At 44.1% G+C, this 243793-nt stretch overlaps 2 protein-coding genes and 1 long non-coding RNA gene across 4 annotated transcripts; 1 reads left to right on the top strand and 2 right to left on the bottom strand.

Moving 5' to 3' along the window:
- Nucleotides 1–37424: 37424 nt before the first annotated feature.
- On the bottom strand, nucleotides 37425–52299 carry LOC128844546 (cystatin-B-like). The gene is made up of 3 exons (XM_054042359.1): nucleotides 52128–52299; nucleotides 39566–39667; nucleotides 37425–38377 (listed from the first exon to the last, which is right to left on the bottom strand). Exons 1-3 carry the CDS (start codon nucleotides 52191–52193, stop codon nucleotides 38249–38251), a joined length of 297 nt encoding a protein of 98 aa, XP_053898334.1. The 5' UTR covers nucleotides 52194–52299; the 3' UTR covers nucleotides 37425–38248.
- Nucleotides 52300–63980: 11681 nt separating this feature from the next.
- Nucleotides 63981–100217, top strand: LOC128844557 (uncharacterized). Its single transcript, XR_008446495.1, has 3 exons — nucleotides 63981–64234; nucleotides 92830–92919; nucleotides 97388–100217. It is a non-coding gene; the product is annotated as an uncharacterized LOC128844557 (long non-coding RNA).
- CASR (calcium sensing receptor) lies at nucleotides 66609–229964 on the bottom strand. 2 transcript variants are annotated; one of them, XM_054042379.1, is made up of 7 exons: nucleotides 229876–229964; nucleotides 160941–161392; nucleotides 133469–133775; nucleotides 125841–126725; nucleotides 91471–91701; nucleotides 84282–84405; nucleotides 66609–68645 (listed from the first exon to the last, which is right to left on the bottom strand). In XM_054042379.1, exons 2-7 carry the CDS (start codon nucleotides 161126–161128, stop codon nucleotides 67201–67203), a joined length of 3180 nt encoding a protein of 1059 aa, XP_053898354.1. In that variant the 5' UTR covers nucleotides 161129–161392; nucleotides 229876–229964; the 3' UTR covers nucleotides 66609–67200. The 2 variants fall into 2 exon arrangements, with proteins under 2 accessions (XP_053898354.1, XP_053898345.1); XM_054042370.1 differs by lacking the exon at nucleotides 229876–229964 and adding an exon at nucleotides 229575–229738.
- Nucleotides 229965–243793: the final 13829 nt, after the last annotated feature.

The following is a 243793-nucleotide window of genomic DNA, read 5'->3' on the forward strand; positions in this document are numbered from 1 at the left end:
GAGCGAGCGTCTCAGAGGGGTGATTAAGAAAAAACAGAAAGCGTACAGGGAGTGGAAGATGGGAGGGATCAGCAAAGAAACCTACCTTATTGAGGTCACAGCATGTAGAGATGGAGTGAGAAAAGCCAAAAGCCGTGTAGAGTTGGACCTTGCAAGGGGAATTAAAACCAATAGTAAGAGCTTTTATAGCCATATAAATAGGAAGAAAACAAAGAAAGAAGAAGTGGGACCACTTAAGACTGTAGATGGAGTGGAGATTAAGAATAATCTAGGCATGGCACAATATCTAAATGAATATTTTGCATCAGTATTTAATGAGGCTAATGAAGGGCTGAGGAATAGTGGAAGCGAGATGGATGGGAATAAAGGAGGGGGGGTTGACATTACCGTATCCGAGGTAGAAGCCAAACTCGAACAACTTAACGGGACTAAATTGGGCGGACCAGATGATCTTCATCCAAGAATATTAAAGGAACTGGCGCGAGAAATTGCAAGCCCGTTAGCGATAATTTTTAATGAATCTGTAAACTCGGGGGTGGTACCGTTTGACTGGAGAATAGCTAATGTGGTTCCTATTTTCAAGAAGGGGAAAAAAAGTGACCCGGGTAACTACAGGTCTGTTAGTTTAACATCTGTAATATGCAAGGTCTTGGAAAAAATTTTGAAGGAGAAAGTAGTTAAGGACCTTGAGATCAATGCCAATTGGGACAAATTACAACACGGTTTTACGAAAGGTAGATCGTGCCAAACCAACCTGATCTCCTTCTTTGAGAAAGTAACAGTTTTTTTAGATAAAGGAAATGCGATGGATCTAATATACCTTGATTTCAGTAAAGCATTTGATACGGTACCGCACGAGGAATTATTGGTTAAATTGGAAAAGATGGGGATCGATATGAAAATCCAGAGGTGGATAAAGAACTGGTTAAAGGGGAGACTGCAGCGGGTCGTACTGAAAGGTGAACTGTCAGGTTGGAGGGAGGTTACCAGTGGAGTTCCTCAAGGTTCGCTTTTGGGTCCGATTTTATTTAATCTATTTATTACTGACCTCGGAACCAAATGTAGGAGTGGGCTGATAAAGTTTGCGGATGACACAAAGTTGGGAGGTATTGCCAATTCGGAGAAGGATCAGGATATCCTGCAGGGAGATTTGGATGACCTTGTAAACTGGAGTAATAGTAATAGGATGAAATTTAATAGTGAGAAGTGTAAGGTTATGCATTTAGGGATGACTAACAAGAATTTTAGTTATAAGCTGGGGATGCATCAGTTGGAAGTAACAGAAGAGGAGAAGGACCTCGGAGTCCTGGTTGATCACAGGATGACTATGAGTTGGCAATGTGACGTGGCCGTGAAAAAAGCTAATGCGGTCTTGGGATGCATTAGGCAAGGTATTTCTAGTAGGGATAAGGTGGTGCTAGTTCCGTTATACAAGGCACTGGTGAGACCTCATTTGGAGTACTGTGTGCAGTTCTGGTCTCCCATGTTTAAAAAGGATGAAATCAAACTGGAACGGGTACAAAGAAGGGCCACTAGGATGATCCGAGGAATGGAAAATCTGTTGTATGAAAGGAGACTTGAGGAGCTCGGTTTGTTTACCTTAACCAAAAGAAGGCTGAGGGGGGATATGATTGTTCTCTTTAAATATATCAGAGGGATAAATACCAGGGAGGGAGAGGAATTATTTCAGCTCAGTACTAATATGGACACGAGAACAAATGGATATAAACTGGCTGTCGGGAAGTTTAGGCTTGAAATTAGACAAAGGTTTCTAACCATCAGAGGGGTAAAGTTTTGGAACAGCCTTCCGAGGGAAACAGTGGGGGCGAAAGACCTCTCTGGCTTTAAGATTAAGCTTGATAAGTTTATGGAGGGGATGGTTTGATGGGATAAAGTGATTTTAGTCAATAGGTCAATAACGTGCCATCGCTGGTAATTAGAAACAATGGTCAATGATGGGATATTAAAAGTTACTACAGAGAACTTTTTCCAGAGGGTCTGGCTAGAGAATCTTGCCCGCATGCTTGGGGTTCAGCTGATCGCCATATTTGGGGCCGGGAAGGAAAGGTCTCTTGCTGGAGAATTCTCAGCGATTTGAAGTCTTCAAATCATGATTTGGGGACTTCAACAGCTGAGTCAAGGGAGAGAATTATTCCAGGAGTGGGTGGGTCAGCTTTTGTGGCCCGCATCATGCGGGAGGTCAGACTAGATGATCATAATGGTCACTTCTGACCTTAAAGTCTATGTGTCTATGAGTCTATGAATGAAATCTATCAAGCTGCTTTGAGTTTAAAGCAGTGAAAAACTAACTTGATTCTGACTTCTGCAAAAAAGTCTACATATTTTTTTACCCACTCATAACTCAAAGTGGTTTGGTTTTATTTTTCAAAACTTCCGCTGCCCTTTCTCCTTCTTGAAAATTAGCACACAGGGTATCTTTAAACTAAGGTGGCCTAAAAAACTTGACCACTCCTAAACCCCTACCAACCACCAAAAAAACCCCTCAATAACCCAAAAAAGGGGGAAGTGCCCGAGACTCCATGAAGTCTACCAGAGACCTCACTATTGCTATTGGATGCGTGCTGGTTTTGGTGAATCGCATTCTCAGGTGCCTAACAAGCACATTTATTCTGAAGGTAAAAGCATTATAGAGAAAACATTAAAATAATAAAAGAACCTACGCACATGCTGATAAGCTTACCAGAGATCACTTCAACTCCAACAAGGGCTCTGGACGGTGATTCAATGCACAGTCCTTCAGAATCCACCCAGGGTTTTTTCTGTGGTGACAAGTTCATAACAGCTTCATCTCAGAAGAAACACACCCACAAGTAAGTCAGTTACGCTTTTAGACAGATTGTCTTTGAACTGTCCTCATGTAACAAGTGATCAGAAGACAAATGGCTTTCTCCCCTTGGGGCAAAACTTCAGAGGTTGAGTCCTTAGGTGGGAGTTTGCAACACAGTCCTCCCAAATACTTCCTAGGAATTCCACTTCACACATATTATCCCAAGAGGTCATTCATGTCCTCTACATTGTTCAACGTAGTCTATTGAAGCTAACAGTGCTTCCCAGAGATTGCATTAATCCTGTCTTCCTCCTAAAGAAGTTCCATACAATCCCACAATAACACATAACTGTAGCGGAGTGGTATCCTGCTCTGGCCCTGAAAGTGTTAAAAGCCAGCCCTTGGAGAGGTCTGGGGCTGAGAGCCAATAAGAAGAAGCTTGGAGGCAGCCAGTCAGGGCCAGGCTGACCCTATAAAAGAGCTACAGGGCCAGAAGCCAGAGAAGTCTCACTCTAGCCCTGGAGTGGGAAGGGCTAGCTGCCCGGGAGGGGAAGGTACCTGAACTGGAGCAGTGCTGGGGAATAGGGCAAGGGAGCTGTGGAGCTCCAGCCTGGTAAAACCCCAGGCTGCAGGCCTTGTTGAAGGCCTACAGAGGTACTGGGGCTACAGAGATACAGCCTTGGAATAAGCAGAGGCAGCTGGTCCTAACCCCTTGCCAATGATGAGTGGCCATTACAGACTGCAGTCTGCCCAGTGAGGGGGGGGCTAGATGATGAGTGGCAGTAGCCACTGAGGCAAGGTGGGTTTAGAGGTTTGGGGATTCCCCTGGGAGGGGAGATCCAGAGTAAGGGGTACAGCTGGGGGCAGAACCCTGAGGAAAAGGGCACCGGGTTCTTGGAGGGACATGGGTCCAGCGGCAGGCCCGAAGAGGGTGCTCCATATGCTGGAAAAGAGCTAATTCCCAAGACGACCAGCAGGAGGCGCCGTGCTGGTGAGTCGTCACCTCGCTTCTCTACACTGGGTGGAGAATGTGGCCATAAGCGGTTGCCCCTGAGACAAGGGGCAGGGCAAGGACTGTGGGACTATTGCGTGGATCAGAGACGTGCAAAACTGAAGGTGGAGACAGAAAATGGCAGACTACTACTGGAGAGCCTGTGTGGCCTGGCTCGCCAAGCAGCAAGCGGCACTGCTTCAGCTGCTGCAAGGGAGGGCACATGGACCTCATTGGGGGCCAGGCCGGTGCTGGGGCCTAAAAACTGTTACGCCGGTGGACGAAAAGGACATTTGAAGAGGGATTGTCCCTACCGGAATGGAGCAAAGAGGCTCCACCTGGGACAATGGGGAATTGCCAGAGTGCCCCCTGTGAAGTCAACAGGGGAACTCCAAATATGTTGGGCCTGTAGGAAACCAGGGCACATGAAGAGGGAGTGCCCTCTTCTTAAAAGTGTTTGGCAGATATGGTTTAAATTACTCTGCTCTAGACAAAGTAATGTGGTGCTGCTTGCCTGTGTCGCCAATGTAAATTGAGCAAGGAGAGACAATGGACGTACATTTACATAAAAGGTAAACAAAGCCATCAAAGTACTGAGCAGGGGAGATAGCCACTTAACTATCATGAGTTGGGAGAGGAGACCGAAAAAATTAATGAGGCATCAGCTCCCCGGAGGACACAGGTAGCTCAGCCCCCAGGAGGGCTTACTGACTTTGAATATAAAGATAGACTTTGAGGATACAAGCAGAAAGAAGAAGAACAGGAGTACTTGTGGCACCTTAGAGACTAACAAATTTATTAGAGCATAAGCTTTCGTGGACTACAGCCCACTTCTTCGGATGCATATCCGAAGAAGTGGGCTGTAGTCCACGAAAGCTTATGCTCTAATAAATTTGTTAGTCTCTAAGGTGCCACAAGTACTCCTGTTCTTCTTCTTTTTGCGGATACAGACTAACACGGCTGCTACTCTGAAGCAGAAAGAAGAAGCCACATTGGCATCCTTCACCTGGAGGAGACAAAGAAACCGAGCAGAACCTGGCTAAGAACTGGCCAGCCATGCTGGAAGAACAACTGACTTTAGTTTAAGTTAGGTTATTGTCTTAGAAGCATATTTTCACTTTTGTTTGTTTGTAACCATTTCTAGCCCAAATCCTTCTACTTGGTACCATTTACATAGCTGTTCTTTGTTAATAGACTTCATCTTGTTTTATTACACAACCATCTGAGTGCAGTGTTTCGAAGTGAAGAGTAAAATCCTCAGCCAAGCTAACAGGCTGATGTTGTGTAGTGGCTATTTAAAGGAGAAGCAAACTTGATAAGGTTTTGTGAGTGCTACAGTGAGAGGGGCAGAGGACACAGTTTTGGGGAGACTTGGGACTGGAAGGGCTGTTGAGGTCCCCCTGCAAAGAATAAGTGGGCAGGGGAATCCAGGGTGAGCTCTTGGTGTCAGAGCTGTGAGCCACAGCATAGCATTTAAGCACGCAGGTGTTGACTGAACCCCATACTGGCCTGGGTGAATCCCAAACCATCATAACTGTGAATAAAATATGTCCATGTAAAATTGTTATAAAGGACTTTAAAGAATCCTTATTGAGGTTGCAGGAAAAAAAATTCCAATGTGTAGAAAGAACAGTAAATATGGCAGGCGACCAGCTTAGCTTAACAGTGAAATCCTTGCTGACCTTAAACGCAAAAAAGAAGCTTACAAGAAGTGGAAGATTGGACAAATGACCAAGGAGGAGTATAAAAATATTGCTCAGGCATGCAGGAGTGAAATCAGGAAGGCCAAATCACACTTGGAGTTGCAGCTAGCAAGAGATGTTAAGAGTAAGAAGAAGGGTTTCTTCAGGTATGTTAGCAACAAGAAGAAAGTCAAGGAAAATGTGGGCCCCTTACTGAATGAGGGAGGCAACCTAGTAACAGAGGATGTGGAAAAAGCTAATGTACGCAATGATTTTTTTGCTTCTGTCTTCACAAACAAGGTCAGCTCCCAGACTGCTACACTGGGCAGCACAGTATGGAGAGAAGGTGACCAGCCCTCTGTGGAGAAAGAAGTGTTTCGGGACTATTTAGAAAAACTGGACGAGCACAAGTCCATGGAGCCGGACGCGCTGCATCCGAGGGTGCTAAAGGAGTTGGCGGATGTGATTGCGGAGCCATTGGCCATTATCTTTGAAAACTCATGGTGATCGGGGGAGGTCCCAGATGACTGGAAAAAGGCTAATGTAGTGCCCATCTTTAAAAAAGGGAAGAAGGAGGATCCGGGGAACTACAGGTCAGTCAGCCTCACCTCAGTCCCTGGAAAAATCATGGAGCAGATCCTCAAGGAATCAATTCTGAAGTACTTAGAGGAGAGGAAAGTGATCAGGAACAGTCAGCATGGATTCACCAAGGGGAAGTCGTGCCTGACTAACCTAATTGCCTTCTATGAGGAGATAACTGATTCTGTGGATGAGGAGAAAGCAGTGGATGACTTTAGCAAAGCTTTTGATACGGTCTCCCACAGTATTCTTGCCACCAAGTTAAAGAAGTATGGGCTAGATGAATGGACTATAAGGTGGATAGAAAGCTGGCTAGATCGTCGGGCTCAACGGGTAGTGATCAATGGCTCCATGTCTAGTTGGCAGCCAGTTTCAAGTGGAGTGCCCCAGGGGTCGGTCCTGGGGCCAGTTTTGTTCAATATCTTCATTAATGATCTGGAGGATGGCATGGACTGCACTCTCAGCAAGTTTGCAGATGACCCTAAACTGGGAGGAGTGGTAGATACGCTGGAGGGTAGGGATAGGATACAGAGGGACCTAGACAAATTAGAGGATTGGGCCAAAAGAAACCTGATGAGGTTCGACAAGGACAAGTGCAGAGTCCTGCACTTAGGACAGAAGAATCCCATGCACTGTTACAGACTAGGGACCGAATGGCTAGGAAGCAGTTCTGCAGAAAAGGACTTAGGGGTTACAGTGGATGAGAAGCTGGATATGAGTCAACAGTGTGCCCTTGTTGCCAAGAAGGCTAACGGCATTTTGGGCTGTATAAGTAGAGGCATTGCCAGCAGATCGAGGGACGTGATTATTCCCCTATATTCGACATTGGTGAGGCCTCATCTGGAGTACTGTGTCCAGTTTTGGGCCCCACACTACAAGAAGGATGTGGAAAAATTGGGAAGAGTCCAGCGGAGGGCAACAAAAATGGTTAGGGGGCTGGAGCACATGACTTATGAGGAGAGGCTGAGGGAACTGGGATTGTTTAGTCTGCAGAAGAGAAGAATGAGGGGGGGATTTGATAGCTGCTTTCAGCTACCTGAAAGGGGGTTCCAAAGAGGATGGATCTAGACTGTTCTCAGTGGTACCTTATGACAGAAAAAGGAGTAATGGTCTCAAGTTGCAGTGGGGGAGGTCTAGGTTGGATATTAGGAAAAACTTTTTCACTAGGAGGGTGGTAAAGCACTGGAATGGGTTACCTAGGGAGGAGGTGGAATCTCCTTCCTTAGAGGTTTTTAAGGTCAGGCTTGACAAAGCTCTGGCTGGGATGATTTAGTTGGGGATTGGTCCTGCTTTGAACAGGGGGTTGGACTAGATGACCTCCTGAGGTCCCTTCCAACCCTGATATTCTATGATTCTATGAGTGTTTCCTAAGCTGTGGAGTGGGATACCCTTAGGAATCCTCCCTCCTTGTTCTTTCCCCCTTCTCCCTCTCCCCCTCTCCCCAGTAATTCATGGGTTGTAGAGAAGAGGAAAAAAGAATTGGGGGTGGAGAAATGTGCCTGACTAGATCTGTCTCTTGGATGCCTGACACCTACCTGCTTTCTATCCCTTAGCCTGCCGGGTCCCCTTAATATAGGCAGCTATGTGAGCAGCTCTTATGCACACATTTGTAATCACTGGTATTTGGTAAACAAAACAAAAAAATTAAAACTAGTTTGACAATGATTTGGATTAAAAATGTGCACAACTTTTTGAAAAATCAAAAAAGTTTGAAAGACTTGTTCATTTTTCATATTTTTTAAAAAAAGAGGCTGTTTAACAAAAAAAAATTCAAAATTTTTTTTAACCAGTTCCGCTATTAACTATTCATGCTATGCCCTAAACAATAAGCCTCCTATCATTGGCTTTCCACCATCCCGGTATTTTATTCTGACAGATAATGGAAGGCATGTTCCATAGTGCGTTGCAATACATTGGTCTGCAATGGCATTGGTGTCATCATTTTTATGATGTGGTGCTAGAGGGGTCGTTCAGGGATGAGCTTTTCCAAAGTCAGATTGTCAGTAGATCGGCTTGTTCAGAGCAGATCATGTTCACTTTTGCCATTCTAAGAGGTGAAATTATACTGAAGGAATATAAAAGGATCCCATGAGGAACCAAAGCACAATGCCATCAGTCTGTAGCAACTTTGTTTCATACCTTAGGTCAATATCTCCATTTCTACAGCCCACCACATTTACACCTCATCTTTTTTTTGTCCTTACAACTGTATTAACTCTTCAGATTGGTCGGCTTTTTCTGAATGCTGCATGGTGTCTCAAAGATGTTTTGACCAGGAGTTGGAAAGAATGTTTGGCTGCCAGCTCTGGACAAAGCAGGCAGCCAAACGACATTATAGAGAAGCATGTCACAAATTTAAATGGGGAATGTTCTGTAATTGAGCAGGGATGTAAGATCGAAACAACGTTCAGTGAGAGGATGTTAAGTGGGGAGTTACTGTACATAATTGGCTAGCCCGGGACAGGTGAAGATTCCCTCCTGTTTGAATTTGCCATGACTGAGACATATTATTCCCTGGTGATTCACTTTCCCTCCAAGATCATAAGGGCATAATTTTCAATATAGTTACATTATTCTTTTAAAAATCACCTGTACACACATCTCACAATGATTATGGGTATTGATAAGTTACAAATTTTCAAGACAGACCTCACATGCTACCCTTCATGGGTGAATATCATGAAAGCAGTGTGTTAGGTGTAGTGAGTTTGTCAGGTCTGAGACAGGAGTTGTTGTAAAGAACAGTGAACTCTGCCAGTTGGCAGCAATGGGCCTCTGTGTCATAGTGACCAAGTGTCATGTGATGGCAAACTGGAGGTGGTACCTCCTGTCAGAGGGAGCTTGGCCAGACAGCCTCTGAGGGTCAGTGGATGGACAGGGGTTTTGGTGGGAGATGTTTTCAAAGAGCAGGAGCTTCAGGTGCGAGGTATTTCAGGAAAGGCCAGGCAGCAATCCTAGTTTTGACAGGACTGTGAAGCCTGGTTGGAAGGAACTGTGGAACCTAGGGAATAAGGCTGGAAGATCTGAGCTGAATTGAATTGTTCATTAATAAGCAAGGCCCAAGAAGGGAAACGTTGTGTGCTGCATTTAATGTATGTGCATTCTGAGAAGGGGAAACTGAGGCAGTAGACATGATGAGAAGGGGGTGTACTGCCCCCATTACACCACCTAACCCTCTTTCTTTGTTTCTACAGGTGAAGTCACAGCTGGAAGAGAAAGAGAAAAAGACATATCCAGTCTTCGAAGCCATGAATTAAGGTCAGGACTCAAGGTAGGATGGAAGAAGTGGGGGATCTTGCCAAGTGTTCTGGTTGAAGAAGAACTTAGGTATCATTTGAACATCTTGCCTCAAGCCCCTCCAAATAATGAGCAAACATTGCAGGGAAAGGTCCAATATGACTTTTAAAGAAGGTAGGGACTCTCTCCCATGTGCTTGTGCAGTGCCCAGCTAGCACTTGTTGGGTGCTATTTCTCTACAAAAGTAGAAAAGATAAACAGATGGTTTTCGTGAATCTCATCTCAGGATTTATAAAGCATGAGTCACACTCTTTCAGCTGTAACATTTTAGGATTGTCAGGAGGGTGATTTTTAGAGTTACCATATTTCAACAATCAAAAAAGAGGATGGGAGAAGCCCCGCCCTAGCCCCACCCCCATCCTGCCCTAGCCCCGCCCCTGCCCCTTCCACTCCCTCCCACTTCCTGTCCCCTCAGAACCCCTAACCCTCCCCCCCACGCCTTGTCCCCTGACTGCCCCCTCCTGGGACCCCTGCCCCTAACTGCCCCCCAGGACTCCACCCCCTACCTAAGCCTCCCTGCTCCTTGTCCCCTGACTGCCCCCTCCTGAGACCTTCCCCACATCCTAACTGGCCCCTTAGGACTCTACCCCCTACCTGTCCCCTGACTGCCCCAACCCTTATCCACACCCCCACCCCCAGACAGACCCCTGGGACTCCCACGCCCCATCCAACTACTCCCCACCCCCTGACAGCCCCCCCCCAAAACTCCTGACCCATCTAAACCCCTCTGCTCCTTGTCCCCTGACTGCCCCCTCCTGGGACCCCTGCTCCTAACTGCCCTCCAGAACCCCACCCCCTACCTAAGCCTCCCTGTGCCTTGTCCCCTAACTGCCCCCTCCTGAGACCCCCCCCACCTGTACTCTGACTGCCCAAAACCTTTCACCCCCAGACAGCCCCCCCCGAACTCCTGACCCATCCAACCCTGCTCCCTGTCTCTTGACTACCCCCCCAGAACCTCCCTGCCCCTTCTCCGACCCCCTGGCCCCCTTATTGTGCTGCAGAGCAGCGCGCTCGACAGCGGGGGAGGGGAGCAGGGTCCGAGCTCCAGACTGCCGGAGGCCGAGGTGAACGGCCGGCCGGCGATCTGCGAATGCAGGGGGGAGGGGGAGGGAGGGAGAGAGAGGAGGGGAGTGGTGTCAAGTTGCAGGGGAGAGGAGGGGGAAGTGAAGGAAGGGCTCTGGCTGCCGGAGCCCCGTGCGAGTGGCTCGATCCAGCCGGCTGCCCTGTAAACCCCGCACGCTCTGCATGGGGGGGGAAGTCCAGACATTGACAAATTCCCCCCGGACACTATTTTTAACTGAAAAAAGCCAGACATGTCCGGGGGAATCCGGACGAATGGTAACCCTAGTGATTTTCATTCAAGACTCTCCAACTGCTTTCTCAACTCTCATCCTCAGACCTGGCCTTAGCTGTTGTTTGGGCAGGCTGGCAAAACAATGGCTTTTCCTTCCTGCTGTCTCGGTGCCCTGAGAGAAAATAGAATCTTGATCACCTTAATCAGCCACTAGCACAGGGCCGGCCTGGGGATTTTGGGAAGTGTTATTGAGAGGATTCTGTGGTACACATCTCAAACTGTTCTGAGCAATTTTAAATACAGTATGTGTGTGTTTGGGAGGGGTAGATCTTTAGGTTCCCACAACCTTTGTAGAAGTACAGTCCAGCCTCTAGTTCCTTTCAGTCCTAGTGATCCGCTTAAATTTTCCATGGCTCTTTCTTAAGGGAAAAGGGCTAGAAACTTTTTCCCCCATGGTAGTTGAGATTTTCCCTTCCCTAATGTTTCCCCAAAACGGGGATCCTGTGGTCATAGGCTGCCTGGGGCCCAAAGGCCCAGTCTGCTCCTTCTCTCGGAGAAATGGTAGGTCTTTTTAGCTCTGTTATTGTGAGAAGCCTTGTCGAAGGAGTTGGGTTTTCATTGTGCTCTGCACACTCCCGGCCCAGGTCTCATTCTGATCTCCTGTGGCAATGAGTTCAGTCATTTAGGCCCATCCGTTAGACACTTTCTGACTCCTGCACTTGAAAGTTTCCCATTGGATTGTCAATGAGGGCAGCAGTCTGAGAGACTTGGATAGAGAGGTTTTGTAAGGTATCTGGGCATTGCAACACCTAAATTATAGGTGCCTAGTCACCCTGTAGAATTTACAAACCCTGAATTAGGTGTTCAGGTTTCCTATACAATGGATGGGGAAAGCAAGGCACCTAAGAATGGGATTCACAAAATGCTTACTGAATAGGGAGCTGCCTAAGTTAGCCAATAGGAAATACTGAGGAAAGGGCTGTATGTCCTAAGTGCCATCCCTCAAAGGAACTTAGGTACCTAACTCCAGCCTGGAGGGAGGCACTTATCTCTGCTTGGGAGTCACAGCCTAGAAAAGTTAGAAGTGTTCAATAAATATTTCTGTTCTGTATTTGGGGGAAAACAGATGCTATAGTTCCATCCTGTGGTGATGATACCACTCTTTCTATTCATTATTATCTCTAGAGGAGGTTAAACAGAAGCTACTAAAGTTAGATATTTTAAAATTATCAGTACCAAATAATACGCATCCAAGAGTTTTTAAAGAGGTGGGTGAGGAGTTTGCTGATTGTCAATAAGTCCTAGAGCACTACGTAAGATCCAGAAGACTGGAGGAATGCTAATATTGTACAAATTTTTTAAAAAAATAAAGAACTAAAAGAGGGTAATGTAATGAATGCAAATCAGCATGGGTGTATGGAAAATAGATTCTGTTAAGCTAACTCTGTTTCTTTTATTGACGATATGACAAGTTTGGTTGCTTAAAGAAATAGTGTGGATGTAAGGCTTCTGTAAGGTGATTGACTTGGTACTCCATGACATTTTTGATTAAAAAACTAGAATTAAAACCAACATGGCACATATTAAATAGATTGCAAACTGGCTAATTGATAGGTTTCAACATGTAACCATAAATGGGGAATCCTGGTTGAACAGGTTTGTTTCCAGTGGGGTCCCATAGAGATCGGCTCTTGGTTCTATGCTATTTAAACAGTTTCAGCACTGGCCTGAAAGAAAACATAAAATCATCACTTAAAGTTTGCAGATGACCCAAAAATTGGGGGAGTGGTAAATAATGAAGAGGAGAGGTCACTGATTCAGAGGGATCTGGATCGCTTGGAATACTGGGTGCAAGCAAACAATCATAGAGTTAGAAGGGACTGCAAGGGTCATCTAGTCTAACCGCCTGCCAAGATGCAGGATTTGTTGCATCTAAACCATCCAAGACAGATGACTATCCAGCCTCCTTTTGAAAACCTCCAGTGAAGAAGCTTCCACAACCTCCCTAGGCAGTCTGTTCCATTGTCCTACTGTTCTTACAATTAGGACGTTTTTCTGGAGTTTTAATCTAAATCTGCTATGACATAGTTTGAACCTATTGGCTCTTGTCTTCCCCTCTGTGGCAAAGGAGAACAACTTTTCTCCATCTTTCTTATGGCAGCCTTTCATGCATTTGAAGACCCCTGCCATGTCCCCCCTTAATCTCTTTTCCAAAATAAACATACCCAGTTCCTTCAGCCTTTTTTCATATGGTTTGCATTCCATCAATACGTATTTTAATATGGCTAAATGTAAAACGAATGCAGGCTATACTTACAGAATTGGGGACTGTATCCTGGGAAGCAGTGACTCTGAAAAACACCTGGGGGGTTGTGATGGACAATCAGTTGAACATGAGCTCCCAGTATGATGCTGTGGTCAAAAGAGCTAATGTGATCCTGGGATGCATAAACAGGGGCACCTCGAGTAGGAGCAGAGAGATTATTTTACCCCTGTATTTGGCACGCATGTGACTGCTGCTGGAATACTGTGTCCAGTTTTGGTGCCCACAATTCAAGGAGGATGTTGATAAATTGGATATGGCTCAAAGAAGAGCCTCCGGAATGATTAAAGGATTAGAAAACAAGCTTTCTAGTGATAGACTCAAGGAGCTCACTCTATTTGGTTAACAAAGACAAGGTTAAGGGGTGACTTGGTTCCTTTCTATAAGTACCTGCATGGGAAATGAATATTTAATAATGGGCTCTTCAATCTAGAGGAGAAAGGGATAACATGATCCAATGGTTGGAAGTTGAAGCTAGACAAATTGAGACTGGAAATAAGGTGTACATTTTTAGTGGAGAAAGTAATTAACCATTAGAACAATTTACCTTGGGTCATGGTGGATTCTCCAGAACTGACCATTTTAAAATCGCAATTGGATGTTTTTCAAAGGCTCTGCTCTAGGAATTATTTCGGGGGAGCTCTCTGGCCTGTGTTTTACAGGAGGTCAGACTAGATGTCCCTTGTGGCCATAAAATCTATTGAATCTCTTAATCTATGAACAACCCCTTTTCCAGGCATCAGGTGCCTGAGCTGTTTCTTGCAAGAAAAGGGGTGGCACAAAGGAGCCAGAGAAGAAAGAAGGAGCAGGTTGACTTCCTCGGAACCTTTAGGCCAGTGGTTAGGGCACTTGCTTGGGAGGTAGGAGACTCTGGTTCAATTCCCCTCTTTTGTCTGGTGGGAAGAAGGGATTTGAAGATGTCTCCACATCTCAGGCATGTGCTCTAGTTATTGAACTACAGAGTCACTCGCTCTCTGTTTGTGCCAGTGAATATTTAATTAGTTACACAGTGAAACAACTTCAGTGGGAGAGTCAGAGAATCCCCCTGCCTCAGACTATCCCATAGCCCAGGGGTTAGGACATTCATGTGTCAGAAGACCCATGACCAACTCCCTTTTTCTTGTCATGCAGAGGGGGAATTGAATGGGGTCTTCCATGGTCCAGGTGCATGTCCTAACCCCTGGGCTAAAGGACATAAGAGGGCTTCATGGGTGGTGCGTATAATAGGCTTGGGGAGGCTCCGAGCTCAGCCAGGGCCAGGGGAAGGCTCAGAGACAGCCACGGCCATGGTGGGGGTGGAGCTCAACATTATGCAGTGGTCCCGCCCAGGGCCATAAGTGGGGAAAGCAGTGAGTGAGGGGGCAGGGCCTTGGAGGGAAGAGGTGGGACCTCGGGTAGAAGAGGTGGGTCAGGGCGGCTAGCCCCCACAAAGGGAACCTTCACTCAGTGCCCATGGGGAGGCTGTTCTTCTCCATGTTTTGTGGCATCAGGTCCACGGGTAAAATAGGCAGGGCTACACCTAGTATGAGAATCCTGCTGGGGGTTAGGTGTGAGATAGGTGTCTAGGCACCTGCCCAAGATGGTAGTGCACATGTCCAATGGCAGAAACATAGGTGACTAGGGGACTATTACGGCAAAAATGTAGGTGCTGAGGGAACATAGGCACCTCTAGAATAGGTGGCAGCTGGAGGTGGGGGGGTGGTGAATACCAAATTTGATTTAAACTCCCACTTGAGGAGGTTCACTCTAGTACTCCTAAGTTCACTTCTCTTCAGAAATAGCCAATACTCGGGTATGTGGTAACTCACCAAGGCCTCCTAGGGTACGTCTACACAGCAACTAACACCTGTGGCTGGCCCATGCCAGCCGACTCGGGCTTGCAGGGCTTGGGCTCTTGGGCTGTTTCACTGCTGTGTTGGTGTCTGGGCTTCGGGCTTTGGGACCCTGCAAGGTGGGAGGTCCTAGAGCTCGGGCTCCAGCCAGAGCCCAGGAGTCTACACAGCAATGAAACAGACCCATAGTTGGCGCCCAAGTCAGCTGGCATGGGCCTGCTGCGGGTTTTTCTTTGTTGTGTAGACATACGCCTAGAGACGAGTGCATTAAGCCTTTTGTTATTGTGGTTTTTCTATTTCCTGGATGCATGGCTCAGCCAGGTCAACACTGAACAGACATAGAGTAAGTGAACTAAGTTCCTGTCTCAAAGAGTTTACAGTCTAGACCAGGAACAAGATTTGTAATAACGGATGCCTAAAATTAGGCTCCTAAAGTGGAATTTTCAAAACTGGTGAAGGGACTTAAGTGACTTGTGCTCTTACATCACTTCAGCAGTTTTGAAAATCAAGCCACTTATTTAGGCATGTGAGAGTTTAGGAGTGGGATTTTCAAACACACCAAAGTAAGCAGGTTATTTCTGATGGGAAGAGTTTTTACACAATCGTCTATGGAAGCAGTCTCAAACTTTAGCAACCCAAGGATCCCCATTTTGATGTAAAATTTTTCATGGATCCCCAAGCTAGCTTCTAATTTTCCCCAGTGGTACTCAACCCCCGCTCAGCCCCAGGCCCCGCCCCTGCCCTACCTCTTCCTGCCTGCGCTCCACCCCTGCCCCTTGTTTTCCACACCTCTTTACACCCCCTCCCTGAGCACACCCCGGTGTGCAGGAGAGAGTGGGAGGGAGGGGGAGGAGTTGACCAGTTGGGCCAGTGGCCCCAGACATGACTCTCAGACCCCCTGGACTACCATCGTGGACCCCCGGGGGTCCACAGACCCCAGTTTGAGAACCGCCAGTCTATGGAACTTGTGCTTCTAAATCAGGTAGGTGCTTTTGAAAATCTTTTTCAGGACCCTTACATTAGGTACCCATTTTTGAACATGTAGGCCCAAGACTTGAGGATTAAATGTGTATTTTTGCTATTCACATTCTGGGAAGAGCTGGCCCCTGAAACAGATTTACATTGAGCCCCCAAACAAAGATGCCTGTCTGCTCACAATCGAATATCTTTGGCTCTTTGTTACTGAGAAACAGTTTATTGGTTGGTTACAGCTGGGCCTGAAGCTGCTGCTGCTGTATTGCTAAGCTGTACCACTGCAGTCCTTGGACACATGTGCATAGACCTGGGGAACAGAAAACTGGGCCTCTCTGCTCTGAAAGTACAGGCCTCCACCACATGAATTCAAGGCAAATCATTAATTCTGAGCAGATTTCAGGATTATAGCCTCTGGCAATGTCCAGCCACTAGAACACAACATAATAAAACATTTGAGTAGTTCAGATTTCACCTAACAGGTAACTGTGGTGCTAGGCAGACCATTTATTTGGTTTTAAGCCAGACAATTCTGTTTTTTCCAAGGTTTTGTCCCCTGTCCTGTACAGATGTAAAACTGGATGTGGTTTTGTCTGGTAACACGCTGCACAGGACAGAGGATGACATTTTGAAGAGCACGCCGCTCTGCCCCTGCTGATGTGATCTCACACATACCATACGTGCGAGTTTGTGCTGGAGAAGATGGGGGTGGCACACTCTTTAAAATGGTGTCCTCCGTGCAGCATGACTGGGGTCACGCAGGCGGGGGCAGGCCCATGCTACCCTCGGAAGTACCAGACTGCAGGGTATTCTGTAGGGTTACCATACGTCCGGATTTTCCCGGACATGTCCGGCTTTTGGGGGCTCAAATCCCCGTCCGGAGCCGCGGGGTCGGGCCGCCGAGGGGGTGCGCTGGGCCGCGGGGCCGGGGGGTCGAGCCGGGCCGCCGGGGGGGTGCGCTGGGCCGCCGGGCCGGGGCCGCGGGGGTGCGCTGGGCCGCGGGGCCGGGAGCCGGGGGGGGGTGCGCTGGGCCGGGAGCCGGGGGGTCGGGCCGGGAGCCGGGCCGCTGGGGGGGTGCGCTGGGCCGCGGGGCCGGGAGCCGGGGGGGGTGCGTTGGGCCACGGGGCCGGGAGCCGGGGGGTCGGGCCGGGAGCCGGGCCGCCGGGGGGGTGCGCTGGGCCGCGGGGCCGGGAGCTGGGGGGTCGGGCCGGGAGCCGGGCCGCCGGGGGGGTGCGCTGGGCCGCCGGGCCGGGGCCGCGGCCGCGGGGGTGTGCTGGGCCGCGGGGCCGGGAGGGTGCGCTGGGCCGGGAGCCGGGCTGCTGGGGGGGTGCGCTGGGCCGCGGGGCCGGGAGCTGGGGGGGTGCGTTGGGCCGCGGGGCCGGGAGCCGGGGGGTCGGGCCGGGAGCCGGGCCGCCGGGGGGGGGGTGCGTTGGGCCGCGGGGCCGGGAGCCGGGGGGTCGGGCCGGGAGCCGGGCCGCCGGGGGGGGGGTGCGCTGGGCCGCCGGGGCCGGGAGCCGGGGGGGTGCGCTGGGCCGCCGGGGGCCGGCCGGCAGTGCTGGGCGGGCCGGGGGTGGTCGGCCGGGGGCCAGGGCCGGCACCCCAGGGCCCGAGCCGACCCAGGCTGGAGCCGCCGGGGGGGCCAGCCTGGGCCGCACCTCCTCCCCCCACACTCCCCCTTACCTGCCCAGGCTTCCCGCGAATTAAATGTTCGCGGGAAGCAGGGGAGGGGGCGGAGACTTTGGGGAGGGGGCGGAGTTGGGGCGGGGGAGGGGGCGGGGTTGGGGGCGGGGTCAGGGCCCCGTGGAGTGTCCTCCTTTTGGAGGCACAAAATATGGTAACCCTATATTCTGGGGATATGTCAGTGGCAATCCTAGGTACCACTTACATCAGAAAATATGCTACATCCCCTCTAGCTCTGCCTTAGTGACTCTGAACAGCAGGAGACAACTGGGAGGAAGGTGAGAGACTGACAAGGTCCAGAGAAGGTCAATGAAGAGAGCAAGAGTTACAAATGGGTGGTTCCATAAAAGAGGCACTGTAAAAAAACTGGACTATTTTTCCACAGCAGGAGACAACTTACAAGGGTAGTCATTTGAACTTGGGTTTCCCACCTCAGTGCCCTGACACTATAGCCCGTTTAATCTTTGTTTCTGGCCCACTGATTATTTACCCACAGTGGAACAACTTCAACAAGGAAGACTGAGAGAAACCAACCCTGGAATACTTCATAGCCCACTGGTTAGAGCACTCTCCAGAGAAGCAGGAGACCCAAAATCAACCCCCTTCTGCACATTAAATAAGGATGTATTGAACTCAGGTCTTCCACATCCCCCATGAGTACCCCAACCACTGGACTAAAAGTTATAAGGTAAGACACCACCATCTCCTCCTCTGGCCATTTTGTAAATAGTCAAAATTGACACACTCACAAATAGTTTTGGTAAATTTGAAACTGCATTTTTGGTGAACAAAATATTTGTCCGAAAACTTCACCCAGCCTATGTGAGAGGGATGGCTTACCTCATCCCAGCCTCCAATTATCTGCCTTGATTTCCACTCTGGTGGTGGGGTGCTTTGGGTTTGGTCATTTAGTCAGGCAAATATCCAACAAAAATTCCAAACAATTTTTCAGCCCTTTCTGTAAACTCAGATAGACCCTTAGACCTTGGAAAATCCAACAGGAGGGTTTCTTCCCACTACGTGCCTCTTTCCTCTTCCCTGGCTTTTATCAACTGACTTCTTATACAGAGGACAGTGCTTAATTCATAATTAAAGAGGTGCTGGAGTTCAAGGAATTAGGTGCCAGGGCACAAGCAATTTTTTTACTTTCATAACTGACATGGCAAGCCTAGATGCCCCAGAGCTCAGCTCTGGCAAGCCCTGGCAGAAATTAAGTACTGACATGGGCTGATGAAAACATCTCCTTTTTTCCAACTTTCTTTGTCCTTCCTGACTGTCTTTGAAAACAGCTATGGCCTTCTTAGAGCACAAAAGATTAACTCTTTAACCATCAGATTTTCCGAAGCCTCATTGACTTCACTCAGATCTCCACAGTTATGTGCAAAAAGCAGAAGATGAAGGGGTTAAGTGGGAAGGATTTTTTGGGAGGGGAGGGGTGTATAAAGACCGTAGCCTAAATTCAGACCAGGCATAAACAGGTGCAACTCATAGAACCACCAATGGAAGTGGCACATTCTTATGGCAGGGTTGAATTTGGTCTTGTGAATGTCGGATAAAAGTTCTACTGATCATCAGGAATACACTACCACGGACACAAAGGCCTGTCTTTACTCACACATGTGGTATGAAATGAGGACTGTGTCTACAGCTTTGAATGATAGCATGTGTGATATAGTACTTATTTTGTAACTATTCAAAGGTTCAGCACTGTATATCCCCAAAACATCCTTTCATTAGAATATGCTTAGTTTGTGATCCTGACTGTCCCATTTCTCCTGGTTTGCTGCTTTCTACTAAGGATACTAACCTAGAGAACTAGAAGAATTCTTCTGTCAACTCCGCCTCAGGTAAATCTTTCACAACAAAGACACCAACATCCACAACTACCGCATCCTCACCGACAGTCACAAGAAAAAAATCATCCGACTGGACAACCCACAGCGGAGAAAACCACACAATGGATCATTACATTGGCTGCTTCAAGGGAAAAAAAATCAACTGTGAAATCCTCAGATATCCATTACATCCAGCGCAGTCTCCGTACCACCCATGGGATAATCTCTGAAATCCAACCACCAGATAGTGATCAAACCAGTAGACTAAGGGCGGTACTATTGTAGTCCCTAATTGTGGCAACTGTGTCAAAAAGACCAACAGATGAGTCTCTGACACCACCTACTATAAAGAACTATAAAACAACCTCACACCATAATTCACACAGGAATTTAAAGACATTATCAAAGCTTTCCCCAAACAATTCCAAGAAAAGCTCTATAATCTCATCCTCCCTCAAACTCTCCCCATGGAACTTCGTGCTTCCCAAGATACCCAAACAGGGGAAGTCAGGCAGACCTATCATATCTGGACATGGCACTCTTACTCAAGCAAAGTCAGGACTCATAGAAACCATCCTCAATCTGCTCACCACTGCAAGCTTCCTCCAAACACTTCCAAGTTCCTCCACAAACTCTGCAACATTAACAACCTGCCCCAGAACACCATCCTTGCCACCATGGATACCACCTCCCTATACACCAATATCCCTCACCATGATGACATCACTGCCCGTCTCAAATACTTACAAAATAATGTAAAGCTCTAAGAAATGCACCCAACACATATAGCCAAACTCACCCATTTTATCCTCACACACAGCAACTTCATATTTAACAACAAACACTATCCAAACCAGGGGGATAGCCATGGGTACTGGGATGGCTCCCCAATATGCCAGCCTCTTCATGCGCCAACTTCAGGAAGAAGTTCTCAAAAAATGTACCACAAAAACAATGTTATACCAGAGATACACCTCATCCTCTGGATGGACAACTTAAACTTCCTCACAGATTTCCACCACAAATTCAACAGCTCCCACCCATCCAGGAAAATCTCTCTAGAACACTCCCACACCAGCATCAACTGCCTGAACAATGCAATTAGCTTCAACCATGGAACCCTACAAACAGTTATACATGAGAAACCCTCAGATCACCACGCTTACCTCCACAGATCCAGTAACCACCCAGACATACCAAGAAATCTGATCCACAGCCAGGCACTCAGATACCACAGAATATGCTCTGAAAAGAAAGTCCAGGATACACACCTAAACACTCTTAACACCATCTTCACTAAACAAGGACATGCCACCAGAGATGTAGATCACATCATGGACAGGACCACCCAAATACCCAGTGAGAAACAGCTTCAACACCGAAAACAAAACAAACCACACACCCCTAGTTGTCATCAATCATCCCACACTGGAAACCATACACGGGATAACATCAAACAATTACAGCCCATAATTGATGGAGACCACATCCTGAAAAATCTTTCCTGAACCCCTCTTCTAGCCTTGAAACAACCCCCCCAAACCTCACCAAACTCATCATCAGAAGCAAGCTCCCTACAGACTAGGAGACACCAACTCACAGTGGCACCAGACCCTGCCAGAACAACAGATGCAAAACCTGCAGACACAGCTTCACTGTTACGATAATCAATATCACCCACAACACACCTTTTAAGACTAATGGGTCCTACACATGCCTATCACAGCATGTTGTGTACCTCATCCAGTGCATCAACTGTGCCAATAACAGCGATGTGGGTGAAAACAGACAATCACTATTCTTTTGAATGAACTCACACAGAAAAATGGATAATAGACAAAGCCACCATATCACCTGTAGGCGAACACTTTTCACAAAGCCATCACTCCATATCTGATCTTTCAATGCCCCTTGTCAAAGGAAATCTGCACAACACCTACAAATGAAAAGCCTGGGAACTTAAAATTTATAATACTGCTAGATGCTAAACACCATGGATTTAACAGGGACACTTGTTTCATGGCTAGTTACAGACATGTAACCGATACCTACCTGCTAACTCTTTATGGCCTACTTCAAAAAATGTTTACATAACAGTCTAACTTTTCCCCCCCACTCCATTTCAAGTGACCTCCTACAACATGCATCACTCCCTAATGCTTAACAGTCTTTCCCAACTTGTATTTACTTCAGGGCTTGTCAACACTACTGTTTGCCAGTATACATTATATCGCTCGGGGTGTGAATAAGCCACCCCCTCCGAGTGACGTAAGTTATATCAACCTCAGTGCTGGAGTGGACAGTGGGAGAGCTTCTCCTGCTGACATAGCTACTACCTCTCACTGAGGTGGTTTTGTTATGCTGACAGGAGAGCTCTCCCCTGTTGACACAGAGCATTTCACCAGACCCGCTGCACTGCTGTAGTGCTTCTAGTGTAGACTAGCCCTCAGACACTCCTATTTCCTTTCCTTGACCTGTTAGCTCAAAAACCTGTAACTTCCACCAACATAAGCTGCTCCAATAAAAGATATTACTGCACCTATTTTGTCTCTCTCACATCCTGGGAACAACATGGCTACAAGAAGGCTGCAAACAAAAATTAGAAGTTGACAGTGTCTCTTAACATACAAGGTCAAAATGCCCAAATACAACTGTTGTGGAAATTGTTGCCACAGTTAAATTTCCCAACCTTTGTGGGATGGAAAAATTCTCTTAATCAGTGCAGTAAATACATTCTTCTGTATCCCCAAGCAAACACACTTGCAGCTTATGTGAATGTGCAACTTGATGCTCAGAGTGAAGTCAATACACCAGTGTATATAAACTGCATTGAGGAATTTACGATTTCCCTGATGCTTCCAGGGACATCAGCACCACCTACACATTCAAACATGCTGTCTTATATCCTAAGCAGATGTTTATTTCAAGACCTGGAGCCCTAGATCTGGAATCCACATCTTGGTGTGTAGCTAAAGAATGACACAACATACTGTGCTAGGCTTCCTCTCCCCCATTAGGCGAGCTGCAGGTGGGTGTGGTTTGAGAGAGACACTGGTGGAAGAGAGTGAAAAAGTGTTGATTTGAACCGTGACCTGTTGCCATCGCTGGGGAGGGGGGCACTGCTGTGTTAGGGCCCCAGGCCCAGATCCTCAAAAGTATTTAGGAAGCCAGTGGAAGTTCGGGGCCTTGATACCTTGGAGGATCTGGGCACTAGACACAGAGTTGGTTGGATTTTTAGATAATGTGGTCTTGACTCTTTCCCTTGGATACCACTGATATTAAATCGGTCTCAGAATTGCAGGATGGTGAAGAAATGAACCCATGCCGCCAAAGAGAAGTACGGTCCACTAAGCAGCTGCCACAGCTATAACCAAAAAGGCCAACATGGAGCAGGCCAGGTCACGGTCGCCCCCACTCTCCCTCTCCATTGCTATCCCAGAAGGTTGAGGATTATTTCTGCTGTCTGGAATTCATGTAGCACTCAGGTGCAAGTCCTCAGGTTGTGCACATGGGGTTTCCGGTCAGGGTCTGCATCACTGAAAAGCAGCATGTCACCCAGTTGCACTCTCTCCTAGGACACCCAGCCCTCCCCCCCCCACACACACACCTGAACTGCGCTGCCATGATTTTCATCTTCACAGTCGACATCTATCTCCACTTCATCATCATCCACCATCACCCTGCAAGCTTGCCTTCAACTATCTCCAACAGGTCAGTACCCTGCCCATGCCCTTCCCATGGTTGGTAAGAACAATCACCAGCATAGCATTCCGCTTACAGTCTCCCTCCACCAGCACTGTCAAGGCTGTATCCCCACTTTGAACTTTAGGGTACAAATGTAGGGGCCTGCATGAAAACTTCTAAGCTTAACTACCAGCTTAGCCCTGGTCCGCTGCCACCATTTCCAATGGATTCCCCCCCTGGGAAGCCTTGAAAAACCTTCACCAATTCCCTGGTGAATACAGATCCAAACCCCTTGGATCTTAAAACAAGGAGAAATTAACCATTCCCCTCCTTCCTCCCACCAACTCCTGGTGAATACAGTTCCAACCCCCCTGGGATCTAAAACAAGGAGAAATTAACCATTCCCCCTCCTTCCTCCCACCAACTCCTGGTGAATCAAGATCCAAACCCCTTGGATCTTAAAACAAGGAAAAATCAATCAGGTTCTTAAAAAGAAGGCTTTTAATTAAAGAAAAAGATAAAAATCATCTCTGTGAAATCAGTATGGAAATTAACCTTACAGGGTAATCAAACTTAAAGAGCTCAGAGGACTCCCCTCTAGTCTTAGGTTCAAAGTACAGCAAACAAAGATAAACACTAGTAAAAGGTACATTTACAAGTTGAGAAAACAAAGGAAAACTAACACGCCTTGCCTGGCTGTTTACTTACAAGTTTGAAATAGGAGAGACTTGTTTAGAAAGATGTGGAGAACCTGGATTGATGTCTGGTCCCTCTCAGTCCCGAGAGCGAACACGCTTCCAAACAAAGAACACAAACAAAAGCCTTCCCCCCCCCCCCCACAAGATTTGAAAGTATCTTGTCCCCTTATTGGTCCTTTAGGTCAGATGCCAGCCAGGTTACCTGAGCTTCTTAACCCTTTACAGGGAAAAGGATTTTGGAGTCTCTGGCCAGGAGGGATTTTATAGTACTGTACACAGGACAGCTGTTACCCTTCCCTTTATAGTTATGACACGCCCCCCAAATCACAGATAGTGTTGGACGTTCGGTTCCACACTGGCTGTGATTTCTTCCTGGAGTTCTAGGAGAAAACAGAGTTAATAAGACACATGTACCTTTAGACATACTACTGATTATATAAAAACTAACAATATGTTTCATTCCAAGAACAATTGTTAACCAGTTAACTCTGGGAAACTTTCCCGGGAGAGTGCATCAGCCACTTTGTTAGAAGCTCCCGAAATGTGTTGTATTTCAAAATCAAAATCTTGGAGAGCTAAACTCCACCGAAGAAGTTTTTTGTTATTTCCCTTGGCGGTATGAAGCCACTGTAGCGCAGCATGGTCTGTTTCTAGTTGGAAACGCCGTCCCCAAACATATGGGCGTAGCTTTTCCAGCGCATACACAATGGTGTAGCATTCCTTTTCGCTGATTGACCAGTGGCTTTCCCTCTCAGACAGTTTCTTGCTGAGAAACATGACAGGATGGAATTCTTGATCCGGTCCTTCCTGCATTAAAACTGCTCCCACGCCTCGTTCGGACGCATCTGTGGTTACTTGGAACGGTTTGTCAAAGTCTGGGGCCCTTAGCACAGGGTCAGACATGAGTATTGCCTTAAGCTGGTTAAAGGCCTTTTGACACTCATCAGTCCACTGAACTGCATTTGGCTGTTTCTTTCTGGTTACGTCTGTCAGCGGGGCGGCGATTTGGCTGTAGTGGGGTACAAATCACCTATAATATCCAGCCAAGCCTAAGAAGGATTGGACCTGTTTCTTAGACTTTGGAACCGGCCACTTTTGGATAGCATCCACTTTGGCCTGTAGGGGATTTATAGTTCCTCGACCCACCTGGTGCCCCAGGTAAGTCACTCTGTTTTGGTCTATTTGACACTTTTTAGCCTTAACAGTTAGTCCTGCCTGCCGGATGCACTCAAAGACTTTTTCCAGGTGCTCCATGTGCTCTGCCCATGAATCAGAAAAAATGGCCACATCATCGAGGTAGGCAACTGCAGATTCTCCCAATCCTGCTAGGAGACCATCTACAAAACTTTGGAAGGTGGCGGGTGCATTTCGCAACCCGAAAGGGAGTACATTGAATTCATACACCCCTGCCTGGGTGACGAAGGCTGACCTTTCCTTAGCGGGTTCATCTAGTGGTACTTGCCAGTACCCCTTGGTTAAGTCTAAAGTAGAGATGAATTGGGCATGTCCCAATTTCTCCAATAGCTCATCTGTGCATGGCACTGGATAGTTGTCAGGACAAGTTACAGCATTTAGCTTACGGTAGTCCACGCAAAAGCGTATTTCCCCATCTGGTTTGGGAACTAGAACCACTGGAGATGCCCATGCACTATTAGAGGGTCGGATTATACCCATCTGTAGCATGTCCTGGATCTCCCTTTGTATAGCACTTTTGGCATGAGGTGACTCCCGGTAGGGTGGGGTTCTAATTGGGTGAGCATTACCTGTGTCAATGGAGTGGTATGCCCGTTCGGTCCGTCCTGGAGTGGCTGAGAAAATTGGTGCAAAGCTTGTGCACAGCTCCTTGATCTGCTGTCACTGCAACCGTCCAAGGGTCATGGAGAGGTTCACCCCTTCCATGCCACCATCCTTTTTTCCTTCGTAGTAGACACCTTCAGGCCACTCCGCGTCATCTGTTTCCTGGGCTGTAAACTGGCAAATGTTTAATTCTCTGGAATAAAAGGGCTTAAGAGAATTAACATGGTATACCTTAGGCTTTATGTTGGAGGTGGGGGAGGCTATGAGATAGTTAACAGCTCCTAGGCGCTCCTGGACCATGAATGGTCCTTCCCACGACGCTTCCATTTTATGGGCCTGGAGCGCCTTTAAGACCATGACTTGGTCTCCTACTTTGAAGGACCATTCTCTGGAATGTTTATCATACCATGCCTTTTGCTCTTCCTGAGCATCCTTTAGGTTTTCTTTAGCAAGGGCTAAAGAGTGTCGGAGGGTGCTTTGTAGGTTGCTTACAAAGTCTAGAATGTTAGTTCCTGGAGAAGGCGTAAACCCCTCCCATTGCTGCTTCACCAACTGTAATGGCCCCTTAACCTCGCGGCCATACACAAGTTCAAATGGTGAAAACCCTAAACTGGGATGTGGTACAGCCCTGTAGGCAAAAAGCAACTGCTGCAACACTAGGTCCCAATCATTGGAGTGTTCATTTACGAATTTACGTATCATGGCCCCCAAAGTTCCATTAAACCTCTCCACCAGGCCATTGGTTTCATGGTGGTAAGTGGTGGCAACCAAGTGATTCACCCCATGAGCTTCCCACAGGTTTTCCATGGTCCCTGCCAGGAAATTAGTTCCTGAATCTGTAAGGATGTCGGAGGGCCAACCTACCCTGGCAAAAATGTCTGCTAATGCCTGGCACACACTTTTAGCCCTGGTGTTGCTTAAGGGTACTGCTTCCGGCCATCGGGTAGCAAAATCCATGAAAGTCAGTACGTACTGCTTTCCTCTGGGTGTCTTCTTTGGGAAAGGACCCAGAATATCCACAGCTACTCGCTGAAAGGGGACCTCAATTATGGGTAGTGGCTGGAGAGGGGCTTTTACCTGGTCTTGGGGCTTTCCCACTCGTTGGCACACCTCACAAGACCGGACATAATTAGCAACGTCCTTGCCCATTCCCTCCCAGTGGAAGGACTTCCCCAACCGGTCTTTGGTTCTGTTCACCCCAGAATGGCCACTGGGATGATCATGGGCTAAGCTCAAGAGCTTTACCCGATATGTAGTGGGAACTACCAACTGTCTTTGAGGATGCCAATCTTCCTGGTGCCCATCAGAAAGAGTCTCCTTGTATAAAAGTCCTTGTTCTACAACAAACTGGGATCGGATAGAAGAGCTGAGAGGCGGTGGGGTGCTCCGCGCCGCCGCCCAAGCTTTCTGAAGGCTGTCATCTGCTTCCTGCTCAGCCTGGAACTGTTCCCTTGATGCTGGAGACATCAGTTCCTCCTTGGACTGTGGACTGGGGCTTGGTCCCTCTGGAAGCGAGGCAGGTGCTGGGGCTGTTTCCATTGACTGTGAACCACTGTCCGCTGGTGCACTATGTGGTATCTCAGGCTCTGGCTGAGCCTCTTGGGTAGGGTTATCTGCTGCTTCTGCCAGGTCAGGCTCGATGGTGCCCTCTGGCATTGGAGTTGTAGACGGGTTTGCAAGCGCTGGACTCAGTGCTGGCAATGGTTCTGGTGCTGGTTGCGTTGCCAGTTCCAGTTCTGGGACTGGTTTTGGCTGGGTCTCTGGGATTGGATCCACTACGGCTGTTGCAGTCGTTGGCAGGGGATCCGGTTCCACCACCGTTGTTTGGGTCTCTGGTAACACAGACGGGGCCCTGGTGGACAGCTCAGGAACAGGGATGGGGGTGAAAGCTTGCTTAGCCTGGCTGCGGGTGACTATTCCCACCCTCTTGGCTAGCTTCACATGGTTGGCCAAATCTTCCCCCAGCAGCATGGGAATGGGATAATTGTCATAGACTGCAAAAGTCCACATTCCTGACCAGCCCTTGTACTGGACATGCAACGTGGCTGTAGGCAAGGTTACAGACTGTGACACGAAGGGTTGAATTGTCACTGTAGCCTCCGGGTTGATGAGTTTGGGGTCCACTAGGGATTGGTGGATAGTTGACACTTGTGCCCCAGTGTCCCTCCAAGCGATAACCTTCTTTCCGCCCACTCTCAAGGTTTCCCTTCGCTCCGAGGGTATGAGAGAGGCATCTGGGTCTGGGGATCTTTGGTGTGATTGGGGTGTAATGAACTGTAAAATCGGTTGGGGTTCTTGGGGCAGTGAGCCTTTATATGTCCCAGTTCATTACATTTAAAACATCGCCCTGCTAAGGTATCGCCGGGGCGATGTAGGTTGGTGGAGGCTGGTGTGTGGGGTGAGAAGGCGTCTGGGGTTTCCCTTGGGATGTAGGTGGGGCCTTGGGTTGTCCCCGGTGGTAAGGTTTTGTTTCGGCTTGCCCCTTCTGATATTCGCTCCAACTGCTATTAGTTTTTTTCTTTTCTGCCACCTCCACCCATTTGGCTCCAATCTCCCTCGCCTCAGTTACAGTTTTGGGCTTCCTATCTAGGATGTACCTTTCTATTTCCTCAGGAACAACCTCTAAAAACTGCTCCATTTCTACTAGGGAAACCAGATCTTCCAGAGATTTAACATTTGCTCCTGATACCCAGGCATCACAATTTTTGTCAATGTGGTAGGCATGCCGGGTAAATGACACATCAGGTTTCCACTTTAGGGCTCTGAACCGCCGACGGGCATGCTCGGGTGTTAGCCCCATTCTGAGTCTGACCTTGTTTTTAAAAAGTTCATAACTGTTCATGTGTTCCTTAGGCATTTCAGCCGCCACCTCTGCTAAGGGTCCACTGAGCTGCGGCCTCAGCTCTACCATGTACTGGTCTGCAGCGATGCTGTATCCAAGGCAGGCCCTTTCAAAATTTTCTAAGGCCTCAGTATCATCGCCTGCCTTGTAGGTGGGGAATTTTCTGGGATGGGAAGTGGTACCTGGAGGGGGCTTGTTAGGATTGGCTGGTGCATCCTGCTTAGCCTTTGCTACTTCCAGTTCATGCTTCCTTTCTTTTTCTCTCTCCTCCATCTCTTTTTCTTTCAGCTCCATAGTTCTCTTGTGAGCCTCCTCTTTGGCTTTCTCTTCTCTTGCTCTCTGCTCCGTCTCAAGTTTTGTTAATTGAAGCAGTCTCTGATTTTTTTTTCGTTTTCTTTTGCTTCTAGTTTGGCCAGGTCTATTTTTTTAGCTACTTCTTTGGTAGTCATTTTCGTTTTCTTGTGCTGGGTCACCCCCTCTGCAGTTGACTGAAACTGGAAAGCTCTCAGCTCTGGCTGCTGCTGAGTTAACAGAGACTTTCTAACTAGCTACTCCCAAGGATGTAAAAAGAAAAGAAAAAACAATTCAGCTTGTAAATTCCCTTTACCTTGTCTTTTGTTTGCTCATTTGAACACTTCTCTTAACAAAAGACCTTGTTAAAAAAACTTAACACCTCTGCCTTCAGGCAAGGAGAGAAGATATGCATCTATCTACCTCCAGCTCGGCTTTCCAAGCAGCTAGAAGGAAAAAAAAAATCTTACTGGCTTTTGGGTTTAAAATGATCCCACCGCTCTGCCACCATGTCAAGGCTGTATCCCCACATTGAACTTTAGGGTACAAATGTAGGGGCCTGCATGAAAACTTCTAAGCTTAACTACCAGCTTAGCCCTGGTCCGCTGCCACCATTTCCAATGGATTCCCCCCTTGGGAAACCTTGAAAAACCTTCACCAATTCCCTGGTGAATACAGATCCAAACCCCTTGGATCTTAAAACAAGGAGAAATTAACCATTCCCCTCCTTCCTCCCACCAACTCCTGGTGAATACAGTTCCAACCCCCCTGGGATCTAAAACAAGGAGAAATTAACCATTCCCCCCTCCTTCCTCCCACCAACTCCTGGTGAATCAAGATCCAAACCCCTTGGATCTTAAAACAAGGAAAAATCAATCAGGTTCTTAAAAAGAAGGCTTTTAATTAAAGAAAAAGGTAAAAATCATCTCTGTAAAATCAGTATGGAAATTAACCTTACAGGGTAATCAAACGTAAAGAGCTCAGAGGACTCCCCTCTAGTCTTAGGTTCAAAGTACAGCAAACAAAGATAAACACTCTAGTAAAAGGTACATTTACAAGTTGAGAAAACAAAGGAAAACTAACACGCCTTGCCTGGCTATTTACTTACAAGTTTGAAATAGGAGAGACTTGTTTAGAAAGATGTGGAGAACCTGGATTGATGTCTGGTCCCTCTCAGTCCCGAGAGCGAACACGCTTCCAAACAAAGAACACAAACAAAAGCTTCCCCCGCCCCCCCCCCAAGATTTGAAAGTATCTTGTCCCCTTATTGGTCCTTTAGCTCAGATGCCAGCCAGGTTACCTGAGCTTCTTAACCCTTTACAGGGAAAAGGATTTTGGAGTCTCTGGCCAGGACGGATTTTATAGTACTGTACACAGGACAGCTGTTACTCTTCCCTTTATAGTTATGACAGTTGGTAAGAACAATCACCAGCATAGCATTCCGCTTACAGTCTCCCTCCACCAGCACCGTCTACGCCTGTCCCTCCCCACTCCACAGATGGACCCAGGATGCCAGCAGATCCCACCCGAGACCCAGTTCTGCTGACCACACACCCCTCAAGCAGCATCTGAAGTTGGTTTTACACTCCTTGTCAACAAGAACAAGGCCATGGTGTGGGAAAGATTGGGCTTGAAATGGGAGCATGCATGAGGTCTCACAAGTGTACTGGGGGCACATAGATCTAGTGGTCAGTAAGGCCCACATGAGCAATTACATTCCAGCTTGGGTGGACCAGGCCATCTCAGCCTTGGCTGTAAGGTTGGAATGGAATAGCAGATGCAGGACCTCCTCAGGATCAGCCTCGGAACTTGCGACTTACTCAGTTTGCTTGTCATTTTTTGCTAGGTAGCACAGCTGCTAGGTATGCGTGCCTCTGCGCACCCAATGACCCAGGTAAGGGATCTTTGCTGCACCAACCTACACTTTGATGTGTGAGGCCTGCCTCCCTGAGGCTTTTCAATACCTTCCCCACCTGTGCTTTGTGCTCCTCCTTGGTGTCACTAAATATAGTGATGTAATCTACGTAGCTGATAGCAAAGTCCTGGAATCCATATAATGCCTGATTAACCAGCCTATGAAATATGGCTCTTGCATTAATTAGAAGGGTAGCACCTTAAACTCAAAATGTACAAAAACAGTAATGGAAGCAGACTTCTCCTGTGACTCCGTATCCAAGGATGTGTACAACCATCTCTTGATTAAATCCAAAGTAGCTAACTGATTGTCACACCATATTTCATATATCATTTTTATAGTACTTTTTCTTCACATCAACACCCCAGATTTTTACAAAGCATTGTTTGTGCAAGGGCAGGTAAGGAGTATGCTACCTTGTAGAAACATTGATCCTGGAATCATTTCTTTCTCTGCATCCAGAGTATTGTGAATTCCCCATAAATTCCCCTTTAATACTGATATTAACCAGTTTTTCTTGAAAATAAGGGACAAATATTTCCCAGAATAGAGGAGTCCTGAGGAAGTCACAGTGGATATGTCTCAAGATACCTTTTGTGTCAGAATTCCTCCAAGTTCATTTGAGTCAGTTACTTATTTTCCATAGTCCTGATATGAGGTAAGACACGGCTTTTGCAGAAGCGGATATGGTTGGTACATATTGATGCTGGCATATGTTGCTTTCTATGCCTGTTTCCAGAATTTCTCTGATTCATTTATATGTCATATTGTTTATATTGCATCAGCACAAGGGGGCGCTTTCATACCAACTTTTCAATACATATTAACCTGACCTACAACGGAGATCAGGATAAGTAAACAGAAAAAGAAATATGATAGGCCACTCAAAGAACAGCCAAACAAACACCACATGCCAATTAATCTCTTCTTCCTGAATGGCTCAGCAGTGATAATTTTTTCTGATCTCAGCTGCAGCCAGTGCGCTGATATTTACATGTGAGATATGATTAGTGAGCATTACTCACCAATTTCAAACATTAGTTGAAAACAGTCACGTGACACGTGAGCCAGTCATGTACTAGAATTTGTCTTGTGCATGCAACAATATTTCCTTAGCACTGAATACTTTGTTTTACAGTGCACGGAGGCCAAGATCAGGTGAACATAAATTGCCCCTTTTTAGGAATATAAACGGTACAGAGTAGAATACACACATACACAATGTGATATATGGCCTGCATTCTGTTACTATTTTCTGAAAAAGATCTGCAGCGCAGATGATCCAGCTTCCTTGGGTTCCTCTTAGAATACAGAACATTCCAGACTTCAGAATTTGAGCCACAAATTAGTTCCGACTTATTCTGAAATCTCATTACACCAACAAACGAAGAAAGGCTCTTCTTTCTCTTCCTTCTGTTAATCCCATCAAATTCCCATATATCACATTGTTTATGTGCACAGACAAACCAGGAAGTTTTTGGATAGTGTAGGGGACAATTTCCTGGTGCAAGTGCTGGAGGAACCAACTAGGGGCAGAGCTTTTCTTGACCTGCTGCTCACAAACAGGGAAGAATTAGTAGGGGAAGCAAAAGTGGATGGGAACCTGGGAGGCAGTGACCATGAGAGGTCGAGTTCAGGATCCTGACACAAGGAAGAAAGGAGAGCAGCAGAATACGGACCCTGGACTTCAGAAAAGCAGACTTTGACTCCTTCAGGGAACAGATGGGCAGGATCCCCTGGGAGAATAACATGAAGGGCAAAGGGGTCCAGGAGAGCTGGCTGTATTTTAAAGAATCCTTAGTGCGGTTGCAGGAACAAACCATCCCAACGTGTAGAAAGAAAAGTAAATATGGCAGGCAACCAGCTTGGCTAAACAGTTAAATCCTTGCTGATCTTAAACGCAAAAAAGAAGCTTACAAGAAGTGGAAGATTGGACAAATGACCAGGGAGGAGTATAAAACTATTGCTCAGGCATGCAGGAGTGAAATCAGGAAGGCCAAATCACACTTGGAGTTGCAGCTAGCAAGAGATGTTAAGAGTAACAAGAAGGGTTTCTTCAGGTATGTTAGCAACAAGAAGAAAGTCAAGGAAAGTGTGGGCCCCTTACTGAATGAGGGAGGCAACCTAGTGACTGAGGATGTGGAAAAAGCTAATGTACTCAATGCTTTTTTTGCCTCTGTCTTCATGAACAAGGTCAGCTCCCAGACTGCTGCACTGAGCAGCACAATATGGAGAGAAGGTGACCAGCCCTATGTGGAGAAAGAAGTGGTTCAGGACTATTTAGAAAAACTGGACGTGCACAAGTCCATGGGGCCGTATGCGCTGCATCCGAAGGTGCTAAAGGAGTTGGCGGATGAGATTGCAGAGCCATTAGCCATTATTTTTGAAAACTCATGACGATCGGGGGAGGTCCCAGATGACTGGAAAAAGGATAATGGAGTGCCCATCTTTAAAAAAGGGAAGAAGGAGGATCCGGGGAACTACAGGCCAGTCAGCCTCACCGCAGTCCCTGGAAAAATCATGGAGCGGGTCCTCAAGGAATCAATTATGAAACACTTAGAGGAGAGGAAAGTGATCAGGAACAGTCAGCATGGATTCACCAAGGGGAAGTCGTGCCTGACTAACCTAATTGCCTTCTATGATGAGATAACTGGCTCTGTGGATGAGGGGAAAGCAGTGGATGTGTTATTCCTTGACTTTAGCAAAGCTTTTGATACAGACTCCCACAGTATTCTTGCCGCCACGTTAAAGAAGTATGAGCTGGATGAATGGACTATAAGGTGGATAGAAAGCTGGCTAGATCGTCGGGCTCAACGGGTAGTGATCAATGGCTCCATGTCTAGTTGGCAGCCGGTTTCAAGCGGAGTGCCCCAAGGGTCGGTCCTGGGGCCGGTTTTGTTTAATATCTTTATTAATGATCTGGAGGATGCTGTGGACTGCACTCTCAGCAAGTTTGCAGATGACCCTAAACTAGGAGGCGTGGTAGAGGGTTAGGGTAGGGATCGGATACAGAGGGACCTAGACAAATTAGATTGGGCCAAAAAAAACCTGATGAGGTTCAACAAGGATAAGTGCAGAGTCCTGCACTTAGGACGGAAGAATCCCATGCACAGCTACAGACTAGGGACCGAATGGCTAGGTAGCAGTTCTGCAGAAAAGGCCTAGGGGTCACAGTGGACGAGAAGCTGGATATGAGTCAACAGTGTGCTCTTGTTGCCAAGAAGGCTAACGGCATTTTGGGCTGTATAAGTAGGGGCATTGCCAGCAGATCGAGGAACGTGATCGTTCCCCTTTATTCGACATTGGTGAGGCATCTGGAATACTGTGTCCAGTTTTGGACCCCACACTACAAGGAGGATGTGGAAAAATTGGAAAGAGTCCAGCGGAGGGCAACAAAAATGATTAGGGGTCTGGAGCACATGACTTATGAGGAAAGGCTGAGGGAACTGGGATTGTTTGTCTCCAGAAGAGAAGAATGAGGGGGGATTTGATAGCAGCCTTCAACTACCTGAAGGGGGGTTCCAAAGAGGATGGAGCTCGGCTGTTCTCAGTGGTAGCAGATGACAGAACAAGGAGCAATGGTGTCAAGTTGCAGTGGGGGAGGTCCAGGTTGGATATTAGGAAACACTATTTCACTAGGAAGTTGGTGAAGCACTGGAATGGGTTACCTAGGGAGGTATTGGAATCTACATCCTTAGAGATTTTTAAGGCCCGGCTTGACAAAGCCTTGGCTGGGATGATTTAGTTGGTGTTGGTCCTGCTTTGAGCAGGGGGTTGGACTAGATGACCTCTTGAGGTCCCTTCCAACCCTGATATTCTATGAATGGGGTCCACTCTACAAGTCCTCTCCCTCCGAAGTGCTATCTCCTCTCTCACACTACATGCTAACATGCCTTCCTTTATGACATCTCACCACTTCTTGTTGGGTCAGCCTCATCTTTTTCCCCCCATCAATTCTGATCTGCTGGACTGTTTTACCCATATAGTTGTCAGGACTGTGCAGTACATGACCAAACCATCTGACCCTCCACCCCCTCATTTTTTTTTTGTTTATGGATGTTACTTTGAGCATGTTTGTAACACACACATTCTCCATGTAGTCTTTCTTGCTTATGCCATTTGTCCATCTCAGCATTCGAATTTCTGTGGATCATTTACTTGTGTTTTTTTCTTTGTTGCCCAACATTGAGTGCCATACGTTAAAACTGGAAGGACCACCATTTTATAGACTTTCCCTTATTGATTTCTTCCTGTCATATTCTGCACCGCCTATCTCTTTCCATTAGAACCAGGCATTTATTATCCTAGCTCTACTATTCTCCTTCACATCCCCAGATTCTGGAACCCAGATACTTGAAACTTTGCATTTTCAGTACTGTCTGCCAATGTAGTTTCGAGGAGAATTCTTCAGTGTTCACATTACTGAAATTACATACCCTATACCAGAGGTGGGCAAACTATGGACCATGGGCCACATCCGCAGCCTCAGCTCACTCCGCCGCTGGCGCAATGCTCTGGGCAGCAGGGCTGCGAGCTCCTGTGGCAGCCCAGCTGCAGAGCTGCCTGTCCTGGTGCTCTGGGCGGCACGGCTGTAGCGCCGCCAGCCACCCGTGCTCTAGGCAGTGCAGCAAGGAGGTGGGGAGAGGGGTTGGATAGAGGGCAGAGGAGTTCGGGGTGGTGGTCAGGGGGGTCAGACGGTGGGGACCACAGGTGTTGAATGGGGGCAGGGATCCCAGGGGGCAGTCAGGAAGGAGAGGGGGGGTTGGATGGGGGAGCAGTGAGGGGACAGGGAGAAGGGGTGGTTGGATAGGGCAGGTGTCCCGGGGGGCATCAGGGAACAGGGGGGGTTGGATGGGGCAGGAGTACGGGGGGGGGGCCTGTCAAGGAGCAAGAAGCAGGGTTGGATAGAGAGCGGGGGCCGGGCCACACCTGGCTGTTTGGGGAGGCACAGCCTCCCCTTACTGGCCCTCCATACAATTTCCAAAACCCAATGCGGCCCTCAGGCCAAAAAGTTTGCCCGCTCTGCCCTATACTGTTTTTCCTCTGCTTATTTTGAGCTCAAGTCTCTCCAATACATCTCTCCATTTATCAAGATCCTCTCCTCACTGCATAGAATATCATTTTATAACAACATGCACCAAGGTGCTTTCGTCTGTATGTTTCTTGTGAGGGTATCTAGGACCAGGATAAACAAGGGCTCTATGCTGATCCCTTATGCACTCCAAGCTTTAATGATAGTTCATGTGTTTCAGCACCACAAGTTCTGATTGTTGGTGTTGCACCTACATATATGGCTTCAATAAGCTGTACAAGTTCTGCACAATCTTCCTCCTCATGCACCATCAGATGACTTCCCTTGGAACTCAGTCAGAGGCTTTTTCTAGATCCATGAACTTCATATGAATACTTTTCCTCTGCCAGAACCAATTCCAAGCCCAGTTGAAAAAGGAAGAGAGTTGGCATCAGGTTGGCACAAAAATTTACATAAATTGACTCAGAGTCCTGAAATGAATCAAGAAAATGAGGGGGATTCTGGAAACGATGCACAGTGCCCCCGCCCAAGTGTGGTGGAAAGTTGGCCAGGGCTATGATACAGCTTTGGGCGTGTGCAGTTAAAGAAGCTCCCCAGAAAACTAAGATCAGACAGGCAAGCTGGAATGTCGGCACACTAACTGGCTGTAGCATGGACCCAGCAGAGACACTGAAGAGGAAGATACAGATAGCATACATCCAGGAAACAAAACAGAAAGGGGAAAAGGCCAAAGTGATTGGTGAAGAATACAAAATACTGCAGGGGCTTCAACTCAAGACATGGAGTAGGCATAGCCCTTGAGAGTAAAATAAAGGAAAGAGAGGCTGACAGTTAATAGAATCAGGTTAAGGATGGTCAAGCTGGCTTTTGAATATGGCCTGCTAAACATAGTTAGTGCATATGCATCCCAATCTGGCTGTGGGGATGATGAGAAGACAAGTTTCTGAGAAATGTTAGGCACTGCTCTTCAGCAAATTCCAGGAAATAGTTATCAGGGCCCACTTAAATGGACATGTTGGAAGAGACAGGTATGGATACGAAGTACTATTAAAACAAATCTCAGCAATTGCTGAATCCTCCTTTGTAATCAGGGTTAAAAAATGTCCTCTCAGTCAGTAAGTTCCTTCTCTTCACCCCAATATGCTCTGGATCTTGGCAGCACCATTTGGATGGATACTGAAATGAAGTTTGTTTTCCAACAATGCTCTGTACCCTATATATCCCAGGGTTTTCTAGCCTATTAAATCAACAGTATTAAACATCAGCCTTTCCCTGCTCCTGATGAGAGCTTCATAGAGGCCTGCTTTCTCTCATAGCCAGTTGAATTTTCTGACTATCCAGATATTTTACAACACATTGCACTCCATTTCCATTGAATCCATTTCACTCTGTGCCACATCAGCTCACAGCAGCTAAAGAAGCACAACACCTTACGGCCTTTTTCCATACTACAAATCTTTCAAACTCTTGGGAGAAATTTTCAATGTGAGTTAGATTCCCAACTGCCATTTGTTCTTTGAAAAATCTCCTCTTGTAGGTCCTTCAAAACTTATTTTTACCACAGTTGCTACTTGCTGGGGTCAAGGTTTTCAAAAGTGACTGCCTAAAGTTCGACTCCTAAGTCCATACTTAGGTACTGTCATTGTCACAGGCTAGTTGCACCTCTGTCGCCTTTTGGGTCTCTCTGAATGCACCCCTCCCTCAGGCGTTAGGCTTCTTCTCCTTACCTGTGTCTCAGGGGAATCTTATGATTCTTCTACTGTATGTCCACACTTTGAGCTGGAGGTGCAATTCCCAGCATGAGGAGACATACCCGGGCTAGCTCTGATTGAGCTAGCATGCTACAAATATAGCATAACCTTTGTTCAACCAGTTAATAAATAATACTTAGCTCTTATATAGCACTTTTAATCTGCATTTTAATGGCAGCTGGTCTGTCAGGGAGATTGCTCTTTCTTGGGGTTGTGAGGAAGATGGCCCTTATAAATAAAACAATACAAACATCTTCAACAACAGCTAAGAGAACAGAGCAAAACACCTGCTAAATTCAACCTGTACCTTCTGTAGAAATATTATTTGTTTAGAAGTGCCATGTGGTTTTAATGCCTTACAAGGACTTTTGGTTAAGATCTGGTGAAGAAGCACAGTCATATCTGACATGTCCTCTACTAGAACTATATCATATCCTTGCACGGGGTGGATTTGATCGCCTAGGAAGTGCTTCTATTTCAAATTACTATGATCCTATTTCTTTTCACTTTTTCAAGTTTGCTCCAGTGTTGTAAACCTCCATCTTTAGTTCCCTAACAATAACGTGTTCGTTCTTTACAATTAATTGAGTAACATTGTCATTCTGTAACAGGGCTAGAAGAAATTCTAATTCTTATACTGCTCTATGTCACAGTTGTATTGGTTACACTCCCTTTTCTCTTTAGCTCACAACAGATTCTATGGGCATGAGTCTCTAGTCACTTACATGGAATTTATGCCGGTGTAAATCCATTGCTTTCAATGGAACTACGCCTGTTTTACACTAGTGTAAGTGAGAGGAGAACCAGGCCCCTTCTTTGGGATACAGAGGAGGGAGGGAACTCTAGAAAAGGAATTGATTTTTCAGACAAGATTTTTAAATGCATTTTCATTCTATTCATTGGTATAGGAAACATCACTTTGTAGCGTATAAAAAGAAATTGAGAGAGGATCTTCCAAAGAGCCCCTAAAAGTAAGTCAGCTCATCGTGCTTAGTCTTGCTGCTCTGATAACTGGAGAGGCTCAGAGGTTTGTTCTCATGAGGAAGGCTTTTGAACACCCGCAAGTGCAAGAACTCCTCATTGCCAACATGGACCTGAAAGGTAAGAAGAAAGGGACAGTAAGTTCCACAGAATAAAAGCCTTCCAGGGACAGGACATTTTAGCGTGTGTGTGTTTTGGGTTGGGGGAAGGGAAGAGGGGGCTGAGGAGGGGCTGTCTTCTTGCTGGGGCACAGATTAGGAGTCATGAGCTCTTTCACAAATTCATTGTGTGGCCTTGGGGCAAGTCACTCAGGCACAGAAAGGTTGTTTCCCTCTGTAAAACAAGGATAATCAGACTTGTTTACCTGGCAGGGGTGGTGTTAATTTATTAATGCAGTGAGGTGCTCTAATCTAATCTGGGACCACAAACACTAAAACGCCTTCATCATCATAACATGGTTGTTGCATGGGGTCACTACAGGGAAGAGTGGATCGTTTCCGTCCACGCTGAACTAACATACAGTGGGTTTTTCCCATCTCCCTTTCCAGGGACACTACCAGCAAGTCACCACCTGGGAACACTTTGTTCCCAGTTCCTTTTTCCCCGATCCAAGGTCCCCCTTTCCAGACCTCTTTTCCAGAGAGTGACCAGTCCTCCCATAGCCTTTCGCTCAGGTCTTCACCCCGAGGGCTCCCTCTCTTCCAGCATTCCACTCCTCCAGGCCAACCTGCCTGTCAGACCTACCCTCTCCGCTCAGGGGAATCCACCCTCAACTTCTGGGCTCAATTTCCCCTGACCGGGCCACATTTTCCCCTTTTCCTAGGAGACACTGCCTGAGGCTTCTGCTTGTCAGGGGTCCCTAGCTTTGGTCTCCTCTCACCAACAGCCTTCCTCCAAGCTCCTCACCAGCAGCTCATAGTTACTGCTCTCCTTCTAAACTCAGCTCTCTGCCAAGCAACTTCTGCCAGCTCTTCCTTGCTGCTTCCTGTTTCTCCGTGTGTGTGTGGGCATCTCTCTCTCTCCCCCGCTCCCATGGTCTCAAACAGTTCTCACCTGCCGATCTTGCCCCTCCCTCCTCAGGGCCCAAGTGCCCTCTTTTAAGCCCAAATGGGGGGTTAGCTGATGAGCAATAGGTGTGCTGGACCCCATTCCCTCTTAAAGGGGCCAGTCCCTCTGTGACACTCATTCTAAGGGCCAAATCACAGGAACCTCTTTGTAATTAACTAATTGAACAAAAATCAAGTATAAGATACTACGCATATAAAATTCAAACTGAGAACCCATTCCCCACTGCCCTGTACCTTGATGAAGTAGTTTATTCCAGCAACCAGCTGAGTTTTAAACTCCACAGCAGTGAAGACCTCAAATTTCTTCCCTTCTTTTTCTTCCACTTGAAGCTTCACCTTAAGAAAATAAAAAAAAGGAGAGGGTTTTACTAGTTATTCAAGGCAGATGTAAAGTCTGGAACCCATGAGCTCCACTGTTAGTGTTTTTAAGACGCGGTACAGGTCACACTATTGCAGTGTCTCTGGACATGTTGCTCTTCATGTTTCTCAAAAACGTAATGGCTAAAATGTGAGATGTTCCATAAAGCAAGATGTAACAGATGTGACAATTTCTTGCACTATCCCTGAAAAACCTTACTGAATGAAGTTCAAGTATCTTTGGGATCCAGTGTATTAAACAAAGATTATGTATTATTGTGGGCTGGGACTATATGTTCTCTCTCTAGGGGGGAGATGTGATATGAACCCTGGGAAGTGTTATGACCTTCAACTGACTGTATTTAATAATGTGCCAGACAAGAATGAACTTTTGGGACAAACAGTATCAAGTAGTTTGCCTGGGTTATCTCCAGGGGGAGGTGAAAGCAAATTCTCCACCGCCAGTTATGCCAAAAACCCAGACTTTTAAAGTTACACCGAGGAGAGGACCATTTTCTGCTGATCACCTGTACCCAGAGTCTCACGATCAAAGGCCCAAGCTGTATAAAGGAGAGACTGAACTATTCTGAGCTAAAGGCTGTTACGAACTCAATCACAAAACCCCCGTGTGCGGTTTGAAGGACTGACTGCTACCAGGAAGAGCCGGTGGTAACCTGTAACTGCTGGCAATTGCAGCTGTTCATAGCCTGTGGAGAGAAAGCAAAGGCCAGACGCTGGCCTGTTTAGGCAGTCTGGCTTGCTGGAAATATCACAGTGTGGGCAGGGAATTCTGGAGCTTGGAAAAACCCTGGTCAGGAGGGAACGAGGCATGTGTGTCCACCAAGAGAAGTGACAGCTAAGGCTCAGGGAGCCTAGAGTAGGTGCCCTTGAGGGAGCACTGAGGGGAAATACAAGTGCAGTTGCCCTGAGCTATGACACAGAGTCACCAATTGGCCCCAGTTCTAGACAGGCAGTGAAACTGGGGAAGCAGCATAGTTCAGCAGACACAGTATAAGGCTGGAAGTCAGGAGATTTGGCTTCTAAATCTAGCTAGCCACCTACCTTGCTATGTGACCTTTGGCAAGTTATTTCCTCTGTCTGTGTCTCAGCTTCCCTTTCTGTACTGTGGGAAAATCATACTGACCCACCTATGCAAAGTGCTTTGAAATCTACAGCTAAAAAACACTAGGTGTCAAAAATACACAAAACCATTCCTCTTGACAACAAGAGTCCTCTTCAGATCCATCTTCCTTTTCAAAATTAAAAACGGTTAATTCCTTGATGCACAGAAGGACTCAGACTTTGTAACACTCAGAGTCACGGCGCCTGATGCGCATCTGTGATTTTCATGGCATCTCACTGCAATCCACAAAGCCTGAGTTAGGCACCTAGGTTCCCTGTACAATTAATGGAGAGAGAGGGGCATCTTAGACTGCAAGCCACGAAAAGCCAGCATGCTAGGCAGGGAGCTGCCTAAGCTAACCAAGGCTAGCCGATGCTGACAAAAGGGGTAACCTTCACTCCTCCAATGGAGATAAGTGCTTAAGTCCAGGCTGCAGGGAGGCGCCACTCTCTGTTTAGTGATTCCACCTGGTGTCAGGTGGCTTAGGTGCCTAAATAGTTTCTTGTGGGAATGAGTTAGGTGCCTGCCTTGCCCACACAAAATGGAGAGGGGGGACACAGGAGGAGGAAGAGCCAGGCTTTTCAGCCCACTGTTCAGAGCACTCACCAGGGATGTGGGAGAACTGGATTCTTCCCTCCTCCACTCAAGGGCGAGAAGGGAGACCCCTGTTCAAATCCTCTCCCCTCAAGCCAAGAGAGGAATTGAACCTGGGTCTCCCACATCCTAGGTGAGTGTGATAACCACTGAATTATGTGGTATTCTGATGTGGGGTTCCCTCAACTTGTGCTGCTGAAGCTGTTCTGTTGTGGATCAATAAAGAAAGAGTCAAGAGTGGGGGACTGGACTCAGGGCCTCCTACCTCACAAGTGGGTGCCGGAGACACCTGACTATAGAGTCACACACTCTCTCTCTCTCTCACACACACACACACACACACACACACACTCACTCACCCAATGACGGTTCCATGGTGTACCAAGTACTTACACAGCACGCCACTTCCTCCTTCAGCCAGATTTTGAATGAGACTGTCTGGTAGGTGGCCTCTGGGCACGCTCACCAGACTGCAGCCCCTGCACGTGACTTACGTGGCTGATTGCCTGTCTGGCTCATAGATCACGCGGAGGCTTAGGAGGGAGATGGGCATTTGGATGCCTGGAGAGAGGCAGCAATGCACATGCTCAGAGGCAGAAACTTAGGCACCTTGGGAATTTTTACCCTGAAGACTGGCACTGGGTGAATTTAGGCACCTACAGGATTTGGTGGAAGTTTTGTGGATCACAATGGAGCCAAAATCTGGACTTGGAACCTAAATCTGGGCTTAAGTATTTAGTACTATGTAATCTTCAATCATTTAAAATAAATCTTTAAACTAAAACATCTGTGTTTCAGAAGGGGCATCCACTGAATATTACAACAGAAGTATGTACTTCATTCCATGGTGGAAATCTAGGGCGTAAGCAAAAGAGCAGTAATAGTTCTGGTATGCGAGAATCAACTAACCCACAAATGCCACACTTAGTTCAGAGCATAAAGACATCTGTCTCCTTTCAGATGTGCTGTGCATATGGCATGCATGGCTTTGTTTGCATGAGACATACAAGTATAATAGTTTTTAATCCTGAGAGAATTCTGCGTCATGGCATGTGCGCAGAATTCATGTCCCCCGCAGATTTCTTTGCTTCCCCGCAGAAGAATGAATTCTGACGGGGAAGCAACAGAAAAGGCATAAGAGCGGTTATGCGCTGATCCCCGGCAGTGCAGGCTGGTTTGTTTGGGCACCCAGAGCAGTTGGTAGAAATGTAAATCACCGCTGGGGAAGAGTGGGCAGTGTGTGAGTGTGTGTGTCTCGCATGCGCGCACAATCCCTCTTGCTCACTATTGCAGCACACTTTGGAGAGGGGCTTTGGGGTGTTTCTGAGGAGGTAAGCGTGGGGCAAGCTCTGTTCCCCTCAGAGCAGAATGTAGCAGCCTGCCTTAGTGAATTGTTCCCATTGTGTTAGTGAATTCCCCCTGGAGTATAAAACAGGTGTAAAAGTTTTAAGGCTCCTTTACATTGCCAGAGGCGTAAAAAACAGTCAAGTATCAGGGGGTAGCCATGTTAGTCTGTATCCACAAAGACAACAAGGAGTCCGGTGGCACCTTAAAGACTAACAGATGTATTTGGGCATAAGCTTATGCCCAAATTCATCTGTTAGGCTTTAAGGTGCCACCGGACTCCTTGTTGTTTTTGTAAAGAACAGTATGGCCTTATAAATGCCTATGGTGCTTTAGTGATTAGAACTGGTCTAAATATTTGGACTGAAAAAATTCCTATGAAAATGTGGTCCATGAACTGTTTGCTACTGACCTTTCTGGAGATGGTCAGTAGCCAGTATAAATTGTGAGTTTGATTCCCCAGCCCTCACTTGCTCTTCAGTTGCCTAGGATATAACACTGAGCATATGGCTGCATATATTTGTTGACTAATAACTAGAAATAAAGGGTCAAACCTAGATACATTACCATTAGGCAAGAGGGTTTGGGGATTTCCACCAATGCTCCCCACTCCCATTCTCCATCCATTGTATTGTAGTTTAAATAAATTACCGAAATAATTGAAACCAGAGTAATTATATTGCATTATTTTGACAAATAAAATATGCAGACTATTACAGAATTTTAAAATATTGTGTGCAGAATTTTTAAATTTTTGTTGCAGCATTTTGAATTTTTTGGTACAAAATTCCCCCAGGAGTAAGTTTTTAAACCATAAAATAATTTGGTGCTGAAGTAATGTCTAAAAAAAATATTTTAAAACTGTCCTGTAGAATAAGGATCCCATTTCCTATGGGAATATAAATGAAGGCCAGTTAAGTGTGAGACTTTAGGAAGTCTGTTTAATGGATCTTTTACAGTATGATACTTCTGACTGATAATAATAATAATAATAATAAATAAAAAGTGCTATAAAGTAATAAGTGTTTTGCATTTCAAAAATTCTTTGATCATTGATTGAGGTTTACAACCCTTTGTGAGTTAGGTATTCGTATTCCCATATTACAGAAAGGAAAACTGAAGTACAGAGAGAGGAAGTGACTTGTCTAATATCCTAGATAAAGGCAGTGATAGAACCTGAGAGAATTCACAAGTTACAGTTTGTCTTTCTGTGCTCAGATCATTGAAACACATGAGCTACAGCATAGGCTTTAGGTTGAAGAGAGGGATAATTTCAAACTTTACTTATAAGGACAAGGCAAGTTAATGATACTGACCAGTAATGCAGCCTTGTAGTCCCTGCCTCAACCCCAGCTCAGCACAGCTGATCTCACCTCTTTGGGTGCATGGCTATGTACCCTCCACCTCTCACAGTAAGGAGTATATATACAATCCAGCTCAGAAAAGGAAATTCCTGTTCCCTGTAAATATCCATTAAACAGGAGGAAAAACACATTTGCCATTGTATTGTTGAGTCAGCGCACCTGCTCCCACCCCCCAAGCACAGAGGGTTCCAACTGGCTGCTCCTCAGGCTACTCCGTGAAATTGTGGAGTGGAAATGTACCTAGAAGATTCCTGCATCCAGGACTCCCCCCACTTCCCGCAGGAGAAGATGACAGGACCAAGAACTCGCTCACTTCACAGTTGAGCTAAGCTCTAGGCCACTCATACTAGCACGTTCCCTCTCATAGGGCATGAGAGGGAGCTCTGGCCACTCTGTATACTGTGTGTCACAGGGGATGAGCTCCCGTCCCCACCTGCATCCCCCCACACAATGAGATGTACTGTTATGAAACTCTAAAACTGAAGCGGTGAAGCTCTAACTCGCCTCTGGACCCGATTCCCCCCATGCAAAATGTAAATAACCCCCAAGCAATCTTGCATTTTACAATGGGCGAATACGACCCACAGAGGGTGCAGTCAGTCTTAGCCCAATTCCTTTTCCTACAGTGCTACAGGTAAGGATATTACTAAGAGCCAGATAGTGGACCAAGCGTGCCCATCACTGCATTAACAGCCACGCTGCTGCTGCTGCCCCAAACATTCTGTGTAAACACAACTGAAGTGCTGATGAGCTAATGTTGCACCACTAAACAGAAAGAAAAATCCAGTAATATCATGGCCTCCCCCTCAGTGATTCTAGACCCTGCTTTGAGTGTTAGAGGTTAGGCAGACATCCTGGATCAGCATATTATATTTTTCCACCCTAAAGCAAAACACTTGGCTCCACAGATGAAGATGAGCCACAGTCATATGCAGCCAGGGGGCTGACGTTATTACCACAGAAACACTGACTCACAAAAGCATGTGACTGACAGGCATCTTCAGTCCCAGGAGGGAGGGGATCTCACAGGGAGAAGTGGTTCTGAAGTCCAGAAGGAGGGAGGAGGCAGACCAGTTGAGAGTCTCTGGGTAAAATCAAAAGGGTTAAAAAAATAGGGTTCATGTCATGGTGTGTGTGTGTGTGTGTGGGGGGGGGGGGATGCTACTATAAACCACCAAATCAGGAAGAGGAGGTGGATGAGGCATAACAAAAATATGCAAAAAACACAGGATCTGGTAGTAATGGAGGACTAACTACAGACATCTGTTGGTAAAGTAATACAGCAAAACACAAAATCTCCAATAAGTTATTTGTATGTATTCAGGACAAGTTTTTGTTCCAGAAAGTGGAGGAAGTAACAGGGCACAGCCATTTCAGACTTGATTCTGACCAACAGGAAGGAATTGGTTGCGAATCTGAAGGTGAAAGGCAATTTGAGTGACTAATCATGAAAAGATGGATTTCATGATTCTAAGGAAAGAAAGGAGTGAGAGCAGCAAAATAAGGATAATGGACTTCAAAAAAGCACACTAACAAACTCAGAGAACTGTTAGTTAAGGTCCGATGGGAAGAATATCTAAGGGAAAAAAATCAGTTCAAAAGAGCCAGCAGTTATAGAGTCATAGAAGATATGGGTTGGAAGAGAACTCAGGAGGTCATCTAGTCCAACCCCCTGCTCAAAGCAGGACCAACACCAACTAAATGATCCCAGCCAAAGCTTTGTCAAACCTGACCTTAAAAACCTCTAAAGATGGAGATTCCATCACCTCCCTAGGTAACCCATTCCAGTGCTTCACCACCACCCCTAGTGAAATAATGTTTCCTAATATCCAACCTAGACCTCCCCCACTGCAACTTGAGACTATTGCTCCTTGTTCTGTCATCTGCCACCATTGAGAACAGCTGAGCTCCATCCTCTTTGGAACCCCACTTCAGGTAGTTGAATGTTGCTATCAAATCTCTCCCTCATTCTTCTCTTCTGCAAACTAAACAAGCCCAGGTCCCTCAGCCTCTCCTCGTAACTCATGTGCCCCAGCCCCCTGATCATTTTCATTGCCCTCTCTGAATTCTCCAATTTGTCCACATCCTTTCTGTAGTTGGGGGCCCAAATCTTTAATAATTAGTGGAGATATCCCATCTCCTAGAACTGGAAGGGACCTTGAAAGGTCATCGAGTCCAGCCCCCTGCCTTCACTAGCAGGACCAAGTACTGATTTTGCCCCAGATCCCTAAGTGGCCCCTTCAAGGACTGAACTCACAACTCCAGATGTGGCCTCACCAGTGCCGAATAGAGGGAAATAATCACTTCCCTCAATCTGCTGGCAATGCTCCTATTAAGAACAGCACAAGTGTGTAGGGACCAAAATCAGAAAGGCTAAGGCACAAAATGAGTTACACCTAGCAAGGGACATAAAAGGCAATACGAAGAGGTTACTTAAATACATCAGGAGTAAGAGAAAGATGAAGGAAAGTGTAGGTCGTCTACTTAGTGGGGAAGGAGAGCTAAGAACTGATGGCATCAAGAAAGCTGAGGTGCTTAATGCCTATTTTGCTTCAGTCTTCACTAAAAAGGTTAATGACCACCAGATACTCAAACACAATTATTGACAACCAGGGGGAAGGAATGCAAGTCAAACTAGGGAAAGAACAGGTTGAAGAATATTTAGATATGTTAGATGTATGCAAGCAGAGCAGATGAAATTCATCCTAGGGTACTTAAGGAACTAGCTGAAGCAATCTTGCTAGCAATTATCTTTGAGAACTCCTGGAGGACAGGTGAGGTCCCAGAAGATTGGATAAGGGCAAACAAAGTACCTATCTTAAAAGTGGGAGGGACAAGGAGGACCCGGGGAATTATACACCAATCAGCCTAACTTCAATATTTGGAAAGATACTGAAGCAAATTATTAAACAATCAGTTTGTAAGCATCTGGAGAATAATAGGGTTGTAAAAAAATAGTCAGCAGGATTTATCAAGAACAAATCCTGCCAAACCAACTTAATTTCCTTCTTTGATTGGATTGCTGACCAAATGGATTGGGGGGGGGGGGGGGAAGCAGTAGACGTGATATAACTAGATTTTAGTAAGGCTTTTGACACAGTTCTGCATGACATTGTCGTAAGAAAACTAGCGAATGTGGTCTGGATGAAATTACTATAAGGTGGGTGAACAACTGGTATTCAAATGATAGTTATCAATGGTTTGCTGTCAAATTGGGAGAGCACATCCAGTGGGGACTTGCAGGGGTCATTCCTGGGTCTGGTACTAATCAATATTTTCATTAAGGACTTGGATAATGGAGTAGAGAATAGGCTTATAAAATCTGCAGATGACACCAAGATGGGAGGGGCTGCAAGCATTTTGGAGGACAGGTTTAAAATTCAAAATGACCTTGACAAATCAGAGAATTGGTCTGAATTCAACAAGATGAAATTCAATAAAGACAAGTGCAAAGTACTTCACTTAAGAAGGAAAAATCAAATGCACAACTACAAAATGGAAATAACTATCTAGGTGGTTGAACTGCTGAAAAGGTTATGGGATTTATAGTGGACCACAAACTGAATAGGTCATCAATATGATGCAGCTGCAAAAAAGGCTAATATCATTCTGCGATGTATTAACAGGAGCGTTGTATGGAAGATACAGGAGGTAATTGTCCCGCTCTACTCAGCACTGGTGTGGTCCCAGCTGGAGTCCTGTGTCCTATTCTGGGCACCACAATTTAGGAAAGATGTGGATAAACTGGAAAAAGTCCAGAGGAGAGCAACAAAAATGATAAAAGGTTTAGAAAAGCTGACCTATGAGCAAAGGTTCAAATAACTGGATGTGTTTAGTCTTGAGAAAAGACGACTGAGGAGGGACCTGATAACAGCCTTCCAGTATGTTGATGGCTGTTTTAAAGAGGACTGTGATCAGTTGTTATCCATGTCCACTGAAGGTAGGACAAGAAGTAATGGGCTTAATCTCCAGCAAGGAAGATTTAGGTTAGATAATAGGAAATAATTTCTAACTATAAGGGTGGTTGAACTCTGGAATAGGCTTCCAAGGGAGGATGTGGAATCCCATTATTGGAAGCTGTAAAACAAGACGGACAAACACCTGTCAGGGATGGTCTAGGTTTACTTGGTCCTGCCACAGCACAGGGGGCTGGACTTGACTTCTCAAGGTCCCTTTGAGCCCTACATTTCTATAATTCCACCTGCTGCACATCCTCTTGTAGCTTGAAAAGTTTGAGGCTGGCCAGTCAGAATCACATTTGGGAGAGTACAAAAAAACCGAACATCATTTGGGATGTATTAGCAGGAGTGTTGTCAGCAAGACACAAGAAGTAATTCTTCTGCTCTACTCCATGCTGATTAGGCCTCAAATGAAGTATTGTGTCCCGTCCTGGGCACCACATTACAGGAAAGATGTGGACAAACTGGAGAAAGTCCAGAGAAGTGCAACAAAAACGATTAAAGGTCTAGAAAACATGACCTATGAGGGAAGATTGAAAAAATTGGGTTTGTTTAGTCTGGAGAAGAGACAACCGAAGGGGGACATAACAGTTTTCAGGTACATAAAAGATTGTTGTTACAAGGAGGATGGAGGTAAATTGTTTTCGCTAACCTCTGGGAATAGGACAAGAAGCAATGGGCTTAAAGTGCAGCTAAGGCAGTTTAGGTTGGACATTAGGAAAAACTTTCTGTCAGGGTGGTTAAGCACTGGAATAAACTGCCTAGGGAGGTTGTGGAATCTCTGTCATTGGAGATTTTTAAGAGCAGGTTAGACAAACACTGTCAGGGATGGTCTAGTCCTGCCAGGAGTGCAGGGAACCAGACCAGATGACCTTTCGAGGTCCCTTCCAGTCCAACGATTCCATGATTCTAATAGGGGGGTATGTATGTTTTAATGCTTTTCCGGGCAAGGTCAGCTAGTTTAAAAGCAACTTCACATTTTAAAATAATGGATAAAAAGCTCTTTGCCTATTCTCCTGATTAGCTGAATTTTGGATTATCTGATCTGGCCCCAGTCCCAATTAGATCAGATAAACGAGGTTCTACTGTAATTTGTTCCAGATACAGGGCTGGCAGAGATAACTTTTCCTCTGGAGCAAGGGGGAGTCTAAATTCCAATCTGGTTTCTGGTCTGCCCTTGGAACTTTATACAGGTCCAGGGACCCCAGAATCAGAGGGGTAGGGGGGCCCTAGCCCTCCCACTTTTTGAAAGTGGATAGGCCTGGCCCATCCAATTTTTGCCAGGGCAGACTCTGCCCCCTTCCCTTCCTCTTCCCCCCTGAGGCCCCACTCCCCAGCCAGGCCAACGTGGAGCCTGGCTGGGGAGCTGGGGCAGTTGCGCGTGGATCCTACACCAGCCCCAGGCCGGTGTCCCTGTCCCCCAGGATCCCCACTGGGCCGTGGAGGTGGAAGGTCCATGACTCCGCGTGGGCTCCCCACAGCTACCCGCACGGCTCTTGGAGTGGTATGGGGGCCTCGGAGCCACTGCCCAGCCATTGTAAGAGCTGTGCAGGCAGCTCTGGGGAGCCAGCAGGGCCCAGCCCCCTCATCCTACTTCTGGCCGGCACTGGCTGTGCGCCATGAGCGGCGATGGCTGGTGAGTGCGGGCAGGTGCCAGCTGGTGGCCAGTTACGTATCACCTCTACTGCCCACCTCTCAGCCCTTTACGTGCTCTCCCTCTCACTGTCTTTTTAACATGGGCTCAGTCAACTTGATGTTAATCTGAATGTTTGTACTGATTGACTGCCGCTGAACTCACTTGAAAATGAGTTATTTTACCAGGTGTCTCATATTCAGCATAAGGAAGGGAAATATGGTCACCCCACCCCTCAAACAGGCGCTCTCGGGCCAAAGGCCTCCTCCCCAGATTAGCAGCTCCCTAACCTAGGGTTACCATATTTGAACTTTCAAAAAAGAGGACACTCCATGGGGGGTAGCCCCACCCCCTAGCCACTCCCTCCCACTTCCCGCCCCCTGACTGCCCCCCCACAGAACCCCCAACCCATCCAACCCCCCTGCTCCTTGTCCCCTGATCACCCCCTTCCGGGACCCCTTCCCCTAACCGCCCCCCAGGACTCTACCCCCATCTAAGCCTCTCTTCTCCTTGTCCCCGACTGCCCCCTCCTGAGACCCCCCCCCACCCTAACTGCCCCCTTAGGATCCCACTCCCTACCTGTCCCCTGACCTCAGTGACTTGAGTTGCATGTCCAGCCACAGCACTTGTCCTCAAGAGTTTGGGAGTCACATTTTAAAATTACTGCTACACTCCCATAAACAAAAAATAGTCATTCTCCATCATTGTAATAAAAACCTTGATAAATATTCATAGAAAAGGGGATCTTTCAGTAAATAAAAGCAGAATAGAAGTAACTTAAAAAAGTTCTCTGAAATCTTCGTCAATAGAGAAAGCTCCAAGAAGATCTCCAAAAGCTAAGCACTTTAAATGTTTTCATTTTCTTCTGGATTTATATTCACCTTCCTGCCAGATCAAAGAACTTGAATCTTCAAATATAAAATATTGGCCATTTTCAGACTTGCACTTAATTCTTCTCCTAATGCATGACTTGCAGTGAGTTTTTATGAGGAAGTTTTATAGGCCAGGTCTTATATTCACAACAGTTTGTATCACTGTTGAATAATAGCTGACTGCATCTCCAAATATAATACATATGTAGGCAATGAGTCAGATTTAATAGTCTTTATTGGATTCTGATATTTATTGCAAAATTGAACTAAGTGCTTTGATGAAGCAGTTTTTACAAGCACTAGTATGAATTGAAGCTAGCAGTTACATTAATGTAATCTCTGTTCTGTAGATATGATGAAAACCTTGGCAAGAATTTAGACATTAGCCATGTCAAATGTTACAGAACACCATTGTGGGTAAAGGATTATATAGCTACTGCCAGTGGCTGTAAACAAAAGAAATGATGTTGTAACAGTTAGCCAGTGAGAAACCATAATATTTCCATTATTATACAAACAGGTCTTAAAGTCATTGCCTTTCTTCCTGATGTGTTAAAAGCAATTACCTTGGTTAATAAAATTCAAAGACAAGTTTTGTTTTTCCTATTCACAAAGTGTAAAGGACAGATCCTCTTTAGAATGCTGGGTGATATAGTCTTACTATTATCTCTCCAGCTATTTTTCTAGTAAAATAAGTTACACATTTAACACGGTCACAGAGAGACAGATTAACATGAATAGATAATATAGGCTTTATAGACCTATAAACTAGAGAAAATGAGACGAAAAATAGAAAGGAAACGTAGAGAGGATTTTGCTAAGGGAATAGCAGCTATTATTTAGAACATACAGACAAGCAACTCACTTCCCCCGGGGATCCCATGCCCCTTCTCAAAAGGGGAACTCTCCAGCTCCCTTACCTTCAGCTTAGAGCAGCATGTCTGGCTCTGTGCCCCACGGAGTGCCCAGCCCCCCCAGCGCTACCGGAGATCTGAGGCTGCAGGGGAAGCGGGGGAGTGGCTTTGGCTACCAGCCCCCCCAGTGCTGCCGGCATCTGAGGCTGCAGAGGAGGGGAGCGGCTTTGGAGGCCGCTGTCAGCCCCGCTCTGCCGGAGATCTGAAGCTTCAGGGGAGGGGGGAAGCGGGGCAGGAGCTTTGGCTGCCAGCCCCGCTCCCCCGCGCTGCCGGAGATATGAGGCTACAAGGAAGGGGGGGGGGGGGAAGGGCTTTGGCTGCCATCCCCATTGCCCCCCCAGCACTGCCGGTGATGGGGGAAGCGGGGGAGGGGTTTTGGCTGCCCCTTCCAGCGCCGCTCCCCACCAGCGCTGCTCGCATGTGAGGCTACAGGGGGGAGTAGGGAGGGGCTTTGGCTGCCAAAGAAACCCCAACCAACGGCCCGGCCCCGCTGTTAGCTGCTTTTCGGTCTTTACATAGCCGTGGAGGGGGAAATCCCGGACATTTGTAAATCCCCGCCCCTGCTATGTAAAGACCGAAACGCCCGACGTGTCCGGGGAAACCCGCACATGTAGCAACCCGGCCACACGCCCTCACCTCATCGACAACCTGCTGCGTTTCTGCGGTAGCCGGCTGGACACCCGTCAGCCCCCCACACTTCATCGCGGCGGCGGCAGCAGCGGAGCTCGGGTCCCGCCACAAGCGAAAGCGAAGCGATGTCGCAGGTAACAAGATTCCGTCACGTGATCTCAGTCCCGGCTCGGATTGGGCGGGTGGAGACTGAGAGCAACGCGACAGCAGCTCCTGTGCCGTGACCCCGCCCTGCGCCGGGGCGCGTGGCAGACGGGGCGTGGCCCGGAGCCCAGGGGGGCGGAGAGTTGGCCCCGCCCCGAGAGCCAGCGCTGACCTGTGGCTGAGGCTGCCCCCCCCCGTTATCACTCGCGCTTGGTTCGGTCTCTGCCCGGGGGCGGGACTCGGGACGGGAGCGCTCAGAGCGCCCCGGCCGGGGCGTGGCGCAACGGGGGAGGAAGATGAAGCCCGGGGGAAGCGGAGCGATCTGTCGCACGCAGCAAAATCCTTCATCGCACATTTGAGAGGATTTGAAAAGAGCCTTTAGCATTAACCCCGCCTGCTGCTGCTGCTGCCTATCATTGAATGAGTCTGGGCAGGGCTAGGCCCGTCTCAGGCACTAGAAGTGGCTCCAGGCAATAGCAGCGCCAGGGACAGGCGTGGGCAGAACTCCTCTCCCATGATCACAGCACTGAAGTGGGTCAGTGTGGCAGATAAACAGCTGATCCTTTGGCATTAACCCTACACTTAACTTAGTGTATATAAAAAATGTGTATGCAGGCGGGGCGCACACTTTAAGATCTCTTTCCATTCTACTAACCTTGTGCTGCAGGAGAAGGAGAGACCAGCTACTTGTGCTGGGGTCTCTGAATTGTTGCCAACTTCTGGAAAAGTTTTGCAAGGGACAATTGGCAAAATATGCTGGGTTTCTGGAGTCACTGGAAGTTTTGTGTACATTCTGAAGAGGTTTAAAATTCACAAACTTTATAAACATTAATTACTTAATGGCCACAAGTCCTCTGAGGTGTTAAGTCCATTTTACAGATGGGGAAACTAACGCTCAATTAGATTATGGTCTACATTTTCAAACTCAGATGTATAATTTTATACACCCATCTATTGAAGTTGACCTGATTTTCAGATGTGCTGAGCACTTTCAGACCTCATTACTTTCAGTGGAAGCTGGGGTGTTCAGCATAGCAGGATTTAAATCCATGATTCTAGCTCATGGATGCTGACCCCATCATGTGACAAATACACCCTATTAATCTTTGTCACCTGGGTGAGATGACTGGAGCGGGCAATATAAAGAGCAGTCTCTTACCCACCAACCACCTGAGAGCAAACCCTTCACACACATAGTTTAAACATTTACAATTAAATGGAATTGTTAAATCACAACCTGTTTTCTTTAAATTTAGTTTATGAATTTTCAAGGCTACTTAACTATATGGTGAGATTGAAAGGGGATTTTTGATTTAGAGAAACACAAGGAGGTAGACTTGCATCAAATTTCCAAACCAGGGTAATTATTTTAATATTCTGTAACACAAACAACAGTTTGACAAGTTTTCTTCACATGTGGAAGAAAGTTTCTGGCATTTTTCTCCTTGGCAAATTTCAGCCCTTGCCAATTTCACTAGCCAAAGTTACAGGGAAGCTAACTATAGTGCTTAGAATGTGAAGCTGGCAGCAGAATTATCTATGAAGACACTGTGGTCTCTTTGTAATGAATGTTCATAAAGCTGAAAGAGACTATAGACCACGTTTGTGTGCTGTGTTCTTGCTTGATTGAAGTTTATAGAGTGGTCTGTTTTGGGGGCCATGTGATGAGCTAGGCTAGGCTGAGAGTTTACTATCTAGCTTGCCATCCTTTGATCCCTAATCCCTTCAGGATCCTTGATAAGGGGGAGGGACTAACTCAGGGAATACCGGAGTTTAAAAAAATGACCAGAACAGCAACAAACAGGAGTTCTGCGAGGGAGTTTAGAGAGGGAGCATGAGAGGCAGATACACCTAACAAACATACTCTGATTGAATTTAGGCCGATAACCTTCCAAATATAGACCCCCGACCGCAGGAGTAAAAAGAATGCAGGCAGACATTCAGCAGCAGAGTGGGGGCTATCCACTTTATTGCAGTGAATGCAGCATGTAATCTTGAGATCAGAGTGACTAACTGGAGGAGCTAAGAGAGACAGAGAGGTACATAAAGGAGATTTTCAGAGAAGAAGCAGAGCAGTCCTACACACACACACACACACACACACCCCAGTCTGACAGTCTCCGTGCTGTTAAGGAGGATGAAAGTTTCAGGGAAGAAGAACATTAAGCTAGAGTGGAGGGAAATGATCTCATAGTTGGGACCCTCCTTCCAGATGATGTCATGGTATCATCTGAGAATACCCTTCTGAGGGAGGGACCCCCAGTTATTAGGAAGAGGCAGATAATAGCAATGGGGGATTGTATTATTAGAACTATAGATAGTTAGGTTTGTGATGACCAGGAGAACTGTGTGGTCAATTGCCTGGCAGGTGCAAAGGTTACGGATTTTGTGAGACATTTAGACAGACTTATTTGCCGTGCTGGGGAGAAGCGAGTGCTCGTGGTACATGTAGATACTAATAACATAGGGAAGGGTAGGAGAAATGTCCTGGAGGCCAAATTTAGGCTGCTAAGTAAGAGATTAAAGTCTGGGACCTCCATGGTATTGGTAGCATTCTCTAAAATGCTTCCAGTTCCACCCCCAAGGCCAGTTAGACAGGTAAAACTGCAGGGTCTCAATGTGTGGATGAGACAATGGTGTTGGAAGGAGGGATTTAGGTTTATTAGGAACTGGGAACCCTCTGGGAAAGGAGGAGCCTGTACAGAAAGAATGGGCTCCACCTAAACCAAAACGCAACCAGATTGCTGGCATGTAAAATTAACACGATGGTAGAGGAGTTTTTAAACTCAGGGCTGGGGGAAAGCCAACAGGAGTGGAGGAGCACGTGGTTTGGACAGAGACCTCAATTAGGTATTTATTAAAGGGAATACGCTGTATTCTAGTAAAGAGGAGGGGATAGAAGTTGATAAAGTACATGTAGGAACTGAAGAGAAACAGGTCAAGTGAAAAAAGTTCTATTCAAATATATCACATGAAAGCAAACAACTAAATATTGACAAATTTTGTAAATGCTTGTATACAAAAGCTAGAAGTCTAAATACTAAGATGGGTGAACTTGAGTGAGTGTTATTAAATGAGGATGTTGATTTAATAGGCAAAACAAACTTGGTGGAACAATGATCATCAATGAGACACAGTATTACAAGGGTACAAAATATATAGGAATGAGAGAGTAGGTTGAGCTGGTGGGAGAGGGGCACTATACATGAAAGAAAGCATAGAGTCAACTATAGTAAAAATCTTAAATGAACCAAACTGTGCTAAACAATCTGCAGGGATAGAAATTCCATGCTCAAATAATAACTGTATACCAGAAGAAATATGCTACCGAGGAGCTGTCTGTGATGGTGACTGTGAAATTGTCAGGGAGATTAGAGAGGCTACAAAAACCCAATAATAATGAGGAATTTCAGGTATCTCTCTATTGACTGGGTACACGTCACCTCAGAATGGGATGCAGAGATAAAGTTTCTAGACACCATTAATGACTGCTTCTTGGAGCAGCTAGTCCTGGAATCCACAAGGGGAGATTTCTTGATTTAGTCCTAAGTGGAGCTCAGGATCTGGTCCAAGAGATGAATAAAGCTGAACTGCTTGGTAATAGAGAGCATAATGTAATTAGATGTAACATTTTTTGGGGTGGGGGGGAAATATCAAAGGAATCCACCACAGTAGCATTTAACTTCAAAAAAGGGAACTACACAAAAATGAGGAAGTTAGTTAAATGGAAATTAAAAGGAACAGTCACAAAAGCTTCATGGAAACTATTTGAAAACCCTACAATAGAGGCTTAAACTAAATGTATACCCCAAATAAAAAAATCAGTAATGAGTACCAAAAAAATGCCACCATGGCTAAACAGCAGAGTAAAAGAGATGGTTAGTGGCAAAAAGGCGTCCTTTAAAAATTGGAAGTCAAATCTTACTGAGGAAAATAGAAAGGAGCATAACCTCCGGCAACTCAAAATGCGAAAGTATAATTAGGCAGGCCAAAAAATAATTTGAAAAGCAACCAGCAAAAGACACAAAAACTAACAGCAATTTTTTTAAAAGTAAAGCAGAAGCAGGAAATCTGCCAAACAATCAATGAGGTCACTGGATGATCATGGTGCTAAAGGCGTGCTCAAAGAAGACAAGACCATTGCAGAGAAGCTAAATGAATTTTTTGCAGAGGATGTGAGGGAGCTTCCCATCCCTGAGCCATTCTTGTTAGGTGATAAATCTGAGGAACTGTCCCAGATTGAGGTGTCAATAAGAGGAGGTTTTGGAACAAATTGATAAATTGAACAGCAGTAAGTCGTCAGGACTAGATGATATTCACTAATTCTGAAGGAACTCAAATATGAAATTGCAGAACTACAAACTGGTATGTAACCTATAACTTAAATCAGCCTCTGTACCAGATGACTGCAGGATAACTAATGAAATGCCATTTTTAAAAAAAGGCTCCACAGGTGATCCTGGCAATGCAGACCAGTAAACCTAGCTTTAGTACCAGGCAAATAGGTTGAAACTATAGTAAAGAACAGAATTATCAGACACATAGATGAGCATTATATGCAGGGGAAGAGTCAACATGGCTTTTGTAAAGGGAAATCATGGCTCAACACTCTATTAGAAATCTTTGAGTGTGTCAACAAGCATGTGGATAAGGGAGATCCAGTGGATATAGTGCACATGGACTTTTAGAAAACCTTTGACAGTGTCCCACACCAAAGGCCCTTAGGCAGAGTAGGGAATCATGACATAAGAGGGAAGGTCCTTTCATGGATCAGTAACTGGTTAAAAGATAGGAAACAAAGGATAGGAATAAATAGGCATTTTTCACTGTACTGAACCTGTGCTGTTCAACATATTCAAAAATGATCTAGGAAAGGGAAGTAAACATTGAGGTGACAACGTTTATACATGATACAGAATTACTCTGGATAGTTAAGTCCAAAGATGATTGGGAAGAGTTACAAAGGGATCTTATAAAGCTGGGTGACTGGGCAGCAAAATGGCAGATGAAATTCAGTGTTGATAAATGCAAAGTAATACACATTGGAAAAAATAACCCCAACTATACATTCAAAATGATGGGGTCTAAATTAGCTGTTACCACTCAAGAAAGAGATCTTGGGGTCATTGTGAATAATTCCTTGAAAACATCTGCTCAGTGTGCAATGACAGTCAAAAAAGATAACAGAATATTAGGAACCATCAGGGAAGGGCTAGCTAAAACAGAAAATATCATAATGCCACGGTATAAATCCATGGTACACCCACACTTTGAATACTGCATGCAGTTTTGGTCGCACCATCTCAAAAGATGTATTAGAATTGGAAAAGATACAGAGAAGGGCAACAAACATTATTAGGGGTATAGAACAGCTTCCATATGAGGAGAGATTAAAAAGGCTGGGATTATTTAGTTTAGAAAAGAGACGACTGAGGGGAGATATGATAGAGGTCTATAATATCAAGAATAGTATGGCGAAAATGATTAGAGAAGTGTTATTTACCCCTCACATAACACAGGAACCAGGGGTCCCCAATGAAATTAATAGGTAGCAGGTTTAAAACAAACATAAGGAACTACTTCTTCACACAATGCACAGTGAACCCGTGGAACTCATTGCCAGGGGATGTTGTGAAGGCTAAAAGTATAACTGGGTTAAAAAAGGAATTAGATACGTTCCTGGAGGACAGATCCCTCTGTAGCTATTTGCCAAAATAGTCAGGGACTCCACCTCGTGCCCTGGGTGTCCCTAAACCTCTGATGGCCATAATCTGGGAGTGGAGGCTGGGGCTAGATCACTCAATAATCTTCCTGTTTTATTCATTCCCTTTGAAGCATCTGACACTGTCCACTGTCAGAAGACAGGATGCTGGGCTAGATGGTCCATTAATCTGAGCCAGTATTGTTCTGATCCTTTACAGAGCCTCCACCCACACTTAAAATGTCTCCTCATTCCCCATTCTGAATTTCCTAACCCCTATGCAGAATTATAACTTTAAATAAATCATGTCAGTTGCCCTTACTTAATTTTGTAATAACACTAACCTTTACATTGGGATTAATGAACCAATTGGCCCTTCCACTTATTGGGGAGGGGGTGGAGGGGAGATAGTAACTCTACTCTGGAGAAACTCCTATTTGAAATGTAGAATGTGGGGAAGAGTCTCACTCATGTGGCACCATCCATCTCCTCCCCGAGAACCCATAGATACCACTTTGCTGGGGCTCTGTGCAGAAGGGGCTTCGCTGGGGTCAGGATAGAGGGGACAATGGATCAGACTAGTTGCTTTCCTTGGAACCATTCCCGGCACACCAACCAGATTTCCATGGAATTCCAATATGAAGTTAATATTCTCTCTGGGTCTCCTCCGCTGTAGTAACAGTAGTGTCTCTACAGGTTGACTCTACAAATAGCAGCAGGCAACAGGTTTAAAACAAACAAAAGGAAGTATTTCTTCACACAATGCTCAGTCAACCAGTGGAACTCTTTGCCCGAGGATGTTGTGAAGGCCAAGACTATAACAGGGTTCAAAAAAGTACTAGATAAATTCATGGAGGATAGGTCCATCAATGGCTATTAGCCCGGATGGGCAGGGATGGTGTCCACAACCTCTGTTTGCCAGAGGCTTGGAATGAGCGACAGGGAATGGATCACTTGATGATTACCTGTTCTGTTCATTCCCTATGGGGCACCTGGCATTGGCCACTGTCGGAAGACAGGATACTTGGCTAGATGGACCTTTGGTCTGACCCAGTATGGTCGGTCTTATGTTCTTATGCTGTCTGGGAGCCATCTAGAGGGGCAGTCATTCATGTGGACAGCTCTGGCCACCATGGTGGATCTTTGGCTTGTATTTTTGGCAGAAGGACACTGCTGGGTGTCCAAGTTGTTTTAAGTTTTAGTATTCTGTGTGTGCTCCAAGGTGTTTTTAGACACAGGTCTGATCAAAGCTTCCTCCCCTCTTGGGGTTGTCAGGTGGAGAGCTCATGGTCTTGGCTGGTGAAAGACGACTTGAATGGCAATCCCCATAGACATGGTCCTTTTCCTTAGGACTTCTATTGCACCAAAACTGCACTTATTGTTCACGTCAAACTAGATCAGGGTTGCTGGTGAAGCTGCACAAGGACAGAACCCAGCTTGACTCTCAGACCGCAGGATAAATATGTAGTGGTGACAATTAGAATCACCCCTTCACCCATTTCTTTACCTGCAAACTGAATACATTTGATCTGGAGTCACTAGTGACCCAAAAAATATGGGGCCTCATGATAGCAAAGTCACTTTTCATAGTAGAACTGCACTTTATGTAGATATAAACTACACCGCTACCTCGATATAATGCTGTCCTCGGGAGTCAAAAAATCGTACCGCATTATAGGTGAAACCGCGTTATATTGAACTTGCTTTGATCCACCAGAGTGTGCAGCCCCACCCCCCCGGAGCACTGCTTTACCGCGTTATATCCAAATTCGTATTATATCGGGTGGCGTTATATCGAGGTAGTGGTGTATTTAAAAAAACAAAAAACTTGGAAATAAACATGAACATTATCCATTGAAAGATAAATCCACCCCAGGGCCGGCCCACAACATTTTGGCACCTGAGGAGGGGAGCTCAAATGACACCCTCATGTCCCCTCGCTTGGGCCAAAACTTTGAAAGGTCTCAATTCCGCCTTCTTCCTGTTCTACTCCTCTCATGGTACTGCTATGCTACCTACCCCAATAAAGGAGAACTAACAACTTAAAATGCCTTGTTCAAAATTTTTAAGTAACACTTAACTTTCAAATGCCTGAACAGCAAATGTAACTTTTCTTGTCCGCATAGTAAACACTGGCATTTTTATCTGTTTGAATAATCAAAGTGGTGCGTTCCGTGCCTTCTTGGTTGCAAAGATTTGAACTGCTTCCTGAAGGTCCACAGTCTGGGCCAGCTCATGCTCTATTGAGATAGTTGCAAGGCCGACCAGCCTCTCCTGTGTCATTGTGGAGAGTAGATGTGTTTTTATTAACTTCAGCTTGGAGAAGCTGCGTTCTCCACTGGCAACTGTTGCAGGAAGTGTTAGAAGTATGCGCAGAGCAAGAAAAGCATTTGGAAAGAGGGTGGTCATCTTATTTGTGCATATATATTCCAGAACAGCCTTTGGAGTTGATCCTGCTGAAATGTATCTTGAAAGGGCTTTCAGGTCATCACCTAAATCACTCGCATCAATATTGTGCATTGCTGGTGTAGGTCTTCTTCAGGTATAGTGAGGAGTTTTGGAATATCATACAACATCCCAAATATAATATCTAGCACCTGGTTAAAGAATTCAACTTTGAATTGCTGTTTGGGGTCTCTTATGGGATTATCCCGTGCCTCGTAAGGAAAATGTCTTCTTCGGTGACTCTTGTATTCTTGAATGGGTGGGAAAATAGCTTCAGTGTGAAGTTCCTCTGCCAACTTCTGTGCATTCTTCAGAACATTTTGAAATCCCTCATCTCACCGGTAAGACTGTAGGTATGACTTTGCTTTGTCCAGTTGTTCCATTGCTCCAGATATATTAAGGTCAACACCTTGGAGTCTCTTGCTTACAACATTTATTTCAAACAGTATGTCATGCCACAACACTAAGCCACATAGAAATTTGAAGTTATGAATGTTTCTGGTGATTCCATTTCCCTCTGCCACTGTTCTCCCACGAACAGTTCCTGTCATAGCATTATCCTGCATAATGGCAACTATGGCATCATCTATCTTCCCAATTTGGTGCTTGATAGGCTTTATCGCCTCCACTCGACTTTCCCATCATATGGCACTCAGTGGTTTCAGTGTCAGAGAGGATGTTCCCAGATGTTGCTTCAAAATTTGCCATCGATGAGTTGATGCAAAGAAAAATGCATAGATGCTTTGAATTGCATTAAAAAATTCAGCAGCCTCACTAGAAGCTGATGCTGCATCACTGACCACCAAGTTCAATGAATGAGAACTGCATGGGACAAAAAAAGCTCGAGGGTTTACCTCTCGGATCCGTGTCTGCACTCCTCTGTTCTTTCCTCTCATGTTGGCACCATTATCGTAGCCCTGACCTCTCATGTCAGCTATCGCAATTCCCGTATCATCCAGCTTTTTAAGAAGCACATTTGTCATACCAGCTCCTGTAGTATCATCAATGTCAATACATTCTAGAAAATGCTCTCCGACAGTCACCATTTTCACTAGGTTCTGTTGTTGTTACAAAACGCACCATTAAAGTCGTTTGTTCCGTATGGCTGATGTCAGGTGTGCAGTTCAGAATAACAGAGTAATATCTTGCTGACTTCAGATCTGCCACAATCTTCTGTTTGACTTTTGTTGCCAGTAACTGTATGATCTAATTTTGAATTGTTTTTCCAAGGTAGTGTTGTGTGTACATTTCTTGGGTGGCGACTCTTCTTAGATGCTCCTTGAGTACAGCATCAAACTCAGCCATCAGCTCCATAATTTTAAGGAAGTTTCATTTCCATTGTTTGGCACATACAGCTGATCTGAAGTGCCACCCAGTGCTAGGTTTTGGGTAGCAAGCATTCTCAAAACGGCAATGAGCCTTTTCAGAACATTTTGCCAGTAAAAAGACTCTGATGCAATCTTCTCTTGATGCTGATCATTTATGGTGGCCTTTAACCTTAGTCTCATCTCAAGCTCCTTCCACCTATGGAATGCTCTCTGGTGATTTGCTGCCTTCTCATGGCATGCCAGATTTCTAGCCAGATTTTTCCAGTCCTTTGTTCCTGTAGAATCCAATGTGGCTGGAACATTAGACTGGAAGAGTTTGCAACAAAAACAGTATGCAGCATTCTGGGTTTTTGAGTACATAAGCCATGGCCTTTCCACTTTGTCACCATTGGGGATTTCATGCCAGTAATGTGTTGGATGGAAACTTCTATTTTCATTGTCTTTGGGGAATATGAAGTTTTTCACTTGCTGTGGCCCATGCAGTACAAGGAAGTCCCTCAGGCTACTGCTCATGTGGGTCCACAGTCCTGGATCATCTAGACCAGGGGTCTCAAACTCAAATGACCATGAGGGCTGCATGAGGAATAGTGCATTGGCCTGAGGGCCACATCACTGACACCCACCCCTTGCTGCCCCCAGCCCCGCCCCCACTCCACCCCTTCCATGAGCCTCTGCCCCTGCCCCGCCTCTTCCTGCCCCTTCCCTGCCCCCATTCCAACCCCTTCCCCGAAGTCCTCACCCCAACTCTGCCCCCTCCCTGCCCCCAGGGGGTGCAGGAGGGGTTCAGGGTGTGATGGGGGCTCAGGACAGGGAGTTGAGGTGCAGGAGGGGTGCAGGGTACGGCAGGGGGCTCAGGGCAGGGAATTTGGGTGTGGGGTGCAGGGAGTTGGGGTGCAGGAGGTGTGTAGGGGGCTCAGGGCAGGGAGTTGGGGTGTGGGGTACAGGAGGGGTGAGGGGTGCAGCAAGGGGTTGGGGTGCAGGGAGTGGCAGGAGGCTCAGGGCAGGGAGTTGGGGTGCGGGAGAGTGTGGCATGTGGCAGGGGGCTCCGGACAGGGGATTGGGGTGCAGGAGGAGTGCGGAGTGTGATGGGGGCTCAGGACAGGGAGTTGAGATGCAGGAGGTGTGCAGGGTGTGGCAGGGGGCTCAGGGCAGGGAGTTGGGGTGCAGGAGGGTGTGGGATGTGGCAGGGGGCTCTGGACAGGGGGTTGGGGTCCAGGCTCCGGCCTGGTGCCGCTTACCTAGAGCGGTTCTGGGGTGGCAGCACCGCGCACCGTGGCCAGGGCAGGCTCCCTGCCTGCCCTGGCCCCTGGCCCCTGGCCCCACTCTGCTCTGCTCCGCTCCAGGAAGCAGTCGGAGTCCCGAGAGGGGGAACGGCGCCATGTGCTGCTCTTGTTCCTCCAGGTACCTCCCCCAAAGCTCCCATTGGCCGCGGTTCCCCGTTCAGCTGCGGGGGGCAGTGCCTTGAAGCGAAAGCACAGAGACCTCTACTCCCCCTCCCCCCCGCTCCAGGGACATAGTTCCAGCCGCTTCAGGGAGCGGTGTGGGGCTCGCGGTGCCACGGGGTAGGCAGAAGGGCGTGGGGGCGTGCGGGTAGAGGTTCTGGGGAGCTTGGCAGGCCGCACGAAAGAACCCCGCGGGCTGTGTATTTGAGACCCCTGATCTAGACTTAAGGAACTAAACTCAGCAGCAGCTGTTTCTTGCGCCTCCACCACACTCCTCTCTGATCTACACTTTTCTTCAGGAATGTGCATGGTTACATCCATTTGAGATGGAGATATGGATGCTGCAGTAGCTGTCAGGTCACCTGCACTCTGACTAACTGGAAGATCAGGCATCTCCTCACCACTCACATCCTCACTAGGGCCCGAAGGCTCACCATGAACATTTGTGTCTATGTATCTCAGGAGAGCTCCTTCCTGCTTAGATAGAAAAGTTTCCTTTGCTTTCTTTCTTTTTCTGAATGCTGCCCCAGAGGGGTGTTTTCTTCTTTCACTCATGACTGCTGTTTTGTGCCAGCTATAGTGGCTCTCAACACTCAGTTGAAGGGGACAAATAAGCAGGCTGGTAACAGGGCCTGAGAGAGGGAAGATATCAGCGTCTTAAAGGCCTAACTGGCTCCTACTTCAGCTGACTGCCAGTCTCCTCAAGTGGGTTCAGGGAAGCAGCAAGAAACAGGAAGCTCCCTGAGAAGCTGGTGTTAATCAGTCCAGGCTCCTGGGGGTGCTAAAGAGGTACATAAGATGCTCTTCCTCCTCTCTCTCCCTGCAGCTCCTGCCGCTTTCTTTTATTTCCTCTCACCTTTTCTCCTGCCTGCCTGTTATGTCTCTTGTGCCCTCCTTCCTCCAGCACAGCACTCCACCATATCTGTGCATCTAGAGCATAGAGAATACATATGCACCAGCAGCAGACACAATTTTCTACACTCTGGTTCCTAATGGCGTCCCTCCTCCCCCCACAGTTTGGCACCTGAGGCAGCCGCGTCAGTTCACCTCATGGTAAGGCCAGCCCTGATCCACTCTCTTCAGCCTATGTAAAATGATGAGTATTGACAGAAGGAAACCATAAGTTACTTTCCAGCTCTCATCTGTGCAGTGGCCATGGACATATGTGTTTGTTTTCCTGTTTATACTTTTAATTTTACTCATTGAATGCACCTGTGCCTTGGCTGGTGACTCTGGTGATTTGTAAAGTCTGCAGAAGTGATTCTGCCAGGTGAGTCTCAGTTATGTTTACCATTTCGCAGATGATCTATTGAACCAAGACATAAGTCTTTTGGAAACTATTCTCAGGGTTAGGTTAGAATCCCACTTGTCTTATTCTTTAGCTACTCCTGCCATCTAGTGTCCATTTCTTTTCACTCAGTTAAAGCCAGAGACCAAGATTTTCAAAATTGGGTGCCTGAAATTGGGCTCCTAAGTCCATATTTAAGCACCTATATATGTAGCCTGATTTTTAGAAGTGTTGAGTACCTTTGGCTTCAATGGCAGAGCCTACTTTTAAAAATTGTTCCACAGTGTGTATTTTTAAGTTTTCTTCCTGCTGTTTAATTGTTTTGATCAAATGTCATTTTAATATGTTGGTCACTTAATTAATTTGCTGCTGTTTTTCTACATATAATCATAAACTCTGCCTGTCACAGGTGTATGCACACACAGCAATGAAAAGGTTAATTAATCCCTACCTTGAAAAAGTGTCTCTTCAAGTTCAGACTACCCTTATGTTCCTCACAATATTCCTCCTCAGCTAACAGTGCAGATAGTAAAACAAGCCCTTACATGGCAATATCACCCAGAAGGTTTATTTTCTTGCCCTGACCAAAAAACCCCCCCCCCCCCAAAAAATAATGACAACCTAACAACAATAGTAATAAAAGAATAATGAGGTTTTAACCAAGGCATTTCCACAGACCTTTGTTTGTCTCTGTTCAAGGTAAGTCTAAGGCCAACCTACTCTGCTGCAGTGATCTAGAGCATTTTATAGTATTTTGAGAGAAGATTATAATCGATTCACACAGGCTGATAACTGTTAGACAGAGGGAGCTAAATTAACTTTATCTCAAGATTGGATGTTTTTCTAACAGACGTGCTCTAGGAACTATTTTGGGGAAGTTCTAGGGATGGTGTTATGCAGGAGGTCAGACTAGATGACCACAGTGGTCCCTTATGGCCTTGGAATCTATATGGCAATGAATCCCTGATGTACCCCATTGTCTCCAGTGTGGCCATACAGGTGCATTATTTCTCTGATCCATCCACATGCCAAATTTTCACATCAGTGAGTTCACTTAAAACAGGGGTAGGCAACCTATGGCATGTGTGCCAAAGGCGGCACACGAGCTGATTTTCAGTGGCACTCACACTGCCCAGGTCCTAGCCATTGGTCCGGGAGGCTCTGCATTTTAATTTAATTTTAAATGAAGCTTCTTAAATATTTTAAAAACCTTATTTACTTTACATGCAACAATAGTTTAGTTATATATTATAGACTTAGAGAAAGAGACCTAAAAATGTTAAAATGTATTACTGGCACATGAAACCTTAAATTAGAGTGAATAAATGAAGACTGGGTACACCACTTCTGAAAGGTTGCCAACCCCTGATTTAAAACATCCTCAAAGTGGGTGAGAGAGGAGTGGGCACATCTTATCAAAAATTGGAGGCCCTTGGGTCAACCTTGAGAAGGCCACTGAAGAGAGTGTCTTTAAAGATCTCTTCTGCTCCCCTCTCAACCCTTAAAGCTTCTCGTTCAGATAAAGATGTGTCCTGTACCATATACCTCTTCAAGATGGACCAGGACTGAAACACTTGCTCTGGCTCACCTACCCTATAACCCCTCCCCTCCCCCCAAGCCTAGCTGCTCCAAAATATTCAGCTGACCCTTACCTCTGTGCATGACACAAAACCCAAAACATCTGGCTGCTCATATGCATTTCCCCATACTGCACCCAGCCACCTGTCTATGTGTGCCTCTCTAATACTCATCTTTCCTTTGGCTACACCCAAACATACCCACTTTTTGGGGACAGTTTCCCCATCTTGACGTGTGTGTGTGTGTGTGTGTGTGTGTGTGACACTTCATTAACCATATAACTACTAGGAACATAATCACTCATTGATACATCTCATTGAGCTCTCTCAACATTCTCCCTTGTGGCAAACTGTCCTCCCTCTCCACCAAAATAGGCAGCCTGGGGGTGACAACATGTCAATGGGAACAAACCAACAGGCCTCTAGTAACTCGCTCTAATGCACTGATGTCTATGAAGAATATTGTCCAGCATTCACTACTGCTCACACTGGCAGCAACAGGAAGCAGGGGTTGGAACATCTTATATAAATAGCAGGGAGCACCGTCTGTCATTTTAAATACTTTACATGTTCCGACTGTTGGTGTACAAAGCATTTAGAATATTTATGTATTTATTTGTTTTATTTTTAAAGGACCCCTTTCCCCAGGTCAAACTGGAAGTCCTGTTTTAGTAAAGCTGAGTCCTTTCCTTGGTCTAACATGGTTAGAGATCTCACATGTAGGATACAGAGGGACTATTATACACAATGGGGAAGAGGGGTATTATACATCAATGTAAAAGCAGAGTAAAATGAAATTGCCTAAATGCCTACAGCCAGCTGAGCTGCAGTCTGGCAGGCAAGATCGACAATGGCAAGGCAGTAGGCACAGTTTTACTAAAACCCATCTGGAGAAAATTTTCACTTGTCCTTTCAAGATGTCCTGATCCCGATTTCTTTAAAACAAACACAATGTCAGTACAAGGGTCCCTAGATGTAGACTTCTGATAGTCTGTCCTCCTGTGTGTCCTTTGGAGGTGAGGGTCTCTTTGCTTGTACTAACAATAAGGTGTGGTGGCTACATCTCAGATCTGTCCTTGGTGTCTTTCCCAAAGAAGAAAGCAGGTGAGCTGGTTTCTCTGGAGAACTGTGGTGGATTTTATCATTTTTGTTTGTTAAAAATGTATTGTGTTCTCTGTGACGGAGCCACCTCCACTACCTATAAAATTCTGGGAATTTGCTGACGGCAGAGGAGGCTCTTCTGGGATTTGCACCTCTTGTTTGGTTTCTCCCACTCCTGACTCCTGTAAGCTTGACTCTTGTCTTGAAGGTGCCTGGAAGCCAGGCTCTACACCTAGGGGTTCGCTGTTCTGTAGGGGAAGCAGGGCCCTGTGCCGCATCAGGCTGTCATCACTGTTTTGGACTTCTAGGGAGTTCCTGTGCTTGGCATTCTTGTTGGCCACAGAGTTCTTCTGGGGCTCCTCAAAGCTCAATGACAGGGTGACAGTCCCACTGCCAAAGCTGACTTTTTGCTTGCATCCACGCTTCTGCTGCTGCCGCTCCGTGGAGGTAGGCAGAGGACAGGGGTCTTCATGGTTGCTCTTGCTACTCATGGAGGATGATGGGGTAGAGCCCGTGGAACCACCTAAACTGTTAGACCTCTTACGTGACACGTTGCTACGTCTCAGTGTGGCCCTGGCTGCTACTTTGAAGGCATGTGCAGCTGTACTGCAGCGCACTTCCTCGATGGTGTTGCGGGAAGGCTTAAAGAGGATGATGTACACTTTGTTGAAGAAGATGCAGGCCAACTGCCCAAAGCTGGCAGCCAGGATGGCAATCACCTCAACTGCTGAGACAAACTTGCCATAGGTACTGGCATAGGCAGGTATGAAGGAGATCCAGACAATGAAGAAGATCAGCATGCTGAAGGTGATGAACTTGGCCTCGTTGAAGTTCTCTGGCAGCTTCCGAGATTTGAAAGCGAAGAAGAAGCAGATGGCAGCCAGGAGGCAGGTGTAACCAATCAGGAAGCCCAGAGCCATCAGGGAGCCCTCATGGCAGGTGAGGAAGATGATCTCATCCTCCAACTCATGGTTCCGGTAGCTGGAAGGGGGAGCTGTGTAGAGCCAGATCACACAGATGATGATCTGCACAAAAGTACACAAGAAGACCAGAAGGAACTGCAGGTTGAGGCCCCACCATTTGCGATGGAGGCTTGTAGGGATCTTGGCTTCAAAAACCAGCAGGACGCGATTGGTCTTTACCAGGATGCAGGAGATGCAGAGGACAAAGCTGATACCAAAGGCTGGCTGCCGTAAACGGCAAGTCCAATCCTGAGGCTGGCCAATGAAGAATAGTGAGCTGGAGAAACAGCACAGCAGGGAAAACAGGAGGAGGTAGGACAACTCGCGGTTTGTGGCCTTGACAATGGGTGTATTGCGGAATTTGGTGAAGACCCCAAGAACAAAAGAGGTCAGGAAAATTCCCAGCACAGCAAAGAGAGTAAGAGCTATTCCAAAGGGCTCTGTCCAGGACAGGAACTCTATCTGCTTGGGGATGCAGGATGTGTGGTTTTCGTTGGACCAGAAATCCTTGGTGCACTTCTTACAAGTACTCGCATCTGCAAAATAAATAACACTGGATGAACAAGTCTGTTAGACTAGAGGGCCACCCAAAATAAAATGGGGCAATGTATAGCTCCCTTCATCTTAAATACAGAAGTGCTTCCTATAAGAGATTACAGGTTCTGGCATATAATGCTCTGAATCAGGAAGGAACATTACATGATGGGACCTGTAGCCTCTCAGGAACCATAGGTCTGTATTAAAGATGAAGGCCATTTATGAGCCACACGATAAAGTTTTGGGGCTGCACTCCAGCTTTTCAGACCAATTTCTTGGGAGAATTTTAGAATGTTTAAGTACTAGCTGGTAGACAGTGCACACTGTACTGCTCCTATCTTATCTATCTTATCTCACATACCTACTTCCTCCATCATCATGGTGGTATCTGAGTCCTTCTGGCTGACTTGATAACAAATGATGAAAATCAAAAGAATATGCTAGCTTCTTTAGCTGCACTGGGATCCCACCTCTCATCCTAGGGAGGTAAATCTTGAATGCATTTAAACTGTTCGTTTTAAGCAGACCATCAGTGCCCTTGATTCCCCCATATCTTAAAACCCTCACTTGAGAATGGCAGGGAAAGGGAACCCTGACTAGCTGATGTTGTCTTTATGTTGTTCTAATCATGCACAACACAACGTCCCACAAAAACATACAGAAGAGAAATTTGGATGTCTACCAGGTGCGTCCAGGCCTTTCAGTATGTGCCTGTGTAAAACACATGGAATGTAGGTGTGTGATTATATCTCCCTCTAATAGCTGGCATTTCACTCAAATGGGGCTGGTGATTTTGGTGCTGAAGATCTCTGTGGATGACCTGTGGTGGGATTTCATTATAAGTTTAGAACCTACACTTCAGCCATCAGCACCACAGTGCTGTGAGCTGACAAAGCATTCTGAGTACTGATTTGCAAATAACCCTATCAGCTGTCCCACACCCTTTTGTTTTCAGAGCTTTCTATCTGAGTACCGATTACAGCCACAGAACATGGCTCTTAAACTGGAATGAGGCATTTGACTGATATTAATAATGCAGCCAATAATGCTCCACTAATGAGGGCAGAATATTCTGAACTCTTTCTGGAAAAGAGGTGACATCATGGGCCGTGACGTGCCCAAAGGACTCTTCCATGGTCATTGTTGAAGGTTATTCTTTAAATCTGCTTAAAAATAACAATAGCCATTAAAATACTGAAAAACAATAAATAAATTAAATAAACCAGGGTTCTTCAGAATCTGTTAACAAATGCTCCTCTATGATATCTCTCTCCTAATGTTTAGTTGGTCTTTTGTAAATTGTTCATGTGAGAAAATGTGAATAGAGAAAAAAGACCACTGTTACTATAGAACAGAATGTGTAATTTAGGTATTTCATTAACATTAATTCAGTCAAAAGTATAGTAATTTATTATATACTATTTTATAGCCTTTTCATCTCACTGGCCTTTGCAAACTGTACACTACTTCACACACCATTGAAATGCAGCCACCTATCAGAACCTGGGACCGTGGGGTTTCTGGGCTGCTGACACTTCCGCATCACCATTGGAAGCTTAGGCAGGGTTTCTGCTGGAGAACCCTAGCTAGACACTGCAGGAAGTACCTTCCCGCAGGGCCTGAGTGGCAGCCTCCTGCATCCCTCTGATTGGCTCTTGCTGGTATATAAACCAAGAAGCCATCACGGGGAGCTGTCTGAGAAATGCCACAAACAGCCTACATGCTTCCGCTCCAGACGTTGCCTTGCTGTGGATCGTAGAGTCTGGCTTCTGACCCTGGTTCATTTCCAACTCCGCTACTTGCCAGTTGTCTGTAACCTGGTGCCTGACCCTGACTTCTTGGTATCCTGACCCAGATTGAGCCTGACTCCGCTTCTCATCTCGACTGCAACTTGGTAATGATGGAAGGGGCAGGCTGCCCTCCGACCACAGCCCCCTGAGGGCCTGGGACTTGCAGGACCAAGTCATCTGCCTGCACGCAGAAAACCTAATGCTACAGGCCCAAGTGAGGTAGATCACTGTCGAAGCACAGAGCCTATGTGACCAGCTAGCACACTCACAGGGAGAAGCAGCTACGCTATGGGCCTGAATCGGCTCCCACAGTGCCACTGCCCGAATGGCTTGGTGGGGACTGCCGGAAATTCTGGGGGTTGCTGAACCAATGCGGCTGCTCCTCCTGCTCTGTCCCAGTACATACCCCACAGACCAAACAAAGGTGCGGCTAGTAGTCAGCCTTCTTACCAGCAAAATGCTTGCTTGGACATCCCCATTGGAGCAGAACAGCCTAGTGCTCTCAAACTGTGATGCCTTCCAGAAAGCCTTCTCGACCTTTTTTGAGGACCCACATTGGATCTGCTCCACAGAGGCTGCCCTCTGGAAGCTTAACCAAGGGAAAGGGCTGGTCATCTCCTATACTGCACATTTCCAATGGCTTGCGGCTGATGTCAAATGGAATGGAGCAGCCCAACTATACCAATTCTGGTGGAGACTCAGTGAGGATGTAAAAGATGAGCTAGCTTGCATTGAAAGCCCCACTTGCCTAGAGGTCTTTCTTGATATTACTCATCCTGTGCATTGACTCTCAGTTGCATAGGGGAGGGAAGAAAGCAGGGGAGCCTAATGCCCCCATGCAAAAGGGTTACTCGCCCTGTGCAGTAACTGAGGTTCTTCGAGATGTGTGTCCCTATGGGTGCTCCACTGTAGGTGTGACAGCACCCCCTGTACCTGGGATCAGAGATCTTCGCCAGCAGTGCCCATCGGACCGCACATGTGCCCTTTCCCTCTCTCCTGCTGTGTGCAGGATGTATATATAGTGCTGTGCAGTCCGATCGCCCCCAGTTCCTTCTCTGCCACAGAGTTTGTTTTTGGCTCCAAAGCAGAGGTGAGGAGGGCAGGTAGTAGAGCACCCATAAGACACACATCTCGAAGAACCTCAGTTACTGCACAGGGTGAGTAACAACTTCTTCTTTGAGTGATGTCCCTATGGGTGCTCCACTGGAGGTGACTAGAAAGTAGTGCCCCTTGTTGGAAGGCTGTTTCTTTGAAGCGACATGTACTGCTGAGGAGAGGACAGCATCTCTAAGGAGAGTGTCCATTGAGGCATCATGCCTAATAGCATAGTGCCAGGTCAAAATGTGGCAGCCTTATAAATGTCATCAGTGGGGACATTATTAAGAATGGCAATCGAGGTAGATAACAAACGTGTGGAATGTGTTCTGATTGAAGAAGGAATTTGTCTATCATGGAGTTCGTAAGATAAACGTATTGTGACAGACCCAGACCAGTGGGGTACAGGAGTCTGGTAGAGGGCAAATATACTGGTATTTGGATGAGTAGTTTGCTGTTCCCTGAGTGACCAGAGCAGGGGCTGCACTAGAGTAATCAGGAACCTGCTAGAACCAGTTAAGGCAGGCAGGCTAATTAGGACACCTGGAGCCAATTAAGAAGAAGCTGCTAGAATCAATTAAGGCAGGCTAATCAAGGCACCTGGGTTTTAAAAGGAGCTCACTTCAGTATGTGGTGCGAGTGTGAGGAGCTGGGAGCAAGAGGCACAAGGAGCTGAGAGTGAGAGGGTGTGCTGCTGGAGGACTGAGGAGCACAAGCGTTATCAGACACCAGGAGGAAGGTCCTGTGGTGAGAATAAGGAAGGTGTTTGGAGGATGCCATGGGGAAGTAGCCCAGGGAGTTGTAGCTGTCATGCAGCTGTTACAGGAGGCACTATAGACAGCTGCAGTCCACAGGGTCCTGGGCTGGAACCCAGAGTAGAGGGTGGGCCTGGGTTCCCCCCAAACCTCCCAATTGACCTGGACTGTGGGTTCTTCCAGAGGGGAAGGTCTCTGGGCTGTTCCCCAACCCACATGATGAATCTCTGTGGCAAGAAAATCCACCAATAAGCGCAGGACCCACCAAGATAGAGGAGGAACTTTGTCACAGTATACACCGGGAGATCCATTTAGAGAAGCATTGTTTAGATATAGCTGTGCCTCTGATCTTTCAGTGGTGGAGAGGAATAATCATGGCAATTTCTGGAAGGGGTTAGTCCTATCCAAGTAGATGACTACTGTGCGCCTCCCATCTAGGATGTGTAGAGCCACCTCCTGTTGATTACCGTGAGGCTTCAGGACAAAGCAAGGGAGCTGTATCAGTTGACTGAGATGAAAACACTGTGTATGGTGGATATGCCATGAGGGCCATGATTTTGCTCACCTGTCTAGCAGAGGTGACTGGCGACAAGAAAGACTGTGTTCATTGATAGGTGTTTGTAAGAACAGGTTGCCACTGATTCAAACGGGGGCTTTCAGGGAACGTAGGACTAGGCTGGGGTCACACGCTGGGATTGGGTCTCATATATGGGGATAGAGATTTTGAATACACCTCAAGAAGCGCTTTGTGAGCAGGTGTCTGAAGACAGAGTGGACGTAAATAGGGGAGTGACGGGTAGTGATTGCCACCAAGTGTACCCTAATAGAGCTATTGGCCAATCCTGACTATTTAAGGTGGAGAATGTAGGCAAAAATAAGGGGCAACAGAGTGTGTGCTGCATCAACCCGGTGTGAGGCATTCCAGCAGTGAAATCTAGTTCATTTGTGAATGCACGTTCATCTGGTCATCTCACACCTGTTATTCAAAAGTTTGACTGCATCTGAGCGGGTTATTTCCGGATCCTGGGACCATAGAGGAGCCAGGATTTGAGGTGGACATCTATGGATTGGGATGGAGATGCGTCCTGTGAAAGGAGCCACGGTATTAGGTGGAGAGAGATCGGTCGGCATACCATCATGCGTAGAAGGTAAATGTAACAGACCTATTATGGCCATGTTGGAGCTATTAGTATGACAGGAGGTCGGTCCGCCTATATTTTGCAAAGTGCTCAAATAGGAGGGAAAAAGGAGGGAAGACCTAAGGGAGTGGTGCATCCCAGGTTTTGAGGAACACATCCCCCAGCGATTTGTGCCCCAGTCCCACCCTGGAACAGAATTAAGTGCAATGGGCATTGTGTTGAGTGGCAAAGAGATATATGGTGGGATAGCCCCATCGGTTGAATATGGGTTGAAGTGCTCGCAAAGCCAGCTCTCACTCATGATTGTATGAGAACATCCTGCTCAGTGCATCCACAGTGGTGTTCTGGTGCCCTGGGAGGTACGTGGCTAAAATGGAGATGTCATTTTGGATACACCAGTTCCACAGTTTGATCGCCTACAAGCATAAAGAGTGGGACCTCTGTTCACCCACCCCATTGATGTAATACATGCAGGCAAGATTGTCCATCATCTCTCTGATGGTATGATGTTTGAAAAGAGGTAGGAAATGTTGGCAGGCATTGCGGACTGCTCATAGTTCTAGGAGGTTGATGTGTAAGATGGAGTCAGTGGACGACCATCTGCCCTGCACTGTGTGTTCATGTATATGCGCTCCCACAACTGACTAGGGAGGCATCGGTGGTTAGGAACATAGTTGGTGATGATTGTAGGAAAGGAACTCTAACACAAACGTAGCTGGGCTGTGTCCATACAGCAGTGAGTCCTTGACTCGCCTCGGCATGGATAAAAGTTTGTGAATGCTGTGCTTGTGGGGGAGGTATATAGTACGGAGCCATGCTTGAAGACATTGCATGTGCAGTCTTGCGTGCCTGACCACAAACGTGGCTGCTGCCATGTGGCCTGGAAGCACGTTCATGCAGAGATCTGGAGGGCAGACCCGAGCGGCGGATATCAGACCCATTAAAGTGAGAATCTGAGGTGGTAGGATGGCTCTGGCTTGTATGGCATCCAACTATACTCCGATGAATTCCAGCTGTTGTACTGGCGTTAGAGTGGAGTTTTCTAGGTTCACAAGGAGGTCTAGCTTTGTGAACAGATCCACTGTTACACAGACGGCTCGGAGAGCATTGATTTTGGATGGGGCCTTGAGGAGACAATAGTGCAAGTATGGGAAAATGATGATTCCTTGTTTCCTTTGGTAGGCCGTGACTACCGTGAGGACCTTGGAGAACACCCGAGGCACAGTGAATAGTCCAAAGGGTAGTACTTTGTAGTGGTCAGTGCCCATGACTAACTGGAGGAATTGTCTGTGAACAGGATGTATGGAAATATGAAAGTATGCATTTTGGAAGTCAAGGGCCAAGAACCAGCCCCCCTGTTTTTTAGATTCTGAAGGTCTAGGATGGGACACCTACCAGCGGACTTCTTCTGACTCAGCCTTGTGTATTGTAGTGCCGTTGAGGGATGTATTGTTGAATTTGGGATTGCGGGGGGAGTTGGTACTTCGCCGAACGTCTCTTTGGTGCTGGCGTGTATATCCTGAGAGAATGAAGTATAGCTGGGGAATCTTTAAGGGAGTGCAGAGAGTTTTCTGTATGCTCCGAGAATAGTTTCTGACCTTCAAATGGTAAGTCCTCTACTGATAAGTCATGGCAGAGTGCCTCCAATTTGGAGTAGTTCAGATAATTATACTTCATAATTTGAAATCCTAAATTGGAGCATGGCTGAAGAATATGTCTTGTATCCAAATAGGTCCAGGCGTTTCCAATCTCTGCCTGGATGACCATATAGAGATTGATATTGACGGCTTCTCTTCTGCACCACATTGACCACCAAAGAAGCAGGATGGGATACGAAAATAAAAATTCAGGATCCTTCTCCAGACTATAATATTTTTTGTCAGCATGTTTGCAGGTCAGAGAGATGGAAGCCACGGTCTGCCACAGAACTTTGACGGGGTTGAGAAGAGCCTCATTGATAGATAGTGTGATCTTTGAGAAAGAGGATATGTGGAAGATATTCAGCAGTTTATGCTGCTGGTCTTTGCCTTCCTCCAATAGAATCTATAGGGAGTCTGCCATCCTATGGAATAGATCTTGAAAGTGCCTGAAGTTGTCGGCAGATGCAGGGGGTGGAGGCTGTAGTAAGTGAAGGCCCTAATGAATGCCCAGTATGAGGCCTGAACCAAACTAAAGTAATGGTCAAGACTTTGCTAATATAAAGCAAAGTTAAGCTGTGAGCAAAAGGCAGGCCCTGCTCACAGAAGCTGGCAAGGAAAGGGCTGATGTTGCATAAATATATATTCATCTTGCATAGTTAAAGTATAAACATGGTACCAAGATACACTATACTGGAACATTCCACAGATAACATGGAACAGGCCGACCCATCCCAATGACAGGGGCAAAAGGGTAAAATGATGGATAGAGTTGTTTTGATCGAACCAACAGGTACAAGGTGCGAGGCGGCACCTTACTATGTAGAGGGGTTGTACCTTACTACGTAGAAGGGTTGCACCTCAATACGTCAGGAGTGATGTGTAACTTGTTTGTACCTGTGTATAAGAATGTATCCCCTGGGGTGGTGTCCTTGTCCAGCCGAGGGGGCAGTGGAAAGTCCCGCCACTGAGCTGAGTCCATTGCCGAGCGGCACTTTCTAGCAGTATGCCCGGTAGACTAAGTAATCTACGGGGAACTGAAATTGTGTCAGGGTCGCAATAAACCTGGCCGAGGTGCCTTTGTACCTTACTAGACTCTGTGGTCATTGGGGATTCTCGTCGGGTTTGCTGTGCCAGCTATCTGCAGAGCTGGGGCAGCACACAGAGGGAACACACGCACGCAGCCGAGTGATATCAACAGGAGAAAGCAGAAGCACCACACCAGTAGCATCTCACAACAGAGGCATAATCACCTCGTCAGGTGAGGAGGAGGAGGAAAAATGTAAAGTTGGGAAAGCCTCCTCTTCCTGCCCTTCCTCCTGTTTTTCCTCCTCAGTGGGTACCAGTGGCAGTTTGACTTCCTGAGGGCAAGAGACTGATGGAGAAGGGAGAAGTGTAGGTCTCTGGCTTTGCTCTCTGGGACCAAATTCCCGAATTGTGCCCTGTACATAGCCCAAGGGTCCCAATATGACTAGTTTGGTGGAAGTGTGTGATAGGATCACCTATGAATAAACAACCTGGAACTGGGGTACTACTGTGCCCCCTTAATTCTCTAGCCTGGGCTGTCTCTTACAATACTTTTCTAGTGAAAAGCAGCAAACCCCTCCGGGTGCTGTTATCACTCAGTACAACAGCAGGTGTAGCACTGGAATGCGTTACCTAGGGAGGTGGTGGAGTCTCCTTCCTTGGAGGTTTTTAAGGCCCGGCTTGACAAAGCCCTGGCTGGGATGATTTAGTTGGGAATTGGTCCTGCTTTGAGCAGGAGGTTGGACTAGATGACCTCCTGAGGTCCCTTCCAACCCCGATATTCTATGATTCTATGTGGAGCCCCACACCCAGCTAAATTGCATGAATTCTCCCTGAGCCACTCATGAATCACACAGAGAAAGGCACCAGCAAATCTCCCAAGCCCCCAGCCTTGCACCGTGGAATATACCATCTTGCCCTCATCAGGCGCCTGACCAGTATAAGTTTATTACCCACTTCACCCCTCCCTTGATGTGGAGAGGACACACACTAGCCTTTGTAAACTGAGTTGAGATTTCCCAAGCATTTCAACCAAAATACACTGTTTTAGGTAAAATATTAAACAGATTTATTAACCACAGAAAGATAGATTTTAGTGATTATAAGTGGAAAGCACAAAAGGTCAGAGATAGTTACCAAAGAAAATAAAAGGCAAGCTCACAGTCTAAATCTTAAACCTTATTAGACTAGGCAGTATTTGGATCAAGCAGTTCTCTCACCCTACTAGATGTTAATTTTTTAATACACAGGCTTCCCCTTTAAACCTGGGACCAGTCTCCTCAGTTCAAGTCTTTGTCTTCCCAGTGTTCTTATTGCTCACAGTGTAGGTGGGGGAGGAGAAAGGCAAAGGCATGATGCCACTGTCCCCTATTTTATATCCTCAGTCCATATGCCTGGAAAACACTAGCCCAGACATGTCCTGGTGGGCTTTGCTGAGTCAGAGTTGAGCAATCCCCATTGTGTGATGCTTGTGCAGCCCTCTTACAGCCTTCTTACAGTACAACTCCCCTATTGACTAATGGTCACTTAACACCCTCCTGGGAGTTGATCACCACCTAGCAGTAGAGACTCTCAAACTTACAACATATTTCAGTAACAGCCATACAGCAAAATCTCATAACTTCATACACATTAACGATCTACATATTTGGACAGAACAGTGGATTTCAGCAGATCATGACCTTTCATATGATATCTTACATGGCATGCTTTGTATAAAATATATCATAATTATATGACAAGGGTGAATATGGGGGTTCCAGAGTGCTGCTTTGAGGTACAGAGTGCCATAGAGTGACACATGTGGCTGCATCCATGGTGGTCCCTGTCAGAACTGGGGGCCAGAGGTAGTTTGCATATAGTGAGGATAAGCCAGTGCAATTTGTCCAGTAGTCGAGGGAACAATGGAGCCCTCGTCATCCTCTACTTTCTCCTCCTCACTGGGGAAGGGAGGTGCTGTTCTCAGCGGAGAGAGGGAGGAATTTCCAGAGTCCAGAGAGGAGGGTAGAAGTGGGCAGAGGTTCTGTTGAAGAAGTGAGGACTTACTTGGTGCCGATGGCTTTGTTGGTGCCAGAAATGGTGTTGGTGCCATAGCTCCTGCACATGGGCCGCCTCAGTCCCCAGAGCTAGGAAACGGTGCAGAGGGCTGAAGGTCTGCGCAGATAGGGTCTTTAGACGGTTTCTTTGAGTCGGTACCAGAGGTACTCAGACAAGCCCTGGACCTGTGTCCCCTGTCGGATGAGGTTGAAGCCACCAACCTAGCTGGGGATGGTATTCTGGCAGGCTGTGCCTCAAGAGTGTGAGGAGGAGGAAGCCCGTTTCTTGTCAAATGCACGATTACAGGATGACTTTCTTTTCACAGTGTGTGGAGTCAGCTGATGACCTGGCAGAGCATGAGGGCCTCTGAGGGGAAGAGTCCGGGCCCAGGTTCATTGCTACATGTAACGATTTCTTCATGAGGAGAAATTTCAATCTAATGTCCCTTTCTTTCCTGGCTCTGGGTTTTAGGCCGAGGCAATGGGAACATTTTTGAGGGATGTGTCCCTCTGCCTGACAGCGGATACACTGCAGGTGGACATCTGTTATCGAGAAGATGGTCCCACATGAATCACACTTCTCAAATCCGGAAAAGCCGTGCATAAGAGTGAAGGGAAAAGGCTTCCTGGTTGGCAAGGGTGGGAAGCGGGGGAAAACAGAAACCTAAGCTATGAGAAGAACTGTAAAGATAAATTTCAGAGTAACAGCCGTGTTAGTCTGTATCCGCAAAAAGAACAGGAGTACTTGTGGCACCTTGTTAGTCTCTAAGGTGCCACAAGTACTCCTGTTCTTCTTTTTGTAAAGATAAACAATTTTTTTTAGATAGAATGAAAAAGAAGAAGAAAATACTAATTACACTATCAGGTAAGCGGGCTCTGCTAGCAGATTCCGTCCCAGACCAAAGATGTTAGAGAAGGAACTGGGGGGGGGGGGTTGGACCACACAGCGCTATATATATGTCCTGCGTGCAGTGCAAAAGGGGGATGGTGCCCATGTGCAGTCCGATGGGCACTGCTGATGAAGATCTCCAAACCCAGGCGCAGGGGGTGCTGCCGCACCTACAGTCGAGCAGCCATAGGGACATCACTTGAAGAACTGTCTGCTACACCAAAGCCTGTAGACCCGAGTCCTGAACTGATATAGGTTTGCCTGGGTTGCAGACGCTTGATCTCGGAGGAGAAAGAATGTCAATGGCAGCTGAAACTCTGTACTGTGGGGTGCCAGGACATGCCCTCGCCTCCTGTCCAGCTTGAAAGAGCTTGGAAAATGGACCAGTCCAAGTCCGGTGTGTGGGGGGGGTACAGCTTGGGCATTACCAGAGCTCCATCCTCTAGAACCACTTTCACCCCTCAAGTAGAACCTGACCCAGGAACCATGGGGTCTCCCTGCATTTCTAATTGCTGCTGAGGTTGTGAGTCTTTGGGTAGGTGCAGCAGATCCCACCACAACTGGTGATGAGAGATGCTACTGTCAACTTTATAGCCATTAAGGTAGCCCAAATCATCCAGATCCTTCTCTGGCCAAAACCTACCCGAGACCTGGTAGAAATGGTTGATGGGTCGTCTCTGCTGTCAGGACTGGTGACCCAAGAGACCGTTTCCTTAGAGGCCATAGGGGAAGGGCACCAGGAAATAATATGCCTTGATGTGATCCACTCCCCATTCTTCCCAATAATTCTTGGCATTCTTCGGTTGTAGCGACATGGCCTGTGTATCTCCTGGTGGTGGAGAAACATTCGCTTCTCCTCTAAATATTGCCAGAAAGTTTGCCTCCAACAATCGACAACCCCCCAGGTGACCTGCAACCAGGGCCCTAGGATAAGATAAGACCCTCGGAAGCGAGATCCCAGATGGCAGGGACTAACCCAGAAAGGAGTAACTCCAGACCAGAACCTCAGCTTCCCCTACAGATACCAAGACTACCTGGGTGTGGTGGAAAAGAAAAACATGGATTCATTACCCCGACATAGGGACTACAACTGTCCAATAGACCTATAACCCAGGGCAAAGGTGCCCTGTGGATGGATATACACCATGCCTGAACCAGAAATGGAGGTACTATGCATGTATATCCAGGAAAATCTCGTAAAGGGCTTCATTCAGAGATCCACCACTTGAGCAGGGGCACCAGTCCTCTTTGTGCAAGAAAAGAACAGATCACTGCACCTCTGCATAGATTATCATGCATTGAATCAGCTGACTATTTGTAACCGGTGCCCCATGCCCCTCATCCTGGAATTGCTGGACTGCCTGATGACTCACGTAGGTTTTGGGGGGGGCATACAATCTAGAGCACATAAGGCCTGGGGACGAATGGAAGACTGCTTTTTGTACCTGATATGGGGACTTTGAATACTCAGTAATGCTGTTTGGCTTAACCAGTGCCTTCACAACATTTCAACAGTTCGTAAACAATATGTTCTGGGACATCTTGAACTGTATATAATCACCTATCCCGATGATATACTGGTGTTTTCTGAGAACCCTGAGCAGCACTGTCTGGTCTGTCCTGGATAGACTACGGAGGCATGGTTTCTATGCCAAACTAGAGAAGTGCACTTTTGACCAGACCACCCTTGAAGTTTTATGTTCCCTAGTCTCCCCAGAGGGTACTCAGATGGACCTGTAGAAGATGGAAGCCATGCACAACTGGACAGCACCCCAGCTCCTTTGAGAACTTCAGTGGTTCCTGGACTTTGCAAATTTTTATAGGTGATTCATCGCCAACTTCTCAGAACAAATAACCCCCTGACCTCCCTCCTTCATAAAGCCATTTGATTCACTTGGTCACCCGAAGCCCAGCTCACTTCTGACCGGCTTAAGATCGCCTTCACCACAGCCCTGATACTGGCATACTCTGACCCAATTTTCCTGTTAATAATGGAAGTGGATGTATCCAACATGACCGTCGGGACAGTACTCTTGCAGAGAGTTGGACCCCAGTCAGTTCTGCACCCTTGTGCATTCTGCTCTCAAAAACTCACTCCCCGCAGAGATGAACTATGGAATACTGGACAAGGAGCTCATCACAATCAAAACTGCATTTGAAGAATGGTGTCACCATCTTGAGGGAGCTTGGCACACAGTACAGGTTTTTACTGACCATAAGAACCCAGAGTATCTCTACAAGGCCCAAGCTTTGAATCAGAGGCAGTTAAAGTGGGCCTTGTTCTTCTCTGAGTTAGAGTTTATTACCTACTGCCTAGGAAACCGAAATGGGAGAGCCAGCACTCTATCACGGAAGGGGAGATACTACCAGGAAAACAAGGAACTTACTTCTGAGACCCCCACCTCCTCAAGCCTAGTAATGTTGTCAATGTCACAATTCAGCAAGACCTGGTCTCCCTTATCAATTCTGCCTTGAAAGAAGACCCACTTGCCCAAAGAACACAGTCTATGCCATTGTGGGCTAAGAGACACTGTTCTTTGAGGGATGGGATAACAAAGTTTGGTGAGTGCATATATGTCCTTCTGGGGTGCCCCTGACTGGAGGTGCTATGACCATGCCACAACGCTCCATTGGTGGGTCACTTTGGCCACCTAAATATCTCCTGCATGGTTGCCCATTTTTTCTGGTGGTCCCACATTCTGGCCAAAGTCTGAGCTTTTGTGAACTCCTGAACATGCTGTACATGTACCAAGATGTTTTGAACAGAAGCCCTCAGTATCTTAGTACCCCTGGAGACTCCAACTAGGCCTTGTTTGGCCATCAGCCTAGACTTCTTTGTGGAGTTCCCAGGGTCTGATGGCTGCACAGCAGCCTTACCGTCTGACTAAAATGGTCAACTTCATCCCTGCAACCACCTGCCTTCTGCCAAGACTACTGCTCATCTCCTGACATAGAATGTGGTTCATCTCCATAGACTTGCAGACCACATAGTTTCAGACTGAGGCCCATTCATGTTTCCCTTCTGAAGCCCTATACTGAGAACCTCTTCCCTGACTGAACCCCACCACTACCTCCATTAGTCAAAATGCAGGGTCATGATGAGTAAAAAGTGCATGCCAACCTCAATTCCCAATGGACATGTGGCCGCCTCGTGGACTGGGAAGTCTACAGCCCTGAAGAGCACACTTGGACACTTCCCACATCCACACCCTTGACCTGGTTGGGGAATGCCACAGAACTCCTCACGACTAGCCTGGCCTGGCCCCACCTTAAAGGGGGCCACTGTAAGAACCTGTGGGATTAGAACCTGGGACTGTGGGGTTCTGGACTACTGAAGCTTCTGCATCACCACTGGAAACTTAAGTTGGGTTTCTGCTGGAGGACACTGTGAAGCTAGACATTACAAGAAGTACCGCCCAGCAGGGCCTGAGTGATGGCTCCATGCAGACCACTGATTGGCTCATGCTGGTATATAAACCAGAAAGCCATCATGAGGAGCTGTCTGAGCAACAACACACACTGTCTGCTTGCTTCCGCTCCAGACCTCGCCTTGCTGTGGATCCTAGACTCCGGCTTCTGACCCTGGTTCATCCCTGACTTTGCTACTGTAACCTGGTACCTGACCTTGGCTTCCTGGTATCCTGACCCAGTTTGACCCTGACTTCACCACTTGCCTCCCACCTGCAACTTGGTGCCTGACCCTGAATTCCTGACCCTGTTCAATTGTGATGCTACCAATTGTCTCCTGACCACATGGGTCGCCTATGGCCTGGTCCAGACACCACCTCTGGGGTGAAGAGTGGCAATTGTTTAACCGTGTATAACAACACTGTAAAACTGTTTAAGCACAGGAAATGAAAAAAAGTAACGTATCCAACTGAAATAGGAAGAAATTTAGAAAGGCAGAATGAAATCACCCCAGTTGGAATTTTACTAGGGCAGCAGAAACCGCTCCTTAAATCTTGAGAAAAGTGCCAGGGGATCTTTACTTCAGATCTTTACAGAGGTCAGGACCTCTGTTTTCTGTCTAATTCAAAATAAGCTTTTACATACATATTGATTTAATTTCTTATAGTATTTGAATCAAGAAATGTATGGTACCATATTAAAGAATGGTAATTCGTTTCTGATATGCGGAGAATGTGATTCACACACATGGTAGCACATTTTAAATACTGCTGCAGCCTGGACTGTGATGCATGATGCCGGTAAGGGCAAGAAAATGGCTGCACTTTGGAGTGTAGCGTGATTTTGGATGCAGAAATTTGCTGACACAATAATTTGGTTTCATTGTCTGGGATGTGCTCAACCCTGAGGCATCAGTCTGACTGAGACATTGGAAATTCAAAAATTTTCAATTTGCTCTAAAACTGTTATTACATTTTCCCTCCAGAGTGGAACTGTATGGTTTAATCAAACTCTCACTTCAATAGGAGTTGATTTGTGCCTCCAGGTCATATCAATCTGCTTTATTTCCTGCAGAAACTGTGGTAGCCAATTCAATTAAGGGAAATGTTCATCTGTGCAGTGTGAATACGGGGGTGTCTGATTACAATGGATTCTGCTACAGAATGGACTTTATTTCCTGATAAAATGGGGAATATATAAACATATAAAAAGGTGGATGCAAATTGGAATTGAATTATGGAGCATTTCACCTATTGGTTGTTGGGGGACCAAAAGTTATTGCCATGGTGTAGTAGGAATACTGATGTCAGATTCCTGGGTACTGTTTGTGGCTCTTCTACGGGCTTCCTGTGTGCCCTTGAGCAAAACTTTTCCCATCTCTCTTCCTTAGGAAACCTAACTGTGCAATAAGGGATAAGACTTACATGGCTCTGAGGGGGCTGAGAGCAGGTTTTTTTAGCAGAGGTTAGGAAACGAATGAGCCGTGAAAACTGAACTCCCCTCTGCCCTTTAGAGAGGGTCCCAATGAAGTCTATTGGCAGTGCCTTGAGGCAATTTGAACTAGGGAGGCTGCTGCATGTGCTGTACCTATTTTGGGGATGATTGAGAGGTTCATTCTTCAGGTCTGTGAATCTGGCAGCTTTCACTAGCACAAATTCACTTAAAGGAACTAATCATTCTTCATGCATTTTTTCTATGTGATATTCTCTCAGAGGACTTTCCAAGTTCTTTGTTGCTTCAGCTCAGCATTATTCTACCAGACTAGAACAGGGGCTGAGAATTAATTGCTCTTACAAATACAATCCATTAGCGGGGGCTCACAGGAATCTTTGCAAACCACACATGCTTTTTCCGTATTACCTGTTTCATCACTGTATTCCCCATCAGAGCATTTCACGCATTGAAAGCAACAGGTGGGCTCTCCCTCGATGATACCTTTTCTGGTACCTGGGAGGCAATCCGTGCTGCAGTTAGAGACTGGCATCTGCAAGACAAAGAGTAATCTGGTTAAACATGCAAATGCATGATCCAGAACCTTGATGGGGAAGGGGCTCATACATAGGGTGACCAGATAGCAAGTGTGAAAAATCAGGATGGGGGTGGGGGATAATAGGAGCCTATATAAGACAAACCCCCAAATATCGGGACTGTCCCTATAAAATCAGGACATCAGGTCACCCTACTCATACACAGTCTACTCTGTGGTGAGAAATTACAAAATGTGCTAAGGTCAGATACTATGGTGATGAGCACAGTATAAAATTCTGGAGAGATACCCATCCTGAAGATTGGTCGCTCTCTCTCTCTCTCAATATTTTCTAACCCAAAAAATGTTGCAGCCAACACAGGGGAATTCTATATTAGACCTTGTCCTAACAGATAAATAAGAACTGACCACAGAAGTAAAAGATAATGGTAGCTTAGGTATAAGTGATCATGACTTGATCACATTTATATTGTGCAAGCAGAATAAACTCTAGACCAGATATATATACATACACTTATTGCTTTAAGGGCCAATTTCACAAAGCTGAAAACAATTATGAGCGAAATCAGCTGGGATGAAGAATTTAATCCCAAACATACAAATGATAATTGAGAATCATTTAAGAACACCTTACTAAATGCCCAGAAAGTCACAATCCTGCTATTGAGGAAGAGGGCTGTGCAGGTTAAAAAAACAATCTGGGCTAGAGGGGAAGTGACGGCAGCTGTAAAAAATAAAACACACACACTACAAATGGAAGAAAGGGGAAGTTGATAGTAATTAAAATAAATCAGAAGTTAGGAATTGTAGAAAATTGATAAGGGAAGCCAAGGGACACACGGAAAAATCTGTGGCCAGCAGAAGTAAGGATAATAAGGCTTTTAAAAATATATTGGGAACAAAAAGAATCTTGACAATGTTATTGGTCCATTACTAGATGAAAGAAGTAGAATTATCAATAATAATGCAGAAAAGGCACATTTGCTCAATAACGATTTCTCTTCTGGATTTGGAGAAAAAACAGATAATGCAGTCTCATCATATGGTGATGATAACACTTTCTCAATTTCACTAATATCTCAGGAGGATGTTAAACAGAAGCTACTAAAGTTAGACATTAAATCAGTAGGTCTGGAAAACTTGCATCCAAAAGTTTTTAAAGAGATGGCTGAGGATTGCACTGATCCATTAATGCTGATTTTCAGTAAGTCTTGGAGCACTGGGGAAGTACCAGAAGACTGGAAGAAAGCTAATGTTGTGCCAGTGTTTATTAAGGATAAATGGATTGACATGGGTAATTATAGACCTGTCAGCCTGACATCAATCCCAGGCAAAATAATGGAGCAACTGATACTGGACTAGATTAATAAAGAATTCAACTCATGCAAATCAACATGGATTTACGGAAAATAGATCATGTCAAACTAACTTCATATCTTTTTGATGAGATAAGTTTGGTTGATAAAGTTTGGTTGATGTAATTTACTTAGACTTCTGTAAAGCATTTGACTTGGTGCCGCATGACATTTTTATTAAAAATTGAAATGACATAAAGTTAACATGGCACTCACTAAATGGATTAACAACTTGCTAACTAATAGGTCTTAAAATGCAGTTGCAAATGGGGAATTGTCATCAAGCTCATCTGTTTCCAATGAGATCCTGCAGGGATTAGTTCTCGGCCCTACACTATATAATTTTTATCAATGACCTGGAAAAAAACATAAAATCATCACTGATTAAATTTGCAGATGACTTTGTGGGGAAAAAATTGGGGAACTAGTAGATAATGAAGAAGACAGGCTAGAGATTAAGAGTGGTCAGGATTACTTGGTATACTGAGCACAAGCAAACAATATGCGTTTAAATGTGGCTAAATATAAATGTATACATCTAGGAACAAATAACGTAGGCCATACTTACAGGATGGGAAGCAGTGACTCTTAAAAACACCTGGGGGTTGTGGTTTGTGGTGGATAATCAGCTGAACATGAGCTCCCAGTGTGTGACGCTGTGGCCAAAAGAGCTAATGCTATCCTGGATGCATAAACAGGGGAAACTCAAGTAGAAGTGCAGAGGTTATTTTATCTGTGTATTTGGCAATGATGAGACCACTGTTGGGACACTGTGTCCAGTTCTGGAGCCCACAATTAAAGAAGGATGTTGATAAATTACAGACAGTTCAGAGGATAGCCATGAGAATGATTAAAGGATTAGAAAACCTGCCTTATAGTGATTGAGCATTTTTGAGTCTATCTACTTAGCTTAGCAAAGTGAAAGTTGAGGGGGTGACTTGATTACAGACTATAAGTACCTATATGGGGAATCAATATTTAATAATGGGCTCTTCAGTCTAGCAGAGAAAGAAACATGCTCCAATGGCTGGAAGTTGAAGCAAGACAAATTTAGACTGGAAATAGGCATACATTTTTGACAGTGAGAGTAATTAATCATCAGAACAATTTACCAAGGGTCTTGGTGGATTCTCCATCATTGACAATTTTTAAATCAAGATTGGATGTTTTTCTAGAAGATCTGGTCTAGGAATGATTTTGCGGAAGTTCTATGGCCTGTGCAATACAGAAAGTCAGACTAGACGATCATAATGGTCTCTTCTGGCCTTAGAAGCTATGAATCTCTCTCATATCGATGCTCTGATTCTGGTCCTACAGGCCTGTTGCTCAGGTGGTTGCAGGAGAAGCCTGAATATAGCTGGTGCATGGCAATGCAAGGAAGATACATACTCCAATATGGGAGTAGGTAAATTCTGTAAGTGGTGGTCAAACTGCAAGGGTAAAAATGAATTTAGTGCTGGTGGAAAGTGTCAGATTGACAGCCCTGGAGACTGAAATCTGCTGAAAGAACACGTGTAACCGAAAAACTGTCCTCCCTCAACCAGCCTTATCAGTATTCTCCACTTTTGTGTTTGAAGGACCATTTCTAGGGAGAAGAAGGTAGACCACAAGTCCTTGTAATCTCTGCTACATAATAGACACTGATTCCACTGAAAACTCATATTTAGGGTACTATTTTTAGGTTTTAACAGATAAACACCAATAAAACACCCCTGATTAGAAAAAAATTTAAATCAGTGTTTATTCAATAAACACAAGAAATGGTTACTCAATTCATGCTTACTACACCTCTTTCCCAGTGCAGTTTGTTTATATAGGTGATGTCCCTGCTCCCTGGCTTGTATCTAAGGGCTTGTCTACACAGAGCAGTAATGCAGACTACCGGGGTGTGATTTCTGAAATGCATTAATGTGTTGTGCATTAATTGGTTGGTATACAATCTGCTGGTGTGCACTAAAGGTTCTCTATTGTGCTCTATATAGAAAAAGCCTTGAAGAACATCCAATTTTTGGACATCTACATAGAACTCAAAAATTGCTAAAAATAAACCCTGAAAAATGAAATGATTAAACTCCGAAAAGCAGAAGCCCAACTCATGTTACTCATAACATCTAAGTGTTATCAGGTGGTAACAAAAGTCAGTTCTTACTGGTCTGAATTTGAATTAGCAGCCTAGAGTTGAAAGGTTCTAGTTACCATGAAACAAACCGCATCCTGTCTCCTTGATATTGCATGATTACTAGTAACTAAAGCAAAGTAAAATGATTTCTTGCCACTCACTTTTACCCAATATCCTCTCCCACACAAATCTCCCCCTCCAACATTGAATAAAACTATTTAATTAACTAAATGTAAAATATACACTACCCTGAGAAAAGGTTTAACCCCTAAAAGGGAGAAGGGGTTAAATTTTTAGGTACTTAGGTGCCTAAAATTGCAGATAAGCACCTAAGGGGATTTTCAAAAGCTCCTAGCCACCTAACTACCATTGAAATGAAGGGAATTAAGTGTCATAGGATAGGGACTCAGGTGCCTAACTGCCATTGAGATCCTCAAAACACCTGGGACCTAAATTCGCACGGCGCCTAAGTTTCTGTCGGTGACCATGCACAAAACTGCCTAAGTTCTGAAGCTGATAGCTGCTTAGTGTGCTTGCTCATGCTGAAGTCCCAGCAGGATTCACAAACTTAGTGTTCCCGGCCTGTGTCATCTATGGGGCCTGATCTATTAGGTGTGCTCAGAGCATGCCCAACCCTACAAAAGACAGCTGGGGACAACCAGGTGGGGACTTTTGGGGCTGGCAAAAATCTATCCAATAGCCCAGAGATTAGGCTACCTGCTATAGTCACCAGGGATGCAGGAGACTTAAGTTTCAATACCTAATTTGGAGCAGGGACTCAAACTTCCACTCCTAGGTGAGTGCCCTAATTACCATGCTCCAGGGTGGGTGTCTCTCAATCTGTCCTTTGGGAGCTGTTCCACTTTGTAGAAATAATTGAATATTACTAGGAGCAGGGTCTTGACTGACTTTCCTACCTCTCAGATCTGTGCCCTAACCACCAGGCTACAGAGTCAATCTCTCTCTTTTTCTCTCTTCTTCCGGCTCAAGGAGTATGTAATTATTTACACAAAATGGAACTGGCTGGCTTAGGTGGCTCCCTAGGATGTGTCTGGGGGCCCAACTCTGAGTCGTGAATTCCACTGAGCAACAAGGTGCCTAGGAGTTAGGTGTGGGACTGCCTAAATCTCTTTGTGGATCTAGCCACTTGGCACTTTTGAAAATCCCACTAGGCATCTAGCTGCATCTTTAGGCTCCTAACTAGCTTTACAAATCTGACCCAAAGTACCAGAGACTCCATGAAGTCCACAAAGGATTATGCTATAAATAAATAAAGATATCCTATCTCCTAGAACTGGAAGGGTCATTGAGTCCAGCCCTCTGCCTTCACTAACAAGATGAAGTACTGATTTTGCCCCAGATTCCCTAAGTGGCCCCCTCAAGGATTGAACTCACAACCCTGGGGTTAGCAGGCCAATGCTCAAACCACTGAGCTATCCTTCCCCCCAATTGCTTTTGATTACACATGGAAGCTGTATAAAACCCTAAGACAGATAGATGGTTGGATAGATCAATAGATCACCTATAAATCAATAATAAACTGTTATATGTGAAAGAAGCCTTTCATCCTCAAGGGACTTTAAAAGCTTTACAAAGTTAAAACATGTAGAGAAACACAGGGATTACTACATCTATCCTGATCCAACTAATCACCTCTGTAATAGAACATAACAGCTGTTTCATGGGGTATAGTAATGCCACACAATAGTATAGGTCAGGAAGTGATGATGAATACTGTACTCAACTGATACTGCAGGGGGACCTTAAACCAGAAGAATGTAATTACCCAGTCTAGAATCTGGCCAGAAAATTTGGGCTCACAACTTTTGGGGAAAGTGCCAGAGGATCTGTAATGATCAGAATGAGCTAGCACCTCGGTTTTGACATCTCTTTTGAAATGAAATTTATTGCTGCTGCTCCCAGATCCAGAACTTTAGCCTCTGAACTTGCCTAGGGAACATAAGAGTCAACTACTCAAGGATGGCAGGGAGAGATCTAACAGGGGCCTATTGGACAGTTGTAGGAACTGAAAGCAACTGGAGAATCATAGGGATAAAGAGTCTGTTGAAGGTAACACTGTTCAATATAGGGCTTTGGGCATGAAACCCCACAGTTCTAGGCCTGTTGCTTATGGTCCTATAAACCTCTGAAGCAGTGTTGCAGTCAGGCGTCTACTCCAAATAACACTGACCCATGGCATGTCTATAGCTCATTCTATCCAAGGATCTCAAAGTATTTTACAAACTTTCATCAGTGATTTTCCAATTCCCTTTGTGAAAGTCAGCATTAATAGGGAAAGTGAGGCAGAGAGAAGGGAAATGACCTTGCCCAGTCAATACCTCTGCAGCAGAGCTAGGAATGGAACCCAAGACTCCTGGCTCTTCAACTCCTGCTGTAGTCTCTCACTCACATTCCTTATAAATATGTAACATGTATTCCCTCAGCTACTGTGATGTGAGGCAGTGTAGGGGAAAGACAAGTTGAGTGTGGGGATTCTAGACGGATCTCTTAAATGTTTGCCAATCTGAACTTTCATTTTTAAAAAGTGTAAATTTCAGGTAGTGAATAAAACTTTCAAAAGGCGAAGCAAGTATAACTGATGCAGAATCTTCTGCTTGAGCTTTCAGAGAGACTGAAACAATAGCTTTGAGGTGTGAACTGTCCCAATAATTTAAATAGATGCTAAGTCAGCGGTTAACAATGATATTATTATGCTGAAAGATGCTAATGGCTGCAAGTAGCGGATCTAGGAGCCTATCTAGATTAATAGTGCAGCTCAGTTTGCTGTGCACTAAGTGTTCATCTAAACAAGCCCTAAACTCCAAAGTTAATCATAAACCTAATTAAAACCAATGTGCGTGTAAAGTACCTATCAGGTTCAACAAGAGGGGCTGTAGTATATAGTAAACCAGCTGCAGAAAATGGAAGCTATTGCCTGAGAAAATAGATGGCAAGGCATCCCAGAAATAATTTAGAGATTAACAGGTTTGCCCTTGTAGTAAATGCAGGGGCTCAATCAGGATATAGATTAAAGATTGTGGGTATTGGAAATAGGAAGCCAGCAGATGGATTTCTAGCCTCCTGAAAGGAAAAAAATCCCTGAGAGGAAGTAATGTGACTGAGTTGTTTGGGCACAAAGCTTGCTAGAGTGGCAGACCTGGGGATTTCTGAGCAAGGACACTGCCTGCTGTTGTTTGTTTCTATTGTGCTCAGGAAAATGGGACTTTGTGTACATTCTCTTCTTAAAAAAACAACAACCCAAACCCAAGAATATACTGACTCATATAATCAATTTCTCTTCCTAACAGAAACAACTTTGCAATGCACCACAGTTTGGCTAGCCAGTGGGCCAAAAGGGGCAACACTATTTTAAATATCAGCATTCTTAACTATGAGAGATTGAGAAGTGAAGCACTAGTTGAAGAGCATGGAAGATATATAAATTAAGATGAATTAGCCCTTAATAACACATGGTGACATAGCAATGGAGGTAGGTGTGTGTGATCTAATTTTCTTGACAAAAGGCTCAGCTTTCAAAGATTTAGGAAACACCGTGGTGAGGGGTTTAAGGTGACTTATGGCACTTACCTCCCTGGAGAATCCACTCCACAGGATTTTGTTTTCATTGATAAAGAGCCTCTCTCCCTTCTTGGCATAAACATTGTAATGTCCGACCTCCTCAAACATGATGGAGCCATCTTCTGGTGACAGGTGCCAATTGATTATCGAGTAATTCCCTATCAGGTCCCCAGACTCATCAAAATCCACTTGCTCCCCCATGTTACTGGTGAAATTTAAATGACGCAGATGCTTCAGCACCTAGAGAGAGAGAAAAAAGATGCCTTGAACACCTGCATATAACAATCCTTCTTGGGCACAGGTCTTCTGGAGCATCAGTACCTTCAGCACAATACCCAAAGCCCTTACCACTTGAGGTGACTTCATTACCTCAGAGCAGTAGCAGGCTCCTGTCTTGTATGTGGACCAGTCACTAAACGAGGATATCACACCACTTAGCCAGCCTGTGACATACAAACCACACTCCCCACCTTCTCTGAACTATCAGTTATTGACTGACATGGAGCTATTGCTCAAAGCTTTTTTCTTCATTTTATAAAAACTACACTGCTTTCCAGATGGAACATTAAACTAAGTCTCTTGACAACTTGCAGGCACTAGAGATCTTGTGGCATTTTCCCAGAATTGTGTTGATCTGGCATCCAAGTCAAATTGCAATATGGATAATTATATTCTGCCTCTGTACATTCTCCCTGCAGTTTAGCTAGAGTATTCTTCACTTCTTGTCTTAAACTCTGATGTGGTGTTGGTGTGAGCAGTTAAACAATCCTAGGAAGACTGATGTTGCCATACCCGATAGGGACAGTTGTCCATTTAGTCTAATATCTTGTCTCTGACAGTGCCTAGTACCAGATGTATCAAAGGAAAGGACAAGGACCCTGTACTGACAGTTAAGGAATAGCTTCTCCTTATAGGAAGTTTCTTTCTAATCCCTGCCAGTTAGTTGCTGCTTTATCCCTCAAGCATGACATTTATTCCCTTATAGCATTTTTTCCTATTTACAGTAACTGTGGATGTTCTCATTGCTCATACTTATTCATTACTTATTTGAATAATTACATTTCTATAACATACTTAAAAGAACATATCTTGACTCCTAGGTGCCCTTGACATCAGTTATAAATATATTACATAATCAAAATAACTCAATGAGCAGCACATTCCCCATTCCTATGCATACAACCTCAGACAGCAAATCAAATCAAAACCAGGCCTGCCTATCTGAGCCCTCCAATCAGGCAGGTGTAGCTGTGGGGAGGGGGGAGAGGGATGGAGGCAGTAGCAGTTCCTCTTTTCTGAATCTGGGGATCTCTCCTTGGATATGGGACAGAGGCTTCAAATCATCTCTCCCTTCATCTCTACTCACAGCGTCGACAACACTTGAAGGACAAAGGAAGCCTCATTAGACAGAGATCCTGTCTGAAAGGAGTTCAATCAGTAAGACTGCTAAAGCATGTGGTGAGAGAAACCTTTTGCTTTGAATTCACTTAGTTTGTTAAGTTAGGTGTTAGTTGCATTTTACCTTCATTTCCTTTTAACCAATTCTAACTTTTATGCCTCATTACTTGTAACCACTTAAAATCTATCTTTCTGTAGTTAAGAAACTTGTTTTATTATTGTTCTCAACAAGTGTGTGTTTGGATTGAAGTGTTTGGGAAACTCCATTTGAGGTAACAAGATTTGTGCATATCATTTTCTATCAATGAAATGAAGGACTTTATATGAGCTTGTGTTGTCCAGGAGAGGGCTGGGCAGTACAACATGCACATTTCTGGGTGGGAGAGGAAGTCTGGGACTGGGAGTTTGCTGGTGTTGCCCTGCAATGTAATTCATAGGTGTCTGGCTATAGCGCTTATACAGTATAGCGGGGAATGATTTACATGCTGGAGGCTGTGTGTGAGCAACCGGGAGTTGTGTTGCTTTCACAGCGAAGACTGCTGTAGACTTTTGGGTAAGGGAAAAAAACGTTATCTACCTTTTGTAACTGTTGTTCTTTGAGATGTGTTGCTCATGTCGATTCCATTGTAGGTGTGCACGTGCCCACTTGAGCGGCCGTCAGAGATTTTTGCCTTAGTGGTACCTGTAGGGCCGGCTGTGGAGCCCCCTGGCCCTCATGCCACAGTATATCAGGTGCCGCCGGCTCTACGCCCTCTCTGTTCCTTCTTGCCGACCACTCCGATAGAGGGGCAGGAGGGCAGGTAATGGAATGGACATGAGCAACACATCTCGAAAAACAACAGTTACGAAAGGTAGGTAACCATTTTTTCTTCTTCAAGTGCTTGCTCGTGTCAATTCCATTCTAGGTGACTCACAAGCAGAATCAACAGAGGGGAGCTCAGAGTTCACAGTCTCGCAGCTTGCAGCACTGCTCTGCCAAAGCCAACACCGTCTCGAGCCTGCTGAGTCAGGGCGTAATGCGACACGAATGTGTGGACAGACGACCAGGTCAAGGCCCGACAGATCTCCTGGATTGGCACCTGCGCCAGGAAAGCTGCTGATGACGCCTGCGCCCTAGTCGAATGAACCGTCGTGATCGCTGGCAGGGGCACCTTTGCCAGCTCATAGCAAAAGTGGATGCAGGCCGTGATCCAAGATGAAATTCTCTGGGCTGAGACTGGGCAACCTTTCATCCTGTCAGCGACAGCAACGAACAGCTGCATTGACTTACAGAACTGCTTTGTTCTATCAATGTAGAAGGCCAGTGCCCATCTGACGTCCAGGGTATGTAGCCTGCGCTTGTCATCCGTAGCATGAGGCTTTGGTAAGTAAATATCTTGACCAGTGTGGAACTGGGAGATGATCTTGGGCAGAAAGGCCGGGTGCGGACGCAGCTGGACCTTGTCCCTGTAGAAGACCATATAGGGTGACTCCGACGTGAGCGCCCTGATCTCGGACACCCTACAGGCCGAAGTTATAGTGACGAAGAAGGCCACTTTCCAGGAGAGAAGCAGAAGGGAGCCCAGGGTTCGAAGGGGGGACCCATGAGTCTGGACAGCACAAGATTCAGGTCCCAAGGGGGGACTGGGTCTTGGACATGCAGGTAAAGGTGCTCCAAACCCTTCAGGAAACACCCCGTCCTGGGATGGGCAAAGACTGACCGGCCTTGAAGCAGAGGGTGGAACGCTGAAATGGCCGCCAGGTGTACCTTGATCGAAGATAGTGACAGACCCTGGTGCTTAAAGGTGCAGTAAATCGTCCAGTATGTCCTGTAGCTGGGCCTCAGCCGCACTATTTGACAATCCGAGGCCCAACACATGAACTGCTTCCACTTTGCCACGTAGGTCACCCTGGTGGTTTTCTGCTGCCCCGCAGGACCTGCTGGACACCAGTGCAACACCCCCGTTTGACTGCACTCAGCCACCCAGCAGCCAGGCTGTCAAGTGCAGCTACTCCAGGTTCGGGTGCAGCAGGTTGCCGTGGTTCTGTGACAGCAGATCCAGCCGAAGAGGTGTCTGCAGTGGGATGGCTGCCGAGAGACTCAGCAACATGCCGAACCAGCGTTAATAAGGCCATGCCAGGGCTATGAGGATGATCAATGCTTTGTCTTGCTTTACCTTGAGCTGGACTCTGTGGATCAGCAGTACTGGCGGGAAGGCGTACATCAGCGCTCCCGACCACGGAATCAGGAAGGCATCCAACAGGGGAGCCTTTGTCCCTGCACTGCAGAGAACAGAACACATGGCACTTCCTGTTCTGTCTGGATGTGAACAGGTCCACTTGGGGAGTCCCCCACCTGCAGAAGAACAGGCTGACCACCTCCGGATGGAGCGATCATTCGTGGCGAGATGAGAAGGTCCTGCTGAGGCGATTCACCAGGACGTTCTTGGCTCCGGGTAGGTGGGCGGCTACCAGATGAATGACACAAAAGTCCCAGAGGCTGAGCATTTCCTGACAAAGGGCTGAAGACCTGGCTCCATCTTGCCAGTTGATGTAGTACATTGCGGCTGTATTGTCCATCAGCACCTGCACAACCTTGCCCTTCAGGGGGGCAGGAATACCTGGCAGGCCAGGCGCACCACTTTTTAACTCCCTGGCAGGAGTGTAGGTCTCATACCGCTCCTAAGAGTGGCGGACCTTTCAGGGGGCTGGACACCCAGCCAGGGAGGCATGATCACGTGGCTCCAGAACAGTCTGATGGGCAGGCCTGGGTCCCTTGATAGATGACCCCCGGGCCATCTTGCTCAGTGCCAGGGAGTGCTTCTTGGCCTTCTTCTTTGGCACCGGCGATGGTGAACGGTGCCGTGAGGAGTTGGGTGCTGGCGGTGCGCTGTGCATGGAGGCTGAGGCACTTGGTGCGACCTGTCCGGACGGCTCAGAAGCTGGACAGAGGGCGGACTCCATCAGGAGAGCCCTGAGGTGGATGTGCTGCTCCTTCTGGGTGCGGGGCCAAAAGTTTTGCAGATCCAGCATCATTCCTTAATATGTGACTCCCCCAGGCACTTAAGGCAGCTGCTGTGGGAGTCACTCACAAGCATAATCCGAGTGGGGCTTGAACCCAGAGACTGGGGCATTCCCTGCCTGGGGCAAAGTCCTGCTGGGATCCTAACTACTAACTAACTCATACTTAACAATTATTTAAGAACTGCTTGACAACTACTTAAGACTAGCAAAGTGAAGTATATACAATGGCCTTAAGGCACGAAGCTCGAAATGGTAGACAACCACTAGCTCTTGCCAAGCAAGAGAGGCGCTCCGTCTGACTACCACGGGTGGTAAGAAGGAACTGAGCGGGCTTAGGGCCGGCGGCACCTGATATACTGCGGCATGAGTGCGTCCCTCCAGGGGGCGCCACAGCACGCCCTACGGGTACTGCTAAGGCAAAATCTCCGATGGCCATGCATGTGGGCGCGCGCACACCTAGAATGGAATCAACATGAGCAAGCACTCGAAGAAGAAACCTTATTGCTTCACATTTGACTTAGCTTGATAAAGTTTAGGAATTAGAGTGCGATTTTATCTTTTATTTCTTTTTGTAACCAATTCTGCACTTCTATGCCTATACCACTTATAGTCACTTAAAATCTATCTTTCTGTAGTTAATAAACTTATTTTAATGTTTTATCTAAGACAGTGTGTTTTTGACAGAAGTTTGGGGAATCTACTCAAGTTACAAAGGCTAGTGCATATTCATACCCTTTGATGGAATGACAAACTAATTAATGAGCTTACTCTAATCACAGGAGTCTTGAACAGTCTAAGGCAAACATTTCTTGGGTGCAAGATGGGGACTAGGGAAATGCGGGTGTCACCCTATATGTAATTCAAGAGTGGCTGGGCATAGCCTGCTAGTATTTGTCTGGGGGTGATTTGCATGCCAGAGGCTGGGATAAGTTGGCAAAGTGGCAGCTCATAAAGCAAAGCAGGGCATGGTGCTCACCAGACTGGTGAGTTAAGGGGCACAATGATCCAACAATTCAGATTTGTACCCTGCAGCATGTCACAGTCTCCTTTATTGATTTGCTAGGAATTCATTGAAGATGAACTGACTTATGAAGTCTTTCACCTCTGTGAGAGAAATAGTGTAATGGGAGTACAGACTTAATATAAACTTTAATTATTTCCATTTCAAATGGAATTCATATTGATCAGCTGTAAAGTAACTTTCTGCTTTGAGATGGACAGTTAATAAAGAAGTCAAGCCGTGTAACCTTTTACCCAGTTAGACTATAATGGTTCTTAAGTTCCCAAATTCTCTCGTTTGCAAAGGAAAGATGTGACATCTGTCATGAGATGTCTGAATTTATTTTTAATAATTGCTGACAAAAGCATGATTTTAATGTTTGTTTTTTCGGTCAGAAACTTTTGCAACAAAATATTGCTATGGATATTTGAGGCAGGAACAGATATCAATGCATAACTATTTCATTCAGAAGAGGGCTATGGCAGCTTCCTTAAAACTCTGATTCTTGTGCTTCTTTCATTTTAGATATTTTGGGGGTTCACATGTTCCCACTGCATGTGGTTTGAAACAATGGATATTTCAAGAAAACTGCAGGCTTTTCTAAACTGACATTATGCCAAAGTTTGCCTCACTTCAGCTGAATTGGGCCATGCTGCTGGAGTCCAAAGCATACATGATTTAGACCTTGGAAGAGGTGCCATGAGGTGGAGCAAGCTAGAATTGCAACCATAAAGATCAAGGTAAAGGAGAAGGCCTTGGTTCCTGTGGCTTAACATGACATTTGAACTGATGCTCCCACTTCCTGAGGCAAGCCTACAAGAAGACAACACTGATGGGTTATGCCAGCCCCTGACCAGTCTGCCAGTACCCATAAAGCCCTGCTAGCACGAAGCAGAGTCCCAGCAACATTATCATCTGGTTTCTTAACTGCAGCTTCACTTCTATTCCATGTGAGTCTAAGGACTGCAAGAGTTGGAGACCCCTTTTATCTTAGGTATCTTATTTTTCCTTTTTTCTACTTTTTCCTTTTGCTTTTATTAACTGAGAGACTTCCCAGCCTTTTATTATTTAGGGTGTGAAAGTATGGCTGGTTGCCTGCATGTGTGTATGAGCCCACATGGGAAAGAAGCCAGATAGAATGAGTCTTCAATTCCAAAACAGCCCTAAACCATGTCTCATAAAATCATTGAATGTGTGTTTCTTATTCCATGCAAGTGTCCCAAAGAAACTATACTGTCAGCTATAGAGTTTTAAGTGAGAGCTGTTAAATTTCTGCTTATTGAAGTCTCAATAGCTCTGAATCTGTGTTGGGGATGGAGAAAGGAGAGCCATCATACGTAACAGTGAAATCCAAGGAGGACACTTTAATTGGCTTTTGGGTTGTAAGACTTAGCTGTAAACAATAATTTGGTTTCAGTACTAAAATATTCAGCCAGCTAAATTGGCTGCATTGCTGTGAGTGAAGATCACTAATTGGGGGTTATAACTAGGGCCCTACCAAATTCACGGTCCATTTAGATGAATTTCATGGTCATAGGATTTAAAAAATCATAAATGTCATGATTTCACCTATTTAAATCTGAAATTTCAGTGTTGTAATTGTAGGGATCTTGACCTAAAAAGGAGTTGGGGGGGGGTCGCAAGGTTATTGTAGGGGGTGTTTGCGGTACTGCTGCCTTTACTTCTGCACTGCTTCTGGTGGCAGCGCTGCCTTCAGAGATGGGCCGTTGAAGAGTGGTGGCTGCTGGCAGGGAGCCCAGCTCTGAAGGCAGAGCCACCGCCAGCAGCAGCGCAGAAGTAAGGATGGCATGGCATGGTATTGCCACCCTTACTTCTGTGCTACTGCCTGCAGAGCTGGGCCTTCAGTCAGCAGCTGCCATTCTTCAGCTGCCCAGCTATAAAGGCAACAATGTAGCTGTAAGGATGGCACAGTATGGTATTGCCACCCTTACTTCTGTGGTGCTGCTGGCACTGCACTGCCTTCAGAGCTGGGTGCCTGGCCAACAGCCGCTGCTCTCCGGCCACACAGCTCTGAAGGCAGCGCAGAAGTAAGGGTGGCAACACTGCGACCCCCCTGCAACTCCCTTTTGGGTCAGGATCCCCAATTTGAGAAATGCTGGTCTCCCCTGTGAAATCTGTATAGTATAGCGTAAAAGCATGCAAAAGACCAGATTTCATGGGGGGAGACCAGATTTCACAGTCTGTGATGCGTGTTTCATGGTGTAGCCTGACCCAAAGTTGGGTAAATAGAATTATAACTTAAGGATTAACAGGTTCTTGTCCCAAGATCAGGCCCAGTTAGATTATTGTAAAATTATCATATAATTTGGGAACCCCGATGTGCACAGGTGCAACACTCACACTATAGGAACCCTCTCTCTATATAAATATATGATTTATTAATAATTTAGCAAAGCTTATACACACACTTAAACTTAAGAAAGCAGATAGCGATAATACAAAAAGTACATTTGGACATCCATACTTACACCTTTATCTTTCATACTTAACCATTATCTTTCTAATCACCGTCATCGTCCTCATCTTCCCCAATGGCCATCATTCTGACCCCTCCCAAGGTCTACATCTTTTCCAACCTATCTGCTGTCCCGGGATGTTACTTTTATAGTAGGTTACGCTAATGCTGCCATGACCAATGCATATTCAATAGAGGTCCTTATTTGTATTTCCTCCCCTTAAGGTTTCCATTTTCTATAGATTAGTATATGTATGATGTTACCCTTTTAGCATACACGTCAATTTGCTGTCATGGCAGCTTTGCAGTCGGAGGCCCTGTCCGGAACTTTCCGGATGCTGGTGTCAGCAATGTTCTGTGCTGGGGTCAACTGTGTTCTATGGGTGGCTGATGTCAGTATTCTGGACAAAATTCCCCCTCTGGCATGCCACTTTCAGTTCCCTATAACTTATGAGTTACTTAAGTTTATCTATACCAAAGGTTATAGGCCTCAAGCCTCACACTATCTACTAAAGCCAAATCTTACAGGATAAAAGCCTGTAGGTTCCTTGCATTACTACTAAATGTAATAAAGCACGATAACAAAGCAATGAATATAATACAGGTATGCTGGCCCACTGGGCAACAATGGCCATGAATTTGGTAGGGCCCTAGTTATAACTAAATGGACAGAAACCTCCTGGATTCCTGTTTTAAGATTTAATGAGGATTGATTATCTGCTGCATTAATCTGATGATTTGACTAAATTGATTACTTAATTCCAATCCAATATTGCTTCTGATTTGTTGACTTTTGATTTGATAATTGTATTATTCAATTTTTAGATAAGTTTAGTAGTGTTTAGTACTGTGGGTGGTTGTAATAGTAGTTTAGCCTTAGTGACATGTTTTCTTAGTTTTATGTTTGTTAATTAACTTTAATAAAATTTATGAAAATAATACTTAGTCATATTTCTTTCAATAACTACCAAGAATCAGAACCTTTGATTCAGAATCCTGGTTGGCATCAACCAGTCCACCTAGGAACTTAATCATCTTTCTCTAAGTTAACAATATGAAACATCTTGGGCCTTGCATAGACATTCTACAGCACCAATATGGCAAGAGTGCAGAGTAAATAAAAATAGATTATTAAAAAAAACAAAACTTTTTTATTTAAGTTGAAATTTTTCTTTTAATTTAAATTAAATACAGGGTTTTTTTAAAACATGTTTAAAATAAAATTTGAAATTGACAACATATTTTTAAAGCCTAAACTTATTATAATCTATTAAAATAATTTAAATTTAATACAAAACATAATATTAAGAAATACGTGTTTGCTGCCAAGTTTTAAAGAAAGTCAAACCATTGAACTGATGAAAGTTGATGGCTAAGCACCTGGAATCAGAGTTTTTTGACATGCAAAATGTGCTAAACCAGCTTTTGTTAGCAACAACCCCTTTTCATACAGTTCATTGACTAGTTTATTCAAAGTTACAAAACCATCCTGGGGTGAAAAAGTAGGAAAGCTTGTTTTCCTCTTCCAATCTATGAATAAAAACTAGGTGTGAGAGGATGAGATCATTTAGTTCTAAAATATTGAAGGACATGGTGACCAGAAACAAAGTAAAACTATTTCTCCATGCTTATTTCCCCCCTTCCTCCCCCACAGTTCCTCATATCTCCTTGTCAATTGCTGGAAATGGGCCATTTTCATTACCACTACAAACAGTTTTTTTTCTCTCCTGCTGATAAAAGCTCACCTTAACTGATCACTCTCCTTATAGTGTGTATAGTAATACCCATTGTTTCATGTTCTCTGTGTATATATATATATATCTTCCTACTGTATTTTCCACTACATGCATCCAATGAAGTAGGCTGTAGCCCACGAAAGCTTATGCTCAAATAAATTTGTTAGTCTCCAAGGTGCCACAAGTACTCCTGTTCTTTTTGCGGATACAGACTAACACGACTGCTACTCTGAAATCAGCGTACTATAATTCATCAACTGCAGATAATATTTTATTTAATAAATCAGTGATTTTAAACTGAAAAACATGTTGTGATAAACTTCTTTTTGTATATATCCAGCATGGCTGAGGTAGTTTTAGTTAATAAAAAAATTAAAATGCTGTTTTTCAACATTTTTAATTAAATTTGAATTTCTATCAAATAGTGCTCGACACAAATCACAGGCAAAAAATTAATCCTCATCTATTAAATAAGAAATACTTTACTCACAATTTTCTAACAATGTAAAAATTAAGAATCTGAATAAATGTAAATTAAGCTATATAATTGCTTGAATAAATATGAAAAAATATAGTGTATTCTCCTTGTTAGCAAAAAGAAGCACCAAATTTTGGGTAAATGCTATATTTGGTTGCAAATTGTGTGTTTTAATGGTTACCAACTTTTGAGAATCAAGCTTTCTTCAAGAAAATAACTAAAAGGTACAAATGAAAAATATGATTAAAACCAATTATTTAAATCTAGGTTTTCTATCTGCTGATTTAAATAATAATTAAGATCAGTGATTTAAATAGCTTTGCTTTAAATCATGGAGTGCATGAAGGTGAGCATTACATGACTCATGTCGTTAGGTATTTACTGCCATTACAGAGAACACCATTAATCATGGTTAGTTTTCTCTATTTGTTCAACATTGATACATATTAAGTGGTACCTCTTCCTCCCTGTTTGCCCATCCTGACATAATGACCATTCTAAGTGTTTGAAATGCAGTATCTGTTCAGTGTCTCTACATGTGGCCATGTATTGTCGCAAGAACATATACTGAAGATTTCATAATCGGGGTCACTGTCTTTTGGGGCACGGCTGATCTGGACAAAAAGTCTGCAATGAACATCACGGACTCTCTTTTGCTTTGTACCTCCAAGAGATATTTTTGAATTTTCATAAATATCCTTTGAAAATATTGTGGAGCTGATAGCAAAGGTTTTTTGAAGGTGGATTCCAAAGATTTGCGGTCACTGTCCTCATGGATATGATCATGTTACACAAGATACTGGTCAAACTTGAAGCATGCTAAAACAATGGTTGGCATTCCTTCTCTGTTTGAGCATAGTTATACCTTGTAGCAAAGAGTGTTCTAGAAGCAAATGCTACAGGCTAACCGTCTTGTAACAATGCTGCTCCAAATCCTTATTCATTGGCAGCACACTGAATAGTTACAGATTCCTTCACATCATAATATTTTAGGACTAGATGGTTAGTCACTAGCTCTTAGATTTCTTTGAAAGCATCTTGCTGTTGGGATGCCCAGCCCCATCCAGCATCTTTATCAGGCAATTTCCTCAGAGGCCCTTTGATCTGGGAGAGTTATGGCAGGAAGTTGGATGGATAACTAGGAGATCCCACAAAGTTCTGTATGTCTTGCATATTTTGTGAAGAGGCAGTGTCCAAAATGGTTGGACCTTCTCTGGGCCTGGTTTTACGCCCTCTGCAGTTAGAAGTCCAATACACAGCACTGCTGACAGGCACAGTCCCATTTTTTTCTTATTCAGTTTTAGATTCACTGATGTGCTCTATATAAAGTAGTTCTGTCAGGGTACCATCATGATCAGCAATAGCCTCTGTCAGTATGTCCACACTGCAATGGAAAACCCATGGCTGGTCCATGCCAGCTGACTCGGGCTGAAAGGGATTGGGCTAAGGGGCTGTTTATTGTGGTGTAGACATTAGGCTTTGCAAAGGAATTTCCTAACCACGGCTACTTTACTTTTAAAGAGCACTAGAGAGTTACACATCTTTGGAAAACAAGAAACAATTCTGTATGAACTCTTTGAGTCTGATCTCAGCCCTCCTGTGTGCCCTGGGTTTGGTCAGTGTCCATAGGTAGCCCTTCCTGATTCTCTCTCCTTAGCCCAGTCTTCTGGCATGAGGCAATGAACAATCCCCCTTCACAGAGAGCATTCCCTCTTAAATATAGCCTCTAACCCCTTTGGCCATGGGCCCAGAATGATGAACAGGAGCTCATTTCCTGCCAGGCTTCTGTGTAGAGCAGTAGTTTTCAAATGGGTTGTGGAATGTAAGGCACTGGGTCGCAGTGACTCTGGTCAGCACCACCGACCGGGCCGTTAAAAGTCCCGTCGGCAGTCCTGCCCGGCTAAAGCAGGCTAGTTCCTCCCTGTTCTGACACTGCGCTGCACCCCAGAAGCGGCTAGCAGCAGGTCCGGCTCCAAGGCAGAGGGGCCATGGGCGCTACCCCAGCCCCGAGCACTGGCTCCACACTCCCAATGGCCAGTTCCTGGCCAATGGGAGCTGGGGGGGATGGTGCCTGCGGGTGAGAGCTCCATGGAGCCGCTTGCACACCTCCACCTAGGAGCCGGACCTGCTCCTGGCTGCTTCCAGGGCGCAGCGTGGTCCCCGGTGCCAGGACAGGCAGGAAGCCTGCCTTAGCACCCCCACTGAACTGCTGACTCGGAGCTGCCTGAGGTAAGTCCGTGCTGCAACCCCGCGTCCCAATCCCCTGCCCCAGCCCTGAGCCCCCCCAAACCTGGAGCCCCTTCCTGCACCCCAAACCTCTCATCCCTGCCCCCCCCCGAACCTGCCCCCCAGCCCAGAGCCCTGACCCCCTCCCACACCTCAACCCCCTGCTCCAGTCCTGAGCCCCCCCAAAACCTGGAACCCCCTCCTGCACCCCAAACCCCTCATCCCCAACCCCAACCCAGAGCCTGCACCCCCAGCCCAGAGCCCTGAACCCATCCCACACCTCAACCCCCTGCTCCAGTCCTGAGCACCCCCAAAACCCGGAACCCCCTCCTGAACCCCAAACCCCTCATTCCCAACCCCAACCCAGAGTCTGCACCCCCAGCCCAGAGCCCTGAACCCCTCCCACACCCCTAATCCTCTGCCCCAGCCCTGAGCCCCTCCCACACCCCAGACCCCTCATCCCCAGCTCCACTGGGTCGCGGGCATCAACAATATTTTTCAGCTGGGTCGCCAGAAAGGAAGTTTGAAAACCACTGGTCTAGAGAGCTCATTGTACTTGTGGCTGGCCCGGTGCTGAAAGACTATCAGAGTTGATGGGCCTAGATTGCTCTGAGGCTACATCTACACTACAGGGGGGGGTCGATTTAAGATATGCAAATTCAGCTACGTGAATAGCGTAGCTGAATTCGACGTATCGCAGCTGACTTACCCCGCTGTAGGGACGGCGGCAAAGTCGACCTCTGGGCTTCCCGTCGACGGCACTGACTCCCACCTCCGCTGGTGGAGTAAGAGTGTTGATTCGGGGATTGATTGTCGCGTCCCAACAGGACGCGATAAATCGATCCCCGAGAGGTCGATTTCTACCCGCCGATTCAGGCGGGTAGTGTAGACCCAGCCTGAGCCAGTTACTCAGACAGTCATTTGATAAGTGTCAAGCTCTTACCACAAAATGGATGTGCTAGTCCACAATGGAGGTTACAATACAAAATGAAAGTCACACTCAAAATGAAGGTTACAACAGAAAGTGGAGCCCCTGAAAAGAAATGGCATTCACAAAACTTGATGGAGTTGACAATTTGACAGAGACATACCCCCAAGCTTGCCAGAGAAAAGCCAAATTTCATTCACAGCCATCTAGATCTGCCAAAAGGAGTCCAGAAAGATGTCAGTAAGCAGCTGTTTGTGGGCATCAAGTTTTCCCAGCCAGAAACCATCTTTGGGATCTAAAACAGGAAAGACCTTGGCCTTTGTGAGTCTTGGCAGGATCTCTTCAATTGTTGGCAAAGGTTAATGGGAACATTGTAGAGCTTTAATGAGGTGTGAGGGATCAATACATTGGTAAAGTTTGTTTGGCTTTTTTACTAGCTACCATATTGCCTGTTAGCCCTGTAACTTTCTCTAAGTCTCCCAACTCTACAAGGTTGTCAATTTGGTTTGTTAAGTTCCTTCTTCAAAGATGGTGTAGCACAGGGGTTCTCAAACTGGGGGTCACGACCCCTCAGGGGGTCACAAGGTTATTATATAGGGGGTCGCAAGCTGTCAGCCTCCACCCCAAGCCCCGCTTTGCATCCAGCATTTATAATGGTGTTAAATATATAAAAAAGTGTTTTTAATTTATATGGGGGGGGGGTCGCACTGAGAGGCTTGCTATTTGAAAGGGGTCACCAGTACAAAAGTTTGAGAACCACTGGTGTAGCAGTTTCACCTTAGGGTTGATAGCCAAGTGGCATTTTCCAGGCAGGCAACCAAGGCCTTTAAAACCATCCCCATACTGATTGAGTTTGTTTCTTTATTAGAGGAATATGGCTGGAACTCTTTAAAGCATTGCAGATCATTATTTCATCTGCCACCTGTAAAGCCCTCAATTTTCACTGGATTCTGCTGAGAGCAAAGGCACTTATGCCTGGTTATCTATTGGTCTATACTATAGTTTCAGTGTCATTTTGATCAGATGTACTGAAAAGATCTCTCTTATATATTCCATTTCTTTTAGGCAAAAGGTAGCTTTCTAAAAAATCTAGGATTTTACTTATCCTGTCGTTCGGCAGCTGCTAGCTGTAAACGCAGAAATGAGGAAGCAGCCATGATCCAAAATTGATATGGAATTCATTGATAATGAATTAAAAGATGGGAATATAATTAATGCCAGTCAACCCAGTTTTGTGGAAAATTGGTGTAGTCATACAAACTGATTTCATTTTTTGATGAGACGACAGGCTTGGTTAATAAAGATAACCACATAGAAGTAATATACTTTAGTAAGGAGTTTGACTTAGTAGCACACAAGCGCAAGTAATGCACATTATGATTAAAAAAGCACTATACAATATCAACAGAGCACACATTAAATAGATTGAGAACTTGCTACATGACAAATCTCAAAGAGTAGTTGTCAGTGGGGAATTATCAAATATGGGTGTGGTTCTAGTGGGGTTCTGCAAGAATCAGTTCTAGGCTTGATGCTATTCAAGATTTTTATCAATGATCTGAAAGTAAATATAAAAAATCTTTGCTGATAACATTTGCAGATGACACAAAGAGTGGTGGAGTAGCAAATGATGAGGACAGGGGAGTCAGATTGAATGATCTGGATCTCTTGGTAAGATGGATCCAACAAACAAAACGTGTTTTAATAAAGCCAAATTCAAGGTCATACATCTAGGAACAAAGAATCTAGACCAGTAGTTCTCAAACTTTCTTTCTGGAGACCCAGTTGAAGAAAATTGTTGATGCTCGCGACCCAACAAAGCTGGGGATGAGGGGTTTGGTGTGTGAGAGGGCTCAGGGCTGGAGCAGAGGGTTGCAGTGCAGGGGTGAGGGCTGGGGCCAGGAATGAGGGGTTCAAGGTATGGGGGGGCTCTGGGCTGGGCCAGGAAGTTGGGGTGCAGTAGGGCATCAGGGCTCTGGGCTGGGGGTGCAGGCTCTGGGGTGGAGCTGGGGATGTGGGGTTTGGGGTGCAGGAAGGTGCTCAGCTTTGGGGGGGCTCAGGGCTGGGGCAGGGGATTGGGGCGTGGGGCTGGGGTGTGGACTTACCTCGGGCGGCTCCCGGTCAGTGGTGCAGCCGGGGTGCTAAGGCAGGCTTCCTGCCTGTCCTGGCATCGCAGACCGCACCGCACCCCAGAAGCGGCCAGCAGCAGGTCTGGCTCCTAGGCAGAAGCTCTCGCCCGCAGGCACTGCCTCCCCCCAGCTCCCATTGGAGCCACTGCTTGGGGCAGGGACAGCACGTGGAGCCCCGTGGCCCCTCCTCCCCCGCTTAGAAGCCGGACCTGCTGCTGGCCACTTCCGGGGCACAGTGCGGTATCAGAACAGGTGGGAACTAGCCTGCCTTAGCTGGGAAGCACCACCAACGGGACTTTTAACGGCCCAGTTGGTGGTGCTGACCAGAGCCGCTGTGACCCAGTGCCTTATTTTCCACGACCCAGTACTGGGTTGCGACCTGCAGTTTGAAAACCACTGATCTAGACCATACTTATAGGATGGGAGATTTTATCCTGAAAACCAGGGATTCTGAAAAGGACTTAGGTGTCACAGTGCACAACCAAGTCAACATGAGCTCCCAGTGCGATGCAGTGGCAAATACTGCTAATGAAATCATTGACTGTATAAACACAAGAATAGATTAGAAGATCAGAAGAGACCTGTGATCATCTAGTCTGCACTTCTATATAGCACAGGTCATAGGACTTCCATGAATTAATTCATGTTGGAAGTTGAGCATAAATTTTAGAAAAAATCCAATCTTGATTTAAAAATTGTCAATGATAGAAAATTCACCACAATCCTTGGAAAGTTGCTCCAGTGGGTAATAACCTTCATGGTTAAAAATTTGCACCTTATTTCTAGGCTGAATTGTCTGCCTTCTGCTTCCAGCCATTGGATCTTGTTAAAATTGCTAGATTAAAGAGCCCATTTTCAAAGTTTTGTTCTTCATATACCTACATATAGACTTTGACCAAGTTGTCCCGTAATGTTCTTTTGGTTGAGATAAACAGATTGCGCTCTTGGAATCTCTCACTATAAGCAGGTTTTCTAATCCGTCAGTCATTTTTGTGGCTCTTCTCTGCACCCTCTCCAATTTATTAACATCCTTCTTGAATTGTGGACTCTAGATCTGGACACAGTATTTCAGTAGTGGTTGCAGCAGTGTCAAATATAGAGATAATATAACCTCCCTACTTCTATTTGAGATTCCTTGTTTATATGTCATCTTAGCCCTTTTGGCCATAGCGTCGTACTGAGGGCTCATGTTCAGGTGATTACCCCTCTTGACTCCCCAAGTCACTGCTTCCCCCATCCTGTAAGTATGGCCTGCATTCTCTGTTCCTAGAGTAGTGAGTAGGAGTAGAGAGGTGATTTTACCTCTGTATCCGGCATTGGTGAAACAGACACTGGAATATTGCATCCAGTGTCCATGTTTTAAAAAGGATATTGAAAAATTGGACAGCGTGCAGACAACATCCATAGCAATGATTTGAGTGCTGGAAAAAAATGCCATGCAGTGAGAAACTTAAGGAGCTCAATCTGTTTAACTATTAAAAAGAAGATTAAGATGTGATTTGATCAAGGTGTATAAAGTACCTTCACAGGGAGGTGTGATACTAAAGGGATCTGTAATTTAGCAGAGAAAGGCATAGCAAGAACGAACAGCTGGAAGTTAAAGCCAGTCAAATTCAAATTTGAAATCTGGTGCAAATTTTTAAAAGTGAGGATGATTAACCAGTGGAACAAACTACCAAAATAAGTGATAGATTCTCCATCTCTTGAAGTCTTCAAATCAAGACTGGATCCTTTCTGGAAGATATGCTTTAGCCCAACAGAAATTATTGGGCTGAACACCTGAGTATCTAGATTCAATTCTATGTCCTGTGTTATATAAAAGTTCTGAATAGATGATCTAATGGTCCCTTCTGGTCTCAAAACCTATGAATCTATTCATATAAATGAATTGCTGTGTTCAGCATATTCACTCTGATTGCCATGTTACCTTTCTCCTGTCATGCATCCACGTCATAGTTTTCTCTGTGAGGCTCTAAAGAAACTCCAGTTTTCACACTTGCATTTCCATTGTGGCAAGGAGTGGAGTGTGGCTCACAGCTATTGCTGAAGTGACTCAATGCCTCTGGTTGGCCACAATAAAGAATTAAAGCAGTAAAAACTACTTTACTTCTGACACATTATGATCTGCATGTAAAGAGCAGCCAGAGGAAACCATTTACAGTGCAAAACACAAAGTTTTATCAGTTCTATAAAACCCAGGAACTAGACTACATATTATTGACTGCCATCTACTGGTATCTTATCTATTATTAACTAGCTGTTTACATATATATAGATATAGAGTTCTTCAACAGCCCATATGTAACATAGCCTTTTCAAAGTGGGAGTTTAGTCTGCAGAAGAGAAGAATGAGGGGGGATTTGATAGCTGCTTTCAACTACCTGAAGGGGGGTTCCAAAGAGGATGGATCTAGACTGTTCTCAGTGGTAGCAGATGACAGAACAAGGAGTAATGGTCTCAAGTTGCAGTGGGGGAGGTTTAGGTTGGATATTAGGAAAAACTTTTCACTAGGAGGGTGGTGAAGCACTGGAATGGGTTGCCTAGGGAGGTGGTAGAATCTCCTTCCTTAGAGGTTTTTAAGGTTAGGCTTGACAAAGCCCTGGCTGGGATGATTTAGTTGCGGTTTAGGTCCTGCTTTGAGCAGGAGGTTGGACTAGATGACCTCCTGAGGTCCCTTCCAACTCTGATATTCTATGATTCTATGACAGAAACCTTGAACTGGCTTCATTCTGTAACCAAAAATGTGCTACAATTGAGAGGTATGATGCCTAGCACAACAGAGGCCTGATCCTGATCAGGGAGTCTAGGCACTACATAATAGTAACCATATAGTATAAACCTCAGATTAAGCTTTCTTCCAAGTTTGGCTATTTCTAGGTTTCTCTGCAAGACCCCTTTGGGTAGGTCTACACAGCATTTTGGACTGAGCAGAAGCAAGCTTCCCAGCCCAGATCAACAGACTTGAGTTAGCAGGGCTCCTGCTACTGCTCTAAAAATAGTTGTATAGACAATGCTTTGAAGTTGCAGCTTGGGCTTTGAAGCCTAGGAAGTTGGGATATAGTATTTTTCTTCACTTCCTGTTCTAATCTGTTATGCGGTGTTGCAGTCTGCTATTAAACCTTTCCCATGCTCCACCCGAGAGCTGGCTGGATTTCACTGGTGGGTGGATGATCTCTGTGTCTATAAAGTACAGAGCTTTGAATTGTTTTGATAATAGGCATTATACAAATCCACAGATACGATGTTTGATTCTGCAACAGCACTTGCACAGACTCATCACTGCACAGAGTTGCCTCTTTAGGGGCATGCGGAATGTTGGTAGTTAATAGTGTCAGTGAGGTGAACTAATGAGAAATGTCTGGGTTCCCTAGAAACCCTTTTGCTTTATTTTATCGAATTCATCTCAGTTAATCTGTTCCTCTGCCTTACATCCTAACATTAGTCTTCCTAGAAATCATTATCTATCCCTGGCTGGGGGCTGGTTTTACAGGATTACCTTAGCAGCACATTTTCTTTGGTCACATACACCATAGATGAGGATTAGAGTCACCAGACTGTAGATATTTGCAAACCAACTCATGTATAAAATGATGTTTCTAATTTACGGGGAGATAGTTGTACAAAAGCATTAACTTGCACTGAATGGCTTATTCTCTAGTATATAGATTACCAACTGCAGTCCTGCCCAAGGAGTAGAAGATTCCACATAAGTCAACTCCTGCAGGGAAGCAGCAGGTCCTGCCTAGAATATGAACCAGAGGGACAACGGCAACCAGAGGAATAAACTTTTTGATTCCTGCCTACCAATAGGCTTGGCCTCCATTGCTGGAATTTCTGATGAGCATCTTGTGAAACAACTCTTGAGTTGAAAAGGGAGAGGCCTTGTTACAGTCTCAGATTATCGTGAACACAAGGTTCGGGGCCAACATGTGTGAAGTGCTTTACTATGAAATGTGGGACCAAAATAAGGAGGAGAGGCTCAAGCAACCCAGAAATGTTTAAGCTCTAAACTTTAAAGGAAAGAGCTGCTGCCTGTGTTCTTTCATTGTGTAATTATGGGCCTTTTTTTTAATAGGCACCAGCCTATCAATGATTAGCTAAACCCTTCACAGTCAAAAATATGTTTTGTAGCTAAAGATAGAAACATAAATACTGAGCACTCAATCTAACATTTAAAAAACTCTGATTCAGCCAGGGCAAAAGAACATGTACTGTATGTGTGTCATATCCTGGAAGAGACATTTTGGAGAAGTAAAGTGATGGCTGGATGAATACATTGTTAGACCAATACACCATTGAATGCTGGTAAAGGCCAGTGGGGAAGGCGGCATTCTGTCAGCTATCACCTTCAGACCTTTCCCCAAGGTTGTAGGGAGACAGAACCAATATGAACCAATGCTATTGTTAGGATTCTTTTTGTTCCTAATATACTAAACAACTCCTTCGCTGTCTTCACTTCCCCTATAAATTTCATTTTTTTAACCAGCACAGCCTTCTTCCTCATTTGTGGGATGGTGCCTTTTTCCTCATTCATTCACATTTTTCTGATTAAATTCTTCCTCATAATTATTTTTCAGCTTTGTGAAACTGGCCCTATTAAAACACCAAGTGTATATATATGTTACTGGTCTGGACTATACTCTGTTTGCACATTATACATGTGATCAACTCATGATCACTTGTACTTAAGCTGCCATTAATTTTTAGTTCTGTGATCAGTTCCTGTGCTGGTTAAAAAACGAAGCTTATGGGAAGTGAAGACAGCTGTAAATATATATATGGCCAGCAAAGTTAAGGACAATAAGAAGGAGTTGTTTCATATATTAGGAACAAAAAGAATTCTAACAATAGCATTGGTTCATTACTAAATGGAAATGGTAGAATTATCAGCAATAATGCAAAAAAGGCAGAAGTGTTCAATAAATATTTCTGCTATTTCTTTTTATTTTTGGGCAGGAGGGGAAAACAATGATATAGGGGAAACCAATGCAGCCAGCACATCCCTCGGCCTGTGCCGCTTCCCACAGCTCCCATTGGCCTAGAGCAGTGAACCGCAGCTAGTGGGAGCCTCGATTGGCCAAACCTATGGATGTAGCAGGTAAACAAACTGGCGGGCCACGGGCCAAAGGTTGCCGATCCCTGGGTTAGGACATTGACCTTTAAGCATTTAAAATATTTTTTGTCTGAGTTGTCAGTGACTTGGAAACAGGTAATGCCACTTTTGTATTGAGCACTACTCCCACTCCCCTTTAGCTCAAGCGATCCTTTCTAAATAGGTTATGACCATTGATTTTAACATTCCAATCATGCAAATCATTCCACAAAGTTTCAGTAATACCACCTAGATAGAACTTATGCTCATAAATGAGCAATGCCATTTTTCTTGTATTACCCAGGCTCCCAGCACTGGTGAATAGACAATTCAAGAATTTCTTCTCTTTTTGTCCTGCAGTTCCTTCATTAATTTTGTTCTCAACATTTTAATTCTGTGCAAAACAAGTGTTCATATCTTCCCTCTTTTTACTCTCTCTTTTTGTTATTATTTTAATGTTCTCCTGACTACTCTAGGCAGCCTGTCAGCAAAGAGATTGGATCTTCTTTACTGAGGTGGAGGCCATCCAAACCGTACAGCTACCCACACTCACAGGAGTTGGACAAATGTTCCACAAAACCAAAACTCTCCAGCCTACATCACTTACTTAGCCAGCAGTTCAATTCTGGAGTCTTCTGCCTTCTGTCTTCCTTCACTTGTCAGACAGGACCTCAGAGAAAACAGCTTGGACATTCTTCTGCTTCAGCATGCTTCTGAGTTCTCTGAAGTCCCCTATTATCTGTGAGCTATAACCATCACCAATGGACTGTTTCCCGCAACTTAAGAAGCCTATCCAATCTTCGAGTGACATGTAATGTCTTGGCTCGGGAAAACAGCACTCCATCCTGTTGTATGCCTGTCTCTTGCAGAATATTCTTTTGATTTTTCTGAGTATTGAATCCGCAACAAGGATCGTCTGTTTTCCTTGGATGACTGCGGAACTCTTTTTGGGCAAGCTTGATTTTCTTACAGGATGGGTTGCCATCCACAGGTGTGTCCCATACATCTCTCCATTTCCTTGGACAAGTTGGATCTCGAGAGGTATCTTTCACAGATTCCACATTGAGAACCTGGGTATTGACTGGAAATGTCTAGCTGTATGGAATTCCTCCCAGTCTTCTAATTTCTGGTGCCTACAGCCTGCCCATCCTCATCTGTGTTCAACCATACAGAATGCTGCCACGACCTCTTGTGGTTACAAACTTCCAGGCACCTCTCTGACTTCCTCTCCCTCTGACTCCTTGATGGCCAGCTCCTTTCTTTCTTAAATCTGGAGTACTGGTGTTTCCTGAATCTGGCTGTCTAGGAACTCCTCAGCTTCTCTGATTCTCAGTAGCATCTCTACTTGCCACTCCAGTCCAAGAATCTTTTTCTCCAGCACAGCCACCAACTTGCACTTCATGCACAGGAAGTTCCTTCTGGCTTCAGGCAGGAAAGGAAACATGGTTCATCAATTGCACCACTGTTCCATCTCTGGTCATCTTGAAATTGCATATAGGAAGGAAAAGCCTCTCATATTCTCTTTCTATACTCCCTCCAAAACTCTTCTTCTAGTTGCCTCTGTTGGCAGTTCTCGAGTTCGCCTAGCAGAGACTTTTTATGCCAAGTCTCCCTGCTTAGCTCAGCTCAGCTCACGTCCATCCCCCGTCACCTGATTAACTACTCAGAGACTTCAAACAGCAGAGCTGATCATAGCTCCAAGAGTCAGAGCTTTGCGGTCCTTACTAAGGCAACAATGAACAGACCTGTCTCAGCTGCTTGCTCAGGGGCCAGCAATGCAGAGAACAAATAGTCAAACAAACAACCCACAGATGGAACAAATGAACCACTCACTGTCTCACTGCTACAAGCACAGAGTCCATGGCTATGTCCACTGCTACTGAAATACTGCTATTACCTACCTCTGTTCATGACTCTCAAATTCACCTTGCAAGTGACTTTTTATACTGTCTACCTGCTTAGCTCAGCATTGCCTATGATCTAAGAACCCCTCAATGCCAGCTGACAAAGAGGTCACAAGAATATCCTGATTCTGGTATGTACATCCTGGTTCACCAAAGAATGTCATGTAAAGTATCAAAGGAAATCCAGTGCCACACTGGTTATGAATATCATGGTAAAATGTATATGCTGCTGCTATTTAAGAAGGTATGCATATATACTGGAAATAAATCAGAGATGTTTATCCATCTGTCTGTTGAAATATAAATTGAGAATTGTCTAAGCTCACAGCTAAATGCAGATGTAGGATGTGAAATTTAACAGGAAAAGAAAAACAGTGGGAGGAAAAGAGCCTTATCTGGGATTGCACTTCAAAGGTTACTGGACTATAAATGAGGGACAAGAAAAGCACCTTGTTATCCTGCACCTATAAAGTAATTGGGCAGTGGGATTACCTTCATGAAAATGGATTTTCAATCAGGCTTGGTTGAAAACAGTTCAAAGGACATTTGGGTGAGATAATCTTCTTTAAACAGAAGGTTAACTTGTTAAATTTAGTCCTTAGGAACCATGTTACAGTTCTCTTTATATGTAACCCTTCTCTTTCCACTATCCGTACTCATGCGATACTGGGTTTACGGTAACCTTCATGTCACCACAGATAGGGAAAGCCCCATTCTTTTTCATTACTGGCACTATTAGAATGCTCCATTCACTCCAGTTAGCCCTGGATATAATCCCAGAGTCTTGTAAATGCTGAAATTCTAACTCTGCCTTTTGCTGTATCGCAAAAGGCACTGGAAGATGTTTGCAACATTTAGAAATTGCTCAAGCAAAGTTTTTTGCTTTCATGGGCTTTAAGTTTCTCATACCATCCTGAAAGATACCAGTTGCCTTGTACAAAAGTCTAGCTAATTTTTGTTTTGGGCTGGAATTCATTATTTTTTTTAAACCTGAAGTCATTTTATACTTTCCCAGTCTGGTTGAATCTCTCTCAGCTATTCTCTACCAAGTCCCAGCATAGACTCTTCGCATCTGCTGTTTAGTTATATGTTACCTTCATTGTAATAACAACCAGGAAATTGAGGATTTCCCCTGTACATGTATTTAGTAGTACTCAGATTCTTCTGCAACTTCACCTCTTTAAGTAGTCTCTATAATCCTGTGTGAAATTACAGAAATACCAGATCCTATATCAAGCTCCATCTGAATGCTTAATCCTTCCACTTCTAAAGCAATCCAAATATCACTTCACTTATTGTCTGAGATAACATAACAGTCAACTACAGTTGTAGAGATGAAATAATATTCTCACTTGACTGTGTTGTCATCTGCAAGCTGATGAATTTGAAATCCTCTGGTGGTGTTGTGCTTTTTGTACTGACCTGAACATTTTCTGTGTGTGCTCCCAATTTGTTACAGTTTCTGCAGGGTTTGTCCTTGAACCAACTATCATTTGCATTGTGAGACTGTTTCCCACAATGAAAGCAGCCAGTGATGAAATGTGGTGCCTTCTGCTTGACTACCAGTTTATTTGTTACAGATCACATGATGGTGTTGCAGCTTCCTGGAGTCTTTAATAGCTATCTCCACTGATACAGCATTTTCTAATTCATGCTTTAGCATCAAATCAATCCGTCAATAACTGGTTTTGGATTGTTTCATTTTGCTTAGGACAAACCAACTGGTCCCTTAAGGCACCATTTCAATTCTCTCTGAACAGACAGTGCTCTGTTAATTTCCTTAATCCAGTCACATATTCAGAAATTGTTTGATTTTCTTTTTGACTCCATTTAGGGATAGGCAATTTTCTAGAATTTCCACATTCTCAGTAAATGTTTTCTCTTCTAGTTTAGTTAAGCTAAGCAGCATTAGCCCCATTACACTCAGTAAATCTCCTCCCTGTTTCTAATCAGTTATACTGTTAGTAATCATATAGTCCTCCAGTTCCAGTCAATATATATGAGACAGTAAAAATGTAAGGGTACAACATCACTCAGACTGACCCTGTCTCCTAACCCCATAAAGCCCCACCTCTGCCCCATAAGAACCTCCCTGCCATTGTATTACTTCCAGGGTAGAGTCTGGAATATGGCCAGAAGCAAGGGGTATCAAATAACCCCTCTAAAAAATCTTCTCACCACCATCTACCAATCAGAGGGGATTTCAGCACCATAGATCCTTCCCAAGACTGGAGAGGTCATGTGACCCATCTGGAACAGGGTCATGTGACCCCTCTAAGAACTTCTACCATCGTCTTTTACCAATTGGAGTGGGTTCCAGTGCCCTAGGACATCCCCAAGAGTGGGAGTAACCAATTAGGGAAAGTTTAGGGGTTGGGTGACCCATCCGGAAGAGGGTTGTGTGCTCCCTCTAAGACAGGGTTCTCAAACTGTGGGTTGAGCCCCCTCAGGGGGTCACAAGGCTCTTACATTGGGGGCCATGAGCTGTCAGCTTCCACCCCAAACCCTGCTTTGCCTTCAGCATTTATAATGGTGCTAAATATATAAAAAGTGTTTTTAATTTATAAGGAGGGGTCACACTCAGAGGCTTTCTATGTGAAAGTGGTCACCAGTACAAAAGTTTGAGAACTACTGCTCTAAGAACTGCTCCAACTACACTCTATCAAGCAACACAGGTTCTAGCCCTGTAGGACATCCCAGATGGGAACTGTGTACCAATAAGAATAGCTATAGCACAAGTGTGTAGCTGGAAACTCCACCATCTGGAGTTTAGTGATTGGCTGGTCAGCAGCACCATCTCTGGAAGCCCCTCGCTGTGGTGAAGAGGCCATATGTTTCAAGAACATGTTTTCAGAAATTGTGGAAATGGTGAAAGTAAACATGGCAGTCTTCACCACCCCTGTGAGAACTATGGCATTTATTTTAGCTCAGAGTGCTCGGTCACCTGCAAAGGAAGTGCAATATTAAAGACAGTTCTGAGGAGGAGAGAATGGCCGAATGGAGTCCTTTTGCCCAGCTATTGCCCAATATGGCAGAACCTGACACTGAGATCCATGTGATCGTGAGCCAGACTGACTACCGTGATGCCCATCCGATGTCTGAATCCGTGGGGGAAGGTGACAAGGCCTCTTCAGCGACACCATTGGATAAGATGAACTGAGGAGATGTTGCTTAAGTAAACAGATTCTAAAAAGTGGAGGTCAAGGGGGGTGTAATGCAGTAGGATCTGACCTGAGGTTGTGTAAATCTAAAACAGGGGCCTTACACCTGTTTCAGTTCTGAAAATTTTTCAACAGCTTGATGACACCTTTCTAGAGGACCCGGAGGCCCTGAACAATGTTGCATCAGAGAACAAAGATGAATCAGGGCAAACTTGTTGCTCAGCAGCAAGACAAATTGTTCAAGAGGACATCAACCACGAAGAGGATGATAGCTATCTGGCTTTATGGAAGGCACTAGGCAGACAGCTAATGGCATCCATGGCACGTCGGGAGTGTAAAAGAATTTAGCAGTTTATTCTATGCATTTCTGTTGATGCTGTCCTTAATTATTGTCTTAGGGAGAAGGTTTTTGAAGATGGTGAGGGCTGTGTTATAGACACACGAGGCCAACGGCATCATGACTGTGTCAACTAGACTTCAGAGGATATAAACTGCAAGCTCTGGGACCTCTGTGCTGACCTGTGTTTGGAAAGCTTATTAAACACAGTTATTGCCATAGGTTATGCAATGCAATGCAATGTCTGTGCTTAACCTAAGAAAATTTAGCACTAAGGGTGGTCTTGGTAAATGCTGTGCAAACTGCTAGAGATTCTGGCAGTATTTAAACAAAATTACCAAACTGAAGGATAGCCACTTATTACATTATACTGACCACCTGATCTGTACAGAAAGTTACAGAACTCTGCTTAGGAAAAAGACTATTCTAAGAAATCTAAAAGGATTAAGTTAGAGAACAGTGATGGGACAAATGTGATATAAAATATAATAAAATGTGTCATCTGAAAATGAAAATATCTATTGAAAAGGTATTTGACCATATCTGCGTTTCTGTTACAAAGCCTGTGTGAGGCCTTAAATAAAATGGGGTTTTTGAAGGATCCCCAAAGGAGCTTTCAAGGGGGATTTTTAAAAAAAGGAACTTCTGAGACCCTGGCTATTCTTTCTTTCTTTCTTTCTTTAAAAAAAGGCCTATTTTACAACAAAAAGATGGAATGTTTGTAGCCAATTCAGGTCGAAAAAAATCACTGTGTTTAAAATAAAGCAAAAAACGATCATGTTTTATAGCTATATATCTCAAACCATGTCTTGAGAACAAGACAGCTGACACAAGTCCATCAATATGACTAGGGGTTCTGTAGAACTGATACATGAAATTGTTTTTAATTGCTCACTTTATTAATGTAACTTCATAAGTAAAGTTTTATGAATGAAACAATATTCATTCATAAAACCGGTTACCCCAATAACTGGCTAATTAACAATTAAAATGCTTGTTAAGAGCCATAGCTGTTCAGTCAGCTGCCTTGGTAAAGTTTCACTATCAATCCAATTCCTGCTTAAATCACTTAATACTTGCACTGTTTCAGTATTGTAACTTCTGTTTACCATTTATTACGCTTGCCCACAGTATAACTTCTGTTCACTGTTTGCCATCCATTATACTTGTCTATATTGTAACTTCTGTTCACTATTTGCCATATTGTAATTCAAACCCCATTTTAAAACGCTTACTCCATATTGTAAGGGCTTGCTGCAACCTTCATTTTTGCAAACCCTGCTGTAATCTTATTAGTTTAGTTTAGATGTGTGAATGAGGTATGTATGGATAATGGAATCAACCTCCAGCCCCAGCCTGTCCTGATTAAATAGAGTTCAAACACCAAGGGCTGAAGATGCAGACAAGAGCCCTAACAAAGTAAGAAGAATCCACCCTAAAAAGAAAAGGTACAATAGAAGGAAGATCAAAGCCCGGTCCAAGGCTGAAAGTCATGTCTGCAATTGACAGGTGATCAATCACCAAATCTGAAGGCAGTGTGACACAGCAAGACCTATAGACTCTGGATTCAAACTAAAGCCTACAAAAAAGGATGGGTGAGATGGAAAACTTTGGAGGAGGGTAACATTCTGCTGCCAACATGGAAGGGCATCGGTGCATGCCCAACAGAGACTCAGCTCGTCCTTGTGCCCGGCTTTCCTGGCCAGTAGCCACCACAAGCTACGAACCCAAGCTGCAAACTCAAGTCACAGACTCAAGCAGGACTGGTAACTATGCAGCAGCTGCAGAACATCTGATGGATGTGTGTGTGTGTAAATGTGTGTGTGTATATAGGTATTAGGTATAATGTGTGTGTATAAGGATTAAGATATTAGTTATTGGTCATAAATCAAATTGTTATCATAATAAATGTGGCATCTTTATCTTGTCCCCTTTAATAAGATCCTGCTAGTTTTTATTGGTATAACAGTTCCTGGTTTAATCAATCTATTTTTTGAAATTTCCTGGGATGTGGCCTATTGCCTTCAGCAAATGTGTAAACAGATGCCCCAGGTCCTTAGCATTACAGCAGAATAAGATATTATGGTTTGCAAAAGTATCAGTAAACAGTGTTGATGAATATTCAGATTTGGGTAAACATAATGTTTTATTCAGAGTTACCAACATTTCAGAGTTACAAACAACCTCCATTCCCAAAGTGTTCTTAACTCTGAGGTTCTACTGTAATACTTAAGTAAAGACAGTTTCTCACCCAGAGACATCAAAAGGGAATGTTCAGGGAGGGATGCATAAATTCCACATGTCTATTAGTTAAGAGCAACAGTGATCAAAACAATCTGGTAACAGACATTGAAGTTTTGTTTGAAACAAAGCAATATATTGAAGCAGATGTATTGGAGACAGAGATGCCTGTATACTTTCCTGATGATACCATAGTCAGAATATGCTCTGACATCTTTAGCAACAATGACACCACAAAGCAGCAGAAGACCACAGAGACAGCATCAAGACAGTCCAATGCTCAGATACATAAAGTTAAATGACAAAGCAAAAAACATTGGTTAAAAGCAACAATGGAAACACACCTCCAGTTCCGTACTAAGCCCTGAAAAAACTGTGAATGAAAACACAAACCCAGAGCATGTGCTTTAGGGGGTGTGAATAAAAAAAAAAAGGACTGAAAGTTCACACACTACCAAAATGTTTTCTTGTCAAATATCTGATATTGTTGGTGAAATATGGTCTCTCTTTAGGGTTAGTGACAAATTTGTTAAAGCTCTTTGTGAAAATTATGGTTCTTTGAAGAGATGGGTGACAGATGGCTTTGTCTTGGGGGTTGCCACACAGGATCTCCAAAGGGCAAAAGACATACATAAGGCTTTAAAAAATGTGAAAGTTTTTCAAGGGTTAACCTGTAGCTCTAAACAAACATGCCTAGGCATGAGTAACAAGGTTGCACAGAAAAAGGAGCATAAAAGGGGGCTGAATGCAAAAGGGACTGCACAGAGTTTGAGAGGCGGCAGTGTTAAGGTTAAGAACAGGGTTGCACAGTAGTTACTGGGGAAACAAAGGGGATGGGGGTCAGCATTTGGGGGATAAATAGACTGCTGCCAAAAAGTTACATCCAGGGTTTTTGTAAAAAAAAATTAGAAGGCGAAAGAGGTGATGAGGAGAAAACAAAAAGAGAAGCCCCCAAGTGGAGGCTCTCAAACTGACATGTCAGAGAATGAGGATGTGGGATCTGGCCCTTATGGCCTATTGGATGGTGGTGGCTCTCAGGGATAAATTACGAATTGCTACACTTGCTCAGCAAATGTACCTCAAGAAGGCCTAATTCTTTCTAGAAGCTTTTGAGGATGCTACCAAAATACCTTATGGGTACTGTGACAGACCCAGACCAGTTGGGTGCAGGAGTCTGGTAGAAGGCAAATATACTGGCCACTGGATGAATAGTTTTCTGTTCCCTGAGTCACCAGAGCAGGGACTGACCTAGAGCAATCAGGAAGCTGCTAGAACCAATTTAGACAGGCAGACTAATTAAGACACCTGGAGCCAATTAAGAACTTACTAGAATCAATTATGACAGGCAGGCTAATCAGGACACCTGGTTTAAAAAGGACCTGCCATCAGTTAGTGGAAGATGCACAAGGATCAGGAAGTGAGTGGGTGTGCTGCTGGAGGACTGAGGAGTACAAGTGTTATCAGACTTCAGGAGGAAGGTCCTGCCCAGGGAGTTGTAACTGTCATGCAGCTGATACAGGAGCTGTTGTAGACAGCTGCTATCCACAGGGTCCTGGGCTGGAACCTGGTGTAGAGGACAGGCCTGGGTTCCCCCCATCCTCCCCAACAATCTATCTGACACAGGAGGAGTTGACCTGGTCTGTGAGACACACCATAGGGGAAGGTCTAATTTGGAAAGGGATCTGGCCTGTCCTTGACCCACTAGGTGGGACAACAGAGACTGTGGAGATTGTTCTCCATTTCCCCCATGCTGGCCAGTGATGAGGTTAGCTGATTGAATGGCAGGTTTCAGCCTCTAGCACAAGTGGCCAAACTGAGGGCTGCTGTGAACCTCTGAGGTGAGCAAATCCACCAGAAAGTGCAGGACCCACCAAGGCAGAGGAGGAACTTTGTCACAGTACCTAGTGGTGGATTTAAATGCTTCTACACCAGACGCTTATAGATTAAGAACTAGGCTTTTCCCTCACAATGAGCCAGTGGCTTATACTTTGAAAAGAACAACAGCCAGGTGTAAAAAGCAATGAATGATCATCAGGCCCTTTTTTAACAACCAAGGCTGCTGACTGAAAACATGTCTAGCTACATGAAGAGACACCTGGCCCTTTTAAAATTACTTAGCAAATCCCCACCACAGCAAAGGAAAGCTATCCTGTGTTCAGCCTCTGATGATTTAATAGTGGCCATTTCAGAAATAGCAATCAGCAACTTAAAAAGAAACATCCCTTTGACACAAAATCAAGTGTGTGTGTGCAGAAAAAGAGACACAATTTTATCAAAACTCTGTGTAATAAAAGGGTCTCTCGTAAAAGAGGCTGGGGTATTTATCGGACCTCTGTTAAGTTTTGTTATCCCTCAGATAATGGGGTATAAGAATGGCCCTACTGGGTCAGACCAAAGGTCCATCTAGCCCAGTATCCTGTCTTCCGACAGTGGCCAGTGCCAGGTGCCCCAGGGAGAATGAACAGAACAGGTAATCATCAAGTGATCCATTCCCTGTTGCTCATTCCCAGCATCTGGCAAACAGAGGCTAGGGATACCATTCCTGCCCATCCTGCCTAATAGCCATTGATGGACCTATCCTCCATGAATTTATCTAGTTCTTTATCCAGCAAATCCCTCGCCCGCGCCGCTTCCCGCCGCCCCCATTGGCCCGGGACGGCGAACCGTGGCCAGTGGGGGCCGCGATCGGCCGAACCTGCCGTATCAGCAGGTAAATAAAACTGGCCCAGCCCGCCAGTGTGCTTACCCTGGCAAGCCGCATGCCAAACATTGCTGACCTCTGGGCTAACTGTTCCTCAAATCCTTTTTTGGTCTTCCTAATTGTATTTTTACACTTCATTTGCCAATGTTTATGCTCCTTTCTATTTTCCTCACTAGGATTTAACTTCCACTTTTTAAAGGATGCCTTTTTGCCTCTCACTGCTTCTTTTACTTTGTTGTTTAGCCACAGTGGCTCTTTTTTGGTTCTCTTACAATGTTTTTTTTAATTTGGGGTATACATTTAAGTTGAACCTCTATTATGGTGTCTTTAAAAAGTTTCAGCTTGCAGAGATTTCACTTTTGGCACTTTCCCCTTTAATTTCTGTTTAACTAACCTCCTCATTTTTGTGTAGTTCCCCTTTCTGAAATTAAATGCTACTGCTATGCTATTAAGTTAAATGAAATGCAGTGTTGGGCCACTGTGGTGTTTTTCCTGCCTCAGGGATATTAAATTTAATTATATTATGGTCACTATTACCAAGCGGTCCAGCTATCTTCACCTCTTGGACCAGATCCTGGGCTCCACTTAGGACTAGATCATGAATTGCCTCTCCTCTGGTGGGTTCCAGGACCAGCTGTTCCAAGAAGTCATCATTTAAGGTGTCAAGAAACTTTATCACTGCATCCTGTCCTGAGGTGACGTGTACCCAGTCAATATGGGGATAATTGAAATCCCCCATTGTTATTATTGAGTTTTTTATTTTAATAGCCTTTCTAATCTCCCTGAGCATTTCACAAATGCTTTTGACAAATCAATAATGGAGTATGCAGAAAAAATTTCCTGGTGCCTAGCCATCAGCTGGAACAATTAAGGGATCCCCCATCGGCTGAAGAAAATAGCAACTTGCTTACTGGATGCTGAAATTAAGGCTATTCTCCAAAGGCTTGATATAGCTGAATATGAAAAGACTAAACTTTACACCACTGTGTTTCAAAGATACCCATTGTACATGATACATAAAGGATACATGTGGATAAAAGGAATATAAGTCTATTTTTATCAGAACAGGAGCAGAGCATGATTCCCAAACTCACAAAAATAAAAAGAGAATTCTGACTCTGTTGCTCAGTAGGTGTTGTATAATGTGAATAAACGTTATAAGAAAAATGCAGTAGCACTGCTAGATAAGCTGGGCTAGAATAATATTTCTTCATGGAATGCTAAAGGGGCTTTTGTGTACAAAGGCACAGTTGTTAATGGTTCTGATATGCTCAGTTTAGTCAGGGCTGCCACCAGACACATCCTACCAGACATACACCTAAAGTCGGGGTGTAGTTATGAATGCCATGGCAGAGCTGAATGTCCCATTTTCTGTCATGGGCAATGCCGCCAACAGAGATCTTTTGGCACACCTGAAGGCCTCTACTACACAAACAGGATTTGACCGAGAAACTCCAGCAACACATCCTTTTTTTGCCCCCTCCTAAAAAGCGGCTAAAAGTCCTGAATGTCTCAGTGTGTAATGTTTTTCATGCTTTAGAAAGTAATTTTAAAATCATGATAATGTTTTGTCTTAAATTAAAAAATTTCTGTACTTTTCAAAAATCGGAATCTCTGTATGTGATTTCTCTGTTTTGGCATGTGTAAGAAGCCAAAACAAAAAAACCACCAGACAGTGATTGTCTTTAAACCCTCAAGAGGGCACTTTATTGAGAACCATGATTATGAAAGTCCTTGCAAGAAACACATCTGGACTTGTCGAAACATGTTTTGAGCAGGCCTAGATGCGCAAAATTTAATGTTTTTTTATTTTTTACAAAATTCATCATCATTTGTATTAAGTTATTAGAATACAGCTTTAAAATCTGTTCAAAAGTTAAACCCTCGCTACGGTGGTGTAAGAAAAACACATAATGATAGCTACAGGCGATAGAGCTGGGTCTTGTAAATGTCTCGAGTAAAATACAGTGTCATCAGCCTTTGTTGTTTCTAACTTCATAATGTTTCTAGGAAAGGAAATGCTGTGTATGGAGGGTGTCCATCTGAGTCAAAAAATTCTCCGCAGCCACACTCCACCAGCTGTAAGGCAAGTCAGTGTTCACCCAGTTAGTTGTGTGTGGCGCGTGGGAATGATCATCAAATTTAGGGGTCTCTGAGACAGCCTGCCTCCGGGGAGCCAGTCACAAGAGGGCACATTTAAGAAATCCTCTTTCCTGTAAGGGTCCATGAATAAAACATGTGTTAACTATAGGGTGTCCATATTCACATGTAGTCAAACAGAACATGTGTCCTCTGATTTATCTCTATGATGTTATAAAAAAAACCCATAAACAATCTGGTTGATTGTGAATGTCAAAGCCTTTGAAAAATGTATTTCTGACTGCTCCCAGGTTCTCAATTTTAATCAGGGAACAGTGATCAGCACATTCTTGGTCCGGTAACAGTTCAAAAGCAAACAAGGTGTAACCCTGGCAAACTCCTCTTGATTGATTAACAGTGCACAATCATTCATTTGTTTACCAGTCATTTTTACCAGATTCAGGTACCCTCTCATACTGTTCAAGGCCTTGAAGTCTGGTTGCAGAGGCTTAGCTGGTATCTGTTCACCATCCACATAAAAGGCCGCAAAATTAATATAATAAAGTTTAAAGTGAATAGGTTTTTAATGTAATTTCCCACTAAGGCATCATTATCTGCAAACCTAAGGACAAGCAGTTTGGGTAACTCCTCCAAGAACAGGTTCCCCTGGTTACTGACCCTGCTACCTGCAAAGATGCTAAATACTTTCATCCCCCCAGTGTCCACAGGGTATTTAACATTAGCAGTAAGCAGGACCTCCTGAACATCAGGAGCTACCCACACTTTCTTCACAAAAAGGGACGCTGATACAACCCATAGTTTAAATCCTTCATCTGCATCATCCATGAAGCAGAAGGAATCTTCATTAGCTGTGAATTTAATTTTCACGTCCACACCATTCAACAGAAGTTTTCTTGAAAAAAAACAGGGTGCTGTGTAGATGACCCAGCAGCTCCATGTTTCTGCTCTGGGCCGTCAGATTTACCTGCATTATTATTAACAAAATGGATGTTGGTTGAACAATTTGCTTTAAAGTTTGTTTAAAAATTCTTTTCCCCAATCAGTTTGTAACTTTTGAGGCATGTAACCTTTGCTGAAAATAGTTTTAAAGCCCTTTGATACTTGACCACCTGTCTTATCTTTCAGATGTAAGGCCCAGGAGTATTTAGATAGAATGCCTATCGCTGTTAAGCTTAAAAACACAGTTGCGTACAGAGACCTGATGCATAACCACCAAATCTGCCTGCCATTGTGCAACCACATCTGAAACAATAGTCTTGTTTGTTTTAAAGCATACTTTTACACAGTAAATGTCATATGATGTAACTACACGGGCACAGTGGGGTTCCAACAACCATGTTTACTAACTATATACCATATGCAAACATATACTATAGGCAAGGATAGCAAGGGGGAGATCCTGTCCAGTTTGGTCTCTATTCTATGGATATACACACACAGGCATACTTTATATTGAAAGTAAGACTTACCTGCCATGCCTCAACCTTCTTAATGTCTGCACATGATCCATTGGTGAAGAGGCCTTTTCCGGGGGTACATGTGTATATATCCTGCAAAGCATGAGCAATGGAGTACACTGCCAAGTACACATTATAAGATATCCGCAGGTGTGTATAGTCCATGTATGGCGTCTCTACATTGGTGATGTTCTCCTCCCCTGTGCATGGGGGTCGGAAGGCAGCTGTGCTATTTCCAACTCCACTTCCTTCTTCATGGCCCTTGTGGAAAGAGGCTGAAGCATGGTGATTCTTATTGGACCCTTCTGGGAGGTAGCAGTTAAAGGTCTCCTCCCAAAACTCCTTGGCAAAGCCATTGTTGGTAGATTTCTTGGGATGCACTTTCTGTAAAAACTCACGAAAGCCCGGGATCTGCCCTGCCTTCAGTGCAAACCCAATCGTACCTCCAATGACATGGAAGAACTCTGGCATGGCTATCAGGGAAGAGCTGGCCCAAGCCTCACTTGCCAGCCAGATCTTGCCAGTTATGTTACGCCTGACTATCTCCTTGATGAGGGGTTCCAGGTCCGGTCCACTGGAGAAGACAACAATCACTTTAGCAGAGGAGTTATGGATGACCTCCACCACATGCTGGATTTCCTCCTCCACTGAGTACTGGGAGATGAGCTCACTGAAATCAATGCAGATGTCCCTTTCCTCTGCCTCCTCCCGGAACTTCTCAATCCCTGGCCGACCATAGTCATCATCAGCTGCAATAGTTCCCACCCAGTTCCACCGGAAGTACTCAATGATATCTGCCATTGCAGTGGCCTGGTGCTCATCATTAGGGATCGTGCGGAGGAAAGACTTGAATTGGTTTTTGTTGCTCAAAAGTCGGCTGGATGAGGCATAACTGACCTATAGGAGGACAGGGAGCAAGCAATATGGCTCATTAAGTAAGCTGTGTGGAGATAAATTGCCTAGTCTTGTTTTAGGGTCACCATCTAGATGTGTAATCTGAGATGGTGATGCTCAGACAGCCACTTACTCTTAGGCATTTACAGTGCCTGAAATTACATTTTCAGATGGAAACTGAAATTTGGGTATGTTCTTGTGGTAATAAATGACTTGCAAAAACATATGTGCTCAGTGTGTCCCAGAGCTAGATAAGTGGGGCATATATATGTACATCTCATGGGTCAGAGATCTGGGGAAATGGGGCAGAAACACTTAGACACGCAGACTTGGGGAAATGGACAGAGATGTGTGCCACTGGTGGATCACACAAGCAAGCTTCTGCACTTCTTGCCAAATCTGAAAAAACAAGAATTTGTCATTAGAGTAAACTAAGAATGTATACATCAGTTCAGGTAAAATACAAACGGTCCCTCCCTGAATGTGATATCTACAGACTTTCATTATCATCACAACCTCAACTACACCACACTGAAGTCCTTCCCCCACTCCCTTCTCTTTGCATTCCATTACACAGACTTAGCTATGAGTCAACAGATCTCCATGCGATACCGTCGCCAACTATTATTTCAGTCGAGGGGCAAGAGGTGTGTGAGAAACCAGAAATGATATGGACCTGTGGGTAGTATTAAATAGTTTATATAAACTCAAAATATCCATGGTCAAACTCAAAAAATCAGCAGTGTAGTAATTATGAAGGCATAGTTAGTGAATCCATGGTCACAGTGCATTGAGTTTTGCAATTAAAGTGGAATTTCAATTTCTTTGTTAGGGCTGCAAACAAATGTTTTTTCCTAACCAAATTTGTACCACTTACTCTTAGGGGATAGATTAAATCTTCTAGAAACTTAGAAGAAACAGCACTGACTAGTATAGGGATTTGAAAGAGTTAAAATTACTCCTCTGAAATTTCAGGACCGATGTTTAATTTTTCTGAGGACTCCTTCTAATGTAGAAATGGCTTTGCTTTAGCATTTCAGACTTTGAAAGATGAAAAAAACACATAAAATCTGATTTTATTCATCTAAAAGAATTTAAGAACAAAAGCCCAGGTCCACAAAGGTGCATAAGCACCTTAAACCCAGACTTAGTCAAATAAGACTGTGGTTTAGGATCCTAAATCCCAGTTTTAGGCTTCACTGCGATCCACAAAACTCCTGCCATATGCTGTAGATGCCTAAGCTCATTCAGTGTCTAAGTTTTTGCAGTAAAAGTTCCTTAGGTGCCTGCCTCTGGACATGCCTCACTCAAGGTGTCCAGACACCAATCTCCTGCCTAAGCCCCAGAGCAATCCATGAACTGGGGAGACAGGTAGAGGAGCACCTATCTTGCATGTGGGCCTGATCTGACAGGCATGATCAGGTCCCATTCAAAATTTGGCAGAAAAAGGGCATGAGGTGGTGGTGGTGCCCACCTTATAACTTTTAACCAAATGGTTAGAGTGCTCACCTGGGATGTGGGAGACCCAGGTCCAATTCCCCCATCCCTGCCTACGGGGGCAAAATGATTTGAACAGGGGTCTCCCACTACTCAGGAGAGTGCACTAAACACTGAGATATTTTGAGGCAAGGGTTTTCTCAATCTCTTCTATTGAAGCTGTTCCATTGCGGATAAATACTTAAAGAGTCATTGGGCCAGAGGAGAGAAAGAGAATGACTCTGTAGTCTGGTAGCTAGGGCACTGAGCTGGGAGACCTGGTGTCCCCTGTTCCAATGACTCTCTAATTATTTATACATAGTGGAACAACTTCAACAGGAGAGACTGAGCAAGTCCCACATCAGAATATCCATACTTGAGCAGTGAGAGCATGCACCTGAGAGGTTCAAATTCTTTCTCCTCCTTAGGTAGAAGGGTGACCTGATCACGGGTCTCTAATATCCTAGGCAAGTGCTCTAACCACTGGGCTAAAAGCTAGCACGAGGGCACCTCCACAACCACTTGCTGTTTTGTGTGGAGTGAGGCAGGTGCCTAACTTATGACTCCAGGAGAGGGGCTCCTGATTGTAAATCACATGCAGAGATACACACTCTGTGAAAGGGGCAGGCTTTGGATTCCCATTGGCTAGCTTAGGCAGCTCCCTGCATAATGTGTTGGCTTTTGTGGATGACATTTGAAGATGCCTATTTCTCCCAATTCATTGCATAGGGAGCCTAGGTGCCTAACCTGGCTTTGTGGATCACAGTGCTGTTCCTGTGATTTTTCTAGCACTATTGTTTCTTACTATTTCTTTTGCAAAAGCCAATAGATTAAAAAATGCCTTATGTTGATATGTAAAAATTTGCATGCTAAAATGCTGGCATTTAAAATTTTAGAAGTCAACTCTTCTGAGAGAGAAAAGAAAGAACCTGGCTAGCAAAGGATATTCCCAGCACTGCCCCTCCTCAGGTGCACAGAAAAGAAGCACCTCTTTTGAAGACCTTAGGATGTGCCCAGTAGCAGGGCTCTCATCTCCATAACACCTTCTAAAGTGAGTAGGGAGAACAGGAGAGGAGTTCCATGCCTGCACACCTCATAAGGTACTCAGTAGCTGAGCTCTTTTTTCTGTTATTTTTAGGACTGCAGAACAAGAGTTGCCCTTCTGTTCACTTTTTAAGGTGCAAAGAAGGCAAGTTCCTCTGTGCAACTCCAAAGAGCTACAACTTATACGAGTGTGAATCAGTAACACTGGTGTCAAATTGATACAAGCGAAGAATCAGTTTCAACATGTTTGTGTTTATTAAGTTGGCAGAGTGGAACTGATGATGTCTAATTATTCCTTAACTTTTTTGGGGCAGTTTCTTTGTATTATGTGTTTTTTTTTAAAAATAATCTGAAGTTGTCAATTCTCTCTGCATAACATCTCTAAGATACAGCCTTCCTTATCCACACAAACAGCTAAGAGTCTCATCCAAGCTCTCTCATCTCACATCTCAACAACTGCAAATATCCTTCCCTCTGGCCTTGACAAAACCAATCTTTCCCCACTCATATTCTGAATGGTCAGAATGCTGCTGCAAAGACCATTTTCCTAGCCTTTCCTTGCTTTGACCATATCACCCCTCGCCTTTGCATCCCTCCACTAGATCCCCTTTCTCTAGCACATCAAACATGAGTTGCTTGTCTTCACTTTCAAGGGCCTTCACAGCCTATTCCCCACCACCTATCATCCCTCATTCAGTATCAAGAAGTTGATTCCTGCCTCTGATAGGCCCTTAATGCCAGCCTCCACTGCCCACTTGTTAAATTTTCAAACATCTTCATGCTTTCTCTCATGCTGCCCACACACTTGGGACGTGCTCCGATTAACCATCCACAAAGCTGCTTAATTGTTTTCCTTCAAATCCCTCCTCAAAACTCTTCTGTGCTGTGATGCCTACAAAACACTTGTTAGACCAGGGGTAGGCAACCTATGGCACGTGTGCCGAAGGCGGCATGCAAGCTGATTTTCAGTGGCACTCACACTGCCCAGGTCCTGCCCACCGCTCCGGGGGTCTCTGCATTTTAATTTAATTTTAAATGAAGCTTCTTAAATATTTTGAAACCTTATTTACTTTACATACAACAATAGTTTAGTTATATATTATAGGCTTATATAAAGAGACCTTCTAAAAAGGTTAAAATGTATTACTGGCACGCGAAACCTAAAATTAGAGTGAATAAATGAATACTTGGCACACTACTTCTGAAAGGTTGCCGACCCCTGTGTTAGACTGTTATTGTGGAGAGATCACTGCCTATCATGCTGACCACTACTGTCTCATTGTTTCCGTGTACTCCTCCATCAGTCTATATCCATCTCCTGTCTCTTGTCTTATCCTCTGATTACAAACTCCTTGGGGCAGGGATGTCTTTTTGTTCTGTGTCTGTACAGCACCTAACACAATGGGGTCCTGGTCCATGACTAGAGCTCCTAGGCATTAGGGTAATACAAATAATAATGGTCTTTCTACACAGGGGCCCACAAGGATGGGAGAGGAACAAGCATAACTGATGGATATAGAACTTCACAGTATGAGCACTTGGCAAAGAGAAGAAGGCCCTATTTAGAAGTATAGTTCTGTTCTGTGCAGGGGACTGATGACTGCCACACACAGGAAGGACTTGCAATAGACAGAGGACAGGAAGGACTCCACCCAGCCTGAAATGCTGATGAACATCGGGCTCACAGAATGGGTGAGCTAAGCTCTGACTAGGGGAACCCTGTGTCTCAGGATTTTTGTTATTTTCAAAAATCTGTAACTGTCAAATGTTTTAAGAGTCAAGTCACTGTGATTAAGAAATTTCTTTGTTACACCTGGGTTCCTTACTTTCCTGTCAGATTGTCCCTGAAGGGATTAAATGAGTAAGCCAAAGAGTCCACAGACGAGAGGGCATATATAAGCAACTGGGGGGGCAGGAGGACTGACTGGTTTCAGGTTATTGAGCAGCTGGACAACAGCATCCCAGAGAAGGGCTGCAGACAAGAGGCCTGAGCCTGGGAGTGTGCCCTAGAGTCTCAGAGCTAGAAACAGTGACTAGACTCTACACAAACTCCTTTGGCTTGGAAGCACTTGGGGCCCAATTACACCTCTACCCCAATATAACACTGACCTCGGGAGCCAAAAAAATCTTACCGCATTATAGGTAAAACCGCGTTATATCAAACTTGCTTTGATCCGCCGGAGTGCGCAGCCCCACCCCCACGGAGCGCTGCTTTACCGTGTTATATCCGAATTCGTGTTATATTGGGTCGCGTTATATCGAGGTAGTGGTGTAGTATATTTAAACAATAACCCCAAAGTTGTGGAGTATGTTATTGGGCCATAAACATCTCCCAAACTCATAAATACAGTGTATTTGATCCACTAGCAACAGGCTGGGGTAACTGTATAGTGGGGTTATGGGACTAGTTTGTAATAGCTGACATGCACCACATTTTAGGTCACAGTATTTGTTGACTGAAAAGTCATCTCTGAAGGAAGATCAGAGGGGCAAGAAGATATTTATATTTGCGCTAAAGTATTCAAGTGTAAATGTTATGCTAAAACTTTGTTGTAATGCACATAATTACAAATCAAATTTTAATTCCATAAATGTTTGTTGTAATGACAGCAGAGTTTGTAGAAGACTGTGATGAGATTTAATAGCTTTTGTTTATTTAAGGCCTGGTTTAGTTTTTGAATGACCATGAATTCCCACTGTTGATAACAATGAATGGTCATTGGGCCATAGAAAGAGAGGGAGAATGATTCTATAGAGTGTGTGGTGGGGGGAGGGCACTCACCTAGGATGTGGGAGACCCAATTTCAAGTCCCTGATCCAATGACCATTTAATTATTTATAAACAATGGAAAAGCTTCAACAGAACAGACTGAGGAAATCCCACACTAGACTGTGTGGCTCATGCACTTTCCTAATAGGTAAGAGACTCAAATTCAAATCCCTTTTCCTCATCGGGGGTGGGGGGTGGAGATTGAAGCCAGGTCACTCACATCCCAGAGCAGTGCCCTAACCACTGGTCTAAAAGTTATAAAGAACGCACCTCCTGCTCCTCCATTCATTTAGTGAAGCTAGTCTTCCTTTGCTTCTGTTAAAACACGCAAAATTGAAACTAAAAATTTTGAGTTGAATTGAAACAAAATATTTTGTTTGGACTCCATGTGAATTATCTTCCACGTTTTCAACCAGCCAAAAACGATGAAAAATGTATTGTTTGGTTTGACTCGAAATGAACCTTTTTCTGATTTTTAAGAAATGCCAACGAAACAAAAAATTCACCCAGCTCTAGCAACGAGCCAATTGTCTATAACGACTGGCAACTGTGAATGATTTATTTGAACTAAGGGTATCCAGGGGACTAAATCACTGAAGAGAATGCCAATGAGATATGTATCTGGTAATCACAGGTTCTGTCTAATCCAGATTGCTTGTGGCTGGAAGTTGTTGCCATCTGTTGGCTTCTTGGTGGCCTTAGGCTTTATGAAATGAGTTGGATGCATTTCAATCCAATTCCCAGCTGCACAAATGTTCACATCACACACAAAAATGCAATTTGTAGTAACTGACCTTCTTGTTGGCAGTCTCAACAGAGAGGTAAAGGAAAGAATGGACTGAACTCCTTTTGTGCTTCTAAAGGTGGTCCTGCTAGGGCAGGGCGAGGGGAAATTGGCAGAGTGGTAAATGGAAGCTTGCACTGCCACTGCCCAAGACTGTACCTATTCAGTCAGAACACACAGACCTGGCAATTCTGGAGTGTGAAATCTAGCACATTTCACCAACAAAAATATTGAGTCCTCCATGACATAAAATATTTATGAAAGGAATAGGTTGTGTCACATCACATAAATCGACCAGGTTGTATTGTTGTGTGTTGTTGTAAATGTCTGTGTGAGTCTCATAACGGTGCTGTCTATCTCATGGCATTTTCAGGGCCTATTTGTACTACAAGCCCTTACCAGGACAGCTCACAGTTAGGCCCTCCATGCTAAAATTGTTTTTGTCTGTAACGGAGAAAGGACTACAAGGAGCTAGGATCACATTAGGTTGTAATACAATTCCTGAACATGGCTCAGTAAATTTCTTTTTCTGTCCATACTACTAACAATTAGCTATTTTACAAAATAGTTTCACCTAACTTTGCCCTGGCCTGGTTAGACTAAAGAGTAGATAGGCCAGGCCCTAAGATCTAACCCATCTTATAAGCTAAACAAGAGAAAAATATGCAGTACCTGAGGTATGTAAAAGAGTCCCAGCAGATTGGCCACTGCGGTGGAGATCCCAGAGCCGGTTGCCCCCACTACTGCAATGGTAGAAGGGATGTGGTCTGAGCAGTTGCAGAACTCATCCAGGTTCAGGGAGTCTATCTTGTTCTGGGCCACAAAACTCAGTGTGGCCTCCAGGGCTTTGGAGACAGTGTTGCAAGTATCAAATATCCTGTATCCCAAGGTCATGTTGGGAAGGAGGGTTGGGCTACTGTTTATTTCCTCTATGGCAAAGATCATAGCCTGCAACCACCGGAAACCTCGGAAATTATACCTACAAATGGTCGAGAAATAAAAATAAGAGAGAGTGGGCGGCAGAGAAAGAGAGGGGGAGACATTGTACGGATGAGAAAAAGAGACAGAGAAAGCAAGTGAATATTAGAGATAGTGAACAAGAGAGCATGTGAGCAAGAGAGAGATTTAGAGATTTTGTGTGTGTGTGTGTGTGTGAGAGAGAGAGAGAGAGAGAGAGAATTGGAAGTTTTAGATAGGAAAATCAAAAGCACAGTATAGTGTGAAGAGTCCAGTCACACATCCTATTGTATTTAATGGAGAGTTTTGCTATTGACTTCAGTCAGTGCAGGAAAAGGTCCCTGGAAAAGATGGGCCTAAACTGCAAGATTTGGATCAAGACTTCAAACTTCCATATTTGGGAGTGGGTTGGATTTGAGGATCTGGTTCTCATTCAGAGCTGGCTGTGGATTTCTAACCCCCCACAGAGTCTAGGGAAGATGAAGGAGATCAGGTCTGGAGTGTTGGTTGGTATCTCTTGTACCTTGGAGACCTTACCAGATACAAAATAATTACCGTACTTAGTCCCCAGATCTAACTTGGGTACATATGGCCATTGGCCACTGTCAGAGGACAGGATACTGGCTTGATAGACCTTTGGTCTGATCCAGTATGGCCGTTCTTATGTTCTAATGTTAATTATTACCAGGCATTCACCTCACAAACACTGAATGGATGGCCCTTCACAACGCCCATGTGGAAAAGGTCAGTATCAATATGCCTCTTTTACAATGGAGAAATGGATGCATAGAGAGGGGAAGTGACTTTCAAGTCTACAGAAAAAACAGGACTGGTGTGTAAATTTTCAAAAGTGCCAAAGTGGGATTTATGCTCCTAGGTATCTGACTTTTGAAAATTGGACATATGCTCCTAAATTACTTAGATGGTTTTGAAAAATTTAACAGGAATATTAAAAATTTAACAGGAAATTTAACTGGGTCCCAGTCCAGTGCTTTAACTACAGTCTTCCTCTGTTATAATGGTCACGGCAGTTGCCTTTAGATAGGAGTTCAGAACCTTGCAAGTAGATCTTGGCAGGGAACTCCATGACTCATGGATGTTTAAGGAGAGCCTCATAAGATTGCTGCTACCACTCTGCTCTGGAATGGCTAAGCCATATTTCAGGACTGCTTTTCAGCTCTGGACTGAGCTTCCACAGTTACATACATTGACAATCAGAAATGGCCATCAGGGCACTGGGAATTTGGGTCTGGAGTGTCACCTCGGGGTGGGGTGAGCATTATCCCTGTGATGTGCTAAACTTTCTAATTGAAAACATTAAGAACAGCCATACTTGGTTACACCAAACATCCATCTAGCCCAGTATGCTGTCTTCCGACAGTGGCCAATGTCACATGCTTCAGAGGGAATGAACAGAACAGGTAATCATCAAGTGATTCATCCCCTGTCACCCATTCCCAGCTTCTGGCAAACAGACTCTAGGGATGTCATCCCTGCCCATCCTGGCTAATAGCCATTGATGGACCTATCCTCCATGAACATATCTAGTTCTTTTCTGAAGCTTGTTATAGTCTTGGCCTTCACAACATCCTCTGGCAAAGAGTTCCCCTTTAAATTACTTTTTAAAATTATTTTTTAAACAGGACTTTTCCAGAATTGACACTAGTAAAGGATGACCTAACTTGAACCTGACCGGATCAGGCTGCATGACTGCAAGGTAGGCCTCACACATGATCTGTCAAAGATCCTGGAGGGAGGTGCTGCCAGGCTTAGGGAAGGTCTACACCTAAAATGCTGCATCAGCACAGCTGCAGCTGCGCCGCTGTAGCACTTAAGTGAGATACTTTTACACTGACAGGAGAGCTTCTCTTGTCAGCATATTTAATCCACGAGAGGTGGTAATTATGTCGACAGGAGAAGCTCTCCAGTCGATATAGCATGGCCTACTCCGCGGGTTAGGTTGGTATAACTACGTTGCTCAAGGATATGGATTTTTCACATCTCTGAGTGACGTATTTATACCGATATAAGTCTGTAGTGTAGACCTGGCCTGAGAAAGTGAAGTGAAGGCAGATATAAATAAATAAATAATTTCAAAATGAAGCAAGGGAAGTTGATAGTAATGAATATAAATCAGAAGCTTAGAATTGTAGAAAATTGATAAGGGAAGCAAAGGGACACAAGGAGAATTCTGTGACCAGAAGAGTTAAGAATAGTAAGGAGATTTTTAGGTATATTAAGAACAAAAAAAATCCTAACAATGGTATTGGACCAGTACTAGATAGAAATATTAGAATTGTCAATAATAATACAGGAAAAGCAGAAGTGTTCAATAAGTATTTCTGTTCTGTATTTGGGAAAAAGGCAGATGATATGGTCATATCACATGATGCTAACAATGCTCTTTCCATTCCAATATTGTATCATAAAGATGTTAAATTGCAGTTATTAAAGTTACACATTTTTAAATTGGCAGGTCTGGATAATTTGCATGCCAGAGTTTTAAAAGATTTGGCTGAGCAGCTATGCTAGACTGCTAGTGCATATTTTCTACAAGTCTGGGAACACTGTGGAAGTTCCAGAAGACTGGAGGAAAGCTAGTTGTGCCAATATATAAAAAAAGGTAAAAAGTATCACCTGGGTAATTATAGGCCTGTCAGTCTGACGATAAGAGAGCAACTGATATGGGCCTTGATTTATAAAGAAGTAAAGGAAGGTAATAAAATTAATGCCAATCCACATGGGTTTAGGGAAAATAGATACTGTCAAACTAACTTGATACATTTTTTATGAGACAATAAGTTTGATTGATAATTGAAGTGATGTAATAGATTTCTGTTAGATATTTAACTTGGTACCGCATGACATTTTAATTAAAAACCTAGAATGATATGAAATTAACATGGCAAACATTAAATGGATTAAAAACTGTCTAACTGATAGGTCTCAAAATATAATTATAAACTGGGAATCATAGATTCATAGATTCTAGGACTGGAAGGGACCTCGAGAGGTCCCTCATGGCAGGACCAAATACTGTCTAGACCATCCCCCATAGACATTTATCTAACCTACTCTTAAATATCTCCAGAAATGGAGATTCCACAACCTCCCTAGGTAATTTATTCCAGTGTTTAACCTCCCTGACAGTTAGGAACTTTTTCCTAATGTCCAACCTAAACCTCCTTTGCTGCAGTTTAAGCCCATTGCTTCTTGTTCTATCCTTAGAGGCTAAGGTGAACAAGTTTTCTCCCTCCTCCTTATGACACCCTTTTAGATACCTGAAAACTGCTATCATGTCCCCTCTCAGTCTTCTCTTTTCCAAACTAAACAAACCCAATTCTTTCAGCCTTCCTTCATAGGTCATGTTCTCAAGACCTTTAATCATTCTTGTTGCTCTTCTCTGGACCCTCTCCAATTTCTCCACATCTTTCTTGAAATGTGGCCCAGAACTGGACACAATACTACAGTTGAGGCCTAACCAGCACAGAGTAGAGCGGAAGAATGACTTCTCGTGTCTTGCTCTCAACACACCTGTTAATACATCCCAGAATCATGTTTGCTTTTTTTGCAATAGCATCACACTGTTGACTCATATTTAGCTTGTGGTCCACTATAACCCCTAGATCCCTTTCTGCCATACTCCTTCCTAGACAGTCTCTTCCCATGCTGTAAAAAGCAACAGAGGGTCCTGTGGCACCTTTAAGACTAACAGAAGTATTGGGAGCATAAGCTTTCGTGGGTAAGAACCTCACTTCTTCAGATGCAAGTCTTCCCATTCTGAATGTGTGAAACTGATTTTTCCTTCCTAAGTGGAGCACTTTGCATTTGTCTTTGTTAAACTTCATCCTGTTTACCTCAGACCATTTCTCCAATTTGTCCAGATCATTTTGAATTATGACCCTGTCCTCCAAAGCAGTTGCAATCCCTCCCAGTTTGGTATCATCTGCAAACTTAATAAGTGTACTTTCTATGCCAATATCTAAGTCGTTAATGAAGATATTGAACAGAGCTGGTCCCAAAACAGACCCCTGCGGAACCCCACTTGTTAAGCCTTTCCAGCAGGATTGGGAGCCATTAATAACAACTCTCTGAGTAGGGTTATCCAGCCAGTTATGCACCCACCTTATAGTAGCCCCATCTAAATTGTATTTGCCTAGTTTATCGATAAGAATATCATGCGAGACCGTATCAAATGCCTTACTAAAGTCTAGGTATACCACATCCACAGCTTCTCCCTTATCCACAAGACTTGTTATCCTATCAAAGAAAGCTATCAGATTGGTTTGAAACAATTTGTTCTTTACAAATCCATGCTGGCTATTCCCTATCACCTTACCACCTTCCAAGTGTTTGCAGATGATTTCCTTAATTACTTCCTCCATTATCTTTCCTGGCACAGAGGTTAAACTAACTGGTCTGTAGTTTCCTGGGTTGTTTTTATTTCCCTTTTTATACATGGGCACTATATTTCCCTTTTTCCAGTCTTCTGGAATCTCTCCCATCTTCCATGATTTTCCAAAGATAATAGCTAGAGGCTCAGATATCTCCTCTATTAACTCCTTGAGTATTCTAGGATGCATTTCATCAGGCCCTGGTGACTTGCTTGCATCTAACTTTTCTAAGTGATTTTTAACTTGTTCTTTTTTTATTTTATCTGCTAAACCTACCCCCTTCTGATTAGCATTCACTATGTTAGGCATTCCTTCAGACTTCTCGGTGAAGACCGAAACAAAGAAGTCATTAAGCATCTCTGCCATTTCCAAGTTTCCTGTTACTGTTTCTCCCTCTTCACTGAGCAGTGGGCCTACCCTGTCTTTGGTCTTCCTCTTGCTTCTAATGTATTGATAAAAAGTCTTCTTTTTTCCCTTTATTCCCATAGATAGTTTGAGCTCATGTGCCTTTGCCTTTCTAATCTTGCCCCTGCATTCCTGTGTTGTTTGCCTATATTCATCCTTTGTAATCTGTCCTATTTCCATTTTTTATATGACTCCTTTTTATTTTTTAGATCATGCAAGATCTCGTGGTTAAGCCAAGGTGGTCTTTTGCCACATTTTCTATCTTTCCTAACCAGCGGAATAGCTTGCTTTTGGGCCCTTAATAGTGTCCCTTTGAAAAACTGCCAACTCTCCTCAGTTGTTTTTCCCCTCAGTCTTGATTTCCATGGGACCTTACCTATCACTCTCTGAGCTTACCAAAATCCACCTTCCTGAAATCCATTGTCTCTATTTTGCTGTACTCCCTTCTACCCTTCCTTAGAATTGCAAACTCTATGATTTCATGATCACTTTCACCCAAGCTGCGTTCTACTTTCAAATTCTCAATGAGTTCCTCCCTATTTGTTAAAATCAAGTCTAGAACAGCTTCCCCCCTAGTAGCTTTTTCAATCTTCTGAAATAAAAAGTTGTCTGCAATGCAGTCCAAAAATTTGTTGGATAGTCTGTGCCCTGCTGTGTTATTTTCCCAACATATATTTGGATAGTTGAAGTCCCCCATCACCACCAAATCTTGGGCTTTGGATGATTTTGTTAGTTGTTTAAAAAAAGCCTCATCCACCTCTTCCACCTGGTTAGGTGGCCTGTAGTAGACATTATCAAACGTGTGTTTCTAGTGGGGTCCTGCAGGTATTTGCCCTGGGCCCTATGCTATTTAACATTTTTGTTAAAGACCTGGAAGAGAACATAAAATCATCACTGATAAAGTTTACAGATGACACAAAAATTTGGGGAGAGATACATAATAAGGAAAACAGGTCACTTATATATAGCGATCTGTCTCACTTGGTAAGCTGGGCGCAAGCAAGCAATATGAATTTTAGTATGGCTATATGTAAATGTATTCATCTAGGAACAAAGAATGTAGGCCATATTTGGAGTATGGGGGATTCTATCCTGGGAAAAGGTGATTCTGAAAAAGATTTGGGGGTCATGGTGTATAATCAGCTAAGAATGAGTAACCAGTGCCATGATGTGGCCAAAAGGGCTGATGCAATCCTTGGATACATAAAATGGGGATTCTCAAGTAGGAGTAGAGAGGTTATTTTACCTCTATATTTGGCACTGGTGCAACCTCTGCTGGAATACTGTGTCCAGTTCTGGTGTCCACAATTCAAGAAGCATGTTGATAAATTGGAGTGGGTACAGAGATGAGCTATGAGAATGATTAAAGAATTGGAAAACATGCCTTGTAGTGGTAGACTCAAAGAACTCAATCTATTTAGCTTAATAAAGAGAAAGTTAAAGGGTGACTTGATCACACTTTATGAGTATCTACATGTGGAACAAATATTTGATAATGGGCTCTTCAATCTAGCAGACAGACATAACAAGATCCAATGGCTTGTTGCTGAAGCTAGACAAATTCAGACTAGAAACAAGGTGTATATTTTAACAGTGATTGTAATTAACTATTGGAACAACTTACCAAGGATTCTCCATCACTGGCAATATTTAAATCAAGGTTGAATGGGTTCTTTAAAAGATGTGTTTACTTCAAAAGGAATTATTTTGGGGAAGCTCTATGGCCTATGTTATAAGCAGGTCAGACTAGATGATAACAAGGGTCCCTTCTGGCCTTGGAATCTATGAAGTTTTCAAACTGTAAAACTCAAGGGTCAGACTGAGAAGCCTTTTGAGTCAACAAGCCACCTGAGGGAAAACTGATGTTCCAGAATCCCCAAGACTGATCATCTTGTAAAGAGGAAGTCATAACATCAGCAAACAGGGTACTCCAGCCTTTGCCCACTCTGTCCCTGTACCTAGGGAGATGTGCTGTGCCAGCAGAACATCACTACCTGCTCCTTGACTGCAGGTTCCAGCTCCTAGACAATGAGAGTCCAAAAGACTGTGAAAGCGGAAGAGGTCGCAAATCCGTTATCTTAAATATCTTGTTTATCTTTTATCTATTTTTGTCTTATATTTTTATTAGCTGGGTGATGTCCCAGGCTTTTTATTTTCTAATTTTAGGATGCAATAGGGTGATAATGTGCATGCATGCATGTATGACAATCCACAAAATCACATGGTGAAGTTACCAGAAAAAAAGTTTAAACTCCCATAATCCTTGTCTCATGAAGATACTCATTGAAGTGTCTTTGGTATTCTGTATTTAAAAGTCCTAAGAAACTTAAATTGTAGCAAACACTTTGCTTGATAGGAGAGCTGTCAAACTCCTGCTTATCAAAATGTTTTCTTAGAGCCTGTCTTATAATATGTGTTCTAGTCACCACACTGGAATTTAATTCTAAGAAAGAAGCATAATGGCTCTTAGGTAGTGATTCAGATATTAGATAATTTGGTTTCAATATTAAGCTTTTAATCAGTTCTCAGTCATAGATTTAATTGAGATCAGTAAAATTCCTTAGTTGGGGGTTTATAACCAAATTCACAGTTACCTTCTTAAGAATCATCTTTAGAACTTAAAAGGGTTTATAATTTTTAGAACTAATTTGATGATTTAACTCATTTTATTATTTAATTCTAATTCAGTGAGATTAATTTATTAATGTATTGATCTGACCAAGATTCAATATTGACTTGATGGTTGTATTGATTTATTTTATTTATATATTTAGTTTAACCTTAGCAATAACAACATATCACCAAAACTGCTGCTTTTACTCTTGTTTGTGGGATTAGAAGCATTAGATTCACTCACATTCTTTTAAATATCATTAAAGGTAGACTAGTGGTGTGTAAAGCACAATGGCTTGGTTTTGTTTCACAGATTTTTAAGGCCAAAGGGACCCGTAGATCATCTAGTTTGACATCGTGTACAACACAAACCATAGAAATTTAGCCAGTTCCCATTTTTGTCCTTTACTGCTTCTCCAGGATCATTTTCTGGTCTTTTTAAATTTAACAGTTTCCTCTATTATAAGCAAGTACTCTTAAAATGTTCAAGGTTTGCTCAAGACATGACCCACAGTATTTTCATTTAGACCAATGGCACTTAAACTGTTTATATGATGGACCACCATTTAAGATGTAGATCGTCTCTGAAAGTGTCTACACCACAATGTAAGCCTGGGTTTAGACTCAGGCTCAAGCCCAAACCCCGCTTCCATCTACACACAGTTCTCTCTGACTTAGGCCAATAAGCCCTTTGGGCCCTGGGACCTAGCAAGAGGAGTTGGTTTGAGCATGAATCCCACTGGGACTTGGGTCCAAACTCCATAGTTTTGCTATGTGGATGCAACTCATGTCCGGGTCCCCGAGACTCATGTTTGGGTCTCCGAGACTCATGTCCTGAGAGTCTGCCAATGCTATCCCACAATCCTATTGGCCAGTATTCCCTGTCCTTTCTATCTCAAGATTAGCCAATTGACTCCCAGGAAATGGAAGCAACCCCCCTGGTTCAAGTACAGCTGCTCAACATTTAACCCTCTATTTGATTCTGACTGCTGAGCTAACAGGAAGTCCTTTGCCGAGCACACTGCTATCTGGTCAGGGGATCACAGAAAAGTTTTGGTGAATCTCTGGTGAGAGATGAGCAAAATGTTTGACTTCAGCAAGAGTTCCAGGAACGCATCAGGAAATGGCAGCACTGTAGATTCACTGGACCAATGACCAGTGCAGGGGGCCAATTAAATGGTTCAAGAACAACAGGCATAAAACCAAAGTTGCACCTGGGAACTCAGCATCATCCTGCCTCTTTTACAAAGAGTATGATTAGATGCTGGGTACTGCTCCAAGCATTGAGTCACCAGCATTTCACAATAGCCCAGTCAGCCAGGATGGTGACTTCTGACTCCCGAATCTAGTCAGCAGGCATGAGCTCAGGTTAGTGAAGTGACTGGTGCTCATACTGATCTCTGAGGAGTCTTTGCTGCCTGCAGCACATCCTGGGTCCCTACTCGGAGAGGCTGTTTGATGATCCCCTGGAAGAGCAGTCCACTGCAGAAATGGCAGCAGAACCAGAAGAGGTGCAGAAGTTACCTACCTGATAAGCTGGTAGCCTGGAAAGTTTTTGGCTCCATGTTTGTTATTAATATAGGAATGTGAGGGATTTCCAGTTTATGACCCAATGTAAAATTTATCACAAGCTTTGGGAAGCAGTGTGTATCTGCTAAAGGCAGAATGCGTGCCAGCACCTTGGTGTCACCACCTGCCATGTGGAATTCAAAAGTGAAACACAACAGTTATACAAGCATTTATATATACATTGTTATTTGATACTCACACCTTCTTACAAAGATGTGCCAGGGTGTTAAAAGTAAGAACTGTATATTGCCTTCCCTTTTAGTATGCTGCACTGTACAAACCGGCCATGAAACAGCATAATGAGCCTCCTATAAACAGTTAACTATACGCGGGAGGGGCAGGGGCAATGTAGGCCACGGGTGATGAAATTAATGTTCAAAATACAGCTGAATTTTTTTTCTGCAGTCCAGAAATGTGCCCGGGGACAGGGAGGGGAATGACTGTGTAGTTCTTTGAGAGTCAGTATTATTGTGTGTGTTTGCATGTAGTCCATAGCTAGATATAGTCAGAGCAGACTGCATCAGAAGCTGCAGGGAAGCAGTAATCCATGTGAATGCTAATCCAGCATCCTGTTGATTACCTGAAACATGTTGACCCAATCCCAGGTGCTAATAGCTGCAAACTTTTCCCATGGTAGGAAGTCCAGATGAGTAGTCACATTTTGGAGAAAGGTGCATTTTCTGAGCCGATCTCTGTAGGACACCAGCCAACTCCATTCATAGGTGTGCTGCTCAGTCACCATAAGCTTCAAAATCTCTGTGGCACACTTGCCACCAGCAGAATAGAATGTACCTTTACATTCAGGAATCTCCAGGATTGTTAGGTCACGTGGAATGTGAAAGGACAGAGAAGGCTGGGTAGTAAGCCAGGCTGTTCCTGCCCTGCTCCCCAGGCTACAATGGTCTGCAATTCTTAAACATATGTACACACATACCATTATGTGTGCACTCTTTTCATTCTGATTAACTCAAGTTGTGTCCATGGAGCTTCTGGGAACCGAAGTGTTCCTCTGACAATATACTGAAGCAGAGTTTTACAAAGTATTGTTCTTTAGCCTGGAGAGTCGTCTGATACTTTTCTCTGTGAATTCGCTGAACCTTTTTTGAAGTACTGAGACAATAATGTATTTTTGATGTTGGTTTTCAGGAGGAGCCTGAGATTTAGAACGGTCATGGAGCGGTCCAAGAGGAAGTGTTTCCATGATGCACTTATGGTGGACACGCAGGATAGAGCCAACAAGCAGGTTTAATACCAAAGAGAGAAGGATTCACGGCAAGTGGAAAAGCACAGACAGGATGCAGAGTGCGAGGACAGAATTGCAGAGCATGAGGAGAGACTGGCAGCGCAATTTCCAGAGTAGGAATGTCGCTTCAGGGAGGAAGATAGAGCCCCGGTGAAAGACCTTTTGAGAGGCTGCTTCTCCTGCTGCACCCGCCCCACATCCTGAGTCCCCTCCATGGTACCATGTGCTTCAGATCAGGAACGCAGTGGACAATTCCATGGTTGGGTGGCCCATGCAGCTGGGATTAGCTGGACAGGGCAAATGTACCCCTGCAGTCTTCTACCCCTTGCAGGCCTCCACCCTCGTGCAGCAATGCCAAGTACATGCTAAATGGGCAAGAAAGGGATGCTGGGGGACACACAAAAGCAGGGAATTTATTTATCAGCACTGGCTTCACTGTTTGCCCTATTCAATGTTTGTTTTGTGCACTTTGTTTTATTACTGGTTTTGATGTTGGTTTGTTACTTGTTTTGTTGTTGTTATAATGGCAGCTGAAAACACTTTAATATTTTTTAATACAGCCATGTTCACAAATAAAGGCATTTATTTTATTAAGAAAGTTTATTACCATCACTGCATCACATCATGTAATGTGTACTTCAAATAATAAACACATGATAAGGCACAACTGGAAAGTTATATCTAAAACACAATTTCTCAATACATCTATTTACATCAATCCATAATGAAAATCTACAGTTCTTGCCATATAGTGTATCCTCCTCCCATTACATAAGAAATCATCTAATCCATAATTAAAATTCATGACAATCATCCTCTCATTCATTGCATACAGGGACAGTATTTCATTCATGGTTAACACTGCTGTAAAAACACATTCATAAACATGCAATTCTCCCTCTTCCATTGGTCCATACAAGTCCATAATGAGGTAACATAGAGCATACCTGATTTCTGTTGCACATCACCCTGCTCTAGCTGTCACGGATGTCTGGCTAGCTAAGTGTACCAGGTTAGCAATCTACTACTGTCAAAAGTCCATTCCGGGGACAAATGACTCATCTTTGGTTTCACAAAGATTGAAGAGCTCAGCAAGCCACAGCAATGCAGGCAGCATTGATGACACTGGAATCAAAATGGTTCTGTAAACAGCACCAGCGGGATTTCAGTCTGCCAAACACACATTCAACCACCATTCTACAGCTACTGAAAGTGTCATTAAATCTTCTTTTGCCAGGGCCTCTGAGATCAGGATACGTTTTTGTAAGCCAATGCAAAAGGGGATACGCAGGGTCCCCTAGAATAACAGTGGAAACAGCTACTCCATTTATGATAATATCATTTGTTGGGAACAGTGTCCTGGCCTGACCTTGAAGATAGACTCATGATCAGTGGAAAACCCTGGCATCATAAACTTTTCCAGTACAGCCCACATTGGCATCCATAAATCAGCCTGCATAAGAATGGAGTAGTACCCTTTGCGGCTGATGTACTCATGTGCTCCTTGAGGAGGGTGAACTATGAGCATGAATCACATCAATGGCCCCAGCACAATTTGGAAACCCCATTCTCAAAACCAGCAGTTATTTCAGGAATATTGTTTACACCTGCCTCCTTGGGCACACCTAATTTCCATACACTTTATTGCCCCAGAAACCTCTGCCACCACTTTATCCACAGTTGACTTTCCATTGCCAAGCTGCTTAGCAATGGACTTTTAGCAGTCTGAGGTAGCCAGCTTCCAGATGGTTATAGCAACTTGCTTCTGGACCAGTATGGCCGACAACATGCATGTATCATGATGCTGGAGGGTTGGAGCAAATTATTCACAAAGCTCCAGAAATGTAGCTTTCTTTATGCTAAATTTCTGGACCCATTGCTGATCACCCCAGGTGCACATGATAATGTGATCCCACCAGTCTGTGCTCCAGAACTCCAATCTACATAGCGGGCATCAGTGACAGTACCAAAAGTCTTCAGCAGCCTCAACCAGTTCGAGTGTGTCATGTCTATATCATCCTTCTCCTCCAACAGGTGCCTTTGGTAGCTCAGAAAATGCTGCCAAAACATCCACTAGTATCTCATGGCCGCTCTGCCTATTTCCTGAAACAGGAGTGAAAGTCCAAGCAAGATATATTCTTCAAATGTTGACTCCTCCATGTTGCTGGCTCTGGTTGCCAGGAGTGTGTAGACCTAGCAGACAGCTCAGCAAGTTGTGTTGGCAGGCTATGACAACTTCCTGTAATGTGCAGGGTGGACAGTCAAGTTTTTCCACACTACACCACAATCTAAGGGCTACAGTGGCTACAGCTGGAGAGGGAGCTAGGATGCCTGGTACAGGCTGGTTTGACTCAGGTTTGTGTAATGCAGTGTGGATGCCTGAGCACAGGTGTGAGAACTGGGTTCAGCAATTCTAAACCTAGGGTCAATATTCAGTGCGACCACTCAAGCCTGGGCATATAAATACGGAGCAAGCGGGCTTGAGTCTGGGCTTAAATTGCAGTGTACACGTACCCACAGACATTTCCCCTCCAAATCTTCCTGCTGCAACTAAAGTGTTGGGTTTAATGCAAGTTATTAAAGAAACAAGATGAAAATAAATTAGCTTTACATCACTTGTGTCAACCAAAGTTTGCAGTGCAGGCATGGCCTAAGCATTGCAACACCTAAGTCCCTTTGTGGATCCTGGCCAAAGTGTTTAACCCAAATGACTTGCTCAAAACAATACAGCAAGTCAGTGGCAGAACTTGGATCTCCTGCCACCAAATCGTGTGCCTTAACCAGGTGACTATATTTCCTCTTCAAGAAGGAAAAGATACTCTTCGGCCTATGTTTTTACTAGCTGCCACAGGCTGTGCTCTGCTGAGAACCATTAGTTGTTCTGCTTGGAATCAAGTACATTCTCAAAGGTTCTAACTGCAGCTTGATATGTGAGAGAAGTTTCAACAATGTTCTCAGTGAATCTCATCATATTAATAGAAGATCCAATGTTTCTCTTCTGTGAATTCCCCAGTCATTAAAGCAGTGGTCCCCAAACTATGGGGCGCTCTCCTCTAGAACGTTGGGAAGATGCACAGCGGAGACTGGGGGGCAGGGAGGGAGCACCACCCTGCTCCACTCCTCTTCCAGCCGCAGCTCTGCTCCACCCCCATCCCAGCTCTGGCCCCAGCCACAGCTCCATTCTTCCCCCGCTACACCCACAGCCCAGCTCCAGCTCCAGCCCCAGCCCCAGCCACAGCTCCACTCTGCCCCCTGCTCCACCCACAGCCCAGCTCCAGCTCCAGCCCCAGCCCCAGCCCCAGCTCCATTCTTCCCCCTGCTCCACCCACAGCCCAGCTCTGTCCTCATTCCCTCTCCACCCCCAGGCCAGTTCCACCTTAGCCCCAGCTCCTCCCCGATTCCGCAGTTCTGCCCCCAGCTCTGCCTTCAGCCCAAGCTCCTCTGCTGAGCCAACTGTTCTATAATGGAGGGTGGGGCATGGACAGATTCCACCACTGTAAGGGGGGGGGGGCATGACAGGAAAAGTTTGGGGCACCACTGCATTAAAGCTTCCAGGGCCATTAGAGCAGGGAGTGGCTGTTACACTATGACTTTGTCTAGCCTAAGGTTTCAAGGTGTGATATTAGATTGAGTTGGCTCATTAACATGGAGCTAACATGATGTTTGCTGCCATCATATAGTTCACTCTGCTTGTTGTGTTCTATCCCTCCCACGTGTCTGTTTTGTCTGCTTAAACAATATTGTCTCATTGTTTCCTGCTACTACCCCACAGGAGTCTGTGTTATACTCAGATTACTAGTGTTTTGAGACAGGAACTATCTTTTTTGCTCTGTGTTTATACCATGCCTAGCACAGTGGGGTCCTGGTCTATGCCTGGGGCTCCTTGAGTAGGGCTACAGTAAGAGAAATAATGATAATGAATAATAGCTTCAAATTAACACCTTCAAAATCCTAGTTAAAATGAAGAGAATGTGCTAAACTGGTCAAGTTAAAGCCTAGCCCAGTTTAACATAGAAAGGCTTTCTCTTCACTAGAGATTTAGAAGGTGTTAGGGTGTGATATTAGATAGAGTAATCTATACAAGGCATATTATAAAATGCTTCCAGCTAATCTTAGATCATCTAGAGATGCCCAGAGCAATCACATTTCTGACCTGTGAGCCAGATCCCACTCACAAAGGTCTTCTGTTTGGCCCACCGGGTGTCAGCTACTAGGTCCTGCTCCCTGCTGGGGGTTCTGCTGTAAGGACAGCCCTGATACCCGGCTCCAGCTCCACCCCAGGCTGCTGGCAGCTCCAGCACCTGTGTGCCCCTGCCCAGTCACATATGCAGTGTTCCCATGCTAACCTGTCTTTGAGCACCTCCACCCCAACTCGGAGGACGCTCTGCCTCCAGGGAGAAAGGGACCATCTGGCAGCCAGGGACCATAAAGTCTGGAGCTGCCAGGAGCCTGGGGCCAGCCAGAGCTGGGTAGCAGGGCAGCCTTTACAGCAGACCCCCCATTAGGGAGCAGGAAGGAACTGATACCCAGCAGGCCAAACGGAAGGCCCTCTTCAGAGGCTCCTGCTCCTGTGCTCCCATGTCAGGCCCTTTCCCGCCCCTGCAGAGCATCCTCTAAGCCAGTACATGCTGATGCCAGGTCCAGGCAGAGAGTAAGAGGTGCTTAGAGGCAGGGCAGCATCGGAACACTACAGCCTGGGACCAAGCAGGGGAGCTCAGGGGCTGAAGCTGCTGGGAGCCTGGGGCGGACCCAGAAGCAGAGCCAGAGCTAAGTAGCAAAGCTGCCAAGACAGTGGAGCTCCCAGCTGAGAGCAGGAGCCAGAGACAGGCAGGGGGGACAGGGATGGGAAGGGCTTTAAGAGGATTCACCCCCACTTCTTTGAGCCTCTCCTAATTCCCCTGCTGTCCCCAACACTGGCAGGGGCCCAGAATGTAGGGGGCCCACACAGGACAAACACTGCCACTGCCTCAGTTGGAAGGAGATATAAAGGTGCCACTTCAACCAACCTCCTCACCCTCCTCCAACATGCTCAGCAGGCAGTAACATGGAGTTCTCTGCAGCCTCCCTCTCTACAACTGTTCCCTTCAGGCTGCCCCACTTCAAAATCTTCATTTGTGGGCCCAGCAGTGTCATCTTAGCTCAGGGCCAGATGATTTGTTCTGCTTGCATTTGCCTCCTCAGACTTTCAATGGACACCAGTGTGTTTTTTACAAGGAAGCCCAGAAACATTTTTTGGTTTGAACAGCTCTCACAGCCTGGACCCAGAAGAGAGATGAAGATCTATAGGAACACTCAATATCTTTATGTTACACAGTGACTTCAGTGCAAAAACAACAGATCTTCATCAGCTGCACCCACCAAGACTTAAAATTAACAAGCATGAAACTAATAAAACAAGAGAGGAAGGAACAACAAAATAAAGTGAAAACTCTAAATGCAGCTTTATCTTGCTTTTAAAACAGCCAGAGATTCTGCACTTTTACCTGACTGTGACAGTAAAGAGTCCCATAGGCAATGGACATAATCAGCCAAAGATCTTTCTTACAAGTAGGAGAGTCTGAGGGGGGGGGTTGTGGAAACTGGGAAATTACAGATGGCTCAGGGAAGAAGGAAGGGAAGAGAGAATGAATGCCCTGAATAATTTGGTTTCAGAAGTAGAGTTCAAATGGAAGGCTACTCATGTAATTCGCCATTTGGGATTGTGAATATCTCCATGAGAAAGTTAGAGCTTTTAAAGGCAGAACATCAAATGTTTCCTGTCCTGATTACAATGGGACAGTCCTACAACTAATGTGGGTGCAAAGGATGTTAAAATATCCTGAAATCAGGATGGTTCACTGTGATGCAAAAATACTATTTTGTAATGTGGAAATGTGTCATAGTGTGGACCATCAGATTATGGAGATGTGCATCAGAATATTGCATTGTTGTACTGAGTTCCGGTGATACGATGGCATTTTGTCACCATAAGGCAACGACGTATCGTAATGCTGTGAAGATTCATTGTCATTGCAAAAAATCACAACATTATGATATGAACAGTTCACGATTAGGGTGCCTAAGTGCTACGTTATTTCAAATAATACATTAATAATAAATAATGTTTCTGAGATCTAAAAAGGACAGAGAGATTAGGATATGAATAAGGCCACTGGGGACTGATTCATTTTGTGATGTATTCTGCCTTTATTACTATTCTACACAAAATGTATACACCAGAAATGTGATGGGAAACAGTCTAAGTAGAACTGCAGGCAAATATACAACATAGTAGATTAATTTTACATCCCTCTCTCAATACTTACACTACTTAAACAATTAATTATATGTAAGAGATATTTCGGAAACACAAGCTGCAAATATGCAATTCCTGTGGCTTGAAATAACCCCATTTTACATTTCCAATGAGGATGAAAATGTGGGCAAGTTTTTCCCTTAGGTTTTAGGACTCAGCCCTCAAGCTGGTAAGACCAAGGTGGAGAGAAGTATTTTGCCAATGACACCAGGACAATGAGAGCAATGGGGAAATTCTTACTTTTCTTTTTTCTTTTCACTGTTAAATTCAGTATGAGAAATTTTCCAGATAATATTATGTAAGATACACAAATTAAATTTATATCAATGAATATGCAGAGGCATTGGATAGCTAGACAAAGATTGACAAGAGGCAATTCTACAAGTATTTGAATGGGGAGGAGTGGGCATGAAATTGTTTTGTGTGTTCTGAGAAGATATGATAGGAGTAAAAGGATGAAACTGATCAAGGCTGAATATCAGGAAAAATATCCTAACACTGTAGTTCAGGTTGAATAGTCTCAAAATGGAAGGGGTGCAAGCCCCATTGGTTATGACATTTAATATCAGACTATAGAACAGACCAGAAAGGAGTAATGTAGCCACCTGGAATGCTAGGGATGGACTGGATGGAACTCATGTGTCTTTTTTTTCTCTCAAGGCTAAAATTCGTCCATAGAATAAATATGGTGGCTTTCTGATATTACTGTCTAATGAAAGAAAAGAATGAGAAAAAAGAGAAAGGTACCATTTTGGAAATATCCATTTAGAGAAGTTTACCAAATGCTCATGAACAGATTGGGCTCAATTTTCCCATATGGTTTGACACATGCCTTTGATAAAAAAGATGCAGTTGTATCCAGTCATCTAAAATAAGGTCATATCATCCCCTCTGCTCTGGCAAAAGAAGGGAATTTGTCTCCTACAGATTCCAGTTGAGGAGCACAGAACAGGAAAGTGCTATCTCTGCAATCTTATTCCTCTTTTTCACCAGGGATGCTCCTCTACATTTTTGCTATACAGTGCAGTATTATCAAGTCATGATTTTATTTGATTCTTTGATGTGTTCAGGCAAAGCAGTCCTAATGCCTGAGTAGCCAACCACAGCAAGATTTCCCCACATGGGATGATTCCTCAGGTGCCACAGAAATGTTATAGCAGCTCCTATGCAGTGTTGTTGTAGCTGTGTCGGTCCCACAATATTAGAGAGACAAGGTGAGATAATATCGTATATTGGATCAACTTCTGTTGGTGAAAGATAAGCTTTTGAGCTTACACGGAACTCTTCTTCAGGTCTGGGAAACTTACTCAGAGTGTCACTTCTAAATACAAAATGGATTTTTTAGCATAAGTAGGTAATATATTTCAAGGGTTCATTCAAGGTGAAGTGGCCTATTAACACCCCTCCAGTCATAGAGAGGAAAGGGACGGGGAGGAGAACCTAACGGGGTGTTTAGGAACTGTTGACCCCTCTTCTCCAGCTGCTGGAGTGAGTTTGCGGAAAAGCGGGTGTGCCTGGAGTACTCCTGTGCCCTGGTGATCCCTTCTATTGCAAGAACTCCTTGGGTCAGTTGGCAACCAACGTAAATTACACCAGATACCTTTCTGGATGATGCTAGGATTGGAGATTGCAAAGGTTTAAAGCCACCTTTGCACATTCACCTCCTGAGCTACACTGAGCACTTCTCATCATAGAGCAAGATCTGGGCCCTTACAGTCAAAACACTTCAAACTTCAGATTATGAATATTGACTACCCCTCAAAGCAACACTGGCAGCAAGCAGTTTTCAAGTGACCTGTAGGCTAAAATACAAGAACATAAGAACGTCCATACTGGGTCAGACCGATGGTCCATCTAGCCCAGTATCTTGTCTTTGATATTGGCCAAGGCCAAATTTTAAGGGAATGAACAGAACAGGGCAATTATCAAATGATTCATCCTCTGTCGTCCAGTCCCAGCATATGGCAGTCAGAGGTTTAGGAACACATAGAGCAGGGGTCGGCAACCTTTCAGAAGTGGTGTGCTGAGTCTTTTTATTCACTCTAATTTAAGGTTTCGCGTGCCAGTAATACATTTTAATGTTTTTAGAAGGTCTCTTTGTCTAAGTCTATAATATATAACTAACCTATTGTTGTATGTAAAGTAAATAAGGTTTTTAAAATGTTGAAGAAGCTTCATTTAAAATTAAATTAAAATGCAGACCCCCCCGGATTGGTGACCAGGACCTGGGCAGTGTGAGTGACACTGAAAATCAGCTCGCGTGCCGCCTTCGGCACGCGTGCCATAGGTTGCCTACCCCTGACGTGGAGCATGGTGTTGCATCCCTGGCCATCATGGCTAATACCCATTGATCAGGGTGGATAAAAATCAACAATTTTTAAAAAAAAAATTTTTTTTTTATTTAAATCGGATTTTTTGATAAAATGCTTTTTGAAGAAAAAACCTATCTAGAGATAGTTTTAATTAAGATACATTATAGCTCAAAGATACCACATCATGGAATAGGGATTATAAATTCTAATTCTATAGTATGAGACAATATATTCATGTAATGTTTAAGAAAAGTTTTGTAAATGAGTTCCAATAGTTCATGGATTAGGGACCCAATCTCATAGGGTTCCAGGATCTTCTGTATAGGTTATTTAGGTTAATCTTTCTATCTACCCAATGGGACTCAGTGCTCAGTCTAGAAGATACCATCAGAGATGCTTAGTTTTGCAGTTCTCAACCTGTGGATTTGTGTCTCCAGAGATAACATGCTTGTTAACAGCAAAAATAATTTTAAATAAATAAATAATATATAGAGGTAAGAAATAACAGACTTCAACCCTATTGTCCCTCTGCAAATTTGTGTACACAGAGTCAATCCCTTACCTCTCTCTAAAAGTGCAAAGTTTCAAAAAGTTCAATGAATAGAAGATTGTTGGGGGCGGAATAGATCTGGACAAGGAGAAGAAGTCTGGAGATAAATGTGAGAAGGGAGGGACAGGCAGTAGAAACAAAAGTGAAACTGTTTGAGCAGCATATTCCAGAAGTCTTGAGGTCTTTCTGAGTGTAGCCTTCATTGATTTGAGATCTACCATACCATTCTCTCACTAGAAGGGAAAACCTATAATGGCAGCAGGCTGTAAAAGAGACCCAGTTTGGAAATAAGAACCATTCAAGAAATATATGTTTGCTGATGATGTTTTAAGTAGTTGTTAAGTAGTTGTTAAGTGCATAGTTAGCTGATAGTTAAGGTCCAAGAGAGGACTTCACCCAAAACGGGCCATGCCCCAAGATCCTGGGTTTAAGCCCTGCTCGGTCTGTGGCAGGCCTATGCCTTTGAGTGACCCCCAGGATAGCTGCCTTAAGTGCTTGCGGGAATCACACATCAAGGAGAGTTGCTGGATCTGTAAGAATTTTGGCCTTGCACTCAGAAGGAGAGGACATTCCCCTCAGAGCTCTCCTGATGGAATCCGCTCTCCCTCCGGCTTCTGATCCCTCTGTGCAGGCTGCATCGAGTACTTCGGCCTCCGTGCGCAGTGCGCTGCCGGCACCCGGGTCCTCTCGACACTGTTCGCCGTCGTCGGTGCCAAAGAAGAAAGCAAAGAAGCGCTCGCCAGTGCCGAGCAAGAAGATCCAAGGGTCATCTGGTAGAGCAGTGGTCCCCAACCTTTTTGTGGCCATTCATGTTTTCAGAAGAGTGTGGCAGGAGCCAACATTTTTTCAACACTTATTTTGTATTTGTACATTAAATAATATGAAAAACATCATATTTAATATTACATAATATATGAATCCATAAGATAAAAAAGGTAATTTTACATGTAAAAGGTATTAATTAAATTATTTGGCAATTACTCTTTCACTTTACCATGTGAATTTGCTCTTTTTTATCTATCTGTAAGAAAAATTAAGGAGTTTTTACAAAATAAATATCATAAACAGTTTTCATCTTATTTATTTAAAAAAAGTAAAACATTGTTGAACTGCTGGTCCAAATATATTTATTAGTCTTATTTTAACATAGATAGCCAGTTATGGTTAATTAAAAATATTCTTTGTATTGCTACTTGTATCTGGATTTCAATAAACAAACAAACAAACATGAAAAAAAGTTAAACACAAGTTAATCATACGCGCTCATCAGCACTTAATGGAAAATAGGTATAATTAATTCACGTGGTTTTTCTAATAAAGTCAGTGTGATTTTTGGCATTGCATTTCTTCAGCCAATTTTTTGTAGTTGGGAGAGTAGGATGATATTCCCATTCGTAAACAATCATCAAGATGGGCATCTGTAAGCCGAGATCTGTATTTTGATTTTATGATGTTCATTGTTGAAAACAGAACTTCGCATAGATGAAACTGAAATAAGATTTTATTTTGTATGCTACATTTTTTAAGGCAGGAAACTTTTTTCGGTCCACCAGATTCCAAAACTTTTCATCTGTTGCACAGGATTTTAGAACAATAGCATTTTGAAGGTCCAAAATCTCCAGTTCCACGTCTTCTGTTCTTACTTGAATGAGACTCGCAATTGATGTAGCCATTTCTGTTACCTCTATTTGGCAAGTAAAAGGATTCACAAGAAAGGCAACTACAGGCTCAATGATGGTGAACTGTTGAAATCTCTTTTCAAATTATTCCAGAAGTGTTTGAATGTGGATAACAAATGGTGATGGGTTAAAATCACTGTCACATACCATTTTCTTCATACTTGGGAAAAGTATGAGAGACTTTGTCTTCATATGTGACATCCACAAGATCAGTTTTGCTTTGAATGATTTTACAGAACCTATCATTTGAGCAGGGCCGGCTCCACACACCAGGCACCCAAGCACATGCTTGGGGCGGCACCTTGTAAGGGGCGGCGGGGGGAGCGTGGCGCAGCGCGGCATTCCGCTGGGGGGGCGCTCCGGCGGCGCGGCGCTCAGCGGGGAGGGAGGGGGCGGCGCGGGGCTCGGCGCTCGGGGGGGGGTGTTCCGGCGGCGCTCGGCACTGGGGGGGCGGACTCCGGCGCGCGGCGGGGGGGCGGCACAGGTGCGGCGCTGGTGGGGGGTTCCAGCGGCACTCGGCGGGGGGGGCGGCGCGGGGCTCAGCGCTCGGAGGGGGGTTCCGGCGGCGCTTGGCGCAGGGGGGGGTGGGCTCCGGCGCACAGCGCTCGGCGGGGGGGCGGCGCTCTGCGGGGGGTTCCGGCGGCGCTCTGTGGGGGGGCAGTGCGGTGCTCGGCTGGGGGGGCTCAGGGGGCGGCGCTTTTTTTTGCTGCTTGGGGCAGCAAAAAAGCTAGAGCCGGCCCTGCATTTGAGCCACATGTTTGTCTTTTCCCTGGAACTCAAGATTTAAAATGTTCAATTTGTCAGTGATGTCGGCAAGAAAAGCCAAGTCCATTAACCAGCTGGAGTCTTCTAGTTGCTCGAAGTTCTGATTTGTGGACTTCAGAAATTCTTTGATCTCTTCAATTAGGCTTAAAAAACGTGCAAGGATTTTACCTTTGCTCAGCTATCGTACTTCTGTGTGCAAGATAAGATCAGATTGTTTATCATCAACATCTTCCAACAGGGCCTTAAAAGGTCGGTGTTGCAAAGGTTTCGCTCGAATAGAGTTAATTATTTTAATAACGACATTCATGACGTGTTGAAAAGAAAGAACTTTGACGCACAAAGCTTCTTGGTGGATAATGCAATGATAAGACATAAAGTTCGGAAAGGATTCATTCTTCTTACAGAGTGCAATGAATCCATTGGCGCTAACTACACTAACTACAATCGAACAAAGGCACGAAGGCACAAAATCCAATGGAAGAAATCGCTAGCTCTTGACAAGCAAGAGAGGCGGTCTAACTGACCACCAGGGGCAGCAAGAAGGAACTGAGAGGACGTGGGCCTGCAGCGCCTGATATACCATGGCATGAGTTCGGCACTCCAGAGGGTGCTACAGCCAGCCCTACGGGTACTGCTAAGTCAAAAATCTCCAACTGTCATCCACGTGGGCATGCGCACACCTAGAATGGAATTGACATGAGCAAGTACTCGAAGAACCTCTGTTCTCAGAGTTAGATCAGTCAGAGAGTGCTTATCTAAAAGCAGCCTACATAGATACATAATGGCTTAATTGCTTTGCTTCAATATCAGCCTGATCCAAACACCACTGACGTCAAGGGACCCATTTAGATCAGGCTTTATGTAAGCAAGCAAAGGCTGGATCCTTAAGATGTCAGTTTGCACATTTAAAATGCAATTTTACTGCATCTAAGACAGTAAAGGAACACTGAATCAAGTTGAAATGCTGACACGCACCACTGCGTTGAGAGTGTGACAGAGCAGGTATGCTGGATTTTATATACATTCAGTGCTAGATCCACAAGGAAGTTTAGGCACCTAAATCCAAAATTTAGATGCTCAAAACCCCTGCTCAGCTGCTTCCTAATCCTGAAGCAGGGATGCTGGAACAATCGGTACAGTGGGAGTGCTGAGAACCATTGAATCAAACTGTAAATCCGGTATATGATGGAAACCACTTCAAGCCAGGGGTGCAGCAGGATGCCCAGAACCCCTAGTTCCAGCACCTGCCCTGCAGGGGCATAAATTCCCTTGGCACCTAGATTTCTGCTAGCAAAATCCCTGAGACACCTAAATGTCTCTCAGTGGCCATGCGCAAAGCTGCCTACGTCCTGCTGCTGAGCTGCTCTGTGCCTAAGCCACAGTGGGGTTCTCAAACTAAGCATTCCCCTGCCTATCTTGTCTGTGGGGCCCAAGGCAGTAGTCATCCTCAGAGGCTGCCTAAGAACATGCTTACAGGATTGGGCCCTGCACAAGGCAGAGCTGAGGAGAACAGTTCAGTTGTTAGAGCATTCACCCAAGATGGGTGAGAATAAGCATTCGAACCAGATCTACTCCCAACCAATGGGCTACAGGGTATTTTAGAGTTGGGGCTCTCTCAATGTCTCCCATTGAAGCTGTTCAACTTTGCATGAAACAGTTAAACACACCTCTACCCCAATATAACACGACCCGATATAACACGAATATGGATATAACGCGGTAAAGCAGTGCTCCAGGGCGGGTAGGGCTGCGCACTCCAGTGGATCAAAACAAGTTTGATATAACGCGGTTTCACCTATAACGCAGTAAGATTTTTTTACTCCCAAGGACAGCGTTCTATCGGGGTAGAGGTGTATGCATTGAAGAAGCAATAGGAACTTGAATCTGGGTCCCCCACATCAGTGCCCAGACTAGCAGGCTATAGAGTCATTTTTCACTCTCTGGCACAATGAATGAATGGCACGGATATCTACTTGAGTGCTGAGTATGTGGGCAGGAGGCTCCTCTTCCCCTCAGTTTTTTGCTACAAAGGACTGCCTTGGTTCATAGCTGTGAATCTTGAGTGGAAGGAGACATCCAACTCCCTTTGAGGGGGTGGGACATAGGCATTTCTTACTGGTTAGCTTAAGCCTCTTCCTGATCAGCTTGCTGCCTTCCATTAATACCTTTCCCAGGCACTTAACTCTCCTTGTGAATTGTACAGGGAGCCTGGGTACCTAACTCAGGGCTATGGAGTCCACTGGGTGGCAGAGTGCCTAAATGTCAGCTGTTGCAACACTGAATCTAAGTCCACTGTGTAGAATCATAGGACTGGAAGGGACCTTGAGAGGTCTAGTCCAGTCCCTTGCACTCCTGGCAGAACTAAGTATTATCTCAACCATTCCTGACAGGTGTTTGTCCAACCAGCTCTTAAAAATCTCCAATGATGGAGATTCCACAACCTCCCTAGGCAATTTATTCCAGTGCTTAACCACCCTGACAGCTAGGAAGTTTTTCCTAATGTCCACCCTAAACCTTCCTTGCTGCACTGTAAGTCCATTGCTTCTTGTCCTAGCCTCAGAGGTTAAGAAAAACAATTTTTCTCCCTCCTCCTTGTAACAACCTTTTATGTACTTGAAAACTGTTATCATGTCCCCTCTTAGTCTTCTCTTTTCCAGACTAAACAAACCCAATTTTTTCAATCTTCCCTCATAGGTCATGTTTTCTAGACCTTCTCTTCTCTGGACTTTCTCCAATTTGTCCATATATTTACTGAAATGTGGCACCCAGAACTGGACACAATACTCCAGTTGAGGCCTAATCAGCATGGAATAGAGCAGGAGAATTACTTCTCATGTCTTGCTAACAACACTCCTGCTAATACATCCCAGAATGATGTTCACTTTTTTTGCAACAGCGTTACACTGTTGACTGATATTTAGCTTGTGATCCACTATGTCCCGCAGATCCCTTTCTGCACTACTCCTTCCTAGGCAGTCATTTCCCATTTTGTATGTGTGCAACTGATTGTTCCTTCCTAACTGGAGTACTTTGTATTTGTCCTTAATTAATTTCATCCTATTTACTTCAGACCATTTCTCCAATTTGTCCAGATCATTTTGAATTTTAATCCTATCCTCCAATGCACTTGCAACCCCTTCCAGCTTGGTATCATCCACAAACTTGATAAGTGTACTCTCTATGCCATTATCTAAATCATTGATGAAGATATTGAACAGAACCGGACCCAGAACTGATCTCTGCAGGACCCCACTCATTATGCCCTTCCAGCATGACTGTGAACCACTGATAACTACTCTTTGGGAATGGTTTCCCAACCAGTTTTGCACCCACCTTATGGTAGCTCCATCTAGGTTGCATTTTCCTAGATGTAGATCTAGCCTATAGTTTTTAGGTACCGGTAAGTGTATTGAATAGAACAAGAGAAGATTTAGAATTGTTTTGTTAAAGTTCTTTCCTTCTGCTCTCTTATGCACTGTATTCAGACTACTGTGTGCTGTGACTCTGTCTGATCTTACGAACTAGCTGGATTGAACCAGCTCAGTATTTGGATGGGAGACCACTAAGGAAATCTAAGTCAGTGGTTTTCAACCTTTTTTATTTGCAGACCCCTACAAAATTTCAAATGGAGGTGCAGACCCCTTTGGAAATCTTAGACATAGTCTGTGGCCCCCTCAGGGATCTGTGGACCACAGGTTAAAATCACTGTTCTATCGTAACAACAACCTTTCCCAGACTTCTTAAACATTGTCTGCGTCCCCCATCCCCCAGGGGTCTGCAGACCACAGGTTGAAAACCACTGCTCTAGGTGAAGCAGGAATGGTGTTAAGCATTCATTATCATCATTCTGAATCCATATTGAATGAATTCCCCAGCCTAGTATTAGAAGTCAGTATGCTTCTAGACATGCTGTTTTTAGATAAGGTGTGAAACAGACGCCCTGACTACATGTTGTTATTAAAGTCCCTTGCCACTTTACTGCTCAGGAGCACAAGTGTTTCCCCGCTTTTGTAATGACCAAATTCCAAACTGAATATCTTACATTTTGCCTACATGAAGTTTCAATTGAATTCAATTTTTGCCATAATTTCTAATCTTAAATTGCTATGTAGTGTTGCTGTGCAAGGTTAAACATAAGCCACATCTCATCCCAGAACTGGCTATATTTCAGTAGCGGAAGAAGCAATTCACATACATACACCTAGAGCTTAGTGCCAAAGACTTTGCCCAGTCCATAGGCAGTATTTACATGAAAGTAACTGAATTTTGGTTGAGCAAGGATTGATTATGGAATTCAGGTTTGGGACCATAGGGCCAGATTTTTTAAGTATTTAGGTGCCTAAGGAGGAAGATAGGTGCCTAGTGGAATTTTCAAAAGTGCCTAGGCATCTAATGCCCACCTATCTGCACCTTTAGGCACCTAAACATTTTGAAAATTTACCTCATAGTAAGTGAAGTGCTTTGGGAGAGAGGAGGAAAGGCGCAACAAAAATAAGCAACAGAGGGTCCTGTGGCACCTTTAAGACTAACAGAAGTATTGGGAGCATAAGCTTTCGTGGGTAAGAACCTCACTTCTTCAGATGCTTTCATGGGTAAGAACCTCACTTCTTCAGATGTATCTGAAGAAGTGAGGTTCTTACCCAAGAAAGCTTATGCTCCCAATACTTCTGTTAGTCTTAAAGGTGCCACAGGACCCTCTGTTGCTTTTTACAGATTCAGACTAACACGGCTACCCCTCTGATACTTAACAAAAATAAGGGATTTCATTATTTCAAAACCCTTTTTTGCCACACATGACTGTAGTCAGACAATCTGATAAAAATTTTGGTCACTTCCATTGCATTTGCTGTGACTCTAAGTGAAGTATATATATATATATAATTTATTAAATATCCATTATTCGTTGCCTCAATAGATTTATGTATTTGTGATTTGGCAGCATTGGGAACTATAATGTGTATCGTTCTTTCTCATTGTAAGTTGCCAAATAATTCTTAACATTTACTTTAGCTTATTCACCATTCATTCGCTTTACACCACACACTTCCATGGTCTTGTATTACTTAGCTCTGTGAGGAGCAAGTCTATTGCCTTCACATGGTGCCCCTCATCAGTAGCAAAAAGCAAGATGGAATGCAAAATTGGAGCTTGAGTTCTTGTCATAAAAAGCAAAAGACAAATACTTAATTCTGTAAAGCATTTGGGTTACAAATTGTATTAAAGATACTATACACAGTAAAGATGTGTTGTATTTGATAGTTAGCTACAGCTATTCTACTGAAGCGGTAAGGCACCTCACTTATAACTGACCAAGGTAAAGGCTCCAGCATTGTAGATTTTTACCAGTTTCTTTTTGGCTTACCTTATACACTCCACTGATTCTGGCCTAGATTTTAAATCCTGGTCTTTGGCAGCCACTCCAAAATGAATGGGGAACAGTCCCCCAAGAATAATGTCTCCCTTCTTCTGTGCCCTTTGGTTTGGTCCGTAGGCAGAGGTGTTCCAGGTAAATGCCAAGAGAATCAAACAGCAACTATAAAAAGTCATCATTCCTCTTTTCACAAGTGGATTACAGGATGCAAAAGTAAAAAAGATGTAAGAAAATAAATGGATCTAGTAATGTCTGACAAGTATTTCCTCTCCTAAGGCAGCACACTCTGGGTTGGGAGTGCATGTCTGCAGTACAATAAGCCACAAGATGGTAGCCTCAGGACTGGTATTTCTCCTGCAGTCTTCTCCATTGTACACTACTGATCCTACAGTCCTTGGTTCTTCAGAACTGAAGTGTTATGTGGAGCCCATCTCTGAGACCTTCTGAAAAAGAATGAGATATAAAAAGTGACCAACTACACAAAGAATTATTCTTTGCACTTTTGTGCAGTGCCTTTGAATCATGTACTCCACTGCTTGCTGCGTTTTGCCTACTCTATTTCAGTTTTCATAGGAGAGCAAGGGTCACCACTCCTTCCAATATGTGGTATAGGTCTGGTTTTCATGGGTTTATCCTACTTCTTTGGCTACTGAAGAGTCCCAAACTCATGACGGTGTTACATCACTGCACCTCCACACCACAATGTTGCAACAATATGCAGCAGGTATGGGGGGATGGTTTGAGCATTGTCCTGCTAAACCCAGGGTTGTGAGTTCAATCCTTGAGGGGGCCATTTAGGGATCTGGGGCAAAAATCTGTCTGGGGATTGGTCCTGCTTTGAGCAGGGGGTTGGACTAGATGACCTCTTGAGGTCCCTTCCACCCCTGATATTCTATGATTCCATGACATGCAGCATAATGAAACATCAATGGAAATTCTGTATGCATAGCAGCACCAGTCCTAGCTAGACACATACCAGTGCAAAATTGTACAGGGTCCCATGCATTCAAGAGTGGCCCTGCTTTGTCAGATCCCCTTCCCAGGACACATCCAGCCCCTCCTCCACCCAACAGCCCATAAAAACTCACCCCTACTTTGCAAGATGAACCTTGAGGCCCCACCTCTTCTAGTTGCTGAGATGCTCCCTGCCCCACTTCTAGTTTATGAAATGTACATGACCATCCCCAACCCCTTAACAAGTACCCTGGACCCTCGCAGCTACCAAATTCTCCCACCCCCCAGATGTGCTAAGTGAGTTACAGAAGTCTGCCTGAAGATGTGTGTGTCTTACTTCACAATGAGCCTTGCAAAACCTAGAGTCAGCCCTATATAAACAGTGCACATGGTGGTAACTGGGGATCAGGGTGGAAGATTGCATCCCATTTAGGATAAGAGAGATGACATAAAGCAAGTAGAGAATGGGAAACCCTATTTAACTAAAGTAAGAACCAATCTACACCTTGGCCCAAAACTCAAACCAAACGTATTTGATACTCAAAGAAATATGGTAAACTGTTTGGCTAGGGTTTTCCACTCCATTTTCACAGAGTCCTTACCACCTTCTTGTTCGGGCCAGATTCCTTTCCCCCCAGCAGAAAGAAGCTAACAAGAAAATCTTTTCTCACAAGCCTTCCCACCCAAAATGGCTTGGAAAACCATGTGGAATCAGGATACTTCTCCAAGCTGAACCTCTGAGTCTTCTGAGGTTCACTGATCATACCATTCCTGGTTTAGTTACTAATCCTGCTTTGAGGCCTGCATCCTGTTGGGAAGCTAAATATTGTATCTCATCTGTGTTCAGTAGAGTTTCTTCTGTAACATATTAACAGACCTCCTAAGTTAAGAGGTGGCTTAATCACAGTCTGCACATATGTACATGTGGAAAAAGAATCTGCTAATGGAAGGCTCTTCAATCTAGCAAAAGTATAACAAGATGCAAGGTGTAGAAGCTGAAGCTAAACAAATTCAGATTAGAAGCAAGGTGCACATTTTTAACAAGGTAATCAACCATTGGAGCAACATACCATGGGTTGTGGTGGATTCTTCATCAATTAACATTTTAAAATTAAGATTGGATGTATTTCTACAAGATGTGATCTAGTTCAAACAGGGATTAATTCAAGGAAACTCAGTGACTTGTGTTGTGCAGGAAGTCAGACTAGAAGATCACAGTGATTCCTCCTGCCCTTATAAACTATGAATCTGTAAGTGTCATGGACATGGTGTGAGACACATTTGGAAGTATCTCATGCATTCTCAATAAATTGCTTTTCTCAGGAAACAATAACAGACAGCGGAAGAGCTGTGAGTAGAGCTCAGGGACTCTAGGTTTGTAGTTCTGTGCACAAAGACTTGAGGGAGAAACTCTCTTGTTATGCACATATACACAGAGGCACACACACGTACACACATAGTCATACACACAAACTCCTGTGCCCCCTGCACCTTTTTGTTTCTCACCCACTCTCCAAAATATTGCCAGATGGCCCTTCATTTGTCCTTGTTTTCATGTATTGCTTGGTTTGGGTCTTCCATGTCCCTGCACAGGATCTAAAAGCCAGGCCTAGTATCATAGGGAATCATGATACTACTGTGGGTTTGGGTTTTCTCCCTTTTGTCTTTTTCCTTAGTTTTTCCTCCCATTTCTCACCACTATGGCTAGGCCACAATTCTCTCCCTGATGGGAAAGGCACACGATTCTGCCTTCTTAAACCAGCTGCTGGTTGGAGTAGGGAGAGAAGGTTTCCTTTACCGCCTCACCAATGTTTATGGTCAGGTTGCCATGCTGTTCTCCCAACCCCTAGGTAACCAGGTGCTTGAGGTGGCTGAAGTCACACGAGGAAACCTGCTGTACCTCCAAGTGAAGAGGTTGGTACTAAACCTTCTCTACACCTATACCCTGATATGGGACTTGGAGCAAGTGCTCTTCTATCAGCAGGCATCTGATTTCCTAGGCACTCTGGGTCATTGTTAGTTAGAGCTGGTCAAAAACTTTTCACCAGAACTTTCTGATTCAACAAAATCAAAATGTTTTGCAGGAATGTCATGATTTTGTCAAAATTTTCAACGAAAAATTATCAAAACACTTTCAATAAGGTCAAAGTGCTTCATTTCAACTTCATTGTTTCAATTGTTACATTCAAATTGAAACAAAGCATTTAAACCTTGTCAAAATGAAACTATTTTTATAAACAATTTCACTAATGATGAAATTACGTTTTTCAGAATTTTCATTTCATGAGAAATGTCAAAATATTGACTTTTTGTTTAAATGTTTCATTTAATGTTCATTTGTTTTTACCTTTTGATTTTAAATAAAACTGAAGTAAAATTCAAAACAACACTGCTCTACAGCCAAAATGCTTCTGAAATAAATGTAGTCAAACTTTACTAATTCTGGGTCACTGAGAACGAAAATGATGCTTAAAATTGTTGATTGGCTCTAGTTTTCAAGATATGCTATTGGGTCAGTATATACGACCCTTGACTTGGGAATGGCGGAGGATAAGCGAGTTATAAAGGGAAGGGATCTCAATTTAAACCAGAAATGACTAAAATACATCTTTGACTGGATCTATGAATAAATCTATGACTGGGTTTGGACAGTACTTGCTTTTTAGGCAAAACAATGAATGATGCAATCTGAAGCTGGTATTGCATCATACATGATATGAATTGCATCGTGTTATTCCTAGAAGTCATGAATGATGCAATCATAACGAAGCTTACATCACTCTGCTGAACAAATTGCCCTATATCAGCTCTAGAAATCATACAGTGTCGTGCTCTATTTGTCAGTGTTTGATTTTGCAAAGGGACACATTTCTGTTTAGCCAAAGTGAGCAGAGATGCCTCGTACTTGTGTGAACAGTGCAGATAACTTCTGCTATGTTTGTGGTGAAGTGACTTTTGCATCACAAAAGCGCAGTATAACCACTATGGTTAAGAAAGCCTATCACCTTTATTTTGGCTGCAAAATTGGAGATCAGGACAAGAGGTGGGCCCCACACCTATGCTGCAACACTTGTGCAACAAATCTTCGCCAGTGGTTGAACAGGAAAAAGAAATCTATGCCTTTTGCAGTGCCAATGATTTGGAGAGAGCCAACAGATCATACCAGCAATTGTTACTTCTGCATGGTGCCTCCAGTTGGGAAAGGTGTGTCAAAGAAGAAAAAGTGGACTGTGCATTATCCAAACATTCCATCAGCTATATGCCCAGTACCCCATGGAGAAGGACTGCAGGTTCCTGATGCACCAGAATCATTCTCTCTTCAGTCAGACGAGGAAGAGGAAGAGGATGAAACTTCTGTTCCTGAACCATCAATGTCACAGGACCCACATTTTCTCCCATCCTCCTCCTCTGAACCACACCTCATAACACAAGGTGAACTGAATGACCTTGTCAGGGATTTGGAACTACCCAAGAGTAAGGCAGAGCTGTTGGGCTCCAGACTACAGCAGTGGAATCTCCTGGCAGGTGATGTTAGGGTTTCCATGTTCCGTGACCGTCAAAAGGATTTTGTCCCATTCTTCTTCATGGAAGGTGATCTTGTAGCCTGCAACAACATCGATGGTGTGATGGCAGCCCTCAACATCGTTCACGATCCAGATGAGTGGAGACTGTTCATTGATTCATCGAAGACAAGTCTTAAAGCTGTTTTACTACATAATGGCAATGTTTTGCCATCAATTCCAGTTGGTCATGCAGTCCATATGAAGGAAACCTATGACAACATGAAACAACTTTTGAGGTGCATAAACTATGACCAACATCAGTGGCAGCTTTGTGGCGATTTGAAGGTTGTTGCTCTCTTGCTTGGTCAGCAGACTGGATACACAAAGTACTGCTGTTTTCTCTGCAAATGGGATAGTCGTGCAAGAGATTCCCACTACATCAAGAAAGATTGGCCACTCCAACAGTCATTGGAGCCTGAGAGGAAAAGTGTTCAGCATCCACCACTTGTTGAATCAAGGAAGATTTTGTTACCACCCTTACACATCAAGCTGGGTCTGATGAAGAATTTTGTCAAGGCCATTGACAAAACACAAGCAGCTTTCAAGTACCTTCGTGGAAAATTTCCAAGGTTAAGTGAAGCTAAGATAAAGGAAGGTGTCTTTGTCAGTCCTCAGATTCATGAACTTCTTCGAGATGATGCATTTGACCATGCACTGCGTGGCAAGGAAAAGACAGCATGGAAAGCTTTCCAGTCAGTGGCAATAAATTTTCTCGGAAACAACAAGGCAGACAACTACAGGTTGTTGGTGGAAAACCTCCTCAAGGCATACAAAAGCCTTGGTTGCAACATGTCACTAAAGATACATTTTTTGCACTCTCATCTAGATTTTTTTCCACTGAACTGCGGAGCAGTGAGCGACGAGCACGGTGAGCGATTTCACCAGGACATTGCAACAATGGAGAAATGCTATCAGGGCAAATGGAGCCCATCAATGCTTGCAGACTATTGCTGGACAGTGACAAGAGATGCTCCATTTAATGAATACAAGAGACAAGCCAAGAAGCACCGAGTAGACACTGAATAGGACTAAACTATGTACATAATAGTTTTTTGCCTTTTGTTTCATAATACATTTTATTTATATAACCCTTTTGCTGATTTTTAAAGTGTTACATAAACAGGGCAGGTGAAATATTATCATGTAAAGCAACCATAAACACATGAAAAGACCTAGGTTTACAATTTATGATTAAAACTCTACTATCTACACAATATACATAGACATAAAATGTAAAAACTTAAATATTTTAGAAACAGTAGCCAATCAGTTGTTTTAATTGTCATATTTGAATTCAGCACATTAAAATACATAATAAATAGCACATTTTATCTCTGAAGCAGACGACTTCTCAAAAATTGTAGACCAGTGCAATCAATCATTTCACATTGAAAATCAAAACATTTCATTTTGAAAAAAATTCATCCATCTCTAACGGTGGGGTCCTGGGAGATGAACTCCCAATGGTAAAGTGGCCAGTACAGTCAACTGGAGGTGGCTAGAGCTTCTTTCTCACTCTGGCCTAATTCTCAGAAACCCTCCATCTAATGCACAACAGCAAATCTCTGGGAATCTATAAGATGACCATTGAGTCATATGGGCCGAGACAGGGACATATGCGTCCTGGAGATGAGCGCCTGGCTGGGTAGGATGTGGTCAATGGGAGGGCTTTGGCTTCTTGATCTTGGGATGCTGCTTTGGGATGGAGGACTGCTGAAAAGAGATGGGGTTACTCTGACCAAGAAGGGGAAGAGCATCTTCAGAAACTGACTCACCAACCTAGTGACGAGGGCTTTGCACTAGGTTCAAATGGAGCAGGTGCTAAATGCCCACTGGTTGGTATTAAAAAAGGTGACCTTTTCAAAGGGGCTAGATGTTGGGTGTGTGTGTGTGAGGGCAGAATGGAAATTTACAATATGGTCATAGGAGCAACAAGAGGGGAATCTGCTCCACTTTTTAGATGTTTATACACAAATGCAAGGAGTATGGGGAATAAACAGTAAGAACTGAAAGTATTAGTACACAAGCTAAATTATGACTTAAATGGCATCACTAAGACTGGGGGGGATAAATCTCATATCTGGACTATAGTGGAGTATTGCTTTTTCAGAAAAGACATGCAGGGAAAAAAGGGAACAAGTGTAGCACTGTACATCAAGAATGTATACACTTGTTCTGAGTGTAGTAGAAAGAGAGAGCCTGGAACACTGGGCCTGATCCAAGGCCTAAGGCCTGAACTAAACTCAACAAAGGCCAGGCTATCGGCAAAAGTCAGGTCCTGCCATAAAGCAAACACCTGCTTACAAGTTCACTGTCTGGTACACGAACTTGGCAAAAGCATGATTAGTGTTGTAAAAATACAGGCACTTCTAAGAAATACTATGCACAGGGGATTCATGGAAACACATTCCAGAAGGCTAGTACAGGTACACCCTAACATATAGTCATGGCATAAACACAATCCTGAGAGATGATACAGGAACACAAGGAATAAGGAAAAGGATGGAAGAACAGGATGATGAATGTAAGTGTTTTGTTCGAACCAGCAGGTACAAGGTGTAGGGTCGGTAACTAAACACGCCTGGAGTGTAATATGTAACCTGTTTGTATCAATGTATAAAAGAGAAATCATAGGAGGGACATCTTTTGTCCAGACGAGAGCGGCAGTGGAAAGTCCCACCACTGACTGATCTGAGTCCACTGTAACAGGCACATGTGTTAGTGTTCAGTGGCGTGGCCAGCTTCTCAGTGCAGGGGGAGCAACCATAAAAAAGGTGCCCCCCCTTGGCTCCTCCTCTGGCCATGCCCCTCGGCCCGGAAACAGAAAGCTGCCAGGGAGAGGGGATCTGCCCGCCAGCTGCGGAGCGCTTGGCCGCCGAGCCCTAAGCCTCCGCAGGAGGCGGCCGCAGCGGCGATGTTTGGGCCGCGCTGAGCGTGGTGCGCGATGGCCGAGGAGCCGGCCCCTTCGCTCCTCTGGCCGCGCCCGCCGCCCCCCCCAATGGCTCCTCCGGAGTGTGACCGTGCTGCCCCCCCCCACTTGCCTGCAGGACCCCAGCGGCGGCCCGGTAGGCGCCGCTTTTGAAAAATGTACTGAGGGGAAGCAGCTGCTTCCTCTGAAGCCCCCTAGCTACGCTACTGTTAGTGTTCCCGTAGAGTATACCAGGCACTTGGATCATGCTTTATGCCAATAAACCTGTTCAAGCGCCTTCACCACTGAACTGAGTCTTTCTCGGTAATACTATCGAAGTCTGCTGAGCCAGCTTCCTACACAAGGCTGGGACAGCACATGGAGAGAGCACACACCGCACACCAACTGACAACAGTAAGGTCCAAAAAGAAGTGAGAGGCAGACCAGCCGAAAGTCTCTGGGTGAAGATAACGGGGGAAAGACAGGGGCAAAATCCAGGGAGTGGTCTACTATAGACCAGCTAATCAGGAAGAGCAGGTGGATGAGGCATTTCTAGAACAAATAACAGAAACATCAAAAACACAAAGACCTGATAGCAATGGGGGACTTTAACTACTAAGAGATCTGTTGGAAAAGTAATATGGCAACACAAAAAATTTCCAATAAGTTCTTGGAATGTGTTGGGGACAACTCCTTGTTTCAGAAGGTGGAGGAAGTAACCCTGGGGAAACCACTTTAGACTTGATTCTAATAGGGAGGAATTTGTTGCCAGTCCAGATGTTGAAGGCAATTTGAATAAAAGGGATGATGAAATGATATATTTCATGAGTCTAAGGAAAGGAAGGATTGAGAGCAGCAGAATAAGGACAATCAACATGAAAAAAGCAGACTTTAATAAACTCATAGAACTGGCAGGTAAAGTCCCATGGGAAGAAAATCCAAGGGAAAAAGGAATTCAGGAGAACTGGCAGTTTTTCAAAGAGAAATTATGAAAGGCACAAAAGCAAACTATGCTCATGCAAAAGAATGTCCATCAGGAGTTCTTTAATGACCTGAACATCAATAAGGAATCCTACAAAGAGTGAAAACATGGACAAATTGCTAAGCATGAATATAAAAGAATAGTGCAAGCACGTAGAGAAAAAAATCAAAAAGACTACATTATAAAATGAGTTAAACCTAGCAAGGGACAAAAAAGTTAATAATAAAAAGTTCTATAAATACATTAAGAGCAACAGCAAGATGAAGGAAAGTGTAGGTACCTTATCTAGCAGGAAAGGAGTGCTAATAACTGATGACATCAAGAAGGCTGAGGTGTTTAATACATATTTTGCTTCAGTCTTCACTAAAAAGGTTAATAGAGGCCAGATGCTTAACAAAGTTAATATTAATAAGAAGGAGGAAAGAACACAATCCAGAACAGAGAAAGAACAGATTAAAGCAGGGGTCGGCAACCTTCGGCACACAGCCCATAGGGTAATCCGCTGGCTGCCGCTTCCCGCAGCTCCCATTGGCTGGGAACGGTGAAACATGGTCACTGGGAGCTGCAGGGGGCCATGCCTGCAGACAGTCAACGTAAACAAAATGTCTCGCAGTCCGCCAGCGGATTACCTTGATGGGCCGCATGCTGAAGGTTGCCGAACTGAGGATTAAAGAATATTTAGATAAGTTTGATGTATTCAAGTCAGCAGGGCCTGATAAAATTCACATTAGGGTACTTAAAGACCTAGCGGAAGCAATTTCGGAACCATTAGCAATGATCTTTGAGAACTCCTGGAGGACGAGTGAGATCCCAGAAGACTCAAGAAGGACAAACATAGTACCAACCTTTAAAAGGGGGAACAAAGAGGGACCAGGGAATTATAGACCAGTCATCTTAATTTTTGTACCTTACTTTTTGTTCCAAATACTGGAACAAATTATGAAACAATCACTTTATAAACACTGAGAGGATAATAGGGTTATAAGGAACAGCCCATATAGATTTGTCAAGAACAAATCATGCCTAACTTATTTCTTTCTTTGACAGGGATACTGGACTAGTGGATGGGGGGAACCCATGATATATCTTGATTTTAGAAAGGCTTTTTGACTCAGTCCCACATGACATTCTCATAGGCAAATTAGGGAAACATGGTCTACATGAAATTACTATAAAGTGGCTGCACAACTGGTTGAAAGCAGTTGTCAATGGTTTGCTGTCAAAAAGGGAAGGCATATCTAGTGGGGTGCTGAAGGGGTCTGTCCTGGGTCCAGTACTATTCAACATTTTCATTAATGACCTGGCTAATGGAGAAAAGAGTGTGTTTATAAAATTTGCAGATGATACGAAGGTGAGAGGGATTGCAAGCACTTGGAAGACAGGATTAGAATTCAAAATGATTTTGACAAATTGGAGACTTGGTCTGAAATCAACAAGATGAAATTCAACAAACTATTACTCTTAGAAAGGAAAAATCAAGTGCAGAGATACAAAATGTGGAATAACTCTATGCAATAGTACTGCTGAAAAGAATCTGGGGGTTATAGTGGATCACAAATTAAATATGAGCCAACAATGTGATGTAATCCTGAAAAAGGCTAATATCTTTCTGGGGTATATTAAGAAAATGTCAGAAGTAAAATATGTGAGGTAACTGTCCTGTTCTACTCAGCATTCGTGAGGTCTCTGCTGGAATACTATGTCTAGTTTTGGATGTCACACTTTAGAAAAGCTGTGGAAAAATGAGAGAGATCCAAAGGGGAGCAACAAAAATGATCAAAGAAAACCTGACCTAGGAAGAAAGGTTAAACAAATTGAGCATGTTAATCTTGAGAAAAGAAGACTGAGTGGGGACCCAATAATAGTCTTCAAATATGTTGAGGGCTATTATAGAGGATGGTGATCAATTGTTCTCCATGTTTATTGAAGGGAGGATAAGAAGTAATCCACTTGATATGCAGCAAGGAATGTTTAGGTTAGATATTAGGAAAAACCTTCCACCTATAAGGGTAGTTAAGCTCTGGAATAGCTTAATCATCCAAGGGGTGTTGTGGAATCCCTCTCAGAGGTTTTCAAGAACAGGCTGGACAAAGACCTACCAGGGATGGTCTAGGTAAACTTGGTCCTGCTTCAATACAGGGGAATGGATTCTTGATTTCCCTTCCAGCCCTACATTTTTATGACTCTGTGTTCTGAGACATCCTCAGTCCAGACTTTCTCACTGTGTGGACCAGGTCACTGGGGAGCTGAGTACTCCTCCCATTCATGCACAAATATTGTGCTTGCACTGCTGCTTAAGAAAGTGCTTTTGTGCCCTAAGTAATTAGTATTCTTCCTATGCATGGACTTTAAAGTCATAAGGAGGGCAATCTTGCTGCAGCTGAAGTCTATGATGATAGTAGTGACTCACCTCAACCAGACCTACTCTGTCCCAGACTGACTATATTTGACAACTTATTCCAGCTGGTCTCAGACCTTCTCCAGCCTGCAACTAGGGATGGTCTTTTCCCTCACCTGTCTGGCCCTTGGCTAGGAGAAGGTGTCTTACTGGATGGATCATGTTTATCTTTTGGGAATGCTGCTTGTGTCTGGCTTTGAGGTCCACTTTGCAGGGTTCCTCTCAATGGCATTCTGTTCTGTAGCTGCTTGTTTAAGCTCAACCAGACCCTGATCAAACCTGTCATCAGGAATGCCCTCTGTCCAACCAACTATTCCACTGCCATCAAGCCCTGCCTCTATCTCTTCTATCAACGGCTGATGAGGTTAGTGCTCAGAGAGATAGCTGGTGATGTCAGTGTATGCTAATGACACCATCATTGCAACCAGGGACTCTAAAGAGCTGGTGAAAATGAATACCCAGGCTCACAATCCTTTACATTTATTATTAAAGTATGAGTAAAAACATGTATCTATTATAACAATTATAAGCCTGTAGAATTTGTGTGTGTTCTGAGAAGTTGACAGATTTTCTTTGCTTTAAACTGTAATGAAATGTTCACTGCTTTGCAAACTTCCCTGAATTGCATTTCATAACCTCCCTGGAGGTCGAAACACTGCTCCAGAAGAAAGTCCTGGATTACTCCTAGCAGGCCTGGTCTGTATTTGAAGGTCTTCTGTGGTCACTGAAGTTTAGAGCTTTCTGCTTCTGCACAGCCCTGTCTTCTTGGTCTTCCAGATATCCCCCATTCTCCACCCGAGCAGGCTGCATCCTATCCAGTCATTTTTCCTTCCAGCCCCACCCATGGAACACCTTCATAGAATCATAGAATATCAGGGTTGGCAGGGACCTCAGGAGGTCACCTAGTCCAACCCCCTGCTCAAAGCATGCTTGTGCTCCGTACCATCCACTCTCTCACCCTTGTGTCCTGCCCAGACACCAAGTGGCAGGATTCTCAGTGGCAGAGTGTATTTTCTAGCTTTGTTCTGCAACATGCCAGGGATGGGAGTTAGTAGCTCCTTCATGGAGGCATAAGCATGGGCATGTTGCTGGTGAACTTCACAAATTCCCCCGATACCTACCAGTGTTGTGTGCACAGGGAAACTGTGGCCCATGCTTATCTTCAGTGCACCAGGCTGCAACCCTTTACTGCATTTTTTAAAACAATGCATGTGGAACTCATTGCCACATGCTATCACTCAGACCAAAAGCATGACAACATTTTTAAAAGGATTAGATTTAAATACAGATAATGATAACATGATAACATGAGATAGAGTGAAAATATAAATTTCATGGCATTAGCCAAGTACAGATGTCTAATATGGGGTTTCTTGCATCTTCCTCTGAATAATCTGGAACTGACCACTATCAGACACTGGACTAGATGTGGCACTCATCTGAACTAGTATGTATCTAAATGAGGTGAATTATGCAAATAAAACACTTTTCCCTGAGAAAACAGACTGGAGGCCAGATTTACAAATGTATTTAGGTGCTTAAAGATGCAGATAGGTGCCTAGTGGGATTTACAGAAGCACCTAAGCAGGGCGGGCACCTAACTCCCATTCACTTCTTATGCACTATTGAAAATCTCACTAGGCACCTATCTCAATCTTTAGGTACATAAATGCCTGTGTAAATCTGGCCCCGAGATTCCCCAACTCACTTTATCTACAACAGTTATCAAATATTTTCAGTCACAGACATAGAGAGGATTTGTAAACACTGGTGTGCAGATGCAAAGCTCTTGCTTCTTGCCAGCACCCTGAACTAGCCAGCCCCTCCACCCTCTGTCATCTTTTGTTATCACAGATCTTCCTTGAGCTCTATTTTCCTTAATTTCATTAAGAATGTCGGTCTCTTCCTTATTAATGACAACTTTTTAGAGTCAGCGATTGAATTATCCACTAATGCATGCCTGAAGTCATCAAAATTTATCAAAGGATAGGGTGGAAATTGTGCTGTTAGTACAAATAATTTTGTTCCTGTGGTTTCAACACACAAATTAAAAGATCAGATTACTAAGTGATTGAATTGAGCAGAAGGCTCTGTATCTATTTCTACTTCCGTTCTTTAGCAAATATTTGTTACACTCTAAACTTTATTCCGTAACAGAAAGCAAATATTTATATTGCAAGCTCTTCAAAATTGAGATCTTGTCTTTCTACATGTTTGCCTCACACAAAGAGCTGTTTTTTTGTGAAGAATTAAAAAAATATCCTTAATGTTTTCAATTCAAATTTTTTTAAACAGTCTTATTCTTCATTTTTATCAAAGTTGTTTTTTTTTTTTTTGTAAACGCAGCCTTTTTGAGTTTTGGACTCCGCAGGAAGCAGAAATAGAATGTCAGCCATTTTGCCTGAACTCCTGTGGAGGGAACTAAGGAGGTTTCAGGGACAGAGAAAGATGGAGGGCAATGTAAGAGGGAGCTGAAGAGGGTCCTGTGCTGGCAGACACAGAATCAGGGGAGGGAGCACAGGGAAGAACAAAAGAAATCATAGCAGTGGCATGGGTCTTTTACTAGAAGGATCTAAAATTTTTAATAATGATGTGGAAAAGTTCAATAAATATTTTCTGTTCTCTACTCGGAAGACGCTGGATGATGTTTTTACATCTTACCTAGAAAAGGAAGTATTTCATAATCAAACAGTAAGTAGGCAGGATTTTAAACAGCAATCACTAACGTTAAACTGCTTAAAAACTGCAGAACCAGGTAATTTGCACCAAATTGTTTTAAAATAATTGGCTGAGGAACTCTCAGAGCCACTGCTGTTGATTAGTGAACAAATCTCAGAATACTGGGGAAGTTCCAGAGGTATGGGAAAAAGCTAATATTTTGCCAATATTTAAAAATAGTAAACAGGATTGCCTGGAGAACCACAAGCCAATTAGCTGCTCCACATGGCAATCAGTAGAGAATAAAAGGATGATACAAAAACTAATGCCAATCAATGTGGTTTTGTGAAAATTAGGTCCTGTTTTACAAATGTGAAATAGGTGCTTGATGGGATTACAAATTTAGCTGACAAAGTTAGCATAATATATTCAGATTTCTGTAAGGCATTTGACTTGGTATCAAATGACATTCTAATTAAAAATTAGCACTATACAAAATCAATGCAGCACATATTAAATTGATTAAAAACTGGATAACTGATATTTAAATAAATTTTAAAAGGGGAATTGTCCTCCAATGAGATTGACACTAATGAGATTCCTCAGGGACTCATTTTTGGACCAGTACTATTCATTATCTTTAAATAGTGACATGTCAGTTCTGAAAAACAATCTGAATCGCATGGCAATCTAGGTTTGCTAAAACAACATTTTAATACAGACAAATACAAGTCCAAACGTCTAGGAACAAAGAATGTAGGTCACACTTGGAATTTTAACAGGTAATGACTTAGGAAAAGCCTGAGGGGGCTTGGTGTGCAACCAACTGAACATAAACTCCCAGTGTCCTACAGTGGATAAGAGAACAAATATGATCTTTGGACATATTAGCAGAGAAAACTCAAGTAGAAGTAGTGAGGTGGAAATCTGATGAGGTTCAACAAGGACAAGTGCAGAGTCCTGCACGTAGGACGGAAGAATTCCATGCACTGCTACAGGCCGGGGACCGACTGGCTAAGCAGCAGTTCTGCAGAAAAGGACCTGGGGATTACAGTGGACGAGAAGCTGGATATGAGTCAGCAGTGTGCCCTTTTTGCCAAGAAGGCCAACAGCATATTGGGCTGTATTAGTAGCATTAGGAGCATTTCCAGCAGATCTAAGGAAGTGACTATTCCCCTCTATTCAGCACTGGTGAGGCCACACCTGGAGTACTGCGTCCAGTTTTGGTCCCCCCACTACAGAACAGATGTGGACAAATTGGAGAGAGTCCAGATTAAGGACCTGGGGCACATGACTTATGAGGAGAGGCTGAGTGAACTGAGGGAAGAGAAGAGAGACCCATAAGAATTAAATAAATATGTAAAAAGGGAGCATTTTCCACTACGTACAAGAGGAGAATTTTTGAGGAGATGGCCAATGCCAAATATTTTTCTACACTTCATGAGGCAGATGGCCATAGAAACACTGAGCACCCATTTGTGCATATTCAACACCCCTTTGGGAGAAACTATTTCCACAGAGTACTATTTGGGTTTTGCTCAGCATCTGAGATGTTTCACTGGAAAATATACACATTTTTGATGGTCTACAGGGGACTAAGGTTTACACAGATGGCATTTTGATCTGGGGAAAAACAGTAGAAGAACAGGCCCAGAGGCTCTGAGTAACTTTGGAAAGAGCCAGAGCTGCAAGGCTAAAGTAAACAAACAAATATGTAGAATCATAGGATCATAGAATATTAGGGTTGGAAGAGCCCTCAGGAGGTCATCTAGTCCAATCCCCTTCTCAAAGCAGGACCAACACTAACTAAATCATCCCAGCCAGGGCTTTGTCAAGCCAGGCCTTAAGTGTTATATGTAAATTCCATATAAGAAAAATAACATATACTTGGAAGAGAAGCTAACACAGCAAGGTGTACAAGTAGTTCACAATAAGGTTGAAGCCAGAACCAATATGCCTGTCCCAACAGACAAGGAAAGGTTTCAAAGATTCCTTGGAATGATGAACTATGTAGGAGAATCTGTGCCTATTCTGTCCAAATCAGCAATCTGAGAGCACTATTGTGCAAAGATGCCCAATGATCTGGGATGAAAATCTTAATAAAGTGTTTGAGAAACTGAAGGAGTTTATCAATGAGGCCTCAGTCATGGTTACTATGATAGTAAGTGTAAAACTAAGTTGTCCATGGATGACTCTAAGGAGGGCACTGGTGCAGTACTCTTACAACAGCTGGTCAAAACTGGAGACCAGTGGCTTATGAGTCATAAGCACTAACATAAACTGAGTATCAATCTGCTCAAATAGAGAAGGAAACTTTGGCCTTAGACCATGGTTGTAAAAGGTTTCATTTCTTTATAGGATGCCAGTGTTAGCTGAAACTGACCATAAAACACTTATCGCCATTACCAAAAGGGGCCTGGAAGACACTCCCCCAAGAACACAGGGACTATTTTATCAGTTATAAATGTATGATTTGCAAACTGAATGCAAACATGGGAGAGATGTGGTGGATGCAGACACTCTCTAGAGCACTTGACAAAAATATAATGGAGCAAAGTCCAAACCTAGATTTTGTACTTGTCAATCTGATAAAAAAAAATATGTCCAGTCTCAGACAAAATGTGTACTGTGACTGCCAGAGCTACTGCTCAAGAGGACATCCTATGGAAAATAATTAAAAGCTATTAGCACCAAGTGGCCAGGACAACATATTCCCAGACCCTATTATCAATTGAAAAGGAGCTCTGAGTCCTAGATGGGATTTTGTTTAAAATCACCACGATAGGAATCCCTAAGAAACATATGTTAAAAAAGATACATGAAGGTCATTTAGGGATTGAAAAATCTAAAAGATGGACCAGAGACATTTTATACTGACCTCCAATGACCAGTGACACTGAGGAAGCTGTTAAGGCTTGTTGTATGTGCCAAACATACACGTCGAGCAAAAGGACCCATGTTGGTGGTACAGGAAAAATTGCCCCCCTTGAACAAAACAGGTATAGGTTTATTTACATTGCCTGGAAAAAGCTATGTAATTGTCCCAGATTATTATTCTCACTTCCATGAGATAGCCTTACTAGAAAATACTACAGCTAAGCCGATTATTGTGCATATCAAACCTTTTTCTGCTAGATGTGCTATACCTGACACAGTAATTTCTGCCAATGGGCTAGTTTGGTGGGTATGAGTTTAAGCAGTTTGTACAGGTTTAGACATGTAACCACCAGTCCTCATTACCTCATTACCCCCAACTCAATGGGTTGATGGAAAACAGTGTCAAAATAACAACTGAAAAAAGCTTCAGAGTCCAGGGCCACCCAGAGGATTCAGGGGGCCTGGGGTCTTCAGCGGCGGGTTCCGGAGCAGAAGGACCCCCCACCGCCAAATTGCCACTGAAGACCTGGAGCGGAAGAAGCTCCAGGGGCCCAGGGCCCTGCAAGAGTTTTCTGGGGCCCACAGAGCAAGTGAAGGACCCTCGTGGGGGCCTGGGGCAAATTGCCCCACTTGCTCCCCCCCCTCTGGGCGGCCCTGTCGGAGTCAGACTCTGATCTGTATTTAGCACTGTTAAATTACAGAAGGACACCACTGAAGCATGGGTTGTCACCTGCTGATGTTTTGACCAACAGAAAACTGAAAACAATAATGTTGGCACTACTAAAATGTCATGTGTGAGTCACTGTGAACTTACAGATGTATAAAGAGACAGGTAAGGCAAAATAAACATTCAATATGGCTTTGGGTCCTGGGAGCTGCCACCATTTCGTGAATATGACTCTGCATATCAAGTATCCTTTCTCCAGGCAGGTTAGAAAGTCTCTACAAGTCTTTCAGGACATTTAATCTCTCTCTCTCTGATCTTCTTAGTATCACCCTTTCATTACAATCTGGGTTGTTCTCTTGTTTCTTGACAATTTCTCTTTTGTCCATTAATGATTAAACAATCAAGTCAGTTGGTAAATGCCAGAGTCCACATCGACTGTCAATGTTTTGGAACGTTCTGTGATTATTCTTAAATCCCTGGATTATGCTGAAATGTGTTCCTTTGGTCTGTTTGAACTATGTAAGACTTTGGAGGCTGCTGTCCTTTAGTGGTACCCCATTTGACTCCAAATATTAGAGGTGTGATTCCTCAGACACACTCTATCACCTAGATTAAGATATGATCACAGGCCCTTTTTTTCAAAATAATATTTTTGCTTCCCTTCTGATTTTCTTTCGTCTTCCATATAGTTTCATTGTCATGAGATTTCAGCACGTTATCAGTGATTGGTAAATTAGATCTGATCCTTCTTCCCTTTAAGAGCTGAGCTGGAGAAGAGCCATTCCCCAGAGGTGTACTTTGGTAAAAAATCACTCCCACTGTTGAAAGTCTTTTTCATAAGGTTCTTTACTGTCCATATCGACCTTTCCACAAGTCCATTTGACTGGGGGTAATTTGGACTTGATGTTTTGTAATGAAAATCTCAGTCTAGGGCAAACTACCTATAATCTACACTGGAAAATTGCAGCCCACTATCCCTAAAGACTTCATCTGGAATTCCATGTCTGGAAAAGATTCCCTTCTTGCCGGCTGTCACTGACTTACTATTAGTACTGTGCAGTGCAAATTTCTGAATATAGAGAATAATAATCTGTGACTATTAAATAATCTTTTGATTGCCAGGTAAATAAGTCAGTGACTACCTTCTCATAAGGCCTTTGTGCAACTGGGCAAGGTCTCAGCAACTCTGCCTGTTGGCATGGCTTGTATTTCAAGCATGAGAACAGTTTCCTACCACATTAGTAATGTCGTGATTGATCCACAGCCAATACATCACTTCTTGTGTGCGTTGTTTGCACTTCTCAATTCATAAATGAACCTCATGGATCATCTGTAGCATTTCTTTCTGGAGGCTCATTGGTATTTACAACCTTTCTACCACTGAAAATCACCCCATCTATCACAGTAAGTTCATGTCTGCAGTTTCAACAGTCTCTTATACTTGGACAGCAACTGCTTACTTCCTCAAGCTACTCTTTAATTATACCCAACTCTTTAAGGATCCCTAACAATTCATCTTTTTCTGTTTCCCCTATTATTTGTTGCAGTTTCCTATTAACTAAAGGAATTGACTTTACAATCAGATCTATACAGGCTTGCATCTCTATCAGTAAGGTCTTTTCTGGTTTTGTAGTAGGAGTCACCATTCTGGAAAGAGCATCTGCAGTGAACATGAATTTATCGGGCATATAGGTTGCAACCAAATCATATTTTTGTAGTTTTATCATCATTCTTTGAATCCTTAAGGCACAGTCATTTAGCAGTTTGCCAGATAACACTATCAGGGGCCATTAGTCTGTTTCAATATCCATTGTCTGGCCATAAATATATTGATTGAACTCTCACAGGTAAACAATATTCTTAAAAGCTCCTTATCAATCTGTGCATATCTGGTTTCTGCATTAGTCAGTGATTTGGATGTGTACGCCTCTGGTTTCCAACACTTCTCATGTTTCTGTAAAATCACTGCACCTAACTGCAAACTGCTAACCCAAACTGTGAAGTATTTGCATAAAACTTCAGCACTGGCTCTTGTATCAGTTTTTGTTTCAAACCTTCCCATGACTCCTCCTGTTCTACACACCAGTACCATTCATTTTTATTTTCTAGGAGTTTTCTCAAATCCACTGCTTTTGTAGATAGATTAGGTATGCATTTTCCAAGATAATTAACCATTCCCAGAAACCCCTGGACAACTTTCTTTGACTGGGGATGTGGCATCATTTCAATGGCCAAAATTTTCCTCTTATCAGATTTACACCTTTGTTGGAAATAATATCTCCAATAAAAGTCAGTTCTGGAACCCATAAAACACATTTCTCCCTATTTAGATTCAAGATTCAGTTCTAGTTTCATCCAAAACTTCCTGAAATCTATAGCCATGCTCCTCTTTAGGTGAGCCACAGATGATGATATCATTCATTGAGGTGTCAACACTGTTAATATGTTCACAGATCATATGGATGGTTTTGTGGTCCACTTCTGGTCCTGAAGCTACGCCAAATGGTAGACATAAGATTCTGTATCTTCCAAATGGGATATTAAATGTACATAGTTTTGAGCTTTCTTCAATTAATTTTAGCTGCCAAAATCCTGAGGAGGCATCCAATACAGTAATTCCTCACTTAACATTGTAGTTATGTTCCTGAAAAATGCGACTTTAAGCAAAACAATGTTAAGTGAATCCAATTTCCCCATAAGAATTAATGTAAATGGGGTGGTTAGGTTCCAGGGAAATTTTTTTCACCAGATAAAAGACTATATTTTTATATATATACACACACACAGTATAAGTTTTAAACAAACAATTTAATACTGTACACAGCAATGATGACTGTGAAGCTTGGTTGAGGTGATGAAGTTAGAGGGTGGGATCTTTCTCAGGGAATGCCTTACTGCTAAATGATGAACTAGTACTCAGCTGAGCCCTCAAGGGTTAACACATTGTTGTTAATGTAGCTTCACACTCTACAAGGCAGCACAAATGGAGGGAGAGGATACAGCATGGCAGACAGAGACAGAGACACACCCTGCGTGTGAGAGAGAGAGAGAGATGCGCATTGCCTCTGTAAGTACAGTGACCCCACTTTAAGTACATTGCCTTTTTAAGTAGATCAGCAAGTTGAGACAACAGCTGCTGCGAGCAAGCTCCCTCTGTCCTGAGCCCTGTCGTGTCCCCCTCCCCCCCATGGAGATGGGGTAAGTGGGGGGCAGGAGTAGGGGGGAGGGGGGCAGCCTGACATTAGCACCCTTCTTCCTCCCCCCTGCACAGCAAGCAGGAGGCTCCTGGGAGCAGCTCCAAGGCAAAGGGCAGGAGCAGCACAAGGCAGTGGGGGGAAGGACAGCTGAATTGCTGGCAATTGATAGCCTGCTGGGCGGCTGCCACACAGGGAACTTAGGGGAGCGGGGAGCTGATAGGGGGGCTGCCAGTCCACCCTGGTTCCAAGCCCCCACCAGCTAGCTCCAACGGGCTGCTCTTTCTGCAAGCAGCGGACAAAGCAGGCAGCTGCCAAACAATGTTATAAGGGAGAATTGCACAACTTTAAACAAACATGTTCTCTAATTGATCAGCAATGTAACAACAAAACAACGTAACAGGGACGACTTTAAGTGAGGAGTTACAAATTGAGCCATAATCTCTTCTCTTGTTGGCAGTTTGAAATGTTCTCTTTTTATAGTCTTGTTGAAGTTTCTGGGATCTAAGCATATGTGTAGTTGGCCATTATTTTTCTCCACAATGACTACAGAGCTCACCTATTCCATTGGCTCCTCAATTGTTTGTATTACTTGCATTGCTTCCATCCTTGCAATCTCAGTCTTGAGTTTATCACGAAGTGTGAATAGCACTTTCTACATCAATGGATAACTTGAGGCACCTGCTTGTTTATCTGGATTGTATGTTCATCCTGCAAGCAACCCAACCCTTGAAACAGATCATGATATTCCTGAACGAGTGCCTCATTGCCAGGTTCAGTATGATCTTGTAGTGAGCGCACCCGATTTACCAGATTAAGCTTTAATCTGGAAGCCAGGCCTAAATTTGGTGTCACCTCCTTTGGCACTACAACAAACAGGAGTCTGTACATGGTGTTTGAATAGCTGATGCTAACAGTGCACCTCTCCTGCATTGGTATATCTGTTCCAGATTAACCAGTTACTTTTATTTTTGTTGGTCCTAGTTTTAGTGTTATTTTCAGTCCCTCATAATCTTGTTCAGACAGAATATTAATCTGAGCTCCTGTGTCCAGTGTGAGTGGAATAAATATTTCATTCACTTTCACGGGTAGTATCCAGTCCCTCTCATTAGGTTTGCTCGATCCCAGCATGGTTTTTTTTAAAATACTCAACGAGGTTGTCTTCAGCTGAATGCACTTAACTGTTTTGCATTTTGGATCTGCAGAATTTTGCAAAAAAGATTATTTCCCCCACATTTATAACAATGTTTCTCAGAGGCAAAACACTGTTTGGGGTCATGCTGTGATCCACACCTTCCACATAACCATCTGTACCAAGTTTTCTCCCTAGCAGTGGCTCTCATAGTGAGTAGATTTGACTTTTTCTGACCATACTCTTTTGTACTTAGTACACCTCTACCTCGATATAACGCTGTCCTCGGGAGCCAAAAAATCTTACCGGGTTATAGGTGAAACCGTGTTATATCGAACTTGCTTTGATCCACCGGAGTGCGCAGCCCCGCCCCCCGGAGCACTGCTTTACCATGTTATATCTGAATTCGTGTTATATCAGGTCACATTATATCGGGGTAGAGGTGTATGTGGATAACCACTTCTGGTGAATTTAGCTCTTTGGTTTGTGCTTTGACAGTTTCTGCTGCCCTGCATATCTGGAGAGCTTTTTCTAAAGTTAAATCTCCTTCACAGAGCAGTCTCTCTCTTAACATGTTGTTTTTAATGCCACAAATGATTCTATCTCTGACTATCTCACCAAAGTGACATGTTTTACTCAGTGTACTTAATTCAGTGACATGTTGCTCTATGGTGTCATCAATTTTTTGCATGCATGTAAAAAAAACTGTGTCTCGTTCCTTTTTGGCATGCAACGTTCCTTAAAATTAATTAGTATTTTAATTAACTTCTTGCTTTCACTTTCTTCAAACTTAAAGTTGTTAAATATCCAATGCTTCCTCCCCAACAACATACAGAAAGATTGACGTTTTCTCTTTATCATTTTTCTCCTCTCCCCCTTTGGCTGCTAAATACAATTCAAATCTCTGTTAAAAGATCAGGAGTACTTGTGGCACCTAGAGACTAACAAATTTATTTGAGCATAAGCTTTCGTGGGCTACAGCCCACTTCATTGGATGCATAGAATGGAACACACAGAAAGAAGATATTTATACATACAGAGAACATGAAAAGATGGAAGTAGCCATACCAACTGTAAGAGGCCAATCAATTGAGATGAGCTATCATCAGCAGAAGAAAAAAAACGATTGAAGTGATAATCGAGATGACCCATAGAAGATGTGAGGATACTTAACATGGGGAAATAGATTCAATTAGTGTAATGATCCAACCATTCCCAGTCTCTGTTCAAACCTAAGTTAATTGCATCTAATTTGCATATTAATTCAAGTTCAGCAGTCTCTCTTTGGAGTCTGTTTTTGAAGTTTTTTTGTTGCAAAATTACCATCTTCAAGTCTGTCACTGAGTGGTTAGAGAGGTTGAAGTGTTCTCCCACTGGCTTTTGAATGTTATGATTCCTGATGTCAGATTTGTGTCCATTTATTCTTTTGCATAGAGACTGCCCGGTTTGGCCAATGTATATGGCAGAAGGGCATTGCTGGCACATGATGGCATATATCACATTGGTAGATGTGCAGGTGAATGAGCCCCTGATGGTGTGGCTGATGTGATTAGGTCCTATGATGGTGTCACTTGAATAGATATGTGGACAGAGTTGGCATCGGGCTTTGTTGCAAGGATAGTTTCCTGGGTTAGTGTTTATGTTGTATGGTGTGCGGTTGCTGGTGAGTATTTGCTTCAGGTTGGGGGGTGTCTGTAAGTGAGGACTGGTCTGTCTCCCAAGATCTGTGAAAGTGAGTGATCATCTTTCAGGATAGGTTGTAGATCTTTGATGATGCGCTGGAGAGGTTTTAGTTGGGGGCTGAAGGTGACGGCTAGCGGCGTTCTGTTATTTTCTTTGTTGGGCCTGTCCTGTAGTAGGTGACTTGTGGGTACTCTTCTGGCTCTGTCAATCCGTTTTTTCACTTCATCAGGTGGGTATTGTAGTTTTAAGAATGCTTGATAGAGATCTTGTAGGTGTTTGTCTCTGTCTGAGAGATTGGAGCAAATGCTGTTGTATCTTAGAGCTTGGCTGTAGACAATGGATCGTGTGGTGTGTCCTGGATGGAAGCTGGAGGCATGTAGGTAAGTATAGTGGTCAGTAGGTTTCCGGTATAGGGTGGTGTTTATGTGACCATCGCTTATTAGCACAGTAGTGTCTAGGAAAGGGACCACTTGTGTGGATTGGTCTAGGCTGAGGTTGATGGTGGGATGGAAATTGTTACAATCATGGTGGAATTCCTCGAGGGCTTCTTTTCCATGGGTCCAGATGATGAAGATGTCATCAATGTAGTGCAAGTAGAGTAGGGGCATTAGGGACGAGAGCTAAGGAAACGTTGTTCTAAGTGAGCCATAAAAATGTTGGCATACTGTGGGGCCATGCGGCTACCCATAGCAGTGCCACTGACTTGAAGGTATATATTGTCCCCAAATGTGAAATAGTTGTGGGTGAGGACAAAGTCACAAAGTTCAGCCACCAGGTTTGCCGTGATATTATCGGGGATACTATTCCTGATGGCTTGTAGTCCATTTTTGTGTGGAATGTTGGTGTAGAGGGCTTTTACATCCATAGTGGCCAGGATGGTGTTTTCTGGAAGATCACCGATGGATTGTAGTTTCCTCAGGAAGTCAGTGGTGTCTCAAAGATAGTTGGGAGTGCTGGTAGCGTAGGGCCTGAGGAGAGAGTCCACATAGCCAGACAATCCTGCTGTTAGGGTGCCAATGCTTGAGATGACGGGGCATCTAGGATTTCCAGATTTATGGATCTTGGGTAGCAAATAGAATATTCCCGGTCGGGGTTCTAGGCATGTATCTGTACAGATCTGTTCCTGTGCTTTTTCAGGGAGTTTCTTGAGCAGATGGTGTAGTTTCTTTTAGTAATCATCAGTGGGATCAGAGTATAATGGCCTATAGAATGTAGAGTTAGACAGCTGCCTAGCAGCCTCTTGTTCATATTCCAACTTATTCATGATGATGACAGCATCTCCTTTGGAATTTCTTCCAGTTCTCTGCAACATTGTCTGACAATTGCAAACTGGATGGAGGCTTCCACACATCCATTTTTTGCTTTCTTCTCTTCTTAAGCTAGTCAAACTAATAATGTGCTTATAAAATACATACAAAAACCTTTGTTGGTCTCTGCGGCTCCATATGCTCTCCTTTTCTCTGCTTTCAGTTTCAAAAACAGGAGTTAACCTCAAAATGACTGCAGTCTCTTTCTCATTTGACACATCTGACACCAGGTAGTAATCTTGGGTTTCACTGAACAACAAACCAGTGAAAAAGAAAAGAATAAAACTTTTATGAAGAACAAACTAGAGAGCTTCTGTGGTGAACTGCTGTACGCAGCTACCCTGTGTTCTCTACCCCTGCTTCCAAATCATGTCTCCAAATCCCTATATGCATAATACTGTCCCTTATGAGGGAGGATCTCAATTATAATCTTGCACAAACATCTCTACAGCTGGAGCCCCAGGACATGGAACCACCAGAACAAGTGAACTTGCTGCTTTCTGAAAGCAGTAATGCCAATGTTCCAGGAGAGCTCCACAAGTCCAACCAACAGTGTAGAGCACCACTAAGACTAACTGAACAGTGTTTGTAAATTTTCTTAATAGATTGGTTATAAGTGTTTGAAATTCTGCATTATATTAATGTTGACTGTTAATTGATTATTGTTATGTTTGGCTGGGGAAGAAAGAGGTGGGGTACTGTACTTTTAAGTTGAAACTGGTTGTGATGTAATGCATTGGCTGATGTTGTGCAATGCTGATCAGTTAGAACTCAGACAATGAATGAATCAGACCTCTGTGAGACCCCCTGGCTCTGAGTGTTTACTGAACACCAAAAAAGCTTCTCCTCATTCCCCACGGGAAGACAAGAAAATCTATCTGTCACTCTTGCTCCTGCTATGCTGAACAGGTATTCTGAACAGACACTGCTAAGTGGCAGTGGATCACGGCCAGTTGATACAGTACTAGCTAGATTGTCTTTTCAGACGCCATTATAGAAAAAGGTTGGAGTTTGTGGACACTACCAAATATATCTTCAAGGGATTCAAAGGCTGGGGCTCCGAGTACCAAAAAATCATCTAAAGATCCAGGATGAAGGCAATGGTCGACAACTTCACTCCTGTGGTGCAACTGGACCTTACTACAATAAGGGTAAAGCTCATCTGTGCCTCAGACAGAGCTTTCTCAAGGGCTAGTCTGAGATTACAGAATGAACTCCCCCAGGAACTAAGACCATCACAAATTTCACCACCTTCTTCTCCAAATGCAAGGTGCATTTCTTTGACCTTACCTTCTCTAACATAAATAGAGCTATGTATTGATCCATCTATACAATCCAACCAAACAAAACATTCCATGGGGCACACTTCCCCTCCCTGTGATAACCAGTGATATGTGACAGATGTCAGTCACATTGCTTAATCCAGTACTGGAATGTGCTCAGATGCAGATACTAGAACAAAATAGAAGAGAATAGCTACAAGTGATTCTATGCAGTTACAGACTGCAGAACAGCCTATAGTCAACCTTTGGGAAGCTGCCATGAATTAGACCAACTTCTGGCTCCCCTAATTTATGCTTTGAACCACATTAACCAAGAGCAACCTAGAATCTCCAGGATGCAAATGTGGCATGAAACCATCTTTTCCCCTTTTTCCATCTGGGCTGTGCCTTCTGCGCTGCACTTCCAGGAAATGCAGCACAGAATTTCATCCTCTCTTTCCCATTTCATGGCTTGCAAATTCTGTTTCCCCCCAAAGAAGTGCATGTTTTCCTTCTCCACGAAGGAACTCCCCCTTTAAAAGGACACCATTAACTTGAAATTAATCAATTTATACAAATGGTTAAAAGAAGTTTCAGGTACCATGCTTGTCTCTGTGTGTCACTGACAATTTTTGTGATTTTACAATAGTATTTTCCTGTTTTTATATCTCCTCTCCCTTTTGCTGTGTGAAAGACCCACATAAGCAGAAGGTGCCACAGGACCCTCTGTTGCTGATTAAACAGAGGAGATGATAGTAAAACTGACTATACACACGCCATCAAAGGTAGAAGTGAGCATTTTTTCACTCATGTTTCATTTATATACATCTTAGGCATTACTTGTAAAGCAGGGGGTACAATATTTTCATTAAAAAAGTATGATTTTTAGATTGCCAATGTCCCTGACCTTGCTGTCTTCTGATGACATTACCACAATCCACATCAGACAGGGCATAATACAGGCTTGCTCCTTCTATACCAGGCATCAAGAGTCTTTTTTGTAAAGTGGATAGCAACCCTAGGATATATCTATAGTCCCGATGGGTATACAGTCAAGGATGAAAGAGAACCAGGGATACATACTTTGGGTTCATATGTATTCCCTTTGGAAAGGCACCCTGCTTCCAAGTTTGATTAGTTTAGACTTTTGCCTGGAGGTGAAACAGTTAGGCATTCAACATGTGTGCCTTTCCGAGTATATAATACATTCCTGCATATTATATATACATTCCTGCATCTCAAACATGCCATTTCTCCTACGTGTATTACAGAAGCTTTGCCAGTAACAGGTGTTAACACAATCACTTAACTGACTTGCTCTTACTGTCTAATGTACAATATTTATATTTTTTTCTATTTTTTTTTTCATCAAATGCAGAACTGGTGAAAGGTGCCAGATTCATACCCCTGTGGAATGAAGTCCTCCATTTACCTACTGAGCAGGTTCAGCACAGGCAACAGGAAATGTTTCTCCAACACACATGATCTGCCAATGTGCCTGAGTCCAGCCTTGGAGGGAACAGTGCTAGGGGTCAGACAGGAGTTCAGCCTCTATGGCCTTCTCAGTCATTGCTCCTTGCTAAGACTGGAAATAAAACACCAATTAGTGTGTATTGTGACAGGTGATTTTTTTTAACGTGGATACTTGTCCACTAGCAAATAGAAAGAGACTCCAACTCATGTCACACAGGCCAATGAACAATCAAAAGGCATCAACTTTCAGATATTGCTGACGTAAGCTGGATTTGAAATGGTGGGCAAGAAATAAATGTCTGAGAGACTTGTTACCAGTTCCCTGCTCCACTCAGCCTCCTAGTCCTTCTTTTAAAATCACTTTTCCTCAACCTTTCCTACCTATTTAGAAAAAAAAAAAAAGATGATTCAGAAGGAGGTTGGTCAGCAGGATTACAGAATTTTCAGCACAGTTTAAATCATTTCCTTTCTGTCTACTTGAGTGAGGAGAGAGGGACACAGCAATGAGAGAAAAATTGAGGCAGACAGAAAAAGAGACTGAAGAGCAGAGAGCAGCTGTACATGAGTTATACAAATTATACAATTTTATGCAATTGTTATTCATAATACAACTCGCACTTTCCAGTTGGCCAATGTAAGCAACTGTGGCTGGTGGGTCTGACAGTGACGGGAACCATGCTGAGAGGATAAGGCCATCGATTGGAAGAGGAGTATGGGAGCATTCAGTACAGCTATCTGCAATGCTAAGGGGTTAATCATCAGATTTTTGATCAGTTTCCTATTTTACAGGTTAGCAGTGGAGCAAATGACCCAAGATCCTCTTTCCTTGTAAATAAAGAAATGCAGAAAATGTATGATGTGTCAGCAGAATTACCTCTTCAAAACTTCAGATAAGGAATCAACAGTTCTTTAAAGCTGCAGTATTTATGAGCTCCTAGAAGAGCAGTCTGCTTGAGATGTAGCATTTCTATAAGACATGTAGGGACCTTCACTTTCTGTTTTTATTTTATTTAATTTTTCCCAGGAATTTATCAGTGTTTATTACCACAACAACAAAAACAGGTGAAAATTGGTGGAAAAACTATTAATTTTTCTTGGTAAATATCGGGGTTTATTTTGGCGGACAGGGGGGGAAAGTATTCAGTAGATTAATGCTTTGATGAATAGAATTCAATGTGGTTTGCTGCAGAACTAAAACAGAACTCAAAACACAATGCCACCTCTGAGTTTAAGAAAACAATACATCTCTAATCCCCAAATAAAACTTTTCATTTGAATAAACAGTTTACTGTTGTAGACTTAGAACTATTAGCCTATAAATATTTACATTTAATAATTAGGCCACACAATTTGCAGTGCATACACTCAACTTCATCCTTTTCTCCTGTTTTTGTTTTTTTAAAACTTTCAAATACTTCCTTGTGTTCTGAAACATATCCTGATACAGATTTTCATTTTCTTCCCATTTTAGTGTGTCAAATCTGTAAACCATTATCTGCTAACAGCTTGAAGTGTGTATGTGGTGGACATGAGATTCATCAGTAACTTCAAAGCTTGTGTGCATGCCTGTTTGTTTATTGTGTGTATCTTCTAGACTAATACATAGCCTTACTTCAACAGGCAGCTTTGCATATACACACAGACTAATGTATTATCGTAATACATATATCTCATGCAATGTATTGTACTTTCCTAATAAAACAACTTATTTTTTTTATATTTGAATGATACAAAAGTAGGGTGAAAATCACAAAAAAATGAATAATACTTTTCGTAAAACCCAGGATTTTTTTTTTAATCGGTTTAAACTGAAAACAAAGAGGCTTAAAAACACACTACCTGAGCTCCGACAGCAGATTAGTACAATCTATTATATGATATGGGAAGCAACATTCTGTACTACTTAGAAAAGGGGACTGTGACCCAATGCCTACATCGTTCTCTTGGCTCTGCCACTGACTTGCTGCGTAGCTTTGGACTGGTCACTTCACTTGCCTGTGCTTGGTTTCTCAATCTGTAATATGGTCAGGGTCCATTTCAGAAATTTGTTGGAATTGTGTCCCACCAATGTCACAAAACAGAGGCCAAATGGAATATTAGATCCTGGCTAAATATGAGAAGGCAAAACTACTCCATAAAGTAGTACTAAAAAAACAGTGCTACTCCCAGGGTCAGACCCAAACATGTAGCTGTTCTGAGCCTATTTCAACATGGTGTCAATTCAACAAAACAATCAAGAATGTGCTTAACTTTAGTGGGATCTGACTTCAGTGAAACTTAAAGCAGATACTTAAAGCTAAGTATATGCTTTAGTACTTTGCTGAATCAGAGCCTAAATTATCCCCAGCCCTAACTGCTGTACTGTAGTTTGCCCCTTTTATTAAAAACCCTTTTTGTTGGGTTATTTATTGTATTTTTTTTTTATTTAATTCTATGTTGTTTATTAATAAACCATTTTGGATCTTATTATATGTCCTTTTTTCTTCCTCTTTCCTTTCTATATTACTTTATTTTTATATACCGTATCTTGATATATCTCTTTGTCCATTTTTCTGTGGCCATTTTCCCTTGTTCTTATTTTTCTAAACTGAGTAATAATTGTTCCTTCTACTCCCTCCATCTCTCTCCCCTCCTCTGGACCCTCTTTCCAATCTCTCCCCTGCTCTGCTCCTGGACACCATGTCTAATCTCTCTCCTACTACTTCTCCCAAGAAATAATTATATATGGTGGGAAAGGATCTTGGAAGAGTCTTTTGGGAGGAGAAGATGAGATCTCTAGGAAGGGAGTCTGTGAAAGGGGTCACTAGAAGTGGTAGGAAGGAGGTCAGAAGTCTGGGTGAGCCAATGAATGGGGAAAGCCTATCAGGCTCACAACAATTGCAGAGGAGTAGAGAAAAGTTAGATGGGGGGACTACAGTTGCAAGGGGGGAACAGAAGTGGGCAGTAAAGAGGAAGAAGTGGCTATAATGGGATGCAGATCTATCCTGTTGGTCATACTCATAGAGTATGTCTACACTGCAGGGTTTCATAGTCTAGGCTCCAGCTTGAGCCTGAATGTCTACACTGCAATTTTTAGCCCCACAGGTCAATCCCCATGAGCCTGAATCTTGGTGCCATGGGTTTTTTATCACAGTGCAAACATATCCATAGACTTTAAGGCCAGAGGGGACCATCATGATCATCTAGTCTGACCTCGTGCACACCGCAGGCTGCAGAACCTCAGCAGAGTATTGGGGTTTGTGGGAAGAAAACAGCAGTGTTGTTTTTGCTGACTCCCCCGTGCTGCTTTTCACTGTAGGATGGGCCCTGTGCCAGCATATTCCATGGGGGCAGGAGCGCATGATGCAGCACTGAAGACATAATCTTATGCTGTCTAATGAATCCTGACGGGGGCTAATAACCCTTGTCTTCCTAGGCAAAGCACTGCAAGACTGCTGGATCAAAGGTGATGTAGAAGGGCAAAGTTATTATCAATTATTCACTAAAGAAAACTTCCTGCAAGGCTGCATGTTTGCTGAGGATGCCAAAGAGATGATACCTCAGGCGTATGACTCTCAGCCAGGACAACCAGCAGCATTTCAAAAAGGACCAGTTGTCCTAACACCCAGCATAACTTCCACAGCAGTCCCCTTGCTTCCACTGCAGCACTATTATCTACTCTTGGGTGAAATACATTTTCCCTGGCTAATTTTCCCTATCTTCAAGATGGGGAAAGTAAGTTAAAGGTTTTCTCAACAATCACACTTTGATGCTAACTACCTCTTCCCAAAATTCCCACAGTTACCCGTTATTCACCCTATAGCGGATCTACCCAATGGTAGGACCATAGGAATTGCCATACTTATTCAGACCAGCAGCCTATTTAGCCTAGGATTCTGTCTCTGACAGCTGCCCGTAACAGATGCTTCAAAGGAAAGTGAAAAACCACCACAGTGGACAGTTATGGGGAAGTTCCTTCCTTGCTCTATCAGTAGTTGGCTTATGCCCTGAAACAAAAGGATTTATGAAAATCAAACTTATAATGTCATGGTTGCAACCTTAATGATATTCAAGCTACGGTCTTTTTCCATAATTAGGAGCATCAATTATGTTCCTGCAGCATTTAAAAGGTCTGCATGGACTCCTGCAAATGTTGCTTTTCATCTTATGAAAGTTTATCCTTGAAGGGCCCCAGTTTTCCACTTGCTACAAGCTCCCACTCCTCTCTTCAGATGAAAATAAGTCTGGGGTCCTTTTGTCTGCATTCATGCTCAACTGGCCCAGTCTATATGGTGTTTTTCAATAGAATAGGCTCAGGGATAGAGTTATCAGTGTATCAGCTCGAATCCTAGGTAGGAATTGTATCCTCCTCATTCCTGGCTTGATTTCAGCTGACAAAGTCCATACTGGACCTGAAACAACCACCTTGAACAGTATTTTACTCAGCAATTAGTACCATTTGGTCTACTTCCACAGTGGGGTACTACTTATTGCAAGTAAGGGTGGCTGAATCGGGCCTAGAGGCAAGAGGAGGGAAGAGAGAAGACTAAGCACTATTCAGCTCATGAAATAATTTGTTTAAAGTATTCTGAGCAGGAGTTTTTATGTGCTAAAGTCTTTTCATCATATAAATGTTACATGTATAAAACTGTACATGCTAATTTACTTTCATTACGTGTGAAAACATATATGCATAACACTGCACATGACAGTAAGACTTCAGCATGTAACAAATTATTCACCACAACATTAATGTGCTAAATCATGCCTGATCCTCCATCCCATCTGGCAGAGGCCTTCCCATCCAAAAGAAAGCATGAGATCCCAAACCTGCACTCAGTGGATCTTTTTTCTAAGCCTCCTATCCTTTGATATTTTAAATGGAGTCTTTTTCTGTTTCTTGGGTTGTTATCTTGTATGAATTTTTTCCAGCTCTGGCTTTAATAAATAAGGGGCAGATTATGGAAGGAGCTCTGGAAAGTCTCCTTTGACACTTTCTGTAACCAACACAAAAGGTGCTCAGGGATTTGGGAAGAGAATAGAGAATGGAAATGGTTGAGGAATCCCCTGGATTAACACACGAGCCAGCAAAATAATGGCCACTCATAATCAATATCTCTTGAATGGAAAATCTCATCACTAGAATCCCATTTGCCCCTTTGCCCCCACTGAGTGGAATGATCTATTAAATCTTCGGATCCTAGGGACCATTCAGCAGCAGTGTGAAAGCCTCTGGGCAGGAAGGGAATGAATGTTGAAAACATTACAGGCAGTGAAACATATGTGAACGTTTTCACAGCTTTATCCCTTCCTGTCGGCTCACTCAGCAGCTCTGGAATGAGATGGGATTGGGGACAGAGAACTGGAGGATAGCACTCTGTCTGATGGATTGGCTGTGAGGGCCCAGGAATTGCATGGCCATAGGAAGCTTAATAGGCCTGAAATAGTCTGGGACAACAGATGGATGAGAGCACAAATGACTAATATAATAATCATTAAAATGTGTACAATACACTGTACTGCCAGCTACAACCGCCTGTACTTTCTCAGTGCATGTAACACAGGAGAATACAGTCTCATTATCAGACAGTAAACAGGGCACCCTACTGACCATGCAGTGTCTTTTCCAATAAAATTTGAAAATTGACTGTTTTTACTTATTGTGAAGGTGATCTTTCTGCATAAGGTGGAACACAAAAGCACCCAAGGTCACACTCTAGTGAGTCCCAGCCACTCACCTGCCTGCCAACTCTGCAGCAATACGCGTTCCATCTCCAGGACGACGGTGTGAGTTTTGGAGGCTCCATGCCTCATTTAGCCCTGGTAATGGCCTAATTGGGTTGGAAAAATGCAGGAGCAGGAGCGTGATAAAAACCAGCTTTGCTGTGCTTATTTAAGCCATCGGAAAAAAAGAAAAGAAAAAACATTTCCCCCTTTGACCAGCCATTTATTCATCTATCTCTGTTTATAATTATGCTGATTCTGGTGCTGCCACTGGCAGGGCTAACATCATAAGCAAGTGAGCCAGCAGGAAAGAGGCAAAGCCATGAAGCTTTCATATATATTTCACTTCCTACAATGGTTTCCACAGTAATATATCCCCCTCTCTCACCTACAGGCTTTCACTTCGCCCCTGAATGGTTCCCAGTAGCCACAGAGTTAATGGATGATTTCATTAGATGTGTGGGAGGAGAACTAAGGGAATTCTAATAAGAGTTACTGCCATTCAAGACACAGATCCATTTTGACATCTCATGTAGTGAGCCAGAAGTTCCACCATTTCTATTCCGTAGTTCCACACTCTATTCTCTTCTCAGGGTACACCTTCCCTAGCCCAGATACTGTGTGCTGGTTATTCAAACACTTCAAAGAATGCACCATGCTGTCCTCTCCAGAACTCCTCCCATAATCTGCCCTTTATTCTATAAATCCAGAAATGCAGAAAATGCACACACACACACACACACACACACAAACAAACCTAAGAAAGAAAAAAAGGAAATAGTCTATTTCTAAATACCAAAGGACAGGAGATCTCAGCATACGCTAAGCTGTTCTCAACAAGTATCTGGATGCAAAACCAGCAGTGGAGCAAGCTTGCTGAATAAGATTTGCTTTTACACACACACACACACATGCCATACTTTTAGCTCTATTTGAGTCTTTAATATCAGTCATCACAGGGTTCTGGTGACTTTTCCTTAATTATGGAACCCTGTGGCCCCTAGAAAGGCCCTAGCTTTTTGATGACTCTATTCTTTATTTTTAGAGTTAGGATCCCAGAGGACTGTTTTGGGTAGCTGCTCGTCTTCTTGGAGAGCGATCTGGCAGGAGGTTCTGTCTCCCCTCATATTCAGTGACTGAGGAACTGGAGAGTGGAGTGAGGTGTATGTGCACATAGCACACCAGTATCCAAAAGTGCTTTCTTCCATCTCCAGATGGGTCCCTTTTCTTTTGGCGTAGGATTCTTTTTTTAACCAATTAATGGTAAATCAGAACAGGATGTTCTGAATCTAAGATAAAAGTGTCCACACACAGCTTTCCACTAAAATAACCAAAAGGATGAATTAAAGCTGAATTAGTTGTTTTGGTGCATCTTTGTGTCGAGACCAGGATTATTCACTTAAACTATCCCTCTGGGGACTATTGTAGGACAATTCCCCACATGACATCCTCTTGTCCTTTGTCCAATCTAATGTAAAAGTCCAAAGCATTAGTCTCCCACCATTTCCTCTGGGAGATTGCTAATACAGTTTGATAAAGCTCACTAATAGAAATTCTTTACTCATGACTTTTTGTTCACTGCCCTCTTGTTCCCAGTTACATTTTTTGGCTTCCCATAAAGAATCTCTTTTCCTCCCTGGTGTTTATATCCTTCCAATCCCTGTGGACAGTTATGATTTCTTCCTTTGGTTGTCATTTGGCCAGCTTAGATATATTTAATATTAGGTTTTCCAAAGCCCTAACGGACAAACAAAATAGTGTGCTGTCTTCCTGGAGTGAAGACAAGCCATGTGCCTGCAAGACTAGATGAGGTTTTGAACACGGGAGACAAGGCTCCATTGGTTATGACATATAATAATACAAATGACATAGCTTCAGGTAATAATTCACAGATCGCTGAAAACTTCAGAGAGCTAAGAAGGGAGCTAAAGGAGAGGAAAGTACGGGTAATCTTGGAGAGCCTTTCTATCCCATGAGCAAGAGAAGACAAATAACAGAAGATACTAAAAATGAACTGTTAGTTAGGTACGTGAAAATACAAAGACTAGGCCACCTGCTATGGAGACAGGAGGATGTCTAGCTCAGCCACCATCTCAGCAGAAGGGGAACAATCTCCTGATGACAGACTAGCTAGATTAGTTGGGTGGGTGTAAAACTAATAACAAAAGAGTAGAGTGTTAAGGGGATAAACATAGTAGAAATACACAACCATAAAACCCATACTCAAAATATCATAAAGAATGTAATATAATGAATCAAGTGATGTAAGAAAATAAATCCTTCAATTGTGTATATACCAATGTTAAAATCTTGAGTAATAAACAAGAATAATTAAGAGTGCTCATTTCTGAGAAGATATTTGATATAACTAGCATTATTGAAACCTTATGGGAGGATTCACATGACTGGAATGTTAAAATCAGGAAGGACAAAGTGGTCAGAAGGGGAGGTGGGGTGGTATTTTACATTAAAGATGCGCTATCCTGCTTTAGCATTATTGACAATTCAGAAGTGTTGGTTTTGGAATGCTTATGGATCAGTGTTCCAAGTGATAACGCACAAAATGTGATACTGATGGGGGGGTTTGCAATAGACCATGACATGCGGGAACAGGATAAGCAGCTTCTTAAAAATATATCTATAATGGAAAATAACAACTGCATTAACATGAATAATTTAAATCTGGGAACATATACTTACTCGTGCTTTCATAAGTAAAACCTTTTCTAAAAATTATAGATGAAAACTAATATAAAAATTCACACCTAACTTAGGGTTATTCTATATTATAACTCCTTCTGATGGATGAAAATGAACTGATCACTGCACTAATATTTAGTGGTTGCATAAGTGCAAGTAATCATGACCTAGTTGTATTTGTTATGTGCAAATTAACTATCATCCTGACCAGTTATATATAAATTTGGTACTTTATAAGGTCAAACAATAATGAGCAAAACTGATTTTAAACAAAACTGTATGAATTATAATTGGGAGATGCTTAAGAGAACTTTATGCCATAAACATTCACAATGCTACCATCTTGAAAGAAGTCTTCTTCCATTAAAAAGCAACAGAGGGTCCTGTGGCACCTTTGAGACTAACAGAAGTACTGGGAGCATAAGCTTTCGTGGGTAAGAACCTCACTTCTTCAGATGCAAGTAATGGAAATCTCCAGAGGCAGGTATATATCAGTGTGGAGATAACGAGGTTAGTTCAATCAGGGAGGGTGAGGTGCTCTGCTAGCAGTTGAGGTGTGAACACCAAGGGAGGAGAAACTGTTTCTGTAGTTGGATAGCCATTCACAGTCTTTGTTTAATCCTGATCTGATGGTGTCAAATTTGCAAATGAACTGGAGCTCAGCAGTTTCTCTTTGGAGTCTGGTCCTGAAGTTTTTTTGCTGTAAGATGGCTACCTTTACATCTGCTATTATGTGGCCAGGGAGGTTGAAGTGTTCTCCTACAGGATTTTGTATATTGCCATTCCTGATATCTGACTTGTGTCCATTTATCCTCTTGCGTAGTGACTGTCCAGTTTGGCCAATGTACATAGCAGAGGGGCATTGCTGGCATATGATGGCATATATAACATTGGTGGACGTGCAGGTGAATGAGCCGGTGATGTTGTAGCTGATCTGGTTAGGTCCAGTGATGGTGTTGCTGGTGTAGATATGTGGGCAGAGTTGGCATCGAGGTTTGTTGCATGGGTTGGTTCCTGAGTTAGAGTTGTTATGGTGCGGTGCGTGGTTGCTGGTGAGAATATGCTTAAGGTTGGCAGGTTGTCTGTGGGCGAGGACTGGCCTGCCTCCCAAGGTCTGTGAAAGTGAGGGATCATTGTCCAGGATGGGTTGTAGATCACTGATGATGCGTTGGAGAGGTTTAAGCTGAGGACTGTAGGTGATGGCCAGTGGAGTTCTGTTGGTTTCTCTTCTGGGCCTGTCTTGTAGCAGGAGGCTTCTGGGTACACGTCTGGCTCTGTTGATTTGTTTCTTTATTTCCTTGTGTGGGTATCGTAGTTTTGAGAATGCTTGGTGAAGATCTTGTAGGTGTTGGTCTCTGTCTGAGGGGTTGGAGCAGATGCGATTGTACCTCAGTGCTTGGCTGTAGACGATGGATCGTGTGGTGTGACCGGGGTGGAAGCTGGAGGCATGAAGGTAGGCGTAGCGATCAGTGGGTTTTCGGTATAGGGTGGTGTTAATGTGGCCATCGCTTATTTGTACGGTGGTGTCCAGGAAGTGGACCTCCCGTGTAGATTGGTCCAGGCTGAGGTTGATGGTGGGGTGGAAGCTGTTGAAAGCATGGTGGAATTCTTCCAGGGTCTCCTTCCCATAGGTCCAGATGATGAAGATGTCATCAATATAGCGTAGGTAGAGAAGGGGCATGAGTGGACGAGAGCTGAGGAAGCGTTGTTCCAGGTCAGCCATAAAAATGTTGGCATATTGTGGGGCCATGCGGGTGCCCATAGCAGTGCCACTGGTCTGGAGGTATATGTTGTCACCAAATTTGAAATAATTGTGTGTGAGGATAAAGTCACAGAGCTCAGCAATAAGTTGTGCTGTGTCATCATCAGGGATACTGTTCCTGACAGCTTGTATTCCATCTGTATGTGGGATGTTTGTGTAGAGAGCCTCTACATCCATGGTGGCTAGGATGGTGTTTTCTGGGAGGTCACCAATGCATTGTAGTTTTCTCAGGAAATCTGTGGTGTCACGGAGATAGCTGGGAGTGCTGGTGGCGTAGGGTCTGAGTAGGGAGTCCACATATCCAGACAGTCCTTCAGTGAGAGTGCCAATGCCCGAGATGATGGGGCGTCCAGGATTTCCAGGTTTGTGGATCTTAGGTAGTAGATAGAATAATCCTGGTCGGGGCTCTAAGGGTATGTTGATTTGTTCCTGTGTTAGTGTAGGGAGTGTCCTGAGTAGATGGTGCAGTTTCTTACTGTATTCCTCAGTGGGATCTGAGGAAAGCGGCCTGTAGAATTTGGTATTGGAGAGTTGTCTGGCGGCCTCCTTCTGGTAGTCAGACCTGTTCATGATGACAACAGCACCTCCTTTATCAGCCTCTTTGATGATAATGTCAGGGTGGTTTCTGAGGCTGTGGATGGCATTGCGTTCTGCACGACTTAGGTTATGAGGCAAGCGATGTTGTTTTTTCCACAATTTCTGCCTGTGCACGTCGGCGGAAGCATTCTATGTATAGGTCCAGAGTGTCATTTCGACCCTCAGGAGGAGTCCATGTGGAGTTCTTCTTCCTGTGTTGTTGGTGGGAGGGTATCTGTGTATCAGTGCGCTGTTCAGTGTTATCATGAAAGTATTCTTTGAGTCGGAGGCAGCGAAAGTAGGCTTCCAGATCACCACAGAACTGTATCATGTTCGTGGGGGTGCTGGGGCAAAAGGAGAGTCCCCGAGATAGGACAGACTCTTCTGCTGGGTTGAGTGTGTAGCTGGATAAATTGACGATATTGCTGGGTGAGTTAGGGGTACCCCTGTTGTAGCCCCATGTGGCAGGTAGGATTTTAGACAGCTTACGGTCCTTTTTCCTTTGTAGAGAGGTGAAGTGTGTAATGTAGATCTCCTGTCTTATTTTAGTAAAGTCCATTTGTGTGGAGGGTTGGTTATTTATGAAAGTCTCCAGGTTGGAGAGCTCTTTCTTGATGTTTTTCTGTTTGCTGTATAGGATGCTGATCAGGTGGTTCCTCAGTTTCTTTAATAATGTATGGCATAATCTCTCACTGTGGTCTGTGCAGTATGTAGATAGCAATGGATTTTTCACCTTCAGTCCATTTGGTATGATGTCCATCCGTTTGCATTTGGAAAGGAAGATGATATCTGTCTGTATTTGTGCAAGTTTCTTCTAAAGGCAGCTTTCCTCAGATCCCACTGAGGAATACACTAAGAAACTGCACCATCTACTCAGGACACTCCCTACACTAACACAGGAACAAATCAACACACCCTTAGAGCCCCGACCAGGATTATTCTATCTACTACCTAAGATCCACAAACCTGGAAATCCTGGACGCCCCATCATCTCGGGCATTGGCACTCTCACTGAAGGACTGTCTGGATATGTGGACTCCCTACTCAGACCCTACGCCACCAGCACTCCCAGCTATCTCCGTGACACCACAGATTTCCTGAGAAAACTACAATGCATTGGTGACCTCCCAGAAAACACCATCCTAGCCACCATGGATGTAGAGGCTCTCTACACAAACATCCCACATACAGATGGAATACAAGCTGTCAGGAACAGTATCCCTGATGATGACACAGCACAACTTATTGCTGAGCTCTGTGACTTTATCCTCACACACAATTATTTCAAATTTGGTGACAACATATACCTCCAGACCAGTGGCACCGCTATGGGCACCCGCATGGCCCCACAATATGCCAACATTTTTATGGCTGACCTGGAACAACGCTTCCTCAGCTCTCGTCCACTCATGCCCCTTCTCTACCTACGCTATATTGATGACATCTTCATCATCTGGACCTATGGGAAGGAGACCCTGGAAGAATTCCACCATGCTTTCAACAGCTTCCACCCCACCATCAACCTCAGCCTGGACCAATCTACATGGGAGGTCCACTTCCTGGACACCACCGTACAAATAAGCGATGGCCACATTAACACCACCCTATACCGAAAACCCACCGATCGCTACGCCTACCTTCATGCCTCCAGCTTCCACCCCGGTCACACCACACGATCCATCGTCTACAGCCAAGCACTGAGGTACAATCGCATCTGCTCCAACCCCTCAGACAGAGACCAACACCTACAAGATCTTCACCAAGCATTCTCAAAACTACGATACCCACACAAGGAAATAAAGAAACAAATCAACAGAGCCAGACGTGTACCCAGAAGCCTCCTGCTACAAGACAGGCCCAGAAGAGAAACCAACAGAACTCCACTGGCCATCACCTACAGTCCTCAGCTTAAACCTCTCCAACGCATCATCAGTGATCTACAACCCATCCTGGACAATGATCCCTCACTTTCACAGACCTTGGGAGGCAGGCCAGTCCTCGCCCACAGACAACCTGCCAACCTTAAGCATATTCTCACCAGCAACCACGCACCGCACCATAACAACTCTAACTCAGGAACCAACCCATGCAACAAACCTCGATGCCAACTCTGCCCACATATCTACACCAGCAACACCATCACTGGACCTAACCAGATCAGCTACAACATCACCGGCTCATTCACCTGCACGTCCACCAATGTTATATATGCCATCATATGCCAGCAATGCCCCTCTGCTATGTACATTGGCCAAACTGGACAGTCACTACGCAAGAGGATAAATGGACACAAGTCAGATATCAGGAATGGCAATATACAAAAACCTGTAGGAGAACACTTCAACCTCCCTGGCCATACAATAGCAGATGTAAAGGTAGCCATCTTACAGCAAAAAAACTTCAGGACCAGACTCCAAAGAGAAACTGCTGAGCTCCAGTTCATTTGCAAATTTGACACCATCAGATCAGGATTAAACAAAGACTGTGAATGGCTATCCAACTACAGAAACAGTTTCTCCTCCCTTGGTGTTCACACCTCAACTGCTAGCAGAGCACCTCACCCTCCCTGATTGAACTAACCTCGTTATCTCCACACTGATATATACCTGCCTCTGGAGATTTCCATTACTTGCATCTGAAGAAGTGAGGTTCTTACCCACGAAAGCTTATGCTCCCAGTACTTCTGTTAGTCTCAAAGGTGCCACAGGACCCTCTGTTGCTTTTTACAGATTCAGGCTAACACGGCTACCCCTCTGATACTTCTTCCATTAAAAATGCCATCCTCGTTAAGAAGACATGTGAAAGCAGCAATAAACAATATGAAAACATATAACAAACGGAAAAATAAGGATGTTGATAGCAGTGACTACAAATCAGCAGTAATGAAATGCAGACAATTGATAAGGGAAGCTAAAGGCATCAATTAAACATCTATGGTCAGTCAGTAAAGACAATAAAAATGTATTTAAAAATATATCAGGAACAAAAGAAACCCTAGCAATTGTATAGGTCCAGTACTAGACAGGGATAGTAAAATCATCATCATTATCAATAATAGTGATCATAATAATTAGTACTAGCTGAAAGCCTGTGCTGTCACACAAGCCCTGAGGGAGAGAAGACTTTGTATCACTAAATAGTGATTTCTCTGGCTGAGTGAGTGAGTGATCTATGCATTCCTTCTTGTCCAGAAAGGTGGCAGCCACAACACTGGGCCTCAACAGTGATGATATTAGCCTGGCAAAGAAGGGGGCTGAAGGTCTACAGGGGTTTTATTGAAAGAGCTGAATGGCAACTGAGCCCAGTTCTGCTGCATGACAGTGCCACAACCACTCTTAATCCCTTTCACTCCTCTTATTCATTTCTGTCTCCATTGTAGAGTTAGTCAGAAAAATTTGAATGATCCAAAATTTTGATGAGTGGGGGGGGGGAAATTGAAAAAAATGTCATGAGACTTTTTCTGAGTTTTGATCATGTCTGCTCAATTGTACTTCAAGCATTCTTTCTGTTTTTACAAATGAGCAGACCTGCCACTTTAACCTTTGTCCTCTGGGATAATGTTGTTGAACTGGGACATTTTGATAGGTGTATTGTGATGCTGCTTTGCCATATTACAGCCATGATGATATTTTAAGACATAGTGGTCTGAAAAACACAGATTGTCCTGTCAGAATAAGAAATGCTGTTTGAAAGAAGGGGCCTACAAAGTCCTAAAGAATCCCACCTCTACCTATATGTTGTCTCGCATCTACCCCTGCTTACCCTTCTGCTCCCTACCATAGGTGCCAACTTCTGCTCCCCCCCCGGTGGGACCCCTCTCTGCCCCCATCCCCGCCCCGACTCCACCCCTTCCATGAGACCCTGCCCCGCCCCCTTTCCCCAAAGTCCCCGCCCCAACTCCACTCCCTCCCTGCCCCTATTCCGATTCCTTCCCCAAATCCCCTCCCCGGCTCCGCCTCTTCCCCTGAACGCGCCATGTTCCCTCTCCTTCCCCTCCCCTCCAGGAGTGGCCAAACAGCTGTTTGGCGGTGGCCAGGCAGGAAGCACCGGCAGGTAGACGGAGGAGCAGGGACGCGGCACACTCAGGGGAGGAGGAGGAGGTGGGGCGGGGGGGAGGAGAGCTTGGCTGCGGTGGGTGCAGAGCACCCACTAATTTTTCCCCGTGGGTGCTTCAGCCCTGGAGCACCCACAGAGTTGGCGCCTATGCTCCCTACTCTCATCTGAGTCCTCTCACCTGACTGCTCCCTTAATTTCCTTCTCCCACTCTTGATTTCACACTTTCTATCACACTACCTTCTTTGCTTGAAATGGTCTCCCTCTTCTTGTTCCCTTGATCTCCCTATTCCCTTCTTCAAGCCCAGTCCTTCAATGAGTCTTTCCTCAACAGTGAGTGGTCTCTGCACACCTTCCCCTGTCTGAGCTGTTGTTTTGTATTTTGTCTAATCTGAGTTTAAGTTTATGCACTTTGTGCCAGGAACCATGACCTATGATTTATTAGGTAAAGCGAACATGCAAGTGGCATAACATAAATGTCTCATCATCAGTAAAATGGCAGCACGGTGACATGATTTTCTTGCAGACTTTAAACTTCAGTTGCTGAGAGACTAATTTATTTCACAGCAGAACAGTCACCATTTAGTTGATTAAGCAATTTTTTTAAATGGGAAAAGGATCAGAAAAATAACTGAAAAAATGGACACTACTACTATCTGTTCCTTGTATTTACTAGGTCTCATCCACTTAATTTACTGACAAAGGACATTTTTCCTATAGAGTCAGCAGAGTGAGCATTGAAGTCCAGGCTCCATGTGTATTTGCCTTGAGCATAATCAAAAAACACAGATGAGTTCAGACTCTAGAATGCTTATACTGTGGGTGATACTGTATTGAAGCAGAACAAACCCTGCTTGATTTTCAGATAACCGGCTGAATTTGCACTGTCAGCAATGGTGAGAAATCTTGTTTTGACATGTAAACCGAGTAGAGCAAAGACAAAGCCGCTGAAGAAGAATAAATATGGTATAACAAGTGGTCATTTTACTGACTTTTTATTTTTCTGACAATTACCACACTTAAAATGGAAACTGCAGCCACTGCTTTGAAAACTGATTCTACAGCCATTCCGGAGCTCCTCATTAAAGTTCTACAGTATTTTGTCCTTTTTGTTTAACTACAAAGATTGAATTCTCAGAATGTACCATGTCAAATCCATCCCTGCCATGTCCTGAAGCAAAGACCAATGAATTTAGAAGCAGTGGGAGTATCATATGATTAAAGAGAAATAACCCTTAAAATTGACCTGCTAAGAAGGGGTGGGGGGAAGCCCCCATTCCCCCTTTACTCCTTCTTATTGCTGTAGAAAGAAGGCCTAAATATATGAAGATATTTTATGTTAGAAATTCAGGATCTGTGTATTCTGAAAAATGCTATGGAGATTCTGGAGGGCTAGTGAAATTATGACATTATAATAGTCCAGAAAGTTAAAATTTAGCAACTGAGAAGGGGAAAGGATTTTTAGTCAGACTGTTTAAACTCTTTGTTTTTTGTTTCCAGCTATTTAACTTCAATGACTAATTCAGAAAAAATTAAGGCGTAAGAGCTCAACAGTGACACCTTAGACCCATAGCAGGTTCTCTAAGAAAGAGCACACTTTACTTTCCTGATATGTCTAATGATAAAAAGAGGAAAATATATTTTTGGGGAAACAAAACCTTCTAGTCCTTCTGGTAAGACAAGCACAAACCCAATGTTAGCATTTATATTCTGTTTCCAAGCCTCAAAAAAACAGTGGGGAAAAAACACTACTATCTAGGAGACTTTAATTAAAAGATGTTGCACTGAGCAGATACTTTGAGAAGGGCTGTCAGCTAGTGGTTGGAGCATTGGGCTGGCAGTTAGGGGATATATGTATACATTTTTGTTTCTTGCTCAGCCACTGACTTGCTGTGTGATCTCAAGTAAGTCATATGGCACCTCCGTTTAATAACTGGGGAACTTAAGGTGCCATGTGACTTACTTCTCTCTGTGGCTCTTATCTGAACCGTCTCCAGTTTATCAACAACTTTTTCAGGCAACCGCTGCTGAAATACTGTGTCCAATTCTGGTTCCACAATTCAAGAAAGTTGCTGATAAACGGGAGAGGGTTCAGAGAAGAGCCATGGGGAATGATTAACACATTAGTAACCATGCTTGATAGTGATAGACTCAAGGAACTCAATCTATTTAACTTAACAAAGAGAAGGTTAAGGGGTGACTTGATTGTAGTCTATAAGTACCTACATGGAGACCAACATTTAATAATGAGCTCTTCAATCTAGCAGAGAATGGTATCATACGATCCAGTGGCTGAAAACTGAAGCTAGAAAAATTTAGACTGGAATTAAGGCACAGATTTTTAACTGAGAGAGTAATTAACCATTGGAACAAGTTACCAAGGGTCACGGTGGATTCTCCATCACTGGCAATTTTCAAATTAAGATTGAATTAAAAAAAAAAAAAAAGATATGCTCTAGTTCAAACTGGAATTAATTCAGGGTAGTTCTATGGCCTATATTATGCAGGAGGTCAGACTAGATAATCACAGTGGTCCCTTCTGGCTTTACAATCTATGAATATATCTCACTGGGGAGGTGGGAGGGAGCGTAGAAGAAGGTTTAATTAATGTTAGTAATTTGCAGGAAGGGCAAAATATTATCATCAAATTGTGGAAAAAGAATAAATGATACTTTATCCTTCCCTCCAAGAATCTCAGAGATCTGTACAAATAATACTGTATTAAATTAACCCTCAAAACACCACTGGGAAATAAATAGATCTTTTCAACAGTTTGCATCTGGGAGTATATAATGAGCAAGCTGTTGCCTGCAAGTCTCATTTAATGCCTTTATATTCATGATTTGATTTTAAAATGTGTAATTTTTTATTTCCCAAGAGTTAAATGAACAAAAATATGTGCTATTTCACGTCAGCCCTTCTCCAGGCCTTGATCTTCATGTAGCAGCTACAATTGAGCCTTTAGATCCAATGTCTGTGTTTGGAGGCTCAGTCCTGATTATTCTACTGGTATCTTGGACATATTTGAAAATTAGTTCTTCTCCCAACTTTTTTTTTTTAAATGCATGAAAGTGCCCTTCATTTTCTCAACACCATTCTCCTTCACAATACTGAATTAGACAAATTCTGGAAATATCAGCTCCTCTAGTTCACCTAGAGGAAATCAATGTGCTGCAGGGCCAAACGAAGGTGCAGTATCGGCTAATAATACTTTTTAGTATTAGTATTTACACAGAACTGATTAATATACTTTGCAAACGTTACATACTGAATTTTCACAGCAGCCATATGCAATGGATAATTAATCATTAGGACTCTCATTTTGCAGATGGAGAAATTCAGGCCAAGAGATTATATCACTTGGCCAAGTCCTCAGAGAAAGTCAGTGTCTGAGCCAGCACTGGAACTCGGAGTCTCTCTGTCTCACTCCCATGCTCATAGCACCAGACTACCGCACCTCTGTGGCGACAGTCATTAGAAAAAGGGTGAAAAATGAAAAGAAAGAAAATGAGCAGAAGGGTTATCTCACAGGATGGAATGAAGAAAACAGAGTGAAATGGGGAAAAGGGAGACAGAAAGAGTAAAAGGAAGGACAATAGAGCAGCAGGATTCCAAAAGAGCACCACAAAGAGTCTACACAGGAGCATTGGAATTGTCAGAGTGGATCAGACTCATGGCCCATCTAGACTTGAATCCTGACTCTGACAGTGAATAGCACCAGATATTTCAGAGGAAGGTGCAAGAATCCCTACAGTAGGTCGATGTAGGATAATTTATCTCCTACATCAGGATTTCCCACTAGCCCCTAGTTGTTAGAGATTTGCTGAAGTCCTGAAGCATGAAGTTTAATGTTTTTTTCCCTAAATTTATATCAGCATTAACGCTAGATATTCTTGTTATTATCGATATAAACATCCAATACCATTTTTAGATTTTGCTAAATTCTTCTCTTCAGTGATATCCTGTGGCAATGAATTCCATCGTTTATTTTTGTATTTTGTGAAAAAGTATTTCCTGTTACCAGTTTTGAATTTGCCACCTTTCAATTTCATTAAATGTCCTCATGACAGGGGTGATTTAGAGCCCTATGCCTGAAAGGAAAAGACCTCTATACCCCAGGGGAGTTTAGGTAAGAAGGAACAGGACCTAAGAAAGGCTTAATGAAACTGACAGGTTCTTAATTAGGACACCTTTGTGTCACCTGGGAAAGAGGTGTGTCTGGTCCTAACTGGGACTCTCTTGATACAGCTGAGAAAGGTGTCTGTGAGGGCAGGCCTATAGAGAAAGCCTGCTGCATACTGGGAAGCGTGAGAGCCAAGCCAGAAACAGAGAGGCCTGGGTGGCAGGAAGCCTGGGCTCCCAACTTAATAGAAGCCTTAGAGAGGACAAGAGGAAGACAAGGGGCTGAGCCTGAAAGAGGAATTGGGAGACTCTCAATGGGGTGAGCCTGACACAGGGCGTTGTAAGGGATTAAGAGTATGTCTACAGTTAAAACGCGACAGCAGCATAGCTGCGCCATCGTAGCACTTCAGAGTAAACATTATCTACACCAATGGGAAGGGTTCTGCTGTCAGCAGAGATAATCCACCTCCCGGAGAGGCAGTAGCTAGGTCAATGGAAGAATTCTTCTCTCTACACCAGTGGATTTTTCACGCCCCTGAGAGAGACCAGGCCTAAGACACTGGAACAGGACTTTTCAGGGTACTCAGCCAGAGTGTGAGATATTTGAGTGAGTTTTCATAGATTCCGAGGCCAGAAGGCCCATTGTGATCATCTACTCTGACCTCCTGTGTAACACAGGCCCACAGACCTCACCCCAAATAATTCCTAGAGCACATCTTTTAGAAAAACAGCCAATCTCGATTTAAAACTTGTCTGTGATGAAGAATCTGTCATGACCCTGGCTAAATTGTTCCAATGGTTAATTACCCTCACTGTCAGCCTTATGCCTTATTTCCAGTCAAAATTTGTTTAGTTTCAACTTCCAGCCACTGGATCGTGTTATACCATTCTCTACTACACTGAAAATACCATTATTAAACATTTGTTCCCCATGTAGATATTAATAGACTGTAACCAAGTTACACCTTAACCTTCTCTTTGTTAAGCTAAATAGCTTTTGAATCCATAGACACTGACTCCCTGGAGCACCCATGGAAAAAAAAATTAGTGGGTGTTTAGCACCCATCGGCAGTCAGCTCCACCCTTCCAGCACCTCCCATCTGCCAGCGGCCCCTCCCTCCTAGCGCCTTCTGCTCACCGCGATCAGCTGTTCTGCGGTGTGCAGGAGGAAGGGGAGAGTAGCAGGGATGACGCACACTCAGGGGAGGTGTGGAACTGAGAGGGAAGAGGCAGGGTGGGGCAGGAAGAGGTGAGGCGGGGTGGGGCCTTGGGGGAAAGGGTGGAGTGGGGGCAGAGCCTGGGGCTGAGCAGGGTTGAGCACCACCGGGCAAAGGAAAAAGTTGGCGCCTGTGTTTGAATGAATCACTGTAAGACATGTTTTCTAATCCTTTAATCATTCTCATGGTTCTTTTCTGACCCCTCTACAATTTACCAACATTCTTCTTGAATTGTGGACATCTGAACTGGACACAGCATCCAAGCAGCAGTCGCACCAATGCCAAATACAGAGGGAGCTCATGTTCAGCAGATTATCCACCATGACTGTCAGGAACTCAACTGCCTCAAGCTCAGTTGCCTGGCAACCCAATGAGCTCAGTTGGGTCCAATAAACCATCACTCAGGATATGTCTACACTATGAAATTAGGTCGATTTTATAGAAGTCGATTTTTAGAAATCAATTTTATACAGTCGATTGCTTATGTCCACACTAAGCGCATTAAATCGGTGGAGTGCCTCTTCACTACCGCGGCTATCATCGACTTATGGAGCAGTGCACTGTGGGTAGCTATCCCACAGTTCCCGCAGTCTCTTCCGCCCATTGGAATTCTGGGTTAAGCTCCCAATGCCTGATGGGGCAAAAACATTGTCGCGGGTGATTTTGGGTACACGTCGTCAGTCGCCTCTCTCTCCGTGAAAGCAATGGCAGACAATCGTTTCACACCTTTTTTCCTGGGTTACCCATGCAGACACCATACCACGGCAAGCATGGAGCCCGCTCAGCTCACTGTCACTGCTGCTGTTGTGGGCAAGTCTACTGTGGGGGCTGCTGTGATCCAAGTAGCCAATGCAGTCATTGACGTTCTGTTATCAAGGGTAGTGACTCTGGGAAATGTGTGGGCCTTTTTAGATTTTAGCTGCATCATATTCCTGTCCTTTGTCGCTGGTGAAGAAGTCTTGCAACCGTACATTCCAGTCTGGTCGGTTCTCTAACACCCCATAGCACTTCTGTAGTTGATACATATAACAGCTCCAGGGCTCTTGCTCTTTTGCCTTGGCTGAGGTACCTTGCCCTACCCAGCCCTCCAAGCATTCAACGCAGAAGCACAATGTCAACCACTCTCCTTTACTTTATTGAGATGTTCAAAGCATTCTAGTAGATTAATAAGGCATGATTTCCCTTTGCAGAGACCGTACTGGTTAGACCATATCATAACTCAATATTTCATGTGTTTTGTTGTTCTATTTTTAATTATCATTTCTTGAAATTTACCAGGTTCACATGTAAGACTTCACAGTCTGTAACTTTCTTTAAATTGTCAATGTTTTCTAGCATCTACTCTTCTGACAGCTAGAGCTCTGAGAACACCTCTGTGACAGATATGGCAATTTCCTGCAATATCCTTGAAAGACCTCGATACAGTAAGTTTATGTATTGTGGGCTGGGACTGCATGTAACTTCTCGAAGGGGGAGATGTGACAGACATTGCAACCCCATGTAATATCTTTGGGGTCCATTGTTTTAAATGACCAGTTTATGTATGATTGTGTTCTACTCCATGGGGGAGGGTTACCACAGCTCCTCCAGGAACTAAAAACAGTGAGTGGTGATTATAGCAAATCAGCCAGGTTGTAACTCCCCCAAGAGGATACTCGCACATACTAGTTCAAACTGGATTCTCCAGGGAGCTACAGAAAGGACTTTTGGACAAATAGCCTGGCTCATGGCCGCCTTTCCGATCCAGCAAACAGACAGGGCCTTCAGTTTTAGAAAGGGAGGGAAGCAATTCTTATGGAAGGATTGGAAGAACTTGACCTACAAGGGCCCCATATGACTGGTGGGTGACCTCCAGTAAGCTTTTAGCACGTGTATAGGAACTTTTATTGTTTTTATATGTTTTCTCTCTAATGCTTTTAGCTTAAGAAGTAATGTGCTCACTTAGAAGGAGCTGCATGGTAACTCATAACTGTGGGCAATGTAATGGTCACAACCTTCAGAAAGACAGCAAAGTGCAGACACTGGCCTGTTTCAGGAGTTTGACCTATTGTGCATATTGCCGTGTAATCCATGTAGCTGTGCAGATTTAAAACCCCTGGTCAAGAGGGAGTGAGACTTTGTCTCAGCCCAAGTCAGGTGACAGCTGGGAACTGAGGACCTAAAGTGGGTTCCCTTGGTGGACCACAGAAGGGGAACACAGGTGCAGTTGTTCAGCAACTGTGATAACCTGACCCTTATTACTGGAAAAGAGCAAATCCTGGGTAGGCATCTCTCCTCACCATACTTGTCAGTGAAGACTGAGGCAAAGAAATTGTTTTGCTTCTCAGCAATGTTCTTAACTGTTCTCTTTAATCCCTGGTGATTCATCAGACCACCAATTCTTTTTCAGGCTTCCTGCTTCTGAAACACTTAAAGAACTGTTTGTTTTTTATACCTCTACCTATTTGCTCTTTGAAATCCATTTTAGTCCTCCTAATTTCCCTCTTACATACTACTTGCTGTGATTTGTGCTTCTGTTTATTGGTTTCACTGGGATTAAATTTCCAGTGTTGAAAGAATTTCTGTTTGGCTTGAGTGGCCTCTTGAACCTTGCCATTCAGCCATATTCTTGTCTTCCTGTTTCCCTGTTTGTTCAGTGGTACGTAACTTCTGAAACTCTATTATTGCTTCCTTAAGTAGCATGCCAAATGTAAGGATTTTACTGCCTTTACTTTTGCCTTTTAGAGTCTTTTTGACTAACATCCTCATCTTATTGAAATCACCTTCTCTAAAGCTTAATGTCACTGTGACACTTTTTGCATCATACCCAGGAGCGGCGCCAGGCGCCTAAATGGAAGCGCTGGCCCTGACCATACCTCTCCATAAACTGTAGAATCTACTTATATTGTGGTCATTATTATGTAGTGGCTTGTCTACTGTTATTTCTTGAATTAACTGCTGGATGTTACTTGTTTCAAATCTCTGTATCTCGTGGAGGGCCACGAGAGCCTAATAAATCCTAAACTTTTCTAGCAGGAGCTAAATCTCTAAGCGTGCTTTTCAGATATAAACCTGTTAAGTTTATGCCATAGGCTTTTGTTTTAATGACCTTCTTAATTTTTTCCCCCAATTTTAGGATGAATTTGATACTCTTAGAAATTGTAGTGCAAGCTAGATTTTTGCACAGTATAGGTTAACAACACCAGGCAAACTTCTCCAACACAGAGCTTTGCCAGTCACCTCGATCCCGAACAGGATCATCTGTTATTCTAATCCTGGGCCCATCTACAGCTCTGCTAGTGCACCTTAATCCTGCCTGGCAGCATCCCATTCCAGCTATGTATTATTCCCCTTTCTTCTTAGATCAATCATGACCTCAAGCACCCACTGCTATTCCTGTTTTAGGCCTCTCTTATAAAATTATCACCTGTCCTGTTTCTGCTGGGATCTCTCCTGATTTTGTAGCGTTGATTCTGCATCCTAAAGCCCTGATAATGAAAGGTTAGGGATGTTTCCCCCTAACACTTATACAGCATAATTTTAGAGATTCTGATCTCTGGTCCACAAATGCACAAAATCAGAATTGGAATATTTACCCATATGAGTGAGAAACAGCCTCAAAATTTGGTTCTGCTGGATTACGGCCATTTTCCCAAAACAAATTCAGGTCTAGATCCACAGATTTAGATGCCCAACCGCCATTTTAGGCATCTAAATCCAAAGTTAAATCCTCAAATCTGGGTAACTGGGCAACAAAATGACAGATGAAATTGAATGTTGATAAATGCAAAGTAATACACATTGGAAAACATAGTCACAACTCTACATATAAAATGATAGGGTGTAAATTAGTGTTACCACTCAAGAAAGAGATCTTGGAGTCATTGTGGATAGTTCTCTGAAAACATCCATTCAATGTGCAGCAGCAGTCAAAATAGCTAACAGAATGTTGATAATCATTAGGAAATGGATAGATAGTAACACAGAAAATATCATATTGCCTCTATATAAATCCATGATACGCCCACATCTTGAATACTGTGTGCAGATATGGTTGCCCCATCTCAAAAAAGATATATTGGAATTGGAAAAGGTACAGAAAAGGGCAACAAAAATGATTAGGGGTATGGAACAGCTTCCATATGAAGAGAAACTAATAAGATCGAGAATTTTCAGCTTGGAAAAGAGACAACTAAGGGGGGATATGATAGCGGTCTATTAATTCATGACTAGTGTGGAGAAAGTAAATAAGGAAGTGTTATTTACTTCTTCTCATAACACAAGGCCTAGGGTCGCCAAACAAAATTAATAGGCAGCAGATTTAAAACAAACAAAAGAAAGTATTTCTTCACACAACGCACAGTCAACCTGTGGAACTCCTTGCCAGAGGATGTTGAGAAGGCCAAGACTATAACTTGTTCAAAAAAGAACTGGATAAGTTTGTGGAGGATAGGTCCATCAATGTCTATTAGCTGGGATGGGCAGGGATGGTGTCCCTAGCCTTTGTTTGCCAGAAGCTGGGAATGGGCGATAGGGGATGGATCACTTGATGATTACCTGTTCTGTTCATTCCCTCTGGGGCACCTGGCATTGGCCATTGTCAGAAGACAGGATACTGGGCTAAATGGACCATTGGTCTGACCCAGTATGGCCATTCTTATGTTCTTATGTTCAAAACCCCCAATTAGGTACCAACTAACCCTGCCGGTACATAAATTCCCTAGATACTTAAATTTCTGCTGGTGGGCAATCACAAAGCTACCTAAATCATAGAAATGTAGGGCTAGAAGGGATGTCATGAAGTCATCAAGTCCCACCCCCTGAACTGAGGCAGGACCAAGTAAACTTAGAATATCCCTGACACATATTTGTCCAACCTGTTCTTAAAAACCTCCAATGATGGGGATACCATGACTTCCTTTGGAAGCCTATTCCAGAGTTTAACTACTGTTATAGTGAGAAAGTTCTTCCTAATATCTAATCTAAACATCCCTTGCTGCAAATTAAGCCCATTACTTCTTGTCCTACCTTCAGTGGACATGGGGAACAATTCAGCACAGACCTCTTTATAACAGCTCTTAACATATTTGAAGACTGTTATCAGGTCCCTACTCAGTCTTCTTTTCTCAAGACTAAACATGCTCAGTTTTTTTAACCTTTCCTCGTAAGTTTTCTAAACTTTTCATAATTTTTGCTGCTCTCCTTTGGACTCTCTCCAATTTGTGCACACCTTTCCTAAAGTGTGGCACCCAAAATTGGACACAGTACTTCAGATGAGGCCTCACCAGTGCCAAGTACAATGAGACAATTACCTTCTCTGGCTTACATTAAAATATTCCTGTTAATATGCCCCAGAATTATATTAGCCCTTTTTGCAACTGCATCACACAGTATATAAACCAATAATTTGTGATCCACTATAATCCCCAGATCCTTTTCAGCACTGCTACCATCTAGCCAGTTATTCCCCATTTTTTTTTTTTGTTGTGCACTTGATTTTTCTTTCATAAGTTAAGTACTTTGCACTTGTCTTTATTGAATTTCACCTTGTTGAATTCTGACTAATTCTCCAATTTGTCCAGGTCATCTTGAATTATACTCCTGATCTCCAAAGTGCTTGCAACCCCTCCCTGCTTGGTGTCATCTGCAAATTTTATAAGCATGCTCTCCACTCCACCATCAGGGTGGATAAAAATCAATGATTTTTAAAAAAAAATAGATTTTTTTTATAAAATGCTTTTTGAGGAAAAACCTATCTAAAGATAGTTTTAATTAAGATATATTATAGCTCAAAGACATCACATCGTGGAATAGGGATTATAAATTCTAATTCTATAGTAGGAAACAATATATTCATGTAATGTTCAAGAAAAGTTTTGTAAATGAGTTCCAATAATTCATGGATTAGGGACCTGCTTTTATGGGGTTCCAGGGGCTTCTGTATAGATTATTTAGGTTAATCTTTCTATCTACCCAATGGGACTCAGTGCTCAGCCTAGAAGATACCATCAAAGATGCTTAGTTTTGCAGTTCTCAAACTGTGGATTTGTGTCTCCAGCAAAAATGTTTTTAAATAAATAAATAATGTATAGAGGTGAGAAATAACAGATCTCAACCCTTTTGTCCCTCTGCAAATTTGTGTACACAGAGTCAATCCTTTACCTCTCTCTAAAAGTGCAAAGTTTCAAAAAGTTCAATGAATAGAAGATTGCTGGGGGCGGAATAGATCTGGACAAGGAGAACAAGTCTGGAGATAAATGTGAGAAAGGAGGGACAGGCAGTAGAAACAAAAGTGTTTGAGCAGCATATTCCAGAAGTCTTGAGGTCTTTCTGAGTGTAGCCTTCATTGATTTGAGATCTACCCCCTCTCACTAGAAGGGAAAACCTATAATGGCCGCAGGCCATAAAAGAGACCCAGTTTGGGAATAAGAACCGTTCAAGAAATATATGTTTGCTGATGATGTTTTAAAGGAAGTCACACCAGTGAACTGGTGGAAGTCACTTAAGCACTTAGATTCAGAGACTGTTGAAGTGATAATCTCACTTTTAACAGCAGTAGCTTCTTCTGCCGGTGTAGAAAGAATATTTGCTTCCTTCGGACTAATTCATTCCAAATTGAGAAATCGTTTGGGTCCTGAAAAAGCAGGAAAGCTTGTTTTTCTTTACCAGATTATGAACAAACAGGAAAATGAAGGTGAAGACAACTGTTAGCTGCAGAAGCCAATATTTTAAGTTTCTCATGTAGACCTGGCTGACATAGTTGATTTAATTTTTGTTGTTGTTTTTTTAATATTTCATTTAACTATTGTAGTTAAAAACAATTTTAACAAAAACCTGATTTAAAAAAAATTGAATGTTTAACTAAATTCAAAAATTCATATGCTTGTTTTGTTCAAATATTATATGTTTGCCGTTGAAGAAAAAATTCCAGAATACATAACACCGTTGTTTTAGTTAAATAAAACAATTTAAATGTCTGTCTGATGATGTTCTCCTCCTAATACAGGATGGCAAGAAAATCCTCCAAATATTAATGATTAAACTGTTGAATTGGAGATAGTTCACCTCCCAATAACTTCATAAATATCTGCTTCAGTTACCTTTGGTAAATGAAATAACCAAACGATCATTCATTTTCTGAGATAGCTGTAAAACTAATCTGAAAAGTTTTCAAAATAAATCACTTTAAAAATGTATAGTGTGTACCTTCTAAAAATGAAACCTACATCTGTCTCTGAGTTGTGAAGAATATGTATTAAGGTTATAACAACCAACAAGAATGCACTTTTATGTAGAAATCCGTGATTAAATCGAGTCTTCCTGACTAGTGATTTAAATCATGATTTTAATCAATTTGATTTTAATCAAATCCACCCTGTTCACCATCCGTGTCATTAATGAAAATATTGAATATTACCAAACCCAGGACTAACCCTAGCAGCACCCCACTATATACACCCTCCCGGATTGACAGAGAACTGCTGATAACTACTCTTTGTGTATGGTCTTTCAACCCGTTGTGGAACCACCTTATAGTAATTTCTTCTAGATGGCATTTCCCTAGTTTGCTTATGAAAATGTCACGTTGGACGGTGTAAAAAGCCTTCCTGAAATCAATATATATAACGTCTACAACTTCCCCCCATCCACTAGCCAGTAACTCTATCAAAGAGGAAAATCAGGTTGGTTTGGCATAATTTATTCTTGATAAATTCATGTTGGGCTATTCCTCATAACCCTGTTATTTTCTAGGTGCTTACAAACTGATTTTTTAATAGTCTGTTCCAGTATCTTTCCAGGTATTGAAGCTAGGCTGACTGGTCTATAATTCCGTGGGTCCTCTTTGTTCCCTTTTTTAAAGATAGGTACTATATTTGTCCTTCTCCAGTCCTCTGGGACCTCATCTGTCCTCCAGAGTAATTGCTAACAATTCTGAGATTGCTTCACTTGTTCCTTAAGTACTGTAGGGTGGATTTCATCAGGCCCTGCCTGAAGCCCAGTGCCTTTAGCCCATGCAGGATCTTCAAGCTAGGCATTCCTCTGCCTATCTTGCCTGTGAGGTCCAATCTAATAGGGATTCTCAGAGGCTGACTAGTGTATCACTGTCTCCCCACACCCAACTGCCTCCTTTTAAGAGTCGTCACTACCTGCTGTAGACTAGGGACTTGAACACAGTTCTCTAACTTCCTAGGTGAGTGCCCTAACCACAAGCTATAGAGTCAGTCTCACTTGCCATCCCAATGAATATTTGAGTGTTTTATTCATAATGGAACATTTTCAGCAGAAACTCCAGAATACCCCCACAGACCAGTGGTTAGGGCACTCATCTCATTTATTTATTTATTTTGAGAGAAAGAGCTGACCTGGCTTAGGCACCTACCCCCAGGAGAGGGCTCACAGCTGCAAATCCTGAGTGGAAGGAGGTGCCCCTGTTTTGAGGGGTGATGCTTAGACCACTTCCCTCCTCAGATGGCTCCGTGCTCATGTTCCTTCCTGGTTTCTGAAGAATACCTTTCTTATGCCCCTTAATGCAGGGTTGTGGATTCCACTGGGTGGCAGGAGGCCTAAACATTAGTCATTGCAATATCTAATGTTTAAATCCCTTTTGTGGACCAAGCCCCTAGTGGTCAAGCCTGTACTCACTGAAGCCAATGGTAAAACTCCTCTAGCTTCAGGGGTGTAGGATCAGGCCTCAAGACAGATGTAAGGTTACTCTAGGTTAAAGTTGCATGCATGGGAGGAGATAGGCAAAGTACTTACTGCAACAAGCCTTTTCCATCTTTAATTTCTGTGAGTCTGTAATACTGAAGGGAGTCTCAGGGAAAGGATTACAGTTCTAGATTTGCAAACCTACTGCCACCTCCATTAGTGAAAATTTTGTTATCTTAATTAACAGGCATAGATCTCATAATCCCTTCCCCTAACAGTATATGAACCCTAGTTCACTTAAAAAATTTCATTTAGGAGGAAATGTGTATCATTAGGCGGTAGAAGTGTCACTATTGCATTATTCTTAACTAAGAATTATGATTTTTTCCTTCCTTGTCCCTATTTACAACTTTTTGTGTGTGAAAAAATAGACATTACTTTATTGTGTCTTGATACAATGGTGATAAGCACTTACAAATATCTTAGATTGTCTTAAATAAATTCTGACTTCCAGCCCACCTTGTATGGCTACAGTGAATGTTGCAATTGTTAACTAAAAAAAATTCATACATGGATTTCTAAAATCCCTCAGTGTTCAGTAAAGTCTGGGTTGTAATATTAGAGTTCTTGTTTCTGTGTTAGAAATGTATCTCATTTGTATGTTTTATGTCATCTGCCCTCATATTTCTTAATAAAGTTCAGATATTGCTTTTTTTCTAGGTAATGTGTGTATTTAAAAAACTTGTTCAACTGTTTCTTAAACAGCTGACTGTGCAATTTATAACTACTTGTTATTCATGTGAAAAGTTATTAGTATCTTTCTAGTCAAGTAAATGTAAATTGAAAAATGTGTTTCTAATTGCTGAATATTCGAAATACAGGAACTCCTCACTTTACATTGTAGTTATGTTCCTGAAAAATGTGACTTTAAACGAAACAATCTTAAGCGAATCCAATTTCTCCATAATGATTAATGTAAATGAGGGGGTTAGGTTCCAGGGAAATTTTTTTCACTGGACAAAAGACTATATTATATATATATATATACATGTACACACACGCAGTATAAGTTTTAAACAAACAATTTAATACTGGTACACAGTGATGATGATTGTAAAGCTTGGTTGAGGTGGAGGAGTCAGAGGGTGGGATATTTTCCAGGGAATGCCTTACTGCTAAATGAACTAGCAATTGACTGAGCCCTCAAGGGTTAACTCTCACAACACTCTACAAGGCAGCAGGAAAGGAGGGAGGGCAGACAGAGACACACATCCTGTGTGTGTGAGAAAAAATGCGCATTTCCCCTTTAAGTAGCTGACCCCAGGCTTAAGTACACTGCCTTGTTAATTAAATCAGCTTGCTGAGACCTGAGACCCGCAGCTACTGCCTAGAAGCTCCCTCCCTCCATTGTATGTCCCCCCTGCTCTATGGAAGATAGGGTAAATGGGGTGCAGGAGTGGGGGGAAGGGGCGACACCTTGACATTAGCCCCCCACTTCCCCTCTCCCCCCGTACAGCAAGCAGGAGTCTGTGGGAGCAGCTCCAAGGCAGAGGGCAGGAGCAGCACATGGCAGTGGTGGGAGGGACAGCTGCTGCACAGGGAATTTACGGGAGTGGGGAGCTGATAGAGGGAGCTGATAGGGGGGCCTGGCAGGGCCGGCTCCAAGTTTTTTGCTGCCCCAAGCAAAAAAAATGTTCCGTGCCTCCCCCAGCCCCGCCCCAACTCCACCCCTTTCCCGCCCCATTCCAACCTCGTCCCCAAATCCCCAGCCCCGCCTCCTCCCCCGGGCACACCGCATTTCCCCTCCTACCCCTCCCTCCCAGGCTTGCCGCGTGAATCAGCTGTTTTGCTGCAAAACAGCTGATTCACGCGGCAAGCCTGGGAGGGAGGGGGGAGAAGCGGAGCGGGGCGACAGGCTCGGGGGAGCAGGCGGCAGTGGAGCGGAGGTGAGCTGGGGGGGAGCGGTTCCTCTGGCCCCCCCCAGGGTTACTTCCTGAGGCCCTCCCCGCGCCCCCCACTGCCGCAGCTCACCTCCACTCCACCTGCTCCCCTGAGTGCGCCACCGCCGCTCCGCTTCTCCCCGCTCCCTCCCAGGCTTGCTGCAAAACAGCTCATTTGCGCGGCAAGCCTAGGAGGGAGGGGTAGGAGGGGAAATGCGGCAATGTAGTCTAGATAAACTGGGACTTCTACACTGGTTTCTATTGATATTTGAGGTATTTTATTAATGCAAATGTATTAAAAAGATATAAAACAAAATTTCAGTGGATAATAATAAAACAAAAAATGATTAAAAAAAAAAGGAAAGAATTTCACGGGCACAATCCTCCCAGCCGAGCCTGCAGCCGCCTCCATCAATAATCTTATTGGCATTATTTAACTTGCTGGAGCTTCCCGGATGCTAGGTGCTTTCCAAACACACAGGAAAGCACCGTGACCACCTGGCTCAGAGTCTAAGAGCTTGTCTTCCCTGTGTGTTTGTACCCTGGATAACTAACGCCTGTGAGCTATCCTGCTGCAAAAACAGAGTGATGACAGGTACTTTACTGGGAACAGGCTAGGCAAGGTTAAGCAGAGGAGGAGAGAGATACCACTGACCTTGCCTAGCTAGCTTGTGGTAAAAACGACGGGTGCCGGGTCTCCAGCAGGATTTTACATTGAGATAACTACCCTGTATGTGTTATCTTGCTGTATAAAACCACCTTTATAAGCAGTGAAGAGAGAGCCTAAAAAAGATAAAGCCAGACAAAAACTGTGTGTGAAAGGGATCTATCATGCAAGCAAATGGATCAGTGTGTTTGCTGTAAGGGTGGCTGTTTCTAATTTGGCTGGGTTAGAAGTTTGTCACAACTCAGAAGTGTAAGCAGGGCATAGCTTGGGTCATGCTTGAATGAGGGACTTTCCAGGAAAACCTAGATGGTGCAGGGTAGATCAATGTATACGTCACCAGAGAGCACATCTCTGTGATGATGGGGTGGAAGGGCTTTGCCGGTGTGAATCTGGAAGCATGACTAATTGGCATCATGTCCAATGTCTACCAGTGAAACTCTGACAGCACCCCAAGGCAGCTTCCTAAGTAGAGGTGCTGGGTGAGATGTGAAGGGAAGCAGTGGTAGCTTGGGTTTGGTCGCTCCACTGCCGCCTGCTCCCCCAAGCGCGCCACCGCTCCGCTTCTCCCCCGCCCTCCCAGGCTTGCCGCAAAACAGCTGATTCGCGTGGCAAGCCTGGGAGGGAGGGGGGAGAAGCAGAGCGGAAGCACGCTTGGGGGAGCAGGTGGCAGTGGAGCGGAGGTGAGCTGGGGGGGGGGCAGCGGTTCCTCTGCCCCCCCCCAGGGTTACTTCCTGTGGCCCTCCCCACGCCCCCCACTGCCACAGCTCACCTCCCCTCAGGGCTGGCTCTGGGCTTTTTGACCCCCAAGTAACAAAAAAAAAAGGAGCCGGACTGCCGCCCCTTGGAAAGTGCTGCCCCAAGCACATGCTTGGAGTGCTGGTGCCTAGAGCCGGCCCTGGGTGCTGGTCCAAACACCCACCAGCTAGCTGCAACAGACTGCTCTTCCTGCAAGCAGTGGACAAAACAGGCGGCTGTCAAAGGATGTTAGAAGGGAGCATTTCAGAACTTTAAACGAGCATGTTCCCTAATTGATCAGCAACGTAACAATGAAACAACGTTAACTGGGACGACTTTAAGTGAGGAGTTCCTATAACTGTATTAAACAGCAGTAGTATATTCACTGTGAGATATATTAAGGAAGCGCTAGTTGTGTTGTAGTTATTGAGTTGATTTTAAGGCTCTGTACATGCTGGCCCATTTTCACCATTACTCTATGTTGCTATTAAAGCTGGGTGAACAACTCACAATCAACTTACTCAGATAATTTAGCCTCTTTTTGGTTTGTGAATTATCTATGAACAGACTTTGATTTTTGTTAATTTGTTTCAGGAATGCTTGTGTGAACAAACAAGTATATGGTTCACGCAGAACTACAAATTCATTTTTGGAGAAAGTTGAATTCCACATTTAATTGTAGTCTATGGGCTAGGGCATACATTTAGAACTCATACTCCTCTTGAACCACAGGAGCTCGCCCACAGCTGTCAGTAGGAAGTTTATACAGAGGTCCAGGGCAGAATCTGGTCTCTACGTAATAAACTAAAACTTTTAATTATTTGTTAAATCACATTCATCATCACTCACTAGAAAATATTCTCATCTTTAGAATCTGTGCTCACTCTGCCTTCTATATTCCTTCCGTAGCCTTGTTTCTTTTCACCAGCCTACTTTTTTGCCTCTATGGATAACTGAAAGGTCTCAAAATGAAATTGTAAATGGGAAACCATCATCAAATGCGTTTGTTTCTAGTAGAGTCCTGAGTGGGATTTCTTCTGGCCCTAAGCTATTTAAGATGTTTATCAGTGACCTAGAAGAAAACAAAATCATCGCCGATCAAGTTTGCAGATAACCCAAATTGGGGGAGTAATAAATAATGAAAAGGACAGGTCACTGATTCAAAGCAATCTGGATCCCTTGGTAAACTGGGAGTAAACAAACAGTATGAGTTTTAATACAGCTAAATGTAAATGTATACACCAGGAACAAAGAATGCAGGCCATACTTACAGGATGGGGGACTTAAATCTGGGAAACAGTGACTCTAAAAAAGATTTCAGAGTGGTAGCCATGTTAGTCTGTATCAGCAAAAAAAACTGGAGTACTTGTGGCACCTTAGAGACTAATAAATGTATCTGAGCATAAGCTTTCGTGGGCTAAAGCCTACATTATCGGATGCATGCAGTGGAAAATACAGTAGGAAGACATATATACACAGAGAACATGAAAAAATGGGTGTTGCCATACCAACTGTGACAAGAGTAATTAATTAAGGTGAGCTATTATCAGCAGGAGAAATTTTTTCATGTTCTTTGTGTATATATATCTTCCTACTGTATTTTCTACTGCATGCATCCAATGAAGTGGGTTTTAGCCCACGAAAGCTTATGCTCAAATAAATTTGTTAGTCTCTAAGGTGCCACAAGTACTCCTCGTTTTAAAAAAGATGTGGGGGTTGTGGTGAATACATGAGCTCCCTGTCAGCTGTGGCCAAAAGAGCTAATGTGATCCTTGGATGCATAAACAGGAAATTCTTGAGAAGGAGTATAGAGGTTATTTTACCTCTGTATTTGGCAGTAGGGCAACTGCTGCTGGAATACTGTGTCCAGTTCTGGTGTCCACAATTCAAGACAGACGTTTATAAATTGGAGAGATTTCAGAGAAGAGCCATGAGAATGACTAAAGGATTAGAAAACATGCCTTACAGTGATAGACTCAAGGAGCTCGATATATTTAGCTTAACAAGGAGAAAGTTAGTGGGTTACTTGATTATAGTCTCTAAGTACTAAATGGGGAACAAATATTCAATAATGTGGTCTTCAGTCTAACAGAGAAAGGTATAACATGATCCAATGTCTGGAAGTTGAAGCAAGACAAATTCATACTGGAAATAAGTGGAACAGTGAGGGTAATTAACCACTGGAACAACTTACCAAGAGTCATGGTGGATTCTCCATCACTGACAATTTTCAAATCAAGATCTGATTTTTTTTAAATATGTTCTGGGAATTATTTGGGGGAAGTTCTATGGTCTGTGTTATAAAAGGTCAGACTGGATGATCACAATGGTCCCTTCTGGCCATGAAATCTATGGCTCTATCAATACAAGTAGTCCAATATCCTGTCTCCCACAATGATCAGAACCAGATATTGCAGAAGAAGGTGCAAGAAACTCTACAGGAGACAGATGTGGGATAATTTGCCTCCTTCAAGTTTTCATGCTAGCCACTAATAGTTAAAATTGGGTAAAACCCTTAATCCTTAAATTTTATCTGCCTTCTAAAACCCTTTTTTAAAGAATTATTAACTATAACAACTCTGGATATTCTTGTTATCTATATAAATTCCAGTTCCTCTTTAAATCTTGCTAATCAACAGCATCCTGTGGCAATGTGTTCCACAGTCTTGTATGACAAAGTATTTTTATCAATTCTGAATTTGCTGCCTTTCAATTTTATTAATCATCCCCTTGTTCTTGTGTTACAATACAGAAAACAGAATCTCTCAATCCACCTTCTGTTTAGCATTCACTATTCTTACTCTTATTATACTTTTATCAAGGCTCCTCCTCTTATTCATCTCTTCTCTAAAGTGAACAATCTTTTCAATCTCTCGTCACACGAGAGGTTTTTCATGCCTCTCACCGTTTCCATCAGCCTTGTCTGAATCACTTCTAAATCTGCAGTGTTTTGGTTTGTGATGGAGTGACTTATGCTGGACATGGTCTCTCAAATGAGGGTGAACCGTATATTTATTTAGTGGTGTTATCATACTTTTCATATCATTCTCCATCCCATTCCTTATGCATGCTAACATCCTGTTTGCTTTTTGATCATAGGTGGTCATTAGGCAGATATCTTTGTTGATGGGACCACGGTGATGCCCAGATAGTCTTCTTCAGTTGAAACTGTTAATTTAGAAACCTGTTAAGTTATATGAGTCATTTACATTTTCCCTCTCATGTGCAATGCTTTTTACTTATCAACACTGAACTTCAGTTTCCATTGTTCTTGCCCACCATTCACCTATCTTGGTCTGGTCCTCTGAAGTTACTCACATTCTTGTATGGACAAGTTTTGAATCATTTGCGCAAATGTTATCACCTTACTGCTCACCTTCATTTCCAGATCATTAATAAATGTATTAAACAACATTGGATGTCATATGAAACCTTGAGCACTGCCTGCTTCATTCATTTTACAGTTGGCTCCCTCTTCACATGGATCCCCATTCTGTGCAGCACATTTTGATAGGCCTCAATGGTATAAACAATGTTTAAAAAGTCAATAGTGGGACCGGAGAAGCACCTTTTACATCCATTATTTATTTGTATGACAATAGCACCTAGAACCTATGGAAATCAGGGCTCCACTGAGCTAGCTGATATACAAACACATATTAAGGGACAGTCCGTGCTCCAATGAACTTACAATCAAAATAGATAAGACAGACAAAGGGTAGGGGAAGTTTTCATAGACAGTGGATCTATTTGCTGCTCCTTCTTGAAGACTGCAGAATGTGGGGGTGGGCAGTTAGCTGGGCATAAGGGTCGCAGCAGTCAGTTGACCACCCCTGAAGATGCCAGAGAAGAGGAACTGGAGATCTCAGGACCTCTCCCCAAATTTGACTCTATAGTAGACATGAGGATGGGTGATTATAATCATAAGGAGTTGCAGAGTGATATCTTTTTAAAAGTTCAAATTTTGAGCTTCCTAGCCTGGACAGTATCTTTTAACTTGGCAATTCCAAGACACTTTCTGAGGCTATGTATACAGTACAGCTTAAGTCAATATAAGTCATGTCATTCAAGGGCATGAATAAGACACCTCTCCGAGCAACGTAAGTTACACCGACCTAAGCGCTGGTGTGCACTGTGCTATGTCGGCTTCTCCCGCTGATATAGCTACCGCTGCTCGCAGTAGCTGGAGTAATTAAGTCGACAGGAGAGCTCTTTTCCATTGGCTTAGAGTGTATGCTCTAAAGCACTATAGCAGCAATGCTGCATCAATACAGCTGCATCGCTGTAAGCTCTGTAGTGTAGCCAGAGCTTTAGGTAATAACAAGACAAACTTTCAAATGTGCAAATTTGAGCACCCCAATGTATTGTGGATTGGGAGTTGCTTCTGACCAAGTCAAAGATGCACATTTGAAAGAGCATTTGAAAAACTGGCTCAACAACCAATAGTAATAATACTACTTTGTACGTATATAGAGCCTTTCACCTGGGGATTTCAGTAGGCCTTACAAACCTCAATTAATCCTCAAGACAGAACACCAGGAAGTAGATATTAGTATCCCCATTTTACAGCAGGGCAAACTGTGAGGAAGTGGCTTCCCAGGGTCAGAGGCCAAGCCCAGAAAAGAATTAAGGTTTCTGAATCCCAGTCTGCTGCCTTAACCATTAGACCACATGTGTATTATAGCAACATGGGAACTGATTACAAACCAGTGTATTTTGCATGCTAATGAGTTCAGCAGGCAAGATTTTCTTGACTCTGCAGAAATGTGGCATTCACACTTGAAATAGCCCTAGATGTGACAGGTGCAAAAATTCAACACTAAAGCTACCAGTTCTGTCAGCGCTCCATTCTATTAATGGACAGTTGGGTGGACAATGATCTTACAATGCTCGGCAGCAATTAGCGCAGGTAAAGCATTCCTAACTCCTGCAGTTAATAAGTGACTGAGAGGCATATCAACTTATGCAGTAGGAGCTGTTTGCAACCAGCAGTTCATATGCAGATAAAATGGGAGTTTACTGATGGCCAGCCTAAGCTTTGTCATTTTCCCAAGCAACACAAAGTTTCACTGACAGGTTTTATGTTGATTTAATAAAACAATTATAAAAATATGAATTATTTTTTTAAAGCACTGAGGTTTGAAAACTATGCAAAAGGTACCAGATTGATAGACATGGAGTCTGAAGTCCTCCCCTTATAGTACATCTGCTCAGCACAAAATGACCCACGGCAATGAGTCTCAGAGCCTGGGTCAACTGACTCAAGCTTGCAGGGCTCATGCTAAGGGGCTAAAAATAGCAGTGTAGACATCCAGACTTGGGCAGGAGCTCACACTCTGAAGCCAGGTGAAGGTGAAGAGTCTCCAGCCCAAGCCCAAATGCCTATACTGCTATTTTTAGCCCCACACCGCAAGCCCCATGAGCCCAGGTCAGTTGATCCAGCCTCTGAGACCTGCTGCTGCAAGGGGTTGGGCAGGGGGGGCGGGGGTTGCTGTGTAGATGCACCCATGCTTACAGCACAACATAAAGTACAGCTTAGGCAACAGCAGCACAGACTGCCCCAACAACATGCCTCTGCCCTTTCTAGAAGGGAAAGTGAAGTCAGGCTCAATCCTAACCCTGCTTCAGTCGACACACAAATCATGCTAACCCAGAGTTCCAGGACCCCCCTGAGGTGGAGGGTCCGAGCAAGGCCGTCCCTACCTGTGGTGGTGCCCTACGCAGCCCAAGCACCTGCAGCCTCCTCCCCTGCAGGGGGAGCGGCCGCTCCGCTGGGGGGGCCAGCCCCTCCAAGGTGGGAAGGCTGCGCTCAAGGGCGGCAGGACCACGGGGGCAGGAGCTGTGGGGGGCAGCAGCAGGGCAGGAAGGCCAAGGGCAGCGCAGAGGATTAGTGGGGGGCCTGGCACCGGGAGCAGGAGTCGCCCCCCCCAAACCCCCGCACTCACCTGTGGTGGCGGGAATCAGAGCAACTCAGCCCCAGCCCACTCTGCTCCCCCAGCTCCCAGCCCTGTCGCTTGGGGGGAGGAGGCATGGAGGAAGGAGTTGGGCCTGCCCCCGCACTCACCAGCGGCAACGACAGGAAGCGGAGCAACGCGGCTGGGAGCTGGCGGAGGAGAGCGGGCTGGGGCCAAGTCGCTCTGCTGCCTGACGCCACCACTGGTGAGTGCGGGGGCAGGCCCGACCCCTTCTGCTGGCTCCAGTACCCCCGCTAATCCCGCGGGCCGCGTCACTTGGGGGAGAGGGCTTGGGGGGAAGGGGTGGAATGGGGGCAGGGTGGGGGTGGGGGTGGAGCAGGGGTGGGAAGAGGTGGGGTGGGGCGGGGCAGAGCAGGGGTGGGGGTTTGGGGAAAGCGGTCAAATGGGGGCAGGTCAAGGGCAAAGGCAGGGGTAGAGCAAGGGGGCTGGCCGGGGGATGGGGCTGACCACTGGAGCCAGCCACTGGAGCCAGCGCTGCATACACAGCACGCAGCTGCCTAGGGCAAAATAAAATTTGGTGCCCCAAATTACGTGGTGCCCTACACAGCTGCGTATTCTGCGTATGCCTAAGGACAGCCCTGGGTCTGAGCCTAAGTCAAGCCAGGACCCAGAGTTCAAGCCCTATTGTTTTGCAGTGTAGACACAGCCCCACTGGACTAGTGCTCTGGGAGTCTGCAAAAAGTATCCCACAATCCCACAGGCCAACTTTTTTTGTCCTTTAGAGAGTCAAGTCTGGTGGACAGTCATGTTTTTCCACATTGCACCATGAACAAAAGGCTAGAGTAGCCACATTTTGAAAGGGCACTAGGAAGTCTGGGATATGGATGATTGGAGTCAGGCTTGCATAATGCAGTGTAAACACAGATACCCCAGGTTGGGACCTAGGGATCAACAATTCCTAACCTAGGTTACAAATGAGTGTAGATGCTCAAGCCCTAGTTTAACAAACCCAGGGTGTGCTAACTCGAGTTCTACTACTAACCCTGGGCTTACATTGCAGTGTAGACACGTATAACATCTTCATACCCCATTCAGTCCTTGGCCTCCATGTGGAGACAGCTGAGATGACAGTGTGATAGCAGTTTTTATGATGAGACCACCTATCCATTTGGAAGTGAGCAGAAAACAAATCACTTCATACAGGCCACCAAACACAAGTCACTATATACCTGAGCTGGACTGAGAGAGATGACATAGAAATGAACAGCTAGTTCTGTAGTTCATTACTAATCCTCTTTGTCACCCATCAATTTGCTTTAAAACTGCTCTGTTTTTCACTAATCTACACTGCACAACCACTGCAACAGCTTTTAGTTTATTCCATTAAACATGGGTTACTAAAACATTTCTTTAAGCTGCACAACTACCCAGTCACTTTACTACCTAGTCATTTAGCCCCATTAAAATATTTTTAATAATCACATTACTCACATTTTACCACTTCAATAAATCTAATGAAAACGAATGTGAACCCAGTCCTGGTCCCACTGAAGTCAATGACAGAACTCACATTGAATTCAGTAGGAGCAGGACTGGATTCTACACCCTTAAGGCATAAACTTGCATTTCTTATTTAAACTAAGGGCTTGGGGGGAGGGATAGCTCAGTGGTTTGAGCATTGGCCTGTTAAACTAAAGGTTATGAGTTCAATCTTCGAAGGGGTCATTTAGGGATCTGGGGTAAAAATCTGTCTGGGGATTGGTCCTGCTTTGAGCAGGGGGTTGGATTAGATGACCTCCTGAGGTCCCTTCCAACCCTGATATTCTATGAATTCTGTATCTGAACAGAGCTTGGGAGCAATAAAAGGAGAAGTGAGATTGTGGCTAGCTGATTCTTAGCTGCCCAGCCCTGGCATAAATTAAAAATACTGGGTAGCAACTTTAATTCATGTTGTTGGCACTAGGTACCTCAGGGAGGCAGGGAACCAGCCACAACAATGCCTGTCTCATCCACACTCCCTATCCTCCTCAGACTTGCCCCTCCTACTCTTCTGGCAGGTGATGGAGCTGTTGTAAGAGGAAACAGAGTCTCTACATTGGCAGAGATTGCCTCTATACAGGGGAAATTTTCCGAGAGGAATCTCCAGCAGGATTAAGCTCACTTTGTGCTATATGAGTGAAGTAGGCAGTGCAAAATTGATTTAGCAGACCAGAGAGTCTGACCCAAAGAAATTAAGGGGAATTAACCTGTGAGCAGGGTAGCCATGTAATTGGAGGATCCACCTCAAGAATTACTCTTTACAATAGAAAAAGTAAAATAGAAAAATATTTTATAAAATCAAAGTAAAAATGTCAAGATTATTTTACAATAACATTCTATGAAATTTGAGGCCAAAATGAAAACTTCAAAGCAAGATATGTTAGTTCACAAAATGTTAGTTCTCTTGCATCTGAAGAAGTGAGGTTCTTACCCACGAAAGCTTATGCTCCCAATACTTCTGTTAGTCTCAAAGGTGCCACAGGACCCCCTGTTGCTTAGTTCACAAAATGTTTCTTTATACTTAGGATGAAATCTCTTTTAATGGTATCATAATCTACCAGGCAAATACTTTTGGTACATTTTCTGAGACACTATTTTTATTATTCATTTTCCATCAGGCATATTTGAGACAATTTTTTGCAGCCTGTGTGATTTCTATAAAATATGTGACTAAATAGTTTTATTTTTAGGTAATTGTCTTAGCTCCACTAATTTCTCCATAAACCTTCACCTTGAGAAAACATGTATGAGTAGTACTGCTTGCCAATTAATTTTCTTTCACTTGGACATGTATATTTACAAAATACTTTAGGGCCAAATTCACGGGTTTTAAAATCAGTCCTTAATGGAAGTTTTGCCTGAGTAAGGACTACAATATTGGGAAACAGTTCGCTATTTAATTCCTGTTATTTCAATGGCACATTAATCATTTGCCTTCTTACCATTACCCCTTTCAAAATGCTCTAAAACTCCCATTTTCCAAAGTATCCAAGGACAACTCTAGAGAGGCACCAGAAAAGCCCAGCAGCAGAATTTTATGCTACAACATGTTCCTTCTAGCCATGCATCATAGGATGGCACTTAACCCCGGTACATATAACCAAAGGCATGAACGCCTTTTAGGCCTGGAATCGGATTTGTGCAAAACAGTACGGTTTCACACTGTGCGTCCCACTTTTTGTCCCCATCGGTGAAAACCTTCCAAACCAACCAAAACATATTAGCTGTCAGTTCCTTTGCTCAAGAAGAAAAGCAGGTGAATTAAGTCCTGGGCTGATGCGAGCACAACAGAACCTGCACTAAAAATCAATGTCCCCAAGGAGCTGGGAGCTGAAGGGGGCAAAGCGGTGCGCTGGTACCACCAGCAGCTCTGGACTTAGCTGGGGTGTTTGCTCGCGCCTCACTTCCAAGCACACTCTCCTCTCCCGCAGTCACTGGCGCAAAGCCGCCCCGATGCCCGCCCGCCCGCCCTCGCTCCTCAGCCTTCGCCGGGCTGCTCAGCAAACTCACCTCCCCCCGCGGGTGAAGGCAGCTCGCGGGAAGGGGTGCCAAGGCCATGTCTAGTCACTGGCCCCGATCCCGGGCTGACCTTGCGAGGTGCAGGTCGGACTTCCCCAGGTCCAGTCCAGCCGCAGGGGGAGCGCGGCCCCTGGCGGTCCCGCCGGCCTGCCTACCGAGAGAGCCGAGCTGGACCAGCTAGGAGCCCTGAGCGGCCGAGGAAGCGGCGCGTCCCCTCTCTGGGGCACCCTCTGCTTGCAGCCGGGAGGTAGCAGCGCCCCCGGGCTCCCCGCCCCTCCCTAGCCCTGCTCACCTCCTGCCCCGCTCCGCCTTGGGGTCGGCTCGCTGCCTCGGCGGCGCCCAGCTCGGTGCCCGGCCGGAGGGGAGGCAGCAGCTTGCGCGCTGCGGCTGCGGAGATGCTCCAGCTGCTCGGGCTGCCCCCGCTCCTACCCCTCCTTCGGCGCCGGCCAGGGCGGCAGCAGCGGCAGCATCTCCCGCAGATCCCCCAGCGGCAGCGGCGACACTTGCAGCCTCGCGGGAGCCAGCGGAAAGGGAGGGAGGCAGGGAGGGGCACAAGCCCCTGGTCAGCTCCCGTTCCCCTCTCCCTGCTCCCTTTCCGCGGCACGTGGGCACGCGCCCAGGCACATGCTCCACATGGACACGCGTCTGAAGATAGGTAGGTGGATTTACACCCCTACCCATCCCCACACCTGCATGCACAGAGGCACCTGCTGCACACACGTACTGTGTTGTGTGTACATCCCAGTGTACAAATAAATCACTCACCCCAGCTCCTCACACACACAGGTTCAGACAGGCAAATACACCTACTACACACGTGCACAGAAATAGCATACACAAATCTCAGCTGCCACAGCGCATCCATGCAACCATCTATACCAGGAATATACTGGACTCACATTCCACATGTAGTATACTGATATACTGGCCCTTCATGTGTTAACATCATAGGCGCGGTGGGGGGGGGGCATCGACCCCCATACCCACTTGTGAGAACATGAACTCGGGAGCAGTGCAACGGGGGCGTCCCCCTCCCTAGGCCCCTGACTGGAGCCAAGGTGGCATAACAGCGGACCCCTTCCCTTACTCCCCCTCCCCCCTTCGGGCCACTTTTGCAGCTCTTCTGGCACTACTAGGGTTCCCATTCATCACCACAATATCTGAGAATCTCTGGAACAAGGAATTTATCCACAGCACGCTCCTATGGGGTAGGGTCGTGTTTCATTTTACATGAACTGAGACAGAGTGGAGAATGGGGACTTGCCCCCAAGTGACAGGGAAGCATGTAGCACAGCCAGGAATTGATCCACATCACCTGAATCCTAGTTCAGTGCTGTGAACACAGGACTCTGACGGGCTCCTAGACAGAAATAAATAATAATAATGGATTATTATTAATTATTATTATTAAATGGAAGTGTAGAACCATTATACAACACGCTGGTGAGACCTCATGGAATACTGTGTGCAGTTCTGGTCTCCCATGTTTAAGAAATATGAATTTAAACTGGAACAGATGCAGAGAAGGGCTAATAGGATGGTCCTGAGGAATGGAAAAACTACCATATGAGAAGAGACTCAAAGACCTTGGCTAGTTTAGCCTAACCAAAAGATGGCTGAAGGGAGATATGATTGCTCTCTATCAATACATCAGAGGGATACATACCAGGGAGGGAGAGGAGTTATTTAAGGTAAGTGCCAACATGGACCCAAGAACAAATGGAAATAAACTGGTCATCAGCAAGTTTAGGCTTGAAATTAGACAAAGGTTTCTAACTATCAGAGGAGTGAAGTTCTGGAACAGCCTTCCAAGGGGAGCAGTGGGAGCAAAAAACCTAACTGGCATCAAGACTGAGCTGATAAATTTATGGAGGAGATGGTATGATGGGACTGCCTATGATGGCATGTGGCCCATCAATGACTGCCAGTAGCAAAAATCCCAAATGGCTGGAGATAGAACATTAGATGGGGAGGGCTCTGAGTTACTACAGAGAATTATTTCCCAGGTGTCTGGCTGCTGGGTCTTGCCCACATACCCAGGATCTAACTGATCGCCATATTTGAGGTCAGGAAGGAATTTTCCCCTGGGTCAGATTGGCAGAGACCCAGGGGTTTTTCATCTTCCTCTGCAGCATGGGACACGGGTCACTTGCAGGTTTAAACTAGTGTAAATGGTGAGTTCTGTGTAACATGAAATCTTTAAACCATGATTTGGGGACTTCAGTAACTCAGTCAGAGGTTAGGGGTTTATTACAGGAGTGGGTGGGTGAGGTTGGCCTGCAATGTGCAGGAGGTCAGACTAGATGATCACGATGGTCCCTTCTGACCTTAAAGTCTATAAGAGAATAATATCTGTTTACCACTTTTGTATGCCACACTATAGTTGAGGCAGTTTAATAGGTAATGGAGATACTACAAAACTGTGTCTTTGAAGCTGAAGATTCTGGGTTGCATCAGTGCAGTTTAGTTGATGCTTGTGATTGTGTATGTGTGAGTGTAGCCACAGGTTTGCAATATACACACACTACTGTAGTACAGTACTCGGATCTCAAGAGATGTTACACTTATCAGAGTTTGCGCTTTTAATCTTTCTTCAACCACTGCAGCCCCTGATCATTTTTGTTGTTCTTCTCTAAATTCCCTCTAATTTCTGTTATGAGATGCCTAGAATTAAACATGATGGACTATAGTCATTGCTGATGTAACTGCATTGAGGCTGCAATGAAGGTATACCACCAGATTAAATTAGCCCAGTATTCCAGGCATGGTTACTCCTCATGTGGTAATGTAATGAATGTACTCATTTTAGAATGCTCTGAATATTAGTTATTGATTTCCATGATCTACTCATGACCTCATGATATTTCATCACCTGGTAATAACCCCTGTTATCATGATAACATAAGGAACATAAGCTGCTTACACCAATAAGCAGGGACACTGGAGAGACAATTGGACACACCTTTAAGATGTAACTGAAAGTGTGATGTTGCACCTATTTAGTTAATATTACTATTATTGTATGATTATTATTTAACACCCACCTGTTTCCTGTCATCCATGTCATATATTGTCCGATGTCTTGCATTACTAACACAGGAAAGTGATTTGGGATACAGTGCATATGAATGAAACTATAACATATGAATGACACTACAATAATTCACTTTCAGTTTAGAAAATGTTTGCAATTAAGGGGAAAAAGTGGAGTATAGAATAGCAGATAAAGTGAAGATGCTTATGCTTTGAAGGTCAGGGACAAATCAAAAATGTGCTTTGAGGACTGCTTGGAATTATCAACAATATTTGACCCATTCAGAACTGTACATTTGGAGGTAGCACTAGGCATAAGCAGACTAAGCATTTGCTTAGGACCCTGAGCAGCTCAAGGGGGCCCCCACTCTCTTTTTATGATGTGCTGGGGGGGGTATTCTTGCTTAGGGCCCCCAATGGGCTAGTACCACCTCTGTGTATAAACAAAGGGTACATCTACACTACAGGGGGGAGTCGATTTAAGATACGCAAATTCAGCTACGTGAATAGCGTAGCTGAATTCGACGTATCGCAGCCGACTTACCCCGCTGTGAGGACGGCGGCAAAATCGACTTCTGCGGCTTTCTGTCGGTGGCGCTTACTCCCACCTCCGCTGGTGGAGTAAGAGCGCCGATTTGGGGATCGATTGTCGCGTCCCGTTGGGACGCGATAAATCGATCCCCGAGAGGTCGATTTCTACCCGCCGATTCAGGCGGGTAGTGTAGACCTAGCCTAAGAAAAGCCAGGCTATGGTTAATCTGAGAATGTGCCCAAAGGCAAAGAAGAAAAATGTTTTCACTGTACCATGGCTACTGCCTTTCAATACTCTGCATCTCTATTTTACAATATAGCACAGTCACAGCTGCTACTAGGGCGACCAGATACCTGAGAAAAATCAAGACACTTTTTCTTCAGGGGAGGAGGAAGGGATATAGTTGTATATATAAGACAAAGCCCCTAATATCGGGATCTCTGGTCAGCCTAGCTGCTACACACTGGCGGGGTGCTGGAATATTTTGTATAGTGGGGGAGCTGAGAGCCATTGAACCAAACTGTAAACCCTGTATATAATGGAAACCTCTTCAAGCCAGGGGATGGGGCAGCAACCCCAGCACCCCTAGTTCCAGCACCTAAATCCACTGGCATTTGTTTTTTGGTCTCAGACTGCCTGAGATGCAGAGAAGAATCCTGTTGAACTAGTGCTACAAACTCTATAGTTCTCTATTATTTTTTTCTAATCCACATTCTTATGGTGGTAGACAGCATAGCAAATATTGTACCTGCTTTCTCAAATGCTAGACTTCTCTTCATGTATTTTTAATGCTGGTATAAGAGGTAGTATTGACAGCTTTGCAGACTGCAGTCTTCTGTCTGTCGCAGAGCTACAGCACAGGCAGTGATAATGCAATGGTTGGCCCACAGAAATTATGCAAACTTTTGTTATTGCTGGACTATATGGATTCTCCTTTTGCTCAGCTAGCAGATACCTATGTTTCTTGAGCCAAAGGTTCTTTCCTGCTGATGACCATCATGTCTGCAACACAGAGATTCATTATAGAGGAACAGATCTGCAATTATGGGGGAGGCTGAGGTTGTTTCAATGCGTGTAGGAAATGGGAGCAATTCATTCAAGATGACTAAATGCTTTAAAAGCTAGACTGGCTGTAACCCTGGAACCAATTAGTGACAACTAGCAAGATGCACAGGGTAGGTGCAGATGGGTTACAGAAGTCACTTGAGTCAGGCATGTACATTCTAGTTCACTAAATAATGTTATGTGAAGTCTTAAATGAAGCCAGGGTCACATTGTTCATCAATAGCATTGTGAAATATAGGTGCACATACTATGTAAGGGGTTATGCATATATACATTAAATACATCCTTAAAGCCTGTATGTCAAGGGGTTGGTCACCAGCACAGGTGAAAACCAGGTTTTCTGTCACACAGGAGATGTTTATCCATCTATCTGTTTATATAGATATTGAGTATTGTCTTGTTCTCCTATCATCAGTCTGACTGAATGCAATGAAGGACTGTAAGAACTTCAAAAAGAAACTAATATGAATAGAAAAAACAGGGGAAGAAACCCTTATCTAGAGGTGCACTTCAGAGGTTTGCTCTACTATATTTTGAGGGCAAAGAAGACACTTTGGCACCTAGGAAGTAAATAAACAACAAATTTGCTTCATTAAAGTGGGATCTAAGCCAGGCTTGACTGAAAACACTGGAGAGAACTTTGGGAGAGATAAGCTTCTTTAGACAAGAGGATAACTTCTTTACAGTGTTGTTGTAGCCATGCTGGTCCCAGGATATTAGAGCGACAAGGTGGGTGAGATAATACCTTTTATTGGACCAACTTCTGTTGGTTGAAGAGACAGCTTTCAAGCTTACATGGAGCTTTTCTTTAGGTCTGGGAAAGGTACTCAGTATCACAGCTTAATATAAGATGGACCAGATTGTTTAGCATAAGTAGTTAACACATATTATAAGAGACCATTCAAGGTGAAGTGGCCAGTTAATACTTCTGAAATCGTAGGACAAAAAAAGAGGGTTAGTGGATTAAATCCCTGATTTTTAGAGTCTAGAAAAGTTATTAATTGAAGCTCTCAGGCTCATCTTTTGCAAGTGGTGTGTGCTGGTTTCCATGAAGGATGAGGACTAAGGGGTCACGCATGAAGTGGTTGCTTTGTGAAAAGTGTTCACCAATGGGTGATATGGTGTTTTTGTCTTTTATCATTTTCTATGGGAGTTCATTCAAGAGCATAGTGACTATGTTGTTTCAGCAACATACACCTCTACCCCAATATAATGCTGTCCTCGGGAGCCAAAAAATCTTACTGCGTTATAGGTGAAACCGCGTTATATCGAACTTGCTTTGATCCACCAGAGTGCGCAGCCCCCCGGAGCACTGCTTTACCACGTTATATCCGAATTCCTGTTATATCGGGTCGCGTTATATCGGGGTGAGGTGTAGTTGTTATTAGGGCATTTAGTGCACTGGATGAGATACACCACATATTGTGATAGGCAGGTGTAGGCTCTAACGATCTTGAAAGGTGTGTTGTGGGGGGTATCGATCATCATAACAGTGGAGATATGGCTGCAAGTTTTTCATCTGTTGTTCTGGCAGGGTTTAGTGCCACTTTGAGTTGTGTCCTGATCTATGGGGATCTTGCTTCTGATGATGAGCCTGATGAGGTTGGGGGTTGTTTGATAGCCAGAAAGGGAATGGGGGGGGGGGCCTTGGGAAAGAGAATACCTTGTTAGTTAAGTGTAGTATCTAGAAAGCAGAAAGTAGTCTCTATGATTCTGTTTTATATGTAACCATTTGTTTCCAATATTCTTACTTATATCTCCCAAATCTCTATTTTTCATAATAGATATATTTATAATGAATACAAGAATAAGCTTAAGTGCTATGGTATTAAGCAAAGTGCTGGTCCTGACTTGATTCTTACAAGCTGGTGTGTACTGTTCCTTTGGGAACAATAAAGCTGGTAATTCTGTGAGTGTTCAGTGGATAAGGGACTTGACACTGCAGGAAACATGCCGAGTATTGGGGGGGTTGCCAGTGCCTGTCACTGCATATACAGAGAGCAGGAGGCCTGCAGAGGCTTGGAAGGCAGTGCTTGTGCTGCCAGAGGCTGTTGGTTGCAGGGATCTGATCCACAACAGACACAGCCAAGAAACTGTTTCACGCTAAGGGCAGGTGGTGGTGAGGAGCCTCACAATCCCAGGTAGCCTGTGGGGAATCACACTGGCATTATGCTACACAAGCTGGATCTACTGCTACAAGCTAGGATTAAAACATGGCAGGCAAAGTCTGCATTAGGCCTGGCAGAGAGCGAGCGTGAGAGCTCACACCCAATATATATTCGATAACATCAGCAGCTCTAGGGACTGAGGACAATCCAACAACAACTCTAGGCTGAGCTCCACAAATGTTATTGAAGAAGTCTTATGAAGGCGTGTCCTATGTGAGTTAGCCTTAAACAAAGAGGATTAAAAAGCTCAACCTCATTTCCTCTTCATCCCTGTTGTCTTAGTTTAAAAAGGTGAAAAGTCATGATTGAATTGGCATAACTTTTTATTTAATATGTTTGGTTTGTATCTATGATTTTTTAAATATTTACCATATTGCAAAAGAACTGTAACTGTTGTACTAGGAAATAGAAATGGAAGAGACACAGTAAGGTCACATCCAGTCCATCCCCCCTGCTGCCGATGTAGCATTACTCCCTGGTGTACATTTTCCAGGACTTCCTCCAAACTAGTTTTGAAATGTTCCACTTCCCTGGGGAGACTATATCCCTATTGAATAGAGCCAATTGCTTGGAAATATTTCCTGATATTCATCATAACTTTCCTTTGCTTAATTTCTTCCATGCCTCTTTGTTACACTCCACACACCTCTCCATTGGACCTCCCTCAATGATTCCTCTCCCTCCTTGGTGCTTACATTCTTCTTTTTGCAGACTTATTCAGAAAGGATATGCGCAGTTGGGCAGGGCTGGTCTGGAAGTTACAAGCAGCCAAAGCAATGTCATTTGAGCAGATAGTTGTTGAACATCGGTGGGGTATCCTCCCCTGGGGAATATTTTTTTAAAAATGCAAGCTATTTGCTGAATGAAAGGGGAAAGGCCCGCTGTCCATCTATTAATCACAACCAGCTTTCCCAAGCACAATCATCCTATATAGCAATGTCTCCATATATTATAAAATAAAAAGTGTATGTATTTTACCGTAACATTTTGACATCAAAATGTCTATACAGAAATAAAAAAATGAAACTATTATGTCTCCTTTGTTTATTGTTCTTCTCGGTCTTCCTTCACTCCAAGAGCCACATTGGGCAAGTTCGTGTCAGTTTGGTGAGCTGGGGGATTTCCCGGCTGATGGTTATTTTGTCCTTCAGAATCTGAGCTTTCATTTAAATAAAAATTAAATCTCTAGTTTTTAGTATTGCAAAAAAAAAAAAAAAAAACCCTTCTAAATATAGCTCAGGTGTAACAGATGCGGTGACATCTGCCTCACCCTGCAGCTTCCCTGAAACAATAGCTCAGAGAGTTGTGAACTGCCCCATTCATGTAAACTTTAGTGTCATGAATGAATGGAGGTTGGATTGTGGGCAGAGTTTAGCAGAGTTTAGCAGAGTTCCACTGCCTATTTTTTCCAGTGTGATCCCTACTTCACTCCCTGATCTCTTTTCCTCAGTCATCTTCAGTTTTGCAGCATATTTACTTTTAATCTTATTTTTCCCTCATCTTTTTCTTTGATTCTCACACCATATTTATTCATCTTTATATTTATCAAGTTTGGTTCAGCTCCATGTGTGACCTCATGCAAATTATTTGTAAATATGCAAGTTTTCTGATTAAATAATTTGCATGAAACCATACACGTCTGCATACAAAAAATTGAATGGATTTAGTGCTGTTGAAAGGCATTGCCTTGACAGTCCTGGTAAATTAAGTCCTCTTTTACGTTCAGGGCAAGAGGCGAGAAAGCTTCCTACACAGGCTGCTGCGCCAGCCTGCCTCAACCCAGAGCCGAGGGCTGAGACTTCCTGTAGGATCACAAAAGGTAGTTAAGTCTCCCTGAGTCATTAAGTTCTTGGCATCTTTGTTGACTCTGCCAATTACTGTGAGTGTGGTGCTGGAACTGAGATTCACCATACTCATCCAAATATGGGCTACCACAACTCTCATCAGTATTGCCAACTCCAGCCATTCTAAAAGCATGGATGAGACCTCAAAAAATTATGATATTGGATTGAAATGCATGAGGCTTTACATGAATAATAAATTTTGGGAGCTTTTCAATTTGCCTGTTTCTTTTTGAGCCTTCTTGGGGAGGCTGCCACTCCTACTGTGTGGGTAGGGTTGCCAGGTGTTCGGTTTTTGACCAGAACACCCGGCCAAAAAGGGATCCCGGCGGCTCCGGTGAGCGGCCGTTAAAAGTCCGGTTGGCACGGGGATGGCAGGCTCCCTACACAGCTCCGCGTGGCTCCTGGGAAGTGGCCGGCATGTCCCTCCGGCTCCGAGGCATAGGGGCGGTCAGGGGCTCCACGTGCTGCCCCCACCCTGAGTGCCAGCAGACAGGAAGACATTGTTAGATTTAAAGGCTTGCCAGACAGAAAAAGATAGGTCAGAAAACTCCCTAAAATGTTCCCATAAAGATATTCATAAAAATATGAAGTTGGTCAGACTAGCTTCAGGGCCACTTGCTTTAGGACAGTTCAGCAGCTTGCACCATGGTGAGTATATTGTTGGCGTTAAGGCTCGTAGGTGTTGTCAAGCTGTCCTGCAGTGACTCAAGATCATGAGTGCCAACCTCAGGGCAGACTGTTAAGAAGCAGGCCACAAACCCCAAATTGGCTGTGAGTTCTATACTTAGATTCCACCGACCAATTATCAAGTGTAAACTCCTTAGGCACCATAACAGCCTTAACATGCACAGTCACAGACAGTGCTCTTAGGCAAGCCTACCTTTGTGATAGATGATCCTTTATACCACAGCAATATTCAGATTACTCCCAGTTTCAAAGGACCAATCACTTATCTATGTCAGTTGCACTTTATATCTCACACCATAGGCAATGCTTGTAGCCAAACCTATAATAAACTATCTGAAGATTTATTAGGTAGGAAATAAGAATTATTTACAGGGTTAAAGCAGGTAAACATACAAACACAAAGGAATTATAGTCTTAAGTTTCAAAAGGTGATAGAAGCTTCCATAATAAGGAAGGTCTACACGTCCTTTAGGGCTAACCCAGGATAAGCACTGGGGGTCTTTTGCTTATGCCCAGTAATCCTGCCCCCCCGAGAGTCCAAGCAGCATAAAGATACATTTCTTCCTTGTCCGGGTTTCCCCTCCCCCCACTTCTTCCCTTCTGCTTTAAGCTGCAAACTCGGCTGATGGGAGAAATTCACTTGCAAGACTCATCTTTAAGGGTGGAGGGGCGGGGGAAAGTAAACAAAGTCTTTTGTCTTCTTTAATGTTCCACTCCAGTCTGTCTGGTGTTGATGGGCCTTCCTGGTCAGGCATATAACCCCTTTTGTTGGAAATCAGCACTTTACACTAGTAGTGTCTGTCTCCTGTCTAATGATTGGCTTTGTCTACACTACAAAGTTTTATCGGCAAAAGCTGTACACACTATAAAGCTACTTTTGGTGGCAAAACTCTGGTGTTTTTCAGACAAAATAAAACCACCTCAATGAGAGGCATAAAGCTTTTTGTGGCAAATTTAAAGCAACAAAGCGTCAGTGTAAACACTGCTGTTTGTTTTGTCGACATAATTGGCTTCCCCCAGTATCCCACAATGCCTGCCATGACCACCCTGCTCACTGTTTGGATCTCTGCTGCCCTGAAGGCATGCGCCCCTCCCCTTTCAAAGCTCCAGGAAGTATCTGACAGCTGAGCATGCTGCTTCTTTTGGGGAACAAAGAGCAAATCATTAATGTGGAATGCTTCTGTTCTGCCCTGTACTCGGAGCACAGGGGCAGGCAGACTGCTGTTGCGGGGAAGCAGGAGGACGAGGGGGAGAGAGGGGAGATTGCTGTGCTGCTTTGACATTCCTCAGCAGGGAGAGCTCAGGGTGCTGCTCCCGGCATCTGAGGAGGTTGTGGAGAACTCGGAGGGAATCACAGAACCATAGGCAGAGCGGGCAGAGACTGCTGTGCTGAGTAGAGCTGGGGGCTAACACGGGGGGTCTCCCCCTCCCCCTGCCTCAGGATAGGTCAGTCATCCTGCTGTCTCCCCCGCCCCAGACACACCACTTTCCTCTCCCTCCCCAGCCCCCACTTCAAAAAGTGGCTGACAATCTATTAGGATGCCCCTGGAAGATGGGATTGAGAAACCTGCATCATGTGACACTGTACCTGCCCCACAAGGGTTTTCATCAAGGAGAAACAAACAGAACATTCACACGGTAGCCTGGCCAGTCATGAAACTAGTTTTCAAAGCTTCTCTGATGCGCAGCGCTTCCTGGTGTGCTCTTCTAATCGCCCTGGTGTCTGGCTGCGTGTAATCAGCAGCTAGGCGATTTGCCTCAGCCTCCCACCCTGCCATAAAGGTCTCCCCCTTACTTTCACAGAGATTGTGGAGCACACAACAAGCAGCAATAACAATGGGAATATTGGTTTGGCTCAGGTCTGAGCGGGTCAGTAACGTGCGCCAGCAACCTTTTAAACGTCCAAATGCACATTCTACCACCATTCTGCACTTGCTCAGCCTGTAGTTGAACAGCTCCTGACTGCTGTCCAGGCTGCCTGTGTATGGCTCCATGAGCCATGGCATTAAGGGGTAGGCTGGGTCCCCAAGGATAACTATAGGCATTTCAACATCCCCAATGGTTATTTTCTGATCCGGGAAGTAAGTTCCTTGCTGCAGCCATTTAAACAGAATAGTGTCCCTGAAGACGCCAGCGTCATGAACCCTTCCCGGCCAGCCCATGTTGATGTTGGTGAAACATCCCTTGTGATCCACCAGTGCTTGCGCACCACTGAAAAGTACCCCTTGCGGTTTATGTAGTGGGTACCCTGGTGCTCCGGTGCCAAGATAGGGATATGGGTTCCATCTATCGCCCCACCACAGTTAGGGAATCCCATTGCAGCAAAGCCATCCACTATGACCTGCACATTTCCCAGAGTCACTACCTTTGGTAGCAGCAGCTCAGCGATTGCTTTGGCTACTTGCATCACAGCAGCCCCCACAGTAGATTTGCCCACTCCAAATTGATTCCTGACTGACCGGTAGCTGTCTGGCGTTGCAAGCTTCCACAGGGCTATCGCCACTCGCTTCTCAACTGTGAGGGTTGCTCTCATCTTGGTATTCTGGCATGTCAGGGCAGGGGAAAGCAAGTCACAAAGTTCCATGAAAGTGCCCTTACACATGCAAAAGTTTCGCAGCCACTGGGAATCGTCCCACACCTGCAACACTACGTGGTCCCACCAGTCTGTGCTTGTTTCCAGGGCCCAGAATCGGCGTTCCACAGCTAGAACCTGCCCCATTAACAACATGATCTCCAAAGTGCCGGGGCCCGCGGTTTGAGAGAATTCTGTGTCCATGTCCATGTCCTCATCATGCCTGTTGCCACGCTGCCGTCGCCGCCTCCTCCTCGCCTCGTTTTTCTGGTCCTGGTTCAGCATAAACTGCAGGAGAATGCGCAAGGTGTTTACAATGTTCATGACTGCTGTCTTGAACTGAGCGGGCTCCATGCTTGCCGTGGGTATGGCGTCTGCAGTGTTCACCCAGGAAAAAAGGCGCGAAACAGTTGTCTGCCATTGCTTTCATGGAGGGAGGGGTGAGGCTGTACCCAGAACCACCTGCAACAATGTTTTTTGCCCCATCAGGCACTAGGATCTCAACCCAGAATTCCAATGGGCGGGGGAGACTGCGGGAACTATGGGATAGCTATGGGATAACTACCCACAGTGCAACGTTCCGGAAATCGATGCTAGCCCCAGTATATGGACGCACACCGCTGAATTAATGTGCTTAGTGTGGCCGCATACATTCGACTTTATACAATCTGTTTCCAAAATTTGAATTCTGTAAATTCGGATTAATCCCGTAGTGTAGACATACCCTAAGAGCTGCAATGTCAATGCTGAGTCTTGCCAGTTCTCTAGCAATTATGGCAGTTCTTTCTGGGCATTCACTGCGCTGAGAGTCCACAAGAGTGTGGACATTTCAGGTGGTGAAATTCATTGTCTTATCTCTCTTCTTGCAGCCGTGCAGTTGAGTGATCCCACTGGATACAGCCATCCAGTCGGAAGAGTGTGAGACAGCCTATGTTTGGGGCACCTTTTCTAGCCCCCTCCCTATTTGGGGTGAACAGAAGGGATCCTAAAAAGCCCTGCTCAGTCACAGTTGCTGCTGCTGAAACGCACTTCAGTCCCATCCAAGCACAAGATGACCGTCACACGGCTGCCATCTGCGTGCAGATTTGTGACTAAAGAGTCCCATAAATCACTGCTCCTCACTTCACCACCACTCATCCATCAGTGAGGTTCCTGACTAACTGTGGTCCAAATTTCACAAGACCCCAACGGTGGATCAGGCACATATAGAGGACCTTTTAGTACTCTGCGGCTATGAAGGCGGATGAGGGCTGCAGCAGGAAGGAGGCCTCTGGTTGTCTTGGATCTCCTTGCCACTGGGTCAGGGTTTTCCTCCTGTCAAGTCCCGTGTGGTCACCGCCTGTGCACCGGTTTCCCCACATTAAAAAGGGTTCACGTGCAGGCCTCTTGCAAAGGGCTCACACTCACACAAAATGACAGAGGTAACTAAAAGGAAGCTACCAAATTATTTTAAGAGTCGTACGTCCTTAAAATCAAGATGAAATAATAGCTGCTGCTTTCAGCAGAGTTTGAGTTAACTCAATCAAGTTAGAGGAAAAGGATTCACCCATTAATCTTTATGTAAAACCATAGAAAGGATTGTTTTCCTTAACTTGTTCAGTATAATTTAATCACTAATTGTAAGGGGTGAGCCAGGTAAATTGAACTAACAACTTATTGGTGGTATTTTAATTATAGAGTCAGTTTGGCCATTGTAACGTACTCTTGTAAATTAAGATAGGAGAACTATAAGTTCACCTAGCTAGGCACATATTTCACTTAAACTGACATTTTGTAACTTCCTGCTTTATCTTTTAAGTTTAAATGAGAAATTAAATTTAAATGAGAAACCAGTTCAATGTATTTTCCAAAGCTTCAATGCAGACCATGTAACCTACATAGGAGCAAAAAAGTAAAATCCTTAAGTAATTTCTGAGCCCATTCTATATTTCAATAAACTTAAAGTATAATCCTATTATTCCTACAATTTCAATGACTGCTAGCAACTCCCTCATCAGCCCTGATAATCGGGGGAAATGCTGAATATGCCCGGAAACGCTTCAAACAATTGGAGCTGAACATTAAAGTGACAGGAGCAAATCAATTACTCTGCTCTCAATGACTGGCACAGAAGCTCTAGATGTATACAATGCATTTTATGCAGATGGTGGTGGGGTGAGAGTAAAGCTTTGCAGAAATAATGAAAATGTTTGAGGATCATTGAGTCACTAGAAAAAAAATGTTACTTTTGAAAGATGTATGTTCAACATGAGAATACAGAATGAAGGGAAAACAGAGTAGTTTATCACAGACTTAAAACTAAAAAAGTC

This window comes from Malaclemys terrapin, chromosome 1 (genome assembly GCF_027887155.1).
Source record: "Malaclemys terrapin pileata isolate rMalTer1 chromosome 1, rMalTer1.hap1, whole genome shotgun sequence".
Lineage (NCBI taxonomy): Eukaryota > Metazoa > Chordata > Testudines > Emydidae > Malaclemys > Malaclemys terrapin.

Bases quoted from the DNA above. Each gene is read 5' to 3' on its own strand.
- LOC128844546 (XM_054042359.1), bottom strand. From the start codon at position 52,193: ATGAAGTGTGGGGGGCTGACGGGTGTCCAGCCGGCTACCGCAGAAACG. The intron at 39,668-52,127 runs GTGAGGGCGTGT...TATTTTCTTAAG, and splicing joins CGCAGCAGGTTGTCGATGAG to GTGAAGCTTCAAGTGGAAGA. The intron at 38,378-39,565 runs GTACAGGGCAGT...CTTACCTTTCAG, and splicing joins GAATAAACTACTTCATCAAG to GTCCATGTTGGCAATGAGGA.
- CASR (XM_054042379.1), bottom strand. From the start codon at position 161,128: ATGATGACTTTTTATAGTTGCTGTTTGATTCTCTTGGCATTTACCTGG. The intron at 91,702-125,840 runs GTAAGTCTTACT...CTCTCTCTCTAG, and splicing joins AGAAGGTTGAGGCATGGCAG to GTGCTGAAGCATCTGCGTCA. The intron at 68,646-84,281 runs GTAATACGGAAA...TTTATTTTGCAG, and splicing joins GGAATACAGTGATGAAACAG to ATGCGAGTACTTGTAAGAAG.